Genomic DNA, 240,243 nt, shown 5'->3' on the forward strand with positions numbered 1-240,243 from the left:
TGGGTTGGGAAGTCCCTCTGGAGAAGGGAATGGGAATCCACTCCAGTATTCTTGCCGGGAGAATTCCATGGACAGAGAAGCCTGGCGGGTTACAGTCCACGGGTGCGCAGAGTCGGACGCGACTGAGCAACTAACACAGTCCACAGCCTCCGTGTTAGGCACTGGGAGCATCGTGAAGGAAATGGACATTAAAAAAAATAAATTTATTTGGCTGCCTCGGGTCTCAGTTGCGTCATGTGGGACCTTTCGTTTGCGCGCTCAGGCTCCAAAGCACAGGTCAGTAGTCAGGGCGCGCTGGCTTAGTTGCCAGGTGGAATGTGGGATCTTAGGTCCCGAACCAGAGATGGAAATTTGTCGCCTGCACTGGAAGACAAATTCTTAACCACCGTGACCAGGAAAGTCCCTGAAATAGACATTTTCCTTCTCATATTAACTGAATACATATGAATTATAGTATTATCCTTCATAGTATTTATTGATTGCCTGCTAACTGAGGCCTATGAGCCTTCTTAGTACCTGCCAACAAATGGTAAATAAGACAAACATAATTTAACCATTAGAAGTTCATAGACTAATGGAAGAAAAAGGTATAAATCAACTATCACAAACACCCTAATGGTGGTGGCAGAAATGAACCGTAATTTGCTTAATGCTGCTGTAACAAACTACCAAAACTTTGTCTTTAAAACACACACACACACACACACTGGGCTCACTGAGCTAAAATCAAGGTATTGGCAGGATCCATTCCCTTCTGGAGGCTTTAGGGAAGAACCCATTTCTTCGCCGTTTCCAGCTTCTAGAAGCTTCCCAAATTCCTTGGCGGAGGCTGCTTTCTCTGTCTTCAAAGCCAGCAACATCAGGCAGAGTCTTTCTCATGCTGTCTTCTCTCTGGTTCTCCATAGTCACATCTAATTCTTTAAGGACCCAGTTGGGAAGAGGGGTTGGGCAGGATGGAGAGATGTCAAGGGCTTCCAGCTCTGGGAGGAGCCCACAGATGTGTGGTTGAGGCATTACATAACGGGTCATTTGTGTACAAGGTGAAGCACTTTTTTCAGATAGATTGCCTCACTCACTGGAAATGCTCAAAAGAGTCTTGAGGAAGAGAAGGTATTACCTGGCCCTGGCCCTGGCTCTGGCCCATTATTAGGATCAGTAACTATTGGAAGAATCATTCCCCTTCTTTGTGATTAAGTGAAGAAATTTGCTGGAGGTCAGCTGGTAAGGACTGGACAAAGCTAGACTTGAACCTGGGTCTAATGTCAAAATCTGTACTATGCCTAAAGCCGCCATGCTGTTCCCAGCCTGGACCTTGTCTTTGTCTACACAAGCTTAGCAGCAGATTCACTAAAGGCACTGTGGGTAACCTTGCTTACCCCATGTGCAAGGCTTCTAGTTCCTCAAGCTTTCTTCCGCCCAAAGGCATCCATCAAAACTTATCAGCCAGTGTCTCACTCCCAAGGGGACCTCCTCCCTGCTAGATGAGACTGGAGCTAATATGATCAACTCAGTTCACTCAGCAGCTGATAATGTACTAAGGTTCTGCTTTCTTAGGAGATATGTCTGTTTTCACCAGGTCTTGACACAGATAACTAAGTTCTGCATATAAACATCTAGTCTACCTCACTCTGAGCTGAGACGCCCCTGTCTTAGGATGAGTCTGGTGATCCTCCACATCCGATCATGAGACACCCAAGGGAACAGTTTATGCGGAGTGAAGGGGACTCCATAACCATGGTGGAGGAGGGTAATCAGTGGCTTTGGTGACAAGGAGAGGAAGCACACAAGGTCTTCAAAGGGCTCTCCATCAACATTTGATAAAAGAAGAGGGCAGGCATTTCTGCAGGGAGCATTTTCACCAATGCATTCCACAGTTTTGTCGACAAGGCTTTCATTTAACAAAAAATAATAGAAATAATAAAAATAGTAGTAATAGTAATAATAATAATGGAAGTTTCTGCTTTTTAAGTGCTGATATTCTCATTTAATTGTTACAGCAACTCCAGAAAGATGTTATTATCCCCATTTTACAGATAAGGAAACTGAGGTTGAGAAGAGTAGTCAGATACTTAAGGTCACAGAGTGACAGAAATTAGATTCTAAGGAAGGGCTAAGAAAGACTATATAGTAATCATGATTAAGAGCAGGGACCTGCAGCTACCCTGATTTTGTTTCTTCGCTGTAACTTACATTAACAGTGTACCTCCTAGGAATTTCTGACAAGTGAGAAACTATGCGTAGAACACTTAGCATGTACATGTCAGCTGAGAGGGCTGATACTGCTATTATTGTCACAGACATCAAACAGTGAAGTCTGAAAGTTCCAGGTTTAGAAGCCCACTTTCCAGAGGGAACAGAGACGAAGAACCAGGGCTTACAAAGTGAATTTCCATTCTCACCAGATGCACCTTTCCCCTAGGCTGGGGGTCTTCTCGGTTGTAATTTTACGCCAGTGTCCACACCCTGCCAGAGAGAAAGAGAAGCAAAATATAACTGAGAATATTTGCTCTGTCTCCACCCACTAGAGGAAGCAGAGCTGGTTCTCTCAGGAGCTCCCTGGAGAAGTGGGAGGGTTCACCCTCCTCTGCCAGCCCTGACTGCAGAGGTCCTTGGGACCATGTGGGTGGGGTGCTGAGAGGAAGCCTACTCTGGCGGGGAAGGTAACAGAGGGGTGTTGGGAGAGCTGGCCTTCCTCCAAAGGGGTGGCAAAAGGCAGAGGTGTTTTGCAGGCCCAGGGGCCCCACCAGGCAGCCCTGCCCTGAGATTTTGAGATTAGGTGGGGGCTGCTAGGAGGCAGGTTGCTTCAAAAAGATACCCCAACTCTTCCACTCACCCACTGACTAAGGTAGAGCTCAGAATGGGCAGAGCAGTGTTCATGAAAGCCATTCTTTACTGGAGCCACTCAACGGGCTACGTGATTGTGATTTTATCTCTGATCCTACAGCTATAGTAATTGGACACTTCCTAGTGCCAGGTACTGAGCTAAGCCTCATGTCTGGGAGGGATTTTTGGGTTTTGTTTCTACTACCATCCTTATCACCACTAATATTTTTTTTTTGGGGGGGGGCGTGCTGCGTTCGTTCTTTGTTGCTGCATGGGCTTTCCTCTAGGTGCGGAGAGCTGGGGGCTCCTCTCTGGTTGCAGCGCGCAGATTTCTCTTTGCGGTAGCCTCTCAGGGTGGTGGTTTCTCTTGTTGCAGAGCACGGGCTCTGGGCGTGTGGGTTTCAGTGGCTGCTGGACACAGGCTCAGTAGTTGGAGCTCCCATGCTCTGCAGCACAGGCTCAGTAGCTGTGGCTGACGGGCGTAGCGGCTCCTTGGCATGTGGGATCTTCCCGGATCAGGAATCAAACCTGTGTCCCCTGCTTTGGCAGGCAGATTCTTCACCACTAAACCGCCAGGGAAGCCCTGGGGGTTAGTTTTTTAATCTTCTCAAGAACACTTTGAGCTTGATGCTATTATTATCAGCCCCATTTTACAAATAGGGAAACTGAGGCTGAAAAAAGAAAAAGAAGAAGAAATCAGGTCACTTGCTCAGAGTCCCTTGGGAATCAGGTGTCAGAATCTGGATGCAGACCCTGGACTAACAAACTCCAGAGGCCAGTTCTGAGTCTCTAAGCGCGACTGCCAGGAGCACAATTTGCCCAGCGATGGCAAAGGACTGAAGACAGTGGCCACTATGCACTGGACATCCGTGGGGTATTCATTCAGCAGGAGCAGGAGTCAGGGTCTGCTGAGGGCCTTGGATTCCTCCCCCAGTTTCCTAGCCCAAGGTGAAACTCACTGCCCCAGACCCAGTTGGAATCACCAAAAAAAAAAAAAAAGTTTGCAGATGACTGGGCCCTCTTCCTCAATCCCATCTGGCTTTGACTTCTTTGGAAGATTTATGTGAGTCTGGTTTGCTTTTCTAAAGTGCAGACAAATGTCACAGAGTAGTTTTCAGCTAAAGAAAACCCTGTCTAGCCACTCTCACCTGGCAAACCGAGTCAGCCTTCCAGCTGGAGTGGAACTGCCCTTTTGTGGTTGGCTGGACCACTGACAAAGCCCTTTTCCATCCTTATCTTGTTGACTCCCTCCTCCCCCACTGCTCTTCAGGCCAGGATTAGTAGTGTTACTCAGAGCGCTCAAGGACAGCGATTGTTTATCTGTATCCCTAGGGTCTAAGAGAGTGGAGGCCTTTGTGACCACTTACTGAATTGCCGGGGGAGGAGGGAGTCACTGGGCACTCAGAAAGGTTGTGACCTTCTTAAGGTCACATGGTTAGTGTCAGGGTCAGAGTTCAACACGAAGTCTTCTGACGCTAAAGCCTGTTCTCTGGGACTCCTTTCAGATATTCAAGCCTGCTTCCTGCAGCACTGTCTCCAACAGCCAAGTGTCCCTCACTTGTGGGCAGAGGTCACTTGCACTGTAGTCTTGCCCCTCGTGGTGTGATCCTGCCAGCAGCTCCCCCGGCACCAGGTGCCACCTTGGACCTGAAGCTGAAGGTGCAGTTTAACAAGGTCCCCGAAGCAATTCATGTGCTCATTAAAGTTGCTAAGTCCCACATCACAGTACATCCATCTGGTGGACCACCTTGGTACTTTTTTCTCTTTTCTTTTAACACAAGAATGTGATGGATCTACACATAGGCTGATGTGAAAGGATCTCAGAACTTATTGTTATGTGGGGAAAAAGAAAAGCAAGTTACAGATCAGTGTGACTGTATGATTCAGTTTGTGTATACATGTTTTTTTAATGAAGGTAGCACGAATACATGTGAATATATGCACAGAACTGATCCGCCAGGCAGCCTATTAGGGTGCAAGACTAGAAGGGGAACCCAAGTAGCACTGGTCTAGATCAAAACACAGTGCCAGTCAGCTTGAGTGTTCACACTCACTGAGACCTAACCGGTGCTCAGAGGGAAATAGCCTCCTCTGGAGGAAATTAGAACATTCCCCTCCTTGGCACTACCATGTCCAGCTAGGCGACGGCTCTCTCAGAGCCTTGGTCTGTCAGCTTAGTCCCTGAGCTAACAGACCAAGGCTGGTCTCTTTTCCTTTCAGCTGCATGCTGGTTTGTTTATTCATCACCTGAATCTTGGGCTTCCCAGATGGCTCAGTGGTAAAGAACCCACCTGCCAGTCCAGGAGCCACAGGAGGTTTCGATCCCTGGGTCGGGAAGATCCACTGAAGAGGGAATGACAACCCACCCCAGTATCCTTGCCTGGAGAATCCCATGGACAGAGGTGCCTGACGGGCTGCAGTCCATGGGGTTGCAAAGAGTTAGACACGACTGAACACACAACACTCAGTCACCTGAACCATATGCCCTGTGATATAGCTCTCAAAAAACTGCCTGGAGAACTACAATTTCAGGAAAATTCCAAGTAGAAGACAACAATTTATTCTGTATATGTAATAAAGTATTTGTTTCTAAAAAAAGAAGAATTATCTATTTTATGAACAGAAATGTCAGTTTCTCCACATCCTTGAACCACTTTGAAACACTGTTTTTAAAATATCAAGTTGAGGGGATCCCAGATTATTAGCCTGCCTGGAGCACTTGTATGTCTCAGGCTGGTTCTGTGTGTACTTAAAAAAAAAAAAAGGGAAACTTTTGAAGGACTTATAGGAAACAGTTACCTAGCAAGTTGAATTATAAGAAGTTTTACTTTCTACCTTAAGGACTTTCTTTTTACCTTAAATGTTTCTCTGTTTTGTAACATGCATCGTTGGTGGGAATGTAAAATGGTAAACCCATTTTGGAAAGCAATTTCTTGAAAAAATTAAACATATGATCCAGCTCTTTCACTCCTAGGTAATTACCCAAGGGAAATAAAAGCATGTGTCCATAAAAAGACTTGTACTTGGATGTTTGCAACAGCTTTATTTGTAATTGCCCCAAACTGAAACAACCCAAAGGTCCATTAACAGGTGAATTGATGAATGCACTGTGGTACATCCGTGCAATGAACTAGTCAGTACCCAACAGTAGAAACTAAGGATCTGACATGCACAATGCAGCTGAATCTCAAAATAAGTAACCTCAGTGAAAGAAGCTAGGCACAAAAGAATACATGCTGTGTGATTTCATTTATGTAAGCCTCTAGGAAGTGCAAGCTATTTATAGTGACAGAAAGCAGATCAGGGGGTGCCTGGGGATGTAGGGGGAAAGTGGGAAGGGATGGAAGGGAGAGGTTACAAAAAAGTATGAGGAAAATTTTTGGAGTGATGGATATGGTCTCCATTTTTATTGTAGTACTGGCATCATGAATATAAATATTTGTGTATGTATAATATATATGTATTTATATATATAGGGCTTTCCTGGTGGCTCAGATGGTAAAGGATCCACCTGCAATGCGGGAGACCTGGGTTCGATCCCTGGATCCGGAAGATCCCCTGGAGGAGGGCATGACAACCCACTCCAGTATTCTTGCCTGGAGAATCCGCATGGACAGAAGAGCCTGGCAGGTTACAGTCCCTGGGGTCACAAAAGAGTCAGACACAACTTAGAGACTAGACAACAACAACAGCACAGGTATGTGTGGCTGGTACTGTAAGTGTATCATAAAGAAAAGAGAAGGGAGAAAAAGAAAACAAGAGAGGGGAGGAGGAAGGGAAGGAAGGAGAGGGGAAGGGGAGAATGGAGGAAGGAAGGAAGGAAGGCAGGAAAGAAAACAGATCCGTTTTGTTTATGGGTAAAAAAAAGCAAAGGCACACCCACGTGAAAATGTGTGCTCCCTCACTTCTAAATCAAGTCTCTACCTGTCATTGCAGGGAATGCATCCAACGTGCTCTTTAATTCAACTCATTTTAAGACTATCTGTTCCCTCTTTGTCCCCGTGTCCCCCACCCCACCAAGTGAAGCTAAGTGGAATCCTGCTGAAACGAAGTCAGATAAGGTTTCCTCGCTCCATGACGGCCCCCAGCTTCTCCCCACGGAGGTTACAGGCTGTGAGGAATGTGATGGCATGTTTACTTTGGAGCAGACTTTGGCCAGTAAATACACTCTCAGCTCAGACCAGAATTGGTCCGGATAGAAGACAGGCCCTTCCAAAATAGCTGGAGGTCAATCCCCTGTTCAAAGCTCCATATAGATCTTTAGAAATGAGGGGAGGGGAAGGGCTGGCAGTAACCAGAGCACTAGCCTTAGTATTGCTAAGCAGAGGGAAAGCTTTTGGCTACAGAAGCTCATTGAGAGGTTACAAGAGAACAATCAGAACATGGCTGGCCCAGCGTAACGAGGTCTCTGAGGGCCCCCCGTTCTCCAAGTGTGAGAAGTTTGCACCTCTGTTGGCGTTGATGATTGATCAGCCATTCAACCCCAGATTGGTTAGGACCACAGGGAGTCTACTGGACCATGTGGCTTTCTAGAATGCAAAACTTCTCTGGTGACAACATTGATAATCACAGCAACAGCTCACTGGGGTGCTAACACATTTTGACACATTTAATTCTTACACAACCCCATGAAGTAGGAACTGAGGCCCCATGAAGTAGAACTTGGTTAACTGAGATGTTAACCAAGCACGCTATTAATAGGGCTGGCTCCAGGGCCCCTTCCCTGGATCACAGCCCCATAATGCCTCCCAGGAAAACATAGGCAGTCCAGGCAAGGCAGAGATTCTAGACTCAGTGCCCAGTCACTCAGTTGTGTTCCAGCTCTTTGCGACCCCACGGACAGTAGCCCACCAGGCTCCTCTGTCCTTGAGATTTTACAGGCAAGAATACTGGAGTGGGTTGCCACTTCCTTCCCCAGGGGATCTTCCCACCCCTGGATCAAATCCGAGTTTCCTGCATTGGCAGGCAAATTCTTTACCACTGAGCCACCTGGGAAGCCTCTAGACTCAGACCCAGGTTCAAATCTGAGTTATGCAGGAATAACAGTAATACCCAGCTCACATTTACAAAATCGGGTAGGTAATGAGGGCTGAGCACAGCAGGTGATCAGGAAGCGGTAGCTGTCATCATCATCACCATCAGTATCCAGAAAACCTTCGCCCAGTGCTCTCCCAATAAAAGCGAAACCAGCCGCCTTGCTGTTGATAGGGGTAGGCGTCAATGGCAGACTTACCGATCCTTCCTCTGCCAGACCCTTCCAACTGTTGCAGATGCACTTACACCTCACAGAACCCTGTGAGGAAAGTACCATCAGGTTGGGGGTGGGGGACGCTATAGAAATGAACGACAGTAACATAGGCTCAGGGATATACTGTATAATGCAGGGAATAAAGCCAACATTTTTTAGTAACTATAAATGGAAAGTAGCCTTTAAAATTTGTATAAAAAGTATAAAAATTTTTAAAGAAATGAAGATAAAGAAAACAGATACATAAAATGCCATCAGGCAGGTGAGGAAACTAGGGCTCAGAGAGGTCAAGCTGCTTGCCCAAATCACACACTTGGGACACAGCAAGGCACGGCCTCACGCCCAAGCACCCACGGAGCCCACCCTCCGACCCACCGCACCACAGGGCTTCTACCATTTCTCCCTCAAAGTCTGGCCACATTGAGTCATTTCAGTGCTTCAGATGACTGAGCTTTCTCTCGCCTCCTGGCGTCTGCACTCGCTTGCTCCTTGATGGGCACCGTTCCTTGCCCTTTCCTCCCAGCCTACGCTGAAGTGCGCTCAAGCTCAGGGGGTCTTCCCTGATCCTTGAGGCCAGGCGAGCCCTTCTGTGTGCTCCCGGCTCCAGGTGTCCCCAGGGATGGGTTGCAATGGGCCAGGGCTTGGAGATGTGCCCGCCAGGTGTCAGGTGTCCTGAACCACAGCTATTGAGCCGTTGGTCGGGGATGGGCTGGTTCAGTCCTTGCATTCGTTTCCTGGGGCTGCTTTAACAAACCACCATAAATGCAGTGGCTTAGCTCAACCCCACTGTGTTCTCTTTCAGTTCCAGAGGCCAGAAATCCAAAGCCAGTTTCCTTGGGCGAGGGTCAAGGTGCTGGTTCCTTTTACAGGCTCCCGGGGAGAATGTTTCCTCGCCTTTTCCTGCATCTCCTGGCTCATGACTCTTCCATCTCCAAAGGGAGCAGCGTAGCATCTTCCAGTTTCTTTCTGTTCTCCTGCTTTGTCATCACAGGATATTCTGTCTGAAAGAGATGGGTGGAGGACACCCTCTTAAAATGACTGTATGATTACATTGAGCCCATTCTGATAACCCAGGATCATCTCCCCACCTCAAGATCCTTCACTTAATCATGTCTGCACAATTATAGTCACAGGGTCCAGACTTGGACTCCTTGAAGGGCTATTGTTTACCTACCACAGGGGTGAAGTGTAAGAGCTTCCAGCCTGGAGGTCTCCTCTTGAGTCCAAGTGGTTCTAACTTGCTGTGACCAAGTGACTTATCCTCCCTGTGCCTCAGAAGGCAGAGGGAATTAGGAGACTGAGCAGAACAGTTTGAGGAACTGAAAGCAATTCAAGCCGGCTGGAGGATGGGGTCAGGGAGGAGTCGGTTGGCTTCGAGCCCCAGCTCTGAGTCAGTTTCTGCATCTGCGAAATGGAGACAATAACGGTCCCCACCTCAGAGCCCTGCCTGTCGCAGGATGGAATGAGTCAAGCCGTGTGAAGTGTTAAACACAGAGCTCGCACAAAGCACTCGACACACGTTGCACATTAGATGTTGTCTTAGCTGGGGTTTCCTCGCAAGCAGACCCAAGCCTCAGATTCAAATGCCAGACATTTATCTGGAAAGTGATCCCAGGAAGTACTGGCAGGGGAGGTGGGAGGTGAGACAGGCAAGGTGGCAGCTCATAAAGGGTGAGTTAATGAGAGGGCTGCTCCTGGAATGTGGAATGAGGAGGAGCTGGGGGCTTTACCATCAGTTATTGGTGGAGGGCTACTGATTGGGGTGGGGGTCGGGGGTGTTCATTTGAGGCCCTTTTGGCTCTCCTGTGCAGTCAGAGTGGGGACTTATCATGATGACTAAACAAGTTTATGGAAAGCACTCACCTGGTGAGCAAGCGGCCAAAGTCATCGGGCAGGACATGGCTACTGGCAGCTGGAAGTAACTGGCATAGGCTGAAGAGATCTGGGTGTGCGCTGAGTGTGTGGTATCGTCCTCACAGGGACCGTCCCGCCCAGGAGCCTTGATCCTGGGGACTAGTGGCAGTGGCAATGCCTGAAGAGTGCCGCTCAAGGGCTCCCTGGGAGTCCACTGGTTAGACTCCATGCTTCCAATGCAGGGGCCAGGCACGGATCCTGGGAACTAAGATCCTGCATGCCTCAAGGCATAGCCAAAGTAAATAAATGAGATAGAGTGGCTCCCTGTTTTGGAAATGGGCAGGGCCAAGACTGAGGCCCAAGCCTTCTGGGTCCCTTGAAGCAGGTGGGACAGGCTTGTACTCAATGTCACGTACTTTCTCCAGGACAGGCTGGTGTGGAAACATGAGCGGATTCCACAGGTCTTGACTGCAGCCGAGGGCCCTAGAGGCAGATGGGAAGGTGGTGTCTGCAGGCGAATTCCTGATAGGGGCCACCCAGCTGGAAAGGCAAGCATGTCCCTGCTCCACGCAGGGAAACAGGGAGGTGTGAAGGGCCATGGGAGGAAGGGAAGGGGGTTGTCGGTAAGGGCAGGGAGGAAGATGACCTTTTAAAGAACAGCAGCTATGAGGCTTGGTGGATCTGGGTGGAGGGCAGGGCTGTTGTGGCTTTCTGAGATGTTTCAGGCATGAATAATGTTCGGATTGCGGGGGTAGACGCAGAAAGTGGGGAGTAGTTCTGAGAGATGGGGAAAGGCCAGCTAGGCTGCAGTCACTGTGACTTGAGGCCTCGGAGGCCTGCCCCTTAGCGGTGAGGGACGAAGGCTGCTTCCAATTTCAGGGCCTGGCAGGTACTTCAGGGCAAGGGCTGAAGCCCAAGGAGCAAGGTTGGTTTCTGATATCAGGCCGAAGCTATGGGACACTGCACCCCAACATCTTCCCAGGCATCTCTCTGCTCTAGACCCTGGAGAAAGGAATTCCCTGGTGGACCTATAGTTAAGACTCTATGCTTCCAATTCAGGGGCCCTAGGTTCCATCCCTGGTTGGGAAACTGTATCCCATATGCTGTTTAGTATGGCAAAAAAAATAACTTCAGAAAAATGAATAAATAATAAAAAATAAACCCTGGAGAAGTCCAGCTGACAGAATGTGGCCCACTGCTGAGAACTGGGATTTGGGGCAGATCTTGACTTCTTTTGAGCTCCCAAAAATAGGCCTTTTTTGAGGTACTCCTCTAACCCTGGGACCTCCCTGGCTCCATAATCTGTAGCTATGATCCTTATCTGTCTTCTAAGAGGCAGAAGAGGAAAATTCAGTGTTGCCTGTTAGCCCCTCTGACCCAGGACAGCCTGTGGTTGAGGACGAGACAGCCTGGGTTCTGATTCCAGCTCTGCCATACACCAGCTGTGTGTCCTAGGGCAAGTTACCTAACCTCTCTGAGCCTCCACTACCGTCCTCTCGATATATGCACTGATCATAATCATACCGACCTGGTAGAACTGTGATGACTCAGCAAGTTCGTTCATAGAAAACACTCAGCACAGTGCCAAGCATATAACCACTGACTTCTCTAGTTAGTGTGTATCATCTCATTAATTCTGATAGCAAGTCAAGCTGTGCTCGCCCAGAGCACTATACTCCCCCTCAGAGCAAACCTCGCTGGGGTGGTTATGGTGGTGGTGGTTTAGTCGCTAAGTTCTGTCCAACTCTTGCGACCCCATGGCCTGTAGCCTGCCAGGCTCCTCTGTCCATGGGATTCTCCAGGCAACAATACTGGAGTGGGTTGCCATTTCCTTCTCCAGGGTATCTTCCCAACCCAGGAATCAAAACCGGGTCTCCTGCATTACAGTCAGATTCTTTACTAAATGAGCTACTAGGGGTGAATTATAATTTCCAGCAAACTTTTCAGATCCTCCCATAGAAGTTTCTGGAGCCAGGAACTCTGCATTGCTTGCTCTTTTTCCCAGCACATCACACAAGTGCTCTACAAATGTTGATTTTGAAAGTGTCCCTGCTTTACGGACCAGGAAGCGGTGAGTGGAGGGTTTTGGGGACATATGCATGTTCCCTGGTAATGGGGGCATCTGATATACCGACTCCAGCCCATGCTGCAATTCCTGGGCACATTTTGTGTGTCAGGGCTTGGGCTGGGCACCAGGGAGAGACACAGAAAAGAAAGTAAACCTCAGGCCTGATCTTCAGCATCCTTATCTTTAAAAGGGAGATATTACATTTTTCCAAAAAAGATATCCACATGGCCAACAGGTACATGAAAAGACAGTTAACACCACTAATCATCAGGGATATGCATATCAAAACCACCATGAGATATCATCTCACGCCTTTTAGAATGGCTGTCATCAAAATAATAAGAGATAACAAGTGTTGGCAAAAATGTGGAGAAGAGGGAACCCTTGCACACTTTTGGTGGGAAGGTGAACTGCTGCAGCCATTCAGGAAAATAGTACGGAGGTTCTTCAAAAAAATTAAAAATAGAACTATCATATGACCCAGCAATTCCACTTCTGGGTGTATATCCTAAAGAAATGAAATCACTCTCTTGGAGAGAGGAGTTCACATGTTCACTGCAGCATATTCACAATAGTCATGATGTGGAAACAACCTGCATGCCAGCACTGGATGATTGGATAAGGACATTATGAAGCAAAAAAGCCTTTGGCAACAATATACATAGACCTTGAAGGCGTTATACTAAGTGAACTAAGGCATGCATGCCTGCTAAGTTGCTTCAGTCATGCCCGACTCTTTGCAACCCTATGGACTATAGAGATAGCCTGCCAGGCTCCTCTGTCCATGGGATTCTCCAGGCAAGAACACTGGAGTGGGTTGCCATGCCCTCCCCTAGGACATCTTCCTGGCCCAGGGATTGAACCCGCGTCTCCTGCGGCTCCCCACATTGCAGGCAGATTCTTTACCACTGAGCCACAAGGGAAGCCCCAATATAAGGCAGATGAAGACAAATACTGTATGTTCTCACTTGTAGAGTGTAAAACAGTTGAACTCATAGAAATACAAAGTAGATTGGTGGTTGCGGGGGCTGGGGAGTGAGGGAAATGGGGAGGTGCTGGGTGCAGAGGTGCACGTTTCCAGACTCACAGTGAATAAATCCTGGAGATCTAATGTGCAGCATGGTGGCTGTAATTAACAGTACCTCAATGGCACCCCACTCCAGTGCTCTTGCCTGGAAAATCCCATGGACAGAGGACCCTGTAGGCTGCAGTCCATGGGGTTGCTAGGAGTCAGACACGACTGAGCGACTTCACTTTCACCTTTCACTTTCATGCATTGGAGAAGGAAATGGCAACCCACTCCAGTGTTCTTGCCTGGAGAATCCCAGGGACGGGGGAGCCTGGTGGGCTGCCGTCTCTGGGGTCGCACAGAGTCAGACACGACTGAAACGACTTAGCAGCAGCAGCAGTATTAGATACTTGAAAGTTAAGAGAGTATATCCTAAATGTTAGAACTACAAAAAAATGGTAATTATGTGAGAGGATGGAGGTATTAACTAACTTTATTGTAACAGTCATTTCATAATATACACATATGTATTGTCTGTGCATTGTATAGCTTAAACTAACATAGTGTATGTCAATAATGTCTCAACAAAGCTGGACAAAAAGGAGATCATACTGTCTTCCGCACAGGACTATTCTGGGTGAACTGAGGGGTTTTGACTGCCAAGAGCCTGGCACAGGGTCCAAACTAGGGTAAGGGCTTGGTTACTGAGTGCTAGTTCTGGTCTGTGGGTCTTTTCTTGCTCCCTTCATCTGGAATTTCCCTTTTCTCCCTTCAGCTCAGTGACTAACTCCCACTGAGCCTAGTTGTAACCTCCACCGTGGAGCAGCCCTGCTCCTCGGGTGGTGTAGTTCCTTCTGTGATCTTAAAATGCCCGAGGTGCTGAGGCACTCCCCATACTGGGTTAGTTCTCTACCAGACTGTACCTTCCATGAGGAGGGGCCTGGGTCCATCTCAGCCACAGCTGTGTCCCTCTGACTGGAAAAGGGTCAGCCACATAATAAATGCTGAGTTAAAGAAGGAAACAAATGAGTGGACAGGTGAATGGATGGATGGATGGATAGATGAATGAATGAATGGATAGGTGGATGGGTGGATCAAATGAGTGGAAAGGTGAATGGATGAATGGATGGATAGATGAATGAATGGATGGATAGATAGACGAATGAATGAATGGATAGGTGGATGGGTGGATGGATGGATGAATGGACGGATGGCTGAGTGGATAAATGGGTGAATGAATGAAGAAATGCCAGGCTGAAAGGTAACACCTCATCCTGCAGGCTGTGGGCATGCTGGGGTGTGGGGCATCCACAAATGTGTGGCCTGGAGCCTGACAGTTCAGGGCTGAGGAATTTACATCCTGTCCCTGCCCTGGGTGGGGTGTTTGCTCTACTACTATTTCCACAATGCAGTTAACTGCAAACACCCTCCTTCCAAAGAGACAGATTCTAGAAAGTCAAACAGCCCTTCACTCCCTGATGAGGAAAAGACTGACAAGGTCTTGCCATCTACCAGTGGCTGGCTTCAGGATCCTCGAGTTTGCATTCCCCCAAAGCTCACAACCCCATCGTTTTATTTTTCTTCACATATTGCAAAACATTATACTCACTAGTCTTCTGTATTTTCATGGGCATTTACAGTCTCCTGTGACTTCTGAACTTTATCCTCCTGAAAGATATCATTCATCAAAAGAAATCATATGTGCTCTGCACTTGATTTTATTTTCATTTGACATATTACTTTTTCATGATAACAGATACTATTTGTGTAACCGCTGGTGTGGTGGCCAGGCCCTTGCTCTACAGTATTGTGATTTTGTTTAATCATCCATCATGTCAAACAATTTGTGTGGTTTATAGGGTCTCATTGTGGTTGGGTGCAGAATAGTGTGGCCAGTGTGCTACCTTTGCATAAAAAAGGTGGAACAAAGTATGTATGCTTACCTATCTGTGCATAAAATACCTCTGGAATGATTCATAAGAAAATGGTTAACATTGTTACTTGTGGAGTTTGAGATGGGGAAAAAAGTTTTGCCTTGTATCCTTTGGTATCTTTTGCACTTTAAACCAGAAATTTTTTTTTTAAGTTACTTTAATTAACATTAAAATTACCAAGCTTTTTGGCCTTCCCTCACAGTCCAGTGGTTAAGACTCTAAGCTTCCACTGTAGGGGACTCAGGTTCAATCCTTGGTTGGGGAACTAAGATCCTACATGCCAAAAAAAAAGAGAAGGAAAAAAAATCCAGGTTTCCTGCTTTGTCCCACTTGAGGGTGGCTTAGACTTACGGACTTATTTCTAAAAGTCGAGTTAGGAAAGTGAAAAATAGTCATTTCACAGTGGAAAAGCCTGACAGATACCAGCTTATGCACAGGCTCAAGGAGAATCTCACCAGTGGTGTCGTGTGGGTGCCACAGAGCCCTGATAGGATGTGATAAGAAGGGCACCTCATCTCTGTGGTGTTCTTTTTAAAAATGTATCAGTTCAGTTCAGTTCAGTCGCTCAGTCGTGTCCGACTCGTTGTGACCCCATGGACTGCAGCACGCCAGGCCTCCCTGTCCATCACCACCTCCCGAGATTACTCAAACATTAAAAATGTATAACCCCGGCCTAATGGGGAGAAAACCACACAGACTGGTGGGCACTCGACAGGAGACCTGCCATTCCTCCTCAAGACTGTCCACGTGGTTTTTTTTTGGCCGTGCCATGTGACTTGCGGGATCTTAGTGCCCTGACCAGGAACTGAACCCAGACCCTCAGCAGTGACAGCACTGAGTGCTAACCACTGGACCCCCAGGAAATTCCAAGACTAGCCATGTCTTGAAAAACAGGGAGAAACTGTTGCAGACTGGAGGGGAGCTGTGACAGGTAAACGTCATGCTCTTCCCTGGACTGAGTCTTGGAACAGAAAGAGGAGATTAGTAGAAAAATCCAAGTGAAACCCAAATCAAGCCTGGAGTTTAGTTAATAGCTGTGTGCCAGTTTCTCGGCTATGACAAATCCACTTCGGAAATATAAATGTTAATAATGGGGTGATAATGGTGTATGGTTATACATTAATAGGAGAATGGCTTCATTCTCAGGAAATAAATGCTGGAAAATTTAGAGGTTAAAAGGAAAAATTAATGGGTAAAACTGGCTAAGGGAACTCTCCATATTATCATTACACCTCTTTTGTAAATTTAAAATGATTCCAAAAGTAACAGTTCACTTAAAAAAAAAAAGATTTCCCTGGTTTTAAAGAGGAGTCAAACAGTGACTAACCCTCCTATACCCTTTTGGAATATAAGCGTGGAGCCCCCTTTTCTCTTCTCTGTCTGTGGTTGCAGGAGCACTGGGTGTGATGAGTCAGGCAAGGACGGGGACACTTCCCACGTTTCCATCAGAACTTCTGCTGATGCAGGTCTGATTCAGGCCTGGTGTGTGTCTGGGTTGGGTGAGGCTCTTTCGACATGAGAAATTGCTGTTACCAGACAAATAAAGTGAATTCCCTCGGTATTGAGGTTTGCACTTGTTCTTTCGCCTTATATGGCATCCAGATGTTTTCTTCGGTGGAAGTGGCTTCAGGATGAGGGGTTTGGAGGCCAGAGGTTCGGTGCCATGGATCTACTGGCCAGCAAGGTGCCAGCTCAGGTGGGTGTTTCTGAATCTCAGTTTGCCTGATTTGTAAAATGAGATGATAAACTCCTCTCTTGTAAAGAACATGGAAAAGCACTTTGCAAAAGGTATGATCAGTTCAAATAGGAGACCTCAAACAATTCTATTGTGGGATTGAGGGCAGCATGTGAGCTGTAGAGAGGTGAGGGTGGGGTTGGGTATGGCCCAGGGCAGCTATCTTTAAAATATGCATTTATTTGGGGGGTGGGGATTGGAAGGAGAGAAATCTCAGATTTCAGTTTTAAAATTCATGAAACTTGGGGTGGGAGGGAGGTTCACAGGGACAGGACATGTACACATATGGCTGATTCACGTTGCTATATGACATAAACACAACATTGTCAAGCAATTATCCTCCAATTAAAAAAAAAGTCCAGGAGTAAAGTTACCAAATCTGTTTTTAAAAAATGAAAAAAAAAAAAACAAAAAAACATGGAACTTGACGTTCTAGTCCATACAGGGTACGCTGTAAGGGGCAGGGTCAGCTCCACAGGGATGCTAGTCTGTGCTCGGAAGGGCCCACACTTGACTTAATGCTCTGCGGCCACCCTCTTGAAATTCTCCATATCCTCTGAGCGAGAGCCCCTAAGGGTTCATTCTCCACCAGTCCCTGCACACTGCGCAGCCTGTCCTGCTCACTGCCCTCGGTGTGCGTGTGTGACGGCTGCGGGCCGACTGGGGCTTGGCGAGCGAGGAGAGGAGCGGGTGGGGCTGGAGAGGAGACGTGAAGCTGTGGCCTCAGGAAGCAACTTCTAGAGAAGAAGCTGGGAATGGGAGGTCGGATTTCTCTGGAAGTCTTGTTCTACTAGGAAGCTTGCCTTTTATATTCCTAAGAAACCGCCAATAAAAGTTTCACTGCTGACGGTGGGTTGGATCTGTTTTCGTAGGGAGTCCTGTGTCAGGACTGGAATGGGGGTGAGGGGTGCGGTGGGCAGCGTGTGCTGGGTGTGCCCTGGATTCCAGCTGCCATGTTGGGTGTGTTGGCCCTGAGAAGAACACAGACTAAGAAAGCAGGGTGGAAGGGCTCCAGCCATTCTCCTTGATCCCACTTCTAGGCTAGAGTGCAAGCCAGGGATCCGTTTTGTCCTTGGGTCTCCAGCTCTGGGATTTTGAGGCAGCTCTGGGCCTCAGCCTTTTACTTGGTGTCAGAAGTCCACTTGGAAGCTGGCCAGCCCCCTCGCCTGCCCCTGACTTTATCCCCAACCAGGCCTCTCGCTGTGGCCCCACCTGTGCGCCGCCCAGCCCCACCTCCACACCTTTGTCCCCACCTGAAACCACAGCCTCCAATGCTCCAGTTCAAATCCTACCTAGTCCTTAGGGCTAGGGTTACATCCAGCCCCTCTCTCTGAACACTCACAACACCTGGACGCCAGGACAGTCAGTGTTTGCCAGGCCACTGTCTCAAGGGCTGTTGGTTTTTGAGGGTTTATGTGTTGGGTCTCCGCCTCCCCTGCAGTCCCCATAAAAGGACAGCTTAGTCAGTGGCTAAGGGTGTGGGCTCTGCAGTCAGAGACCTGAGTTCAAATCCTGTCTCTACCAGTATGATCTTGGCCACCTCCAGACTCCCTGAGCCTCAGTCTCCCTACCTGGAAGGTGCGGATGGCGTTGTGGGTTTGTTGAGAGAATGTACAAGGGAGAGGACAGTTAACTGTGGCTGTCAGTGTTTGTTATCATTGTGATTGCTGTGACTGGGGGTGGACGAAGAGGACTCTGGACAGACTCAAAAAATATAGACAATAATGGCCAGGCAGACTTAGTGTGTGTGTTACAGGCCATGTTCTAAGTGCTTTTTAGTAGGAGTCGTATTATCCTTATGATAACTGGGAGGCTGGTATTATTATTTCCCCCATTTTATAGAGGGGGAAACTGAGATGCACAGAAGGTTGTTTGTTTAAGCAGTTTGCCCAACATCACAGTGACAGGTGGAGCTGGGATTTGAATCCAGGCTGTCTAGCTGCAAAACCTGTACCCTCCCCACTAGCTCTGGTAGCCCTTGGCCGCCACCCCCATGCTGCCCCCTGTCCCCAGGGTCTGGGCTGAGCCATTGCCAGCTCTCCTGACTCCTCTGGAAGTGGGGGCACCAGGAAAACGCCCTTTGTCTTGAAATACTTTAGCTTTCCAGGTAGCTAATATTTACTGAGCAAAAAAAATGCCCCAGGAACTATGCAAAAGAGTAAGAGATCTTCTTTATTCCTCAAGGCAACCCCAGGAATTAGGCATTACTGTCGTCTCCATTTCACAATTGGGAACTGAGCTCAGAGAGCTTAGATCACTTGCTCGGGGTTGCACAGGAGGACCAGGCAGAGTGGGGACTTGAACCGAGGCTTGTGCTGCTCTCCTTCCCAAGTGGAAGCAGACAGTCAGCTCCTTGGGCCCCACTGGGCTCTTCTGTCTGGAAGCCAGCTCACAGTCCACAGCAGCAGACTTTGGGATGGCCCAGCCCCTCCCTGCCTCCAAGAATGTGATGAGGTCAGGGCGGGCTGGCCCCAAGCCAGTTCCCCCTACCACCCCCTCCACCACTCCCCTACCTAGTCCCCTCACCAGCACCCCCAGGCGAGAAGAGGCAAGCTCTGGGTTTCTGGAAAGCCTGGTTTTCCTGGAAGGCAGGATGAGGAGAAGCAACTTCACTTCCCAGTGACGAGCTGAGGGTGAGTCAGCTTGGGCCTGAATGGGTGTTGACCTCCCTGGAGTCAGGGGGCTGGACCAGATGACTTCAGGGCATCATCCCCTCTAGGCCTGGCCACCTTCATGGTGTAAGACCTGATAGAGCCTGGGGGATGGCTTTAGCCTTGCCTATGTGGGGCATCCCATCCCTGTTTAGGACCCAGTCTCTTCTCAGTTTGGGAGGGTTTTCAGATTTTGCCTAGCTTTTCGGCTCCCTTCTGCCCCAAATCACCCCATTTAGACATTGTTTTTGCTACGCTGGGTGATGGCGTTTGTTGATGTGAACACTGAGAGGGGTGTGGACTGGATGGGGCTTCGTTGCCTGGTCCTTTGCCCTTCTGGCCCTGGAAGCACCTGTTCTCTGCACCTGTTGCAGCCACCTCTCACACCCATTATCATTAGGAACCAAGGTGAGCTCCCCCTGATGGCCACCAGAGTTCCCAATCTGAGCATCCAAAGCAGGGTCTCACGTGTGTGATGGGTGTCATTTCTTGGTGGAAAAGGTAGTCACGATGATTCCTTTTGGATACGAAGGTGTTGGAATTTCTGGGCCACCTGGGAGACTGGAGGGCACCAACTCCCCAGGGTGACCCTGAGCCACCCACTGACCCAGAAGGCACAGCCCTCATTCTGATCAACACTTTAATGAGCCCCAGCCACTGGTCTGAGCAAGAGGTCACGTCTAACCAATACCCACATGGTGAATGTCACACAAGGAGCTCATCGTGTCTATTCTGTCTAGTGTTTCCTGAAACCCTAGGGGGGAACTTAGGGGGAACCTGCAAACCCTTCTCTCTCCTAACAGGAGAGAGCAGAGTGTCCTCCTTGCCACCCTGAGAACTAATGCAACTCCCTAAAGACGCCCTGAAGCCTGCATGCGTGCTCAGTCGTGTCTGACTCTCTGCAACCCCATGGACTGTAGCCTTGCCAGCCTCCTCTGTCCATGGGATTTTCCAGGCAAGAATACTGGAGTGTGTTGCCATTTCCTACTCCAGGGGTTCTTCCTGATCTAGGGATCAAACTCACGTCTCTTGGGTCTCCTACATTGGCAGGCGTGTTCTTTACCACTGAGCCACCTGAAATAAGCCAGAAGACAGCACGTGCCCATCAGCAGGAAAGAAGCAGAAGAGCCTGGGGTGGAGAGTGGTTGTCAGCTGGACCCAGTGGGAGATCCAGCCCTGGGCCTCAGAACGGAAATCTGGTGAGGGCTAACATGCAGTAGGCATTTACCATGCCCTGTATGAGGATTATCTCCTTCAGGCCCCCCCACACCCCTCCCTACCCACCCCTAGGTCTCTTCAGGGGCAATTCTTGGTACAAAATATGTGCTCAGTAATTATGATGAGTGAATGAACCAAGGAATGAAAAGATAAAGCCTTTTCTCTCAACATTGTCCTGCCTTTCTTCTTGTATTGCTGAATTTTGTATTTCATTGATTATAAGAAGCACATTTCCCCAAATCTTTACCACCTCTGCAGTCGAGTCAATAGATCTCACCACTGCTGTTGACACAGTGGCAGTCAGGGTAAAATTTTCATTGCCTAAAGAATATCTTGGTCCGCTTATGTCAACTACGTTTTCGTTTTAAGGGACTCATAGATCATACACGGTATGATCAAGGAAACTTCCCAATGCTAAAAAGCCCCGAACATCCTAAGTGATAACAGCTTTCTGTCAGTTCAATCAGCAGACTTATTCTTAGCGGCACATGAACTAATGTGTTCTTATAATCCATAATATCTTGGAGTCAGTGAAACATAGTATGTCAGGAGCCTCTGATGACCAAGAGTGAGAACAGCTATCCAGCACTCTTTCCAGGCTTTACCCACTACCTAATAATCTAGATAATCACTCCCTAAATATTATATTCCCATTTCATGAATGCAGAGACCGAGGCACAGAAAGATCAAGTAACTTCCTCAAGATCACACAGCCAGTGAGAAGCAGAGCCAAGACCTGACCAACAATTTTCACACCAGAGCTTGAGTTCCAACCATTGGCCCATTCCGCCTCCCACTCCAGGAGCAGAGTGACACTGTGGTTATTATGTCCTTTTTAAACACCTCGTGGGGTGATGTGTCAGCGCACCCGCATTTACTGAGCACTTACTGTACACTTACTGTGTGATGAGTGAGCCCTGTGCTGGGGACTGTGGAATCCTGGTGAAAAAGCTCCAGGCCTTTCTAGGTATACAGAACTTTCTCCCAACACGTGTGTGTATGAGCGTGCACGTGCTCAGCTGCATCCGACTCTTTGCAATGCTCCCCTCAACCACCAGCTAGACGGGCTACTCTTTGTAGCCCACCAGGTACCTCTATATATAGGGTTTTCCAGGCAAGAATACTGGAGTGGGTTGCTATTTCCTTCTCCAGGGATCTTCCTGACTCAGGGATTGAACCCATTTCTCCTGTATCTCCTGCACTGGCAGGTGGATTCTTTACCACTAGCACCACCTGAGATAATGGTCACAGATGATGTCAGTGCCAACTAGGTCCTTTAAGTAATAGTAGGAGCAGACTGGGGACTTCCCAGGTGGCATGACTTTAAGTGATAGTCAAGCACGACTGAAGCGACTTAGCATGCATGAGCAGGTTGGAGGGGCTTGGCCCATGGAACAATCCAGGAGGGCTTCACAGAGGTGGTAACATAAACCCAGTACCCTCTTCTGGGGCTTCAACCAGGATCTAACAGTGCAGCTACTCTCTGAGACAGCAGGAGGCAGATGGCGCAGGGAAGGGTACCCTTGCCCACAGTTTGCTTTGCCTCTTCCTGGTTGCCATGGAGGCATTCAGCCCTAATCTTGGCAGTGGCCTCTCTCCTGAGCCTGGCAGGCTACGAGTCAGGGGAACATGATGCCTGGAGCCTCCTAGAGAGCAGACACCCAGCCCAGCTGCTGTGTTCTGTCTGGGCAGGAACAGCCACCAAGTCTCAGATCCTGCCAGCAAGGGTGCTTCCTCCATACTGAGGTCGCCGCCGTCTTCTCCTTGGCTGGCCTGGATCCAGGACTGGTCTGTTCATGATTACTTGGGTAGCACTGAGTTCAAGCCCTAGATCTGCCATTCACAAGCATGCAGTCTTTCTGGGAGGACTTGGAGACAAGGCCTGGGGGCCTTGTGCTCAGCACAGCACCTGACAGCTAGTGGGCACTTGGGAATGGGAGCCGGTTGATGGGACCAGGCACTGTGCTGGTGTTGGGCAGGCTGGGTGTGCTTCCGTGACCAGAGAATGGACTCTCAGGAGCCAGACAGTGTACTTCCTCTGAGCCTATGTAGAATGGGGATGACATTCATGATTCAGCAACACAAATGTGCATATGCGTGTGTGCTCAGTTGCTAAGCCGTGTCCAACTTTTTACAACCTCATGGATGGTGGTCCACCAGGTTCCTCTGTCCATGGGGTTTTCCAGGCAAGAATACTGGACTGGGTCACCATTCCCTTTTCCAGGGGATCTTCCCAACCCAGGGATCGAACCTGCACCTCTTGCGTCTCCTACATTGGCAGGTGGATTCATTACCACTGAGCTACCTGGGAAGTCTGGAATTATTCTGGACTGAAAGAGGTTTATTGTTCATTCAAAACACTCAGATTTAAAAAAATAATAATTTTCAAAAACAACGACAACAAAAATAATTTTCTTAGCCACTCTTCCAAACCCCAGTCCCGTCTATGCTCTGAGCTTCCAGCACAGCTCCCAGTGCACAGCCGAAGCTCTACAAATCTTTACTGAACAAAGTATCTATATATTACTACTCTGTGCTACAGGCGAGAAAACGTTATTCTCCTTCCAATTCTGTCTCAACTCTTTGGAGTAGTAGGTCAAGGAAAAAGGCTCAGTGTGCTGTAGGTGACTTCGAACACCTCTTCACCTCTGGCTAATTTCCCTTTTAACCAGAAGAGGAGGCCTCCCTCTGAGAACAGGCAACAGCACCAGCTGGGATTTAATGACACTGTTTGGGGTTTATTTATGGTTACCTTCGATTTACCTGGTGACAATGTTTTTCCATACTATGAAAGTCTCCTTTCCAAATACATCTGTTTAAAAAGTGAGTCAGTCAACTGACGGGGAGGGGTGATGAGTGAAAATGGAATAAGAGACATGGGAGATGGCAAAAAGAATAAAGGTGGTTCCTTTACAAATAACTGGATTTGGGGAGACACAGGAATAGGCCAGATCTCCCATTTTACAGATGGGGAAGCAGGCTGAGAGGTCGGGGCTCTCCATCCAGGGATGACAGAAGCAGGCCTGGGACTAGGATACAGTGTCTGGTCCTGCCATCTGCCTGGGACCGGAAATCCTGACAAATCCAACTTGCTCTGGGCCTTTTCCAGGACCAGAAACTGGTCTCCAGATGCACAGCTGATCTTACTGATAACACCTAACCGATGGTCAACCTTAAGAGTTGGCGAAAAAGAAACAAAAGCCATTGTATAATGGTGTAAATTTTTGCTCTGTCACATGGAAAGGGTACTCAGGCTGATTAATACCTTCCCAGAACCAAAACATAAAAATCGGGCGTCCCTAGTGGCTTGGTGGTAAAGAATCCACCGACCAATGCAGGAGACTTGGGTTTGATCCCTGATCTGGGGAAGATCCCACATGCCTCAGAGCAACTAAGCCCGTGTCCCACAACTTCAGAGCCTGTGCTCCAGAGTCTGGGAGTCAGAACTACTAAAGCCCATGTGCCGCGTGGGAAGCCCAAACATGCATATATTGTTCTGGTTTGGCCAACTTGTCTCCATTTTTCAGAAAGGAAAACACACAGAGAGGACTTGTCCCAAGTTCCACAGTGGGAAGGCCTGACAGAGGGCCCTGAGGTTGCATCACCAGCTTCCCTGGGGCTTTGATGAGGAATCAGTGGGTGCGGATGACAAATGCTCAGACTGCCTCGGGTGCTATAATCACTCAGGGCTCCCACTCCCTGTCTAGCATGCCTGCTGACTCAGCCTTCCTCCGAGTGGCTCGCCTGCTCCGAGCAAAGGCATGCTTGCCAGCCCTGCTTGCAGTGCCTTGTGGGGAAGTTTGCCCCCAGATTCCTAATGGGCAGACAGACAGTGAAGCTAATTGTGTGTCTACACACTATTTCTTGTCAGCCTTGTAACCTGAAACCATGTATCAGGTTATCATTAGCTCATTAGCCCCATTTTACACAGGAGAAATTCAAGCCCAGAAAGGTTAAGAAATCTGCCTGAGGTCACACAGCTTGGACGCAGCAGGATCAGGATTCCAACTGACCGATGGGGCTGGAGTGGCAGGAAAGACAGTACTAAACATGGGACCCTGGGAGTAAGGAAGCCCATAGATCCCGCTGAGAAGCAGAGCCTGGCGTGATTACATCAGCCAGAAGCAGAGAAACAAGGGAAGGAAGAAACAACAGGAAACCCTGCTCGGGGTTCCTGAGTGTGTTCTCACTTGTCCCTCACCATTGACCCAATCCTCAGCTGCCAGCACCTGCTTTCTCTGCATTGCCAGGGGTCACCTTGTGCCACACAGTAGGTCTCATGTGCCCTGGAACCAACAGCACCTCCCTCCCAGGGTCCTCAAGGGGTCTGATGGGAGATGGCACCCAAATACTCCAGCTCCCTGGTTCCTGAGTCTGCCAATTCCATACCATTTCCCAGTTCCCCTGTGGGGCTGTAACCAAGCCAAACTCAGGTCTGCAGCAAGGCCAGTCTACTGATACAGGTTGTGGTAAAGGAGAAGTACAGTGTCTGTTGCATGGGCAAGCAAGGAGAATGGGCAGCTCATGCTCAAGAGAGCCAAACTGTCCGATGGCTTTCAGGGAAGGACTTTCAGAGGCAACAGTAGTGGCGAGGGCTGCAGGGTGTGTGGTCAGCTCATGGACTTTCTTCTGATTGTTTGGTGGTGAAGGAACAGCGTGATGTTTCAGGACTCTCAGTCATCAACCTTCTGGTTCCAATCAATCTGGGGTCTAGTTCTTGTACTCAGCATGTGATCACCATCCTCCCTCTGTGTGGGTGGGTGGGTGGGTGCGGGCCTTAAGTTTCTGCAGAGCAGTTCAGATATGGGTCAGGTTGCTAGGTACATCCCTTGAGGAGAGACTAGGACTCTGATCACTGAACTATTATTCATGCTGGTATTGCTTTTCTCAGCTGTTTTTCCGTCGTTTCTATATGCCCACACATGGTTTTCTTTGACATGTTTCAATTCTCAGGGGAAAGAGGGCAGGACCAAAAAAAAATAAATAAATAAAGTTCTGGATAGAGAGGTTAATCATAAACTCAGCAGAAGAACTCTTTTTAGAGGGACTCGGCTTCAGGACCGAGCCCCACAGTGACAACCTGCTCATTCACACACGCGGCACCAGTATCTTCTCCTCCCCATCCACTTCCTGCTTCCCAAGATCCTTGCCTCAAGACCACCTTCCGGGATCATCTAAGCCAGTAGTTCTCAGCCAGGCGCAATCTTGTTCCCGGGAACACTTGGCATGGTCAGGAGACAGTTTTTACTGTCCAAGTGGCAGCGGGGAAAGATGCTGTTAAACATCCTACAGTGCCCAGAATAGTCCCTAGCACCAAAGAATTATCTGGCCTTAAATGTCAATAGTGCTGAAGCTGAAAATCTCTGACTAAACACTCTTAATGGAGAAAGTGAAGAGGAACTAAAGATGAGGGTGATGAGGGTGAAAGAGGAGAGTGAAAACAGCTGGCTTAAAACTCAACATACAAAAGATTAAGATCATGGCATCTGGTCCCATCAGTTCATGGCAAATAGATGGGGAAAAGTGGAAACAGTGACACAGTTTATGTTCTTAGGCTCAAAAATCACTGCGGACAGTGATTGCAGCCACGGAATTAGAAGACACTTGCTCCTTGGAATGAAAGCTATGGCAAACCTAGACAGTGTATTAAAAAGCAGACATCACTTTGCCAACAGAAGTCCATATAGTCAAAGCTATGGTTTTTCCAGGAGTCATGTACAGATTGGAGAAGGTAATGGCAACCCACTCCAGTACTCTTGCCTAGAAACTCCCATGGATGGAGGAGCCTGGTGGGCTGCCATCTATGGGGTCGCACAGAGTTGGACACGACTGAAGCGACTTAGCAGCAGCAGCAGCAGTGTGTACAGATGTGAGAGTTGACCATAAAGAAGGTTGAGCGCCGAAGAATGGATGCTTTCAAACTGTGATCCTGGGGAAGACTCTTGACCCTTGGACAGCAAGGAGATTAAACCAATCCATCCTAAAGGAAATCAACTCTGAATATACACCGGAAGGACTGATGCTGAAGCTCTAATACTTTGGCCACCTGATGCAAAGAGCCAAGTCATTGCAAAAGACCCTGATGCTGGAAAAGATTGAGGGCAGAAGGAAAAGGGGAGGATGAGATGGCTGGATGGCATCACCAACTCAATGAACATGAATTTGAGCAAACTCCAGGAGATAGTGAAGGACAGGGAAGCCTGGCTTGCTGCAGTCCATGGGGTCGCAAAGAGTCAGACATGACTTAGTAACTGAACAATAACAACAAATGAAGATGAAGAGTGGCCTCTCCCTGGTGATAACTCTCTAGCATCCAAATATGGTCCAGCAGAACCCTGGTGTGGAAAGGGTAGATGGGTGGGAGAGAGCTCCTGGGATCCTGTGGCTTTTGCCTGCCTCCATCTGTTCCCCTTCCACCTCCCATCCATCCTGTGTGTTTCTGCTGCTGTTTCTGCACCACAAGATCCCAGGCAAGGATGGGCATATGAGACAAAACTTCAGTTCAGTGGCTCAGTCATGTCCAACTCTTTGCGATCCCGTGGACTGCAGCACACCAGGCTTCCCTATCCATCACCAACTCCTGGAGCCTACTCAAACTCATGTCCATCTCATCCTCTGTCATCCCCTTCTCCTCCCACTTTCAATCTTTCCCAGAATCAGAGTCTTTTCAAATGACTCGGTTCTTTGCATCAGGTGGCCAAAGTGTTGGAGTTTCAGCTTCAGCATCAGTCTTTCCAGTGAATATTCAGGACTGATTTCCTTTAGGATGGACTGGTTCAATCTCCTTGCAGTCCAAGGGACTCTCAAGAGCCTTCTCCAACACCACAGTTCAAAAGCATCAATTCTTTGGTGCTCAGCTTTCTTTATAGTCCAACTCTCACATCCATACATGATTACTGGAAAAACCATAGCTTTGACTAGACAGACCTTAACTGGTAAAGTAATGTCTCTGCTTTTTAATATGCTGTCTAGGTTGGTCATAGCTTTTCTTCCAAGGAACAAGCATCTTTTAATCTCATGGCTGCAGTCACCATCTGCAGTGATATTGGAGCCCCAAAATATAAAGTCTGTCACTGTTTCCATTGTTTCCCCATCTATTTGCTATGAAGTGGTGGGACCGGATGTCATGATCTTAGTTTTCTGAATGTTGAGCTTTAAGCCAACTTTTTCACTCTCCTCTTTCATTTTCATCAAGAGGTTTTTTAGCTTCTTTTCACTTTCTGCCATAAGGGTGGTGTCATCTGCATATCTGAGGTTATTGATATTTCTCCCAGCAATCTTGATTCCAGCTTGTGCTCCATCTAGCCCAGCATTTCACATGATGTACTCTGCATATAAGTTAAATAAGCAGGGTGACAATATACAGCCTTGATGTACTCCTTTCCTGATTTAGAACTAGTCTGTTGTTTCATGTCCAGTTCTAACTGTTGCTTCTTGACCTACATACAGATTTCTCAGACTTGGCCAATCATAAAACTCCATGACGCATGTGACTCCAGATAAACCAGTCAGAATTTGCTCTGGGACTTTTGGGCCAGAGACTCTCCTTCCCCGAAGGCCAGTGAGCTGGAGGACATGAGCCTGGGGCATTCAGCAGGCGAGCAGAGATCAATGTCAGACCTGACTGAGAAATGCTGAGAGGGCAGAGGCCTGTTGGCAAATAGATGGTTCAGTGACATAGACCAGAACCTTCCCTTTTTTGGAAATTGCTTTTCTGTCTTGACTAATAGGGCCTTGTCTCTCCCACTGGGTTGGGAATTTCCTGTTCTTTTATCTCATCTCCAAGCACCCCCGCTGCGCCCACTCCCCGCCCCCGGCCCCCCTTCAGCCTTCTAAGAGCCTGAAAGAGGAGCCCGCCCACTGCAGAGTCATCCAACTGCTCATCTGTGACTGGGGGTTGATCACCTCCCTTCTAGCTTGTGGAAAACACCTGAGCCAGTCTGTCACCACATCATACAGGTGAGGGCACTGGGCTGGAAGAGAACCCTGCCCACCTCACTAGGAGGGCTCCCCCGGGGCAGTGGTCTTCCGTGGCTCCCTGAGAACTGGATGCAGGCTATAGATGGCTCCCAGGGGTTCACAAAACTGATGCCCATCCCCTGCTCCTGCCTATGTTGGTTTTTCAAGAGTTAGTTGCCTGTGAATTTTGGGCTGGGCTTGAATCTGGAATCTACTGCTTCCTGGATGCATCAATCTGAGCGATTCACTTCCTCACTCTGAGCCTCAGTTTCCTCAGCTGCAAAACATGGAGCATGGTAACGCTGACCCCCAGGGTTGTTACTGGAGTAAAGATGAAAGGAAATGGGTGCCAGCAGAGCCCTTAGTGTCTGGCACTTAGTAGATAGTCAACAGAATAATATTCTGGAAATCTTTTCTGTTTGAAAAGGAAAGGAGACGCCCTGGGCCACCCCTCCCATCCGAAGCCAGCAGGGCAAGGACTCGTCCTGCCTGTGGCTGGCTGTCAGGAGGTGGGTGTGGAAGCTGGACCCTCTCCCACCAGGGACCTCTCTCCCCTGGCCTTTGGTGGTTGGTGGTGCAGGGCCTGGCATTTGCACCCCACTCCCCACCCTGTGGACTCGACACACCCAGACCCCCACCCCTGTGAGTCAGCCCTGCTCCTTAAGGCACGACAAAACCCACAAGTCACTTCCTGGCCGCTCCAAACAAAGGCCTAGAACCCGCGGTCCAGTAACTGGACCCTTATCGCTCCTTGGGCCTGATAAGAAGGGCTGGAGGGCCTGAGTCAGCCAGGAGTAGCTGTTTCATGACTCTCTCTTGGCCTGCGGCCTCTTTCCAGCCCAACCTGGGAGCTCAGAGCCTTCTGTACTTCCGCTTCTCCTCCACAGTCATGCTGCCCTGCGGGTCTGCCCTTCATCCCTCTGCCTTCTTTCCAGAAGGAGCCAGATAAAGAGTCTGGTAGGAGCAGCCAGGCAGCCATGGAGTGCTCCCTGGAGCTCATCAGATAAGCTCTGGGGTGGGACATGGGACAGGAACAGGGTGAAGAAGGAGGAAAAAGGTAAAGGGAAGGGCTGGGCCGTGCCCTCCTGCTGAATCACTCCTGGGGCAGGTCTCGGCTGCAGCCTCCTCAGTGGTCCCTTAACCTCCCTCCTGGCCCCAGTCTGATCCATCTAGTCTCCACCCAACAGCTAGAACCACCCTCTTTAAAACCACATCTGCTTGAACCACCCCAGCTGAGAACCCTGCTATAGCTCCCCAATGCCCTTGAGGGAGAGACCACATTTTCTTCTGACTCCCAAAGCCTCATTCCTATCAGGCTTCAGATGGAGCTACTCACAGTTTCTGGGTCTTTGCTGCTGGCACCCAGAGGGAGTGGATATCACAATTTTCTGGGTGAGTGGGTGGAGGTTTGAGGGAAGACTTCCTGGAGGAGGTGACATTTGAGCTGTCCTGGTATTCTGACAAAAATGATGGAGGCAGAGAAAGAGGCAGGCAATTACCAAACAAGTCAAATCACCTTCCACCTGAACATGCAGCCTGGACTCCTTCCAGGAGGTGGCTTCTAGTACAAAGAGGAGGAAGCTCAGCACTTAACACCGGTGTGACCTTAGATAAGTGTTTATCTCTGATCTCCTGTGAGGCCACTTGTCAGAACTGCCAGGAGAGAGAAAAGCCGAAAAAGTATATAAATGTCCAGTAGGTGCTTAAGCTATTCCATCTGTAAAGGGGTTTTGTATGGATTGCTTCTCTAGTCCAAGCCAAGGAAAAGGGCCAGGCTTAGGGGAAAACAAGGCCAGGCCAATCTGGATTTTCCAATTGTTCCTGGCTGCGTGTTTGCTCCTCGGGGCTGGAGGGAGGAAATTCTCTGCACAAAGACAGGAAGACAGAGGTGTTCTGTGGCAAAGGCAAAGCTCACAGTGGTGCCTGGTATGACTGGAGAGTTAGCAGCACCGAGAGCCGGGCAAGGGATTCCCAGCAAAGACTCCCTCACCCCAGCACCCCTCACCATCTAAGAACATCATCTCAGGATGTTACAGAGTGTGGACCTGCCCTTGGTCACTTCACAAAGATTAAGACTTCCAATTCTACTTCTCCTCCACTCTTTTTTTTTTTAACCAAATTCACAGCTATTGACTGAGGACATCCTATAAGCACCTAGAAGATGGCAATCCCTCACCAACTTTGGTTTTAAAAGAATTCATTAGAGGGACTTCCCTGGTGGTCCAGTGGTTAAGAATCCGCCTTCCAATGCAGGGGTTATGGGTTTGATCCCTGGCTGGGCAACTAAGCACTGCAACTAGAGAGAAGCCCATGTGGTAATCACCTGCCTCCTTCTCTGCCCTCATCATTCTTGTCAGAATATCAGGACAGCTCAAATGCCACCTCCTCCAGGAAGCCTTTCCTCAAACCTTCATCCACTTACCCAGAAAATTATGATCTCCATTCCCTCTGAAGAAATAACTAAATGAAGAAATAACTGATGCAGACAAAGAAAAAATTAATGTTAAAAGAACCCATTTCATGTATATGAGCATATATATATGGACTTCCCTTGTGGCTCAGCTGGTAAAGAATCCACCTGCAATGCAGGAGACCTGCATTCAATCCCTGGGTTGGGAAGATGCCCTGGAGAAGGGAAAGGCTGCCCACTCCAGTATTCTGGCCTGGAGAATTCCATGGACTGTATAGTTCATGGGGTCGCAAAGAGTTGGATATGACTGAGTGACTTTCACACATTCATACACACACACATTTAAACACCTTTATCTTAGAGTACATTATGTGTTGTACAGTTCACCCACAGGAAGAATATTGTTTGATGAGTGAATTACATAGTGGCTCATTCACCAGTGCAAGCCAGTCTTCAAACACTTCCATTACCCAGTTTGCTCATCTGCAGTCAATTCCACTCCCAGCCCCAGGCAATTACTGGTCTGTTTTCTGTCTCTATAATGTTCCCTTTTCTAGAAATCCTCACTCTCTTAAAAGAAAAGTTGAAAGCCCAGAAACAATCCTGCTGAAAAGGGGGACGCTTTGAGGGCAAAAAGGTATGTTCTCAAAGAACTTCCAGATGAACTTAGGGTCAGAGAGGCCCGGGTGGGAGGGACCTTTGCACTTTACCAGCTGGCGCTTTTATGTCACAGACCATGATCAAAGTCACAGCAGCGATGGGTGCTGGCCTGGCCTGGCCATGCTGGCTACACGTGGAGGGAGGGTGGATCTGTCTGCAGAGGGCAGGAGCTGCTCTCTTCCCAAGGACCAGTGTGTGAGGTGCTCACTATGTGCAAAGAGGTCTTGCCCCACCCAACTGGTATCGCAAAGGCCAAGGCCTCTAATTTGCTCTTTCAGGCTCAGCCAGCCAGTTCTAGTTCTGTCTGGAGAGGCTCTAGTTTCCAACCTTTGTTACTGGGCCCCAAACCCTCTTTCTAACTCACTGGGGTTCACCAGTGTCTGAACAGGAAATTGCCAGAGAAGAGCCCAGTCACAAAAGCAGGGCAAGTCTGGAAGCAAGGCTGGGGGCTGGGCTGGCATCTGCCTGCACATCACCTGGGCAGGTGAAAATCAGAGCGGCCTCCTTCGTCCTAATCAGGAACTTGCTGTGTATGCTGGAGATTGGAGGCAGACTTAGAAGTTTTTTCTTCAATGACTGGCCTAGGAAGGAAGGGGAACTTTCCAATGTGTTTGGTAGGACAGCCTTTCTCACGCTAAAAAGGAGCAAAGTTGTGAGTCTGTGAGTGGGAGCTGCTAGACTAATAACAATGAACATTTATTTGTTTACAGCATCATATATTCCGTTTTAAGCATTACCTTATGGAGCAGGTAGCATTATCACCTCCATTTCACAGATGAGAAAACTGAGGTCCAGAGAGATGAAGATTGTTCAGAGCCACACACAGTGAGGAGTGGAGCTGAAGTCTGCAAGATAGCCCCATTTTTCTACCCAGTGCAGTACTGACTTCAGCCATGAAGCTGCCTAGCTCTCCCTGGAGGCTTGTTAATAGGCCTACATGGAATCCTAAAATGCACGAGACCAATCAAGGTCTCAGGTCTACTTGAGACCTTTGGTAGCTGACACCAGAACTACCAAAGCTTCTGCTCTTTCCAGCCCTTCAAACTGTCCTAAGAAGCCAGGGGTCTGTGATGGTGAGCCCTGGGAAATGAGTTAGGTAAGTGCTGTTACAAGCTGAACTGTGTACCCCAGAAGCAGATGGTCAAGTGCTAAACACTGGTACCTATGAATGTTGCCTTTTTTGGAAGTAGGTTCTCTGCAGATGGACTCAAGTTACAGTGAGGTCATGCTGGATTAGGGATGGCTCTAAATCCGATGACCTGCATCCTTATAAGGAGAGGGAGGTCGGGGAAACTACAGATACAGGCAATACGAGGAGGAGGCCATGTGACTACAGAGGCAGAGACTGGACTGACATGTCTACAAGCCAAGGAACCCCAAGTACTGCCAGCAAGTACCAGCAGCTGGGAGGGAGGCAGGGAACAGATCCCTCTCAAAGCCTCCAGAAGAAAATAATTACTGCATTTCACAAATTCTAACATGTTCCCCACTCTCCTCCCCACACACATTTTAACATCTGAAAAACCCAGACATGTCTTACTAATTGGTGACATAAAGGGATAATTTGGTAGCTGTTTTTCTTCATGGTAGTGTAGCTTTCAAGCAATGGCATCTTAGATTTATGAAATGTGGTCGAAAATTGATACATCCTCACCGTATAAAGTTTAGACACAAGAAGTATACATGATAAACGTTGCCCAAATTCCATTTTCCAAAAGACCCTGAAGACACCGACTCCCTGAAGACAGCCCACTTTGTGTGAGACTGCACATTTCAGTTTTCATTCTCAACTGCCCAGAAAATCTCCACAGACCAGTCACCCACACCTCCTCCAGTGTGCCAGAGCTAAATTAATGCTCACCTAAAGAGGGCAACCCATAGGGATGTCCCTGGTGGCTTGGTGGTAAAGAATCCACCTGCCAATGCAGGAGACATGAGTTCAATCCCTGATCTGGGAAGGTCCCACATGCCACACACGCAGCAGCTGAGCCTGTGTGCCACAACTATTGAGCCTGTGCTGTAGAGCCCAGGAGCCACAACTACTGAGCCCATACACCACAGCTGCTGAAGCCTGCATGCCCTAGAGCATGTGCTCTGCAACAAGAGAAGCCACCACAGTAAGAAGCCCTCACACACAAACCAGAGAGTAGCCCCTGCTCGCCAGCGCAGCAACAAACACCCGGTGCAGCCAGGACAAAAGGGTCCCCCTCACAATGCAGGGGACATGGGTTCGTCCCTGGTCAGAGAATTAATGTCCCGCATATTGCAGCTAAGCCTGTGCCCCAACTCCTGAGCCTGTGTGCTCTAGAACAGTGGTCCCCAAACTTTTTGGCATCAAGGACTGATTTTGTGGAAGACAATTTTTCCACGGACATAGGGTGGAGGGGGTGGTTTTGGGATAATTCAAGCACATGATATTTACTGTACACTTTATTTCTAATGTAATGCTGCTGCTGATCTGACAGGAGGTACCGGTCCATGGCCTGGAGGCTGGGGACCCCTGCTCTGCGGGGACCCCGTGCACTGCAACAAAGATCCCACATGCTGCAACTAAGATCTGATGCTGCTAAATAAATAAATAACTTGATAAATAAATAGGGCAACACAGTACATATTTGGATTTTGTGATCCGACGCCTTCTTGGAGCCGCCCCTGCTGCCCAGCCCCGTTGTTAGTGTGGTGCCTTGTGCTGACTGGAAGGTGTGGGGCTGAGGGAGTCCATGACTTAAGCCTTTAAACAAAAACAATGTACGTGCAGTGCAGTTTGTAGTTTTACTAGTTTCAGGTGACGAGAACAGGGAAGTGTGGGGTCTTGTCTGAAAAGAGAGAAAGCGGTGGCAAGTCAGAAATGCGGGTCCTATGCAAGGACAGGATTTTTAACCCATGATAAGATTCCCCAGGACCATCAGGAGCTCTCATGCTCAGCTCTGTGCCAACTGAATCGAACGGAAGGAGGAGGCATGAGGTGTTATAATAAGTACGTGTCAACTTTGATAACAGCTGTCAGGAGCACCAGACTGTGAAAGAGTCTGAGAACCACACTTTTCAAGAAGGGAAAGGTGACTCATTCAAGGTCATTTCACTAGTGATCAGCAGAACCTGCCTGGAATCCAGTCAAGTCCAGAGGCCAGCAGGGCCTCCGGGGGAGGACGCCCTCAGCATGCTCTGCCCCAAGTGTACCACCTTCATAACCTCCACACAGGACTGAAATGAGAGGCAAGAGGGAGGAGGCGGGGAAACACAGCAGCCAGGGGGCCCGCTGGCTATGAATGAGACTTCTGTTTGCCTGCCCTGTGCATCTGGAATTTTGTATGAAAACAATGAACTGCGAGGAGGTGAAAGTGTGTGCTCTAAAGCAAGGCCATCCTCCCATCCCTGCCCCCACCTCACTTTATAAAAGACCTGCTTTGTGTCAAGCACAGCAAATGAGAAGCTGGGGAATATGCTGGGGTTTGGGGGGAGTTCAGGTGTTTGGGGCTGACATCGCCAACGTCTGGGAGGAGGCAGCGATCAGAAAAATGGGGTATCAAACTAGAACCTGGGATTTTAAACTCCAGTCATTTCCCTAACTGCTCTCCTATTTGCGTAATGCTCTACACAAATTTGCAAAATGCTTTCTTGGCCCTTTTCTCCACAGAGCGAGAGTTTGGGCGGCCCTGAGGGCATGCTGCTTTGCCCATCCTTGAGTGTTGGGGTGGGGTCCTGTCTTCCGCGCCCTCTGGCTTTAAGATCTTGTGCACGTTAACCGTTAACCGGTCATGATGCCAGCTGCGCGAGGGCGGATGAGAGTGGAGAACAAGCTCCCAGGTAAGGGAACTGGCTTATGGCGAGACTCAGGGAGATGCTGGCCACTGGCTGTTTTGGCTGGTGAGGAGCTTATAGCAAGGCTTGGGAGTATGGCCTGGCCTGGAGGCACCAGGGAATGTTTCCGGAATGTAAATCCTGCCCAGGTTTGCGGGCGGGGGCGGGGGGAGGAGGTCTTGTTGGGGAGCATTGAGTGAAGCAGGCTGTGGATTGAGTGATGCTGCAGGTGGGGGTGCCGGGTGGTGTCCACAGGGTTGGGAGTGCTGGTTGACAGTCTGGTTGACTAAGGTGTGTAGCTTTTCACTACAGTGAAAAAAAAAGTGACACGCAAGTACTGAGATCTAATGAGGGCCTGATTACATCACTCCTCTTCCTCAACCCTCTCCCGGGTCCTCATCTCATTCAGAGAAATAGTTACAATCCTTTCAGTGGCTCATAGAGCTTGGGTCCCCATGCCTCCTTGACCTCCCTGCCGCACTGGCCTCCTAACTCGCCCTCAAACATGACAAGCATGCTCCTGTCTCAAAGCTCTTGCACAGGCTGCTCTGCCTTCCCCCAGTCACTCAGCACCCTCATTTCCTTCAGACGTCGGCTCAAACATCAGCTTTTCAAAGAGGGCTTCTCTGACCGCTTTGTTGGTTTTTCTTTTGTTGAACTTTTTCTTAGCCATGCCCCTCCCCTTGGCTTGTGGGATCTTAGCCTGAAATCTTGGGGTGCTAACCACTGGATGGCCAGGGAATTTCCTGCTTTGAATGGCAACTGCCTGATGGTGTTCCTATCTGCTGTATCATGCCGAATTTTCCTGCAGATCTTTCCTCTGATTATGACATGTTTTATCACATATACAAGTTTGTTCTCTCTCCAAGAGAATGTAAGTTTCATAAAGATAAGGATTTGTTAACTTGCTAGTGCTTAGCACGATGCCTAGTGTGCAGTGGGTGCTCAAAAAATACTTGTTGAAATGAACAAATCACTGTTAAAAACAGCAGGCTTCCTTCCGTACAGTGGTCTGGCCTGAGTCCTTTTCGGTTACCTGTGCTGTGTTGCTCAGTCATGTCTGACTCTTTGCAACACCATGGACTGTAGCCCACCAGGCTCCTCTGTCCATGGGATTCTCCAGGCAAGAATACTGGAGTGGGTTGCTATTTCCTTCTCTAGGGGATCTTTCCGACCCAGGGATCAAATCTGTCTCCAGCCCACATTGGCAGGTGGATTATTTACCACTGAATCACCTGGGAAGCCCCCTTTTTGTTGCGTAGAACTGACATTTGTTGGCAGTTGCTTTACACCATGCATTGGACTAAGCCCTTGCCAGGCATTAGCTTATTTAACTAAGTACTATCATTACCCCATTATGCAGATGAGAAAACTGTATCTCAGAGGTTAGTTTCTAAACTGGTAGTAATGGCAGAGACAGAACTCTGTCTAGATCTGACGACTCCGGAGTGTGGATTCCTAGCTACACGACACTCATTCCTGAGGCAGCAAGAGTCTAAAAAGATAAACACAAGAACTATAGTAGGCTTACAGATAATCTGTAACTCTTTTTCATATTTTTCTAAACGTATGCTTTCTCTCCCGGTAACAAGGTATCTTATTTTTAAAGACTTTTTTTTTTTAATGTGACCAGTTTTAAGATCTTTATTGAATTTGTGACAGTGTTGCTTCTGTTTTATGTTTTTGGCCCTGAGGCATGTGGGATCTCAGCTCCCAAATCAGGGATCGAACCCCCACCCCCTACATTGGAAGGCGATGTCCTAACCAGTGGACTACCAGGGAAGTGCCCAGTAAGCAGGTATTAATTTTACAATCAGAGAAAGAAAAAGGTTGATCTGCTTGCCCATCTGTCCATGAGGCCTGACCACAAAGTGGGGACCCTGAAGGAGACGACTGCCCACTGCCCTTCTGGGAGCCTCTGAATTCTAGAATCTCTGGGAACCTGGTTAAGAGCAGGAGGGATTTAGGGACTCCTGCATAGACAGTGGTGTAAGAAAGACTTCTAGGTCACTTGTGAGGACCGCAACTATTACCAGAAGCAGCAAGGGATAAGATGGGAGAGAAATCACTCGCTGCATGTGCAACCATACAACTTTTTTACCTTTTTGACTCTGGCAACACGTAGCCAGAAAAAAATATGCTTCAAGGTCTGATCCCAGCTTAATGTATGCCACCTTCCGCAAATTATGCTTGGCTTTGAAGCTGTGACCTGGCTTGCATTAAAGAAAAAAAAAATTATTTGGCTGCACCAGGTCTTAGTTGCATGTGAGATCTTTAGCTGTGGCATACGAACTCTCAGTTGTGGCATGTGGGATCTAGTTCCCTGACCAGGGATCGAGCCTGGGTCCCCTGCATTGGGAACACAGAGTTCAAGCCCCTGCACCTTTAGGAAGTCACAGGGCTTGCATGTTTATCCAAAACTTTTCCAAGAAGACAACCCAGCCCTCTACACCTTGGTGTGAGTTTCTGTCCCTGCAGGGTCTAGTCAGCAGGAAGGAGGCCCTGTGACAACTCTGGGCCTCCACAGTAGGGTCAAGAAACTAGCACTTCTGGTAAAGTTAAAAAGCCAAGAACGTGTCTGTTCTTAGGAAAGACACACTAAAGAAAAGGAACATGATGGAAGAGCTGACATTCTCAAACAATTCAGGGAAAACAAGGTGTGTGTGAATGATAAAGCAAATGGGGCAAAGTGTAAACAGTCAGTGAATCTGGGTGAATGGTCAACGGGAGCTCCCTGTGTTGTTCTTAGTGTCTCTGTGGGTTTGAAATCACATCAGAATAAAAAGTTACCAAGAAAAGGAAGTAGATGTGTGCTGAATTAACTAATGTGTTTAGCTTAGTGTTCACAGAAGCTAAACTAAGAGTCCAATTCCTTGTCTTGTGCTAAACTCACCCAGGAATTGGAGAAAACAGATCGTCTCACTCCTCTTCCCGTCAGTCACTCTGGATCCTCGTAAGCTTCCTGGTATGGAAAACATCCTGCTTGGATAAGAGCTTTGATCATAAAAATGCAATAAATGCCCAGAGCCTGAGATCGGAATTTTTGGAAGGGACTGTAGGAGATTGGAAGGGGAAATTTGGTACCTCCCCACGGGGAGGCCAAAGCACGGTCAACATGGAGAAAATCGGAAAACTCACAGGGCAGTGTGGGGGTGCAGCAGGGCGGCGAGCAGACAGTCCTGCCAGGAGAAGCTGTTTAATAGGGGGTTGAAGCTACACACAGATGACCCCTAGGATGGAAAGTGCTGGGGGAGGAGGAGGGTCACAAAAAAAGTCCTCCAGGGGCTGAGGGCAGGGAGGCTGCTTGGGGCATTTTTGAAGAGACAGAGCAAGAAATTCCCTGCATAGAACGTGGCCTCATGATAAATTCCCTTTCAGCTGAAGCTGGTTTGCTGGTTCTGCACAAAGTGTGGAGGGGCACCCTCTGCACACCCTGCTCCTTCTGTCTCGATCATTTATTCCACCTCAAATAAACCTCAGGTGTTCTCCCAAACCCGGCTCTTCCTCCAGGCCTCGTTCCAGTGTGTGCAAAACCACCCACACACCTGACATTTTCCTCCCTTCCCCTTTGCAGTGCCTTCCTATAACCTCCTCCCAAAAGCTCCAATCTTTCCTTCAAGGCCTGTCAGAGCCTTGCCCCCTACCAATTTCTCCAGCTGTTCCCTGAACAGTCATTTGACTCTGAAATGAGAGGCGTCAGTATGACTTAGGGTTCAGTTGATGCTTCCTCAAGAGGCATGGAGGAAGCCATTTTGAACTGAGCAATCCTACCACACTCTTTGCAGTGCAGACCCTCTGAGAGCCATTTCTGACTATCCTGACGAAGCACTGGTGGCTGGAGGAGGAGCCTCAGACTGGGAGGCAGCCTTGCCATACGGCAGAGACAGTTTGAGGGAGCCAGCTCACTGGACCTCAGGCTGGCTTGGGTGGGTGCATTCCTGGTTGCAGAGTAGTCATGGAAGGAGGAGGTGAGTTCTGGGGGCAAACAGACGGCACTGGGACCCGTGCAGTCAGGAGACACAAGGACTGCGGACTTGGTGGCAAGGAACACTGTCTGTTATAGGAGATGCTGCCACATGTGGCTGGCTATGTGCTTCCCGTTGCAAGAGGGAGCCAAATGAAAGTGGGGAAGCATATAAAGATTTGTCTTGGCCCACAAAAGAAGCTCCTAAATGTCCAATCCTCAGGGCAATCTATGAGGGTGTAGGGTGACCTGAAAAAAATGAAGGGCAGCATGCTGAGGGCTTCACAGAGTTAGTCCATTTAAAGGACTGTTCTTCTGTGTGTTGTTGTTTTTTTTTTTTTTGATACAGGTCCCAGAATCCAAAAAGCTCTGAAAACCAAGTCTGGTTTGGCATCAAAACTCATCTGGCAGATAATCCTGTCCTGAACTGACACATGGTTATTTATAGCTTTCACTTATTCCACTTAGTTGAATATTCATATGGTACACTGCAAAAATTTTACATGTTATTATGAAGTATTATATGCACATCACCTTTCAAAATGTACAAACTTTCAATTCCAAAACAAATCTGGCTTCTTACAGGGTTTCATAAGGAATTACAGACCACTATTAGATGCATCCTATTTTTTAGAGTGAAAGTAAATAGTAGCTGTGGTTTGTTAATAAAAATTTAAAATGTTACTGCTGGACAAAATAAAATGCTGGCAACCCTAGGTCTAGTTCCAAAATTTCTGGAACATTTTTATTGTTCTAAGTCCAACTCTGGCATAAGTCATATCTGGTACTTTACAAATCTAGGCCTGATTAGAACAGAGGTTGCCAGCTTGTTAGTCACACTGGCAAAAGAAAAAAAAAGCACGCAGACATGTTTTATTTGCTTCACAAGAGTGCATTCTCCCCTCCCCTTTTATCTGGAAAGTGAACATAAAGTCCAGTTTCCAGTTTCTCTTGACAATTCAGAAGATAATGGCAATAGTCACGCCAGGCATGTAATCATCTGGAGTCGAGTCAGGTACCCTTCTCTGCTTTCTAGTCAATTTCCTCTGGAACACCCAGGTTGGCTCACTGTCGCTGGACAGACAGACTAGCGAGACTTGATTTTCCTATGTTAAGACTTCCGGTCACCAGCTCCACAAACAAACTGCCCTAGCCAATACCTCCACACAACGAGGAGGCTGTAGCTCTAGGGAAGGCTGCAGCAGAGGCTTCTGGGAGGCCAAGAGCAACTTGCTTGACTCAGTGAGCTCCTTCCTTAGCTGATGACATAAAAGAACTTGATTAAGAATTCCTTCTCACTTTCACAGCAACTCCCGCCAAAGCAGCAATTATCAGGAATACTGTCAGCCTGCCTGAGGCTCAGCTGCTGAAAGTCTGTGTGTAATATGGTCCCTCACCCACAAGAATGACAGCATTTCATAAAATGGTATTGATGAATTTAAAACAGCTCTTTCCAAAAAAGGCACAGAGCAAAATACAGAGCAAAATAAAGACAGTGATGTTAGGTTACTCAACTGAAACCTGTCCAACTGGAGCCAACAGTTTGGTCACAGTGGAGCCTGCCTAGGTAAAATACACCACTCTTACAGAGATGGTCTATTTAATCAGAACTCTTTTCTTCAAACACAAGCATATAATATAGGCAACACTCTTGCACCTGTCATCCTAAATGAACAAGTATTAAATTCTGTCACATGTGCTTTTAAACAAAAAGAAAGCATTTATGTCAGTTAAAGCTGGTGTCCCTTCTGTTTCTCCTTCATGTCTCTAAATCTTCTCTCCCACCATCATCCCAGAAGCATAAGAACTTCATATAACTTCACATAACTATATGACGTTAGTATCTACTGACAGTAGTTAAACATTTCCTACAAAGACAACAGGATGGTTTTTGTTTTTCATGCAACGTTATTTGAGCTCTAGCAGCACTGATAACATACAGACTCACTTCATTAATGTTAATATTGTGTAGTGTTCCATCACATGGTCCCAGTTCATCTCTATCCTTATTGATGGACATCTAGGTTGTTTCTAAGTTTTTGCTGTTATACCTGTGTGACCAACAGAACGTTGGCAGAGTGATGGCAGGTCCCTTCAGATTCAGACTTCCATCCTCTGTGTGGTCTTCGCTCTCTTCACTCACTCACTCTGGGGGAAGCGAGCTGCTGTGCTGAAGGGCCCTATGGAGAGACCTTCCTGAGGAGGAACTGAATGAAGCCTTAGGCTAACAGCCAGGCATCCTCTAGCCCCGGCCAATACCTTGACTGCAACTTCAAGAGACATCGTGGTCTAGATCTACTCAGCTGAGCTGCTCCTGGATCTTCAGAAACTGTGTGAGATAATAAATGTTTGCTATTCTAAGCTGGTAAATTTGGGGGTAAACTGTTATATAGAAATGGGTAACTAAAACATATTTTGAGGACTTTGCTATAAAATGAGATCAGAAAAACAAATAAATTTTAAATATTCAAAGACAGATGATTTAAGCAGGCCAAAGGTTCTGTTTACTGTGGGTACTATCACAGTAAGTACTCTTCTTCACAGTATATTCTCACTTCACGAAGAAAGGGTTTTATGTGGACACAACACATATATAATTCACCACCTATTTTTTGGTTTAAGTATTTCAAATACAAAGCTGTTTTTTGGACTAAAATTACATGACTAAATCAACTCTTCTCATGGATTTTTGTCAGTGATTTTATTAGCTACATAAAGTAATAAATCAGAAATGTCCAACTTTCAAACTACACCAAATTTTGTTTGTAGAAGAAACTGTGATCAGCTCTATGTACACGGAGGAAAACAAAAATTTTGGTAAAAATATTCGAAAGGGGTTCCCTTGTGGCTCAGACAGTAAAAAATATCCAAAACACATGAACTCTTTGAATTTAGTTATGGAGTCTAAGGAATGGCGGGGATGAGGGAGGTTAAATAAGCATAGGCTAATTATCTTAGAGCAAGTTTTCAACCAAAACCAGAATGGTATAACTACGCAAAGATTTATGAACAGTGAAGTAATTTACAGCGGAAACCTGTGATTCAAGAAGTAGAAACGGTCGAGGTTTCCTAAGTGCCTTCGGTGCTCCTTCCTTACGGGTGCTCCTTCATCTGCTTTAACAGCCCACCACAAGCAAGCCTTCTCAGCCCAGCAGGAACAGAACCCTGCCACTTAAGAGGGAAAAACACGCTGTCCAAGCACACATGCCTGCTTCAAGTTCTATGTGGAACAAAATCAGAGAAATACAGAAAAACTTAGGATTAAAACAAATCCACTAGGATGTAATTTCATAGAAGTCTGAAACGCTGCTAAATGAAATCTGGCTACCTACATGTACTCTGGCCAACTCTAGAGGTCAAAATGAAAACATAATGTGAACAGCAAGTGTGGACAGTTGTGAGCATATCCAGAAAAAGTTCCTTTATTCTCCTACCCAGGCCCCAGTCCCTTCTGCTTTTATTCTCAATGCTCTTGTCTTTTTCATAGGCTTTATCTCAGTGTCCTTGCATAACAGGGTAACAAATCATGTAAGATCTGGGCTGAAATCTTTTGGAAGAAATATGGAGCTGGTCTATCTGCTAAATGAGCAGCACTGTAAACACATATAACAAGATATGGTGATTGCCTTCATGTGTAAGGGTTTATTGGTTCCATCCAAACCATGGCCCAGACTAAGACACTTTCACCTTTTTAAGAAAAAATATCCTCTATAACAACTACAACAAGGTAACTCCAAACAACCCAATTAAAAAGTGGGCAGAGGATCTGAACGGACATTTTCCCAAAGATCCACAGAGGGTCAACAGGAACGTGAAAAGACGTTCAACATTACTAATTATAATGGAAATGCAAATCAAAACCACAGTGAGATACTACCTCACACCTGTCAGAATGGCTATTACTGAAAAGAAATAATGAACGTGGAGAGGATATAGGTAAAAGGGACCCCTTGTACACTGCAGCCATGAAATTAAAAGACGCTTGCTTCTTTTAATGGAAATTAAATGGAAATTTATGACCAACCTAGACAGCATGTTAAAAAGCAGAGACATTACTCTGCCAACAAAGGTCCATCTAGTCAAGGCTATGGTTTTTCCAGTAGTCATATATAGATGTGAAAGTTGGACTGTAAAGAAAGCTGAGTGCTGAAGAATTGATGCTTTTGAACTGTGGTGTTGGAGAAGACTCTTGAAAGTCGCCTGGGCTGCAAGGAGATCCAACTAATCCATCCTAAAGCAGATCAGTCCTGAGTGTTCATTGAAAGGACTGATGTCGAAGCTGAAACTCCAACACTTTGGCCACCTGACACGAAGAGCTGACTCATTTGAAAAGACCCTGATGCTGGGAAAGAGTGAAGGCCGAAGGAGAAGGGGACAGAGGATGAGATGATTGGATGGCATCACCGACTCAATGGAGTTTGGGTAAACTCCAGAAGTTGGTGATGGACAGGGAGGCCTGGTGTGCTGCAGTCCATGGGGTCGCAAAGAGTCGACTGTTGGGAGTACTGAAAAAACTGGTGTAGCCAATATGAAAACAGTATGGAATGTCTTCAAAAAATTAAATCTAAATTAGAACTATGATATGACCCAGCTATTCCACTTCTGGCTATTTATTTGAAGAATACAAAAACACTAATTTAAAAAGATACATGCACCCTTATGTTCATTGCAGCACTCTTTAGAATAGCCAAGATATGAGAACAACCTAAGTGTCACCATTGATGGATGAAAGGATAAAGATATGGTATATGTGTGCAGTGAAATAATACTCAGATATAACAAAGAATGTTACAACATGCAAGTAGCATTTGCAACAACATGGACGGACCTTGAAGGTATTATGTAAATGAAATGTCAGACAGAGAAAGTATACTACTCATACGTGGAATCTAAAAAAAAAAATAAAACAAATGAACAAACAAAGTGAAACAAAAACAGAGTCACAGATACAGAGAACAGGTCAGTTGTTACCAGAGGGTAAGTGGGTTGGGCAAAATGGGTTAAAGGGGGTTAACTGTGTGGCAATGATTGATGGTAACTAGACTTGTGGTGGTCATCACTTTCTAGTGTACATAGATGTTGGATTATAATGCTGCACACCTAAAAATTTAAATCCTTCAATAGCTGCAAGGTACGGTTCAAACCATTTAACAGGGCAAAACTCCAGGATAGTACATAAAATCTTAAACATGCTCTCCTATTCTAGGAAAATCAATCTCAGATCTCAGGGGTTTGTAAATCCAGGTGCCTCGAGAGGAACCAGTCCTGTTCCCCAGACTGCCTCAAAGGGAAACTCACTTTGACTCTGCGACCAGATGTCCCTGAGCTGGACGGTGGAAGGTGAGAGGAAATGCACCCTTTCTCTATGGTTCCACAGGCTTCTATGTCTTCCTCTAACACCCTAGACTGGGACTGCCAGCCTCCCTGGCTGTATTTCTCCTTCACACCAAAAGTTCTTTGGCAATAGAAACTGAGTACTGGCAGGACTGGCACAATGCCTCACATCAGTTCAGTTCCCTTCAGTCGCTCAGTTGTGTCCGACTCTTTGCGACCCCATGAATCGCAGCACGCCAGGCCTCCCTGTCCATCACCAACTCCCGGAGCTATGCTTCACTCAGACTCACTCAAAAAGTAGCTGCTAAATGAACGGATATAAAACCAGTAAAGCACAGAGATACAATATGGAGTAGCAAAAAGGAACCATCTTCATCCTAACTTTAAAACTTATCTGTAGTTCCTACCGTGAGTCAAAAATTCTCTGGGTTTTCACCTGGATAGGCAAAAAGCTAAGAATAAACTGCTAAGACCTCTTCCAGTATTCTAGTTCTACATACATCTGTACAAAACATGTTTAAAACTGTAAGACTGTAAGATTTTTCATATGAACACACCAAAATCTGTAAGTGCAAATGAATATCAACTCCTTTAAACGTAGGTACCATAACAAGTTACTCATTCAATTACAAAAAGCAATTTAAAATTCTGCAGAATTCTTTGTTTCTAATTTAAAGCAAAACCAAATAGCTTTTTCATTTACAAACGCGACATATACTTACTACTAAAAGTAAATCAGAAATCATAAAAAGAGAAAAGAACTGACCCTCAATCATACAGGCAGAGGCACTAGTGTGTAGCCTGTGTACAAGATCAGTCCGAGTCCTCCTGCTATAAACATATTCTGTATGTCTACACTCCCCCCCCACGGTTACTCTACACTCCTTCTATTATCTAATATAGTGTGAATATATTCCTACACACCTTGCAAGCACAGCAATCTGCTGGATGCCGATACTAGTTTATTTAACTAACGACCCACTGCTGGATATTTAGGTAGTTTATCCATCACTATTACAGACAAATGCTACTCTAAATGTCCTGGCAGTTAAACTTTTAAACACACAATTATGTCCTCAGAATAAACTCCCAGCCTTTCTGGGAGGAAGGCTGTGCATCTTTAACACGGTTGATTTGTTTGCAGTTTTCTCCCCTTTGGTAACAGATTTCCATCCTTCCGACAGTAGATGTAACCACTCGAAGCAGCGGAAAGTCACTGGGGGTCAAGTCTGGTGGTTAAAGTGAGCGATCAAGCTAGGCAATACTATTTTTGGTTGAAAGCCTCTGATTATGCAGCAGTGTGACGGGTTTTCATATGTGACTCAGAACTGCTCTTGAAGGCAGTCACAACAGGAATTCCAAACTGTTGTAAGCAATTGGCTCATTGTCAAACTATGTATGTACTTCCTAGAGACACAACTATAAAAGGGATGAACAGAGCTTGATGCTTTCTCAGGAGTCATTCCATTGCAGTTCCATCCCATTCACACATAAAAAGTCTCAACAGATGAGTCATTCAACTCATTTTAAACATCTGTACTGGTTCCCCTATCTGCAGTGTTATTTACCACTCAAAGGACACTTCACATACATTATTTTCTTCATTTTCATACCATCACTAAAAATATAGGTAATGATGAAGTAGAAACTCAAAGAAGACAGAAGGATTTGCCTAAGGCCAGGCCAGGCAATAAAAGCTGATAAAAGGCAGAGCCAGAGGCCAGTAAGGATCTGTTTAGCTTTGAACACAACCTTCTTTTCATTTTCTGACCCAACAGTCTAGTGCCTTACTGTAATTTTTGAATGTGTTACAGGGTCATTCAATTCTTGACTGCTAGGATTAAAATTTCTTAAAGACTCTATCACTACCAGTGAATAATCCTACTCTGTATATAACCTGAAAATAAACTGAACAAAACTGGGGGTACTGCCTATGAATAGGCTCATTTATATTCTTAAGGAAAACTGGCAGTAACTACAAAAACCCATTTATTCAATTTGAATAAAGTAAATATTGATACTAGACTGACTTGTCTGGCAAATGAGTCACGCTTTAACAATAACCATAGTAAAAGGGGGGGGGGAAAAAGACCAGTAAGTTAAATAAAAGGCTAATAAAACCTGGAGGAAACAGCTCAGCATTTTCTTTTAAACCCTGAAGAACACCAAATGTATATTATGTTGCATAAAAAGTCATTTCAAGAAAAAACAATTAATAACACAGTAGCAGAGTCAGTACTAAGAACTTCAATGATATCCAACTCAAAAATGCATAGGGAGAGTAAAGTTATTTTATTAAATCATGCACATCACGTGTGTTAGTGCAAATAGTTTAATCTGTACTCCAGAAATTCTATTGTACTTTATATCTTTACAAAATAGATTTAAACAATTATTTACTTTAAAAAATGTAATTCTGAAGTTAAGCATTTCAGAACAATATTTGCAATAACCTATATACAAGAGGTACTGGGTACCACTGGCATATTAGCATTCTGTGGTGGAGTGGCTTCCTGCAACAGAAAAAGATGAAATGAACTGCATGACAGTATTTTCTACAAGTCAACTTGTGACTAATTCCTCCATAAGTCTAGTGATCCTCCCAACAGCAAATCCCAAAGAGCTTAAAATATAACCTTTAAAGTATAAACAATGACTGCCAAAAATCACAAGGCAAATTATATCCTAAACTCTACTTCAGTATTTGGCTAGGCCTGTGGGTTGCCACAGAACATTCAAGCCAGTTCACTGACATTCCCTCCCAGTTTTCACTGACTGAAAAATTTTAACTATGTGATACTTCAGGATATTCTATGACCTAAATAATCTTTATTGACATAACTGTGGTGCCGTACAAAAACCATAGCTAAACCTTCACTTCCGTGTTTTAAATCTGCAACATCAAGCAGTGCTTAGGTGCTTCACTGTGCATGGAATACTATTCATCTTGGGGATAGTGCTTCTCATTAACAGAATGTCCCAGTTAACAACAATAAAAAGAGAATTACCACTTATATACCCAACCAGGAAATCTGTTGGTAGGTAAAATAGCTCACCTTGAACACGAATTAGCTTTGAAATATCATAACCAAATTAAGTCAGTAAAAACTTATCTAAAGAGATATTAATTCTTTCTTCAATTAAACATGCTTGGAGGAAGAGATGATATAAAAAAAAATCATGCTTGCTAAAATGCTGTATATGAGAAAGTAACTTGGCTTTTAAAGAAAAATATCTCTTTAAATACATGAGGTTTAATAAATTACATTCCAATTGACTCAACAGTTTGGTTTACTGCACTGAAACTGTATAATTACTATGTTTTTGCTCCCAGAAATACTTCAGTTTGCTCAAGAAAATACGCACTCTCATGGAAAGTTTTTCAATGTTGATGTCCTCCATATCATCAAGTCACATTAAGGCTGAACAAGCGTGCACATATTCCCCAAATCATCACTAGAACAGAATATTTTCCAAGTGTATTTCTCCTTAAAAAAAAAAAAAAATCCACGCAAACAGTTGTATCTAAGTCTTGTTCCCAATAGCTCAGTGGTTTTATAACAAGTAAAAATGGCGTAAATATGTAAAAAATATATATATATATGTGTATATATTTCAAACCGATAGGCACTGAGCACACAGGGCCTCTCTTCCCATGTATGTATCAGTTGTTTGGTTTGGGTAGTCATCGAATCAAAAAAAGAAAAAAAAAAAAGAATTACCTGGCCATTAGAATTCAGAGTAAAATATCCATAAATTTAATGTTATAAATAATTTGGTGTACCAAGAAGCCTACTTTAGGCCACCGTAATATTCAGAATTTAAACATACTCATTTAAAAATTACATGAAAAATTGCAAGCAAATTATTGCTTACAGTAGAAGAGTCACAATTTTATATCCTCTTTATAGACAGATACATTTTATATACTTTAAAGCAATGACCCTACAGCTGTATTCTTGCACTTCTGCTGTTTTAAGAGGTAAAAAGGAAGAAAATGGTTCTGTCTGTCCCCAGCATGAGTGTGGTGCCAGCTTCTAGAGGGAGGACGGTGTACGGACTCAAGAAACGCTCTCATGGAGAAGCTCTGGCCAGACCTGGCACGTACAGCACGATGGCTGTCACCGCAACCAGGGCAGCCAACATGGGCATCCAGGGCCAGGGTTTCTGTGTGGAAAGAAACCAAGAGTCAAAATCGCATTCTCCCCTCTTTTTTTTCATACCTACTAACCCCTTGGCTCCACAGAGTCCTGAATACTTCACAGAATATTAGAAAAACCTTATATCTGCATAAGAATATTTTAGAAAGAAAAGAAGAAAAGGTGAGGGAGTGAGGATGTGAGGAGAGCCAGAATAGCAAGAACTTTTAGAGGACCACTGTGTGGAAGCATAATACATTTTGGGAGAGTCTTGGGCAGTTTTCAATTTTGTTTGAAGCCTAACAGCGACTTGTCTAAGAAACTCTCAGAGTTCAGCCTGTTTTATTTACTCTGATATCCACATATTCAGCTATACTGATGTACACAGATTCCTGGAGTATGTTTCTGCCTAAAATGTTTATTTCTTGATAAAAACCAGACTCACATGCTGGAATAGTTTTATATAAGGGGCTGGTGGGTAAGGTGATAGAAAGAAAACGGTCAGTTTTGATCGTCTAATCTGAAATTACAGAAAACAAAATCAGAAGGGGTTCAAAACAGAAAAGTGCTATTAAGGTCCTTGCCTGTCTGATGCTGCTGGTAAAGACCACGTCCAAGGGTAATAATGCCCCACGGTCATCTTATACGCTGTGCTAACCTGTATAACCTCCTGCTATATAACCTCCTGTTTGTTGGAGGCAAGCATGAATAGGCTGTTCTCTATGAGCTATCAGAGGGCTTTACAATATCAGTTTGTTTTGTTTGAAAGCCTTATTTTTACTAGTGTTCTAAGTCGTACTGGGAAAGCTGGCCTTTAAAGAAATATTGTATTGTTGCAGACCAGGGCTTAGAAAGACAGGATTGGTTGACACTCTCACAAGGAAGTGCATATTGAGGTTGGGATTGTGAGTCACTGTCCATTATGCTACTCTCTCATCCTTTTTCATCTTCTTAGCCACAGTGTATATAGGCAAAGGGGTGAAACAACGAAATTCTACACTACGGAAAAAAAGAGGGAAGAGAGGAGGGGGAGGAAAGCTTGCTGAAAACTTCAAAGAGGCAAACTCTTCATTTTTCATTCAAATCTGATTAAACATAATTGGGAAGGGGGTACTAAGTTGCAGCAACTCATAGTTTACTCCAGTTTGCTAGAGACAAAGACTCAGTTAAAGGCAGCATATAAACATCTGGTTAGATTGGAATTAATTCATGGTTAGCGTTACTACAAAGGAAACAAGACAAAATGTTATGTGATTAGTTCAGTTCATTCGGTATGACACAACACGTAGCATACTAAATGAAGGGTTTGCTTCAGGTAACAAAATACCTGTGTGGTTTTGCCATGCACTATATTACAAATATGGCACAAACAGGTGACGGGGACAAACAGACAAGGACTCAACAGTAGTGCTTGTACCTTTCTCTACCACAATGGACCGAAACACCAAAACAGGAAAGCCAGGAATAGGCCGATGAATACGGCTGGGACGGGTTGTAATATGGAAGGCTAAAGAAGGGAAGGGATATTAAAATCATTTTATGCTACAAAAAAAAAATCAGATAAGATGATTTAGAACCCAGGGTGGGTGGGAGGGAGGGCAGAAGGACATTTCAAAGACATCTAATATCATCCAGAATGATGGGCCAGGGTAAGTAAGCTGGTAAACTACCAGTTTTAAAGAATGGCTGGAGGCAGTGTGGGTATCCCTAATTGCATAATGAAACACAGCACTTTAAGACAGAGCGATGAAAATGCCTCACCAACGGACGCTCTGCTTGACGGTATGGTATTTTTGTTCCATACTTGGAATCCATTATTTGACAATGTACTCCTTTGGAAATTGCTAAGGTTTATCTTATCCCTTTATCAAAACTTTTTTTTTTTAAACCTGAACTCTTTTGCTTGAGACAGTACTGCTTTCAAGCTTAAAAATAAATGCCCTGTGATACACAGTTCCTAAATCAAGCAAGAGATCTGACACACTGTATGAGAAACATTCAGTATATAAAGACAGGCAGCTTAGCCTCAGGGGTTTCAGTTACACTACCAGAACAGAAGTAATTTTTAACTTTTATTTTACTATTATTATTATTTTGGCCGTGCCTCGTGGCATGTGGGATCTTAGTTCCCTGCCCAAGGATTGAACTCGTGCCCCGTGCAGTGGAAGCATGGAGTCCTAATCACTGGACGGCCAGGGAATTCCCAGTAATTTTTTTTTTAACTGGAAGGGAATTACTACAATGAGTGTTATTATAGAGTAATATTTAATTACCATAACTCTAATATAAAAATAGGAAATTCACCCTTAAAGTAAATTATTTGTAGAACTGTAAATATTAATAGCAAGGCTACTTTCAAAAAGGTTCTAAATCATACAGAGGGATCCATTCTGATTATGCTAGATGTCTTCATAGGTTAATTTAGTAGAAGGTAGACTGAAATTCCAACATCAGAGAGATATGAATTAACATAAAAGAGAGAAGGAACCAAACCCTTATGATCTGATTTCAGAGGAGTTCTGTAATTGATATTTTTACAATAAATGCAATCCATTTTTGCTTATCATAAAGCCTCCATAACCAATTTATCCATTTCTGAAAGGCTTCCACCTGAGCAACAAGTCTGTCTTTATTTATTTATTTTAAACAAAATCTTTCTTTAAGCACAGGACAGTTGGGCACAACTCATAAGCATTCTGAGTGTGACTGTAACTGGATGGCCATGCAACAGTCCTCTTTGGTACTTGTGCTGCAAGTTAAAGCAGAGTGCCTTCTTCCACGGGAAGTGTGTGGCTCACACCCACTGCAGTGTCCAAGCCATGACAGGGGTTTGAAATCAGTCAGAGCACAATCAACCACACTGAACATCCATCAGTTAGGGCCCACAAAGGCAATGATCACTAAAACGTGTAACACGACATTTACTTAGTATAACATCTTTCAAAAGACCATCTGCCTTTCTAGCAAATGAAATACAAATTAATATTGTTAAACTCAATTTATACCACAATGTTGTAACTAACTGCATACACACACACAAACACATACTCATTCACACACAGCCCTACAGAAACTCACTAATACTTCCAAATGTTTGTAGGAGGCCCAGAAGCCACTAAGCTTTTTAGGAATGTGCCTCAGAACATGATTAGTATAAAATGAAAACCATCATTAAGTCTCCATTTTTCGATGCAATCAAATGCTAAGGAGTCACCATGTATTGCTCTTTCTTCAGTGGGTCCCTGGTGGCACAGTGCTTTGTTTCCCAGAGTGGGAAACAAGAGCTAGATGAGGCTTAGTGACAGAACTTCAGATTTATCTAGGAAAAGCTGGCAGTTCTTAGGTAATTTTTTTTTTTTTGCAAACAAGGCTCTTCCTTCAGGTAGTCCTTAGGCTTTTCTAGGGGTACAGGCTAAAGGGGCAAATTCTTACTCAAAAATTGGACAGCACAATGATTCCATTATGGAATTTCATAATGAAAAGCTTGGTTCATGTGTACTACAGGTCTCAGTTTCTCAAATCAGTTATAAGTCTTCTGAAAAATCAGCTTCAGGGCTCTCGCCTGCCTCTCAATCAAAGCTAAGCCAAGTTTGCAAAGACTTACATTATTTCCTTTCTCTCGGAGCAGCTTCAGGTTGTCTTTACATTGTTTGAGCTCATCTGTGATTGATTGTTTTTCCTGCTCAGTCATTTCAAACTTCAACTTCAGTTCTGAGAGTACAGTCTGTGTCTTTTCATACTAAAGGCAAAGAAAAAAGAGTGTGCAGACTCAACTTAAAATGGGTATGAAGTTATGTGTTTAGTTAGGTTTAAATACCAGACCCTGTTTAGTCACCTGTACCACCACAGTCAAGCGTTTTTGTTATAAGGAGGATAAGGATCATTTGCACTGATAATAAGAAGCCTTTAATGTTAACTTGATTCTATGTAAGAGTTTTCTGGCCTTGGGGTTTAAAAAAAAATTAAGAGAAGTCACCATTGTATCATGTGTTTCTAATATAAGGTGTCACTTTTTCCATTAAGTGAGTTAGAGGAGAAAAGTAAAATTCCAAACTGAGCAAAAGGAAAGCAAGTGAAGAGAAACCTCCATAGCCTAATTAAATGGCAAGTTTCGGAAGTCTGAGTTTATATCCTGGTAAGTAATGTCAGCCAAGTTATTTTAGTCTTGAAGTAATAACTTTTAATTCTCAGTAGACCTCCCTTTACCCAGCATGACTGTGTATTAAAGTGTTCTGGATAAGGAATGTCTAGGCAAATGAAGCAGAGAAATATTATCTAAGGTAACAATCACTATGACTAGGACATTTCTCTCTCTTGACTTAAGACTTAGAAGCATCAATGAAAAATACCTTAAGAAAATCTGCTGCTGCTATTTTTCCTTAGTGAAACACGCCACCTTCTGCTCTGGAAAACAGTTCCCTGTATATAACATAAAGTTTGGACAGGCAATCTAGCCCTTGAACATGGGTGACATCAAGGTAAAAAGGAGGATGGTTTGCCCCTACATTAAATGCCCCGGGAGGCAGGAATTCGAGACTGGTTTCACTTCTAGATATTGTATCTTCCATGCAAGCTGAGCTCTCCGGCAAAGAGTAAACACTCTTCTGCTGCTGGCTGTGCCTTTGTCTCAGCCTCCACTGCCCCACTCTGTCATTTCTGAAAGTTTTAGAAGGCAGGGAGGCAGACAAGGGCTGAGTATAAAATAAATATACCACATGTCTGGCGTACTAGAAAGATTTCTCCTCTTCCCTAAACATAGCCCACAAGGCTGAAAAGTCTCCAGTTCCTTTCTGGCTGTATCCTAGGAATTTCTCAATGAAGGTACACCTTTATATGGTGCTTCTGAATAATGCAAACACCTTGGAGGGATATATCAGGCACTCATCATTATACACTCCAAAGATAAATATTATAGACGCAAATGTGGAAAAACATTAGTCAGAAGTGGTGCAGGCAGGGGCTTAGGGTCAGCAGCGAATTCACCACAGCAGGAAGAAAGACTCGGGTACAGAGAGGGAGGTAAAATATGAAAGGAACTCCCTGTTACCTAACCACATTCCCAGAAAAAGTTTGGGTAGTATGCCAGAGAACAAACTTAAGGAGTAAGATTCATGGACTTCATGACAGGTTTTTTTTTTTTTTCTTTGTGGGGTCTGTGTACTTCCTTCCAGATGGCAGAAGGTTACTGGCAGGCTGCCAAAACAAATTCAGTGTACCTAGACTAGTCTCTGCACCAAGTCTCTTAGAACATAATCAATTCTCAATGATCTGACTCCTAAAGTGACCAAGTGAAAAGTGCTTTGCTGATCCAAATTTTCCCTTACTTTCCTTTTCCACCATTCCTACATCCAGCCTGCCCTGTACACCAAAGCACTTCATCATTTCTCCATTCCAGAAGTTGTGGAGAAAAGGCAGCTTAGTCAGGAAGATCCTGCTGTTTACCTTCAGCTTGTGGGGGGTGGGGCGGGGAGGTAGGGGCAGGTGGGAAGAACTCTGGCCCCAGGGTTAGATGGTGAAGCTAAACAACTTTCCTGAGTCAGTCTTTGCAGTGTGGACTTGGGCGCTCAATGTTTCTTAAAATACAGATATTCCCACTAAATCAAAATATACAGATGCTTTCTTAATTCAAATATTAAGATGGTATATCATTATTTTTCTCTAAATACTGAGGATTAAATTTTACTTTTCTCATGTACTTTTTGTTAAATGTTCAAAAAAAAAGCTGCCACATATTTAAGATTTAATTGTCAAAACAAAGGTCACCTTCTACAGCCTTAGTTTCACATTTCCCTTGGATATCATTTTGCTCCATCTTGCTTTCTAACTCAGAGGTGAGAAACAAGCTTAGTCTGATTAAGATAAGATGGAAGTATCACACAATATTACCAACACCTTTGGTTCTTGTTCTTAAAAATAATCATATCTGGGCTTGCTCAGTTTGTGATATTTTAGCTTGTGACAGTGCTGAAGATACATAATCATTATACTGTGCACATTAAGTATGATTCTATGAGAGAAAGGAGAAAAAGCGGAAATGTTGAAAGGGAATATACGTGCATTAATAAAAGGTCGTAATTCATTTGCAGTGGATTACACAGACAGAAGAATCTCATTAAAGAACGTTTTAGTTACAGACTAGTATCCAAGAGTTGACATCAGGACAAACGGAAAGAAAAGCAATTTTACATTACAAAGGAGCATGATGACTACACATCATTTCACAATGAAAACACTGAACAAGAAAATAGAAGAGAAACATACTGACAAGATCAGACATATTTTTAAATGTGCTGCATTTAATGCAATCCAGAGGCTATCAACAATTTAGATGCTGTGACAACATGCCACTGCCATTTGTGGTAACAGTCAAAGCATTTTGCACTGATCGCTCAGTGACCAAAAACAGGCAAACAAGCAATGCAACAAAATGGCTAATGCATTCAGAATAACATACAATAGATTTATCTTCCAACCACAGCATTCCTCCCAGATTTTGAAAGAATTATGGCATGTGGACTGGAAGGACACAAAGTGCTTACAGTATTAAATACTAGGATATTTACTTTGGCACAGAATTTGTGTTCCAACCAAATAAAATGAGACTTCTCCAAAAACACATATCCTTAGCAAGAAGATAAAAATGAACATATTACAAAATCAATGTGGCCACATGTAAATAAAAAATGTTACAGTTTTGTGTTGTTTTTTTTCCCTTTAGGAACAAACATGAAGACAGAAGAACAATAATCATTTCCAGATTCAGGATACTATAAGGAGAGAAGAAAAATGCAAAGAAAAACTACATTGATTAAACAGATCTTCTAAAACAGTCTGGGGGAAACTTGTTATTGAAGACAGAAGGGTTGTCTTCAAGTTCCTTCTGTTTAAAACCAATCCTTCATTTAAGAGGGTCTACAACCGGGGTGAGTCCTGCCAGGTAGATGGAAATGAATCAGCCTTCTCCACCCCCTAAGCAGGCCACAAGTCAATGCAGGCAGTAGTATTAGGCCAAGAGGACTGATTGCAGCTCTTACTGCCTCATGGTCAACCTTGACCATGCCTGTGTGTGTGGGGAGGGGGCTCCAACAACAACCCTCACTATTTTAAGTATGATTATTTTTTAAGCCACCAAAGTTGAGATTTTACGCAAAATGACATGAAAAGTGAGCATGCCTATTTGTGAAGAAGGGAAAAAAGAGATGGGGGAAAGAAAGGAAAAGGTCACAGAACATGAGTTTGGCTGACTGGGTATGAGCTGAGTTTTTTCATAAGCAACTTTTCAGGCCAGTTTCACCTGAGGGGTTTGGACAGCATTATGGGGTGGCCCCAGTTTACTTTCCAAAAGTCCCCTAAATTAAATGTGATACTGTCTGGAAAGATAAACAATGAACTGAGTAATCTGGTACAAAGGTCAACTAACTGGTAGAGAAAACCTTTTAATGTAACTGTTTATTTGTATTTTGAGACCAGATCTCACTGATAAATTCTCTATATTTGGACCATGATACACAGCTAACAAATCACCAGGCAGAGATACCTCCAGTATCAACTCTGTGGCAGGTAATGATTCCCTTTATTTCTAACTAGCATGAATATCTGATTTGCTTTTGGCTTTAAGTCCAACCATAATTGGGCTCATAATGTCTTTTCGCTTTACCTCTTTCTGTACATCCTTTGCTTGGTTTTCAGCCTTACTGAGAAGAGTTTTTAAATCAGCTGAATCCCGAAGATGCTGTTCTTTTAAGGATCCCACTTGATTTTCAAGCTCTTTCCTGGTCACCTGCAGGATGCTGAGATCACTGGTAAGCTCTAAACTCTGCTTCTGAGAACTGCAACAGAAATATTGACAATTATTCATGCAGAAACCAGACACAGCAGGAAGTTCAATTTCTTTTATATTTTACTAGGCTGGATGGAATGGATTTCAGAGGAGAAAAGAAAAGTGTGGGGGAAAAAAAAACAATGATATTTTCAAGAAGTAAAAAAGCATTAAAACACTAAAACAATGAGAGTTTAGAGCTGTTCCTATTTTCAGATAATCAAATACATGCAAAGGTTGAAATTATAAAAAAAAAGAAGTAGAAGGTGACTGTATATTTGGTCATATCACATTATATTCACTATATCATAAAAATATTCAGTGTAGGTCTTCTACATGAAAAGAGCACATATTTCAACTAGTTTCTTCAAGTACTTGACAGATAGGATGGCGAGCAGAAACTTAAAAGTTTAGGAGCCACTTCCAACTTTAACTAAAGATAAACCTATTGAAATGAGAAGACACCAAAATGAGAGGAAAACACAAAACAATGAACTGGGATGGTTGGGATGTAGACCTCAGATCTGCCACTATTTAGCTGTGGGATGCTGAGCAAGTCAGTTCACTGGTACCATTCCATTCTCTGAGTGAGCCTTTCCTGGCCTCTTAGATCTGTGCCAGGCGCTGTTTGCACAGGCACAAATAACACAAGGAAAGCCTCAGTGCCCTCCTTGGCCAAACAAGAAGACTGAACTCAGGAATTTCTGAGGCTGTTTTCCAGCTTAAATCCTGTGATTACTGTTACAATTTGATGTAAAAAAAAATCACATTTACGCACTAGGAAAACCTCTTGACAAGCATCAGTAGAAATTCTTTGTTCATACAGAACAGATTTATGGACACAGAGGGGGAAGGGGAAGGTGGGACAAATGGAGAGAGGAGCACTGAAATATATACATTACCATATGTAACACAGATAGCTAGTGGAAAGCTGCTATAAAGTATAGGAAGCTCAGCTCAGTGCTCCGTGATGACCTAGAGGGGTGGGATGGGGTAGGAGATGGGAAGGAGGTTCAAGAGGGAGGGAACACGTGTACCTGTAGCTGATTCATGTTGATGTATGGCAGAAGCCTATACAACTCTGTAAAGCAATTATCCTCCAATTAAAAGTAAATTAAAAAAAAAAACCCAAAACACAAAAAAATAGAACTTCTTTGTTCTGTTCCTTCTACCTCATGGACAACAAAGAAGAAAAGACCTGTACAGTGTAGCTGTGTTAAAGAATTTGGCTCCCATCTACAACAGAAATAGCTTAAGGAGGATAAGGTTTTTGAGAATCACAGTTATATGCCTCTCAGGATAGATCATAAGTCTCAGACTCAATACTGTACCTGAAGTACTACAGAGAATAAATCTCATGCTGATTGGATGCTAGGCAGATCCTAGGTGTGAGCACGATGTTGTTAGGGAAATATAGCTAGGAACTAGACAGCATGTAAGACACTGTAAAGAAAGACTAGCTTCTAAATACTACTCAAATGCTGGGGTGGCTTAACAAATAAATTAAGAGAACTATTGAATCAAAAAGTTTAAAAAGCAGAATTAATGTCTAAAATAGTTTATGTGAGTTTAGACAGATAACTTGACGACTGATATTCCAACAGTCTGGGGCCTAATATTTTTAAATCATATGCTTCTAATTCATAAGGAATTTGTAGGATTGCTTTTCAACATTTAAACAAAACTTGGAAGTAATTTTTAAAATAGCATTTAACAATCTGCTAGATTTCAATTTATCATATCTCAAAAATAAGGGATCAATTCTGAATCTTTAAAGTATCAAATATTCAAAAAGAAGAATAATTTAAGATAATCAATACTGGTAATCAAATATCAATATTTCTTGCTTGACAGAATACCAAACTAAATGGATTCACCAAGATCCAAATGTATTCCAAATAGGAAGAACCTGAGTGTCTGTATCATCTTACATACATTTTATACCAAATAATTTGCCCACATGTTCTGTCAACTGATGACCAGTTGATACTAAATACACATAAGCATATGTGTGTGTGTGTCTGTGAGTGCATCCATTTATTTGTCTGTTTGTATTTTGGGCCATTATTTTGTCCTATTCATATTTTGAAATTGCTTTTACAAACTTTCATGTTAAAAACAAACATCTGTCTTATTCTCTATTGTTAATTAATTCTAAACATTCAAAGAGGAATACCCATAGAAAAAATTAAGACACTGGAAGAGAAAAAAGTGCTTTAAAAACACTGATATTAAAAAAAAAAAGATACTGATACTGAGCACGTAATATTATAGGAAGGAGTTTTACAGAATAAGTCAGTACATCTTGCTCCTTCAATTAGTTCTTGATTTTTTAATATATAACCAATACTGCAACTGTCTTTGTTTTCACAAGAGTTAATGAGGAACACTATTTTCTGATACATCTAATTATCATTTTTCCCTAAAGCTTATTTTCTATGAGAACTGACCTTGATTACTGAATTTGTGCTAACCTTAATACTCTTCAGGAGTATAAGCACAAGGCTAACAAGAGAGTAATGACTCACATTTTTGGTGTACTGAGGGGAGGGAGACAGTTTGAAGAATGGCTTCAATAATAAACATGTACTACCTTCATATTTGGGCTTCCCTAGTGGCTCAGACAGTAAAGAATCTGACTGCAGTGCAGGAGACCTGGGTTCAATTCCTGGGTTGGGAAGATCCCCTGGAGAAGGGAATGGCTGAATGGCTACCCACTCCAATATTCCTGCCTGGAGAATTCCATGAACAGAGAAGCCTGGCGGGTTACAGTCCATGGGGTTGCAAAGATTTCGACACAACTGAGTGACAAACACTTGCACTTTCATATTCTGAATTAGAATGTAAACACAGCTTAAATAAAAAATATGGAATCAAAATGGGTCAAATTTTAAAGGAAGAAATAAATGTTAAACTATACAATAAATGTTGGTAAGAAAACAAGACTCTCTACTAAATTTGCTGGAACAAATCCACTGCATTCATTGGTTTGCCTGTAGGGTACTGGATACTACGACAGATTTAATTTGTTTTAGAGATGTTTTGATCTTATATATTATTCAGTTCAGTTCAGTCGCTCAGTCGTGTCCAACTCTTGGCGACCCCATGAATCGCAGCACGCCAGGCCTCCCTGTCCATCACCATCTCCCGGAGTTCACTCAGACTCGCGTCCATTGAGTCCGTGATGCCATCCAGCCATCTCATCCTGGGTCATCCCCTTCTCCTCCTGCCCCCAATCTCTCCCAGCATCAGAGTCTTTTCCAATGAGTCAATTCTTCGCATAAAGTGTCCAAAGTACCGGAGCTTCAGCTTTAGCATCATTCCTTCCAAAGAAATCCCAGGGTTGATCTCCTTCAGAATGGACTGGTTGGATCTCCTTGCAGTCCAAGGGACTCTCAAGAGTCTTCTCCAACACCACAGTTCAAACGCATCCATTCTTCGGCGCTCAGCCTTCTTCACAGTCCAACTCTCACATCCATACATGACCACTGGAAAAACCATAGCCTTGACTAGATGGACCTTAGTCGGTTAAGTAATGTCTCTGCTTTTGAATATACTATCTAGGTTGGTCATAACTTTTCTTCCAAGGAGTAAGCGTCTTTTAATTTCATGGCTGCAGTCACCATCTGCAGTGATTTTGGAGCCCAGAAAAATAAAGTCTGACACTGTTTCTACTGTTTCCCCATCTATTTCCCATGAAGTGATGGGACCAGATGCCATGATCTTCGTTTTCTGAATGTTGAGCTTTGAGGCAACTTTTTCACTCTCCTCTTTCACTTTCATCAAGAGGCTTTTTAGCTCCTCTTCACTTTCTGCCGTAAGGGTGGTGTCATCTGCATATCTGAGGTTATTGATATTTCTCCCGGCAATCTTGATTCTAGCTTGTGTTTCTTCCAGTCCACTGTTTCTCATGATGTACCCTGCTTATAAGTTAAATAAGCAGGGTGACAATATACAGCCTTGACGTACTCCTTATCCTATTTGGAACCAGTCTGTTGTTCCATGTCCAGTTCTAACTGTTGTTTCCTGACCTGCATACAGATTCCTCAAGAGGCAGGTCAGGTGGTTTGGTATTCCCATCTCTTTCAGAAATTTCCTCAGTTTATTGTGATCCACACAGTCTAAGGCTTTGGCATAGTCAATAAAGCAGAAATAGATGTTTTTCTGGAACTCTCTTGCTTTTTCCATGATCCAGCGGATGTTGGCAATTTGATCTCTGGTTCCTCTGCCTTCTCTAACACCAGCTTGAACATCAGGGAGTTCACGGTTCATGTATTGCTGAAGCCTGGCTTGGAGAATTTTGAGCATTACTTTACTAGCATGTGAGATGAGTGCAATTGTGCGGTAGTTTGAGCATTCTTTTGCATTTCCTTTCTTTGGAATTGGAATGAAAACTGACCTTTTCCAGTCCTGTGGCCACTGCTGAGTTTTCCAAACTTGCTGGCATATTGAGTGCAGCACTTTCACAGCATCATCTTTCAGGATCTGAAATAGCTCAACTGGAATTCCATCACCTCCCCTAGCTTTGTTCGTAGTGATGCTTTCTAAGGCCCACTTGACTTCACATTCCAAGATGTCTGGCTCTAGATTAGTGATCACATCATCATGATTATCTGGGTCGTGAAGATCTTTTTCGTACAGTTCTTCCATGTATTCTTGCCATCTCTTCTTAATATCTTCTGCTTCTGTTAGGTCCAGACCATTTCTGTCCTTTATCGAGCCCATCTTTGCATGAAATGTTCCCTTGGTATCTCTAATTTTCTTGAAGTGATCTCTAGTCTTTCCCATTCTGTTGTTTTCCTCTATTTCTTTGCATTGATCGCTGAAGAAGGCTTTCTTATCTCTTCTTGCTATTCTTTAGAACTCTGCATTCAGATGCTTATATCTTTCCTTTTCTCCTTTGCTTTTTGCCTCTCTTCTTTTCACAGCTATTTGTAAGGCCTCCCCAGACAGCCATTTTGCTTTTTTGCATTTCTTTTCCATGGGGATGGTCTTGATCCCTGTCTCCTGTACAATGTCATGAACCTTATTCCATAGTTCATCAGGCACTCTATCTATCAGATCTAGACCCTTAAATCTATTTCTCACTTCCACTGTATAATCATAAGGGATTTGATTTAGGTCATGTATTATTACTTTTTATATAACCCTGTTTGATAAGGAAAAGCTGATTCTGTGTCTCAATAATATCAATTCTTTTATCACAGCCATCTTCTGATGAACCTTATAAACAGAAGGGATCACTGGCATGAAAGAAAAAAACAAACTTGTATTTGAAATTTATTATCATTTAGCTTACAGGTGAATTTAATCATAGATCATTTGCTGCTTGTTTGCTTAGAGCTTTTGGGAATGGGGGTGGGAAGGGGGCATTTAATGAATCTGTATTCCATGAGTACACCCAAAGGAAAGGACATAGAGGTGGTGCCAGAAAAAAAGTGCTTCAGTACTCATTTAGTGGGGTTAATCTACCAAGTAGCCAGAAAAGAGCCTGGCTGAATATTCTGTTCCAAAAGGTATTTAAATATCAAAATTAAATTAAATTTAGATGAAAATCTAAGATACAGAAATATTTTGAACCTAAATAAGAGTTCATGCATACTTGTGCAATTCTTTTTCTTGCCGCTGCAGTTCTGAAGATAGCAAAACATTTTCCTTTTTTAGAGAACGGCATTCGGTATCCAATACATTCCATTCCTTTCTCAACTTCTCTAGTTCACCTAAAATAGTCCCAAAACACATTTGTTAATATAGGAACGTAACTATTTTTTCCCCTTTAAAAAACAAAGATTTTATATGGCTTTTCCTTGATTTCTGTTACTTTGCAGTTATGCCTCAGGGAAGTTCTCATCATCCTGAAGTTCAGTAATATTTTTTTTCCCACTTCACTTTTACAAGACAAATAATTTTTAATAGTATTTAAATAAATAAATGTAAAATTGCAAATTTTTTCAATTCACTGTAGAGCTTACAGATGTGAAGAACGTTTATAGCCTCAATATAAAAACACTGCTTTTATACCATCAATCGTTATGGAAGAGAAAATTAGCCTGACTGCATTCGATTCAGTACAAGTTATGAAGTTATCAGTGTCAAGCGTTAAGAGCTTTATGTAAAGTATATTTCTCACCTTGCAGCCTGGTTGCTTCTTCCCTCTGCTGGTCCTCACACTGTTGACACCGAAGCTGAAAGCTATTTTGCAAACTCATGATTTCTTTCTCATATTCAGATGCTGCTTTCCGCCACCGCTCAAGCTCAGCTCGCACTTTCTTAAGCTCTTCTTGTAAAGAAGCAATGTCAGTGTCCCTCTCAGAGGCAGCCTTTTCTGCCGCTTGATGAAGGAGTAAAATTTCATCTCGGGCACTAAGCAATTCATCTCTGGTACTTGCGATTTCACTGTCCTTCTCCTCCCGGAGATTCTCGATATTGATGTGTAACCTCTGTAGTTGGGCTACAAAAGTATAGTTACACATCATTTTCTTAGTCCCAGGAATCAGGAATAAAAGAACAGTCCATATGGGACTGTAGTTACTGCACAGCCCAGGCTGTCAGAGCCATTTGTTGCTTTTGATTAAACTGTACGAGCAATCCATGTTTAATGCATAAAACATCAAAATACAGAAACACAAAGAGAGGAAAAAAGCTCAAAGTCATCTTTATTTCTCCCACACAGAGAAAATTACTTCTAACATTTGGTACTTATTTTCCCAGATTTTTTCTAAGCATTTATACATATATAAAAACAAAAACTGGGAGCAACCATAATGAATACAGTGCTCTCTATGCTGAGGGTGATAAATATTTTTTAACGACAAAACAGCTATATTAACTTTCTTCACTAATCCTTTATTTCAGATATATTACGCTGTTTTTAATTACTGATGACAATACATCTTATAATGCAATCTTGATTTTTTTCCTCCCGTAAGGGTGAATTCATAGACACAGAACTGCTTGGTCAGATGGTAAACATTAATAAAACCTTTGATATTCTTAACTCAATTTTCTGTTTAATTGTCAATTCCTTAAAGCAGTTTTCTCTGCTGGCTTATCTAAAAATAGTCCACTGTCATTCTCTAGTCCTTTGCTCTGCTCTTACTGGGTATCACATTATATACTTATTCGCTTATTGTTCATCTTTTTCACTACATGGTACATCTCATGTATACTATCCTCAAGACTAGAAGAGTAAAGAACCAAGGATTATCGGTTGAATTAATTAATTAATAAAGTTACTGAATACTGCCTAGTCAGAGGTATATTTTTTAAACCTCTGGTCTTGTTGATGTGAACTGGAAACAATCTGGATAAAATCATGCTGGGTTCAGAACTAGAATACTGGCCTTGCTTACTATAACACAAGAAAATTATAAGTATAAAAAAATTCGTTAGGCAGAAAAGAACAATTAAAATAAGAGGATTTCAGGCTTGGGGAGGAAGAGGTTGCCTCAGAAATAAACATTAAATACTAGCCCATTTAAGTTTGTGGGAAGCAGTAAGAGGTTAACAACCTCAAAGTCTGGAAGGGCACGATGGCCAGGGATTACATGACCATGGATTTGTGGATAAAATCATGAAATATACATGCTGGCACTAGGGGGCACTCAATGATGCTCACGTAGGGCAGCTTTACCACAAGAGGCAGCACTACATGAAGCTTCAGGGATAACTGTCCATACACAATACAGGATGGAAATATAGATATAAGTCAGATTTATGTAAACTAATGGATAATAGCATTAAACTGTAATAAAACTGTGAAGAACTCTCATGAATTTAAAAATTCATCTACCCAGCTACCCCAGAAATTCTTGTTTGACCATAATACAATTAAATTTTTAAAATAACTGAAATGTCTGACTCAAAAAGAAGAAACGAAAACCCAAAAGACTGGTTTTTCTCTGGGTATTTTAGGGCAAATACCCAAGGCTTCACACATTGACTCCCCATTTCATCTCAACAGGGGTTACCTGTCTATTTAATTTCTTTTTACCCTGCCACTCAAACAAATATTTTAAAATAACATTGGTTCCTTCTCTGACGATGAAAGCAAATTAATTTTACTTTAGGGATTTTACAATGGCATGGGAAGACATCTCCTGGAGTATCTCACACTTTTAGCCTCAAGGGACCAGGAGCTCTGGTTCAAAGAAAACCCTGGACAGACAGGTGTCTTTCAGGTCGTTTCTGTAAAGACTCTGTGACAGCCCACACAAAGAGATAGCAGAATGGTGGGTATGAAGAGCAGCCTTTACCAATGAAGGCAATGCAGGGACCACTGTTCTGTTCCACATGGTAAACAATTTTTGTTGCAATGCAAGTGTGCTAGGAGCATTAGAAATAACATCACCAACAAGCTAAAAGTGCTGATGCACCAACCGACTCAAACTGGTATCCTGTCTGCAGGCCTCCTCTATAGTAAGTCACTATGTAACCCAGAAAATGACAGTCTTACAAATTCATATCTTCACTCTTGCTTTCCCCACTCCAAGTGGGAAGTACTATTGCAGTACTAGGGAATCTTCCCTCTAAAAAAAAGAGAAAAGGCCACCAAGAGCCAGTTACAGTCTCAGATTCTACAGAAGAATCAAAGCCATGGAAAATGGGAACCCTCTGCATTCTCACTTTCCATTTCTTTTGAATTACTACAAACAGTAACAATCCCAAATAGCCCTAAAGTGTTCCATACCTTGAAGAACCTGTATTTGTTTACTGGATTCCTCGACTTGATTTCGATAGGCTTTTCTTTCTTCTTCCAAAAGAGCTAGAAGTAAAGTACAGTATGTCTAATTTTGTGATTTAATGAAAATATTCAGAATTGAGCAACTGGAAAATCCTAAGAAACTCTCTCCTAAAGCCCATGGAGGGAAACAAAAGTTAGGCAGTAAGTATTAGCAGTATTAGCAATCAGGTAGTTTAAAGATTTTTAGGAGCACAAAACAGTAGTAAGTAAGTAATAAATGTATCAACTGAATAGGAGTTTTCTATATCTTATATGGCTGAGATAATATATGCTGTTTTTCACTTGAGAAGCATTCTTGATAGCTGTTAATCAACACTGTGAGTTTAAATTTGAAAACCAGACTTAGAATTCTTATGTTCACTGCCAAGTACATAATAAGTACTTACTGACAGGAAGTCCACGGTTCCCTGTGGGATGCAAATCTTCCTTGTGGTGACAAAGGCCATTTTAGAGAACACGAGGATTCTAAGACTTTGTAAGGTACTAATCGACTGCAACTAGATAACTACTGTGAATGATACAAAAAGGTTAGCTCTAGGGGACAGCACAGACTCCAACTGGCCTATGTCTGTATAGATAAGTGAGCTACTAGAATAAAAAGTGGTTGGGACATTTGAAGATTCTCTACCTTAACCTTGCCTGGCTCCTCTCATTTACTTTAGAACACACTGTAAAACTGCAGGGAATATAAATGTCCCTTATCTTATGTTCAGTAGCCAATATTAGGTATAATTAAAACTTAGAAATTAATATTTCTATGTTTTTTTCCTTCTATTGTACTTAATATATAATTAACTCTTAAGATCTTTCATTGTAACAGGTCTTTCTTGATCTTCAGAAGAAAGTCATACCACTGTAACGGTCTCTACTATACTGATCTGAATCATAAGCTTGGAGAGGATAAGTAAAGTTCCAAGATCACATATCTAGTAAAGTCATGGATTCGGAAGAGGATAACCATGTCTCTGGACTTGGGGCCATTCAGTAATATCTTGTTGCTTTCACATCCCCTGAGAGTCAAAGTAATCTTGATCTCACCTTGAAGTTCAAAGCATTTTTGTTTACTTGCTCTAGCTAGTTCCTGGGCTTCAATCAATTCCTTGCGAAGATGCTGAATTTCTTGTTTTGCCTCAATTTCTGACTGTGCACCCTGCAAGTCATCTGACAAAAATATGTTTATTTTAAAAGCAAGAGTTAGTATGATAACATAATCTCACAACCAAAGATTAGCAATCTTTCTCATGTTTAGACATGCATAGTTAACAACACAGCACAAGTTTAATAAAATTTAGAAGCAAATTATATTAAGCATTTTAGTCATTTTACCCTGGAGAAAGAGCACAAATACAATTAAATATATATTTAGTAATTAATGGCAATGGTACTATAAAACATATACTAGTATATAATAAATTATGTTTCACTCATGTAAGGGTTATGCAGAATTTTGAAATTTCTTGATAACAGGTCAGAAATTTTTCACTTGTAACTTAACTGGAAATGGAAAAACAGAAAGAAACTTTTCCTCAAGAAAAAACATTTTAGCATGATTTCCCCAGTTGTGGAATACAAAATAAAAACTAAGCTGAAAGCTCCACTGTGCGTACTCTGTCGTCACTGCTTCCTCAATGTCACATACATAACAAGTAAATATTTGCTTAATTATTAAATAATGTAACCTAGTGATGTTATCAAAATACATTAGAACCAGCATTACATCTCAAGAAAGCTCCCTCCCTCTTTTCTCTCTAGTCACTCTGCTCATCTTTCATTGTATTAAACTTTCTACTACTGAACACTGCCTGAAATAAATGCATCACCAGGTGGGCCATACTCTTCTAGTATATTCTACTATTCTATTACTATTATTCGACTATTACTTTGGTTTACGATAGCTCAGGCATAACAACTTCAATCCATCAGAAAAGAACTAAAAATAAAATTTCATGATGCAAACACAGTAGGTCTCAGATACTATAAACATGTGTTTTCATCCTCATATCTTACTTCTCCCTGTCAAAAATTCTAACTCTAGGTTCATCTACTTTAGCCAGTCTAGCAATTCTTCCTTTGAAAAGTCATGGTAAGGGTGGAGGAAAAGCAAGAGAAAGATTTTTTCCCAGTGGCAGGTGCATTATCATAGCAACTACAAAATTTCTCTTTCAGCATCATACATGGAAGTCTGCCCAGGTTCTAGCTGCCCACTTCTGGATTTGTCATTATACAGGATAATGTCCTTATTTTTTAGGAGTATTAAAGTAGGAAGCATCATGATGCCTTTATCTTTTTTTTTTAAGTTCATTTACAATGTGTTAATTTCTGTGTATACCAAAGTGACTCAGTTATACAAATATTCTTTTTCCTATTTTTTCCATTATGGTTTATCACTGGATATTGATTATAGTTCCCTGTGCTACCCAGCAGGACACTGTTATTTATCCATCCTATATATAATAGCTTGCATTGATTAATCCCAAACCCTTGATCCTTCCTTTCCCCTCTCTACCTTCCCCTTGGTAACTACAAGTCTCTTCTGTATGTGAGTCTGTTTCTGTTTCATAGATATGTTCATCTGTGTTGTAGATTCCACATATAAATGATAGGGTATTCGTCTTTCTCTTTCTGACTTACTTTGCTTAAAATAATACTCTCTAGGCCCATTCACTGCTGCAAATGGCATTATTTCACTCTTTTTTATGGCTGAGTAATATCCTATTGTACATATGTACCACATCTTCTTTACTCATTCTTCTGCTGATGAACATTTAGCTTGCTTCCATGTCCTGGTATTGTAAACAGTGCTACAATGAACACCGGGGTACAATGAACACCGGGGTGAATGTATCTCTTTGAACAATGGTTTTCTCCAGGGATATAACCTGGAGTGGGACTGCTGGGTCATATGGTAGTTCTAGTTTTAGGTTTTTAAGGAACACTATACTGTTCTCCTTAAAAAACTAAAAATGGAGATTCATAATTCAAAAAGATATATGCACCTCACTGTTCATTGCAGCCCTATTCACAAAAGGCAGGGAGACGAGCCTGATGGGCAACAATCCATAGTGTCACAAAGAGTTGGACATGACTTAGTGACTAACCACACACACACACACTGTTCTCTATAGTGGCTGTATCAACTTACATTCCCACCAAAAACGTAAGAGGGTTCCCTTTTCCCCATACCCTCTCCAACATTTACTGTTTGTAGATTTTTAAATAATGGCCATTCTGACTGTGGGAGGCGATACCTCACTGTGATTTTGGTTTACATTTCTCTAATAGTTAGTGATGTTGAGCATCTTTTCATGTGCTTGTTGGCCACCTGGATGTCTTCTTTGGAGAAATTTCTATTTAAGTTTTCTGCTCATTTTTTAATTGTTTATTTATTTTTATATTGAGCTGTATAAGCTGTTTGTATATTTTGGAGATTAACCCCTTGTCAGTGGGAAACTATTTTTTTTCCCACTGTGAGGGTTGTCTTTTTGTCATGTTTATGGTTTCCTTTACAGTGCAAAAACTTTTAAGTTTAATTAGGTCTCATTTGTTTTTGTTTTTACTTTCATTACTCTAGGAGGTAGATCAAAAAAGATATTGCTGATTTAGGTCAAACAGTGTCCTGCCTATGTTTTCCTCTAAGAGTTTTATAGTGTCTGGCCCTACATTAAGGCCATTAATCCATTTTGAGTTTATTTTTGTGTATGGTATTAGGGAGTGTTCTAATTTCATTCTTTTCTGGGTAGCTGTGCAGTTTCCCTAGCTCTAGTTACTGAAGAAGCTGTCTTTTCTCCAGTGTATATTCTTGCCTCCTCTGTCGCAGATTAGGGGACCAAAGAGCAGCCTCTTACTTTGCTAGTCCTTCTGACCAGCTGGCTCCCTTCTTGACAACTGGATCTTTTGTTGGCTCCTTTGGTCTTCCCATTGCTCTTCTTTCTCTATAAACTTCCCTTGCAGAGAATTCCCCAACATTTCTTTCTGGCCCAGTCTTATCCTTCTCCACATTTGCCTAACACAGCCTGTGCTATACCACACTTTCCTACTGGTAAATGTTACTGCTATATTAAACAGTCCTATTTGTAAATGTCAGCACTATTTTAAAGAAATGTATGCCTCCCTTTTCACTCTTGGGTACTCTTACTTACCTTTAAGGAACTCATTTGGAAGCCCCATCCTGACTATTGCTCCTCCCCGTCTCTGTCCCTAGCCAGGAAATTAGCTGCACTCTCCAAAGTTTCCACCACACCTACTAAAACACTTATGACTCTACCAAAATGTCTCCTTCTCCCATAAGACTGCAGCCTTCTCATGTGTCTTATCTCTGTATCTCCTGGTTCAATAAATGTCACAGATTTAAGTGAAAATGATTTTCTGGTCCTAGTTTCTGCCTTACACTCCAACTGCTTCTGGTTCCAAGGGTGACAATACAAAATTGGGGGCACATGTGACCGTGAAAGGAAGAGCTTTTAATAAGTATGCTGGGACAATGGGGATAAATGGTTTCAGGCAAACCAGGAACTATAAAAACCTTACTGTTCAACATGTGCCAAACCAGAAACATCACGTTGTCTACCACATCATGTACACTATGCCCCTTGTTCTTTACATGTCCTGCAAGTTGGCAGTTGAATCTAGAATCCTGACTAGATTCAAGTTCAGCTTTTTTGCGGTATGACACTTTCAGAGTCACTGCAATGATACTTCTTCCATGAAATGCCTTTCTTCCCCATCTTCTAAGATAAACAAAAAGAAACAAATATATAATCTGGACATTCTTTTCCCTTTCTTTGACTCCTAATGGCAACAACCACGAGAAACAGCTTATCATCTATACCTCTTCTGTTGCCAGTTTGATTAGAAACTCCTCAAATGCCAAGGACAGTCTTATCAGACTTTGAAACCACTGAGGTCTCTGGCATGGTTCCCTAAAGGAAGCAAAACTGCATTAGATACTACTCAGTCTGAATTCCAGTTTTCTTTTTACCTTTTTTAAGGAAATGATTTCAAGTACATAAAAAACTGTGGATCAAGCCACAGCTTTATTTCTCTTTCAAAAGTGACATATGTTGACTGAAAATAATATTTCAAGGAAAATTACTACTGTTTACTCATTTCATTTACAGCTCATGATGACTGCTTAATCTACTTTAGATGCCTTTCCTAATCCTATATGACTAACATGAGAGAGAGAGTATTATAATTCTAAATAAAGATTGTTTTTTAAAAAGGGAAATAATGAAATTTGAAGATAATGGTTCACGAAGCCAGGCACAGGGTTTCATTGAATAAAATAAAGGGGCTACTGTCTGCAACTCTCAAGGTTTGGCTAGATCTGTCACTTTCCTAATTTTAAACTTCTGTTTGCTTTTTTCCACAAAAAAAAAAAAAAAAAAGAAGAAGAAGAAGAAGAAGAAAAGCCACGTCTCAAACACCAGAGGTCATCTGAGAAGAGTATAGATCAGGAAGAATATTGGAAACTATGATCATACTTAAACACAGATTGGCAACTGGTTCCCTGGACCAGTAATCTTCAGGACTTCTCCTGTTAAGGGAATTCAATCAAAGGTGGCTCAAAACAGCTATGTCAGCTTCAGGATCCATGGGAGAAGAAAAGAGAAGGCCATCATGCCCAGACCAAGGAATTCTAAGAGAATCTAGGTAACCTCTTTGCTAATCACTTCCAATTCTAATTGTTATGTAGCTAGGAGAGCAGCATGATCATGCAGAGTGAAATCAAGGCTTCCGTGTATGTGTGTGTGTGTGTGTGAAAGCATGTATGTGCATGCATGCATCCAGTCACTCAGTCGTGTTCAACTCTTTGTGACCCATGGACTACAACCCACCAGGCTCCTCTGTCCATAGAATTTTTCAGGCAAGAATACTGGACTGGGTTGTCATTTCCTCCTCTGAGGGATCTTCCTGATTCAAGGATTGAACTCACATCCCTTGCAGCTTCTGCACTGGCAGGTGTATTCTTTTTTGTTGTTTTTAGTTTTTTTTATCTTATTTTATTTTTCTGGCAGGTATATTCTTTACCACTGGGCCACCTGGGAAGCCCAAGGCTCCCTTTATATAATCCAAAAGCTAGGGTCTGAATGGGGCGATCCCTTAAGAGCCCAGCCAGATACAAAGGCATTTCTATATAAAGAAACCTCCACAGGCTGCTGTTGCTGCTGATTTCTGAGACTTGCCTGGTATTGGTCCATTGCTACTAAAATGCTTAACATACTGAGCTGGACTTATATGTCAACTTTTCTTGTGTGTAATAAAGCAATTATAAAAGAAATTAAATGCTGGCAATCACAGATTTATCAAAAAGACACCCTAAGGCACTTAAATAGCTAGTTCTTTCAAGAAAGTTAATATTTTTAACTTTTTCTAATTTACATTAAAAATGATAGAGCTCTTGTCAGAGACATCAAGGTAAACACAAAAAACCCACCGCTATATTTCACATTCTACCACTTACTGCTTTGCCTTACAAATAACTTTGATTGACACAAATTATTTTACAATTTAAACATTTTTCTTTAAAGTATTTAAGCACCAACATCAACATTTTAAATTTTAGTTTCTGCTACTGTAGACAAGCTATCTTACTCTTCTAACTAAAATTTAAAACATCATGTAATACTTGGAACTGAATTTGTGGCAAGGGTGAATCCAATGCCCTGGTTTAAATGTCATAAAAACGTGTTAAAGTACCTTTTAATAGGGACACTTTAGCAAGGGGTTCATTTAGATCTTGATCATCCATTTGGGCGTCTACAGAGGGGGAAAAAAGAGAATTATAAACAGTAAACTCTATCAGCAAGCTATCCTTTTCAAAATAAGTAAGTGAAACTTATACAGCTATTATATTTGGATCATTGTAAGAATTTTGAAATCTCCACCCACACCAACCTGCATACCTAAACTGCTTAGTAAGCAACAATAACTAACAATAATATCTGCAGAGTTATAAACCTTAGGTTAAAACTCACCTGTAGTGTCGTCGCTACTTTTCTCCTTGCTTGGACTCAGAGTATCTGACAAGTCGGATTCCTTCACTCTTGCCTGGTTTTCTAACAAGTAGGAAAAAAAAAAGTAGAATCATGTTACAATTAAAAAAGCTTGTATCAGTAAAACTGCTTCAGGCTATGCGTGCTCTAAATCTACTGGTATGCAAAATACTTTTAAAATTAACTGAGGTCACTGAAGCTCTTACTTCTTCACCACTCTAGTCCCAAATGGAATGCTGCTTATTACACGGAGCTCAGATTAAATTATAATGTGGATCATGACTGCTGTGCAGAGGGCTGGGGCTTTTGTTCAAGGCTGTCCACTGGCCAACTGGAAACAAAAATGAAGCAAGCTTTGCTAAAGTATTCAGAGAACTGCAACAAATATAGCAAAAATTTCCAGGACAATGTGGACATTGTATGAAGATGAGGAAAGAAAATGATTCTATTATATAAAAACACTAGTTAGGTTGCCTTAGTAATATTTATACTCATAACAAAAACTCTTTAAAAAATTACCATTATTTTTTTAAATTAAAAGTAACACTGCAAAAAGAACATTAACAGCCTTTTATATCTAAAGAAAACGCAACGGTACCTGAACCACAAGCCTTAAATTCTTTGCTTAAATTGATATTTCCTTAAACTTAAGGACCATTCTCACTACTTGGCCTATTCAATCTATACTAAGATATAGCTTAAGCCCATCACTTCTAAGGAAGTCTTCATTTCTCCAGTATGTTGCTCCTTTTTTATTGTATCTTCTCTGGGACATATGTTTTTATCATTAACCATGTTCTGTTTTATAGTATTCTGTGTATATACATATATCTTATTTCCTCAATGAGATTATAAATTCAGTAGATATATAATTACTTTTTACAATGTCATGCGCTTGACTACACTGTTTTTGGTAATCTGTATCAAAAACATAAATGTGGGTATCCATTTCTAGTAGTTTTTCCTAAGGAAATAATAGACAACATATAGTATATATCCATAAGGATATTCACTGCAGCATTGTTCATTACTGAATGGAAAATGTTCAAGATAGATTCACTACTATTAAGTAAAAGTAAAGTCTGTTATGTGTAATGTGACTCTGTTTAGACTGAAAAGAGTTGAACGTTTAGCTATGAATTTTTTGTTTTGTATTTATTCAAGTCTAGAAGGATCTACCACAGAGATACCAATGGTCATTTCTGAAGGTAGGGATGCACATTTACTTTCTAACTTCACACTGTCATAAACTGTGTGAAAAATTAGAGTGAACATATATTATTTTCATAATCAACTAAATCAAGAGATATTTTTCATGTGAGAAGTAGTCAGAAACATATCTGAAACTATCACTGTCAAAATAATTAATACAATATTGAAATATAACTTATTTGGCTATTCCAAATAAGAATAGCCTAAATTTGTGGCTTAATTTGTATAATGAGTGATGGATTATAAGAGGTCTTTTGCATCTTTTCTCACTGCCATTTCTAATCAAAGACCAGCTGCTGAGAGACAATGAGCTTGGATTAGACATGAAGTCACTGATCGCTGAGGCCGATGGGAATCTAATCTGAGACCTCTAGTGTGCATTCACAGTGTGTTCTAGTTAGACATTTCTGAATGTACTAGTTTTGATCACAAAGTTACAGTCTCAAATAAGGGAGGTGTGAATACATCTTATCAATATATAGAAAGGAAAGAAACCATTCTGTAGGAACAGAATGGAAAAGACAAAAAGACTTCTAATTTTAATGTTCTTGGCAATTTTATGATCAAGGTATCAAGGTAAACCAAGAGGAATGTATTTTCAGACATATTCTTCTGGCTTACAAGCAACTTTTATTTCCTATTTGGAACAGTAGCTAGGAAGGTAAAACTGCCTTAGAGGTTTCCATTAAGATCTTAGTAGAATATAAGCTCCATGAGTGCAGGAATCTGTCTGTTTTGTTAACTGCTACATCCTCAGTCCAAACTGCACAGTATGTAGGAGGTGCTCCAAAAAGAGATGATTAAAGACACAGTTTACTGCAAGTCAAGTCATGTGGCATCACTGTTGTGTCTTGACACTACAGTTATTATATGGAGGCAAATAAAATCTATTCAAGATGAACAGGACACAACAAATAAGTGACAGGAGTCTCTACTATTTAAAACCTCTACTCTTCAGCTATGAAGCAGACTCAACTTCCCTATATTAAAATTCATTCAGTTCAGTTCAGTTGCTCAGTTGTGTCTGACTCTTTGTGACCCCATGAACCACAGAACCAGTTGATTTTTTCTGCAGTACTTACTTATTAAAATGCACAGCAATAGTATATATAAGAGGGGTAAACGGAACGCTATCAACATCAATACCAAACTACTCCCAAACTGGCAAGTGTACAATAAAGTGACTGCTTTCACATATCTTCAAGCAGACATAACAATGGATGGGCAAAACAAACATAGGCCAGTTCTGATACCACTGGAACCATTATTTGCAAAGAAAGCATGATCAAGAATCAAAGGGGGAGAGAAGAACTAATATTTGCTAACAGAAAGGTGCTTCCTGCTTTATAAACAGTACGTCATTAAATTTCCAAAAGACCCTGTAAGTTATATACTGTTGATCCCATTTTATAAATGAGGAAACTGAGATTTAAAGTACTAAAGTAAATTGCCTAAGGGCACAAAGCCAGTGGCTGGTAGAACCTGAAATTAAAAGCCGCTGTCTGACAAATTCTTGTTTTTTTTCTACGGCCATCTTTCAGTTCAGTTCAGTTCAGTCGCTCAGTCATGTCCGACTCTTTGCAACCCCATGAATTGTAGCACACCAGGCCTCCCTGTCCAGCACCAACTCCCGGAGTTCACTCAAACTCACGTCCATCGAGTTGGTGATGCCATCCAGCCATCTCATCCTCTGTCGTCCCCTTCTCCTCCTGCCCTCAATCCCTCCCACCATCAGAGTCTTTTCCAATGAGTCAACTCTTCACATGAGGTGGCCAAAGTACTGGAATTTCAGCTTCAGCATCAGTCCTTCCAAAGAACACCCGGGACTAATCTCCTTTAGAATGGACTGGGTGGATCTCCTTGCAGTCCAAGGGACTCTCAAGAGTCTTCTCCAACACCACACTTCAAAAGCATCAATTCTTTGGCACTCAGCTTTCTTCACAGTCCAACTTTCACATCCATACATGACTACTGGAAAAACCATAGCCTTGACTAGACGGACCTTAGTCGGCAAAGTAATGTCTCTGCTTCTGAATATGCTATCTAGGTTGGTTGTAACTTTCCTTCCAAGGAGTACGCATCTTTTAATTTCATGACAAATCTAGCATAAACATAAAATGACTGCAAGTTGAGTGAGGGCTTAAATAGAAGGCATGGGCAACCTACAACTGCATTTTGCATTAGGTGAAATACCTGAAGGAAACATTAATACCACCAAGACTTGTAACAACTAGTAACTGGCAATTTCTAGCAACTGATGTTTTTCAAGGCAGAAAATTCTATTAAAAACATCACCAGTGAAGGTATTTAAAAAATAAAATAATCCAGTCATATCTAAAAGAAAATACTTTATAGCCAGATATAAAGCATTTAAATGTAATTTATTTCAGCCATGTTAGTTTGTTACAGGGATTAATATACCTCTGCATGCCAACTGTGGTTAGTGCCAGTAAAATGCTGACAGCTGACAGAAAAATCTCTGGGTATATAAAACTTATATTTGTATTAGCATTCATCCTTTCCCTATTTTTTTTCTGGTTGTGCCACTAGGCTTTGCAGAATCTTAGCTCCCCAACCAAGGACTGAACCCAGACCCTGGCAGTGAAAGTGCGGAGTCCTTACTACTAGGCTGCCAAGGAACTTTCTGTATTACCATTCTTAAAGGATGTATTCTATTCACTTGCATGGACACACTTGCTATAATTTATTTAATAAATGTCCTTATTACTGGATGCTTATGTTTTCTTTTTGCTTTTAAACAATACAAACGTCCTTGTACATCTGTCCAATTTGTTCCTTTTTAAGATAAAAACTCAGAAGTGAAACTGCTAGTAAGTTGTTAAGCATGCTCTTTAAAGTTTTCAATACATATTTTTAGCCAGATTTCAAAAGGAAATCATTACATTTTCTTTTCCAATAATGACATCATGTAATTTCAAGGAAATAAATTCTAATTCATAATGCATTAAATAGAAGCACAAAGGTAGCAAGATACTTTTCTTTAATTAAAAGCAGCACTGATTATTTTAAGGCTACATTACATCAAAGTGTTGGCTATTTAACCAACTAATCTGAATAGGTATTTAGTTGGTGAAGTAAAAGCTATTTTAAAATCTGTTCTCATCTCACTTTAATAAGATGAAATAAATTGCCATACGTACTAAAAATAGTTCACTGTTCTGAAACTCAATGCCTGTTTGCCAGAACAATATTAGTGATGCATATTTTACGCATTCTTTCCCCAAATATGGCATGTGCCGTGCACAAAATTCCAAATGGAAGCCACCAGATAGTTGGGATAACACTATCCTTTTAAATATTTTTAAAAGCCAAATAGATCCAGTTACTGTCATAAAACAGAATTAATGAAACTGATTACAGCAAGCCTTTATTATTCATTGTTTTAACTGACCCAAATGATTTTGAATTTAGTTTTAAATTTTATACTGACATGTTCTCCTGATAAAAGTCCTAGAAGGAATAATGAACATATTCCACTAAATTTATTTGCCCAATTTCCCTACACATAAAAGTGACTTGACAACATGATGCTTTAAAACTTACTTTTCTTTTCTAAGGTCTGACAATTTTTTTTATAGAAAATAATTAACAGAATAAATTACTTCAAGCAATTATAGGACTATTCATCACAAAATGTAAGGTTCTACATAATCACTTTTGTTTAAACCAAACTGAGATGCCAGCAATTAAGATAATACTAAATATCATAACAAATATTAAATGTACAATAACTAGAAAAAGAGAACTGAAAACACTTTTCATCTGTTTCAAACAAGATTTACACTCTATCTGATTAAAAATTTTAGATCAAAGCTGAAAATAATGCTGGAAGTGAGACAGAGATCACAACAAATCTTTAGTAGCTAATGAAACCTATTCCAAGCATTAAAAAAACCCCACACATATATACCCATTTAAAAACAAACCTTTCAATGAACATATCCTTCTTAAGAGAGAACTCCAACTGTTTTATATTATTATCTGGTACTGTTATTGGATTGTGAGCTATAAGACATAAATTGTTGGATAAAGTGCTATGACCTTAGAAATGTACACTAACCTTCATTATCCAAGAGTTGTCAAAACCCACAGAAAAATGCCACAGAAACCCCACAGAAAACGAACCTTTTGAAAGCTTTGTCTCTTCTACTACTTTGGTTAGGTGCCCCTCGACGATCAGCTTCTCTGCCAAAGAAAATAAACGTCACTATCCAAGCCCAAACTGAGCAGCAAGCACTTCACTGAGCAGGGCAGTGTAACACATTCCATGACCAAATTTAAAGATGATAGCATTACTCCCATGACTAGGCTTGAACAAAAACTTGAACCTGGAAGGGGGAACTAAGAGAACTTGAGCTATACTAGAGGAATCAGGTTAATGCAGAAACCCAAGAGTAGGGCAACAATCTGCCTTCAGTTTTCATTAATTTTCGCCTTATTTTATTATTAAAAATCTTTTTTTCACCTTATTGTAATAGCCTTGCATTTTTTAAAAGACTCAGAAAAAACAAAGCAACACTCTTTAAGTCAACAATATTAACTTGAAATAAAGGAATTCTAGGAAGGTATTTCATTTAGATAGAGAATACAAATCATACCAACAGCTTACTTTTCCCTATTGATAAAATTTAGCAGAGAGGTCTGTATGACATGTTTCAGTAAAATGAATCATTTTAGAAGAGCTAATTATTTAAATAAATTTAAAAAATTTTTTATGTGGCATTCATTCTCTGTATAGTGTGGTTTCTTTAGCATTTATTTAAAGTTGGATTTTCATATTCTACCTTTCCAGTTGGGAGGATAATATATCTAATTCTGTATATCCCATTATCTGATGATGTATGTCACTTGGTCTCCTTCAATTTACACTTTTGCAGTATTTGAAATAATTTCTCTATTCTTCTACCCTTCAACCCACTGCAAGTTGGTCTAGACCCATCACCCCACTGAACAGCTCTGAGGTCACTGATAATTTTCATTTCATATAGGCTCTGTGTGGCATGCGGCACTGTCTGCTCCTACCTCCTTGATAAAAAGAAAAGACAAAGTCATAAATTTAGATAATTTCAAAAGGCATTAATCTTATAAGATATATAATGTAAGATGTTTTATTCAGCCTCTGTTTTACCCCATTCCATTCCTGAAAAATCACTTCCCACAGACAACAACTTTTAACTTTTAGTCATTTCTTTTGGTATTTACATTCACATTTCTAAGTAATATATTGCTATTTCTTAACTTTTCCATTTTAGGCATTATTTACTGATAATCTCTTACAGACAAGTAAGCTCTCATATTCTAATATGCTCAATAAGAGTTACATTTTGTCCATCTGCGATCAGAATTTATGACTATTATTTGCATCTGAGTTATATACCATAATTACATTTTTCTTCTTACACAACATTTAGTGTTTCTATAACTTATAATGTCCTCTTTTGTTTTGCTAATTTTAAAAAATATATCTCAAACATAGCCCAAGCTCTTACAGAACCCTAAAACCCTAAATATCATCAAACATACCAGGCAATCTATCATATATTCCTGTTTCTCCCTTCCCCTAGTCCTTTCACCTTCCTGCTCCAGTCTGAGCTATATCCTGTGCAGAATTCCTTGCTCCCAGATTCCAAACATTGGTTTTAATTATTTATTTTTGGTCGCACTGGGTCTTTTGTTACTGTGTGCAGGCTTTCTCTAGTTGCAGAGAGTGGGGGCTACCCTCCAGTGGCGGTGCGTGGGCTTCTCATCGCAGTGGCTTCTCTTGTGGAACATGGGCTCTAGGCACACAGGCTTCAGGAGTTGCAGTGCTCGGGCTCAGCAGTTGTGGCACATGGCCTGAGCTGCTCCACAGCACGTGGAATCTTCTCAGACCAGGGATTGAACCCGTGTCCCCTGCACTGACAGGCAGATTCTTTTCCATTGTGCCACCAGGGAAATCCTCCTCTTCCTATTTTGTTCTCTTATTTTAGTGTACCATAGCCTCTGATAATTTCTGGATAAGAGATGGATAGAAGGTAAAAGCTTTGTAACTCTGCTCCTCTGAAAATGCTACTGTTCTATGCTCACATTTGACTGATGGTTTGACAGACACAAAACTTCACAGGAAAAATTATCATTCAGAATTTAAAAAAAAATCATTTCACTGTCTTCTAGCTTCAAATTGGAAGGTAAGTCTACTGCCAGTAAGACCCTTGGTCCTCAGTATGCGTGGTAGAGATTTCTTGTGCTCAGCAGTGCCTGGTTTGCCTAACCTTTCTGGGCATCTGAGAATACTGTACATTGCAAGTCCCTAACTGAAGAAGGTCCATGTGATTGGTTCTAGCCAAGGCGGAAGCATTTAAAAGAGAGCAGGACTTTTCTACACTTGTTCCTTTCCCACTCTAGAAACAAAGTGCTCAGATTAATCTCCATTCCTGAGTAACAATATGGAACAGAATGTTCTCCCTTACCATGAACATGTAGCGTAAATGAAAAGGAACTATTTGTGGGGTCCCTGGTGGCTCAGCGGGCTTCCTGGGTGGCTCAAATGGTAAAAAATCTGCCTGCACTGCAGAAGACTGGGTTCAACTCCTGGGTGGGGAAGACCCCTGGAGAAGAGAATGGCAACCCACTCCAGTATTCTTGCCTGGAGAACTCCATGGACAGAGAAGCCTGGTGGGCTATAATCCCTGGGGTTGCGAAGAGTTGGATACGACTGAACAACTAACACTTTTTACTTTCACTTTGGTGGCCTAGAGGTTAGGATTCTGGGCTGTCACTGCTGTGCCCTGGCTTCAATTCCTGGTTGGGGAACTAAGATCCCACAAGCCTGTGACACAGCAAAAAAAAAGTAAATGGTTGAATTAAATTGTTATGATTTCAGGGTTTGTTTATCACTACATTATTATTTAATTTATTATGATTAATAATACAGTATGAGATCCTTTGTTTCTCCCTGGAAATTTTCAGAATCTTTTCTTTATCCCTGGTGTTCTTAAATTTCATGTACCTCAGTATATGGTCTTTTCCAAAAAAAAAAACTGGGATTAAATTCACATAGTGTATTAATTTTAAAGTGAACAATAAAGTGGCATTTAGTATATTCACTATAATATGGAGCCACCAGCTTCATCTCTTTCCAAAATACTTTTATCACTCAAAAGAAAACTGCATACTCATTAAGAATTTTCTTTCCATCCTCTAAAATCTCCAACCTCAAAATCTCGAACTCTACTGTCTGTTTTATGTTTCTAAAGTAAGCTTCTACTCTCATTCTCTCTGTTCTTGTGTTTTATGTCTTTTATCTTTTACTGTGAATGGACCCATTCATCATAACTTTATCAAAAGTTTACTGCCTCCTTTTAAAAACTCTTTTCATTTGGCTTCTAGGATACGACTCACTCCTACTTCTTGTATGTGCTTGCTCATTCCTTTTTTCTCAGGCTTTCATTGACTTTTTTCTTCTGATTATGATCTAAATATGTATGAACAAGTCAAAAAGCAAAAAAAGAATTTCATTAAAAAATGCGCAGAATATTTGAACAGAGATTTTTTCCAAAGATATACAGATGGCCTATAGGTACATGGGGTCTTCCCTCATACCTCATTTGGTAAAGAATCTGCCTGGAATGCAAGAGACCCAGGTTCAATTCCTGGGTTAGGAAGATCCGTGGAGAAGGAAATGGCAACCCACTCCAATACTCTTGCCTGGAGAATCCCATGGACAGAGGAGCCTGGCCAGCTACAGTCCATGGGGTCACAAGAGCTGGACACAACTTAGCAAAAGGCAATGCAATAGGCGGCACACAGAAAGATGTTCAATATCACTAATCATCAGGGAAATGCAAACCAAACCCATACGATAATATCATTTCACATCTGTTAAAATGGCTATCAGCAAAAAGACAAGAAAAAATAAGAATGTGGAAAAAAGGGAACCCTTGCACATTGTTGGTGGAAATGTACACTGATGTAGCCACTATGAAAAACAGTATGGAAATTCTTCAAAATATTCAAAATAGAACTACTATATGATCTAGCAATTCCACCTCTAGGTATTTACTTGAAGAAAACAAAAACACTAACTGGAAGAACAATAATGCACACCCTCATTCACTGTAGCATTGTTTGCAACAGTCAAGATAAGGCACCAGCAGATGAATGGACACGTATATATATAATGGAGTATCATTCAGCCATAAAAGAGAATGAAGTCTTGCCATTTGTGACAACACGGATGGACCTTAAGAGCACAGTGCTAAGTGCTAATATCAAGTGCTAAGTGCACACTAAGTGCTAACACAGTGCCAAGAAAAGTCACACAGGGAAAGACAAATACCATATGATCTCTCTCATATGTAGAATTTAAAACAAACAAACATACAAGCTCATAGATACAGAGAACAGACTGGTGGTTGCCAGAGGTGGGGAGTGGGAGGTGGGAGAAGTGAATGAAGGAAACAGAGGGGTAAAAAGGGGGTAGGCAAACTGTAGACTTCAAAAGTCATGTGTGAAAAAACTAATAGGTATGATCTCATATAAGTTAAATTTTTCTACATGATCAAACTCACCAAAAACAAAACTAAAGAGGAAGTGCAAACACGGGAAAATATTTGAAAAACAAATAACGGATATAGGTTACTAATCACTTCATTCATTCATTGAACCGTTAACTAGGGGGTGCCTATTATGTGCCAGGCACTGTCCCAGGTGTTGGAAACATTAGAATGAACAAATGACAAAATCCCTGCCCTCCTGGTTCTTATTCTAATGGTGCTCGGAGGGCAGGCAATAAAGAGATAAACAACAGTATGTCAGAAGGTAGTCAGAGCAAAAAACAAAGCAAGGAATGAGGAAAGGGCCTGTGAAGAAGGCAAACAAAGATATGACACCTTCCAAAAACTAATAACAGAAAGTCAAATAACACAGGGGAAAGAAGGGCAAAGAACAGGAACACAGAACTCATAAGCCAAGAAATGGAAATGTCTAGTAAACCTGAGAAATCCATGGTCTACCCACTAACATGATACCAGGGCATTATTTGCCCATCAGGCTGGCAATATACTGAATTTCAGTACTGACTGAGAGGGGGTGGGTAAATGAGTAGCTTCCTGTCCTTTCAGGGAAGTGTAAATCAGTACGAATATTTTGTTTAGAGGGCAATTTGGCAGGAACTATCCCAATGCTGAAAGTGTAGGCCCTTTGACGCCACAACCTCTCTTCTACACATCACACTGGAAAGAGAAAGGCTGGTATAAAGATTTCCAATGCAGCATTGTCTGCACTGGGGTAAAGCAGAGTACAAATTTTTATACTTCTATCAAGCAAGAAAGAAGAAATTAGTCTCTGAGATCTCAAAAAAAATTTTAATAGCATTAACTACCTGCCACACTTGAATCCCATCACTTCATGGGAAATAGATGGGGAAACAGTGGAAACAGTGTCAGACTTCATTTTGGGGGGCTCCAAAATCACTACAGATGGTGACTGCAGCCATGAAGTTAAAAGACGCTGACTTCTTGGAAGGAAAGTTATGACCAACCTACATAGCATATTCAAAAGCAGAGACAACTTTGCCAACAAAGGTCTGTCTAGTCAAGGCTATGGTTTTTCCAGTGGTCATGTATGGATGTGAGAGTTGGACTGTGAAGAAAGCTGAGTGCTGAAGAATTAATGCTTTTGAACTGTGGTGTTGGAGAAGACTCTTGAGAGTCCCTTGGACTGCAAGGAGATCCAACCAGTCCATTCTAAAGGAGATCAGTCCCGGGTGTTCTTTGGAAGGAATGATGCTAAAGCTGAAACTCCAATATTTTGGCCACCTCATGTGAAGAGTTGACTCATTGGAAAAGACTCTGATGGTGGGAGGGATTGGGGGCAGGAGGAGAAGGGGACGACAGAGGATGAGATGCCTGGATGGCATCACCGACTCGATGGACAAGAGTTTGGGTGAACTCCGGGAGTTGGTGATGGACAGGGAGGCCTGACATGCTGCAATTCAAGGGCTGCAAAGAGCTGGACATGACTGAGCAACTGAACTGAACTGACACTTGAATAATTTCTACATAATGATGCCTAGTCTCATTCTCGCTCTCTTACATTTCAAAACCCTGATGCCTAACTACTTCTCAAACATCTTCACCCAGAAATCTCACAGGAGCTTATCTCATCCCATAAAACTGAATTTGTCTTCTCTTCCTTTCTTTGGGATGAATCTGGTATCTCTCCTCTCCCATTCCATAGCTCTTCATTAGTGTCTCTATTAAGCATCTTTACCACCATATGATAAACTCTTTGAAGAATATACTCATTACTTCAAATACTATACATCAGAAAGTGCCAGGTACTTTTCGTGGATTACCAAGATAAATCGTTCAGGTCTAGTGAAAGCAGCAAGGTATCTTATTATTAATAATAATTATTATTAATAAATAATTTAATATTATTTTAAATTTAATATTAAATTATTTAAATATTTAATAATAATTTAATAAATTAATGAATTTATTATTAATAAATTTCTCAACACAACTGTGTCACATAATACAGGTTCTACAAATGCTTGTTATATGAATATAGCAAATAATGAAACAGAATAAACAAAGGTTCTAAAAGCCACGTCTATCTTTCTCTAGGATGTTGAAGACTGAAGTACCACCTTCTTCAAAAAATTATAAACACACATTCAGTTCAGTTCAGTCGCTCAGTCGTGTCCAACTCTTTGCGACCCCATGAATCACAGCACACCAGGCCTCCCTGTCCATCACCAACTCCTGAAGTTCACTCAGACTCAAGTCCATTGAGTCAGTGATGCCATCCAGCCATCTCATCCTAGGTCGTCCCCTTCTCCTCTTGCCCCCAATCCCTCCAAGCATCAGAATCTTTTCCAATGAGTCAGCTCTTCGCACGAGGTGGCCAAAGTACTGGAGTTTCAGCTTCAGCATCATTCCTTCCAAAGAACACCCAGGACTGATCTCCTTTAGGATGGACTGGTTGGATCTCCTTGCAGTCCAAGGGACTCTCAAGAGTCTTCTCCAATACCACAGTTCAAAAGCATCAGTTATTTGGTGCTCAGCCTTCTTCACAGTGCTCAAAACTCTATCATCCTTAAAACAAAATCTTAAATCCCTACCATGATCTACAAGGTCTGTAAGCCAACTACGGCCCTACAGGGCCAAATTCAGCTTGTTGCCTGCTTGGTAAATCAAGTTTTATAGGAACACGGTCAGGTTCCTTCATTTACATATTGTCCATGGCTGGTTTCCACCACAGTGGCAGAGTTGGTACTTATAAAAGAGACCCTTTAATATGCAAAGCCTAAAACACTTACTCTCTGTCCTTTTATTTCTTAAAGGCAGTTTTATTGTTTTAATACTCCTTTAGACTTGCCTTGGGTTTTCATGTGGTTTTTCTTCATCTCACACACTTTCCCCAGACACATGTACAACTCACTCAGCTTAATCCCAAATCTGTTCAAATTCCACATGCTGCCCTGATAGGTACAAGAGTTCCAGAAAAACATCTACTTCTGCTTTATTGACTATGCTAAAGTCTCTGAGTGTGTGAATCACAACAAATTGTGGAAAATTCTTAAAGAGATGGGAATACCAGACCACCTCACCTGACTCCTGAGAAATCAGTATGTAGGTCAAGAAGCAACAGTTAGAACTGGACACGGAACAACAGACTGGTTCCAAATCGGGAAAGGAGTACGTCTACAAGGCTGTATATTGTCACCCTGCTTATTTAACTTATATGCAGAGTACATCATGAGAAACGCTGGGCTGGATGAAGCACAAGCTGGAATCAAGATTGCGGGGAGAAATATCAATAACTCAGATATGCAGATGATACCACCCTTACAGCAGAAAGTGAAGAACTAAAGAGCCTCTTGATCAAAGTGAAAGAGGAGAGTGAAAAAGTTGGCTTAAAACTCAACATTCAGAAAACTATGATCATGACATCCAGTCCCATTACTTCATGGCAAATAGATGAGGAAACAATGGAAACAGTAACAGATTATATTTTGGGGGGATCCAAAATTACTGCAGATGGTGATTGCAGCCATGAAATTAAAAGATGGTTGCTCTTTAGAAGAAAAGCTATGACCGACCTAGACAGCATATTAAAAAGCAGAGACATTACTTTGCCAACAAAGGTCCGTCTAGCCAAAGCTATGGTTTTTCCAATAGTCATGAATGGATGTAAGAGTTGGACTGTGAAGAAAGCTGAGCGCCAAAGAATGATGCTCTTGAACTGTGGTGTTGGAGAAGACTCTTGAGAGTCCCTTGGACTGCAAGGAGATCCAACCAGCCCATCCTAAAGGAAATCAGTACTGAATATTCATTGGAAGGGCTGATGCTGAAGTGCCAATACTTAGACCACGTGACGTGAAGAATTGACTCATTTGAAAGGATCCTGATGCTGGGAAAGATTGAAGGTGGGAGGAGAAGGCGATGACAGAGGATGAGATGGTTGGATGGCATCACCAACTCAATGGACATAAGTTTGAGTAAGCTCTGGGACTAAAGTGATGGACAGGGAAGCCTGGCATGCTACAGTCCATGGGGGTCACAAAGAATCGGACACAACTGAGTGACTGAACTGAACTGAACTGCCCTGATAGCTTAGTTGGTAAACAATCTGTCTGCAATGCAGGAGACCCTCGTTTGATTCCTGGGTCAGAAAGATCTCCTGAAGAGGGGACAGGCTACCCACTCCAGTATTCTTTGGCTTCCCTTGTAGCTCAGCTGTTAAAGAATCCGCCCGCAATGCAGAAGACCTGGGTTCAATTCTTGGGTTGGGAAGATCCCCTGGAGAAGGGAAAGGCTATCCACTCCAGTATTCTGGCCTGGAGAATTCCATGGACTGTATAGTCTGTGGGGTTGCAAAGAGTTGGACACAACTGAGTGACTTTCACTGCCTTATAATCTTCCATTTTTTTCAATGGGCTTATCACTACTTGACATATTATTAGTCTATTAATTTTTTCTCAAGAGAATGTAAATTCCATCAAGGCAAAGCTAGCTGTGTCTTGTTCATTTCTATACACCACAAAGCTAAAATAATGCCAGGTAAACACATAGTAAGAGGCTTAATAATACTTGCTGGATGAATAAATTAGGTGTTTATTTTTAAAGAGATCAAGCTTGGAAAAATTATTTGAATACTTTCCTCATTCTAAAAAACTAAGGATTAAATACATTAAAAAAGTTTTGAACAGTATCAATATTAAGTGCTAAATAATAATTACCTCTGCTATTATCACTACTGAAATTATTTAAGATTATATGATCAAATCCAGTGAATCATTAGTACCCTGCAATTAAAATATTAAGGAAAAGATTATTGTTTTCAAAAAGGTTTCTGACTACTAGTTTTCAAACTTGGAGTGGAGACCTCAACTCTTTAGGATTATTAGAAGTCAGAGACTCCTCAGAGGCAAAACAGAACTTCCTTGTAATGATAACTGCAGGTCTTGAAAGAACTACTTCCCTTGGCACAACTGAAAGATAAAGAAGATCTTTTTTAAAAATAAACTCCCTCTTTTTGAGTGTTACTTTAGAGAGGTAATTATTCATTTTTCCCCTATTTTAAACCATATTTAGTATAAAACACAGCATCCAGGAAGGTGCATAAAACACAATAGACAGGCTAATAAAGTCTTTTCTTTTAAAGAGAAAACATCTGTATGACTACAGCCCAAATTAAGAAACAGAACCTAATCCCCACCCCCAAAGCCTTCCACATTTGCTTTTCCAATCCCATAAAGGTAAGCACCATCCCAACTTTTATGGTACCTAATTTCTCACATTTCTTTAGAGTCATACTACTCAAATATGTGTGACTAAATAATATAATTTTAGTGCTTTTGAACTTTGTTCATCCTGTATTCCTCAGCGTTTTTTTTTTTTTTTTTACCTATTTGAATACTGAAAATCTTTAGGGTTTTTCCCCAGTTCTTAACTACTGAGAATAATGCTGCTGTGAACATTCTTGCATCTCTACCTGATCCATATACATATGCCTTTCTGCAGAGAACCTACCAAGGAGTAGAACTGACGGTTTTAATAAGTTTGACAACATTTGAGAACCAGCATCAAAGCACTTTGTATAGTCAGAAAACATGATAGAATTGTAAAAAACCATTGAATATTGTCAAAGACGGAATAGAACAGAACCAAATTTATTTCTTGGCTGATAAAAAATATATGACATAGTATCTCTATTACTATGTGGCACAGAATGAAAATGAGAAACAATGCAAACAAAACAAGCTTAACAGGAGCACAGCTGTGCCTTGTTCTTCAAGAACCAATTTCCTCACATGACAGCTACAACCAACTGAAAGCAGAAGATAAACTCAAAGAGCACTGACAATCAGATATGGGTGTCAGTTCCCTAGGGACCTTAAACAGAAAAGTAGAAGAATAAATGCCAACTTGGAGAATATTTCTAAATCTCAAAGTTAGGTTTCATTATAAAAAAATAATGTTATGACTAGGGCATCAAAATAATGTGCTTGGACCAAATCTTTTAAATGGTATGTATACTGGTAATTTAAAAGTTAGACCACTGCTAGATTGTCAGAAACCTATTACGTTAACAGGAACAATAAAGCTACATCAATTAGCTTTCCCTACCTTGAAAATGGGAATAAAAAGAAGCTTTCAACATGAAAGCTCCCACTGACAATGATCCTCCAAACCCTGCCTCATGCTTCCTAGAAAGTTTTCTACCTTCTAGGTAACATGTATTTCTGCATATCAGGCATTACTTAAGAGCACTTAGTAAATATGGTCTCATTTCTCATAATCCTATGAAATAGGCACTACCATCCCATTTTATAAAAGAGGAAACTGAGGTTTGAAAAGATCATACCACCCAGTCATACTGCCAATGAGGGATCAAATCAGAATTCACATAAATGTTCCTTTGATCCAAGTCTAAACATCACAAATAAAAATAAGCTAAAGTTACCTAGAAGGTCATTAAAGGGAAATACAGCTTAGGAACTGAGATTAGAATTAACATCAAGATATAACCAGGGACTTCTCTGGTGGTCCAATGGTTAAGAAACCACCTTGCAATACATGGGACTCGTGTTTGATCCCTGGTTGGGGAATTAAGATCCCACATGGAGCAACTAAAACCCACATGCTCCAGAGACCACATGGAACAACTACTGAGCTTGCCCGCCACAACTAAGACCCAAGGCAGCCAAATAAATAAGTATTATTTTAAAAGACAGAAAGTAAAAATTAACAAATAGCATTCAACATCAAGCTGACAATTTATTTCCCTTCAGAGAATAGCAGCTCACATAGTAGAAAGAAAGCTTTATTATTACTGCAGACTGATTCTGAGAGGTTGCAAATTTTAATAATACAGACTTTCACAAGGTTATTACCTTCTGCAGCAAAATAAAATTACTATTGTAGAAGATAGTCTGCCTTTCTATAAAAACAGTTCCAAAAGCTATCTGTCTTAAAACCTAAGAATAAAGAAAAAAAGAGGAAACAAGATTGGAATTCAAGGATAGACTTAAAATTAAATGAACCAATTTCAAGAATACAGAAACAGATTTTTTTTTTAAAGGAACAGTCTATGTATCAAAATGTTACTGGCATGAATTTAAGACTATCTTCTGTGCAGTTATATTGAGAGAAAATCTGGCAGAAATATTGGAAAGCTAGCTGACTGGGGAAATGGTTGGTACAAGTAAACAACAAATAAAAACCTTCCAATATATCTTAAGTTGAACAACTACTCTGAGAACAAAGAAATAAAAAATGAGCTACTTTAAACTCAAGACTTTCCTATAATGGGAACATTAACTAATAAGAGCAGGGAACCACACCAAGCGTTTTCTATTCTTTGTCATAAATAGACTGCTTTGGCTTAGAGAAACAACAGTTTAAAAGATGAAATTTTAAAACTGTTTCAATTAAAATATGCAATCAGAATAAGCCTGAAATTGTTCAGAGAGGCTGATATCATAGAGTGATGAAAAGTAAACAATCACATGAGCATCAGAGATTCAAAGCATTACTCCAAATAAGGCAATTTCTTAGACAAAGCAAAGTCCTAAGAGAAAGGAGGATGGAAGGAGAAAATCATACACAGATTGTGACTGCAATGTCAAAATGGGATGGGAGGCAAGGAGGGAAAAAAAAAACTTTTAAAATTAGGAAATAAACAAGTAGAAATAAACTATGAAATATTAAGAGAATAAGACTTTTGCCTAATAATAGTAAAAAGTATTGGGACTTCCCTTTCAGTATAGTGGTAAGACCACGCTTCCAATGTAGGGGTCGCAGGTTTGATCCCTGGTTGAGGAACTAAGACCTCACATGCCAAGAGGCATGGCGAAAAAATAAATTAAAAAAAAAGAAAGAAAAAAGAAAAACAACTAAGTCATATAGAAAGTATTCTGTAAGAATACAAAGACATGAGGCTTATGTCATGGGACTTCTAACTCCATCAAAACGGACATGTCTTTGTGGGGAAGGGACAATTTGTCTCCATAAAGCAGATCTCAGCAAAGTTTCTCTGGCATCCAGCTGCTGTGACAAAGAGTAGCAAGAGAAATTAAAGAGGCGGGCAGCAGTCCAGAAAAGGCTGTTTTTCACTTCATGCCCACCAACTGGTGGCGGGTCTCTACATCCTTAGCTTACCTTTCACCTTTCATCCTTTCACTAAGCACACAAGTTAATCAAGCAGCAGAATTCACAGGATGTGTATTACAGAGTGAGAAAGAACACAATTTTTAACCCAGAAAGCATGTTTGGCAAGCACACAAAGGTCTCAATGTATTCATACAAGTTTATACAGTAAACCTTGAGTGACTAAAATTTGCAGGGAACATGGAATGTGGAGTTCTGCTTAAACCAAACTTCATGCCTGAATCTCTGAAGAAGAGACTTTGCTAGAACTTTAATAGCAAGTTTTACTAACGTTACTTATTCTAGATTTTGTATGATATATTTTTATACTGAAATTTTACTTCACAGTTCTGTAATTATGCAAAAGGTTATATTTAAATCTGTTCAAAATCTGATCTCTGTGCTGGAGATTAAAAGCTTTTCTCTTACAAGAGAATTAAAAGGAGCAGTCTGTTTTTACCATAAAAGGAAAACAAATTGAAGTGTGTTTTGACTCTCTTAATTTCCTCAAAATCACCTTATAAACAGAGAGAATCAACAATCAAGTTGTTCTCTTATGGAGTCATACACATAAACTGAAAAAAACTTGTCAATATGTTTAAAATAGGCAAGATAACCCCTACAAAAGTAAACTATTTGCTTTCTAATTTTTAAAACATCAAGTGAATTTGCAGGATACAAGCACAGTAAATAATGAAAGCCAGGTTCTTAATATTCACTTTTTAAAAGCCTGGAAACAAGAATATAAAGTATTACTGCTCACAGAATAAATGCTTCTTGTTCAAGACTATAAATCAGTTCAAGATGCCTATTAAAGAAAATAATGGCAAAAAAGGTTATGTGTGCTTGTAAAAAAAAATCATACAAAATTGTTTCACAAGTTCACTTCAGTAAGATTTTTGCTGAATTTGCTTTGCTTCCCATAATACTTATTATGGCACAATAATTTCTACAATGGCATCTTGTCATCAAACAATAAAAATGTCAAAACATAATGGAAATGAGAACAAATCAAACCAGAGGTGACCCTTACTACGCCAGCTCCAGCTATCCAAATTTAAGGAGCCAAACAGATTTGGAAAATCTGAGGTACAACAGGCATCCTCATTAATCAAATTCTTGCTGCTTGCCATGGAAGCTCAGAAATCAAATGGATTCAGATAACAAGCTATACCCCTAACTAGCTGAACTCACAACCCACACTTCTTATACTTAAGAACTCAGTGGATTCAAATGTCTAGGAATGCTTGTATTTTATTTTTCCTGTTCTTTGGTTCATTCTTTGTCCACAAAAACAGGATTTTATATTTTCATTTTCCCCTCTATGTACCTACCACATTCAGCATTTTCCCATGCCATTACTTACTCCTCGTAAACATAACCTTATTGGCTGATATCCCCACGGAAGGGATAGCTGCAATCCAGAATTTATATAACTTCTGTTTAATCTCTGAATGTTTATCTCCGTAACTATGACTCAATAAAAAATATCCAAACACTTTTTCTTTATTTAAAAAGAATACTGCTCTGTGTTAAAATTAAAGCTACACATTTTACACATTTTATAATAATACTTTAAATTATTTTTGCCAACTGTAGCTTAGTAAACATTATTTTGATAATTCTCTGCTCTTATTTCTTTAGGTTCAAATATGAATCCCAAAAGTTGAAAATAAAAATATTTTTAAATGGTCACATGTAACAAAATTAAGTATAAAATCTTTCTAAAGATTTATATTTTAGATCATATATTCTACTTTTAGTTGGTTTCAGTGGATACCAATTATTTTGCCCAAATCCTTGTGTCAACTGCCTATAAAAGTGAGATTTAGTAATCAGAAGGTAACAAAAAGATGCACTAATCTTCGCTTTATGAAAAAACTGTTAAAGAACAAAGAAATATACCACGTTTATTAAAAACCTGGCTCAAAGTAGTATTAAGCTTACATTCAATATTATAATCTCTAAAATGGACAAACACAGTTCTTCTAAAACAATTCAATGAAATTTCAGGTTTCCTTAAAGCAACTCTAAGGAGTGTAATATTTGATCTGTTGAATTTGTGCCTGCTATGATTACCAGGTGTGACTCTTACAATCCATGAATGCTCTTCAGATTGGCTATGTGGGAACAGAGGGTGGGAGAGTAACCATACATGCATGCACACCCATCAGCTGAATTCAGAAACATTTGGAAAACCACTCCTTTCAAAGAGAGAGAGCAAACAGAAAGAAAAAAAAAAGAGTCTGACAAAGTGTATGTCTGATAGGGAAAAGTATAAATTTCATTAATAAATTTTTACTACACATAGTGACCTTTAATTGTTACTAAGAAACTAAGAGAATAAGACAACTTTGAGATTGTTACAGATTTAAGCAGTCACATGATTTTCAAGTAAGAGGGATTTCACAATTGTTTTATTCAGAATTCAGCAGAGGTATAGATCATCTCAAAAGCCAACCAGTCTTTTAAAATTAGCCTTGTACAACTTCTCCAGGGTAGGCAGTAGGTGTCACACTGAAGGACAATCTATTATTACTTCTCTTAGAAAGCTCTTGCTATCCTAATGCCCAAACGAAAGCACTATTTTTGTGACATCATTTAATCGTTTAAGAAATTTGTCTAAGAACTCAAAATCCGAAACTGTGATAGAAGTAGAACTTCAGTAAAACAGGTGAACGTTATTATTGTCTCTTAAGTAGCCAGACATTTAGTTTCTTGACATTCTGTTTCATTTGCTACTCAATAATAATTTTTAATTAAAAAGCTTGAAACTTCATCTTTTTTTGTGTGTGTGTGAGGAACATGAAATGCTCACCTCCATCTGTGAAAGCAAATGTAAGAGAAACACTTTTCTCACAAGAGGGAAACAGAAACAGTATGTAAAGAATCATTGCTGTCTGAAGACAGCCTTTGTGCACTTCTACCATAACAAACACATGGACATCTTCATTTTTCCTCTCACTTTTCAGTTTAGACCCTGACTTAATTAAAATCAATGTGAAAAATACTCTGTACTCACTTTGGCATTCTATGAACTGATGAATAAAAGTGCAGTCCCCGCCACTCTTTGAAAGCAAGTGCTCTAATAAAGAAAGAAACACCTTTAAGGATATAGTCTTTGTTGCTGTTTTTGAAAACCAACAGCAAAGGTAGGAAAATCAAAACGTTTGTACTAACATGGGTAATTGAATAAGGTTAATCAAGGTTTACTATATCTAATAGCAGACATATTTTAGAGTAAAATGAGTGAAAACTATAATTATGTAATCTTAATTTGTACCCCAAACGGTTAGCTTTTAAAGGTGCAGTTTCTATCCAAATAGCTCAGGAACACCATTGTCATATATTGTTTTAAAAAGCTTCTCCCACTTTTAAAATGCATCTTTTTTCCATGTGAGCTTAATAAATACCATTAATTTAAAATTTTTATATTTCTTATTGAATTGGTTTTCAGATGACTGTTTCCTAACAGTCCCTATTCAGTTATTCATCTTAGTTAAGAGGCAGAAAAGTAAATATTTTAAGAATACCATAAAATAATGCCTTAAAATTGTAAAGAAAGTGATACAATATTTTAATTTTTACACTTTCGTTTCACAAGTAGTCTTTCCTCCAGTCACTTAATTTATACTTCATATACTATCAAATCACTACATTGTTTACCTCTGCCTAAATAATTAAAAACAATGCCTGTACATTTTAAAATAAAGATCCTGGTAAATTATTTTGCTTAAACACATTTTTCTTCCAAATATGTAAAGAGAATCAAAACCAAACATAGTCTATTAAAAGTTTCAGCCCTTTTCCTACAGTAAATTTTTAATTACTTTGATTCAAAGAGCTGACTTCTGAATCTGGATAACATCCTTCAAGTACATGTGTATATCTTTCACAACTACCAAACAGACACTGGAAGTTCAAGAGTTAACAATACATTCCAACATGATGACTATCTTGAAGGTGTAAAAGCACAAAAATCTGTCAAAAACAACGAGTCAGACTGATAGTAAAAGCTTCTTTTCTCTTCTCCACCTGGCCTCACCTCATCATCTCAACTTTGCTTCAAAGGCATCTCCTACTCTGATCACTGGATAACCTTTTTTGACATCTATACTGACAGCTTTCTTATTTATCATCATTCATCATTAAATCTCTCATTATCTTTTATCTAGCTACATGGTATGCAAATGTATATTTTTCTATTTGTTGTTCAGTCACCAAGTCAGACCAGCTCTATTATATACATATATTTATTTATATATATACATACACACAGTTATATATAGTTTATATAATTGTATAGCTGCATACAGTTGAATTATTAATATAGAGAGATACAATATAGCCTCAAGAAGAAAAAATAAGCCTAACTGCAACAGAAATTAAAAATTAAAAAAAAATCTAAAGTGAAATTTAAAAAGTACTTCCTATGTAAGCTATGACAACATTTTCAAAATTCAAACTCTACAATATCACTGTTAAATATGAAAACTCAGTAAAACTAAATTTTAGCCTAACTAAAGGACTGTATAAAATATATCTGAAACCAAGTTTCAAACTAGCATCACAAGACTTCAGATGAAATTTATTAATGCAGGACAATCCACCATCACACACCAAGCCAAAAATCAAACTTTTTACCTACTCTGATCTCTTACTATATGATTCTACATTAAAATATCTACTATACTAGTTTAGGTAAAATGCAAGATTAATATAAAAGATAAATATACATGTGACTTTCACAAAGGTTATTGCCTAAGACACATGAGAGAAAAGTCTTTCAGGTAGTGCATGTAAATGATTTGGATCACGACACTTTTAGTATTTCATTCCTTGAAATCAAGCCCTAGGGAATTCACTTTGCCAAGACTATACAAGATGTCACTGATCATCTAAACCAGGAGTCACGAATCAGATACTGAAGTGTGGGGGCAGGAGGAGTGGTGACGGTGTCCTGTGATACTAAAGAGGGTTGTAGGAAAGCAAAGAAAAGTAGCCACAGAAACATAATAAGAATCATGAGACAAAATGTGTTTTATTTACACATGGGTTACCTACGTATTTCAATTTTTTAGACCTGTGTTGTCCAGTACAGTAGCCATTAGCCACATGTGACCACTGAGCCCTTAAAAAAAGTTGCTAGTTTGAATTGAGATGTGTTGTCAGTGTAAATTAAGTATCTATAGGAAATGGCAACCCACTCCAGTGTTCTTGTCTGGCGAATCCCAGGGACGGGGGAGCCTGGTGGGCTGCCGTCTATGGGGTCGCACAGAGTTGCAGACACGACTGAAGCGACTTAGCAGCAGCAGCAGCAGGCCTCAAAAACTTACTAAGGAATAAAGAACATTTGTAATAGTTTAATATTGACTACATACTGAAATAAAATTATAAATATAGTAGGCTAAGGTAAACATATTATTAAATATATTATTAAAAATTTAGCTATTCCTTATTGTATTTTTAACGTGACTATCAGAAAATTTTAAATCATGTATGTGGCACTCAGAATAGTTCTATTAAACAGCACTTTTCTAAATACCATCTAAGATATATTCAAAACATGCTTACTAGGTAACATTTTAAAAATTATAGGACAAAGTTGTGCTTATAACAGCTACTTTAGATTTAAGTAATTTTAAAAATGAGTTTACTGGAGAAGTATTATTAATCTTAACTTCTCCAGACATTTTTGAAATATTCTCTTACAACTAAAGTTGGTTCTCCCTCTACTGCTTAAAGAGTAATTTTGGTTACAATTATATCTAATAGCATATTATAACTACAGACTTTGACAATATTTGAATACTTGATAATCAGTCTCTTACTATATCATAAATGATTCAGAATAGACTCATCTTATCCATAATCTACTCTGTAACTAAATATGAAGCTTCTGTGCTTATCCAGATATTTACTACTCAGGACTTCCCTGGTGGTGCAGAGGTTAAAGCGTCTGCCTGCAATGTGGGACAGCTGGGTTTGATCCCTGGGTCGGGAAGATCCCCTGGAGAAGGAAATGGCAACCCACTCCAGTATTCTTGCCTGGAGAATCCCACGGACAGAGGAGCTTGGTGGGCTACAGTCAACAGGTTGCAAAGAGTCAGACACGACTGAGCGACTTCACTTTCACTTTTCTTTAAAGATATTCTATTAGTCACTCACACACTACTCAATTTAGCACTAACATCTGCAAGGGAAAAATAATCATAGCCAGGAGTACCCTAAGGTATCCAAAATATTAATATTTTATTCAGTTTTAAATCAAGGAGTTGTCTACAGCTTTTCTCATTTAAATAAACTAGAATTGGCAAAAAATTGTAAGCCATAATTTTACAACTCTAAATAGCATAATGATGGTTCAGTGTACATAAAAAGATTATTAACTAAAGAAATAGAATGTTCCCAGCTTGAATTAACACTAGCTAATCAACAAATACATGTTCTAGTCAAAAGGGTGATGGATTTGAATGAGAAGTGTATATGCCAGAAATAGAAAAAAGAGCAAAATAACAACAACAGAAAATATAAATTCAGCTAAGAATGAGAAGCTTTTAGAAGATGAAGTCTTTTTACATATGTTTACTAAATATACTTTAATAATAATGGTGCAATGAACATAAACTACACCTTTAAAAAGTCTCAAATTGAAACTCAAACTGAAATTTTATAGTGTCAATGTTATTTCACAAAGCATATATAAAATAGTCACATAATAATGATGAATGAAACTTTTTTTTAATTTTGAGTTTCAAGATTTATTATACATGGAATATTAGCTCTTGATCTTGCACCTCACATATACATGGTTACCTGAGCCTATTATTCCACTTCCTGATTAAAAACAAACCAACCAAAGCAAAACAAACCAAAAAAGCACCTCCTAACTTTATCAGAGTTTAGATGCCACCCAAGAATTATAAAGATATCCCGATACATGGAAAAACTATTTAGTATGAAGTTTCGGGTACTGACCTTGGCATCTTCTATATATAAAAACTGAGTTGAGAGGCACATATATTTGTAAACACAGAAAATAATTTTATGCATTTTGTACTCTAAGCATCTAATGCAGAATCTGGCATATAGCTGGTGCTCAGTTAATGTTGGATGAATGGGGAGGGGAGGACAAATCTTCATGACTTGTAGGAATATAGAAACCATTGAGTAGAAAACTCATGTTGCAGTAGGAAAACCAACAGTGGCAAGAGATAGCCCAAGCTATCCAGAAAGAAGGATCAGATATCAAGAACAAAAAAATAATTTTTCAGATGGCATACATGACTGACTCCCTTTTCTCTGATTGATGAAACAGACAGATAAAGAGAGCAGTTTCGATGACACATCCAAAGACTCACTGGACATTTTTTCTTCTTTCTATTTCTGTTTCTTTTTTGGACGTTTAAGTAAACTCTTGGCCAGGAAGGGGACAGGGCACAAATATTAAAAAACAGGGTCCAATTATCCCCAGAAAGCAGTACTTGATGGAAGAAAATGGTGGTATCGTCTTTGAAAATATAGTAGAGGGCAGGGGGAGCTATACTAGGTTATATAAACCAACACTGAAGTTGAACATTATTAAAATCTTACTATTTCAATAACTGAAATTTCCATATAACAAGGGACATCTAATCATAGCTCACAGAATTAAGAAATAGAAAATAAAAGGAAGCTTGACTTTTAAAAGATGGGATTTAACAGTCTATGAACAGCATGCTTTTCACGCCAAACACTTAAAATCTAAAATCCCTGACTTCTCTATCCTGCTTAAATAGTAAAAGGATATCATAAAAGAAAAATATTTAAGTTTTTTACACTACCTTTTTCTGTGCTCCCATTTATTTTAGGTAAGAAGTCATCAACTTGTATCCCTAGGATTAAGACAGTGTATCATTGCCTGATCAAAGAAAGTATTACTTTAAAACTGGTCTCAAGTGTAACCATGGCATTTTGTATTCCTACTGACATTAAGACTGACTGAACAGTTTAAATTTATTTTTATAAGAAGGGTTCAACTTGCTATTTTCTATCATCTTACAGAAAAGCCTAGAACTGCTTAGTAACCTTTCGATAAACCTCAAAAGAAAAAGGATTCTGCTGTTCATGTGTTTTTCTTATTTAAATATCTCTAAGCAGACCATCTCAGATGTATAAATTTCATTCATTTCAAAGACTACACAATGGTGCCCACTGGTGGCAATCAAGCATATTTTTAAAGGGAATTTTCTGAAAAAGGGTAGATACTTTACACCTAATATGTAAAACATCCCTCTTAAAGAAAGGAAGTACACAATGTGAGATAGTAAACAAAAATTTAATGATAAAAATTCAGCTTTAAGTAAGAAATCTGGTGACACCTACCTAAGCTGCTGCATTCTTTAAGAGTTTTCTCTTGAAGATGTTCTAACCGTACTGTAAATAAAAGTCCAAGAAAAAGATATTTCACAGATAAAAAGAAAGAAAAAATTAAATCAGATCAATTTCTGGATTAGCTAACTTACCTTGTAAAGCTGTTAGCCTTTCATTGGTAAAGTCATTATCAGCTTGCAAAGCTTCTATTTTTGCTTGGAGCTCCTGTTCTTTTTCTTCCATTTCATCTATCTTATGTTGTAATTCTTTTTTCTCAGCTTGTCCCTTCTGTTGGATTTCTTCTTGTTTTCCCTCTGCTATCTGTTGAAAATGAAAAAAAAAAAATCCAGCTATTTAATAAAACTGACCTTGTTTTAAGATGTCTAAAACAGGACTCCTTTTATTCATGTAAATGATGTCAAAAGTGATATGCACTGTGTCATCCCTCTGTATCAACTGAGAGAGAAAAACTTGTAGCAAGCAAACAAACACAATACATACATAGATTATAAGGGTCAAAATGAAAACCTCATTTTTCAAGAGAGAAATATAGTTTTCCTTGAAATTACTATTGTTTCAATTAGCTTTTAAGTTCTACAGTGTAGCTTATTCTGAAATCTTAAACAAAATTACTTTTAGCTAAAGGAATCAAGCACTTTTTTAAATGACTTCTTTTTAACAAGTCTAATATTTAAAGCTATATAGGTTAACCATTCACACGAATAGGAGGTATGTTCTGGTCTTCTGTTAACAAATGGCTATATTCTGGCCACTCAATCTATGGTGTGAATTACATAAAGACGGGTCTTCACAAACTCAGTTCTAACATTTTACAGGACCAACACGGCATTACGTGTGATCTGGTCTGTCCTTATCCTAAATATCCTATAGCTACAGGGAGCTGCAGTCCACGCACGCATAGGCTATGGCCTCCTGGAAGGAATCACGCGAAAGTTATCTCTGGGTTTGCTCCAGCACTAACTGAATTTGGGACACCTTAAAGAAAAGCAGGCCCTAGTTTTCCAAAAGTCTGAGTTCTTGGGTTTTGGTGATTCTTATCTATTTGCTGTTATATATTTTTAAACTCATTATTTACTTTCATCCAAAGGAAATATGTCAGCTTTTACAAACTTTTAATTATCACTGGTAATGGGATTTGGGTTAAACAGCAACTGATTTATACTATAAATTCATCAACAACTATTCAGCAATATCTAAATTCTTAAGCTATCCAGCATGTTAGGGATGATTAATTTCTATATTTCCAGTTTGAGAAATACATACCTTTAATTTATCAGATAAATCTTTAATCTCATTAACTGCTCCATTATATTTATTGGCTAACTCTCTTAATTCTTCCTGAGTCCGTTCATTCATTTCTTTCAGATGGGTACATTCATCTTCAGTATTACTAAGACTTCGCTGTAATTCAAGTTTACAGATAATTGATTTAGAATAAATGTACAGTCTAAATTCAATTTATACAAACTATAATTCTATGGACTGTTCTAAATCAGAATCTACTCTTGACTTCATATAAGGTTGAATTAAGTAACAGAAGAATTTCAATCTACCTCAGGTACATGCTAAAATAGAAAATACAAAGGACTTGGAAAAACGAAACGTGGAAGGAGAGGCTGATCCTTCATATAATCATATTTTTTAAAGGTCACAGGGTATGAGTTTTGGCCTTGAAAATATTTTAAGCCTATCACTTCTTAAAAGCACATTTAATAATGTGCACACACAACCAACAAAATTAGAGGACAATTAGCATTCTTCTTTCTTTGCACATCATATTAATGATCTGACCATGAATCAGTCACTTTGAGACTGGGCTTCCTTGGTGGCTCAGACGGTAAAGTATCTATCTGCCTGTGATGCGGGAGACCCAGGTTTGATCCTGGGGTTGGGAAGATCCCCTGGAGAAGCAAACAGTAACCCTCTCCAGGCACAATTTTCCTCTCTGGAGGATGGGGAAGGTAAGAATAGTGGTGGAGCTCTCTGCCTTAAGACCGACTATCCTCAATCAGAAGAAAAACAAAATTATATGAAAGGAGATCAATTCCCTGGCACATATCATGGTCCATTGTGTGGAGGCTGAAATCTAACCAAAGTGGAAATAGTAAAATTCCCTGGTTAGGCTTTTATTTCCTTAATCATTGACTAGGGACCATAAGTATCAGAGCTCATGTGGCTATGCTAAGAACTCCTAAAATGAAAATAGCATACTGTTCCTTCCCACCAGATAAGACAGGAAAAACTTCCTAGCTATATACTAATACCCAAATTTGAAATGTCTTGAAATGCTAGCACTTTTAGGCTAAAACTGTAAAATCATAGTCTTGGTTAGCGTCTGTTAAGCTGAAATACCTCAACTTCCGACAGTTTTCTAACCACATCAATTTTCTCCTGAAGAACCCGCCTCAGGGACTCTTTGGCTGTAGTCTCATAGTTGTGTTTATCCTCCTGTAACGCTATAAGTTCCTTCCGTAAACTATCTTCTGTTTGATTCTAGGATTAAAAATATTTATAGTTATTTTTTTAAAGCATTTACCATTTGAAAAAAATAACACATTGTGATGTTCTCTGAGTTCTATATTAAGGTACCTCCAAACAGAAATTATGTCAAGTCTGTATTAACTGAAGCTGTATATAAAAGTTGCATTAGTAAATTATGCTCTCACAAGCATATTAGCTCATACTTTCAACAGAAAAAAGTCAAAGCTAACTGAAAATTTCTCCCAAGTATACAAAATGAATGAACTATTCTATTAATACTTGCCATATTCTCTGAAAGCCACAATATTTACATTTATGGGCAAAAATAATCTCTTAACTTCTAAAGGGTGTCAAGCATTTTAACACAATAACTAAACCAAAAGGAATAAGAGTACCCTGAGGAAAAAGCTGATCCCAAGTCTAAGGGAAGAAATGTACAAGATGAGTCTGGACTACCTTGTCTGATATGATAGCAGGAAGCTATTATCCAAGTCTGGTAGGGTACTACCAGAAGAACTCAGGTGCCAACTGAAGAAGTTCCCTGAATAAGGCCTCCCAAAGATGGGAGAACTGGGAATCAACAAGAAAAACAAAACAGGTTTAACCCATGCTATATATTTAAATCTTATTTGGAGGAAAAAAATACTTAATTGGTCATTCTTTGGTAGATGAAAAGGAGCCAAAACATCATTTTGAAATCCAGTAAATAAAGAGAGAAAATCACTCATCCTTTCCTTCCTAAAGAAAATGTTCTTTAGGAAAATAAAATGGCTTATGAGAGAAGCTTCTCTTTATAGAAGTAATACCTCTAGTAAATGAAGGAAAGATAGAATTACAAAGAATGAATATAGGAACGGATAATCAAAGATCACTAATATCTCACTACCACTCTAGTATTCTGGCCTGGAGAATTCCATGGACTGTATAAATTTATGGTGTAGAGGAGGAACAAGAAGGTTTAAGTATCATTCCAGATTGAGGGAAATTGTACAGGGTGAAAGACCCAGTTTTTCCAACAAATATCAACTATGATGGAAAAAAGAGAATTCTATATGGGTATTCACTATATACAGTTTTTTCTACTTACATGTATGTGTGAAATTTCATGTAATGGTAAAAGATTTTTAAAATGGTGAAAATGTATAGGTGTTTTTGAATGTATTCAAAATAACAGTCAAACAAATGAAGCTACATAAAAACCAATGCATTTTTCTTTAGGTACTTGAGATGGATACTTACTTTGGAGCATGCTTGCAATTGGTTTCCCATAACCTCTAACCGTGATAAGAGTCTATCTTCATCTATTAAAGCCTATTAAAGAAAAATGAAATATAAATAAAATCCCAGAGTAGTTATAAAATAACATATATCAAAAAGGTTGCTACTGCCAAAAAAAAAGACCTAAAAATCACAAAGTTGACCAACATTCACTTTAAAATGCTAAATTTTCAATATTTGTTCATTAAGAAATAACTATGCCTTTGTCTGCTACATAATTTTAGTTTCAGTTTAATAACCATCTAAGGGATATTGAGCTGTGCTTAAACGCTTTATGAGTATAAAGGCAACTGGAATACCTGCCAACTGGTATCTGAAGCCTCTTGGGTAATGGCTAGCAGCCTCTGAAGCGTGGCTAACTTCTGTTCCAACATCTGTTCCCGATGTAAGGCCTCCTAATATTATAAATCACAAAAGAAATTCTAATAACCTCAGCACAATTCCTTTGACAAATAATCAATTATTAGCACATTCTGAAAACATTCTTGTTTCACATCCTACAGTGTATCTTGCTTTCAAACCTGATAAATCTACTTAGTATAATATATTTAGCCCACATCATTTTAACCCAGATGGTGCAGTGGTAAAGAATCCACCTGACAAGGCAGAAGCTGCAGGAAACACGGGTTCAATCCCTGGGTCAGGAAGATCCTCTGGAAAAGGAAATGGCAACCCACTCCAGTATCCATGGCTGGAAAATCCCATGGTTAGAGAAGCCTGGCAGGCTAGAGTCCATGGAGTTGCAAAGAATAGGACACAACTGAGTGTGCACAGGCACATGCGCGCATGCGCGCGCGCACACACACACACACACACAGATCATTTTAGCCTATTTGTTGAGCTTTACTGTAAGTAGTGCTGTTAGGGGTGCTCTCGCTGCAACTTCCTCTGTAACAGGAAACAGGTCATCTGTTTTTGCTTCTTTAATTGTAATTCACAAGAATGAGTTTAAAAGAACAAAAACCTAGTGCTCACTTCGGCAGCACATATCCTAAAACTGGAATGATACAGAGAAGATTAGCATGGCCCCTGTGCAAGGATGACATGCAAATTCGTGAAGTGTTCCATATTTTTAAGAAAGACCATGAGAAAATACTTGAGGAGATAATAGTTGAAAACTTCCCTAAAATGGGGAAGGAAATAATCACCCAAGTCCAAGAAACCCAGAGAGTACCAAACAGGATAAATCCAAGGTGAAACACCCCAAGACACATATTAATCAAATTAACAAAGATCAAACACAAAGAACAAATATTAAAAGCAGCAAGGGAAAAACAACAAATAACACACAAGGGGATTCTCATAAGGATAACAGCTGATCTTTCAACAGAAACTCTTCAGGCCAGGAGGGAATGGCAAGACATACTTAAAGTGATGAAAGAAAATAACCTACAGCCCAGATTACTGTACCCAGCAAGGATCTCATTCAAATATGAAGGAGAAATCAAAAGCTTTACAGACAAGCAAAAGCTGAGAGAATTCAGTACCACCAAACCAGCTCTCCAACTAATGCTAAAGGATCTTCTCTAGACAGGAAACACAAAAAGGGTGTATAAACTCAAACCCAAAACAATAAAGTAAATGGCAACGGGATCACACTTATCAATAATTACCTTAAACGTAAATGGGTTGAATGCCCCAACCAAAAGACAAAGACTGGCTGAATGGATACAAAAACAAGACCCTTATATATGTTGTCTACAAGTGACCCACCTCAAAACAAGGGACACATACAGACTGAAAGTGAAGGGCTGGAAAAAGATATTCCACACAAATAGAGACCAAAAGAAAGCAGGAGTAGCAATACTCATATCAGATAAAATAGACTTTAAAACAAAGGCTGTAAAAAGAGACAAAGAAGGACACTACATAATGATCAAAGGATCAATCCAAGAAGATATAACAATTATAAATATATATGCACCCAACATAGGAGCACCGCAATATGTAAGACAAATGCTAACAAGTATGAAAGGGGAAATTAACAATAATACAGTAATAGTGGGAGACTTTAAATACCCCAATCACACCTATGGACAGATCAACTAAACAGAAAATTAACAAAGAAACACAAACTTTAAATGATACAACAGACCAGTTAGACCTAATTGATATCTATTAAGGCATTTCACCCTTAAACAATGAATTTCACCTTTTTCTCAAGTGCTCACAGAACCTTCTCCAGGATAGATCACATTCTGGGTATGGCTAGATTTATGAATCTAGCCTTGATAAATTCAAAAAAATTGAAATCATTCCAAGCATCTTTTCTGACCATAATGCAGTAAGATTAGATCTCAATTACAGGAGAAAAACTATTAAAAATTCCAACATATGGAGGCTGAACAACACGCTTCTGAATAACCAACAAATCACAGAAGAAATCAAAAAAGAAATCAAAATATCATAGAAACAAATGAAAATGAAAACACAACCCCAAACCTGTGGGACACTGTAAAAGCAGTGCTAAGGGGAAAGTTCATAGCAATACAGGCATACCTCAAGAAACAAGAAAAAAGTCAAATAAATAACCTAACTCTACACCTAAAGCAACTAGAAAAGGAAGAAATCGAGAACCCCAGGGTTAGCAGAAGGAAAGAAATCTTAAAAATTAGGGCAGAAATAAATGCAAAAGAAACAAAAGAGACCATAGCAAAAATCAACAAAGCCAAAAGGTAGTTCTTTGAAAGGATAAATAAAATTGACAAACCATTAGCCAGACTCATCAAGAAACAAAGGGAGAAAAATCAAATCAATAAAATTAGAGACGAAAATGGAGAGATCACAACAGACAACACAGAAATACAAAGGATCATAAGAGACTACTATCAGCAATTATATGCCAATAAAATGGACAACGTGGAAGAAATGGACAAATTCTTAGAAAAGTACAACTTCCCAAAACTGAACCAGGAAGAAATAGAAAATCTTAACAGACCCATCACAAGCACGGAAATTGAAACTGTAATCAGAAATCTTCCAGCAAACAAAAGCCCAGGTCCAGACGGCTTCACAGCTGAATTCTACCAAAAATTTCGAGGAGAGCTAACACCTATTCTACTCAAACTCTTCCAGAAAATTGCAGAGGAAGGTAAACTTCCAGACTCATTCTATGAGGCCACCATCACCCTAATACCAAAACCTGACCAAAGATGCCACAAAAAAAGAAAACTACAGGCCAATATCACTGATGAACATAGATGCAAAAATCCTTAACAAAATTCTAGCAATCAGAATTCAACAATACATTAAAAAGATCATACACCATGACCAAGTGGGCTTTATCCCAGGGATGCAAGGATTCTTCAATATCTGCAAATCAATCAATGTAATTTACCACATTAACAAATTGAAAAATAAAAGACATATGATTTTCTCAATAGATGCAGAGAAAGCCTTTGACAAAATTCAACATCCATTTATGATAAAAACTCTCCAGAAAGCAGGAATAGAAGGAACATACCTCAACATAATAAAAGCTATATATGACAAACCCACAGCAAACATTATCCTCAATGGTGAAAAACTGAAAGCATTTCCCCTAAAGTCAGGAACAAGACAAGGGTGCCCACTTCACCACTACTATTCAACATAGTTCTGGAAGTTTTGGCCACAGCAATCAGAGCAGAAAAATAAATAAAAGGAATCCAAATTGGAAAAGAAGAAGTAAAACTCTCACTGTTTGCAGATGACATGATCCTCTACATAGAAAACCCTAAAGACTCCACCAGAAAATCACTGGCGCTAATCAATGAATATAGTAAAGTTGTAGGATATAAAATCAACACACAGAAATCCCTGCATTCCTATACATTAATAATGAGAAAGTAGAAGAAGAACTGGAGAAGGCAATGGCACCCCACTCCAGTACTCTTGCCTGGAAAATCCCATGGACAGAGGAGTCTGGTAGGCTGCCGTCCATGGAGTCACTAAGAGTCAGACACGACTGAGTGACTTCACTTTCACTTTTCACTTTCACGCATTGGAGAAGGAAATGGCAACCCACTCCAGTGTTCTTGCCTGGAGGATCCCAGGGACAGGAGAGCCTGGTGGGCTGCCATCTATGGGGTCACACAGAGTCGGACATGACTGAAGCGACTTAGCAGCAGCAGAAAAAGGAATTAAGGAAACAATTCCATTCACCATTGCAACGAAAAGAATAAAATACTTAGGAATATATCTACCTAAAGAAACTAAAGACCTATATATAGAAAACTATAAAACACTGATGAAAGAAATCAAAGAAGACACTAATAGATGGAGAAATATACCATGTTCATGGATCGGAGGAATCAATATAGTGAAAATGAGTATACCACCCAAAGCAATCTACAGATTCAATACAATCCCTATCAAGTTACCAGCGGTATTTTTCACAGAGCTAGAACAAATAATTTCACAATTTGTATGGAAATACAAAAAACCTTGAATAGCCAAACCAATTTTGAGAAAGAAGAATGGAACTGGAGGAATCAACCTGCCTGACTTCAGGCTCTACTACAAAGCCACAGTCATCAAGACAGTATGGTACTGGCACAAAGACAGACATATAGATCAATGGAACAAAATAGAAAGCCCAGAGATAAATCCACACACCTATGGACACCTTATCTTCGAGAAAGGAGGCAAGAATATACAATGGATTAAAGACAATCTCTTTAACAAGTGGTGCTGGGAAAACTGGTCAACCACATGTAAAAGAATGAAACTAGATCACTTTCTAACACCATACACTAAAATAAACTCAAAATGGATTAAAGATCTAAATGTAAGACCAGAAAGTATAGAATTCTTAGAGGAGAATATAGGCAAAACACTCTCCAGCATAAATCACAGCAGGATCCTCTATGACCCACCTCCCAGAATACTGGAAATAAAAGCAAAAATAAACAAATGGGATCTAATTAAAATTAAAAGCTTCTGCACAACAAAGGAAACTATAAGCAAGGTGAAAAGATAGCCTTCGGAATGGAAGAAAATAATAGCAAATGAAGCAACTGACAAACAACTAATCTCAAAAATATACAAGCAACTCCTGCAGCTCAATTCCAGAAAAATAAACGACCCAATCAAAAAATGGGTCAAAGAACTAAATAGGCATCTCTCCAAAGAAGACATACAGATGGCTAACAAACACATGAAAAGATGCTCAACATCACTCATTATCAGAGAAATGCAAATCAAAATCACAATGAAGTACCATTTCACACCAGTCAGAATGGCTGTGATCCAAAAGTCTACAAGCAATAAATGCTGGAGAGGGTGTGGAGAAAAGGGAACCCTCCTACACTGTTGGTGGGAATGCAAAGTAGTACAGCCACTATGGAGAACAGTGTGGAGATTCCTTAAAAAACTGGAAATAGAACTTGCCTTATTACCCAGCAATCCCACTGCTGGGCGTACACACAGAGGAAACCAGAATTGAAAGAGACACGTGTTCATCACAGCACTGTTTATAATAGCCATGACATGGAAGCAACCTAGATGTCCATCAGCAGATGAATGGATAAGAAAGTGTGGTACATATACACAATGGAGTATTACTCAGCCATTAAAAAGAATACATTTGAATCAGTTCTAATGAGGTGGATGAAACTGGAGCCAATTATACAGAGTGAAGTAAGCCAGAAAGAAAAACACCAATACAGTATACTAACACATATATATGGAATTTAGAAAGATGGTAATGATAACCCTGTATGCAAGACAGCAAAAGAGACACAGATGTATAGAACAGTCTTTTGAACTCTGTGGGAGAGGGAGAGGTTGGGATGATTTGGGAGAATGGCATTGAAACATGTATAATATCAGATAAGAAACGAATCGCCAGTCTAGGTTTGATGCAGGATACAGGATGCTTGGGGCTGGTGCACTGGGATGACCCAGAGAGATGGTATGGGGAGGGGGGTTCAGGATTGGGAACACGTGTACACCCATGGCGGATTCATGCTGATATATGGCAAAACCAATACAGTATTGTAAAGTAAAATAAGTGGAAAAAAAAAAAAAGAACAAAACCTAGAATAGAAAAATCCAACACATGATATAAGTTTGCATTCTATATATATATATATATTTTTAAAAAGTGTGTGTATGTGTGTGTGTCAGACACACACACATACACACACACACATATATATAGAGACAGCAGCAAAAATACTTCATAATGGCTTAGCCACATGAGTATGACATCTAAAAAAGAAGTGTCTTTTCATTTTTCCTTTAAAAAATTTTATATGTTATATATACTTAAAAAGACAGACTATTTTATCCTCACAGTCTACTCCACTTTCAGGTGTTCTAAATCTCTCTGTGACCATACAACACTTAGCCACAGATGAATATGTCAAACATAAGTACGAGGCCAAGTGTTAACTCCGTGTAATTGGGAGTCAATGAGTTAAATAACTATTTGGTAGCTCCAAAGGAATACTGTTCCAGAGAAAGACACTGGCAAGCAACGCCTTATCTCTAGGTCACTTGTTAACATTTGATAGCTGTTAAGAAGGTCTCCTTCACTGCAAGTCAAGGTGAAAATGCTCACACAGCATTCAGTTGCGGTTCTGGCAAAACTTTAAAATTTCACTTTCTTCTATTCCTGTCATTATCCAAAGAAGAAGATTTACTAAGACCTCGGAGCTACATCAACTGAGAAGTGTATACTTCAAACATAGCACTTGAGGTTTAAAGCATGCGTTTATTGCTCTCCATATCCTTGATAAATAACGATTAGGGAAAATCTGGTCTAATTAGAGTTAGAGGAACTGCTTTTTAATATCTCTGAAAGTACAGATGAAGGAATCTAATAAAAGTCATACCACCTCAGAACCCACATTAAAATACAGCTTACACTTAAAAGCGACTAGGTGCCAAGTTTATTTTAAGCTTCTAAAACATTCCTAATATCCAGGAAATCACTAATGATACAAAAAGTTTTACTTAAAAACAAAAACAAAAACCCAGCAAACAACCACTACTTACACTAGATGGTGTAATTTAACCTTTTTTACTCAATTCCATTTAGTGTTTCATAACTCCATGAACCACATCCTAACAGATACCTAACACTTCTAGGAATGGTTGATTAGTTCTGAGACATGAAATGTATCTATTTCAGTTTTTATTCAAAAGGTTTACAACTTATATTAGAACTTCAGCAATTCCAAGAGATGTATACAGAAGAGACAAGCCAGTGTAATTTTCTCTCAAAGAATTAGAAAAAGAACAGTGAAAGATTATGCCACTATGAATATTCAAAGAACTGATAAGAAGGTAGAAATGAGAGCTAGAATGAGAGCATTAGATTCACAGTTGACAATGACTAGTAACTATAGTACATAGCCCTGGGAAATCCCATAGAAGCCCCACATTCCTCATATGAAAAATGAAGGTTAGAAGAGATTAATCTCAAAGTTTCTCCTACCTCAAGACATAGAGAATAAACTTGTAGACACAGAGGGAAGGAAAGGGTGGGGTGAATTGAGAGAGCAGCACTGAAATATACATTATCATGTAAAAACAGAGAGCTAGTGGGAAGCTGCTAAAGCCCAGTCTGGTGCTCTGTGACAACCGAGAGGACAGGGATTAAGTGGGTGGGTGGGTGGCTGGGGTCGGGAGGGAAGCTCAAGAGAGGAGTGTTATATATACGTACGGCTGATTCAAGTTGTTGTACAGCAGAAACCAACACAATACTGTAAAGCAATTATCCTCCAAATAAAAATAAAATAACAAAAGAGGTGAGAAAGTGAAAAAAAAAATGTCTTCTACCTCAAAAAAATAAGAGAGAGCTAGATCAATTAATGTGACTTCCTACTGAATGGTAAACAACTACCAACATTTATAGCATACGTTCTACATGTCAGACATTGTTTTAAGTGCTTTACATGTCTTTTTTTTTTTTCCTTTTGGCCACACCACTTGGCTTAGAGGATCTTAGTTCCCCGACTAGGGATCAAACTCAGGCCCTTAGCAGTGAAAGCACTGAGTTCTAACCGCTGGACTCCCAGGGAATTCCCTGTTTTAATTCATTTATTCTTTACAATTTTGTGATGTAAGTGCTACTATACATATATCATAGATGAGGAAAGTGAGGCACACAAGAGTTAAACAACTTTCCCAACAGGTCCAAAGTTAAAGCCACGGATCAAATCCAGGGAATTCTGGACAGAGTCTATGTTCTCTAACCTGAAAGCGTGTGAAACCGCTTTTCAATTCACCACTACATTATGCTCCAGAGGAAGACAAGATCTGATTAATACACTGACAGTTTTCACATATGTGTACATTTTTAACTGCAGTAGGACTGCTCTTAGTGATTGATCTATAAAAGAATGGAGGGATCCAGGGTCACTGGTTTGGTCTTATCATTTTAAACAAAAGGCAACTGAAGACATACATATATAAAATGAATCACCCAAGGTCACAGAACTAATTTAGTCTGCATCAAGATACAAACCTCAACCTCTAAACTCCTGATCTGGAGTTTTCCTTAATCATGTTCCCTATGATATGCTCTTCAGATATTAAGAGCATATATAGATATGCTCTATAGACATACATCTATATATATACATATGGTTCTATAGCTATAGAACCATAATCCAGTTGAAATCTACCAAAATCAGAAAGAAAGAAAAAAAAAGAAAGAATAATCACTTATATTTTTTCTCGAGATTTCTATTGCTCTTTAACAACGGTATTAACTTCTTCAGCAGCCCATTCTACAATAAGTATCTGTCCTGTCAAGAAATCTTTCTACAGCCTGAGCAGCATACAACAGTATTTACGGGCAGAGACTCTGAGGTCTGACTTGTCTTTGTTTAAGTCCAAGCTCACTCACATACTAGGTATGTGATATTGTGCAAATTAAACTTCCTGTCCCTCAGTAAGTCCATCTATAGAAATGGGCATAAAATATGTATTTTATAGGATTTTTTTTAAGATTAAGTAAATTAATATAGGTAAAGTGCTTGACTAGAGTCTGGCATATAGTAAGCGCTATATATTTGCTATTAATAGTTAATATTTTGTGCGCTGAGTTGCTCAGTCATGTCCAACTCTTTGCAATCCCATGGACTGCAGCCCGTTAGGCTCCTCTGTCCATGGGGATTCTCCAGACAAGAATACTAGAGGGGGTTGCCATGCCCTCCTCCAGGGGATCTTTTCAACCCAGCGATCAAACCCAGGTCTCCTGCACTGCAGGCGGATTCTTTACTATCTGAGTCACCAGGGAAACCCAGTTAATATTTTAATGGTTCATATTATTTGCTATTATAGCTATAAATAGCATCCAAAATCTCTCCAGGTTTAATTTTATTTAAAACTCACCTTTGGATAAAGAAACACTGTGGAACTCCTTCATATTTGATGGAAAAAAACTTCTCTTGTATAGAACCTTATCTTCTCCAGACTTAACAATTTTGACTTTTTAAATCCTATTTTTTTAATAAAAACTATTTTTAATTGCTTTTTTTTACTTTGAAAAGGTATTTCCTTTGTATTTGTATGTAGCCAATATTTCTATAGCCCATGTTTGTGAACTAGCAAAATCAAATCTAAGCTCTGCTTTTAAAGACAAAGAAATCTCAAGATTTACTTTACCTGAAGATACTGAGAAAGCTGGAATAGTTCCTGAGAGTACATACTTGGAGTGTTAGCAGCAACCTAGAAACAAAAGGGCATACCATCAACGGTCACACAAAATATCTGCAGAAGATACTAAAGCCAAACCAAGTCCTTGAAATGCCTATTTAGTGAAACATGCAAAATAAGTAATTATTTTTCAAATTGATTTCCTTTAGTTTTCAAAATATTTCTGCTCCGTGTCTAAAACCTAGAGATGGTACTGTATTATAGTGATCAGTTTGAGATTTACAACCAGGATGGTTCGACAAGTGCTATCCAGGAAAACAATCTTTGATAAACCAAATCACAAACTTACAGCACAAAGGCAATATAGCTTTTTCTTTACCCAGAAATAATACTTGTTAAATCAACAGATCTACATTTTTTCCTTTAAGATACACTGTTAAACAGTTCTTCAATATGTTAACAAGTCACAATTCATTTAGAAGTAGCCATCTTCAAAATGATATTTGTATGTGGGGGGTGTGGGGGAGGAAGCAGGACAAGCAATACAATACTTCATCCAATGGCCAGAAGCAATGAAAAATGGTTTATCTTTTTTTTTCCTTTTAATGATACATAGGTTTTAAGAAGAAAAAGATGAGAAATAATGGTGTTCAAACATTACAAGTCACAGCAGAAATGCTTAGAATGCAAGATTTTCAATACTATCCTAGCCTTGTATATTAACTTACTAGTAATGTTAACATCATTCTTTATTAAGCTCAGAAAGTCTTTTTTAAATTAATATTCTAACTAGAAGACAAGAAGTGATATTATTATTTTTTTAAAGTTAGTCCTGAATAAGCAGGGCCACTATTTACTTCTAAAATGATTCTTGGTATTGCTGAAGTTGATGATTAACCATGCTTACTTCTAAAAGAGGAATCTAACAGATAACTTCAGTTTCAGGTAGGCTTTCATTCTTTATCCAAATGGAAAGGAAAAAAGAAAGGAAAATATTTCTCCCAATAGCTCCACTTTAATGCCAAAAGATACAAATGATTTTTTTTTTTTTGCTATTTAGCAAGAATATCTACAGTTTAATACACTGTTAAATAAAAGAAAAAAAATTTTTTCTAATTATTAATTAATGCAAACTTTCTGTCCGAATCAAATAAATTGATCTTTAGGGACAATAAAAGAGCAATTTATGTAAGCCTGTACTTCTGTTTTATTTCCACGTGTAAGTATATTTTGAGTAAATTATCTAAACACAAAGCTTTAACAAATATTTCTAGGCAGAAACATATTGCATAATAAACAGTAGTAACTAACATTTCTTCCCTACGGCTAACTCTAGTTTAGTCAGCCACTAATTGAGATAACAAAGGCTTTTTCCCTAGGAAACATCCACTGTACATTCTCTAGTTACTGAAGATCAGACTAGATTAACTATACAGCCAAATGCACTCTTACATTTTGTCACAAAAGAGAATTAAGTTTCTAGGTAAAGCATATTTAAAACAAACAAAAACATTTTCCAAAGCAATATAGCTGAATCAGTTTGGAAAAAAATAATCATTAGCAACTTACTTTGTCAACAGGACTTGGTAATGGAGCATGGATGACACTGAAAAGTAAAATTTAGAATTTTTATCTAATTTTCTGACAACAGAGGAAAAGAGTATGACAGCACGAGCATATTTTAAACCCCAAAGTTGTTACACTTTCTTTCATTTTATTAAAAGAATGTGAATTATTTCTAATCCTTCATAAACATACAGAAATTTTTGGAAAATAAGGTAATAAATACACAAACCTACCTTTTACACATTAATATATTTCTAAACACAAATTCAAAATCCAAAATACATTAAATGCCCTTGCTGGATCTACTATTAATGAGGTCTATGGTGAATTCCTTGGTTATAAGAACTAAACAGAAAAGAAGCACTCCTTAAACTATCCATTTAAAATTTTGTAACATGTAAATTAAGTTCTTTTAAAAGTAAGTAGTCCTACACAGAAAGTCTTAAAAAGCAAGGCTCTACAGTAAAGAAGGTTAGAATCTGGAAATATGTTCTAGTGGAGTACAACTTTAGCAATCAAAACATAAGTACTATTCTTCTCTACCCAGCTACCTTACACACTTACAAGTTTATATGTAGTTATGAGGCTAATCTCAGTATATCACTTTGAAATTAAACATTAACACACTATCACTTGGTACTAATCACCCTTTTTGGCCTTGTAAAGTATAAAAGAGGCAGTGTAGTGGAGAAGTTAAGCATGGGGCTCAAAAGCCATACTGACTGGGTTCAAATTTTGGCTCTACTTAACCAGGTGTACAATCTTGAGCAAGTTATCTAACCACTATAGGTCTCAGCTTCCTCATCCATAAAATGGAGATTATCATAAAACTAACCACGTAAGATTACTGTTGAGTGTTTTAATGTGCTGCTGCTGCTACTAAGTCGCATCAGTTGTGTCCGACTCTGTGCAACCCCATAGATAGCAGCCCACCAGACTCCCCTGTTTAATGTGCTAATATAAATAAAAAGCTTAAAACAGTACCTTGTTTTAACACCTTATAATAAGATATAGTAGCACTTGATCACTACTACCACTCACATGAGAAAAGAGCAGCTACGGAAGCCAGGGTTCCTGCTTAAAATGCCCTGTAAGATACTGTAACGGCGGTGTGTGTCGGGGGGCAGGGGGGCGAGCGGGGTGAGGGGGATGGGAGCAGACGAAGCACAAATCAAGGCTGCCACTCATGCCCCCTACCAGCTGTTCCTCACTCCATATCCAAGAGGCCAATCAAGTCATACTCAGCTTGACGGTTGATTAGGTAAAGTTTTTAGATTCAGCTGGTTCATCAGGTAAGTTCCTGATGAACTGATCTTGCAGGACTTAAAAATAGGAATGGCAATTCTGATTTCACTCTAGTAACTACAAACCTCTAAGAAAAATCTCAATTCAATTAGTCACAGGACACTAAGATGCTGAATAAAATGGAATATTAAGTATTATCACCCACCTCCCTTCTGAGCCCCCATAGTATGCTGTACAGACTCCCACCAAGACCATATTAATCCCCTGCTCTGCTTCTCTAATTTTACATCTGTGTTCTCAGGCACTCTGAACAATTCACCTCTGCACCTCTAGAAACCATATGTGGTGCCTACTGAAGGTTTAAAAAGGTATATACAATTTTAGTTTTTCTTCTCTGCCCCATAAAATTGGAACAGATGTTTTAAATTTTAGTTTCTTGATTTTATACAATAAATATTGACTATAGAATAAGAAAAATGTAAAGCATGAGGAAATAAATAAAAATTACCCAATACCAGAGAAAAACAACACCCAGTTGTGGACGTGACTGATGATAGGAGCAAGGTCCGATGCTGTAAAGAGCAATGTGCATAGGAACCTGGAATGTTAGGTCCATGAAACAAGGCAAACTGGAAGTGGTCAAACAGGAGATGGCAAGAGTCAATGTCAACATTCTCGGAATTAGCAAACTAAAATGGACTCGAATGGGTGAATTTAACTCAGATGACCATTATATCTACTACTGTGGGCAAGAATCCCTTAGAAGAAATGGAGTAGCCATCATAGTCAACAAAAGAGTCCAAAATGCAGTACTTGGATGCAATCTCAAAAACGACTCAAAAACGATCTCTGTTCGTTTCCAAAGCAAATCATTCAATATCATGGTAATCCAAGTCTATGCCCCGACCAGAAACGCTGAAGAAGCTGAAGTTGAATGGTTCTATGAAGATCTACAAGACCTTTTAGAACTAACACCCGAAAAAGATGTCCTTTTCATTATAGGGGACTGGAACGCAAAAGTAGGAAGTTAAGAAAACCGTGGAGTAACAGGCAAATTTGGCCTTGGAGTACAGAATGAAACAGGGCAAAGGCTAATAGAGTTCTGCCAAGAGAACGCACTGCTCATAGCAAACACCCTCTTCAAACAACACAAGAGAAGACTCTACACATGGACATCACCAGATGGCCAACACTGAAATCAGACTGATTATATTCTTTGCACCCAAAGATGGAGAAACTCCATACAGTCAGCAAAAACAAGACCAGGAGTGGACTGTGGCTCAGATCATGAACTCCATATTGCCAAATTCAGATTTATATTGAAGGAAGTAGGGAAAACCACTAGAGCATTCAGGTATGACCTAAATCAAATCCTTTAAGATTATACAGTGGATGTGAGAAATAGATTTTAAGGGTGTAGATCTGATAGAGGGCTTGATGAACTATGGACAGAGGTTTGCGACACTGTACAGGAGACAGGGATCAAGACCATCCCCAAGAAAAAAAATGGCCGAATGAGAAGGCCTTACAAATAGCTGTGAAAAGAAGAAAGTGAAAAGCAAGGAAAAAGGAAAGATATACCCATTTGATTGCTGAGTTCCAAAGAATTTCAAGGAGAGATAAGGAAGCCTTCCTCAGTGATCAGTGCAAAGTAGAGGAAAACAACAGAATGGGAAAGACTAGAGATCTCTCCAAGAAAATTAGAGATACCAAGGGAAAATTTCATGCAAAGATGGGCTCGATAAAGGACAGAAATGGTCTGGACCTAACAGAAGCAGAAGATATTAAGAAGAGGTGGCAAGAATACATAGAAGAACTGTACAAAAGAGACCTTCGTGACCCAGATTATCATGATGGTGTGATCACTCACCTAGAGCCAGACATCCTGGAATGTTAAGTCAAGTCAGCCTTAGGAAACATCACTATGAACAAAGCTAGTGGAGGTGATGGAATCCCAGGTGAGCTATTTCAAATCCTAAAACATGATGCTATGAAAGTGCTGCCCTCAATATGCCAGCAAATTTGGAAAACTCAGCAGTGGCCACAGGACTGGAAAAGGTCAGTTTTCATTCCAATCCCAAAGAAAGGCAAAGAATGCTCAAACTACCTCACAATTGTACTCATCTCACATGCTAGTGATGTAATGCTCAAAATTCTCCAAGCCAGGCTTCAGCAAATATGTGAACTGTGAACTTCCAGATGTTCAAGCTGACTTTAGCAAAGGCAGAGGAACCAGAGATCAAATTGCCAACATCCGCTGGATCATGGAAAAAGCAAGAGAGTTCCAGAAAAACATCTACTTTGGCTTTATTGACTATGCCAAAGCCTTTGACTGTGTGGATCACAATAAACTGTGGAAAATCCTGAAAGACATGGGAATACCAGACCACCTGACCTGCCTCTTGAGAAACCTATATGCAGGTCAGGAAGCAACAGTTAGAACTGGACATGGAACAACAGACTGGTCCCAAATAGGAAAAGGAGTACGTCAAGGCTGTATATTATCACCCTGCTTATTTAACTTATAAGCAGAGTACATCATGAGAAACAGTGGGCTGGATGAAGCACAAGCTGGAATCAAGATTGCTGGGAGAAATATCAATAACCTCAGATATGCAGATGACACCACTCTTATGGCAGAAAGTGAAAAGGAACTAAAAAGCCTCTTGATGAAAGTAAAAGAGGAGAGTGAAAAAGTTGCCTTAAAGCTCACCATTCAGAAAACGAAGATCATGGCAGCCAGTCCCATCATTTCATGGCAAATAGATGGGGAAACAGTGGAAAGAGTGGCTGACTTTATTTTGGGGGGCTCCAAAATCACTGCAGATGGTGACTGCAGCCATGAAATTAAAAGATGCTTATGACCAACCTAGATAAAAGTTATGAACAACCTAGATAAAAGTTATGACCAACCTAGACAGCATATTCAAAAGCAGAGACATTACTTTGCCAACAAAGGTCCATCTAGTCAAGGCTATGGTTTTTCCAGTAGTCATATATGGATATGAGACTTGGACTATAAAGAAAGCTGAGCATCGAAGAATTGATGCTTTTCAACTGTGGTGTTGGAGAAGACTCTTGAGAGTCTCTTGGAGTGCAAGGAGATCCAACCAGTCCATCCTAAAGGAGATCAGTTCTGAGTGTTCACTGGAAAGAGTGATGTTGAAGCTGAAACTCTAATACTTTGGCCACCTGATGCGAAGAGCTGACTCATTGGTAAAGTCCCTGATGCTGGGAAAGATTCAGGGCAGGAGGAGAAGGGGATGACAGAGGATGAGATGGTTGGATGGCATCACCGACTTAACTGACATGAGTGTGGGTAGGCTCCAGGAGTTGGTGATGGACAGGGAGGCCTGGTGTGTTGCAGTTCATGGGGTAGCAAGGAGTCGGAAATGACTGAGCCACTGAACTGAATTGAACCCAATGCCAGCACCCGGATATAGCTATTTTGGATACGTATCCTTTTCTCTGTAGATATGCACATACAAGGAAATGAACTTAATAAAGTCCAAATAGATGCAAATGTTATTAATGGAAGTTTTTTTTTTTTTAAATACAGTTTTCTTAGTGACCCAAGAACAGTAATTTCTGTTCTCATGAAAATCTCTTTAATAAACAGAAGTCTAAAAATCTAGCAAAACATTCCATAAGATATATTTTGTACTTGACAAAAACTATTGTGGACTTAGGTGTATTTCCCTTTGAATTATGCAAACAGTTGATATGTAACAAGGAATGTAGAAAAGAAAAACTATTATTTAGTGTCAAGGTGGTGGGATTATAGGCAATTTCTCTGATTTTTATTACTGGAAAATTATTTGTGAAATATAATAAAAATCAAAGAAGAGAAAAGAATCAGCTTTTTGAAAATAGTATACCCATTGAAAAACCTGAAAAAAATATATGATATCTACATAATGTATCTTAAACTCCAAACAATCTGGCATACTTAAAAGCATCTTGATTGCTAAAAAAATACTAGATTACAATAACAGAAACACTATTCATCGTGTGTTCGTTCTGAACCAGGTATTACACCAAATGCTTTAAGTGTACAATCTTGCTTAATCCTCCTCAGAAAAATTCTGTTCAATAGGTGCCGATAACTTCATTTTTCAGATGAGAAAAGGGAGGCCTGATCAAGTCACAGAATAGGTGGAGCTGGGCTTTGAACCAGACTATTTATTTTTAAAGACCATTCTGACCTTCCTGCAACTCCAGAGAATTGTTCAAAACTTCACCTTCTTCAGAGTCAGCTAGATTATGTACAATGAAACTGGCAGTAAAATATTAAATGATGCTAACATTTAACTACATAAGAAAACCCAAACAAAGAGAAAGCAACAGGAACAAAGATGAAAAGCAGTGGGGAAACAAGAGGGACAGGAACACAATTTACTAGCACAGACTTAGAAAAAATTCACATGCCCTACTGGATAGAACCTGAGAACAGAGATGACCCTTTAAGAAGCTGCTCAAAGCTTCTGAATCCATGAAAGAAAAATCTCGTTAAATACAAACATCAAGGTCTTTAAGAAGCCATTCATTATTAGTCAATTAACAGTTACTCTTATTTTTAAAACCTTAACTCTTGACTAAATCATATTAAAAACTAAGTCACATTAATCCTCCCAAAGTTAATTATATTTTAATAATTAAACTATAATTTAGAATAGGAAACAGATTAATGTTTTAAATTTAAAATGTTTTAAAATTTGTTTTCTTCAGATAGATATCCTAAAAGGTTAAAAACAAAAAAATAGTAGTCTCTAACTGAAGCATAATATACAAGAATCCTAGTGAAAGCACTATCACAGTAACAGGAGGGCTTCTCTTTGCTGCCTTCCTTCTTCCCTCTCTCCTAACTCAGCACTCTACTGTACCTTCTCATCACTGTTGCTCTCAACCTCCCACCCCTAGATATTCATTTCTGCTTTTGTAGGACAGAAAATACTTCATTGGGGATAGAAATAAGCCTGTAGCATATTCAAAGTTTTCCCCTCAAAATTAAAAAATGCTTAAGTCTAAAGACTATTTAAGTCCCTCTAACACTTAATAATAATCTGTGAAAAGTACAAGATCAAAATGTATATATGTTTATCTTTTAACGTCTGTATTTTATGAGCAAAATTCCCCTCTCAAGTTTGTCTTCCTCTAAGTGATCTTTCCACTGCTTCATTTTAAAAAAGGAAAAAAAAAAAAAAAAAACCCACAAAATTGGAAAATCCCTCCAAAAACTCCCACCAATATAGACTACTGTGTCAACATCCCCAAAGTCCTGTAAGATTATGATACTGGCATTAACTTCACAGGCAACCATACTTTAAGAAGTCATATGACATGCAGATTAAAAGGAATACAATTATCATTCATTAATAACTGGTATACTCCAAATAGTCTAAAAAACTAATTTTTCATCAAAATATACACTACAAAGTTAATTTTGGAAACAAAATAACTGTGATTTCTTATATATTATTTACTAGAATTATAACTAATGTGATTGAATTATATTAAACAGAAGTATATTATATTCCAAAAGCACTACATCAATTTTCTAACATTATTAGAATAATTCTGAGGTGTTAACTGTAAAATATCATCTGGAATATTATTAACCAATGTAATTAATACAGAAACTTCATAGCATGAAATTATACTCACTCTGAGCGGAGCCGGGCTTCCATACCATCGGGTAGGAAAAGTTTTATTGTGGAAACAATACACCCATGGGTAACTGGTTAAAACAAACAAATAACATGGATAAAATAATCAGTTAAACATAACCCTGTACCTCTCATATTTAAACATGTATTTTATTCTTAAATATAATAACTTTTGGGAAAGAAAATAATTTTGTTGGTTTAACAGCAATATTCATTCCCTTGGAGAAACCCTTTCCTATCCATATTGAATCACAACAAAAAAGGCAGAATCACATACAATTGTCTTGAAAGTGTCCTAACCTCCAATGCGATAGCAATAATCAATAAAGTCATTTGAGTATATGGAAATATATAAATGAGTGTGTGTGTGGGGGTTGTACTTTCTCCCCTATATGCCAGTATCAAAACCTAAGTAAACTATTCCCCTAGTTTAAATTTTAGCCAGTCTTTACTCCTAAATCTCCTGTGCCCAACCTATAACTCCTATCCATACCTCACAACTCTAAAAATCTGTATAATAACAGCTTGGACTTCTACAACTCTCTGATAGTTAGCATCAGAGCTGTTAGTGAGAACTCCAGTCTGAAGTTACCAGCTTAGTATTTAAAATTATGGTTTTGTTTTCTTGGTGGTGGTTGTTCTTCCACCTCCAAACATCTTTATGTAACATTACACCAGTCACTCAGTAGACGGTTGCTTTGCTTCTTCCTTCCTCCTTCTGAAGATTTCAAGAGATAAAACCTCTTAAAAGCAGTACTTGTACAGAATATCTCTCTATTTTACAGAAAAAATTATTTCCATAGTTTAAAAGTTGATTTAAAAACAAATTCTCTATTCAGATACTATGTTCTTCAGGGTTCAAAGAGTTTTTTTTTTTAATTTAGTTTAATAAACTCTAATTAAATGCTAATGGAAGGATTAAAAAAAAAAGCTAATGGAGGGACTTCCCTAGTAGTCCAGCGGCTAAGACTCTGTGTTCTTAATGTAGGGGGGCTTGGATTTGATCCCTAGTCAGGGAACTAGATCCCATATGCTGCAACTAAGATCCCGCACAGCCAAATAAATATTCAAAAATATTTAAAAAAAACAAACTAAAGCTAATGGAGGGCGATGAAGATATACTACATCATGATTAGATTTGACCAACTGATGCAAAGAAATGACTCTTGAGAAAAGACCCTAATGCTGGGAAGGTTGAAGGCAGGAGAAGGGGACAACAGAGGATGAGATGGTTGGATGGCATCACCGACTGTATGGACGTGAGTCTGAGCAAGCTCTGGGAGTTGGTGATGGACAAGTAGGCCTGATGTGCTGCAGTCCATGGGGTCGCAAAAAGTCAGACATGACTGTGTGACTGAATGCAACTGAATTGATTAGAGGAGTGGTGGACATGTGATTGTATACATTTGTCAAACTCAGTGAACTACCTGTGTAAAATTGGTATTGTAAGTAAATTACATCTCAGGAAAATCGACTTTAGAGAGCTAATGCATTATGAGGGCAACCTGTTAAGTGATCAGGTTCATGAATTGTGAAGATGGCATTATTAACACAAAGTAATATGACTATGCTATTATCTGGAAATGTACAGTAAGCTTCAGAAATTTAGCATGGTTTACTCAATACTAATTTTAATATCTAATTTATTATATGTAAAGTACTAGCTAGCACAGATTCAAGAATCATCTATGATATGGAGCATCCTTCTAAACTCTCTGCCTAACATATAGTAATCACCGCTGCAAACTACTGACCTTCATTTCAGGCCCAACCTTTTGTTTTGCTATTAGTATCATGTGTGTATGTGTTTCACTTAGTCGTGTCCGACTCTTTGTGACCCCATGGACTGTAGCCCACCAGCCTCCTCTGTCCATGGAATTCTCCAGGCAAGAACACTGGAGTGAATTGCTATTTCCTTCTCCAGGGGATCTTCCTGACCCAGGGATTGAACCCAGGTCTCCAGCACTGCACTGAGCGACTTCATTTTCTTTGTTCACAGTGTTGTACTTCCCTGGTGGCTCAGATGGTAAAGCGTCTGTCTACAATGTGAGAAACCTGGGTTCGATCCCTGGGTTGGGAAGATTCCCTGGAGAAGGAAATGGCAACCCACTCCAGTACTCTTGCCTTGAAAATCCCATGGATGGAGGAACTTGGTACAGGCTACTATCCATGGGGTTGCAAAGAGTCGGGCACGACTGAGTGACTTCACTTTCACTTTCTTTTCTTTCTCCAGCATTACAGGAAGATTCTTTACCATCTGAGCTATAGGGAAGTCCCTTCTATTGATACCACAGGTAAGCTGTACAAAACCAAGCTATCTGCATCTCCAAATTTCTTACTTTTCATAACCCCATGACTTGTACACAAGCTGTCCTCTGTCTATGATGTGCTTTATCCCTCTGCCTGCATAACCAAAGGATATTTATCATCCAGGATTAGACTTTTTATCTCCTTCACTCAGTTCAGTTCAGTTCAGTTCAGTCACTCAGTCGTGTTTGACTCTTTGTGACCCCATAAACCGTAGCACACCAGGCCTCCCTGTCCATCATCAATTCCCGGAGTCCACCCAAACCCATGTCCATTGAGTCGGTGATGCCATCCAAGCATCTCATCCTCTGTCGTCTCCTTCTCCTCCTGCCCTCAATCTTTCCCAGCATCAGGGTCTTTTCAAATGAGTCAGCTCTTCGCATCAGGTGGCCAAAGTATTTGAGTTAGCTATCCCCAGAGCCTCCTATTTCTGCTTATAAGAGTAAAGACACTGCATTGTGAATATCTACTATTTACACAATCCTCTTTGGGGGCGGCAATAAATATTGCTTCTCACTTTTAAAATCTAGTAGTTAGCAGAATTATCTGGTACAAAGACAGTATTTAATAAATGTTCAATAAATATTTCCAAAAAACATATCTCATTCATACTGGGTTGGCCAAAAAGTTCATCCTGGTTTTCTGTAATATCGTATAGAAAAACCCAAATGAATTTTTTTACCAACTCAATATTTTATAGTTTTCAATACTCAGGAGTAAAGGTATCATTTCTTCAATACTCAGTTATCTCTTTCAATACTCAGGGAAGAAGAGGAGCAGTGCTCATCTCCACTTGCAAAAAAGCACCTAACTGCCCCCTTTTCTTGGCAGAAGACAGGGAATGAATGAATTTATCGCAGCTTGGTGACTCCCCCAGAGATTTATTATAAACAGCCTACAACAGAGGAGCACAAAACAAGAAGACCCAGAAATACCAACAATTTACCAATGTATTTAAATTGACAGGAAGTGTGTTTTTTGTTTTTAAAGGTGCAGAGAGTTACCTAAGGATTTCTTTTGCTCAAACATATTTTAATGAAGCCCAGCAACTGAAACAATGTACAAATTTGTAAGGTGAACCAAGGGTTAATACTGTCCGGGCAGTACAAGGTTGGTGCACTACTGAAAGCAGTTAAAGATCATGTCTGACAAAGCTGATAGTTTAGCCAATCCTGTTTTTGGAAAGGTTCTTAGTCAACTAGATAAAAGAATGTATAGAAATGTTAGTTATCTTTCCAATCTGAAAAAGGCAAGTATTTAAAGCAACCAGACAAGAATGTTTTGTTCCAATACTTATATTACTGAGTGTATATACCACAGCCTTGTTAATTAAATTAAACTATGAGCCATGCCGGGCAGGGCTACCCAAGATGGACGGGTCATGGTGGAGAGGTCTGACAAAACATGGTCCACTAGAGAAAGCAATGGCAAACCACTTCAGTGTTCTTGCCTTGAGAACCCCCTGAACAATATGAAAAGGCAAAAAGACAGGACACTGAAAGATGAACTCCCCAGGTCGGTAGGTGCCCAATATTCTACTGGAGATCAGTGGAGAAATAACTCCAGAAAGAATGAAGAGATGGAGCCAAAGCAAAAGCAACACCCACATGTGGATGTGACTGGTGATGGAAGAAAAGTCCAAGGCTGTAAAGAGCAATACTGCACAGGAACCTGGAATGTTAGGTCTATGAAACAAGGCAAATTGGAAGTGGTCAAGCAGGAGGTGGCAAGAGTGAATGTTGACATTCTAGGAATCGGCGAACTGAAATGGACTGGAATGGGTGAATTTAACTCAGATGACCATTATATCTACTACTGTGGGCAAGAATCCCTTAGAAGAAATGGAGTAGCCATCATAGTCAACAAAAGAGTCCAAAATGCAGTACTTGGATACAATCTCAAAAATGACAGAATGATCTCTGTTCATTTCCAAGGCAAACCATTCAGTATCACAGTAATCCAAGTCTATGCCCAGACCAGAAACGCTGAAGAAGCTGAAGTTGAACGGTTCTATGAAGATCTACAAGACCTTTTAGAACTAACACCCGAAATGGATGTCCTTTTCATTATAGGGGACTGGAACGCAAAAGTAGAAGTCAAGAAACCCCTGGAGTAATAGGCAAATTTGGCCTTGGAGTACAGAATGAAGCAGGGCAAAGGCTAATAGAGTTCTGCCAAGAGAACGCACTGCTCATAGCAAACACCCTCTTCCAACAACACAAGAGAAGACTCTACACATGGACATCACCAGATGGTCAATACCGAAACCAGATTGATTATATTCTTTGCAGCCAAAGGTGGAGAAGCTCTATACAGTCAGCAAAAACAAGACAAGGAGCTAACTGTGGCTCAAACCAGGAATTTCTTATTGCCAAAGACTTAAACTGAAGAAAGCAGGGAAAACCACTAGAGCATTCAGGTATGACCTAAATAAAATCCTTTACGATTATACAGTGGAAGTGACAAACAGATTCAAGGGATTAGAGCTGATAGACAGAGTACCTGAGAATTATGGACAGAGAGGATCATGACATTGTACAGGAGGCAGTGATCAAGACCATCCCCAAGAAAAAGAAATGCAAAAAGGCAAAATGGTTGTCTGATGAGGCTTTAAAATAGCTGACAAAAGTGAAAGGCAAAGGAGAAAAGGAAAGAAATACCCATTTGAATGCAGAGTTCCAAAGAATTGCAAGGAGAGATAAAGAAAGCCTTCCTCAGGTGGCGGGGAAAATGGCGGACGGGAAGGCGGGAGAGTAGAAGCCTGAGAAGCCGCAGCGAGCTGGAGCCGCCGGAGTAATGGAGGGGAAAATTCCAGTCGCAGCGCTGAGAAGCGATCAGCTGAAGATGAAATTGCAGACCTCCCAACAAAGCCTACAAAGATCTCCAAGTTTGGATTTGCCATAGGTAATCAGACGACAAAGAAAGCCTCAGCCATATCCATCAAACTTGGCTCAAGTAAGCCTAAAGAACAGGTTCCAACTCTTGCTCCAAAAACCCTTTCAGTAGCAGCAGCTTTTAATGAAGATGAAGATAGTGAACCAGAGGAAATGCCTCCAGAAGCAAAGATGAGGATGAAGAATATTGGAAGGGATACACCAACATCAGCAGGACCAAATTCCTTCAATGAAGGAAAGCATGGGTTTTCTGATAACCAGAAGCTATGGGAGCGAAATATAAAATCTCATCTTGGAAATGTCCATGACCAAGACAATTAAATGATGTGTTTTGAGATTGGGGTGTGGGGTGGGTGTTAAGTTAAAAGGAACAATTTCCTTTTTTAAGGAATGGTATAAGACTATCTTTGGAGCCGCCTTTTTTTTCTTTTTCTTTTTTTAAATATTGAGTGATACACTAATAAATGAGAATTTGAAATTAGAGGTAATTTATGTTTTATATACAGATTTCGAGACATTTACTAATTTTGTAGTTTCATGTGATTAGTTTCCAAAGGTTACAGATACTAAAAAATTCAGAAATGGTACCTTTCTAAGAATTGCATATTTTTTTAGACACAACTATTAGCACATTAGGAGGGAAGCAAAAAGTTGTCTATTTAAACTGTAGGCAGTTACTCTCTAACTTAACTCCCTTATTAACCTAAACTTGTCTGGCTCCCAGGAACAGCCTTATAGAGAAGGGAGTATTGTATTGGGAGGAAAATGTTACTGGACTATTGACTGAGAAAGTAAATTAGATAAAATACAGCTTTTTTTTTTTTTCCTAATGGGCATTTGTTTAGTTTCACATCATTAACTAGTTATTGCATTGCTATCAGTGGATACAGATGCTTAAGCTCTTTAGAAAGAACATTTTTAAATTTTATGTAAACTGTTAAGTATTTAAAATAGCCCACTTCATTTTAAGGGTCTTGTCTACCTTCATTAGTCTTCAAAAAACAACCATTTGCTACCAAAGTAAATCAGTATTTTGAATGTGCTTCTCTTGATTTTTGTTATTAGCTAGTTCCTGTAAGCATTTCCACCAGATCTTGAGGCAAATCATAAGGAAGCTGTTTCTTTTAAAATAACAAACCACCACCAAAAATTTAAATGTACATAATAGTTAAATGTTTGGCTGTTCTTATTTTTTAAAGGGTTTAAACACCAAAAAAAAAGAGGGGGGAGCAACACTGTATGAAGATGGAAGATAAGAAAGATGCACTTTCTGTAACTTTATCAAAGCATTTATGTTACTAACTTGTGAAATCCAATTTGATTTGAACTTATTAACAGGAATTCTTTTTTAGCACAAAAATATGGTTTACTTTAACTGTATACTTGCTAACCAGTGGCCTCTCAAAAGCACATTTTAGATACTGAAAATGAAGAAAATGCATCTTTAAACATATTTTACAGAATCTTCGACCACATATACTTTGTTAATCTATGTGTTGTAGGATTGTGTTTATTTTGTATTTTTGTGTTGTATATGAATTCTTTTTTAATGTGACAGTTAAACACATCTTTTAAAGCATAGACACACATAGAAGAAACATATGGTATAATGATTTCCTTGAAAACTACAAAGTTAGATTTGGAGGCAGCTTCAGACTGTTTGATTGGTGGTAACTACTTGCTGAGCTCTTTTAATAAAGAATAACTCCAGAGAAGCAGCCTGTATATATTCCTAATACTTTGTTCTCTTGCATTTGAGATTAGAATAAGCCCCAAGTAAAACAATGGAAATGTATATAGAACTATTAGTTCTTACATGATTTAATTATATCAAGATACATGAATTTAACTTGCTTTAATGTAGGCAAACTTTCCATTTTTGTTCATTTTAATGTTTATGTTGAAATAACATCCCTCTCCTACATTTCATTTTCTTGACTCAAATATCAACCTACAGTCAAGATGGGAGAGAGAAACAACTAAGATGATTGTCTTTACTAAAATACCAATAAATTTGTCAAACTCTAAAATAAAAAAAAAATTAAAAAAAAAAAGAAAGCCTTCCTCAATGATTAACACAAAGAAATAGGGGGAAACAACAGAATGGGAAAGACTAGAGAGCTCATCAAGAAAATTAGAGATACCAAGGGAACATTTCATGCAAAGATGGGCTCGATAAAGGACAGAAATGGTATGGACCTAACAGAAGCAGAAGATATTAAGAAGAGGTGGCAAGAATACACAGAAGAACTATACAAAAAAGATCTTCATGACCCAGATAATCACGATGATGCGGTTACTCACCTAGAGCCAGACATCCTGGAATGCGAAGTCAAGCAAGCCTTAGGAAGCACTACGAACGAAACTAGTGGAGGTGATGGAATTCCAGTGGAGCTATTTCATATCCTAAAAGATGATGCTGTGAAAGTGCTGCCCTCGATATGCCAGCAAATTTGGAAAACTCAACTGGACTGGAAAAGGTCAGTTTTCATTCCAATCCCAAAGAAAGGCAATGCCAAAGAATGCTCAAACTGCTGCACAATTGCACTCATCTCATACACTAGCAAAGTAATGCTCAAAATTCTCCAGGCCAGGCTTCAACAGTATGTGAACTGTGAACTTCCAGATGTTCAAGCTGGTTTTAGAAAAGGCAGAGGAACCAGAGATCAAATTGCCAACATCTGCAGGATCATCAAAAAAGCAAGAGAGTTCCAGAAAAACATGTACTTTTGTTTTATTGACTATGCCAAAGCCTTTGACTCTGCTGATCACAACAAACTGTAGAAAATTCTTCAAGAGATGGGCATACCAGACCACTTGACCTGCTTCTTGAGAAATCTGTATGCAGGTCAAGAAGCAACAGTTAGAACTGGCCATGGAACAACAGACTGGTTCCAAATTGGGAAAGGAGTATGTCAAGGGTGTACAGTGTCACCCTGCTTATTTAACTTCTATGCAGAGTACATCATGAGAAACGCTGGGCTGGATGAAGCACAAGCTGGAATCAAGACTGCGGGGAGAAATATCCATAACCTCAGATATGCAGATGACACCACCCTTATGGCAGAAAGTGAAGAAGAACTAAAGAGCCTCTTGATGAAAGTGAAAGAGGAGAATAAAAAGTTGGCTTAAAACTCAACATTCAGAGAACTAAGATCAAAACAGCATCTGGTCCCATCACTTCATGGCAATAATGGAAACAGTGACAGACTTTATTTTGGGGGGCCTCCAAAATCACTGTGGATGGTGACTGTAGCCATGAAATTAAGACGCTTGCTCCTTGGAAGAAAATCTATGACCAGCCTAGACAGCATATTAAAAAGCAGAGACATTACTTTGCCAACAAGATCCGTCTAGTCAAAGTTTTGGCTTTTTCATTAGTCATGTATGGATGTGAGAGCTGGACTATAAAGAAAGCTGAGCCCCGAAGAATTGATGCTTTTGAACTGTAGTGTTGGAGAAGACTCTCGAGAGTCCCTTGGATAGCAAGGAGATTGAACCAGTCCATCCTAAAGGAAATCAGTGCTGAATAGTCATTGGAAGGACTGATGCTGAAGCTGAAACTCCAACACTTTGGCCACCTGATGCAAAGAACTGACTCGTCTGAAAAGACCCTGTTGCTGGGAATGATTGAAAGCAGGAGAAGAAGGGGATGACACAATGAGATGGTTGGATGAGATCACCGACTCAATGATCATGAGTCTGAGTAATCTCTGGGAGTTGGTGATGGACAGGGAAGCCTGGTGTACTGCAGTTCATGGGTCGCTTACTCAGACACGACTGAGTGACTACACTGAACTGAACTGATAGTATCATATCCTAAAATAGAGTGCTAGCAGGTATACAAAAAAGGATTTGGGGGTCAGAAAAGTTTGGAAAATACTTGGTTAAGAGACACTGAAAGAGTTTTTATCTTTTTAAACCACAGTCTTTCTCAGAGCTTAATAGACTTTGTGTCCATATAAAGAAACTACTTTGGAAAATGCTGCTGTAAAGCCTTCTATGAAGCACTTAAAACAAACTGTCCTCTCAAAATTCATCCAGAAACACTATTACTGTCATACTGCCATGAATCAAAGACAAAATTAATGATAAGACACAATTTTAAAGTTTTTTGGGTAGTGCAATGTGGCTGCAGGAACACTGCCATGCTAAATGTACACATGTATTGTAAGCTAAAGACAAAATTTCAGAGATGCTAAAACCTGCAAAACAGATGTGGTGAGGAAAACAAGGTGCATGCAAGAGAAAAATCCACAATTGCCTGCTGTAATTACAATATTTTATTACAAATTAGAACTAAGACTATACAACCTACCATTACATGAGTTCTTTCTCTTTTATCTTATACAGATGATTTATTTTGCTTTTGAGTTACTATGTTTACTTTATGATATACAGTCAGCTCCTTCTATTACCTCTTCACACATACACTACTTAAAGGACCAATGTTGACTTTGATAAGTTTAAAGACTCTTTATAATACTTGATTGGGAGACTGAAACTCCAGGGGTATACTGGAGTCTGGTTCTATCTCCTTTTCTGCATTGAGTAGGAAGGTCAATACTACACTCCACTGGAGTGGTTTGAAGGATTTCTTGAAATGATCAGCAGTAATAGGAAACAAAAGTTCAAAAAACATTAAAAAAAAAAAAAATCCAAATGAGCAGTGTTCCCAGGTTGGGAAATTATTCATTTAATTGCCATGTGACTGCAATCCAAGATGAAAGTTACCAAATGTTCATTCTGGTACTTTTTGCTACATAATGCTTCTATTCCAAGACTTTTTTTTTTTTTTTTAAGTTTAAAAAAGAGATAGAGCTAGACAAGTACTCATCAGATTTTTTAAAAAATACTTTTTTTATTTTAAAAGTTGAGTATAATTGAGTTACAATGTTGTCTTAGTTTCTGGTATATAGCAAAGTGATTCAGCTATGCAATTATATACATATTCTTTTTCATATTCTTTTCCATTATAGTTTATTATAGGGTATCAAATATAGTATTGCAATACAATATGACCCTGTTGTCTATTTCATACACAGTAATTTGTATCTGCTAATCCCAAACTCCTAATTTATCCCTGCAACATCCCTTTTCCCTTTTGGTAACCAAAGTTTTTCTGTGAGTCTGTTTCTGTTTCATAAATTCATTTGTGTCATATTTTATTTAATATAAATTTATTTAATTGGAGGCTTTATTACTCCACAATACTGTAGTGGTGTGTCACAGTTTAGAGTCCACGTACAAGTGATACCATGTGATATTTGTCTTTCTCTCACTTCACCTCATATGATAAGCTCTAGTCAATCCATGTTACTGCAGATGGCAGGATTTACTTCCTTTTTATGACTGAGCAGTATTCCACTGCGTATATATGCCACATCTTCTTTATTCATCTGTAGATGGTCATTTACAGCTTCCAAGCCGTGGCTACTGTAAATAGTGTTGCTATGAACACTGGTATGCATATATCTTTTCAAATTATAACTTTTACCCAGATTTAAATTGGAGTGAGATTGCTACCTCCATACAACAATTGATTTTTTTAAGAAACTTTCATACTGTTTTCCATACTAGCTGCACAGATTTATATTCCGATCAACAGTGTAACAAAGTTCCCTTTTCTCCATACCCTCTCTAGCATTTGTTATTTATAAACTTTATAATGATGACCATTCTGACCACTGTAAGAGTTGTTTGCTTTTTTATAATTAAGTTGTATGAACTGTTTGTATATTTTGGAAATTAAGCCCTTGTCGGTAGAATCACTTGTAAATATTTTCTCCCAGTAATAGGCTGCCTTTCCTTTTGTTTATGGTTTTCTTTGCTGTGCAAAAACTTGTAAGTTTGATTAGATTTCATCTGTTTATTTTGCTTTTATTTTTGCTTTTGCTATTGCCTTGGGAGACTGACCTAAAAAAACACTGGTACAATTTATGTCAGAGAATGTTTTGTCCATTTTCTTTTCTAGGAATTTTATGGTGACATCTTATATTTAAGCCTTCAAGTCATTTGGAGTTTATTTTTGTGTATGGTGTGAGGGTGTGTTCTAACTTCATTGATTAACATGTGGCTGTCTGGCTTTCCAAACAACCTTTGCAGAAGAGACTGTCTTAAACTTTTTTTTGAATTGATATTCTATCAGCCTCTCTTCATCTATCAGCTGGAGTTCAATGATTAACAAACAAAAGGAAAATTCTCTTTAACTATTTATTTATCTCAGGTATAATTCCTATAGTAAAGGTAGCACAAATGCTTTCTTCTCTCTCTCTATCTACCTGTTTTCAGAATGAGAAATAAGTCCAGAGGTGACCAAATCTTGATGCCAACTGTCTTGCTGTTCACACTGTTCGCTGAACCCAGGGGTCAGCCTCTTAGCAGCTAAGAGGCTGGAAGAAGGCGCGAAGAGCCATAGGAACTGCAGACACATTTCTTCTCTCCTGGCTGGCATTGCGGCCATAAAACAGCCTTTCTCCTGGCTGATGCAGCAGCCATAGCAGCAGCCATAACACAATCACAATGTAGCCATAATGTAGCCGTAACATAACCTCATATAACATAACTGTGATATCACTCCAATGAAGCCCCAATGCAGGGGCAGCCAGCGTTTTCATGGTGAAGCTCACACAGGAATACACACAAAGTAGCCCATGACCAAGTGGGTACCTCACGACGCACATGTGCAATGCTATAAGCAATCTCAGCTGTTACACAGCCGTGCAGTCATTGTTTACAGAACATGGGGTGAGAGGGAGTGAGAGCATGGGGTGAGAGGGAGTGAGAACATGGGGTGAGACAGCCTGACTGGCACCACCTTGTTAACTTCCCATACTGCCCTGGACTCAGAGTCAGCTCTCTCTCCCAGGAATCTTATTCGATCTATTTATTTGCTGGGAGGAATCCTTCTTATAGACATGTGGATTAATTTGCTACTTTATTTCTCTAGCATACTTGGGAGTGATATTGCTTGTTTATTTTTTGACTTGGTTTGTTCTTTGGCTTTATCTGTTCACTCAATACTCACTGAAAACCTGCTGGCTACAAATGAGTACGCTGGGAATGATAGGAAAAACCAAGAGGACTATGACCAAATTCCTTGCCCTTGAGCAGATTTCAATTTATAATAGTTTGTAGAGAAAACTAGAAATATGTAACAACAAAGGGGAAAAAATTCATAAATGCTACAAGGCACTGACGGAATCTGAAATGGACAAGGGCAGAGAAGGATTTATGAAGAGGGTAAAGAAAAAGAACAGAATTTCAAAAGCTGGAAATGAAAGGAAAGGCAGAAAGAGTGGCATGAGCAAAGAAAAAGAAAACAAGAAGGATGTGAGAATTGAACAACTAAGGCAGGCACCTGGAGAAGAAAGGTAAAGAATATATTTCAAGAATCTTTAGGGGCCAGTCCCATGCTAAGCACACTACATGCTAACTATTTATGATAAACCAGATAAATAGTTATTTTTATGTTCCATTTTACAGCTGAGGCAACTTAAAGAAGCTAAGGTAACCTGCTTGAGATCTCATCTATGGCAAATGGCAGCACTAGGATTCAAAAGAATTTTTTCTTCCTCTTACCTCTAAGTAACACTGTTTAACATATATTAAGGAAAGTAATGGAAAAAATCAAAAGATTGAGTTGAGTCCACATTTTTGAGGGCCTCAAGTGTACAGTTAAGCATTTCAGACTTTCTTCTACAGCATGACACAGCCACTTAAGACTTCTAAAAGCAGGATAATGACACCAACAGAGCTGTAACAGAAGAATATTCTGGAGGCAGTGGGTTGGGAGAATATGGTGGCCAGAAGTGGACAGCTACTATAACACTCTAGGTTGGCATCTGGAAAAACAAGTAGAAGCAGGGAAAGGAGGCAAATGTCTAGACGACAAGTGCAGAAGGTAAAGAAGAGACAGGATTCAGGAAAGATACCAATATTCTGTTTACAAAATGAAAGAGCAAAAAGTGAAACTGGGAAGTTAGTATAATGCTCTGGTTTGAAGGCAGAAATTAAGCTTTGTATGGAGCAATTATAAGGTGAAAGGAGGACATTTAAGAGGAAACAACCAAGCAAGAAGCTGGAAATACATGGACAGAACCAGTATGTATAGAGTCACAGCAGACAACATAAGTAGGAAGTCTTAGGACTTGAGGATAAAGGAAAGCCCATAAAATAGTTGCCAGAAACTTAATGGAGCAGAGTTCTTAAACCTAGCTGCCCAAAAGAACAACCCAAAGCTTTTTAGAATAGGTACGTTGAGGCCCCACACCTAACAAGTCTCCTTCTTAGGGCTGAAGGGTGGGATCCACATGTCTATAGCTTTACCAAGCTCAGCAGGTAATTCTGGTGCATACCCTGGGTTGAGAAGACATTTTTTAAATGAACAAAAGAAGACTGCCATGACATCAGAAAGATTCTCTCAGTCAATCTGGCACATTCTTTGTTAACTCAGCTTTGTGTTTTTCCTACAAGCTGTAAAGTGGAAGTATATAAGGCTTACAGTGAAAGTTTCCAAGAGCTAGAAACAAGCAAGACAGCACAGCCCCAAATCAAGGAGTAGTCTAGAAGCTGGTGAGTATACCTCTGAAATGTCACTGGTGGGTTGCAAAGGACAGATGGGTAAAGAAGCCTGAGCAGAAGCTACTGAGAAAGAGAAGCAAACTAGATGGCAAAAAAAAGAAAAGAAAAAGAAAAAAGGACGTACAAATAATTGGCAAGGGTTTCAGTAATAATTAAAGCACCTGATCCTGAGTTAAGCACTTCATGTTCACTCTTTTAGTGTTCACAGTGATTGCTGTGCCACAATGTAAACACTGAATATCATACCCCAAGCCTTCAGATGGTTAACAGTATCATGAATCCCACTTTATAAGATGAGGAAATTAAAGCTTAGACAGGTTAAGGAGAAGTAACTGAGTCATAACAGAATAAAAAGCACAGTGAGTAACAACAAGGTTGCCAATACCCCATTGTCATATAAGCCTCCAGATTAGAAGGAAGGCTAATAAAATCTCAGCTGAGATAAGGTGGTAGAGGGAACTCTTGTAAAATGGCAGATAAAAGATTTATGACACATTTAAAAAATTTACTCAACCATTATGTGCCAGTTTAAGCAGGCACATACTGGCACAACTGCTTGTTGTTGTACAGCTTACAGGTCAGTGAAGGAATCAAACATTTGGAAGGGATGAGCACAGTGTGCAATAGACATGAAAGGGCACCTTGTCCAGCCTACAGAGGTTTATGGGGGAAGGAAAAAATCATGTGCAAGGATTTGAAGGCCAGAAAAGACAAGATATACTGTGGGGAGTAAAAGTAATTCAGAGCAACTGCAGCAGAAAACAAAAGGAAGATACCATTGACCTTACTCATAATAGACCCTTTGCTCCCAGGGGCTTAACTCAGGAACAGAAGTGGGTCAAATGGGACCTGGACTGAAGAGATAACTGGAGTTAGTAATATATGTGAATTTTATAGAACTAAATGGTCCCAAGAGCTGCAACAGAGGGTTACTATAATGTACGACCTAGAAAACCCATGCCATCTGGGCAGCTTGTGGCCTTATGAACAGAGAAGTGGCCAGCAGGCAAGTTGTTAAGGCTCCCATTCCAGAAGGATCTGATAGGTTGGCTTTTTCTCCTTCTCCTTTCTCTCCCTGCCCCACCCCCCCAGTCTATTACAAAGTCATCCTATTTGTTGGCAAAAACATCTTATATCTACAGGGCAGAGTATTACTAAAGTGCTGACCAACAGATCTTTTCGGTGAAGCCACACTATGCAGAAAGTGAAACATCAAAATCAGCTTGTTTTGGAGAGACTGGAGCAGAAGAGACACTAACATGAACTAATACATTCAGTCACACCATACTCACAGCATTTTTAACAAAAATACTGATTCACACATACACACAAATATAAAAGCATTTATATATATTGTATGTACCTTGTAAAAATTTCCTTTTACACACAATTGTTTTATACAAATGCACAATATGTCACATTCTGGAGGGGTTCTACTGCTAGCCTTGTCCTTTTTAATTGGCTCTCGGCTCCTTTACTCCTTCTCTCCAATCATACTCCAGAAAGATTCACATTAATGATTAGTGTGTGTGTATATATATATATATATATATATATATATATATACACACACACACATTCTTCTATGTTTTCCTCCCATGTTCATATAAGCATATACAAACACATATGTATATAGGCACATGTATAGGGACTGATGAGACTTTTTTAAAATAATGAAATTATGAAAAGTAATCCTTTCCTCACATAATAATACATCTTACAGAAATTCCTGCAATTCATACAGTCCTAATGTATTCTTTTTGATACCTGCATGAAGGGCAGTTTAAAAATTATCCTTCCACTGTTTTTCATCCTATGCACACTGATGAAAAAAATCCTTTTCATAGATCCACACACATTACTTTTTATCATTTCAAGTTTCCAATTTGATATCCTTATTATAAATGTGTTCAAAAACATTAGAGAGCGACCATTAGAGTCTCATAGAGAAATGGAAATAAAAACAAAAATAAACAAATGGAGCCTAATTAAATTAAATTTACAAGCTTTTGCACAGCAAAGGAAACCATAAACAAAGTGAAAAGACTGGGAGAAAATATTTGCTATGTCTTGCATCTTGCTACAGACAAGGAATTAGTTTCCAAAATATGTAAGCAGCTCATATAATTCAATAATAAAAAAGCAAACTACCCAATCAAAAAAAGGGCCAAAGACGTAAACAGACATTTTTCCAAAGAAGACATACAGGTGGCCTGTAGGCACATGAAGAGATTCTCAACATTGCTAGTTATTAAAGGAGTGCAAATCAAAGTAAAAATGAGATATCAACTCCCATGGGTCAGAATGGACATCATTAAAAGTTCACAAATAATAATTGCTAAAGAGGGTATGAGAAAAGGGAACCCTCTTACACTGCTGGTGGGAATGTAAACTGGTGCAGCCACTATGCAAAACAACATGGAGATTTCTTTAAAAACTAAAAATGGAGTTATCATATGATCCTGCAATCCCACTCCTGAACATATATCTGGAGAAAACCATGAGATGCGGTATATATACATAATGAAAGACTACTCAGTCATAAAAAAGAATGAAATAATGTCACTTGCAGCAACATCAATGGACCCAGAGATTATCATACTAAGTAAGTCAGATAAGAGAAAGACAAATATCATATACCACTTATATATGGAATTTAAAAAAATAATATAAATGAACTCATTTACAAAACAAAAACAGACTCATAGACATAGAAAACAAACTTATGGTTACCAAATGGGATAGCAAGGGGAAGTTAGGGGATGAATTAGGAGCTTGGGATTAATATACACACAGTACTATATATAAAATAGATAAACAAGGACCTATTGCATAGCACAGAAAACTATATTCAATATCTTTTAATAATCTATAATGGAAAAGAATCTGAAAAACAATGCACACACATACACACACACAGAAAACTGAACCATTTGGCTATATACCTGAAACCAACACAAGATGGTAAATTAATTATACTTCAATTTTAAAAGATCTTAAAGAATTTAATTGATATAATAAAAGAAAGCACAATAGAGCATTGTTGTACACGAATTCATGTTTCATGTAAAGGATAGTATACCACATACATTCTTTGGCAATTTTCTTGAGATAATGTTTAAGGCTTATGTTTATTGATATACACAAACTTAGTTCTTGCATTTTTACAGGTGTGTAGCATTTTGGCTATTTTTCTTCTGTTTTAATTATAATTTTTTTCTTTTCATCCTATTTATTTACAGTTTTCACTAGGAATAACTCCTGAACTTGATCAACTGCCTTTTCAACATCCAGTGGTTCTACAGTACATATTTCTCAACTTTATTTGGTGCATGATGTTGACATATTTCCTCCAAATTGAATTATCTTTGCATTCTTAGAGTAAATCCTACTTTTGTTTATTCTAGGCTTCACTTCTGAATTTACTATTGTCCTAACCAGAATTTTTTATCTATTGTTACAAATGAAATTACAGGTTTTTTCCTTTGTATTTTATCTGTATCAGAATTTGGCACTAATGAAAGGCTGCTGGCTTCTTTAAAGGATTTTCAGAGCTTCTCACCTTTACCTATATTGGATTATGTACACAACACTGGATTTATCTTTTTTTTAATAAGGCCAAATTCAACTTTAAATGTATGTTTCTAGTCAATTTTTAACAACTTTTAGTCTCTTAAAAAAAATTAACTTGAAAGTTCTCTACATCTTGGGGTAATTTTGCCAGGAAAACATTAATTTACTCTTTTTTTTTTTTTGCCACAGTTTGGCATGTAACAGTCTCTAAGAATTCTTTTGGTATATCCCATATCTGTTTATATCTCCTTTCTCATTTCTTATATTTTTTAACCTATAAAGGAATCAAGGCTTATGAACTACCTATTTTACTGTTTTGTTTTAAAGACCCAGAATTTGGGTCTGTTTACCCCTTCTAAATTTTTTTTGTTCATTAATTTCTGCTTTTCATTTTTCTTCTTCCAAACTTCTTTTTCTTGTTCTTTTTTCTAATTTGTTCTAAGTGCCAAGTTCCTTCATTGTTTTTCTTTTTTAATAATGGAAAAATTTTAGATTGTAAATTTTTATCTGAGTAAAGGATTTAATGTATTTTGGTAGGTAAGTCTCCTTTCCTTTCCACATAGTTTGAAGTTCCGTTTTTTATTTCTTTGATCCACCAGATATCTGATAGTGTTGCACAATTTCAAAAGGATTTTCCAACTGATACAATGTTTAGCATAGAGGAACATCTTTTTTTTTTTTGTAAAGCATATGCTTAAATAGTAATACTCAATTCATGACATAGCTGAATCCCAAGAGGCCATGCATAAAGTAAGTCAACTTTTTCAAGCCAATTAAGTGCCAAAAGAAACATTTTAAATGATGAAGAAAATTTTCTTAATTTCCTTAAAGTTGGCATAAAAGATATGTCAATTTTCAAAGAAGCCTGCAAGAACTGATGTTGCTGAAATAATACTGTACTAACACTTAGTCTCAGTTTTCCACAGTATTTTCTAAAGTGTCCTGTACAGCAAGATGAGGAATAAAAGTGGAAACGAGTCTGGAGTTACCTACATTCAATCAATTACCCCCTTAGAGACCTGCCCATTTGTTAGCATGTTAAAAGCTCTGAGATGTCTTGCCTACCTTTGGTTAACTAAGCTTTTCCTAAATGTATCTGATTACCTCATTCTTCTGCCAATTAACACCTCTTAATTCTCTTCGAGAAATGCAAGACAAGCAAATAGATATTCCTTGGAGAGAAAGACAATGTAATTAAATTCTGCCTTCTCTGGATTATTCACAGCTGGGGTTCAGTAAATGTCTGCTGAATGACTTGGTAGCAGAGGAGATGTGATAGGGCAACAGGAGATATCAGAGTGTCCACTGCAGCTGTTCTCAGTATGGTTATACAGAAGTGGAGTTCTCTTAGTAATAAGTACTCAATATTTTGCATCAAGATACAAATTTTCTTTTCTATTTTACAACTGTAAATGAAAATTCCTAAGACGTTGGCCCTGCACACATCCATGTATCAAAACCTAACACTCTGAGAAGGCCAACAAAACCCAACAAAAATAATACTGCAGTTGTAGTATGTAAATGTATACGCATACATACATACGGGGCTTCCCTGAGGGCTCAGACGGTAAAGAATCCGCCTGCAATGGGGGAGGCCTGGGTTCGATCCCTAAATTGGGAAGATCCCCTGGAGAAGGGAATGACAATCTACTCCAATATTCTTGCCTGGAGAATCCCCATGGACAGAGGGGCCTGACAGGCTACAGTCCATGGAGTTGCAAAGAGCTGGGCATAACAGGGCAACATATATTCACATAATCATCACCATCACACCTGGATTCCCTTGTCTACTGTGCAAAATGTTAGAGACTAACAACTTAGGGTATTCAGATCAGAGGATGCTCAGAGAAACAAAAAGGAAAAAGTTACCAATCATTCCACTGTGCAGACTAAACTATGACAAGTGGGACTGCATACTTTTGGTTCCTATTTTTTTAGTTTTATGATTCAGTCATTATAATTTCAGGTATAAACTATACAGTGAACTAGCTAAGGCCAAAAAGCCTCAGAATTGTAAAAATAATCTAAATTTATTTAGCCACAGAACTTCTAATTTCAGAAACTGAGACATGAAAGTTCACATTTGTAGTAGCTGCCTACAGAATTCTGATTCTGTTTGGGGCAACAATGAACGCAGAACCAAAGGGATAAGTCATAATTGATCTACGCCAGTCATGGATCTCCTGCTCCCCTTGGTCAGGTAACTTCCTTCCCAGGCTTCTCTGTAACTAGAGCTAAAGCTATATACATGACCCACCCACGTAGCCAGTGAGTAAAAGGAATCTGCTGGAAGAAGTCTATGAAAGATTGTTCTTTCAAACATAAAAAGAAAGACACACTAGAAGGTACTTTGTCCCTATGTCATGTTTTTTGCCTAGAACACTGGTGTGGGGAAAATCATGCCTGGGGCTGAAGCCATCACCCTTAAACCATGAGGTGACAAGTAAAAGCTTAAGAAACTAACACATAAAGGACAACAGACTGGACAGTAAGATCCTGGATTATTGATAACATTACGGAGCCAACTGAACGAAGTCTGAACCAACCTATTTCCAGGCTTATTGTTAATAAGTTAATAATAGTTATCTTTATGGTTTGGGGCTTCCCAGGTGTCTCAGAAAGTAAGGAATCTGCCCAGAATGCAGGAGACCCAGGCTCAATCCCTGGGTCGGAAAGATCCCCTGGAGAAGGGAATGGCTACCGGCTCCAGTATTCTTGCCTGGATAATTCCGTGCACAGAGGAGCCTGGCAGGGTACAGTCCATAGGGTCACAAAGAGTCGGACATGACTGAGTGGCTAACGTTTTCACACTCATCCTTACGGTTTAAGCTCTTGTTGGTTGAATATAGTGTCACTTCAGCCAACTGCTTCTTAACTGACACAGCAGTGCCCTATGTTTTGGTGCTGTAATAAAGATTATAAACTATTTAATATTTCAGAATTGAAAATTTTAGAAAAGCAATAGGAAAAGTGAGACACTCAACATTTCACTGCATGAAATGTCACAGTTAAATTGCTTTTACAGGCATGAAATGTTTTGTTAACGTTAAACAACAGAATAAAAAATTTAACAAGACAAATAATAGGAAAAATCGATCCATACCCGTACCTTTCCGTGTGTTCTCCGTCACATCTACCCCAAACTGGATAATGTCACCGGAAAGAATTTCACATGGTGGACTTTCTTCAGAGCCTCGACTCAATCTCTGGCTATTTATAAAGGTACCATTACTACTTTTAGTGTCTTGAAGATAAAACTGCAAAAATAAAATTTAAAAAGAGAGCCAAAGATTAATAGTAATAATTTCAAACCTACTTTTAAAAAAAGTACTTCCAACTTTGCAAACTACTACAGGTGAATTTTTTCCCCCTATCAATTCAAATTGCTTATTTCAGCTAAGATTTTCCATTACATATAAAATCAGAACTTTAAAAGTGGGAGATTTAAAATCCAGTGGGACAAAATGGTGTATCACTTCAGAAAACAGTTTATACAGTCCTCAAAATGTTAGAATGTAAAGCTAGCATATGACCCTTCAATTCCACTCTGAGGTATATACTGAAGAGAACTGAAAATACATGTCCTCACAAAAACTTGTACACAAATGTTCACAGCAGTATTATTCATTAGAGCCCAAAAAATGGAACCCAAATGTCCATCAACTGATGAATAGGAAAATAAAATGTAGTACATCCATATGAATTATTTGGCAATAAAAAGTAATGAAGTACTGATTTATGTTACAATATGAATGAACTTTTAAACATTAAGCTAAGTAAAAGAAATCAGACACAAAAGACATATGGAATTCAATTTATATGAAATATCCAGAATAAGCAAATCCACAGAGATAAAAAGCACATTAGTGGTTGCAAGGGGTTGAGATGTTAGGGCAGAAGAGGGGAGGGGTGGGGTGGGGTGAAGAACTGCTAATGGGTATAATGTTTCATTTTGGGGTGATTAAAAGGTTCTAAAGTTAGATAGTGGTGATGGTTGTTCAACTCTCTGAATTGTTCATTTAAAAGACTGAATTTATGGCATACAAATTATATCTCAATAAAACATTTTTTTAAAGGTCATTATACAAAACTCTAATTTTATCTTCCTATCTCTCTCTGACTTTGTACCTCTGCTGCTATAATTTCTGGGTTAAATCAAAGGAAGTGTTATTTATTCCACAGGCAAGGACAATTGGTAGTAGGTAAACATTTCTTTGGAAGGAATGATGCTAAAGCTGAAACTCCAGTACTTTGGCCACCTCATGCAAAGAGTTGACTCATTGGAAAAGACTCTGATGCTGGGAGGGATTGGGGGCAGGAGGAGAAGGGGACAACAGAGGATGAGATGGCTGGATGGCATCATTGACTCGATGGATGTGAGTCTGAGTTAACTCCGGGAGTTGGTGATGGACAGGGAGGCCTGGCGTGCTGCAATTCATGGGGTCGCAAAGAGCTGGACACGATTGAGCAACTGAACTGAACTGAACTGAACACCTATATGAACAGCTATTAGTGAACTAACATACTTGGTATCGGGATAGACATGTCTTCAGTAAATTCTTTGTGATAAATAGAATGAAGACACGGGAAACTAAAATACTGGAATCAACTGTGAAGGTATCACTTTCTAGTCCCACTATAACTTGCCTTTCATCACTTGGGTAATCCCCCCTCTCTACAAAGGGAAGGGACAGCTGGAGGCACAGGAAGCCTACCTATTTATCACCTACCTATCCCCAAAGAAATTATCAACAACTGGGATCACACACAACAGACTTACTAGGAAGAGAACAACCAATAAAAAAAGATGTACCTTTCTTTTGCATTTTTCTACACTCTCCAGCCCTGCTTATTCTAGCAACACATTTTCACTGAATTCCTTCCTAAAGAAGAAAGGAAAGAAGAAAACTAATATTTATTAAAATACATGTTGCACCACCAGGCCCTCATTTAACCTTAATGTTAAAGCTATGATATAGATATTATTTCCATTTATATATAAGAAAAGTAAGGTACAGGCAAGTATCTTTCCAAAGGTCACAGAGCTATGGAAGACAGAGCAGGGATTTATATAACAGAATTAAAAGGGACATTTTTTCCCCCATTACTTCATACTGACCTTCATGTTTCATTTATCCTTCACTCCTCCCATAAAACCCTCTTCCGAAATGAAACACAACAAAAGAATAAGCGATTTGCAGAAAATATGAAAATGACATTTCTTTTCATTAATTCCTAGGCGACAATTTAAAGGCCACCAGGCTGGCTATAAATGACTTATTCTGTTTATAATTCAAGAGAGACCAACTGTTACTTTGGCTAGCAGTTTATATATTTAATTACAGGCCATTAGGAAAGAAAATTGTGTTGATATCTTACAAGTCCATTTGAAATTTAAAGGCCTTAAGATTTCACAGCCAAGAGATAAGCATAGGCAACATGCTCAAGAAGGGACAATGACCCTCAAGATATTTTCCATACTGGAACCTCCTCTTAAACATTATATAAACAAGCTTTTTTGTTTTTTTAATAGATATATTCTTAGGAAATGTGGCAATATCTGAATTCTGGTTTGGTCATTTTCAGTTGTATGTGCCTTGGCAAGCCATATAAGGGGATTATAGATTTACAGTGGTTTTCAAACTTCAAATTCTGATCCATTATTGTGTTACTAATGGATAAGATGGCTGGATAGCATCACTGACTCAGTGGACATGAATTTGAGCCAACTCTGAAAGATAGTGAAGGACAGGGAAGCCTGGTGTGCTGCAGTCCATGGGGTTGCAAAGAGTTGGACACAACTTAAGGACTGAACAACAATAGTGTCTTACTAAGTCAATTTATTGGGCTGTGACTAGTAGTTTAAAAAAAAACTAAGAGCACAGAAGTAAGAATATATGAAATGAGGTTCAGTACTGTTTAGCAAGCTCTGCTTGAAAAACAAAAAAAGTGTGTGTTTTTCTGTACACATTCGCACACATAAATCTCAACACTTCATATTTGTAGCTCTTAACTCTAAAAACATAAATTTTCAAATTAAAAGAATTTAATCAATATTAACCCAGTTTCTTTACATTCTAACATGTCTATTATTATGTCCAAAGCATACCCATCGTACCTTTGACCTCTAGTTAGCTTGAAAACACCATTTACATTAGTTGCTCACTGTTCCTCTGCTCTCAATCTGCTAACAGCTTCCAAACATCTTGTAATAAAGTTCAAAGTTCTTACCATTACAGCCAATAAAACCCATACGACCTGGCTCGTGGTTCCCTCTCCGATCTCATTAACTCCCAATATTTTCCCCACTAACCTCCATTCGTGCCCCAGAGCCTGTGCACTTGGGCATAGCTAGAAGCAATAGTTTACTTCCCTGCAGAAATATTTATATTGATTTACCCTTCTCCCCTTGGTGTTGTGAAAAACTGATATTAAAAATGTTTCTGCACCTTCAGTGAAACAATCTGCCACTATTCAGTTTACACTGTATAAAGGCTATTCTGTTTACTATCAGGTTAGGTAGATGTAGGACTTCCCTTGTGGCTCAGTTGGTAAAGAATCCGCTTGCAATGTGGGAGACCTGGGTTCGATCTCTGGGTTGGGAAGATCTCCTGGGGAAGGGAAAGGCTACCCACTCCAGTATTCTGGCCTGGAGAATTCCATGGACTGTATAGTCCACAGGGTTGCAAAGAGTCGGACATGACTGAGCGACTTTCACACTTTCACTAGGTAGGTGCAAAAAAGTCAAGAGACTGGGAAGTGACTATGTTTGCAAGGGGACTGGGAAGTGACGATGCTAACAGTCCCTGGATGTACTTCCCCTGGTAGGTATGTCATTTGGTTCTTTATCACTTTCCAACCAGAAATCACTTTCTCCTCTATGCTGATACCTTTCTCCATCAGGCTTTTTTTTTTTTTTTCTCCCATATCATTTTACTTCGCTGGGGAGAAAAAAAATCCTATTGAAGCTTTCACTATCTTTATTTCCTAGTAGCCTAAGGAATGCCCAATCCGTCTCTAGTGTTTGCATTAGCCACTGGGCATTCACTTTGATGTTGAGCAGGTGTCGCAGGAGCCCTGAATTTATAAAACCCTCTGTAGCTCGTGGCCAAAGTCCATTTCTCACTGTTTTCAAACAGGCTTTATCCTCAATTAACCCTGTGCCTTCCCCTGAATTAAAGTTAAGCTCCCCCACATCGGGCATTGATGGCGATCCTTGAACTGAAAGGCTGTCTTCGCCTTATCAGTAACTCTTTCCTGTTTCTCGTTTATTATGATTACTTTCAAAGACACAAGCACAGCACTTCACAGGTTGCATAATTTGTTCTTCGGCCTTCAGAAAGTTTCTGCTGCTCATTCCGTAAGCAAACATGTTCTGTACCATTTGCAACTTCACCTCAATGTGTAAATGCTTTCATTTCCACTATAATGATAAACTGCTTCTTTCTAGCCTTCTCCAAGTTGACAGGTTTTCCAGTATCCAACTACCAACAGATTTTTTAAAGTTTCAGAACGAAGCACAAACACGGGAGACAGGTCATCAGCGAGAGGCCAGAAATTCCAAGTCCATACAGGGAAATTTTAAAATATGAATGCAGAGTGGATCCTGGACTCTTGGTGGCAGATACTACATTACAGATTTTTTAATTTACTTGAATCACCACCTAAAATCAAAAAGAGTGACTAAGACAGCAAAACCAAAATCCCATGGAGAACAGATACAACAACAGGTGGAAATTATCCACATAAAACTCAAAATAAAAGTGGGAAAAAGCATCAACAGTTACGAGACCTGCATGAAATCAGCATCTGTGCAGGAGGATGCAAAAAGATCAATGGGCATTTGAAGGACTTGAGTATCTCAGAACAGTCTCTGTCTATTCACTGGACAATATGATAGAAAATTTGAAAAGAGAATCTGAAAATGGGAAAGGTTTAGCCCAATCCGCTAAAAAGGGAGTGTGAGGTAAATTCTGAAAAAGGATGGAGCAGAGTCATATAAATTCTTAAAACTAACCTACCAACCAAAGTTGCATTCCAGGGTAGGGCTTTCCCTCAAAAGCTGTAGGGTTTGGAACCAAAACTGAGCAGGGTAGAGACAATAGAGACAGGAAAGAAAGATCCATATAAAAGTAGAAAAGGGGAAAGGAAGCCGTTATATTTTTAAACAGTTTACAAAAACAACAGAAGAGGGAGCTCTGTGACATTAGAAAAGTTATCCTGAATCATGACTCCCTTCTCTAAGTTCAGGAAAACAAATTTTACATAAAAATGAGTAACAGAAAAATATCAGTGTCCCATCTCATAGCTATTTTAAGAAAAAACAATAAAAAGCAAACAACACTCTCTACACATAATGAGAGACATACCTTTGGAACAGATCAAAATTACACTATTTCAGAACAAGCTAAAAGACATTAAGAAAATAACTCAAGGCATGGAAAAGAAATATAAATTACAATTACAAAACTGTAGGAAAGAACTCAAAAAAGAAACAGGAAAAAAGGGGAATCATTTCAGGAATGAGTACAAAATTAGGACATGAGTAACTGAGTAATACCAGACCACCTGACCTGCCTCTTGAGAAATCTGTATGCAGGTCAGGAAGCAAGTTAGAACTGGACATGGAACAACAGACTGGTTCCAAATAGGAAAAGGAGTACGTCAAAGCTGTATATTGTCACCCTGCTTATTTAACTTATATGTAGAGTACATCATGAGAAATGTCTGGATGAAGCACAAGCTGGAATCAAGATTGCTGGGAGAAATATCAATAGCCTCAGATATGCAGATGACACCACCCTTATGGCAGAAAGTGAAGAACTAAACAGCCTCTTGATGAAAGTGAAAGAGGAGAGTGAAAAAGTTGCCTTAAAGCTCAACATTCAGAAAATAAAGATCATGGCATCTGGTCCCATCACTTCACGGCAAATAGCAGGAGAAATAGTGGAAACAGCAGCAGACTTTATATTTTGGGGCTCCAAAATCACTGCAGATGGTGACTGCAGCCACGAAATTAAAAGACGCTTACTCCTTGGAAGAAAAGTTATGACCAACCTAGACAGCATATTCAAAAGCAGAGACATTACTTTGCCAATCAAGGTCTGTCTAGTCAAGGCTATGGTTTTTCCAGTAGTCATGTATGGATGTGAGAGTTGGACTATAAAGAAAGCTGAGCGCCGAAGAATTGACGCTTTTGAAGTGTGGTGTTGGAGAAGACTCTTGAGAGTCCCTTGGACTGCAAGAAGATCCAACCAGTCCATTGTTCAGTGTTCATTGAAAGGATTGATGTTGAACCTGAAACTCTAATACTTTGGTCACCTAATGCGAAGAGCTGACTCATCTGAAAAGTCCCTGAGGTTGGGAAAGATTGAAGGCAGGAGAACTGGACGACAGAGGATGAGATGGTTGGATGGCATCACTGACTCAATGGACATGAGTTTGAGTAAACTCTGGGAGTTGGTGATGGACAGGGAGGCCTGGCGTGTTGCAGTCCATGGGGTTGCAAAGAGTCAGACATGACTGAGCGACTGAACTAAACTGAACTAAGTAAAGCAAATAATGCCTTAAGAGAAGAAAGAAAAAAAGGAGAAAAATTGAATCAAAAGGAAATAAGAAAGTAAAATCAGCAAAATGGCAGAGTAGGTGGCTCCAACCTCTCATCTCCACACAAACGTTGAAATACATGCTGAAAGAGTCAGAACCAACTATGTCAGAACTCCGGAAAACAAAAGTTGTACAGTGACTACGTGAACACTGAATCAAGAAAAAAGCAACTTAAAAATGGTAGGAAATGGCTGTAGCATTCCTTACCCTTGTCCACTTCCCTCCCTCTATAAAGCAGAAGCCTGTAAGATATCAGCCTGTATTTCCACTATGGGACACAGCTACCTGGTTTCAAAGAGAGTAGAGCAGACCCAATGTGCAAATTATTGTGTCTATCTACTCTAACATGTCTGGGTGCTACTTGAAGGACTAACTCAGAACTCACCCATGCTGGAAAAGCAGTGACTTGGCTTGCTGAAAAAGTGGGATTTATCCAAAGTGGTTCAATATAAGTCAATCAATATAATATACCACAGAAATAGAAAAAAGAAAAAAAATGAAACCACAAATCACCTCAACTGATGTAGAAAAGGCACATTTGACAAAATCCAGCACCCTTTCATGATATTTAAAGTATGCACGCACACACACAGAAAGTTAAGACTGAAAGGAACTTCCTCAACACGATAGAGGACATTTTTAAAAAACTCACAGTTAACATAATACTCAGTGGTCAAAGACTGAAAGCTTTCTTCCTGAGATCAGGAACATGGCAAGGAAGCCTGCTTTTTACCACAGCTACAGAATACTGTACTGAAGTTCTAGCCAGACACAAGAAGAAAAAAGTAAAAGGCATCCAAATTGGAGAGGAAAAAGTAAACCGTGTCTATTCACAGATGACAAGATCCTATATATGAAAAATCCCACAGAACCCACAAGAAAGCTACAGAGCTAATAAACAAACTCAACAAAGTTGCAGTTTACAAGACAAACACACAAAAATCAAATGTGTGTATACATCAGCAATGAACAATCCAAAAAGGAAATTAAGAAAGAAATTCAATTTATAATAGCATCTAAATAAAATACCTAGGAATAAATTTAATCAAAGACATAAAGAACTTGTACAATGAAAATTATAAAATACTGCTGAAAGAAATTAAAGACAAATACAGGCATAGCTTGTTTTACTGCATTTAGCTTTACTGTGCTTCACAGATATTTCATTTCTTACAAACTGAAAGTTTGTGGCAACCCTGGGTCAAACTAGTCTATTAGCATCATTTCCCCCATAGAATTGTTTTTTAATTAAGGTACATAATTTTTTTTTAGATGTAATGCTACTGCACACTTAATATAGTGTAAATATAACTTTTACATGCACTGGGAAGCTAAAAAAATTTGTGTGACTCACTTTATTGCAATACTTGCTTCATTGCAATGGTGTGCAACTACACCCACAACATCTCTGAGATATCCCTATAAACAGAAGGACATCCTGTGTTCACGGGCTGTAAGACTAAACATTGTTAAGGTATCAATAGGACCCAAAGTGGTCTACAGATCCAATGCAATCCCAATCAGAATTTCAACTGCCTTTTTATGGGGAAGTGGAAAAGCCAAACTTCAAATGCTTATGGAATTGCGAAGGACCCCAAAACAATCTTGAAAAAGAAGAGGGTCTATCCAACAGGAAAAGAACCTTTTCCTCAACAAATGGTGCAGGGACAACTGTATAACTACTTGCAAAAGTTGGACCCCTACCTTCCACTATATACAAAAATTAGCTCAAAATGAATCAAAGACCTAAATATAAGAGCTAAAATGATAAAGTTCTTCTCAGCCATTATTTTTTAATACTGTTTTTAAAGATTGTGCTGGGTCTTCGTTGCTTTGTGTGGGATTTCTCTAGTTGCAGCGTACAGGTTATTCTTTGTTGTGGTGCTTGGGCTTCTCACTGAGGTGGCTTCAGAGCACAGGCTCTACATCCATGGGCTTCAGTAGTTGCGGCATACAGACTCAGAACTTGCTGCTCATTGGCTCAGGAGTTGTGACACACGAGCTCAGCTGCTCCTTGGCATGTGGGATCTTCCTGGACCAGGGATCGAACTTGTATCCCCTGCATTGGCAGGCGGATTCTTATCCACTGCACCACCAGGGAAGTTCACCATTACTTCTTCAAATAACTCTTTTCTGCCCCTCTCTTACTCTACTCTAAGATTTCCATAATGCATAGTGAAGTGAAAGTTGCTCAGTCATGTCTGACTCTTTGAGATCCCATGGACTATACAGTCCATGGAATTTTCTAGGCCAAAATACTGGAGTGGGTGGCCTTTTCCTTCTCCAGGAGATCTTCCCAACCCAGGGATCAAAACCAGGTCTCCCACATTGCAAGCAGATTCTTTACCAGCTGAGCCACACAATGCACATGGTGGTACATTTAATGGTGTCTCATGGGTCCCTTAGGTACTGTTCATTTTTCTTCATCTTTTTTCTTTCTAGTCCTGCCCTATCTTGAAGGTTTTTTTATTCCCTTTTCCACCTGCTCAAATCTGTCATTGAAAAATCTTTTACTGATTTCTTTATTTCAGCTATTGTTCTTTTATGATTTTCATCTCTCTACTGATCTTCCGCACTTCTCCACACATTGTTCTCCTGCTTTTCTTTAAGTAGTCCATGGTTTCCTTCAGCATTTTGAGCATATTAGAAATAGTTAAAGTCTTTGTCCAATGTCTGGGCTTCCTCAGGTATGGCTTTTGCCAATCTGCATTTTTTTTCTCTGTGATTGGGTCATAATTTCCTATTTCTTCATATGCTTTGTAATTTTTTTGAGAATTGGACATTTTGAATATTGTAATGTGGTAACTAAAGTAATCAGATTCTCTCCAACCCTAGAGATTGCTATTATTATGTGATGAAGGCTGTAGTCAACAGTTTATTTATTGACTTTTCCAAACTAGTATATTCCTTGTCATGTATTATCACTGAAGTCTCTGTTTTGTCATCTCCATGGTCATCCGGTGGCCTGACAGAGATTTCCTTATACATCAGGATCCAATAAGAAAAGGGGGAAAGGGTATGTCTCTTTAAATCCCCTTGGCAGAAGCCAGGGAAGTCATTTTAGCCTTTAGGGTTTGAAACAATGGCCAGCCTCTGGGCCAGACCCTCGGCAATCAAAAGCAGCAACAAAAACAACCACCTCAATTTTTGAAAGACAAGCAAAGCCACACCAGGAATCAGGGGCCACTATACCCAGTTTTCTGCCACAGAGCTAGGAGATGGAAAGTGGTAGCCACTATGCAAAACACTGAAGTTCTCAAAAATCTGCCAGCCTCTTTCTTCATTAAGCACTCCCCTGGATGCTGTGTTTGCCAGGACTCCAGAATTCCAAAATAATTGCTTCAGTCATGCTCCTTAACAGTCATCTTGGGGAAGAAACCAATTTTTGGAGCTTTCTTCTCCATCATTTTTTATGGCAGCACTCCATGAGTCCCTAATCTATAATAATAACTACCATTTGTTGCCTGCTTGCTATGTGCAGGCACTTCTGATCTTCGCAACAATCCTACCAAATAGCTATCACCATCTCCACTTTATAGATTAAGAAACTGAGACTTGAGTATATTAAATAGGTTGTCATGATCACAGAGATATTGCGGATTTGATAGTTATTCTCTCAAAATCTCCACACTGCCTTCCTTCTTTTCTACTTGGACTAAACACTCTGGTCTTTGAGTCCAAATTCATGAAATCCCACTTTATGAAGTCTTCCTGAACCAATCAGAATAGGAAGAGTCAATTTCCCCTCTAATTACACCATTAATACAAATCACTTAATCTATCTGATGTTTACTTGGCACCTGTCTAGAGAGACTGCACACTCATAAAATCAAATGTGGAGCCACTCTACACTGAGAATAAATTCAGAGAATATGAATTAAGTACCCAAATCCTAAGAGGTTGGTGAGAAAATAAAGTTAGACACAGTAAGTTGCTAATGAGGCACTTAAGAGTGAGGGAAATTATCTGAATGAATGGCCAGGAGGAGGAGAAGGAGGAAGAATAGATATTACAGTATGTGTGTGTATATATATATATATTTATTTAAGACCCAGTCCCACAGGGTAACCAAATGCAAAGTAATTCTTGTAAATAATTATAAAGTAATTGTAAAGTAATTCTTTCTTGTGGAGCCAGCCCACAGGAGAAAGAGAAAGCAAAAGTATTTCTATCTCCCTACATAGGAACAAAGATAAGATTATGAAGAAATAGCGAAGGTAGGAAGGAGGAATTTCTTGTAAAACATCACAAAACATACAAAACACAAAAAACACAAAATCAAAACACAAAACACAAAATCAAAGGAAAAAGTGGGGAAATATAAGAGTGAAGTTGTAAGAGAGGGCCTTTTTGCATTGTACTTAGGAGTCCAGATTTCTTCAGACAGAAGCCACTGCTGAAGGATTTGATGAAAATACTGTTTTAGGGAGATTATTCCAACAGCTCTGATAATCGAGCAGCTGTGTGTAGGATGAACTGTAGCGGGAGTCACTAGAAATAGGGAGATCCATAACTTGTACTTTTTTGCCACCAACCGTTTAGTTATTTCTTAGAGTACACAAACTTAGTTTATATGCATGTTCAATATGGATTTGTTTATATAACTTTCCTGGCTTCCTGACTAGCAAAGCACCACATGTTTCAGAGGCTGGAATTTTTAAGTTGTGCCACTGAAGGGGGAAATATAAAGTTTTATTCACATGCTACAGGGAAACACAAAAGTGGTAAAAATATTCTCACCAAAATGAAATCTCCCAAATACAACTAAAATGAACTTGTTGACATATACCCAAAGGTCTTACAAGTGTTATGAAATCACCAGGATTTTTTTCCATCTGATGAAAAAAAATCACTGATTTTTTTCCACTTTTTTTCCAAGTGACATCCAAGACACACTGTAAAGTAATTCTTTCTTGTGGAGTCAGCTCACAGGAGAAAGAGAAAGCAAAAGTATTTCTATCTCTCTACATAGGAACAGAGATAAGACTATGAAGAAATATCGAAGGTAGGAAGGAGGAATTTTTTGTAAAACATTACAAAACATACAAAACACAACTAGAATGATGACACCCTTCTAAAACAGACAAACAAAATTGTGACAGTCCTTCACTGAAAATTTAAGACAAAGTACATTAAGATGTCTCAGTAAGATGCAAAATAAACATATTATCAGAACATTACAGTTCTGAGACATGACCATACTGAAAGCCAGCACCAATTTCTAATTTGGAGGAGATTAACCTATTTGCTACATCCCCAAACTGATGCGTTGACAGACAAATCCTGATTATTTTCTCCTCTCTTGGTGTGTTAACCACAGTGAGATGCATTCAACTTTGTCTTTGAAGCTCATACTGAGGTAATTAAAAAAACAGATACCAATCCCAAACTCAATCTTTTAGACCCCAAGAGATCTTTATTTCAAACAACATATAAGTACCTAAAATAAAAATGTACTTATTAAAATACCACATATTTTAGCATATTAAGGATAGAGCAAAGGGATATTGTGATACTTTAAGTACACAATACTCTGACAAAAATTTATAGCTCATGATTTTCCTCACAAAATGTTAGCTTACACCATCTTGAAATCAGCTGAAATAAAAAAATAACTGCACCTCCACTCTACTCCTGACAGCTAAAAAACCTCATCCAAAGAATAACAGTCTTATTTGCCACAAAATGAAATCATTGTGATCACATCTGTGTAAAATATAGAACAACGTAACTACATTTAAAGGCTGTAGCCCCACATATTATTTACTAATGCAAACTATGGGAGCAATCTTAGGACAGTTGATCATGATTTATATAGTCATTAGGAGGTAGGGGAGAGTGAGGAACTCACAAGTTTTTTCCATTAAAGACCGGCAAAATTGACAAAACAGGAATCTAGAGCTTATTTAGGAAAAGGAAAAAACCCAAAAAACTGCCCACACACAAAACAGTTTATTTGGCAAACAAATTCAATGGAAATGTTAAAAGATGCAAATAGTACATCTGCCCCCCACAAAAGAACATTCCCAACTTTTTACAGTGCTTAAAAGGTAATGAAAATAACTATGATGGACTTTTCCATTCTTTAAGCACAACCATTCAGGTTGGCATATAATTTTAATGTTTAAGGCACCTTGTTCTTTACTCATGTCTTCCCACCTTTCAGATCAGATCAGTCCCCCAGTCGCGCCATGAATCGCAGCACACCAGGCCTCCCTGTCCATCACCATCTCCTGGAGTTCACTCAAACTCACGTCCATCGAGTTGGTGATGCCATCCAGCCACCTCAACCTCTGTCGTCCCCTTTTCCTCCTGCCCACAATCCCTTCCAGCATCAGAGTCTTTTCCAATGAGTCCACTCTTCGCATGAGGTGGCCAAAGTACTGGAGCTTCAGCTTTAGCATCATTCCTTCCAAAGAACACCCAGGGCTGATCTCCTTTAGAACAGACTGGTTAGATCTCCTTGCAGTCCAAGGGACTCTCAAGAGTCTTCTCCAACATCACAGTTCAAAAGCATCAATTCCCACCTTTAGTGACAGTTAATTCTTCAAGAGATTTGTCTCCTCAAGGCTTTGACAATTCATACATCCATAGGTAAGTTCTTTAAAAATTATAATAATTCTACTTTGAAAGAGAAAAGGTAACAAAGTAACTGAGGGCTATAAGTAAATACATAGAAATACAATGATGCAATTCATGAAATAATCTTTTTGGCTGAAATGGGACATGACTATTGGGACCAAAGAAAACAGTGCAGAGGCTCCCATTTTTCCGCCCACACGATTCAGGTAGTCAAACATAATCTATTCCCAACATCTCTCATGACAGCCCCTGTTTCTCAGGATATGTAGGTAATGCCCCCAACTAACAGTCACTAACTCTTTTTTAAATTTTGAACTGAAATTTAATAATAGAAAGTATCATGTTCAAATTCTACCGCCACCTATGGTTAAACACAAGGCCTGAAACATTTTTTTTCCATAGTTTTAAAGAGACAAAGTGAAAGCTGTTAGAAGTTTTCTTCTAAAAGGATCATAGCTTTCTTTCACTATCATGAAAGGCAACATCCCTTATATCCAGAATTCACCTGTGTGTATGGAAATTTTAGTCACAGAGCAAAACCAAAGAAAAGTTAACAGAGAAGAGTTCATTGTTCAAAAGTATCAAAAGGACACCACATAATTTACAATAAGTATGAGCTTTTGAGTGCTTACCATTTGATTGTATAAGCTAATTTTCATGTCTTTTCCCACTTACTCTTTAAAATAGTGCAATGGCATAGATGTTTTATTATCCCAATACCACATATAAAGAAATCAGGGCTTCAATAGGTTAACTACCCTGCCAAAGGGCCACCTCTCAAGCTAGTAATGGGAAGAAATATACATTCAAACTTTTTAATCTCAACCATTCTGCTATGCTACTTATGTTTGTCTGATTCTTTCATATCCACTGTGTATAATGTTTCTACCACCCATCATGTGAAGTAGGACTGATTTTTCTCATTTTACAGATCAACAGGTTGAGGCTGAAACGCAAGTAACCTATCTAAGTAATCTATCTACAGTCACAATGAAATAATAAAACAGCAATCAGACCTTGTGATGCCAAACCATCAGGAAAGGTAACCTTTTAAAATTTCTTTCAGAAATGCTTTCACTAACTCCTTCTATCACCTGTTTGACACAAAATCCTAATAAATCTGAGTTTCCCAGCTTCCATGTCTATGGCAGATTAAAAGAAAACAAGCATTTGCTTACAGCAGAGATTATGGTAGACACTTTACACATATGACCTTAACTGAACTTCAGAATACCGTGAAATAAGCAGTATCCCCCATGAACAGGGTAAGAAGTTAAATTAAGATTGGGTCTGCCATGTACACACTGCTATGTATAAAATAGGTAACTAATATAATAGCCTAGTGAATGAATAGTACAGGGAAATGTACTCAGTACTCTGTAATGGCCTACATGGGAAAAGAATCCTTCGTCAGCAGGTAGATGTCAAACAGAGTCTCGCTGCTGTACACCTGAAGTTAACTCAACACCATAAATCAACTATGCGTGAGTGCTCAGTCACGTCCGACTCTCTGCGAGCCTGTGGACTGTAATCTTTTGGGCTTTTCTGTCCATGGAATTTTCCAGGCAAGAATATTGGAATGGGATGCTATTTCCTTCTCCAGGGGATCTTCCTGATCCAGGGACTGAACTTGCATCTCTGTGTCTCCTGCATTAGCAGGCAGATTCTTTACCACTGCACCACCTGGAAATCAACTATACTCTAATAAAAATTATAAAAAATTAAAAAAAATAAAGAAGTTAAATTATAGGCCCAAAGAATACACAGAAAGTAAGAACAGCAAACAAGATCTATCAGACACCTCATGCCCATGGCAAATCACTTGAAGATCAAGATAAGTGATATCCCTATTATCTCAGTGATATCCCCAGCCCTTAACAAAATGCCTGCTCAAGAGACATCAAACAAGTAATTTAAATAAATATTTTAAGAGTGTTTTATTTACAGCCGCCGGGACTCATTCCATTATTTACCCACCATTTCCTGAGCACCTCTGAACAGGAATTCAGCCATCAGCCATGTTCTAATAATAGAATGAACATGTGATTTTCCAAAGTCACTTAGAGCAAATACAAAACAGTAAATATAATAAATACTATTGGTAGTAACATGTCAGTAACCCCACAGGGCATGCAACATGCCACCAATTCCTACAAGTTCTGATTCAGAAACAGCTCTCGACTCCACACTGCCTCCCTCTCTCCCCCACTGTTCTTCTAACCCAGGTCCACAACAGTTGCCAAGACGATGGCTAGGACTCCACACCCTCCACCCTCTACACCCTAAAACATAAACCTGATCATTTTGTTTCCCTTTGTAAAATGGCTGTTGACCCTTTGCTGCCGTCACAATTAAATCTAAGAGCTCTAATAAGTTTTCAAATCTTTCAAAGTGATCTCAATCACCCTATCAAACTGGATTTTCCACTCTTCCAGCATTGCAGGCAGATGCTTTACCCTCTAAGCCACCAGGGAAGTCTCTCTATCCCTGCTTAACTACTAGCAATTTTCTACACAAGTCCCAGGTCTGATGCTTGAATATGCTGTGCTTGGACCCAAAAAGCCCTTGCTTGCACCCACCCACCCACACTCCTTACTTGTTAAAAGCCTCTTTTTCTTTCTGAAGCCAAATTTAAACATCTTAACGAGATTTCTCTTTCTACATTTCTCACTAAACAATGCTACCCCTAAATCAGAGATCAAGGCTTTAATCTGAGTTAAGCTTCTAATTCCCAAACCTCTATGTCCATATTGTTCAGATCATACTCTAAAGAGCACTACTGATTCCATCTTTTCTAGTCTAAAACATTTAGTCCCTGTCAGAAAGTTCCAACAGACATAAGTAACAAATGATTTTTTAAAATATATTATGAATAAATGAAATAATTCACGCTCTAGAATGGAAGCTGCTGAGCTCTGATTTACTGTAGGATAGGCCAAACTGTCGGAGAAGGCAATGGCACCCCACTCCAGTACTCTTGCCTGGGAAATCCCATGGACAGAGGAGCCTGGTAGGCTACAGTCCATGGGGTCACTAAGAGTCAGACACAACTGAGCGACTTCACTTTCACTTTTCACTTTCATGCACTGGAGAAGGAAATGGCAACCCACTCCAGTGTTCTTGCCTGGAGATTCCCAGGGACAGAGAAGCCTGGTGGGCTTCCGTCTATGGGGTTGCACAGAGTCAAACACGACTGACGCGACTTAGCAGCAGCAGCAGCAGGCCAAACTGTATTACATCCAAATAACAATGTACTATAAACAGAGAAAACATTAAAGGTGTGAGTCTAAGCTCCATCACCTAACATACTGTGTGACCTTGAGCATGTGATTTAACCTCTGTGACCAATCCTTTAGCTATAGTCAGTTCAGTTCAGTCGCTCAGTTGTGTCCGACTCTTTGCGACCCCAAGAATTGCAGCACGCCAGGCCTTCCTGTCCATCACCAACTCCCGGAGTTCACTCAGACTCACGTCCACCGGGTCAGTGATGCCATCCAGCCATCTCATCCTTTGTCGTCCCCTTCTCCTCCTGCCTCCAATCCCTCCCAGCATCAGAGTCTTTTCCAATGAGTCAACTCTGCATCAGGTGGCCAAAGTACTGGAGTTTCAGCTTTAGTATCATTCCTTCCAAAGAAATCCCAGGGCTGATCTCCTTCAGAATGGACTGGTTGGATCTCCTTGCAGTCCAAGGGACTCTCAAGAGTCTTCTTCAACACCACAGTTCAAAAGCATCCATTCTTCGGCACTCAGCATTCTTCACAGTCCAACTCTCACATCCATACGTGAATACTGGAAAAACTATAGTCTTGACTAGACGGACCTTTGTGGGCAAAGTAGTGTCTCTGCTTTTGAATATGCTGTCTAGGTTGGTCATAATTTTCCTTCCAAGGAGTAAGCGTCTTTTAATTTCATGGCTGCAGTCACCATCTGCACTGATTTTGGAGCCCCAAAAAATAAAGTCTGACACTGTTTCCACTGTTTCCCCATCTATTTCCCATGAAGTGATGGGACCAGATGCCATGATCTTCATTTTCTGAATGTTGAGCTTTAGGCCAACTTTTTCACTCTCCTCTTTCACTTTCATCAAGAGGCTTTTTAGTTCCTCTTCACTTTCTGCCATAAGGGTGGTGTCATCTCCATATCTGAGGTTATGGGATATTTCTCCTGGCAATCTTGATTCCAGCTTGTGCTTATTCCAGCCTAGCATTTCTCATGATGTACTCTACATATCAGTTAAATAAGCAGGATGACAATATACAGCCTTGAGCTGTATATTGTCATCCTGCTTATTTAGCTATAGAGTTATTTATAAATCCCTGTTTATAAATTGAGGATAGTATCTATATGTACCTCAGATTGTTTGTTGTTAAAGTTAGATGATATTAAGCATGTAAAGTATTTAGTACAGTATTTGTACATAGAAACTGCTAAACAAATGGCAGCTATTATTACTAAATTCATAAAAAATGCTTAAATATTTAATCACTTAGACTTTTTTCAGAGAACTGATGCAAGATTTTCCTTTATACTTTTTCATTATAACCTTTCTTAAGCTAAGGTTCTTAAAAATAATTTGCTAATTAATTACTTAAACAGTAAACAGCTGATAGAGATAAAAATAAATCAGTAACAGCTGAACTCTAACACGTACAGATGTTAAAAATAGCATGTCATTGCCCCATTACACATAAATATTACCGTAAATAACTACAACCTGTGCAAAGAAGCAGCTAAGTCTGTGTCTCACAGCATAGACTGAAACCATTTATAAAAATATGAAACACATATCACAATACGGATCAAGGAATTCCCTAGTCAAAGTTGTATCAAAAGGGAATTACTACTCTCAGGTATATGTAAATACACTTAGAATATATTGCATAGTTTAGCAATCCGTAGGTCATTTAACAGCGTGAACCAGCTTCTGAATAAATTAAGCAAGTGATATTTAACAGATGCCATAGTTTCATTTCTAAATCAGAGACCTACAATACTTCTGGCCCTGAGTGACAGAGTTGGAAATCCAGTCAAGCAATGGGATAATGCTCACTGAGCATTTCACTCAGTAAAAAACTCAAAATGCTCTTTAGGACACCGAGCAGCATATAAATTACTACAGCAGGGGCAGAGAGCTTCCCATTACACCCTCCTCATTTTCGGTTAAAAACAAGAGCGAGAAAGAGACATGTACGGGAAAGGGCAAATAAGCATCTATTTCCAAAACTTTCAAGAGACCAAAAAGCTCAGGGAAGATGGACAATCATCAAAGTGGTCAATATCAGTCTGGCAAAGATTAAGAACAGTGATACCTGGATCTGGCAAAAAAAAGTGGAGAAACAGCAGTCTTATACACTGGGAAGTATACTGGGAATATACATACTGGCCAAGATCCCTGCCCTTAAAATAAAGCAATGTTATAAAACTGGAAAAGCGTTAACATCAACCTCTTATACAACACATAGAAAATGATAGCATAGGTACAGCACAAAATTTCCTGACAGTGGATGTAAAATATGAAAAAAAGAAGTCAAGAAGGATAAAGTTTTTGACCCAAGTGACTTAGAAGGGTGTACAGGTGACCCTTGAACAACTCTGGGGTCAGGGGCACCAACCTTCCATGCAGTTGAAAATCCGAGTATACCTTCTAACCTATAGTCAGTCCTCTTTATACATGGTTCCTTCGTATCTGCAAGTTCACATCCAAGGATTCAACCAACCATGTAGCACTGATGTATTTAACACTGAAAAAAAATCTGCATATAAGTGGACCTACAGAGTTCAACCTAAAGCCTTTTAAGAGTCAACTGTAACTGCCCCTATATGAACTGGGAGGGCTGAAGGTGGAAAGGTTTTAAAAAAAATTGAGGCTGGGGAGGTTATCAGGAGTTCAGCTTTGGACATATTAAATTTGAGATCTATATTAGATATCAGGTGGAAATGTCAAAAAGGCAGTTGGTTATGAACCTAGAGTCCAGGGGGAAAGTCTGGGCTTGAAATAAAATTTTGGTTGTCATCAGCATATACTAAGAATTGAGAGTCAAGAAATAGGATGAAATGAAGAAAGCAAGTACAAATAGACAAGAGAATCAAGGACAGAACCTCAGAGCCAATCAAAGTTTCTAGGCAGGGAGTTAGAGATCAAGCAAAGGAAACTTAATACATGGTCAGTGAAGTAGAGGAGAATCAAGGGATGTCCTGAAAGCCACTGTGAAAGATGTTTCCAGAAACGTGGAAGAGATCAACTATGTCAAATGATGCTTAAAGATCAAGGAAGATTAGGCCCAAGAACTGACCAATAGAAATAGCAACCTGAGCCACTGACAACCTTGACAAGAACTGTGTGGATGTAGTGGAGAATGAAAGCCTTGCCAGAGTGATGCAAGAGAAAATGGAGGGAAGGGAATGAGAGAGAACACACACTGACAATCTTTTTTAAGGAGTTCTGCTCTAAATGGAAGCAAAGATGTGAGCAGTAGCTAGAGAGAAAAGTGGGAACTCCTCTGGCAGCCCAGTGGTTAAGAATCTGCCTCCCGAAGCAGGGGACATGGGTTCTATCCCTGGTCCAGGAAGACCTCACATGCCTTGGAGCAACTAAGCCCGGGTGCTTAGCGGACAACTACTGGGTACACGCTCTAGAGCCTGTGCACAACGAAGAGGAGCTCCGCTCACTGCAACTAGAGAAAGCCCACACACAGCAATGAAGATCCAGGGCAGTCAAAAACAATAAGTAGGTGAATAAATAAGTTTTGTTAATGAAAGAAAAGTCAGGTCAAGATAATTTATTAATAAGAGAAAAACCACACTGTCTTATACGAACAAGAACAATCCGGTAAAGAAGAAGAGTACTCGGCCCAACCCTGAGGATTCGGAAAAGGCTTCCTGAAGGAACTGTCCCATGCTGAGTCATGAAGGCTGACTAAGAGTGAATCAGGATGAGAGGGGAGGGGGCTGAAACAGAATGAGCAAACAGAGGTGAGAAACAACATAGTGGGAGTTGGGGTGGGGGTGGGGGTGGGATGGGGTAGGAATGGAAGCAGAAAACAGAATGACAGGAAGACAGGCTGGAGAGGTAAGCGTGTATCAAGCAGTGCACCCTTTGTCGTATAAATCACAGGGGCCCTTGCAACTACCTAAACTAGGGTTTAGGTAGGGAAATAATAAGATCAAACCGACATTTCACTCAGGGAGGGAACAGCTGGAGGGGTACTAGACTGAAAGCAGGGAGACCAGATATTAACTCCAGTGACAGTTACTGAATACGGAAATAACAAGGTCCTACACTGAATGGTGTTAGAAGTAGTTAAAGAAGTAGTTAGTGACAGATCTCATGTGCTCAGTGATGAAAGCAGCAGTTTCTAGTGTGAGCTACCGGGCAGATGATAATGCCATTACCTTAACTGGAACTACTGGGGAGGGGGCAGTGAATGATTCATTTTAATTTGGGGTATATTGTTTTTAGAGTCTCTATAGGACATTGAAGTGAATAAATGTAAGCAGGAAGTGGGTAGAAAACTCAGACCTTAGAGCTCAAGATATTTGAGAGGCATGAGCACTTGAATACTAATTAAAATTATCGTGATATATGTGATCCAAAAAAATGTAGGAGACAAACAGTGACTGACTTTTTAGGAACATTAGCATTTTATGGCGAGTTAGTGGAGCAAATGCTTGAAGGAATTTCAGACAGGGCAATCAAAACGGTATAGAAAAAAGATAAGAAAAGATGAACCAAGAGGCCAAGGAACTACCAAGGACTAATACCTCTATCCATTTATAAAGAGACAGTACAGTGGCCTGAACATGCTGGTGGGAATCAGAGGAGATCAAGTAAAATCCAATCACATTAACAGTCTGGACTTTCCAATTCTGTTGTATTAATTTTTCAAGTATTAGTACATTGCACAGGCCATCTCTTCTGGGGGTCCTAAGTAGTCAAGTCAATTTGAGTGGAAAAGACTAAAGGAACTAAATACAGTTGTACCATTAACTCTCATAGAAAATATTTACAGTTTTAGTAGAAGAATATTTATGGTTGCCCTATACAAAGAAAATCAGTAATGTATTTATTTTTTTGAACTTTTTATTTTGTATTGGGTATTACCAATGTTGTGATAGTTTCAGGGGAACAGCAAAGGTTAATGTATTTCTTTATAAGCAAAAAAATCATTGTCAAGTATAATAAAATGAATAGGAAAAACAGAAAAAAATGTTGGCCTTTTATCATGCCTGCTTCTTGATTGTTACATAATACTTCACCTAAAACTTTACATAAACTCAACTAGCAGTAAATCTTATGGCCTTACAAAACTTAAGGGAAAATATTAGCAATACAATAAAAAATTTATCAGGAATGGAAAGAATTTCTAACATTGGAAGAAAAAAAGATAAGATACAAGGGGAAGTAAACAGAGCAAAGATCAATTTCCGTTTCTTGATTTCAGCTGTGCTTTATCACTTTTGAGCAGACAATCAGTCATACTAAAGCATCACTTACTCTTGGATGGCTGTACTGTACTAACTGGGAATGACTCATAAGTGTTCAGTCCCACCCATACAGAAGACCTCTGCAAAGAACTTAAAAAATGAAAAAAGAAAATCAAATGGAAGCATATTTTCAGATGAGCACCTAATACAAAATCATTAAAGCATAGAAAAGATGTGACAGAATTATTACTTGCAATGAGAAAGTTAAAAGCATTTTCTTGGAGTGGGATGGGGGCAACTCCCAAGATGTGAGTCATAGGATTAAAGAACAATCAGATCCAGGATTTAGCCAAAGCTGGAAAAGCAGGATTCGGATCGTATGCAGCTCTCTAGGCTAGAGAGGAAAATAAGAGCTGAGTTGGGTTAGTGCCTCCAGAGTGGAAGCACAACCAGACTGGAATTCAGCACACAGGAGAAATCTGTAGCTGCTATCTTTTGGTTTATTTCCTCCTATTAGTTTACTATTAAAGTATGTTAATTGCATTCAAAGAAGTTAAAATGAAAGTTAACTCAGAATCTTACTACTGGAAGGATGTGGACAGCTATGCTACATTGCTTTGAAGATGCACTAGAACAAAACCCAAAGCTAACACTGCTATCACCTTTCTAGCACTACATATTTTGACTTTGCTAATTTAATATAACAATCATTTTGTAAGATCTTTATTTCTGTAGTTACTAACAACAATCAGTGTCTGTTTAGTACGTATTTTCATCTTGAATGAACTAACTGTACAGTTCTTTGGTCTATCTACAAAAATCATGTTGACATTTTATATTGGAAAGGGCATTTTATGTGTCATATATATTCATTTTTCTGTCATAATCAATGCAAATGATGCTCCATTTCCATTTCTGTCATTTTTCATGGAACTAAAGTTTTCAATGTTTATTTAGATCTTTTTTTTTTTTTTTACTTCATTTGGTTTAAGGCTGTAGTAGCTGCTCAGGTACAAAGGAATCCAGAAGGGAGTTCCAGTACTGCCCAGACATACTACATGTCTTAGAACCTTTCACCTACCTGACCCAATCATTCTGGTTTAACTCTTTTATTCTATTTAATTGTGTTTCTTCTCAAGTATGGTGCTATCACCCATTCTTTAAATGAAACATATTTTTATGGCTAATGATATAAAATGTAATGGGTTCCAAGCTATTCTACAGCTAGGTATCTAGTCAACAAAATAAAAGACACAAAGAACTGTACACAAATTTCCTAGCAGCATTGTTCATAATAATCGAAAGTTGGAAAGTAATCCCAATGTCCACCAACCACAGAGTAAGATACATCAGCAATAAAATGAACTATTGATATATTCTATAAAAGAGAAAAACCTCAAAAACATAATGTTCAGTGAAAGAAGCCAGACACAAGTAACTACATATAGTACGATTTTCCTTATTTGAAATTTCTGGAATATGCAAATCTGTTGAGGCAGAAAGCAGATCAGTGGTTGCCTAAGCCTGTATGTGAGACTGAGGACTAAATGTGAACAGGTACAAGAGAACTTTTTGGTGTAATGAAAATGTTTTACAGCTAGATTATGGTGATGGCTACAAAACTATAGATTTACCAAAACCCAGTAACTTCGATGGGCTTCTCTGGAGGCTCGGATAGTAAAGAATCTGATTGCAATGTGGGAGACCTGGGTTTGATCCCTGGTTTGGGACAATCCCCTGGAGAAGGAAATGGCAACCCCCTTCAGTATTCTTGCCTGAAGAATCCCCATAGACAGAGGAGCCTGGTGGGCTACAACCCATGGGGTCGCAAAGAGTTGGAGACGACTGAGCAACTAACATAACATAAATTAACTTCAAGTAAACTCAACTTATTTTTATAATGGGTAAATTTTATGGAATATACACTATACTTCAATAAAACTGTTTGTAAAAAGCCAGTGAACAGTGAAAAGGTGAGAAGAATGTATAAATATATAGAAGCACATATTAAATAACTCTGAAACACAAAAAAGGAATCCAACTTGTTACTGATAAAAGTATCAGAAAGTATTTTAAGTAATATTCAGTGCTTCCAAAAGTGACATAAGAAAAACTTTTTCACAAGCTGATCATAGGCGCGTAAATTGGCACAATCTGTCTGGAAAGCAGCTTGGCAAAGTATACCAAGGGGGCTCTAAACCAATGTCCCCTTTGAATCACTTCTGAGAACTCAGCCTATACAAGTAATAAAAAAAAAATAAGTAAAGATCTAGGCATAAACATACTAAGCAAAGCAAAATTTATAATAGTTTTAAATGACAGAACCTGTTAAAACACTCAGCTGTGGAAGAACAGTTAACAAAATTACAGCCCATTCATGAATATCATGTACTTCTTAAAAATGTTGGTGTGCCTGTGGCCCAATGTAGAGCATGACACCATAGACTGATTACATTCAGGAGGAAGATCCTGTTAGAGGAAGAGATTCACTGTTTCCAGCAGGTCATGGCTAAGACCGCACCGGTGGCATCCTGTAACTTGGTAAATGACGGTACATTTGAAATTCAGAAATGTGATCTTCATGGCTAGAAAGAGGGCTCTCCTATCACAATAGTGCTTGTAGTGAAGAGACACAAATGCTACAGGATGATACAACCTGTTTGCCAATGGAATTAAACTGAAAATTATTTGTGGTTTCTGTCACTTATATAATAATGTCAAGTAGTTTGTGGGGGACTTGAGGTCAGGATAAATATCACAGAACATCTCATCACAGTCAATTGGGCTCATGATTTTTAGCTTTACGTCTGAATTCTCTGTCGTAGAAACTTGCAGAGTGTACAGCACAAAGAGAAGGTTGTGCTAAATGAAAAGTGGGGTTAACACACATGTAAACCAAGACCTCTCTGGGGACCAGGGCACTGTCAGAGCTCAGGTCCCCTTGGGAGCTTGTACTGGTCTGGCCTGTAAGCACAGTCATCCCTCAGTATCAATGGAGAGTGGCTGCAGAACTCCCACTGATGATCAAAATTCTCAGAGCCTCAGGTTCCTTATAGAAAATGGTTTTGTATTTGCATATAACCTTACACACACCCTCCCATACACTTTAAATCATCTCGTTGCTACTTAGTTGCTCAGTCATGTCCAGCTCTTTTGTCAACCCATGGACTGTAGCCTGCCAGGCTCCTCTGTCCATGGTATTTCCGAGGCAAGAATACTGCAGAGGGTTGTCATTTCTTCTCCAAGGGCTCTTTCCGACCCAGGGATCAAACCTGTGTCCCCTGCACTGGCAGGCAGATTCTTTATTGCTAGGCCACCAGGGAAGTCCATTAAATCATCTCTAGAGTAATATATAATATAATGTAAATACTATGCAAATAGCTGCTGGTGCATGGCAAATTCAATTTTTGCTTTTGGAACTTTCCAGAATTTTTTTTTCCCCCTCGAATATTTTCAAACTGTGGTTGGCTGAATTCATGGATGCAGAACCCATGGATAGGGAGGGCCAACTGTATAATGGAAAAAATGAGATGTTTGACTTTATATTTGAAACATAAAACATGGCAGCTTTGTGGAAATGACCATTTATTTTCATCTGGGAGAATAACCACTATGGAATGGGAGCGTCTGTTGAGAGCAGCAGCCAGCACTGATTACTACAAGAAAGGCAATTTTATTGCTGGGCTTAAGTCAGATGGAATGGACATGCTATGTGTCCAGGAAGCAACAAAGATTTCAGCTGCCTATTAGAGATCTGTATAGGGGATCATACTGATACAGATCTGCAGACTCACCATCATGAAGAGTCAGTTACCATACAAAAGAAGAAATACAAGAAGTAAGACGATGACTCTAATACGCTTCTCCAAAATAGAATAGCATACAGCAATACTGCCAGTGTTGATGAATGAAAGGAAACTGATGTTCAGATGAAGAAAGGAATTGAAAGCACAGTCTAGTTTGCCACAGTTGACCCCAAACAACCTTTAGAAGAGCTAGGCCTTCACTTCTACTCACTTCTACTACCTTCTGAAATTTACAGATCAAGTGAATCATTTAAAGGAAGACTGTAAATTTCTATTATGCCTCCAACAGAACATTCATGGTCAACTTTAAGAAACTTTGTGTTCTCAACTTTAAAAGAAATAAAACCCATGAAACAAACCAGTAGTTTGTAAATGTCTTTATGCTACGCTAGAAAATTAAGTTTAAAAAGATCGGGGGAAATGTAACGGGATCCAAAGGTCCAGTGGCAGCGAAAAGAGCATCTCCCCCATCCCACAGTTTCCTAACCTCCCTCTACAGAGGCAGACGCGTTACCAGTTTAGTCTCGATAAAGAAACTGAAATCTTAAAAAGCAAAACAGATCAAGAACACAAAAGACAATTCATGACGTTTAAAGGAAAAGCTCATAAACTTACATTCAAAAGAAAAATATGGAGGGAAAAAGAGAAATATTTTGCAATTAACATAAACTAAGTAGCAGAAGATACAAAAAGTATAGGCTTGGGGAATTGGGAGACGTTGAGGTAAACCCATGAAAAGATAGAATAAGGTATGTGACCTGCAGAATAGTAACTTTCTCATATCTATACTTATAAAAACAACTCATCCTAAAATAAAATCCAATTCCAAGGGCAGGCAGAGATCTCTCCCACTTTTGTCAGTGACTCACAAAGCTGTCTCAAACTCATTCTATCCATCAAGCCAAAAGACACACCACTCTCTTGTTACGAGAGTTATAGCTAGTTATGTTTAATGAACTAGTACAATTAGAGGAAAATATCTTATATTTGTTATAAGTAACAAATTGTATCACTTAACTGTGGCAGTCAAACTACTACCTTTTGCTTCCTGGCAATGTTAACTCTACTAATTTATTCTCTAACAGAGAAATAATGACCTCCCAAAGTGGGCTGCCTACTGCAGTTACCCCATGCAGAAAAGGAGATAGCATCTAAAAATCTAAGAGTAAACATATTAAAATACAAATTTCATCTTCATTTTGACTGCCTTTATAAACTGAGGTATCACAGAGTGACTGGTTCGCAGACAAAAATTTCCAAGGCAATGGAATAGCTGAGTCACTATTCACTGAAGGCTTAATTAAGTGTCTCATACAGTCAGCAAAAGAAAACAATATATCATAAAAGTCATCTATTTCTGTAGCCTCTGTTCAGAGTTCCAAAAATGAATCTCAATATGGTTGCTGATTCTGAAAAGGATTTTCACATACTCAAATTTACCTCTTAGAGCATTTGGGTACATTCTTTTTCTGGGGTTAAATAACATCCATGCATCAATGGAGTTACACCAGAGGTGATGATCTACCAACTTCTGAGTTTACCATAAATTGTCAGCTTTTTCTAGAATGGGCAAGTCAATTGAGCTGTAACATTCCCTTGGGCTGTATGACATTTCCTAAATTTAAAATGAAACATCAGTTGAAGAAAAATAGGTACAGTTTAGCAGACAATACAACCTGATTACAAATAAAGCTGCACACATTAGCTTCAGAACAAAAAAGAGTCAGAAAAAAACCATCAAATACAAGGTTTTTACTGCTGAAATGGTCTATAAAATACCCTCATGGATGAAATAATGTAGGACCTCAAAGAAGCTGCGTGCACAAAACACAAAACAAATAAGGCAAACTGAGGGTGGGGCCAAGGAGTCCAAAACACTGCTTCACAAATCAATGGGCTTCCCTGGTGGCTCAGACAGTAAAGAATCTGCCTGCAATGCAGGAGACTCAGATTCAATCCCTGGGTCCAGAAGATCCCTGGAGAAGGAAGTGCCAACCCACTCCAGTATTCCTGCCTGGAGAATTCTATGGACAGAGAAGCCTGGTGGGGTACAGTCTATGGGGTCGCAGAGAGTTGGCCACGATGGAGCGACTAACACTTTTGCTTTCACACAAATCAACAGCCTCCACAATCTCAAAAATATCTCAACAGAAAATGACTAAACTTTCAAATGACAGACAAATTTAAAAATCATTCATCTGACTAAAAATAATGGCAATAAATAATTGCATTAGAAAGGATCTATATACTAGTAAAAATAGTTAACATTTATTTAATTCTTACTGTGTGCCAGACTCCATAAATTTCTTTGCATTTTTTAATTTACTTAATTCTCACAACTCCCCTGTGAAGTATTGTTATGATCCCCACTTTAAAAATAAGAAAACCGGGGCTTCCCCGGTGCCTCAGTGGTAAAAGAATCCACCTGCCAATGCAAGAGACATGGGTTCTATCCCATATCTTGGAAGATCCCACATGCCACAGAGCAGCTGAGCCCATGCTCCACAACTACTGAGCCCATGCTCTAGAGCCAGGGAGCTGCAACTGCTGAAGCCCATGCCATAAGGCCTGTGCTCCGTAACAGGAGAAGTCACTGCAACAAGAAGCCTGCACAGCACAATTAGAGAGTAGCCAGCCCCCACTCACCACAACTGGAGGAAGGCCCGTGCAGCCATGAAGACCCAGCACAGCCAAAAAACACAAAGAAAGAAAAATAAGAAAATTGAGAAAGAGTTTCTGGCAAATTACTTGCCAGAAGTCACCAAGTAAAGAAGAAATAGGATGGAAACCCATGTAATGATATCAGCTGTAGTCCTTAACTCCCTACTTCTGACCTCCCAGGTCTTAACCATTCTACTCTACTGCCTTTTAGATGTTAGTCTATTTCCTCAATTTTACAGATGAGGAAACTGTCCCCCGAGAAAGACAGAAAATTCATTCAAGGTTCAAAACCATTTAATAACAGTACTAGTACACTAGGATGCAGCTTTCCTATTCATATTATGCTTTCCTATTTCATACCAGGCTTTTCCTATTTTTCTATCATACTATTAACCTCTTTCACATTGGACTTTCTGGTTTTTTTTTTTAATTAATGTGCTTTTTTTGAGTATAAAATACTTATCACCAAAGTCAGGAAAGTACAATAAAATACAAAAGAAAATTAAAATTATTCCTCTGAGCTTCCAAGGATAACCAGTGTCAACACTTTAACAAATTTATTTATTTGCATTGCATATAAAACCACTTCCCTGCCTCATATTCTTAGAAAACATTATAGACCTGGTTTATAAATAGCTATATATTATTTGACTTTTTCATTTAAATCATTATTTTCCCAAGGCATTGAATGTTTTTTTGGGCATGACTAAATGGCTATATAACATTTCATAAATTTCATTAATATATTTAAACATAGTTCATTCTACTGACTACATATGGAAGACTTCTTACAATTAATCTCTGTGATGAAACTGTTATACATAAAACTTTTATGCAACATATCTGATAATATTCTTAGATTAAATCCCTAAAAATAACATTACTGAGTGAAAGGGTATAATAAAAGGTAACACATATGTGTTGCATACTATTGCCAAGCTATTCTAAGTGCTTCACAGATATTAGCTAGTTTAAGCATTGCAACAATTCTATGAGAGAGGAAATGAATATCTAGCAAAAACAACTGACTAGCCCAAGATCATATGGCTAGAAAGTGGCAAACCCAGTTAGTCAGAATCCAGGATCCAGGCTCTTCCTCATTATGCTGGACATTCCACACTTTTCCAGCCACCTGAGGCCAAGTCTCCTGAACATTTACTACATTTACTTCAAATGTACAAAACTCATCTGCGCAATCTTTTCAGTAAGCATCTCAGGAGATTCTAAGGTTTGAAACACACTATCTAAAAAATTTTAAATAGTACATCTTATAAATCCTTCTCATAAAACCACTGACAGTTATATTGGTTCATGTTTAAAATACAAATGGGAGGGCCAAGTAACAGAACACTTAAAAATGGTTAAAATAAGTCTTCCTGATCTAGGATTAGGCAATGACTTCTTAGATATGATATGAAAAGCACAAGGCATGATATAAACTTAAAATTTTTAAGTCATTAAAGTTATTTTTTAAATAAAGGATAAATTGAACTTCAGAATTTAAAACTTTTGTGCTATAAAAGATATCATAAGAACAAATATTATGTAATTCCACTTACATGAGACACCTAGAATAAGCAAATTTATAGAATCACAAAGTAAAAACAGCAGTTATCAACAGCTGGGGGAGAAGAGAGGAGTTATTGTTTAATCAATAAAGAATGTCCATTTGGGATGATGGAAAAATTCTGAAAATAGATGAAGGTGATGGCTAATCAACATTGTGAATGTATTTAACTTGTACACTTAAAATGATAAAAATGGTAAATTTTATGTTATATATATTTTATGATAATATTTAAAGGCACTCTTAAAACAATGTACAAAATGGGAGAAATATTTGCAAATCATTCATCTGATCAAGAAATTGGAGGCAGAATATACAACTCAACACTAAAAAGACAAATAATCCAATTTTTTAAACAGGGAAAGGATATGAACACATTTCTCCAAAACTATACAAATGGCCAGTAAGTACACAAAAAGATGCTCAATATTATTAGTTAGTTTTGGGGAAAACACAAATCAAAAACACAGTAAAATACTCCATATTCACTAAATAGCTACAATAAAAAAGACAATGACAAGTTTTGAACAAGAAGCAGAGACACTGAACCTTCACGTACTGCTGGTCAGAGTGTAAACTAGTATAGCCACTTTGGAAAACAGTTTGGCAGTTTTTCAAAATGTTAAATGTGGAGTTGTTAATACTACATGACTCAGCCATTCTTACTCCTAGAGATATAACCAACAGAACCGAAAACGTACATCTACAGAAAAACCTGGACATGTATGTTCAGTGGCATTTTTCATGACAGCCAAGAAGCAGAAATGACCCAAATATCCATCAACTGGCAAATGGATAAATGAAATGCTACACATATCCCTGCTGCTGCTACTGCTGCTAAGTCACTTCAGTCGTGTCCGACTCTGTGTGACCCCATAGACGGGGGCCCACTGTCTCTGGGATTCTCCAGGCAAGAACACTGGAGTGGGTTGCCATTTCCTTCTCCAATGCATGAAAGTGAAAAGCGAAAGTGAAGTCGCTCAGTCGTGCCCGATTCTTAGCGACCCCATGGACTGCAGACTACTAGGCTCTTCCGTCCATGGGATTTTGCAGGCAAGCGTACTGGAGTGGGGTGCCATTGCCGTCTCTGGTATATATCCCTACAAAGGAATATTATTTGTCAATAAAAGGTATAAAGTACCAATAATGCTACAATAGGGACAAATCTTCAAAACTTATGCTGAATGAAAGAAGTCAGGCACAAGAAATCACATGTTATATGATTCCATTTATATGAAATTTCCAGATAGGCAAATCTCGAGAGACAGAAAGTAGGTTAGTGGTCACCAGGAGCTGGGAGAAGAGGAAACGGGGAGTGACCGCGCATGGGTACTGAGTTTCTTTCAGGTGCAGTGAAAATATCCTGGAACTAAACAATAGCAAGGATTGCATAATTCTGTGAATATACTTAAAAACAACTGAAGTGTTTCAAAAAACTAAAAGTAAACTAAAAAATATGGTTAAGAAATCCATGATAAGTACATAAATGTTGGAATAAAGTGCTCAGAAGTGGCATTTTAAGACTGCAAGGAGTATATGAATTTTGAGAAGGAGCGGGGGAGGTGAATCTGAAGGATAAAGGTAAAGCCTTTATGGGAGTGGTAAATAATGGAAACAAAGATGGAAATGTCAAAACTGTCAAGAAATTAAAACTAGGAAAGTACAGTGTCACACACACAAAAAGTTAAATTCATACTGAGTAAAATGGAAAAATAAGTTTCAGAGTAGAGAGAAAACAAAAATAACAACCAAAATTATTCAACGAATCATGACCCTGATGACTTTAAAAAATAATCTGTTAGTAAAAAAAAAAAGTTAAGAAAATATATAAACGATCTACATTTATAAAACTGAAGGAGATATGGTCAGATTTCACCAAGTGGAGAGCACTAGCAAACAAGGGCAAAACTGAGTACTTTGAGACATATTAATAGCATTGCTTTTACACAGCTAATTTACACAACAAGATGAACTGAGTTATGTTGAATTCCCTGTCAACAAATCAGAAGCACTCCCTCTTGCCCTAAATAGATTGAGGTGATGATGAAAGATGGATGATGGCACACTGCATGCCAGAATGTCAGCTCCATGGGGGCGGGGACTTGTTTTCTTTAACTAGAAGAGTGCTTAGCACATAGGAAGTGCTCAACACACTGGCTAAATGAATCAACAGCACTTAGAAATCTACAGAATACTGTGTGTATATTTTAGAAATTCACATGTACATTGGGGAATTCTTCACATCTAAAAATCCTGTGAAGAGCCAGAGAAAACTGAGCTCCGAAACTACAGCATTTCAGGGAAGAAAAGAATTCCCCTTGAAATACCACACTGACGAGAGACAGACAAGAAGCCCATATAACTTGCTTATATTGTTAAATGTTATAATCACAAATTTCTTTTATTTTTTTACACTATAATGAAAAATAAGAGTCCATACAAATCTAAAGAGTTAACTCTTTAAATGGTAAAAATAACTATATACACTTAGAATTCGTCAAGGTCAAATACTGGAATACACAACACAGAAGACAAAATCCCCTAAAGACAAAGATACAATTTAAGTAAAATGTAATAAATAAAACCAATATCTAAGAGATAAAAGCAGAAAAGAGAAAACCTGTTAAAACCTATTCAACCCTAACTGCACTTAGAACAATGAACACAGAAGACAAAATCCTCCAACTTGAAGCAATTCGACTTAGGATACTAGACAAGAAAAAACTAATAGTGATAAATATCTTAACAATGATAAAGACAATTTCTAACAATGTTTGATTCAGCTAATTATTTATAAACTGACATGAGAATCAAAACAAACACATCTTCTGATGGAAAAAGACACATACCATATGATTTCAGCCATGTATGGAATATAAAAACAAACAAAATAAATGAACAAACCAAACAAAAACAAACATGTGGATACAGAAAACAGAGCAGTGGTGACCAGAGGGGAAGTGAGGGAGCAAAACTGATAAAGAGGGGTCAACTGCACAGTGGCAGATGCAAGCTAAGTGTTTGGTGGTGAGCACAGTGTAGGGTTTACATAAGCAGAAATGTGATGTTGTCGACACAAAATATATAATGTCGTAAACCAAATTACCTCAGTTTTTAAAAAGACCCATCTAATTTTAAAGCATTACTACATAACAGGCATTATTACTATACCTGTCACAAAACAATAGAATCAACACCAACAAAACAGTTTTATATTAAAATATCACTAAGAAGGTTGCATTTAATCAACACAATTATTACAAAACTTTTATTCTTTAAATCAAAGTACTCTATTGTTAAAATGATGACAAATATTACTTGTTAGTTCACCTCACTTTTCTTTTTAAAAAAGATGTGGAACACAATATTAAAGCTGTAGTTCAGGGTCAAATAATTCCCTTTAAATACACTAAAAAAACAGCCCACCAGAACATCTTGCTATATTTCTCACATTTGAGTACTGTTTTAGATTTACTCTAAGAACTTTATTAGAATCTAAAATATCAAGTGAATTTTGAGATGAAATGGTGTTTTGCTTTCCATTAGAAAACTTATGTCTTTACATGGATCAGTTTCAACTCTAAAGTTTAGTAAAGAAAATAAATTTTCAAGTATGAGAAATTTCTATTATTAACAATTTTTGAATATTTAACCTGAGCAAACTTAAGCTATGTGAAAAAACTTAAGCAATTCTGGGCACTTTCTGTTACTACAGGAGTTCAACTTGATAGGTTTTTTGAAAACTATGCTGAAATACCGAATGAACTTATAAATAGTCATAAATTAGAAAATTAATCATACCTTAAACTTTTTGTCTCATTCTCAAGTTGTTTTTCAAAACCCTTAGAGATTTACACTCTGTTTCAGGCACATTATCTTAGTAGCAAAGCCGGATTTACACTAAGGAAGTGACAGTGCAAATTCTGGGTTTTGACATACACGCTTTACAATAGAAAATATTGTGCAAGTAAAAAAAGTACTAAGGGTGACAACTACAACACCTGCTAAATAAAACTACATTTTTTTAAAAGTAAGACTCTTGCTATATACTTATGCTGGGCTCAAATTCCTAAAAAGCCATTCCTCCAAAATCTCCTTCCCTTATCCCTTGCTCAAAATAATTTTCACCCTAGAACTCATAAAATGTATTCAAAATACATATTTCAGTACATCTTTATTATCTTTACCTTAATAGATATAACTCTCTGAAACTGAAAAGATTTTATTTGACTTCTTTGCTCCAGAGTAACTTAATTATGTTTTCCATGAACTTTAGAGTGAATTTTAAACATATCTCTTGGCTCAAGAGGTAAGAAATCCTGCTGCAATGCAAGAGATGAAGGAGACATGGGTTTGATCCCTTAATCGGGAAGATCCCTTGGAGAAGGAAATGGGAACACATTTTAGTATTATTGCCTGGAAAATCCCATGGACAAAGGAGCCTGGGCAGGCTACAGCTCACAGGGTCACAAAGAGTCAGACACGACTGAGCACACACACACAACAACCACCTTATATGTAAAATTAACTACTTAACTCTTGTCATTTTAAATCTACTCTTTTTCAAAATCTTTTTTCCATTTAGGTTATAAAAGAATAATGAGCAGAGTTTGCTGTGCTATAGAGTAAGTCCTTGCAGGTTATCTATTTTAAATACAGGGAAAGTGAAAGCTCAGTCGTGTCTCTTTGTGACCCCATGGACCGCCGCCCTCCAGGCTGCTGTCCATGGAATTCTCCAGGCAAGAATACTGGAGTAGGTTGCCATTCCCTTCTCCAGGGGATCTTCCCAACCCAAGAATCAAACCCAGGTCTCCTGCATTGCAGGCAGACTCTTTACCATCTGAGCCACCAGAGAAGCCCTTGAAAAATTGTAGTGTTAATTAACTACCTTAATTTCTAACTGCCCCGTTTATAAAAGAGTTCTACATACATGACTTCAGTATACATAGTATAAATTCAGAAAATTATTAGCCATACATGTTTAATAACTGCTTGATATCTTCATGTCTATTTAATGCTGAAGTATATTTTAATAAACAGTTACATATTCAGCAATGACCTACCAGAACAAGAAGAATTAACAACAGGAAAACTATCATAAAATTATATAAATAGAAAATAAGCTACCAAGTACTATAAAATGAAATAGAATTTGATTACTCACAAAACATATCTCTAAAACAAAAATATTCAAATTTTACCACAGTATTTCATCTTTTTTTCAACCTTGACATATAAATTCCCATCAGTTCAGTCAGTCAGTTCAGTTGTCAGTCATGTCCGACTCTTTGTGACCCCATGGACTGCAGCACCCCAGACTTCCCTGTCCATCAGCAACTCCCGGAGTTCACTCAAACTCATGTCCATCAAGTCGGTGATGCCATCCAGCCATCTCATCCTCTATTGTCCCCTTCTCCTCCTGTCTTCAATCCTTCCCAGCATGAGGATCTTTTCCAGTGAGTCAGTTCTTTGCATCAGGTAGCCAAAGTACTGAAGTCAGAGGTTCAGCATCAGTCCTTCCTATGAATATTCAGGACTGATTTCCTTTCAGACGGACTGGCTGGATCTCCTTGCTGTTCAAGGGACCCTCAAGAGTCTTCTTCAACACCACAGTTCAAAAGCATCGTTCTTCGGCAATCAGCTTTCTTTATAGTCCAACTCTCACATCCATACATGACCACTGGAAAAACCATAGCCTTGACTAGACGGACCTTTGTTGGCAAAGTAATGTCTCTGCTGTTTTAATATGCTGTCTAGGTTGGTCATAACTTTCCTTCCAAAGAGTGTCTTTTAATTTCATGGCTGCAGTCACCATCTGCAGCGACTGCTGCTGCTGCTGCTAAGTTGCTTCAGTCGTGTCTGACTCCGTGCGACCCCACAGACGGCAGCCAACCAGGCTCCCTGTCCCTGAGATTCTCCAAGCAAGAATACTGGAGTGGGTTGCCATTTCCTTCTCCAATGCATGAAAGTGAAAAAGTCAAAGTGAAGTCGCTCAGTCGTGTCTGACTCTTAGCGACCTCATGGACTGCAGCCTACCAGGCTCCTCCATCCATGGGATTTTCCAGGCAAGAGTACTGGAGTAGGGTGCTTTGGAGCCCCCCCAAAATAAAGTCTGTCACTGTTTCCACTGTTTTCCCATTTATTGGCCATTAAGTGATGGGAATAGATGCCATGATCTTAGTTTTCTGAATGCTGAGTTTTAAGCCAACTTTTTCATTCTCTTCTTTCATTTTCATCAAGAGGCTCTTTACTTCTTCTTTACTTTCTGCCATAAGTGTGGTGTCATCTGAGGTTATTGTTATTTCTCCCAGCAACCTTGATTCCAGCCTGTGCTTCATCCAGCCCGGAATTTTGCATGATGTACTCTGCGTATAAGTTAAATAAGCAGAGTGACAAAATACAGCCTTGACGTACTCCTTTCCCAATTTGGAACCAGTCTGTTGTTCCATGTCCAGTTCTAACTGTTGCTTCTTGACCTGCATACAGATTTCTCAGGAGGCAGGTGAGGTCGTCTGGTATTCCCGTCTCTTTAAGAATTTTCCACAGTTTGTTGTTCTTTAATAGGTGTGTGTTTGTCAGGGTGAATACTAAAATATTTAACCTTCTGTTGACGATTATAAAATGTATGCTAAAAGGTTAATTCTGGCCAACTGTAAAGTAACTCTCAATCATCCCCACATTAAACTGTCCACAGAGACATTCACATATTTTGGACACAGTAAAAGCTGGATATGTATCCAGCTACACACACAAACATCCCCCCACTATATACACATACACACACACACATTCACACACAAACACTGTATAGAAGTACTTTTTTTCTACCAAAAGAAATGTATAGATAAATTCCTAGCTTAAAAAACTTAATATCAAAAAAGTAGTAGGGAATATCATTTATGACTACTTAATTTCTAGTATGTGTGGAATTACAAAGTTTGTGGGTTTTTTAAAGATTTATTTACTTATTTATTTTTGGCTGTGCTCGGTCTTCATAGCTGTGGGCAGGCTTTCGCCAGCTGCAGCGAGCAGCAGCTACTCTTCCTGGTGGTACTCAGGCTTCTTGTTGTGGTGGCGGCTCATGGGTTCTAGAGCATGGGCTCAGCAGTTGTAGCACACGGGCTGAGTTGACTTGTGGCATGCGGGCTCTTCCCTGAACCAGGGATGGAACCCACGTCCCCTGCATTGGCAGGTAGATGTTTAACCATGGGACCACCAGGGAAGCCCTGGAATTACAAACTTTTAACATATACTTTGACCTCTGTGATTCATGTCCCATTTGTACAAGTTATATTTAACTCAATAACATTTCAGTTTACATTTAAGTCTATTTAGAAATTAATGTGGACAAGGGGTGCTTGTATGGCTTTTCTCATTCCACATTTTCTCCTAAAGCATGTAGGAAACCACCACAGTCTCCTTGGAAGGAGCAAAAATTAAAACTGGAGGTGGGAGGGGAACCATCACTGAAGTATACACACACTTACCTTTCATATGGAAAAACCCTTAATTACCTTCTGCATCCACTCAGTCAAGCACTTTGAGAGCTGTCACACTGACTAACTGAAAGTCTTCTTAATCCACTGTCAGTAAGTTTCCATACCCACCACTCCACTGAATAGCCCTCAAGTCACTGAGGAGACTGCTGCTGCCGCTGCTGCTAAGTCGCTTCAGCTGTGTCCAACTCTGTGCGACCCCACAGATGGCAGCCCACCAGCTCCCCTGTCCTTGGGATTCTCCAGGCAAGAACACTGGAGTGGGTTGCCATTTCCTTCTCCAATGCATGGAGTGGGGTGCCACTGCCTTCTCCAATGCATGAAAGTGAAAAGTGAAAGTGAAGTCACTCAGTCGTGTCCGACTCTTAGTGACCCCGTGGACTGCAGCCTACCAGGCTCCTCCACCCATGGGATTTTCCAGGCAAGAGTACTGGAGTGGGGTGCCATTGCCTTCTCTGACTGATGAGACTGCTACCTGCCAAATCCAAGGAATATTTTCAGCTGTTACAAGGTGACAGTTGAGTGTTCTATCAGAAACTCTTCCCTACCTTGTATCTCACTAATCCAATCTTTCCTGGTTCTTCAGCTTCTCTGGTTGTCCTTCCAAGTCTGTTTTCTTTTTCCCTCACATTGGTTCAAATGTTGATCACCCCAGGGTTCCCTCCTAGCTTCTACCTTACTAGAGATATATACACTTTCTTGGGAATACTTCCTACAGCCTTCACTGTATCAGTTGATGACTCCCAAATTTGTTTCACTCCATCCAGATGGTTTGGTTGCACTCCAGCAATTTCTCTCGAACTGTTCTTTTTACTCTAACACTCTACCGGGTCTCCTTGCCTCTAAGCACAATTTCAATGTCTTTCACATTATCACCAAGACTGCAACTCTTAAAAACAAAGATTTAACCATATAATTCTATTAAAATCTTTTGGAACGCCTCACCACTTGTTCTAAAGGAAAAAGTAGCATGACGTTAAAATCCTTCACAGCTTGGTTCTGCACTACCTTTTCTGCCTCTTTTTCTGTTCCTTCCCGAAATAATATCACACAAAGTCAGCTTCTCAAACATGCCACCTATTTTTACTCCTATCAGTACTAATAAATCTATCACTCAGGCTGCCTAAAATGTACTTCCCACACATTTGCAAGCTAAAACATATTCTTCTTTTAAGAGGTGTTTCAGATATCAATCACCTACAGAGAATCCATTCTATTCTGCCTTCACGGGCTTGTCTATTGGTCATTCCATTCAATTCCAGCATTCCTACAGCAGTTCATCTGAATAGTACCTCTCCAAGCAATTATTTCTCTGAATTGTAAGTTTTGGCAGACATGTCCACTTACACAGAATCCCTGAAAATAGGGGTTGTATCTTTTCACACTTGTATCCCTGTTGGCTAGCAAGCATGTCACATCAGTTCAGTTCAATCACTCAGTCATGTCCGACTCTTTGCTACCCCATGGACTGAAACACATCCGGCTTCCCTGTCCATCACCAACTCCCAGAGCTTGCTCAAACTCACGTCCATCAATTTGGTGATGCCATCCAACCATCTCATCCTGTCATCCCCTTCTCCTCCTGCCTTTGATCTTGCCCAGCATCAGGGTCTTTTCCAATGAGTCAGTTCTTCTACATAAGGTAGCCAAAGTATTATTTCAGCTTCAGCATCAGTCCTTCCAATGAAAATTTAGGACTGATCTCCTTTAGGATGGACTGCTTTTATCTTCTTGCAGTCCAAGGGATTCAAGAGTCTTCTCCAACACCTCAGTTCAAAAGCATCTAGTCTTTGGCGCTCAGCTTTCTTTACAGTCCAACTCTCACATCCATACATGACTACTGGAGAAACCATAGCTTTGACTAGACGGACCTAGGCAACAGAGATACCCAATAAACAAATGTTATGTAGTTTATATCACTCTCTATTTTAAATACTCTAATGTTTCACAGATGGTCAACAGGTACATGAAAAGATACTCAACATCACCAATCATCAGAGACATGCAAATCAAAACCATAATGAGACATCATTTCACACCTGTCAGAATGGTTATCATCAGATATACCACAAACAATAAATGTGCCAAGGATGTCAAGAAAAGGAAATACTTGTACATCACTGGTAGAAATGTAAATTGATGTAGTCACTGTGTAAAACAGTATGCTGCTGCTGCTGCTGCTAAGTCACTTCAGTCATGTCCGACTCGGTGCGACCCCATGGACTGCAGCCTACCAGGCTCCCCCGTCCCTGGGATTCTCCAGGCAAGAACACTGGAGTGGGTTGCCATTTCCTTTTCCAATGCATGAAAGTGAAAAGTGAAAGTGAAGATGCTTAGTCGTATCCAACTCTTAGCGACCACAGGGACTGCAGTCTACCAGGCTCCTCTGTCCATGGGATTTTCCAGGCAGGAGTACTGGAGTGGGGTGCCACTGCCTTCTGCAAAAACAGTATGGAGGTTCCCCAAAAAACCAAAAAGAGAACTACCATATGATCCAGCAATTCCACTCCTGGGTATACAGACAAAGAAAATGAAAGCACTAAATCAAAGATACATGCTCTGCAATTTTCACAATAGTATTATTCACAATAGCCAAGACGATACATGCACTCCAATGTTCATAACAGCATCATTTACAACAGCCAAGATATGGAAGCAAACTAAGTCTTCATCAACAGATGAATGGGTAAAGATATAGTGTGTATAGACACAGATACACACACACACACACACACACACACACACACACACACACACACACACACACACACTGGCATAGTACTCAGTCACAAAAAGGAATGGGAAAATTTCCATTTGCAACAACATGAACAGACCTAGAGGTTATTATGTTTACTGAAATGTCAGATAGAGAAAGACAAATATTACGTTATCACTGATATGTGAAATCTAAAAAAAAAAACAATGGATATAACAAACAGAAACAGATTCACATATACAGAGGACTAATAGTTATCAAAGGGGAAAGGTGAGGAGAGAAGGGCAAAACTAGGGTAGGGGCTTAAGAGGTACAAACTAAACTATGTATAAATATTAATTAATTAATTAATAAGCTTCAAGGATATATTATCAGCACAGGCAACAGCCAATATTTTATAGTAACTTTGAATGGAGCATAATCTATAAAAAATCTGAATCAATACATCATATACCTGAAACTAACACTGTAAATCAATAATATCTCAATAATAAACACTGTAATGTTCAACTCTATGAACCAATATATCCCACTGTTTTATTTTAAAATATGATCAATTTATGATCAGATTTAGTTCATGACAAGGCAGATGAATAGGCAAAATAAAGCTGATGAATAGATGTTTGGGAAAAAAATCGCTTATGACTAAACTCCATAACTCAATGTCAGAGTTATTCACAAAAGATATCATGTAGTGTATCAATGATATTCTCTCATAAAAAGAACATTACTTTAAATTATAATTTCTTTATGCCTTAATTTTCTCATCTCTGAGAGAGATACAAGCCATTTAACTCATGCATATTGGAATACTCTTAAGGGAGTAGGAAACTTCATTTTTGCTAAAACATATTCTTCTTAGCTTTCAAGGCTACATAATTTTCACCCTGAGTTCAGAAGTAAGCTGAGTATAGTAAAACATATGATTGAACTCAATTATCCCACTGATTTTACCTAAATGAATACTAACTACATTTCCCTGCCTAGCTGTGTCATGTTTAGCCATGTGACTTGCTCTAGCCAATGAAATGTGAGTGCCAGTCACATGTTCCACTTCAGGGCTGAAACTTTAATTGTAATTCCATGGCTCTCCATAGCTCTTCTGCTTCTACTAACTATCAAACCATGTATGAGATAGGTGTTGTCCCTTCACCCTGTATTCCAGAAAGGAGAACAAAAGTGGGTGGAGCTGCCATCTTCCTAAACATTGAACATGAACAAACAATAAACCTTTTTTGTTATAAATCACTGAGATCTGGGGGCTGTTTATCACCACAGCATAACCAGCATAAACTAGCCAACACACTGAGTTAGCTGTTCTTCCTTTATAATACCATACTCAGGCATATGCCACTAGAGACATTCTATACTACAGAGTACAGACTTGAGGACACAGCAGGGGAAGGAGAGGCTGGGGCAGACTGTGAGAGTAACACAGAAGCATATATATTATTGTATGGGAAGTTGCTGTAGAACATGCGGGGCTCAACCCAGTGCTCTCTAACAACCTAGAGGAGTGGGACAGGGTGGAGGGGGGAGGGAGGGGTTCAAAAGGGAGGGGGCATATGGATACTTGTGGCTGATTCACATTGTATGGTAGAGACCAACACAACATTGTAAAGCAGTTATCCTCCAATTACAAATTAAAAAAAAAACAACTCTACTAAAGATTTCTTATTACCTTATTCAAAGAGACCTTTAAGAAGGTGAACATTTGTTGTTTTTTTTAATCTCTAACATCTGATAGAAGAAGACTGCTAAGTCTGACTGGCAGTTTGCTGAAAGAACTATAAAAGTGCCCATCTACATTTTATTTGCCAATAAATAAAGTGACTGAAAATTTTGAAAATATAATACAAAAGTATTTCATATTATTAAAAAAAAAAGCCAGGAAATCAAAATTGCTTATTCTGTAACGAAAAGTTGAAGAGATCTGATGACCATCTGTTATCTGATCTTAGGTAAAGTACTGACATTTTTCTAAAAGTTTTCAACAACATACGTATCAAAGATTCCAACAATACCATTTTACTCTCAACACATTCACTTGATACCCAGAAAGGAAAGAAGAGAACTGTGGGAGCAGATGTCCAAGCTGATGCATTGTAAAGTTCACGTGCTTCCTCACAGGTTCATATTTACATATGTTTGATTATTTTGTTTCTAAACAGTTCCTATAGGAATGGCTGACCCAGAAAACTGACAAACAACAACCCATAAGAACCAACACATAAAAATGTGTAATTCAGTCATTTTAAAATTGCTAATCTAACGTCACTCAGCACAGGGGTTTAAAAAAAAATGTATAACCTCTAATGCCTCTAAGTATTAGTAAATACGACTAAGTCATTATGAAAAGTAACTAAGTCATTATGAAAAGTCACTCAGCACCCGGGTTAAAAAAAAAACGTATAACCTCTAATGCCTCTAAGCATCAGTAAATACAACTAAGTCACTATGAAAAGTTTATGCTCAATATCATCTGGTATTACTTACATGTGGAATCTAAAATATGACACCTGAACCTGTTTATGAAACAGAAACAGTCTCATACACGTACAGAAAGAAAAGACTTGTGGTGCCGAGGTGGGGTGGTAGACTGGGAGTTTGGGGTTAGTAGATGCAAACTATTATATACAGAATGGATAAACAACAAGATCCTACTGTACAGCACACAGGGAACTATATTCAATATCCTGTGATAAACCATAATGGAAAAGAATATAGAAAAGAACGTGTGTGTGTGTGTGTGTGTGTGTGTGTATATATATATAATACATGTATTAACACAACTGAATCACTTTGCTGTACAGTAGTCATAAGCACAACATTGTAAATCAACTGTACTTTAATTTTTTAAGTTATTTTAAAAATAAATTTAAAAAAAGGTTATATCCTTTACATGATTCAAAGTGATAGAGAAATGTCCAATCACTTTAGAAAAATTTCCATGACCCAAAAATTATTTGGAAGCAAAAAGGTATAAATTTTCAACTCATCAGCAAATCCAATCTTCTAAAATGACTCATTCTCTCAAGGTGTCAGGAAATTATGGTTTAATTATGACTGATACAATCCCTAATCTATACAGACTAAGAGATGTACTTCAAAATCTCTAAAAGTAAGTAAATGTTCATGTTTGCTAAATCTTGCTAGCATTTTATTCCATACTGGAGTACATGCACTAAAAATTACGTAAGGTGCTGAAATGGAAATTTTCACAGTAAGTTAATACTTAATCTTTCTCATTTTCCTACACATTGGTACTATTTTTATTCAAAGCATCTAAAACTATAACAGCACTTCAACTGAGTTTCACACTCATTTTATAAGTAAACTTCATTATAACACCTGTATGGGCATATGTGCAGTATATAAAAATCACTAACCAAAAACATCACACAGGATATTTTCTATGTGTTTCTTTTTTATCTTTTTTTTTAAGGTAAGGTTTTATTTTTCATCTGTTGGCTGATATCAGCAGTCTAAACAGGAAAATAAATGCCTAGGAAAAAAACGATACTTTATTCCACTTACTACAGAAATGTATGGTTAGGTTAATATATTTTCACTTCTCAGTATTCCATCAAAATAGTATATTCATACTGCCAACATGATCTGCACAGATATTAACAATGTACAGATTTTTAAAATATGAATAATTTATAAGTATTAAACCATAATCTCTAGGGGACTGGGCCTAGGCACTGGTGTATTTTAAAAGCTCTGGATGATTCTAATATGCAGCCTAGGATGCATATTATATTTCTTTCCATATCCCTACAAAAAAATAACAACTTTTTCTTTCACCTTAATTCTGGATCAGTTTTTAAGCGAGTGGCTTTAAATATATCCGTAAAACAGTATATAGATTTATATTATTAATCTCCATTTCAACTTCTGGACATTTTGACTTAAAGAGTAATTTTTATCATGCTTATAAAACGTGTCTTTAAAAGAAAAAAAGGAACATTTTGGCCATCTAAACACTAACTTTTCCTACTTTTAAAGTTAAATGATGTCAGAAATGTCAAAGTCACAGTATCAAAGCAGTTTATAAATTATAAAACTGTTTAAACATAAGGTTGAATTATTTTAAAAACCCTCATCATTAAAAGGTAAGTTCTCCCTATAAATGCACAATACCCAGAAGAGGCTGCTGAAGGTAATCAAAGAAGAAGTGAACTAACACTAGAAAAGGGGAGATTCTGGAAAGACTGAGAATCTAACTGAAATAGTCCTCTTTGAATATAAATCTTTAGTAATTAATGGTATGCTGCTGCTGCTAAGTCGCTTCAGTCGTGTCCGACTCTGTGCGACCCCATAGACTGCAGCCCACCAGGTTCCCCCGTCCCTGGGATTCTCCAGGCAAGAACACTGGAGTGGGTTGCCATTTCCTTCACCAAGGCATGAAAGCGAAAAGTGAAAGTGAAGTTGCTCAGTTGTGTCTGACCCCTAATGACCCCATGGACTGCAGCCTACCAGGCTCCTCCATCCATGGGATTTTCCAGGTAAGAGTACTGGAGTGGGGTGCCATCGCCTTTTCCAATTAATGAAATAGTAGTCCTCAAATTTCTCTATTTCAAGAGATTATAAAACTAAATCTCCTGGAAATATCCTCTAGCCAATAAATAAATAAAAGGACACAAATATGAATCTACCTAAAAGAGCCATGCTAACCATATTTTCTTTTCAAATTAATAAACTGCTTTTGTTGATTTATTTCGAATAGGTGGTATAGTTTCAAAAGAACTAGAAAGGGACAGACACTGAAAAGTCTTCCTGCCACCTTATCTCAGGTCAACTCAGTCTTCACCCCTCATCCTACTCTCAAGTAACCACAGTTACTGATTCTTTTGTATCCTTCTAGATATCTTTATGCATAAACACATAAACAATAAATATAGATTTTCCCTCCTTTGCGCAAAAGGTAGATTATTATATACACTGTTCTGTGCCTCATTTGTCATGTTGTTTTGTTACCTGACAATACATATCTTGGAAAATTCTCTCTTTCAGTACAAAGACATCTTCCTCATTCTTTTTATAGACTTTATGATGAAGCAGAATCACAAAAAGTCAGCCCATTTACTTCATAACTCATCCTATAATGCTCTTGTGATCATCTCAACACACACATATATAATGTAGCTACAATAAGAAATCCCTGGAATTTAAAAAAATCTTACATTGTGATTTTTTATTATAAAGAATTTATTAAAGTATGGAATACCTACAAAGTGAACAAATAAAAACTGTACAGCCTGATGAATCACTACTAAGCCAACATACTCATGTAATTATCACCAAGATCAGGACATAAAACATTAATAACACATCATCTATATGACTGCTAACATTTCAGGATCTACTACTATCTAGGAAATATGTCAGAGAAAATTAAAAGTGATGACTTCCTAAACTTTCATTGGGGGTACAGTTTGAGTGTATATATTTCTTACATTCCATTTCACATAGCTTGAATTTTGTTATTTTTCTTTTAAATGTTTAATTAAATAGTTGATACATATAAAAATAAACATGAATAACAACTAAAAAAATAATAAAAGAAATATCCATGTCCTTAACACCCATCTTGAGAACCCATTCCCTACCCCTCCCATGGCTCAAGCAGTAAGTTTAAGGGTTAAGAGTAGACTCTACAGCCAAACTGTGCCTGACTTTGAATATAAGTTTACCACTTACTAGCAGTAGGATTCGGAGAAGGCAATGGCACCCCACTTCAGTACTCTTGCCTGGAAAATCCCATGGACAGAGGAGCCTGGTAGGCTGCAGTCCATGGGGTTTCGAAGAGTTGGACACGACTGAGCAACTTCCCTTTCACTTTTCACTTTCATGCATTGGAGAAGGAAATGGCAACCCACTCCAGTGTTCTTGCCTGAAGAATCCCAGGAACGGGGGAGCCTGGTGGGCTGCTGTCTATGGGGTCAGACAGAGTTGGACACGACTGAAGTGACCTAGCAGCAGCAGCAGCAGTAGGGTTCGGGGAAGTTAAAGTTTTCTGCATTCTTATTTATAACCCCTTTTACTTATAAATGAGAATAATAATAGTGCCTGCTTTATAGCAAGTATTCTTTAATTATGAGAATTAAATAAGTATATATATATGTAAAGTATTTAACCCTTTACAGTATATATTATGTAAAATTTAGCTCTTTTTATATTCTCTCTCTGCCACCCTCACGAGGAAATGTTTACCCTCTATTACTATATATGTAGTAAAATGGATGTATGAATGAATATTGTGATTTTTAAACTTTATACTAACTGGCATCATAGTCTAAGTATTCTTTTAACTTGCTTTTTTCATTCTAAATTTCTCAGATTCACTACATTGACATACACAGCTGTTGTACATTCCTGTTCACTTCTGTACTGTATTCCATAGTGTGAATTAGAAGAAATGTATATATATTTCTGTCAATGGGCATCTAAACTATTTCCAGTTTTTGCTATTGTGAAAAATGCTACTACCAACATGGTTGAGCATGTCTCCTGATACAGATCTGTAAAAAGAAAAGTTTTCTAGCATATATATCTAGGTGAAAAACTGCTGGGTCACTAGATATATACAAGTTTAACATTATAAAGTCAACTTGTTCATTAAAATGGTTATATTATAGCATCACATGCTTTTATTAGAAGAGGTTTTAAATCAGTGATCTAAGCTTCCAATTTAAGAAACTGGAAAACAGAAGAGGAAATTAAACCTGAGGAAGGTAGAAAAATGGATACAATAAAGATAAGGGCAGAAAGCTATAGAACATAAAGTAGAAAAAATAATAATAATAAATCTATTTTAAATATTTGATTCTTTAAGAAATCAATAAAGCTGATATATGTCTAGCCAAAATAATGAAAACAGAGAAAAGATACAAATTATCAGTATTGAGAATGAGATAAGTAACATCACTACTGATTCTACAGACATTAAAAGGATAATGAGGTACTGTTATAATGTTATGCCAATAAATGCAACAAATTAAATGAAACAGACAAATTACTTGAAAGACACAATCTAATGAAGTTAACATGAGAAGAAAAAGACCTGAAAAGCTATATAGCTAACAAAGAAATTAAACTTACAGTTTAAAACATTCCAACCACAACAAAAAGGACAGATCCAGATGACTTCACTAGTAAACTCTTAACAAGCATTTAAGACTAATCTTTCACGAACAGAGAAGCAAAAGCCTGAATGAAATATAAGTAAATCAAATCCAGCAATGTAAAAAAGGATAATATGTACAATCAAGTGGATTTTATCCCAGGAATATGAAGTTAGTTTAATATTCAAAACTCAATCAGTGTAACTCATATCAAGGACACAGCATCAGAGGCCTATTGATCTACGGTGTCACCCACACTCGATGCTATCTAACTCCATGGGATTCTCCAGGCAAGAGTACTGGAGGGGGTTGCCATTTCCTTCTCCAGGGGATCTTCCCAACCCTGGGATTGAACCCGGGTCTCTTGCATTCCAGGCAGACGCTTTAACCTCTGAGCCACCTAAGGAGTTGATAATATATAATCAAGAATAATATAATTTCCAGAATAATACATAATCAAGGGGTAAGCTTTGCGATAAACATGATCCAAGTTCATTTTATGAAGACAAGGGGTAAACTAGTGAAAACTGTGGCAATCAGCAAAATGTTGTCACAACAGCTTCAAACTTTCATCTAATAAATTCTGATTTAGAATAACAAAATTCAGAATGTATCCAAAATACATCTATACTTTAAATAGCCAAGAGATTAAAAACCACAAAGTATGAATTAATGAAAAATTTGCAAGTGACAGCAATAGAAAATGGAAAATATAATAAAAGTGACAGTGTAAAACATACATAAAAATTATATCATTTTTTTATTTTGTGCACCTGCACTGCTTAAAGCTATATATAAAACTCAGACTTACCCAGCCCAACTCTTCAGATAATCAGAAAAGCAAAAGAAAGCTGACACATTAGGTGAGCTGAGTAACTGTATTAACTGCTACTATCAGGGTTATTGGAGAAGGCAATGGCACCCCACTCCAGTACTCTTCCCTGGAAAATCCCATGGATGGAGGAGCCTGGTGGGCTGCAGTCCATGGGGTCGCAAAGAGTTGGACATGACTGAGTGACTTCATTTTCACTTTTCACTTTCATGCATTGGAGAAGGAAATGGCAACCCACTCCAGTGTTCTTGCCTGGAGAATCCCAGGGACGGGGGAGCCTGGTGGGCTGCGGTCTGTGGGGTTGCACAAAGTCGGACACGACTGAAGTGACTTAGCAGTTAGCATCAGGGTTATTACATAGTCATAAACCTGGAGCTATGACACTAATAACAGAAAATCAGAAAAGAAAAACAGCATTCCCTTTTAACAAGTCTTTTTTAAAGTGGTTTAAAAAAAATTTTTTTTTTCTCCTCTAGTACCAACATTCAGATACCTACACTCCAAATATTTTGTTCTGGGGAATAATATTCTGGCAGCAAGAGTCAAATATCAGAATTAAATACATATATATTTTATATTACACACACACATATATATGAAACATGGTAACAGTAATCAGTAGAGCTACAATGAAATCTGTAATTTACTTACCTATACTTCCATGTTGCTATGACAAAGCAGTAGTAATATAGACAGTAAATAGTAAAACTAGGAAGCAATAATGACTAACTTTTATAATGGAACCACCTAATAATGGAAAATGCTTTTTAATCAGTTTCTCACACATTGTTCAAAAAGTTTACCTATTGTTATATCAGCTTTCAAAACAGATGCAGCTAAAACAAAGGATAAAATTCTGATACAATTCTCAAATCAGGTTAAGGGGGGCAGGAATAAATGAACTATTAAAACCAAGAACAATAGGAATGATAAAGCTAAAAAAAATGAAAAAGAAAAACCACAATAATGTCAATAAACTTCACTGATGCTTCTCTGAAAACTCTGCCTCCATACAACTGACAATTATGAACAAAAACCTCAGCTTACAGCATCAATTTAAAACGGCAAGAGCAGTACTACTACATAAATTTTATGCTTTAAAATCTACATCTACTGAAGTAAGTACTGTCACTTAATACATTTGCCTCTGACTGGGACATTCATATACAATATTCTCTTCATTATCCTTGTAACTTCTTTCACTTCTCATTCAAAACAGTAAATCTATACTTCTGACAATGTCAGAAATGGCATTTAAGTTTATTCCAGAATATAGAGTAACTGACGAAAAAATACCTTGAAATGAGGCACACAAGTGGAATCTTTTAATATGCTAAGAGAAAAACAGTCTTGAAAATAAGAAATCATACTTGGGAAACTTCGAATTTTGTCTACTCACTATGAATCAAATCCTCACCATTTTCCTATCACTTTATTATTAAGTCCACCTTAATAAAGCAGATGGGTATTTCATAACCCACTGTAGAACATATCAGCCTAGTTATTAGGGTTATGTGGTTGGATTAAGGGGAAGCATGACTTTCTCCTAAATTACAAACCAAGATTCTTAATCCCAGGGCTTGGGCCTTCGTTCCTTAAAGATTTCTGCCCTATTGCCCCATCAACGCTTGTACCGTCACAGTCTTCCTAAAATGGAAGCTGACAAGTTCACCACTGTCATTTAACCCCAACTGCCTGGTCCATCCAGTATTCGAGCTCCTTAACACACAACTGCCGCTAGACTATCCCTCTGGCTTCACGCCTTTTCACCCAGACTTTTATACACCAAGGACACCTGTTACTTCTACCCTAAATCTTCAGGGTCCAATTCAAGCTTTCTCCACCTTAACCACATAGAGCTCTTAATTCCATTTAGAACTTAATTCTTCCCTAGTTGTTTATGGAGTTAGCTTCGGCTTCCCCATTAAACTACAATAAGCTCCTCGAAGATCAAAGTAACATCCTAATACTTTCATTATGCCCCACGTTGCCTAATATAGCATATACACTCTTTTACATTTCCTGATTAACTAGATTTTCATCATTTAACTTACTCAACTCCTTTAATTCTATATCAAGTGTTATAGGCCAAGTGTGCTAATGATTTTTTGTTCCTTTTAAAGGGAAACCATACAAACTTGGTAGTACTGGATAATGGATATTAATAAGACTATTTGAACTGTTTATACTCACAATACTTGTGTTACTAAATGTGTGGTTGTCTTTTCCAACACTACTCTTCCAGCTTTCTAATACAAGCTGTTCGTTCGTGTTTGTGCTTAGTTGCTGAGTCATGTCTGACTTTTTGCGACCCCATGGACTGTAGCCCACCAAGCTCCTCTGTCATTGGGATTATTCAGCTACGAACAATGGAGTGGGTTGCCATTTCACCTTCTCCAGGGTATCTTCCCAACCTAGGAATCAAACCAGGGTCTTCTGCATTGCAAGTGGATTCTTTAGCAGCTGAGCTATCAGGGGAGCCCCAATACAAGCTGAGTGTCCCACAATTCAATTCTGACATTATCTGCCTAGAGTGAATTCCACATTCAAAAAAGTTAAGGGCTCATTCCCACAAGACTGCCCCACTTCTAATGCCAGTCAAAGTCCCAGGTTGTCACTGACACCTCCAACAAGGATATAATTTAGGAACAGTCAAATGAAACAGTTGCAAAGAATAAGATATGGGGGAAAGGGCAGGAAGGTTCCATGTCTTCTCAGCTGAGCCACCCTTCGAGGACCTTGATGTGATCACCAAACCAAAAGCTCCCAGAACCTCACTGTTCAAGAGTCTTTACAGAATTCAGACTTCATTCAGCCTGCTACCCCTCCTCTTCCCAGAGATGGTAAGCAGGTCTCACAGTTCCAGCCCTCTAATCACTTATTCTTTCTGGTGACCAGCATCATCCTGACCAGCACCAGCTATCCAGAGTCTCCCAGCCACCAGTCATCTTATTAACATACAAAAGACACTCATCATTTGGGAGATTCCAAGAGTTTTAGTTGTGTGCCAGGAACCTCGGACAAAGACCAAATATTTTTTTACTGTGTCACACTACTTCTTTAACACATTCAAAAAAGTTCCAAGGTGTCAAATAATTTACTTAGTTGAGGAGACTCTAAAGACAGATATTCAAAGGAGAAAAAAACCTTTTTAATCATGAAAAAGCATACTTATGAAAAATAAGCTTATAGGTCTTACTGTGGAAACACACCAACTAAAAATAAAAAGAAAAATTAAAATAGATACAAGTTATTGAGTGCAGATCTCCCTAGACCTACAATGACGTTACATCCCAATAAACCTATTGTAAGTTGAAAACGCATTTCATACATCTAACCTACTGAACATCATAGCTCAGTCTAGCCTACCTTAAACGTGTTCACAACACTTAAGTTAGCCTACAGTTGGGAAAAAACATCTAACACAAAGCTTATTTTATAATCAAGTGCCGAATACCTCATGTAATTTATTGAATACTATACTAAAAATGAAAAACAGAAGGGCCGTGTGGGCACAGACAGTTGTAATCGTATTGGCTGTTTACCCTTGTGATTGCATAGCTGACAAGGAGCTGTGGCTCGCTGTCACTACCCCTGTATCCCAGGGGAGTACCATACCACATATAGCAGGAAAAGATCAAAACCCAAAATCTGAAGCACTGTTCTACTGAATCTATGATCACTTTCATACTATCATGAAGTAAAAAAATCCTAAATCGAACTACTCTAAGGCAGAGACTGTGCTTATTCCACGCCAAGCATTCTGCTAACTGCTTTATGTGAATTCTCATGATCCCTACGACAATCCAACATGGCAAATCCCACTATTATCCTCCTTTTACAGATGAGGGAAAAGGAGACACAGAGACTCCCCAAGGTCACCCATCTGGCAAGCAGTGCAGCCAGGATTCCAACTAAGGTAGCCCAACCCTAGAACTTCTACCAGCAGTGCTCCACTAGCCCAAAGATTTGACAGTGGCTTTATTCTCCCCTCCTCAATTCTGCTAACTTCTGGGTTTGCATTTGCCAGATTACATCATTCTCTTTAGGCTTTTCTGACTTAAATACACACGATTCCCTGGGGCTGGAAAGTCCTGCTCTTTTTTATACAGAGAGTAAAAAACTCACTCTTCAAACAGTAGCTTAAAGACAACTTTCTCTGGGAAGTTCACTTCACTCCTTCCATATTTTCTACCCCCAATCCTAGGATAAGGAATATATCATTCCCTTAGCTCCTTGGTAACAGTGATTCATAAATATCTCTATTGTTGGACTTATCTGTATTGTAACTGTATTTTTCAGTACTACCTACTGGGCACTATCTGGTGGCTTAGTGGTGAAGAACCCGCCTGCCAGTGCAGGAGACTCAGGTTTGATCCCTGGGTCGAGAAGATGCCCTGGAGATGGAAATGGCAACCTACTCCAGTATTCATGCCTGGGAAATCCCATGGACAGAGGAGACTGGCAGGCTACATACAGTTCATGGGGTCGCAAAGGAAATCAGACACAACTTAGCAACTAACGACTGGGCACCACCCTGCTCTGTTTTGCACACGAGACACTGAGATACTTGTTAAAGACCAGGGACGGTCCCAGTTTAAGCACAACTATGAATACTTCCTTAGTCAAGGCAACATCATTCATTCTAACAATAGTTTACCATGCTCTATCAGCCTGAATATACAAGAGATTCACTGGTGAGTAAAATTATTATCTTAAGATCTCCAGGTTCAGATTGAGACTTATACAATGCATCTTTCCAATCATTTCTCAAATCCCACATGAAGACTTTGGCACTACAACTTCTCAGTAATACCAAAATTTTGTCACTACTTCCTTAGTATCAATATCTTACTCTTGGTTAGACTTTTGTTTCAACAAATGTAAAGTTTCGAAACACACACTCTGTCTACTAAATTTAACAAACAAAAGTCTAACCAAGAGTATAAGGCATTCACACTAAGAAACTAGTGACAAAAATTAAGCCACACCGTACTTCAAAAGCTCTGCTGGTCCTCCCCACTTTGAACTCTATACTCTTCCACTTCCTTACACACTACTTGGTTTCACAAGTCTATTACAGCATCTAATATCTCTTTTTCCACATGAGTTTTTTTTGAGATTTAATTCACATACCATACAATTCACCAATTTAAAGTGTACAGTTCAGAGCTGTGCAACCATCAATCACAATTTTATAACATTTTGATCATCCCCAAAAGAAACCTGTACCAATTTAGCAGTCACTCCATGTATTTATCAGCCAGGGTTCTCTAGAGAAACAGAGCTAAGAGGATGTAGGTGTGTGCGTGCACACACACACACACACACACACACACACACACACACACACCATATACATATATACATACAGAGATAAAGATTTATTTTAAGGAATTAGCTCCTGTAACATGCTAGGGGCCGTCAAGTCTGAAATCTCCAGGGTAGGCCAGCAAGCTAGAGAAGGAAGAGCTGCTACTGCAGCCTGGAATACGATGGCCCTCTGAAGGCAGAATTCCTTCTTGGGGGGACCTCAGTCTTTTTTCTTTAGGCTTTCAACTAATTGGATAAGGCTCACTCACATTCTTGAGGGTAATCTGCTTTATTCAAAGCCTACTGATTTAAATGTTAATCACATTTTAAAAATACCTTCACAGCAACATCTAGACTGATATTTAACCAAAACTGGACACCCTGGCCTCTCCAAGTTTACACATAAAATTAACCATCACACTTCCCGTTACTTCCTGCTTCTCATAACCACTAATCTACCTTCCTTCTGTGGAACTGCCTATCCTGTTGTTGTTGTTGTTTAGTAGCAAAGTTGTGTTGTTCAACTCTTTGCAACCTATGGACTGCAGTATACCAGGATTCCCTGTCCTTCCCTGTCTCCCAGAGCTGGCTCAAACTCACGTCCATTGAGTGGGTGATGCCATCCAACCATCTCATCCTCTATTGCCCCCTTCTCCTACCTTCAATCTTTCCAGCATCAGGGTCTTTTCCAATAAGCTGCCTATCCTACACATTCCATGTGTGTTAGTTGCTCAATGATGTCAAACTCTTTGCAACTCCATGGACTCCACTGTCCATGGAATTCTTCAGGTAACAATACTGAAATAGGTTGCCATTTCCTTCTCCAGGGGATCTTCCCAACCCAGGGATCAAACGTGGGTCTCCTGGATTACAGGCAGATTCTTTACCAACTGCATGTAAATAAAATTAAACCATATGTGGCCTTTCGTGTCTGGCTTCTTGCACTTAACATAGTGTTTTCAAGGTTCATCCATGTTATTCCATGTATCAATATTTCATTCCTTTTAATTGCCAAATAATATTTTTTATATAGTATACCACATTTTATTTATCAACTCATCAGGTGATGGATAATGAGTAGTTTCTTTTCTTTTTCTACTATGAATATCTGTACAAGTTTTTGTGCGGACATATGTTTTGATTTCTTCTGGGTATATATATAGAAGTAAAATTGCTGATTTATATGATAACTCTATAACATTCCCTTTTACTAAGCAAACTCTTCCAAAAAATTCAAAGCTATAGATTTCATTTATTCTACAACCAGCTACCACAGCTATACTAGTAACATACAACATGATCTTATCTTCCATCCCTGAACTTTTGAAGTGAAAGGAAATTTATAATTGGCATTTAATAATATAATTATTTCTACATTTAAATAGTTAAAAAACACATTAATTGTTTTCTAAATTAGATTTACTTATGGGAGAGCTTCATATATACAATTTAAAATACAACCCCAAACATATTATACTTAGAAATTATCCAGTGAAGGATGTGGAGAGAAGGGAACCCATACACTTTTGGTGGGACTGTAAATTGGTGTAGCCACTGTGGAAAACAGTATGAATATTACTCAAAAAACTAAGAATAGGACTACCATCAGTTTGTTTAGTCAAGGCTATGGTTTTTCCTGTGGTCATGTATGGATGTGAGAGTTGGACTGTGAAGAAGGCTGAGTGCCGAAGAATGGATGCTTTTGAACTGTGGTGTTGGAGAAGACTCTTGAGAGTCCCCTGGACTGCAAGGAGATCCAACCAGTCCATTCTGAAGGAGAGCAACCCTGGGATTTCTTTGGAAGGAATGATGCTAAAGCTGAAACTCCAGTACTTTGGCCACCTCATGCAAAGAGTTGACTCATTGGAAAAGACTCTGATGCTGGGAGGGATTCGGGGCAGGAGGAGAAGGGGATGACCGAGGATGAGATGGCTGGATGGCATAGACTCGATGGATGCGAGTCTGGGTGAACTCCGGAGTAGGTGATGGACAGGGAGGCCTGGCGTGCTGCGATTCATGGGGTCGCAAAGAGTCAGACACGACTGAGCAACTGAACTGCCATATGATCCAGCAATTCCAATCCTTAGCATATAGCCAAAAAAAACAAAAAAGGGCTAATTCAAAAAGATCCATGGACCCCAAAGTTCATAGCAACATTATTTACAATAGCCAAGATATGGAACCAACTTAAGTATCCACCAACAGATGAATGGGTAAAGAAGATTTGGTACAGACATACAATGAAATACTACTAAGCCACAAAAAAGAATGACATTTTTCCATATGCAACAACATGAATGGACCAGGACGGTACTATGCTTCGTGAAATAAGTCAGAAAGAGAAAGACCAATACTGTATGTTAACACTTATACATAGAATCTAAGAAATAAAGCAAACCATTGAATATAACAAACAGACACACAGATACAGAGAAGAAAATAGTGGTTACCAGCGGGGAGAAGGAAAAGACTGGAGTAGGAGATTAAAAGGTACAAACTACTATCTACGAAATAAATAAGCTATAAGGATAATTGTACAGCACAAGGAATATAGTCCACTTTTTATAACAACTTCAAATGGAGAATAATCTTTAAAAATCGTGAACTACTATTATACACCTGAAACATATTTTGCAAATCAACTATACCTCAATAAAGTATGTTTATAAATTATCTAATGAAAAAGTAGTTTTTAGCATATTATAAAATATACTATATAAAGTATAATATACCTTTTTTTAATATATTATACTATCTGAAGAGTGATACTATAATATCTTTACATGTAGAGTTGTTTTCTTTTTCAAATTGTAAAAATTTAAGTGATGAATAAATACTGTTTGAGGAACTGACCTTCAATTACAACTCTACACAGATTTACTATAAAAAATATCTATGAGTTAACAGACAATAAGGTTTTTATTTCAGTTTTTTTCTTTCAGTATATTGCTCACTAACTGGTTGGTGATGAGATTAACGATGACTAATTGTGTAGAGGTGCTGAGGTAATAAGCAACAGAGTGATCAAGAGTATGCATTTTGCAATCAAATGACTGGAGTTCGAACCTTGACTTCACCACTACCTGTATTACCCTGAAAAAAATTCCTTCAACTCCCTGAAACTTAGTTTTCTCACTGTGAGGATAATAGTACCTACTGCATAAGTCTGTTGTGAGGATTAAATGAGATAACATACATAAAACTCAGTATACTACCTGGTAAGCACTCAATGAAGTGATATTAATTTTACAGCAGTCTAGATGCTGGTCTTAACTTGGGGCATATTAACACATTTTAGATAAGCTTATCACAATTCACTTGATATCATCAGCTAACAGGTACATTCAGAATTATGATCCAATTGCTTAAGGAAAAAAAAGCCAACAAAAAACTATTTATCTATATACCCAAGTAGACAAATGCACAGTAAAAGTTCTGAAAACTACATATCAAGCTAGTAACAACGGTTACTTCTAGAAGGTAAAAGGTATCTATGTGAAAGATGATGCACATATACTCCACAAACTTCCCTATTGCTTCAATTTTTATAACAATGTATTCCTGTTACTTGTACAAGTAAAAAATAAGAAAATAAATAATAGCTTGAAAGTCCATATTTGAAATTTATTTCTACTTGGCTCAGCTAGAATAAGTCAGTAGTTATAAATGTAGATAAAATCATAAGCCTGAAAGTACAGATAAAACCTTAAAGCAAATAAATAAGAAAACAAACTTTCCTACATTTTTAAATTAAAATCTAATCCAGATTATACATTTTACAAAGGATTCAGTAGAATCACCAAAGTCTTCCATGCTTTTAAATACCTACACAAACTTTCCTTTTTCCTCTACACCTGTCAGTTGTTCTCTTTATAAAGGATTAAAAATTTACATGGGAAACAAGTTTTTCCAAGGCCATTTCATTTATTTGCATAAACACTCAAATCCAAATCAGTTGCCTGAATGCCAATTTAGGAAAAAATGCATTTATTGCTAGGAGTAGTAGGGGGATGTTTAAAAAACGCTGGCTGACTCAGAAAAATAATTAACTCAGACTCTCAGTCTTTGGAAGTTTGTCATACAACAAGTTTTTCAGTCATACTCCCAGAAAATAATAGATTAGATTACCCTTAAAGAGAGCAAAAGACAGATTTTCATTATAATTGTTAACTCCATAATAAGATAGTTTAGAATAAATGTCTAGCAGCTAGCTTTTATTTCAGAGGGAAACGATCTAGATTCTGGTTCCACCTCTCCATAGCTACTAAGAGATGACCTTGGGCAAATAACCTCTAAACAGCAAACTCTTTTCATAAAATGGAGCCAGTCTTCAGTTGCTCTACCTACCTCTTACGTGTTATACAGATCAAGTGAAATAAGAAAGTATGCTGAATATTATTAAATCCTTAAAAGTATTATTTTGCATGAGAATGGATATAAATATAATGGTTCAAAATTATATCACCAACCACAAGATTATCTAAGATACCAAAACACCTGGCAAAGTGCCTTGCACACTGCAAATTCTCAGTGAGTAATGATTTATACAAACAGTACCTATTGGAAATTGAGTCTGTGATCTCAAATTGAGAACTAACTCGAATGACCTTCTGCTCTCTAACCCTCCTCAGAGTTTGCAGAAACAGAGACTGCTTCATTGTTCATTTCACTCATTCAAACATTTATGTACTGTCTAGTCCTTTGTTCTCAAGAGCACACATCTGGCTGTGTGCATCACAGTTATTTTCTTGTTTGTGTCTCATAATGAAATTATATACAAAGTTCTATGGGAACACAGAGGAAGAAGCAATTAATTCTTCAGTTAGTGGGAGTAGGGAAAGGTTTCACACTGGAACTGGGCCTCAAGGGACAAAGGGGAAAAGTCATTCTGGAAGACAAAATAGCTTAAAAAAAAAGAAAGGAAGCCACTTTTTCAAGGAACAGTGAGGACTGTCACATAGCTACTGCAGAGTCTGGGGCAAAGGGGAAAAAAAAAAAGAGTAACAGAAAACAAGAGCTGGAAAAAAAACGGAAATGAGAGATGGATTTTGAAGGCTTTGCATATCATGCTAAAAATCAATGGGGGGAAAAATTAACAGTACAGCAACCTAGATTTTGAATAGGGGTATATAAATTGCTCATCCACTGACAGTGGCAGTGAGAGAAGCATGGGCAGGAGTCTCTAGAACACTTCTGCAGCTAACAAATGCCACCATTTTTCTCAATTCAAGTAGCTGACATATATCAAGAACCAATCTCACAATCTTTTCACTTAAAACTCTGAATGACAGACACCCTCCTCCCTATTTATAAAAAAGAATAGATACTAAGCTTTAACATAAATACCATTTGAGAAAACCAAACAGGAGCCTGAGAAGGTAAAGAGTAAATTCAACCAAGGGAGTAAAGTCAAATAAGCAGAACAAAAATGTTTAAAGTGTATACACAGTCCATATTTTAAACAATGGATGGATAAGATGGATAAAATATTTCATTAACTTTCCACTACTGTGAAAATTAAGACAGAAGGAAATGATTATGTCCTGTGGATATATAACCGGGCCTTCCAAACATGTTTACATTAATCCATATTAAACATGTCAAATACATGTCTTTTTCACAAAAATCAGCTCTTTCTGACCTTTATAACTTCTGTCAACAACCACAATAAAAAAATTAGGCATCTGTTGAAACAACACACAAATAAACAAAATCAATGAATATAGGATCTGCCACTCTCCCCCAAAACTGAGGCCAGGATCTCTGCAGTCATATAGGAAGAAGACAAAAGAAAACAACCCTGGTTGTCAAATTCTGGAGATTCCTCCCTTGCAGTGACTTTCTTGCAGTGTCCTTGAAACATACCACAACATTCCTGCTTCTATGCCTTTACTTGAGGCATTAGATTTCTTCCCACCCAAAACTCCTTTCTGACTGATTCTGGCTGTCTACATTCTGCCCTATTCAGAAAGTCCTAAGGTCTTAGCTCAAACTGCATCTCATCCATGAAACCCTCCCTACAATCTCCAGTCCATATGGCACTTTTCTCTTTGCTGAAGTCCTAACAGACAACACACTTGTCTTTTTTTCACTTTCTGGCATTTAGTCATTTTCATTCCTACTGTGAACCTGGCCTGTACCCCTACAAAATGGCATCGTATCTAAGGTTTCACAAAGCCCTGGAATAGCAGAGTGATTAAGTGCTTGGATTCAGGACTTCTCTTGTGGCTGGGTGGTTAAGACTTCGAGCTTCCACTGCAGCGGGGGGCGGGTTCCATCCCTGATCAGAGAACTAAGATCCTGTGAGACAGAGGCCAAAAAGTCTTAGCCACTGGACCAACCAAGGAACTCCCACCTATCTTAAATAGATACTTAACTATTAAATAAGCTAACATGTAAAGTATTTAGAATAGCATGGTAACAGAGTAAGAAATAACTTAGTACAAAATAACTTAAGCTACTGGTTACCCATTTTCCTTGTTCCAGGTCACTCTACATATTGTTTTATCACTCGTAAATTATGGTTTGGTACGTCAGTGCTCTGCACAGAACTCTCCCTGTCTTTCCATATCCCATGGGTCCACTTCCTTGAAAAATAAATAAAGGCACTCCACAACTTGTCTCCACACTCTCTACTCAGCTTCAGTTACTCAACATCTCCTTCCTAAGAAATAAAAGAAAACACATAAGGCAGAGACCCTCTTCTCCAGGGTCTGACAACTAATCACAAAAACAAGGCACAAACATGAAAACATACACACGACGAATGTGCTCTCACAGCTACTATCATAGCAACTCTCCAAAAGGACCCTTCAGTCCAACAAAATCAGCTTCCGTGTCTGTTTTATTCCACCTTCATCCTCTCATACAAACACAAGCCAGAAAAGCATCTTCTCTTTACCTATCCATTCCTATTTTAAAGTCTCAAATCCTTCTCTTGCCATTTAAACTTAAATAATACTATCTCCAATCAACTGTTCTCAAGGTGCTTAGTCACCCTCTCCATCTGAAATATAAACTCCTGAAAAGGGGTAACAATTTCTCACCAATTCTTATGATTTTTCTCCCCCTCCCCTCACCCACCACTATGCCCTCCACTAAAACAGATCAAGATAGAAGAGGTGCTCAAGAATGTGTTGAATTTAAATTTAAAAAGTGAAACTGGAAGTAGACAACTACTACTAGTATTTACTACTTGGTAAACTACAGTGAGACTGGAAATAGACTGCTGTGTCAACCACTAGACTATCACTGGTTCACAAAGCTTCAAATCAAACAGGGCCACCCCAATCAGGAGGCAGTCCTGACTTACTAGCTCTTCTACATAACCACCATATGGACAGATTTGCTTGCTCAGTGGTACCTTGAGTCAACAGAGAAATTATAACATGCTATTATCTGCCATCTAATTTGAAGAGTCTGACCTCCAAACAGGAGTGAAAGATGATACACAGGGCCGGAATCCAAGCTGGGCAATATCCACCTGCTACATCACTGAGTAGATGATTTGGGGAAGCTTATTAAATTCCACTTTGTGCCAAACCTGTCACCAGGTTTTAAATACCATTAAAACATTCCTTGAACTTAGCATTAAAAAGTGTCACCGAGCTCTCCCATCTGCCTACACTTTGCAGACTTCCTACAATAAACATGTATTGCTTGACTAATCAGAAAGTTTTAAGTGGCTATTATTTCTTTCAGCTTTTAAAGGTCTTCCCTTAATGGCAAATGCAGAATGCAACACTCATAAATTGAAAGTTAACCAAAGGGCATATTACCCCAATTCTCCACTTCCCAGGTAAGGTGACAATTTGGACAAAATCGTCAACTTCGTGTGTTTCAATTTAAAAAATTACTTCCACACATGCCATCACATGAAAGAAAAAAATGTTGCACTACCTTCCTAAGATTTCACAGCACTACAGCAAATTGCAAAGACCTGCCTAGATGGTTCCCTCGTCTCTCCACTCCAAACACCCTCTTCTCTAAGATCTGAGCCCTTATTAAGGGCAAGCAACATGGTGCTAAGTGATTTACATGATCACCTGAATCGTGAAAACAATAACAGATACTATTATTATCCCCAGAAGAGAAACCTGAAGTGTAAAGCAGGTTGAGGAAAAACAAACAAACTTACCTGAGGCAACGCATACAGAAGGAGGGGATTCTACTCTTATACGAAGAAATTTGCTAGGAATATAGGCCCTGGGGACTTTTGTTATGATACAATTATAACAAATCTTTATACTAGAAATTTCATACAGAGAAAACAGTAAGTGATACTTGGTCAAACTGTGGGTTTTCTTTGTAACTATGTACCTTACAATATATGGCACATAACAGATGCTCAATAAAAACCTACTGTCTGTTCAAACCTAAATTTTAAGTAGTTAATTCCTAGAGCAATTTGATCACATGGCAAGATCTGACAGGTTATTTGTTTTAACTAGATTAGGTGGTACAATAATCAATAGTTATATCGAACCCTAAAGGCCTCACATCCTGAGTATGTTTTAGCTAATAAAAGCAAGAAAGACAAAAAAAATTCAAATGGTAGAAATAAGCTGTGATCCTTTAAAGATGAGGTTTTCTAATAAATTCCATTCAAAAGTTTAACATATCATATTGATTTATACAAAAAACACTTATTATTGATCTGTTCTTAGTCATCTCAAAATAACCGATTATCCAGGTTTTAGTATAACTATGAAAAGCACTGTTCATGTAATCACTGTTTTTCAACTAAGTAAAAGAAAAAATCTGAGCCTCCTTTAAGTACTGAATCAGAATAAAAAAGGTGCATGTGCAATGTACTTTAAGCAAACTTATTATCTGATTAAGTTGCACCTTAACTGTTACTCAGGGACATAAAAAGACAAAAATGTAAAAGCTGGTTAAGGCAACTAGCTGGTAACTGCTGTCTGAATTTGTCTACTGGAAAGATGAGTTCTTTAAATAACTATTGGTAATCTATGAGGTCTTTCAGGCACCCAAACTTTAGTTCCCAGGGAGAAAAAAGGATCTGTTCCACAGGTAAGGAGCATCTGGTGTTACACAGAAAAATAACACACTTTTTAGTTCTCATTCTACATACAAAGTAGGATAGAGATATTATGCAAGCACAGAGCACTTGGGCAATCTTTTCCTCCTTTCTGTGAACAACAATTTATATAATAATTCCTTGATTCAGGAGTATTCCTTTCTCTCTTCCTTTTCAGGCTCAGATTTCCTTCATTTCAAAACACAACTCTTCTAAAAGATTTAAATTCTTCTTTTAAAAAAGACTTAATCATTAAACTCAGCAAGAGGGTCCAAAAAGTCAGGAGGTAAAACTGGAGATATTATTAGTCTTACATAACTTAATTCTAAGTTGGAACGGATTCAGTAGCTTAACTAAAACTTGAGATTTAAGCACAAAGATGAGCTCTTTAGTGTATTCACATACAAAGATAGTTTTAAAATTGAAAGGGTCTTTTTACTCAATTTTTTTTTCTTGTATTAAGACATAAGCATCTACATGTACAGTTAATTAGGGTGCCAACATAAAAATGCTAAAATACTCACACATAATGAGAACTAAATTCATCCTATAACATCTAGGTAATGCAATAATCGATAGAGTTGGATATATTTTCAAAAAATAATTTTAACAATGATTTCTAAGTATGCATTAGTTGTTTTTAATAAGTGCTGAAGGGCACATCAACAGTGATTTTCAAAAGCAATTGGTATATGTTCACCCAACTTGCAAACAAAACTCTGAAATTATAAACTTATAGTTGTTCATGCTTAATTAAATTAGCTTTGATAACTGCAAATTACTCCTTCATGGGTAAATACGTATCAAACCTTTTAAAAATGTAAATTTACACAAACACTGTCCTTTGCTAGAAAGGTCCTCAGTTAAAAGCTATGGTGTTAACTACATCTCATCACTGAGACACTTGAGCCCCAGGATAGTACCGGCCACAGATTCCCTGCATTGCTCTGGGAAGTGCCGCTTTCTTCATCAAGCACTGAACTGCAAATTCACCTTTCGGAAAAGAATGAAAGCAAGAAGCCAAGTTTCACTATCTAGCTTTCTAAAACGCATTAGGGTTTAGGATTTCACTGGGAATGACCACGTTATCAAGATGCCATCGCCCTCTCGAGGCATTTAATTACAATTCCTTCTCTGTTTTCCATTCAATCACTAGAACCAGGCACACAAAAAGTTGGGTTTCCCCGCCTGGCTGAAAAGTCTCCTCTGGGTGCAAACCCTGGGATCCTGCATACATTTACGCAGAAAGCGCCAAGGGAAACGAAAAGCAACGATTGTTAGACAACTTAGTAACATTACCTTTCCCGTCTTGTGATCAAACCAGACGAGAGCATGGTTCCTGGACAGCACTTTGCAATCAAAGGTAGCATTATTCTGCGCTGGTCGACAGCGGGCCACGGAGCGGCCAATTTTAATGGGCTCGTCCAGGTAGACATGACGCTCCTGAAACGGGTGTGAGTTCGGGCGGCAAGTGAAGATGGCCAAGGCTGACGGCATCGAGGACAGACTTGGGGGTGTCTCTCCTACCAGGGACAAAGAGGAGTTCCACCGGATCCGAGCTGCCCTTCACAAGCCTAAACCCCCTTATCCACCCCCGCAATTTTAAATTAAAGCAAACTGTACATTGTCTAAGCATAACCAGTGAACATCAACAACTCTTCACTTGGGTGGGAAGACAAGCCAGAGCAAGCCCCATCACCTCCTTGAAAACCCAGCAGCGCCTTGATCACCCAAAAGTCCGCAACTGGCGGCTTTCAGTCCATCTTCTTCCCTGGGAAGTAAAGGCTCAAACATCGGACAGCTTCGGCCCAGAAAACTCCTGGAAGACAGTTTGGGGGCTGGAGGTATCCAAGCAGATGAGTCACACGCCAATTCTTGTGTTTTGTTTGGGATCGTGGCCGCTTTTCCCCCTCGGTGGCGGAAATGTTGCAGCACTGCAGCATGAAGGAAGGGTCGGTGCGGCCAGAAGGGTCCTTGCGGGCGGAAGAAAGGTGCAGCTGAGCACCCCTGGGCGGCCACCGCCCGTCCTCGAGGGCCTCGGGAGTGGTGGGACAAGGCGATGGAGGAGGCGGCGGAGGGCTCTAGACGGCCAGCGGGACAGTCTGCATTGCCCCTGCTGCGCGGAGGCCGCCCGGGAGGTGGCACCGGGTGCCCGGACCGCCCGGGCTCAGGCGGCGGTGGCTGGGGTCCTTGGCACGAGGAGCTGGGGCCGGCGGGGGCGCGGGCAGCGGCCGAGGCGGGACTCCCGGGCACCTGGCGGGCGTCCCCGCGACCAGGGCGGGGATCCGGCTCCGCAGGCGGGTGCGAACCGAGCAAGGCGCGACCCGGAGGGAGGCTCCGGGGTCTTGGGCCGCAGGAAGTTGGTCCCTGGACGCCTGGGCTCCCGGCTGGTGCTCAGCACACCGGTCGCCTTTTCTCAGGGTCGCCCCCGCGAGGGTCGCATCTCAGGGGCAGCAGCCGAAGCTCCGGGCGGACGAGGAGGTGGGGGAGGGAGGCTGGCCCGGAGATTGGGGGAGAGGCCTGGAGGCCCCGGGTTGGGTCCGCCGCAGCCTCCACCACTCGCGGCCGGTGAGACACGCTCAGGCTGTGACCGACGAGGCAGGAAACTTTCCGACCTGAGGGGGAAAACATCAAAACAAACGGCCGTCAGGCGCCGGTGCCCGCCCGCCTCAGCCCTCGCCCCTCTCAACCCACCCCAGCCAAACCCCGCGACTGGCCACGACCTCGGCCGACCTCTCTGCGGACGGGCTCAGGGGATTGGGAGCCCGGACGCCGCGACGGGTCCACCTTCCCTTGGCCCCGCCGCCTCAGCTTACCTTGCCAGCGCCAGCCGCCATAGTGACTCTGACTGAAACCTACCCGGTGCACCGCCACGGGAACGCGCACCCTTCAAGGGCCCTCCTACCCCCTCTCCCGCGCCGTAGTCGGGGCGTCACGTGACCGAAGCCGCTGAAGCCATATTGGTCAAGGGCAGAAAAGAGGGCAAGCCAATTTTCAACAAGCCTCCAAACGCCATCTTAGTTAAGGGTTAGACGCTTCAAAACCGTGGGGCAACCTTTACTACCATTTTGGTTAAGGGCAATAAAAATTTTTTTGACTTGTTGAAGGTTTTCTAAACGTAACTTGCCAACTTCCTACTTTACCATCTTGGTAAGAAAGCGCCTGCTTTTCCTACATTTTATTCACTATAGTCCTCGTTGAAAATACCAATGAGCAAGGAGGACAAACTCATCCGAAGGAGATGTTATTAGCATCCATCTTAGCTGTGGGCAGCACAGTCCCCCCACAGCTGCCCTAGGTGTGAGCAATTAAATTCCCACAAGCCTTAGGATTTGTGCATCTAAGGTCCATTCTCCCCTTGCCAGGTATCCTGCCCGGAGGAAAACTTTCTTAGTCCCTGCATTCCATTTCAAATGACCTTACTGTAAACTGGGCCTATCTTGCCCCCCAGGGCTCCTAACTCAGATTCTACCCCGAAATGAGTGTTATATCAGAAAAGTTAACATCGCGTTGCTTCCAGAAAGAGGTCGAACAATTTCGAATATGAAGACAGAGGTATTTCCTGCACTCAAAATAGTAAGGTAGATAAGGAGTCATTAGTCTCAAAAGGGAAAGACTTCGCCAAATCTAAACGAAATTTTCAAGAAAAAGATAGAAGAAAAGAGCCATACTCATTTAGAATCAGTGGTGACTTCATCCTTCAGATTCCTTTGACAACAGGCTTCACCACTGTGTGACCTTGGGCACATTTCTAAACCAAGCCTCGTTTTGTCATCAATTACATGGAGATAATACTTAACTCACCTGTTGTGAGAATTCAAGGTAGTAATCCATTTGCTCATAAAAAAGTAAGGGACAGTGCATTTCAATTCGTATATACAGAATTGAGGCCTGGCCCCAAGCTCGGTCCTGAACCCTGGAAACACGTAGGTGCATAAAACCTTAAATTTTTCTTCTGAGATTACACCTGAGTACTATGAGATAGGGATGGGGAGAGAAGGGTGACAAACAGAGGTAACTTCACTTTGATGTAATCAGGGCTAAGCAAGCACTGGGTGCTAAAGGAGTCAGAGATGGTCTTCTATGGGAGGTAACTGAACTGATAGAAAGCTGGTAGGAAAACCACAATAAATATAGTATTTGATGAATGGCGTCATAAGTTTCCAGGGAGAAAAAGAATAAGGCTCTTTGAAACAATGGGCCAATATGCCTGGCACGCAATAGTGACTAAATAAATATTTGATACATGATTGAAAAGTACATACTTTTACTAATTATTGCAGGATAAAGTATTAGAATATGTGTTAGATTATAGAAGATTATAAGGACCTTGTATACTTTTCTAACATTCTTCACTATTTCACCAAATATGTACTGAATTACTACTGTGTTCCTGGTACTGTATTTTGGAGAAAAATAAGGATGTGTTGAAAAGTTTTAGTATAAGAGGATGAATTTTTTTTCATTTGTAGTAACTTTTAGGCTTTTGTGGAATAAACTAATATAGGACTCTCCACAGAACCCTAATGAGTTCTGTGCATGAGCTTATAAGTCACTTAACTTAAAAGTCTTTTCATTCATTCACTCTATACATATTTTATTTGAAGGTGGGAAACAGCTACTGCCATAGGCCCTGGAAATACAACAGTGGAAAGAAAAAAAAAAGCAAAGACTCCCTTGAGTTCTTCACGATTTAGGTGATGAAACATTACAATAAGATTCTTGCTGTAATGAATTTATCAAGGATAATGGGAGCATGGTAGAGTAATTAAACTGACATGAAAAATTAGTAGGAATCAGGACTTCCCTAGTGGTCCAGTGGTCTCAATGCAGGGGGGCCCGGGTTCAATCCCTGGTCAGGGAACTAGATTCCACATGCCACAACTAAGAGTTCACGAGAGGTGGTCAAGAAAGAAGGACATAGAAAAGTAGTTTCAGTTGCTGAAGGACTTGCAGGCAATGAACGCAGTGGTCTTCAGAATATTCCCACCTTTCTCCTCGAAGACCAAAGTAGAATCATGAAAATCAAGGTTTCAAAACTAGACATTGCATCACCATTTAAAAGCACTGTAAATTATAAATTATTTAGCTTCTCTAAGTTTCAATTTCCTCATTTGAAAAAAAAGTAGATAGTACCCCACAGAGTCTCAGGATTAAATAAGATAATGTTAGGATAAAATAAGATAATGATGCCTAGAAAATAGTAGATGGTCAAAGAAGGTCAGTTTCTATTATTATTACTAATATTAAGAATTCGTCCAGCCTTCCACATACAGTAAGAAGCAAGTTGTATTATCTCTAATTTGCATATAGAGAAATGTATTCATAAATGTGGAAACAAAACATATCTCTTTATGTTCAATTCTACTACAGTCTCTTACAATGAATGTTAAACAAAGAGAATACGCTTTTTCACATATTTTTCCAAAGAAAAGCTGGAACTGCTATAACCTGGAAGGGTAAAAAATCTTATGAAGCTATGGAGGGTGCTGGAAACGCTAAAATGGCATTGAAGGCGTTTTTCACCCACTGGTATTTGGTAGGCACAAAAAAGGCTTAAGACATCTCAAACATGAGATATTTTGAATTCTAAGCCATGTGGGTGTTGCTCTCTATGATTCAGTATCCATATAATATTTTAATTAAATAAAAAGCATGTTATGTTTTGAGAAATGTGGAATGATAGTATTTCCCAATGAAGTAGCTTTCTCTTCCTCTTTTATTTTTACTTTTTGAATAAACTGATCATTACTACCACTGCTATGATCCATGCTACTTTTCAATCTAAGAAAAAGAAAGGAAGAACTGCGAAATTATTTCCCTAGTACCATGAAAGATAGGCAATTATTAGCATTTCAGATGTGTAAGAGACAACTCAACTTACAGAGTTTACTCTGTAAACTCATTTAATATGCATTTGATAATCATCAAATTGGATTTTAACCAATGACACATGATATAGTGAATAACTTGCATAACTGCTTAAGGAGAGTATCTGAGTTGCAAACAAATATAAGTAAGCGAACTAAAGAGAAGAACTGGAGTAGTCAAAGATTAAAATTGAGAGGATATACTATTTTTGATGTCACACACTGGCTTCTTGAAACTGAAGTTTAATCTTCTTCACAATAAGAAAAGCTCTCCCCGCAGCACCCCATCCCCCTCCGATCAGGGAGATTCTAATGAGTGGAAATACTCTGTCATTTCCCAGGTGCCCAGGGTGGAGTTACCCAAACATTCCAGAGGTACTGCTCATTGGTTTTTGGCTTCCTGGTTCTTCAGGAAATAAAAGAAAAACAATTACCTGCAGACAAGTAAAGAGATTTATTTTTCATGTAGCAGTCTTTTTCTGTGAATATAAAAAGAGGGAATCCGAAGATTAACTCTCAGAAAGATCATGGACAACTAATCAAGTTCTCTCATTCTGCAGGCAAGGAACCTGAAGCTCAGAGAAGGAACATTTATTGAAAGTGTATTTACCATATATTTTCCTCATAACATCTCTGCGTGGTACTAACCCCATTTTATAGGTAGGGAAACTGAGACTAAAGAGATTAAGTGACTGATTCTAAATCGCCATGCTAGACCTAAAGTATAGGCTGTATTTGTTGTTCTTTTTGAAAATTTTATTTATTGATTTTTTAATTGATAAAGTGAACACATATTCATGGCATATATTCATATAAGCAAAAGTAAGGAAGATAAAAATTTTTTCTATCCTCATCACAAATACTCAGCCCAGGGCTAGCTACTGTTAACAGTTTATTAGCTATATCCTTCCAGATGTTTTTCTAAGCCCATTTGAGGCATGCCCTTTTAAAAATATCATATTATCAGAAATAGGAAAATCAACATTAGGAGCCTTATTACTAAACGTGATAAATATTATGGTTGTTGCTGTTGTTCAGTTGCTAGATATGATAAATATTTTATATCAATAGCAAAAAGCTTGGATTGGGGGAGAAGGAAGAAGATAAGAAACTGTATTTTTTCGGTCACTCTTGTGTAAGTCCCCTTTTGACTACTGGGAGTGTTCTTTTGCTTTTTATAATCAATTTAAGAATGTTAGCTGGAATGCAGCAAATGCTTAAAAATAAAAGGGATGGGTCAAAAAGCCACATGAGGCATTTTCTTTCTCAATTTTTACTGGTATATTTGGGTTTGTTTTTAAATAACTTAGTTACCAATTAAAATATCAGAGACTAAAAAAAATAAAAATAAAAATAAAATAAAATATCAGAGACTGTTTATACATGGTGGTTTTGTTCATCTAGCGATTTAAAAAAAAATTAAAGTATATTCTTTATTTTGAGAAGACTAACATTTTAAATCATTGTTTTTTAATATTAATATAATTATTTTTATTTCCTTTTAATAAGCTACATTAGAGCTTTTGTTTCAGATAAATGCATTGTTTCTATAACTACAACAGTGTCAGTGATAGTGAAGCATCTCACTAAATGGTAATAATTCACAGACTTCATAGATGGAATCTTTGATTGCAAGCATTCCTAAGACATTTGGTTGAAATGGAGTAAAGAGACTATGTAGTAAAATGAGTCCAGAGTTCCTGCTCTTCCACCACGCCTATTCCCACCAAGCATGCCCGGCATATAAGGTTTGGTGGGAGGAGACCATTGGTGGAGCCTGCTGGGCTTTGTGTAGAGCTGATTTCGTAAGTGTGTGAACTTACACAGGGTCTGCGTTGAGAAGGACTCTGTTGTCTCGAAATTCTTAATACTTTTTTTAAACAAAAGATCCCTCATTTTACTTTGTACTGTGCCCGTCAAATTACAGAGCTGGTCACACACTGGGCATATTGTTTTGAGAACCCAATCTGCTCTGTACAAGTCCAGCATGCTAACAAAGAGAACATATGAAATGCTAGGACAAATTAGTAGGCTGTTGACAATGAACAAGCATTCCTATAGAAATGAGAACTTTTCAAGTGAAACCAGCCGGGTCCATGTCTCTAACTCCTGGAATCGAATTATGTAACTTGGTATCAGCAGCAAAGATGATTGCCAGAGAAAACATGCCTTGATTTTGTAACTTATCTTTTCACTCTTAGCATCTGTTATTCTTGAAAATGATAATTAGAATATGAAATCAAACACATTCTCTGTCCATTCGAGTTTTGCTTTTTACTGTAGAACATTTCGAATGCACAGGAAAACTACAATTACAATGAATGTACAGATTACTCCTCTTTGACTTATCATTTGGCCATGTTGCCTTTTCCATGTATATGTGTGTGTGTGTATGTGTGAGACACACACACAAAAACCAAACTTTTCACAATGAGTTGCAATCATGATACTATTCTGAAATGTCTCATTGTCCACTTCCTTACAATAGACATTCTTCTAAATAACTAAAATATAGTGCTTTTACAAAAAGTATTTTATTTATAATGTAGAAAGCTTGGAAAGCAGAGACGTATATTTTAAAAAATTACCTATAATTCCCCCACTGCCCAGAGATAACCACCATATGTAGAAAAATGCCATCACCTTGTACCTCTTTGTCCACAAAGAATGAAGCATCTTTCCCTTTTTTCACCCTTACCAACATTTTCCATGCCTCCTGTGGTAGGCAGAGCAACGGCCTCTCAAAGATGTCTATATTCTAATCCAAAGAGCCTACAAGTAAGAGTACATTAGGTTATATAAGGCAAAGAAGACTTTGCAGGTACAATTAAGGGTGCAGAGTTTGAGCTGGGAAGATTATCATGGATTACCTGGGTGGATCTACTTTTAATCACATGAGTCCTTAAAAGTGGAAGAGGGAGACAGCAAGTAAATCAGAGAGATGTGACCTGAGGACTCAACCTGTTGCTGACTTTGAACATGGAGGAAGCAGGGGCCACGAACCAAGAAATGAAGGAAGCCTCTAGAAGCCGGAAAAAGGCAAAGAAACCGACACTCTCCTAGAGACTTCAGAAAAACGAATGCCTTGCTTTTATCCTAGTGAGACCCAGTTGGACTTCCAGTCTATAGAGTTTTAAGAAATTGTGTTAGGCCACTCCATTTATGGTAGTTTGTTATAGCAGCAATAGAAAATGAATATATCTTCCCATTTGTATTTTCCTTTAAAACAGACATTTTGACTGATCTTCTATTTGGTTTTGGAAACAATAATGATTAACACAATGAGAAAATAAATGCAGAACCCCTCAGTTTTGCTCTGAAAGGGGGACTAGATCTTTTGTGGTTGTTTTGACCAAGGCTGGGCTGGTACACTCACAGACCACTTACAGATTCATAGAGCAGGGGGAGGGGTTGTCCTCTAGCCTTTGTAAGAAAGTCACTTGGAATTACGGAATCTGTTTTGAGAAAAATCGTTTACTTTCCATCTCTCACAGATCTTTGCACTTGTCATTTCACAGCACCTATAACACTTGGGGTGCAAGTATAACATCTGGATTAAGGTCTGTTGTCCCTCTGGACTGTAAACTCTATAAGAGGAAGGAGCCTGTTTGCTTTTGCTATGTGCCTAGCACAGAGTTGACCTAAAAGTGTTTGTTAAATGACTGGATCTTTAGTCATGCAAAAGCCTGGTTCTTGAGTGGCTAATGAGAGGCTAAATTGCTCTGTGTCATAATATTAACAATAATAAACTATATATAATGTTAACTATATATAATATATATATTATTCTAAGAATATTAAAATTTTAAAAAATTTTAAGGAAGAAAAAGCTGTTTTTAACAAGAACTTGTGAGTTTCTTTGAAGATGATCATGCTTTCTTGGAGATTTTTTTTTCTTCCTGGATGAAGACTCAGACTACACTGTCTGAATGTTATTCTGGAGATACCAATGTGTCCTTGCATATGAGTGAGTTCCTTCCAAAGGAAGGAGTTCCTTCTCAGGTGGTCAGGAAAGACAACGAGTGGTGTCTTCACTTCCTATTGGTGGCAAACCCTAGAATCAATCAGGCAGAGAGCCCACCCTGGACTACTGTGCTCAAATCAGATTGTATTTCACCACTCTACCCAGATGGACACTTTGGGGGCAATGAGTTAAAATAACCACTAAGTGATGCCTCCTTGCTGGAGATATTTCTAAGAACGACAACTAACAGAACGGTTGCTCTGTGAAGGAACACGTTCACATACTTCAGGGAATGGGAAAGTGGAATGTCATCAGTTAGACTGAATGGCACAGTGTTGAGCCTGAAAAGTCTTTTCATGCTAAGCTTTGAGGAAGGGTGTACCCAGGTCCAACTTTTTCCTATGCAACCTATGTCACAGTTCTGTTTCAGCAAGTGTTGCAGAGAGCAAAACTTTTTTCAAGTCAGCTGTTACTGGTTAGAGTCCTTTGTTTGCAAACAACAGAAACTACCCCTGGCCAACATAAGCCTATGGAAAGTACTAGAAAGACATGGGTGGCTAAGAGAATGGAAATAAACATTGAAGAAGCGAGTCTCAGGAAGGATGGGAAGCAGAGCTGATGCTCAACAAAAACCAGTAAGTAGCCTCCTTATCTTCAAACTACCGCACAATTGCACTCATCTCACACACTAGCAAAGTAATGCCCCAAATTCTCCAAGCCAGGCTTCAACAGTACGTGAACCTTGAACTTCCAGATGTTCAAGCTGGATTTAGAAAAGGCAGAGAAACCAGAGATCAAATTGCTAACATCTGTTGGATCACCAGAAAAGCAAGAGAGTTCCAGAAAAACATCTACTTCAGCTTTATTGACTACGCCAAAGCCTTTAACTGCGTGGATCAAAAAACTGGAAAATTCTTCAAGAGATGGGGATACCAGACTACCTGACCTGCCTCCTGAGAAATCTGTATGCAGGTCAAGAAGCAACAGTTAGAACTGGACATGGAACAACAGACTTGTTTCAAATAGGAAAAGGAGTACATCAAGGCTGTATATTGTCACCCTGCTTATTTAACTTATATGCAGAGTACATCATGAGAAACAGTGGACTGGAAGAAGCACAAGCTGGAATTAAGATTGCCGGGAGAAATATCAATAACCTCAGATATGCAGATGACACCACCCTTATGGCAGAAAGCGAAGAAGAACTAAGCCTCCTGATGAAAGTGAAAGAGGAGAGTGATAAAGTTGGCTTAAAGCTCAACATTCAGAAAACTAAGATCATGGCATCCAGTCCCATCACTTCATGGCAAATAGATGGGGAAGCAATGGAAACAGTGACAGACTTTATTTTTGGGGCTCCAAAATCACTGCAGATGCTGACTGCAGCCATGAAATTAAAAGATGCTTGCTCCTTGGAAGAAAAGATATGACCAACCTAGACAGCATATTAAAAAGCAAAGACATTATTTTGCCAAGAAAAGTCTATCTAGTCAAAGCTATGATTTTTCCAGTAGTCATGTATGGATGTGAGGGTTGGACTACAAAGAAAGCTGAGCACTGAAAAATTGATGCTTTTTAACTGTGGTGTTGGAGAAGACTCTTGAGAGTCTCTTGGACAGCAAAGAGATCCAACCAGTCCATCCTAAAGGAAATCAGTGCTGAATATTCATTGGAAGGACTGATGCTGAAGTTGAAACTCCAATCCTTTGGACATCTGATGTGAAGAATAGACTGATTTGAAAAGACCCTGATGCTGGGAAAGATTGAAGGTGGGAGGAGAAGAGGACAACAGAAGGGGAGATGTTGGATAATATCACCGACTCAATGGACATAAGTCTGAGTAAACTCCAGGAGTTGGTGATGGGCAGGGAGGCCTGGCGTGCTGTAGTCCATGCGGTCGCAAAGAGTCGGACATGACTGAGTGACTGAACTAAGGCACCTTATCAACTCAATCTTTTTCAATCCTTGAGGCTTTCTCCTCAATATTCAAATGCCTGGATTTCCCTTAAGGTGCAGTGGATACAGGGTATCCACTTTCCTGGTAGCTCAGATGGTAAAGAATCTGCCTGCAATGCAGGAGACCTGGGTTCAATTCCTGGGTCAGGAAGAATCCCTGGAGAAGGAAATGGCAACCCACTCCAGTGTTCTTGCCTGGAGACTCTGATGGACAGAAGAGCCTGGTGGACACAGTCCGTGCAGTGGATAAGAATCCATTTGCCAATGCAGGGGACAAGGGTTCAATCCCCACTCTGGGAAGATTCCGTATGCTGAGGGCAACTAAAGCCTGCGAACCATAACTATGGGAGCCCACATGATCTAGGGCCTGTGTGCCACAACTACTGACACCCAAGCAGCCTAGAGCTGGTGCTCTGCAACGAGAGAAGCCACCACAATAAGAAGCCTGTGCATGGCAACAAAGAGTAGTCCCCGGTCACTGCAGCTAGAGAAAGCCCAAGAGCAGCAATGAAGACGCAGCACACCAAAAAGAAATAAACAAGTGGAAAGAGTCTGTTCTTTATTTAAAAAAAAATTCAAATGCCCTAGAGAAGCTGACTGACTGAGGACAGCTTACATGCCCATTTCATGGCCAGAAAAGTGCAGAACTTTGAAGTAGTCCCACTAACTCTGTATCCAATGGGAGAAGGATCCTTTCCCAAAGCTGTTGACAGAAGGAGGGGGAAGGATTGCTGGGCAGGCAAAAACATGAGATGTCCATTCATCAGCTTATCCACTGAGTGCAAATATAGGAAAATTAGTGTTCTTCTCGAGCCCCATACAAAAGGTTATACCTATCTATGGAATCCAGGAAAGTAACTTCTTGTGTGATCTTAGACAAATCATAAACCCTTTCTGGGCCATAGTTTCCTCATTTATAAAACCTATTGAATGGTTTGGACCAGATGATACCAAGTGGCTTGTAGAGAGGAAAGAGCCAGAAGAGAGGATCTCCTCGCAGGTATTAGCAATATGACTTTGACTGACTAATTTGCTAATTCTGGGTTTCCCTGTGTGTAAAGGAGGTGAACTAGACACTTTCAGGTTATTTCTAGCTCTTAAAGTCAATGATTCTCAAAAAAGAACAGAAGGTTGCCAAGTCAGACTTTTTCCTCAAAATCCACAGATTATTCCCATTTTTAGGGAATATATTAAGGGATAAAAGAGCATTATATATACAACCTACTCTTAACTAATCCATTTAAAAAAAACTCATGTAAATACATACATAAATACACATGTATGTATGTGTGTATGTGTGTGTGTATGGAAAGCTTCTCCAAATGTTAAAAAGTGGCCAAATGTTAAAAAGTGGTGAATCTGAACAAAAAGTGTGTGGTAGTTCTTTGAGCTATTCTTGAAACTCTTCTCTAAGTATAATTATTTCAAAATGAAGTAAAAAAAAAAAAAAATCAATGGGAAGGGCAAGAGGAAATCTGTTTCTGCGTTTGCGTGTCCCAAGGCCTTTTGATGAATTATTTGTGTGACAAGTGAATATTTGTATGTTATATTGCTGGATCCAAACTCTCTAGGGGAAGTTCTTAGTGCCAAAGCATGGACTCTACAATGAGCTACTACTTGTGTGACAAAGCTCCTCTGTGAACCTGGAAGACACTGGATAGGCCTGTCTATTTACTGCTCCTGGAGTCTGACTAAGTGGGTGGAGATTTCCTGTTGGCTCTTAGGCTTTTGTTTTAACAGTGGTTTTAAGGGAACATACTTCAGACACGGCATTAACATATTTAATGTTTTGTACTTTTAAATATTCATCTAAAACCCAAAAAATGCCTCTACCAAGTATTTACTAACTCGATTCAAAGCCAGATGATTCACACAATCACTGCAGGATCATATTAGCGAAATATTGGGACTAAATTTGGAGTCCATCAGTTAAATAAATTGCAGTTAAATAAATTACAGTTAAATAAATTACATTCACACAGTGGTATATTGTGGAGATAGTTAAAAAAAAAAACAAAAAAATGAAGAGTGGCTATGAATGATTTCCAAGCTAAAAATAAATGAAGCATCTCCATATGAATAAATATGGAGCAATCTCCAAGGTATAATTTTAAGAGTAACATGCAAAATTATGTGTAAGTGTCATACAATTGTATTTTAAAATTGCTTGAATGAGTAAGTGATGAGTGGACAATTAATATTTTTGCCTGCTCTGCATATGCCTATATATATATATATATATATATATATATATATATGCAAGATACAGGAAATCAGTAACAGTGGTAAACCCTAAAGAATCAACACTGGGTGAGAGATGTAGGGAAAAAGGACAGGAGGGAGACTTGCTTTTCACTTATATCTTTTGAGTTCTGTACCAAATTTAATGAAGGACTCAGTGCTCCTTTGGGAGTAGATCCTCATGATCCTCCCTTATTATGTAGGCTCAAGTAAGGATAAATCCCTGTAGTCAAAGAAATTTCCTGTTAGGGTATGCTGCTGCTGCTGCTAAGTCGCTTCAGTCGTGTCCGACTCTGTTCGACCCCACAAACGGCAGCCCACCAGGCTCCCCCGTCCCTGGGATTCTCCAGGCAAGAACACTGGAGTGGGTTGCCATTTCCTTCTCCAATGCATGAAAGTGAAAAGTGAAAGTGGAGTTGCTCAGTCGTGTCTGACTCTTCACGACCCCATGGACTGCACCCTACCAGGCTCCTCCGTCCATGAGAGTTTCCAGGCAAGAGGACTGGAGTGGGGTGCCACTGCCTTCTCCGGTTAGGGTATGAGCATTCTACGTATTGGATTCATGCCTTATCTTTTCTGTTCCCAGCAGCTAGTCTTAACTTTGCGTGCGTGCATGCTAAGTCACTTCAGTTGTGTCCAAGTGCGACGCTATGGACTCTAGCCCACCTGGCTCCTCTGTCATGGGATTCTCCAGGCAAGAATACTGGAGTGCGTTGCCATGCCTTCCTCCAGGGGATCTTCCTGACTGAGGGATTGAACCCATGTCTCTTACGTCTCCTGCATTTGCAGGCAGATTCTTTACAACTAGCACCAACCTGGGAAGCCCTCTTATCTTTGCTTAGTAATTATTTATTGAACTGAGTTCAACTGGACTGATGTGCTTTTATGGGCACTTATTAGCCCTTCACCTGTTCTCTCTTCTACCCTCAAGAAAAAAATATAAAACAAACATTTATTTTCCATCCTTAAGAATTTAAAACATAGCCAGTCAGTGTATGTAAATCCTTGCCTCCTCTTTGGATGGCATTTTGGAATCATAAATCAGCCTGTGAAATGTGCTCATGTTGCAACCCAGAAATGGACCATACATGTGTATGAAACAATTTTTATTAAATTTCATCCACAGATCATTATATGTATATATGCACAGATAGCTGGGAGAAATTTCATAGAATATTTTTAAATGTTTATTCCTCCATGATGGGTGGGTTTTAATGTCCTCTCTTTGTTTTTCCATATTATTTACACTTTTCTGGAACATACATTATTATAATTTTTACCAGAAAATTAAACTATTAAAAAGAAAAAGGTGGGAATTTCCTGGCAGTCCAGTGGTTAGGACTGTGCTTTCACTGCCAAGGGCTTGGGTTTGATCCCTGGTTGGGGAACTAAGATCCAACAAGCCGCCAGCATGGCCAAAAAGAAAAATAAAGAAAAAGAAAAAGCATTCAAGTGATTTCAATAGTTTTACTCTTTGACTCAACAAATATTTGTTGATTGCAACGCAATATTCTAGAATTGTCTTTCTTGTTTTATAGTCTGCAGAATTTTCTGTGCACCCATTTGAGACAGCACTGAATCTAAGTACTCATGAAGTACTTTTGAAAATGATAAACTCCAGAAAAAAAAAATCAGAACAGTAGTTGTCTCTTATGGAAGTTAGAGATGGAGATTAACTTGGAAAAGGTATGAAGGAAGGTTTTAGGGTGATGGGCAATGTTCTAAAGGTACGGGTCACAGAGGTATATGTGTTTGTCAAAACTCAACACATTTAGCACACTTCTCTATATGTCAATATTATATCAAAAGGGGAAAAAAATGGATTTTAGTAAGTGATATTGATATCTGGAATTTACTTTGAAATGCACCAAAAACAAATAGATTAACAGAAGTTTTGAGGAACAGATAGATGAATATATAATAAAGCAAATATAATAAAAAGTTAATTATACAACCTAGTTGATTTATATATACATATGTTCATTAGTAAATCCTTATAATTTTGCACTTTAACATTTTTCATAATAAAAGTTTGAGGAAAATATCACCAATTATCTATTGATATATTGATATGTTGAATATGCTTATATTTTATTCTTATAAACTGAATTCAACTGACAGTTATAGAGGTTGTGTCTGCCCTCATCCCCCACAAAAAAATTCAAGCTTTTTGGATAGTTAAGCATATAAATACATATATATGATGTAACTAGTGACAGGGCTGTCTTCATAATTGTGTTTACTATGCAGTCATACAGGGCCCCTCACTTGGTTTAATGCTTTGCTGTTGCTGTCCTGAAATTCTTATTACTTTTTAAACAAAGAGCCCTGTACTTTCATTTTACGCTGAGCCCTGCAAATTCTGTAGCTGGCCCTGACTACTGAGGAATAATAATATTACTAAAATACATTATCTTCTCTTTTTGCCAGGCAATTTGTTAAACACTCTATATACACTATTTCATTTGGATCCTCAAAGAAAGACCAAAGAGGTAAGTATTCTTAATGTCCCCAATTTACAGAGAACATAATGAGGCTCAAAGAAGTTAAGATATTTGCTTAAACTCACACATTTAGCATATCCTCAGTATGCACAGTAGCTTAGTACACACGGTAGATACTCAATAAATATTTACTAAATTAATAATGATAATAATAGTAATTATTATAGCAGCTCCCATTTATTGAGCACCTTCCAGCAGCCTAGACTGCTCTGACTGAAGCCTGACACATTCTTCCTAACCCTGACTCCCCACCTTTGGCATCACTACGTCAAGACCACATTCCATGCCAGCCTAAAACAGGTCAAGTCATTACAAATCATAATTAGATAGTTCTTTGTTTAATGCCTGTCTTCCCTTCTGGACTGAAATCTCAATGAAGACAGTGACTCATTTTTATTTGTTCACCATTCTATTCCTATCATCCAGTGCTGTAGCTGGTGCATGACCTGCCTGCCGGGACTTGATCATATATATTTTTTTCATTTAATACTCAACTCTGTAAGGTAGAGATTATTACCATCATTTTACATCATTTACAAGGCTCAGAGAAGTTCAGTCTGAGTTACCCCACCATAAGGGAAGCGTCCACCATAAAGCAGACTTACATCAAAATCTCTTGTCATTTCACGACAGCCCACTGTTTCCACATGACAATCTGCTGGACATTATTTTCTATTTCCAGGCATTATTTATCCCCTTCAGCTCCTATTTTTGCTCCCTGACCTCTGGGCTCTCTAATGAAGAGGAGACATGCTTTCCAAGAAGTAAATACGGCAGGTGATATAACCAGGCTGGCAGAAGCCAGGATTTTATTTTTTAACCTTGATGAGGAAAGCAGCTGGGAAAACTACCTTCTAAAAGCATGGGATCTAATTTCCCCTGGGTACTAACTCTCCCTAAGTGCTGGGAAACAATCTGATGGAGTCTCTATATGTAAATATAAAGCAATCCTCCCAAGTCTAGCTCTTGTAGAAAGCCTGAAATAATTAAAGGTAAAGCAAATGTAGATGTTTCAGGCTGTTAACAAGACATCTCTTAGTAGTTTTTGTTTCTGTTTTTTTAATTGGAGGAAAATTGCTTTACAATGTTGTGTTGGCTTCTGCCATACAGAAATGTGAATCCGCCGTAATTATACATATATCACCTCTCTCTTAAGCCTCCCTGCCTTCCTCCCTTCCCACCCCACTAGGTCATCACAGAGCTCCAGGCTGGGCTCCCTGTATTATATTGGAACTTCTTACCAGCTGTCTGTTTTACACAGGGTAGTGTATATATGTCAATGCTACTTTCTCTCTCAGTGGTTTTATGCTTTGATGATAAATCATGATTTCTATAAGGAAATATTTTTCCTGAAGTGTGGATTTAGACTACCCTATGCTTAAACACTACCACATACCCTTGTAGAATACAGAGGACTATTCTTTGGATTATTCTTTGTTTGGGAAGGTCATAGAAGTGGGAAGAAAAGGAAAGCTGGAAGGGTGCACAGGCTTAATCTCTTCAGCCAGTGCTGGAGAGCAGGCTGTGGACAAGAACAGAGAGTGCCTGGCCCAGCATGCCACGGCATGGATTGTGGAGTTCTACCTGTGGTGGTATTTACAGACTGAAAATCCCAGACCTGAGAAATAGGACTAATGACACATTATGTGACACTTTGTTTTTTGTAGGACATAGGGCATCTGCTGATGGTAGTTTCCAGAGGACCTAGGTTTGTACCATTCTGAGGATGTTTAGACTGTGGACCTCTCAGAGTAGCCGCTACTAATAGCAGTATAAGTCACCCGGTCTATTTCACTTCTTTTCTGATATTCCCAAGCCTTCTGAAAAGACTTGCCAACTGTTACAACCTGGCCTCAGTTGTGTTCTTGATCTTGTTTTACTTTCCTGGAAGAATATCAAGCACTTCTCAAAGTCAATGGTAGAAGCCATGGGCACAGTCAATTGTCTAAGACAGCAGTGCCCACTGTCCTCATAAAGGTGAGAGACAGTTCAGCTGCAGCAGGTCCAGAAAGTTGGGGCAGAAGTACAGGAAGGGCTGTTCCTGAGAACAGAAGAGCTACATCAGAAATATGAAGAGGGACTTCCCCAGTGGTCCACACTCCCAATGCAAGGGGCCTGGGCTTGATCCCTCCTCAGGGAACTTGATCCTACATGCAACAATTAAGAGAGCGCATGTTGCAACTAAAGTTCCCACGTGCCACAACAAAGACCTGGTGCAGCCAAAAGAAATAAATTTTAAAAAGAAAAGAAATATGGAAGAGAAGGAGGTTCCTTCTTCCAGGAAATAGGCCATGAGTGCTTAAGCCATCATAATTTGAACAATAAAGGTAAGTATAATCTTATTTGGTAGTCACTGGCTAGTAAGATATCATGAACTATATTTGTTACTCTGTATGCCATAGCCAGTCTCCAAGAAGGTTCCTAAAAATCCATATATATATATATATTTATGTCTTTGTGTAGTCTTCTTCTACAATGAACCAAGGCCAGTCCATGTGAACAACAGAATATAGCAGAGGTTTCAGTGAGTGATTCCCATGGGTAGTTTGTAAAAGATTTGCAACTTCTGCTTTGGTTTCTTGAATTGCTTGCTTTGGGGTAGGCCAGCAGCCATCTCACGAAGACTTGAAAGCCACTCTGTGAAGAGGCCCACAAGAGTAGGAACTGAGGCCTTGCCCAACATCCAGGACCAACTTGCCAGCCAGGTGTGTAAGCCATTGAAGGTGGATCTTCCAGCCCCGTTCAAGCCTTCAGATGACTGCAGCCCAGCTGACATTTGACGGAGTTTCATGAGAAAAGCCTATTAAGAACTTCCCAGGCAAGTGGCTTGCATATTCCCAACCCATAGAAACTATAAGAGATAATAAATGTTTATTATTGTTCTAAGCCACTAAGTCTTGAGACAATTTCTTATGAATGTATATATATATATATATATATATATATATATATACACTGTAGATTCTACAGAATAAATGTCTACATGAAACTCTGCCTAAATAGGTCAGCAATGTCTTCAGAAAGAAAAGAGGGGACATGAGGTGAGTCTTCAAAGATAAGAAGGAGCTTGCAGGTAGAGGTAAAGTGGAGAAAGGGGAAACATTTCAGGCTGAAAGAGCAGCTTGACTATAATGCCAGAAGTAAGAAGCATGGCTTGCTTGAAAAAACAACAATTAGTTCAGCATGACTGTGGTGCAGTATGTTTAAAGAATGAGGTAGAGAGAGATTAGAGGAGGAGACAGGACAAGCTCACAAAGTGTCATGTTAATGTATTTGATTTTTATCCTGAATGCAATGAGGAGCCACTGAAGAATTTTTCAGCAGGCAATGGACATGATCAGTTGTACATTTTAGAATGATGGCCAAATGGAAGATGGGTTGGAGGCAGAAAGACCATTTAGAAGCAACTGCAGGTCCAGATGAGAAATGGTTACTGGCTGTATTGAGGTCTAAGCTTGTGAACACAGGAAGGGGAATGGATTCAGAGGGCTTTTAGGAGGTATAATTTTCAGACTGTGAGGGATGAGAAAAAGGGAAGATATGGGATCCAGAAGGAAGAGCAAACCTTGAAGGGGTGAGTCTGAGTGGTAGATAGGACGTCCAGGTAAACATATACAGTGGGCAACTAGAAACACTGGTCTGGCATGGAATCCAAGAGGAAACAAACTCAGGCTGAAGATGGACACTTAAATTTTGAAGGCTTTTTCATACAATTATTCCTCAGTAAAATGTAAGCAATTCCATGGGTGAAATGAAATCAAAATACCATTTGGATTTTAGATTTGTCTTTCATTGAGACAAAGCCATTTGAAAATAAGATTTTTAGGACTCCTCTGGTGGTCTGGTGGTAAGAATCCATGTCCCAAAGCAAGAGACACGGGTTTGATCCCTGGTCCAGGAAGATTCCACATGCTGGCAACTAAGTCCATGTGGCACAACTACTGAGCCCGAGTGCTGCAACTCCTGAAGCCCACACTCCCTAGAGCACCCTAGAGCCCGAGCTCTGCAACAAGAGAAGCCTCCACAATGAGAAGCCCACACACTGCAAGTAGAGATCAGCCCCTGCTTGCTGCAACTAGAGAAAGCCCATGGGCAGCAACAAAGACCCAGTGCAGCCAAAAATAAATTAATATGTTTTAAAGTATAGAAATAAGATTTACAGTAATAACCTAGGATAGGGTTAGAGGAATGAAGTTAGAACCAGGTACATCACTTCATGGGAAATAGATGGGGAAACAGTGTCAGACTTTATTTTTGGGGGCTCCAAAATCACTGCATGATGACTGCAGCCATGAAATTAAAAGACGCTTACTCCTTGGAAGAAAAGTTTTGACCAACCTAGATAGCGTATTCAAAAGCAGAGACATTACCTTGCCAACAAAGGTCCGTCTAGTCAAGGCTATGGTTTTTCCAGTAGTCATATAAGGATGTGAGAGTTGGACTGTGAAGAAGGCTGAGTGCCGAAGAATTGATGCTTTTGAACTGTGATGTTGGAGAAGACTCTTGAGAGTCCCCTGGACTGCAAGGAGATCCAACCAGTCCATTCTGAAGGAGATCAGCCCTGGGATTTCTTTGGAAGGAATGATGCTGAAGCTGAAACTCCAGTACTTTGGCCACCTCATGCAAAAAGTTGACTCATTGGAAAAGACTCTGATGCTGGGAGGGATTGGGGGCAGGAGGAGAAGGGGACGACAGAGGATGAGATGGCTGGATGGCATCACTGACTCAACGGACGCGAGTCTGGGTGAACTCCGGGAGTTGGTGATGGACAGGGAGGCCTGGCATGCTACGATTCATGGGGTCGCAGAGTCAGACACGACTGAGCGACTGAACTGAACTGAACAGGTAGTGAGGATAACTTCAAGAATCTTTTGTAATATCTTACAGTTTTGCTGGGAATTCAATCATCAGCAGAATCTGGTGACTAATAAAGAGACTGGGAGAGAGAAGAGTCTAAAAAAATATTCTGTCCCTCCCCCAAAGTTTCCTTTTTACATTTACTTTCTTCATCATGTAACACACCATACGATCTATGCTCCATTTCTACATCACTGACTTTAATTTATGAATTAACATTTGCTTCTGTTTTCATCTATTTTCCAGTAACTCTGTATCAGTTTCATGATCTTTTACTTCCTCCCTTTTTCCCCTTTCTCCTCTTCCTGCTTTCTGTGAACAAAAGAAAATAAAACCTCTCCCTTTAGTGACTAAATAACAGGTGTAGCAGAGTTCTTGAGTTTTTTTATTTGAATATTTTATAGCCATGGTGCCGTTCTTGATTTCACTGTCAATAACCGTCTGTCTTTGAAAAATTTTTTTTCAACTAATAGTGATTTTCATCTCTAAGACCTAAGTTTGACCTAGTACCTAATACTCTAAGAGCTGCAATTCAACCAGTTCACCTGATTTGACCTGATCTACTTATCCAAGAACTATGTGTTTAGAAATATCACACGGATAAATGCAGTGTCCATAGCACTAGAATTTCAAGGAGTAAAAAAAAGTAACTTGCAGGTCATATAGTTTTGTAATCCAGTTGAGAAGAAGGATCACTGTGATCCTGTAAATGTGCTAAAATCCCAGACTTCAAACAGCACTTCTTCTTTTGTCTGTTTTGAAATTATTTCTGCCTCAGTAAACATTATTATTGTAGCCACCCTCCCTGGTGGCTCAGTGAGTGGTAAAGAATCTGCCTGCCAATGCAGGAGACACGGGTTCAATCTCTGGTCCAGGAAGACTCCACATGCCGCGGAGCAACTAAGCCTGTGCACCACAGCTACTGATTCTGTGCTCTAGAGCCCGGAAACCACAACGACCGAGCCCACGTGCTGCAGCTACTGAAGCCTTCGTGCCCAAGAGCCCATGTTCCACAACAAGAGAAGCCACAGAAATGAGAAGCCTGAGCACCACAACTAGAGAGTAGCCCCCACTCGCTGCAACTAGAGAAAAGCCCATGGAGCAGTGAAGACCTAGCACAGCCAAACATAAGTAAATACATTTTAAAAATTACCAGTGGAATGCGTGTCATCTTATTTGTGGAAATAACTGTGGTTTTTAAAAACTACCACTTAATTTTTGTGAGCAAGAAAGCTCAAGAAAAGTAATGTTAAAAATAAGTAAATGGAGCTGAGTGCTTAATGGTTAGCATCAAGAGGCATCACTTAATGTACTTAACTTTTCGTCATTTAATTGATGGAAATGGAGGCTTAATAAAAATTTTCTAAGGCGCCAAATGTCTACTGAATATTTTAAATGTAGCTTTAGATAAAAGAGTTTTACAGCACAGTTACAGGTAAAACTGCAAAATCCTGGGTAATAGTTTTTTTTTTTTCTAAGATGAAAAAGTTCTTTTTAATTCCTTAGTTGAGACACGCTTATTTTAAAAAATTCAGTTGATCCAGAAAAGCAGGAAATAAACTAAATTACATAAACCTCACCAGCCACAGGTAAGTATTATTACAATTTTGCAAACCAGCTTCCAATTATCTCTTCATACACATATTTGTGTATGCATATGTACACCCAGAGTGTGATTTATACAGACTCATACCCTGCATAACGTTCTACTGATCCTTTCATTTTGAAACAGGTTGTGGATACCTTTCCATACCCATAAATATAGATCTGGTCCAGCTTTCTAAACAGAGACACAGTGTCACACTCTCTGTAAATACCAAAATTTAATTAACCATTCCCACACTGTTGAACTTTTGGGTTGTCCCAAGGCTTTCCTTTAATTAGCAATGCTATAGTACATCTCTGTCGTATTTCTTTTTCTTTTTCTCTGTCGTATTTCTTTTGTTTGTTTATATGTTTATGAATTCATTCATTCAAATAAAACATGGCTCAGAATCCCCACTTATCAAGGTGGACAAGAATTATTTCTGGGATTCTTTTTCCCACTACAATGAACCATGCAAGGCTTCTAGGGTATGAGTGGTCCTCGTATCATACCATGATGAGATGGCTGGAAAGGATCATTGACTCAATGGACATGAGTCTGAGCAAACTGCAGGAGCTAGTGAAGGACAGAGAAGCCTAATATGTTGCAGTCTATAGGGTTGCAAACGGTTAGCGGCTGAACAACACAACAACAAAGACCTCTAGGGTATGAGTGATCCTAGGAAACTGGATTGGGATTATGCTGTTGATCCTCCTTTGTCTGGCCAGAGAAAGCGCTTTCCAGAGGTTTTCTTCCATTCCAGGCAGGCAGGCAAGATGACCCCCAGCACTTTTACAGCTGCTTTCAGGGTCTCAGTGCTTGACGACATGTCACTGAGGCATCTTGCAGCCATCCCAACCTGGGTCTGTTCTTTCCTGGGTCTCTGAGAGTGGGAGATACTCAGAAATTCCAAAATTCCACAACTCCTCCCCAGCCTTAGTTTTATCTTTATACTAATGAAAGCTATGTTCTTGAGGACATGGGTGAAAGGAAGAACTACCACTCAATCTCTCCACATAAACCTATTAACAGACAACTGGACAGTTGACTTTGGAGGAGTTAGATAATCTCCCGAAACCCCAAATTCTTTATCTATAAGATAAGAAACAGCAACTCTGTCCTGCCAGTTAAAAGAGACCAGAAACTTTGTCTTTAGCTCCCCTCATTCATTAACTCCCACTCATATTCTGCCTCTTTCAAAATAGATTGAGAACCTGACCACTTCTCTGGAGCTCCCGTGCTTTTGCCTTGGGCCAAGCCCCCATCACCTGGATGTCTCACCTGGATCTTTGCAGTAGTTGCCTAATAGGTCTCCTTGATTCTGCCCCTGTTCCCCTATCATCAATTTTTAAGGCAATAGCCCGTGAGTCATTTGAAAAGGATGATGGCTTTCCGTCTAACTTTGAAGAAAAGGCAAAATTCTTGGACTAACCTAGAAAGCGCTCTTATATGATTTATCACCACCTCCCCCACTTCTCTGACCACTTCTCAGTTCCAACCATCCTCTTCTTCAGTCACACTCCCCTTGCCATAGCATGACAAGCATGCCTTTTGCATTAGATGTTTCCTCTGTCTCTATCCTCAGGATGACTGTTATCTCCAGGCAAGTATTTGCTCAATTACCTTTATCACTGTCCCGAGTCTGCCTCATTTCTCTCCTTAGCACTTATCACTGACATATAGTATGTTTACTTCTTTGTCTCTGGATAAACCAGGAATATGGGCTTCCCTAGTGGCACAGCTGGTAAAGAATCCTCCTGCAACCTGGGAGACCTGGGTTCAGTCTCTGGGTTGGGAAGATCCTTTGGAGGAGGGAATGGCTACCCACTGCAGTACTCTGGCCTGGAGAATAACATGGACTGTACAGTCCATGGGGTTCCAAAAAGTTGGACACAACTAAGCAACTTTCACTTTCACAGCTGGAATAAAAGCCTATTGAAGGAAGGGATTTGTCTATTTAGATTGTCAGTGCCTAGACAGTATCAAGCACACATTGCTGTTGTTAGCCACTCAGTCATATCCAACTCTTTGCTACCCATGGACTGTAGCCCCACCAGGCGGCCCTGTTCATGGGATTTCCCAGGCAAGAATACTGGAGTAGCTGCCATCGCCTTCTCCTGGAGATCTTCCTTATCCAGGGATGCAACCCACGTCTCCTGCACTGGCAGGCGGATTCTTTATTGCTGAGCTACCAAGGAAGCCAACATCAGGCGCTCAACAAATATTTGCTGAACAAATGAATGGACAATCATAATAAACATTCTTTTTTCAGAATTATCCATTCTGATAATGTCGTACTTATTGAATAGCAAGGACTTTGTAAATACAGATATTTGTTATATCATCATTATTATATTTATACAAGACTTTGAAGACTATATTAGAAAAAGGATATTTCAGCAAAGAATTGACTAGACCAGAGGCCTACTATACCTGTAGTTAGGTGTGACCTGCACCAAAAAAAGTGTGAGAAACCTAGATATTGGTAAGAGATAGTATTGGAAATGTACGGATAAATGTGGAGTGAATTGAATTCAAGGGTCAGAAGTCTAGATTTGTCCCTAACAGTAGGGAACCATCCAGGATTTTCAGCAGAGGAAGATATGATAAGATCTTGGTTTCTGAAACTTCTGTGGTGATAATCAGTTATCCTCTGTTGCAAAGCTGCATTTTTCTAGTTTGTGGGAGGTGTGCTTGTTAATCAGAGAAAACTGTGTTTCTTAGGAAACTTTGTTGGACCTTTCTGTCTGTTGGAACCTGGCCTGTAACCTTATCTATGATCACCCACCCAGTCACTGTTTTCATGCAGACACCAGAGATGCTCCCTGTGAAGAAAAAGGCTAAGAGCCAGGGCCTTGGTGATTCACTCTTGGTTATTTCCCCTTTCATGATTCTAATTTGCTCAACCTTTGGATTAAGTCTTCTGACTATGGCTGTATTTCATGGATCAGTTTTCCACTTCACGTGCAATTTCTGACTCTATCTCTTTACATTATATAACCCCACTCTCAGTTAAAATTTTGCCATCCATAGAGCAGTCCTGGGACCAGCAGCATTGGCATCACCTCAGAGCTTTCTAGAAATACAGAATTTCCAGGACCCACTCAGCCCCTCTGAAATAGAATTTGCATTTTAGCAAAATCCTTGATGATATATATGCACATTCACGTTTAAGAAGCATTCCACTTAAGCATCCCTTAACCAATGGCTGCACCAGTTTCCCCCAGGGGGCCCTCATTACCTCAAATAAACATATAGAATGTTTGTTTTATAAACAGACTTCTGGAAAAGTCCCCTTAGCCACCGTTTCCAACTGGAGAGCTTTCCACACTCTACCTTCTGTATAGAAAATCTGAAGCAGCGATGCTCTAAATGTTAAGCATTTCTCAAGGTACAATCCTCAGATCACCTGCATCTAACATAGAGTTTGTTAAAAATGCAGGTTCCCCATCCAGCCTGTGTGTGTGTGTACGCTCAGTTGCTCAGTTTGTGCCCGATTCTCTAGCATCTTGGACCGTAGCCCACCGGGCTCCTCTGTCGATGGGATTCTTCTGCAGGCAAGAATACTGGAGTGGGTTGTGATTTCCTCCTCCAGAAGAATCTTCTCAATCCAGGGATGGAACCAGCATCTTTTGGGTCTCCTGCACTGGCAGGTGGATTCTTTACCACTGAGCCCCACCACTGCATCCTGTTCCCCGCATCCTACCTACATCTACCAAATCTGACTCTTTAAGGGAAAAGCACTGCAAACTACTTTTTCTTTTTCTTTTTCTGGTTGTCTAGCTCTTTTTCACAGTGGATGCCCTCTTGGGGTATTAACATCAGAGGATTTTTTTTTTTAAGATTTCTTTATTTATATTTTGTGGCTGTTGTGAGTCTTTGTTGCGGCACATGGGTGTGTTCTCTAGTTGTGGCAAGTGGAGGCTGCTCTCCAGGTATATATGTGGGCTTCTCATCGCAGTGGCCAGTGTCTTCCTGGCGGAGCATGGCCTCCAGCTGCATGGCTTCAGTAGTTGTAGCACATGGCTCAGGCCATGTGGGTCAAAGAACCATCAGAGAACTCCTGGCTGCAGAAACAAATACAGCTTGAATAGCTCCCCCTTCTTGGTATTGAATCCCTTTTCCAACTTTGACTTCACTCCCTTATCCAGCCATGCACTGTTTTATTTGAAATATAGTAATTTAGTTCTGATCCTATTGTTAGTGCTCTTTTAGCAAGAGAGCCCATACAAAACTATGCAAATAGCGTTCCAGAATTTCTTGTTTTACTAGTTACTTGTCTTAACATACAAATGAAATGTAAATGTTTCTATCAAATACTGTTTATTTCTCTGCTTCAGAGTATTTTCTTAACGCAATAGAAAAAATTATTTTTCTTACGTCTGATGCTTCTTTAAAGTCACTGTGTTCCTCTTCACCCATGTCTTTTATCAGGACAGCTAGTTTCATAGTCAGTCCCTTTGGAAAAGTACCTGGGAAGAGGAAGGGGGAGATGGCAGATGTATTATTTACCAGTTTTTGATATTATATAGCTAAACATGACTTTATTATACCACTCTCTAGGGTCTAAGAGTCGAGGGACAGGGATAAGTGCTGAAACAGGCACTTGGTGCCTGCAGTTTGCTGGTCTACCTCTTCACTGCTACAGACTACCTCAAGGGTTTCTACCGCAGACACGAAAGGTGAGAAGACTGAGTGAAAGAATGGCATTGCTAGTTGCATAGCAATTATGACATGAAACTGCACACTTTGAATCCACATTAACAGATATTAAATGTTACAGTCATAAAATGACACCTCTTGCAAATAACATTTAAACAAAGTCTGAATCATAATGAAAAGGGATCAAGAGAGAATAAGGGACTTCCTGGTGGTCCAGTGGTTAGGACTCCATCCTGCCACTGGCAGTTTGACCCCTGATCAGGGATCTAGGTGGGACTTCTGCATCCACCCCCAACAGTGCTGTTTTAAATCTTAAAAGCCTTCCTTCGAAAAACTAGAAAATCAAAACTAAAAATCTCTTTTCTCTCTCAAAGGGTTTCAAGACTTCAAGGGCATTCTTTAATGAGTCTATCTATATGCATCTTTTTTTTTTTGGCTGTACTGCATGGCATGCAGGATCTTAGTTCCCCAACCAGGAATTGAACCCAAGCCCCTGCAATAGAAGCCCAAATTCTTAATCCCCGGGCCACCAAGGAAGTCTCTATGTATCTTATTCGGAACTCTCAGCAAGATTTAATCTTTTAGAGCACCTATAGCACTTTGTCTTTTCATTTCCAGTTTTATTACCCTGCCTTGATTTGTGGTCACATCTGGGTCTCTCCTTCTTGGTTATACTTCCTTGGAAAGTTGTAAATAATTTCCTTAGGCAGAAACTGTGTAATCTCTTTTTTATACCTATCTACAATATTTATTGCATTCTTTATGCTCAGCAAAGTGAGGCCTATAAAAGTATAAATTATAAAGCAAACAGTTTAGCTTTGAAGAAAAAATCTTACCCATGTAAAACTGTAGCACTTACTGTAAGAGAATATATTAGTATATGACTAACAGAGACATGAGCCTTAATCCCATATACAGTTCTGTCATGGGAGATGAAGAAGTTGAGTATGGAAGCCTGGGCTCTCAACACTAAGCAAATTTAGCCTTAGGATCTACAGTAAAAATCCCAGTGGTTTAGAGAGGATAGATGCCCTGAGTAAGAGCTTCGCAGATTCAAGGAGAAAATGAGTGCAGTGAATATCTCCAACTTACCATGAGTTAGAGTCACAGCTCTTGGTTCAGTTTTTCTGGATTCCATAATTGTCAGGATTTATGTAAGCATCCAGAGAAGGCAATGGCACTCCACTCCAGTACTCTTGCCTGGAAAATCCCATGGGCGGAGGAGCCTGGTAGGCTGCCGTCCATGGGGTCGCGAAGAGTCGGACACGACTGAGCGACTTAGCAGCAGCAGCAGCAGCATGTAAGCATTAAGGGGTGAGGAGCACCTGAAGATTGATCATTAACATCAGCCAAATTGACGCCATTCTAGTCAAGTCATTATTATCTCTCACCTGCATGGATGATTGAAATAGTTTCTTAGATGGTTTTTCCACTTCATTGTTAATCTCGTCATCTTCTGTGTCAGGGGTCCCCATGACCACCTCCCATGTTTAATAATTTGCTAGGAAGAATTAACAGGACTCAGAATACATATAATCATACTCATGTTACAGAAAAGGGATTCTAAGCAAAATCAGCCAACTTCCAGGAGTCTTATCCCACTAGAATTACACAGTATATACTTAATTACCCTGGCAAAAGTTGTGACAACAAAATGTTGCCAACCAGGGACGCTTGTTTAAAACTCAGCATCCAGGGACTTCCCTGGTGGTCCAGTGGTTATGAATCCGCCTTGCAATGCAAGAGATGTGGGTTCAATCCCACATAGCATGGGGCAACTAAGCATGTGAGTCACAACCACTGAGCTCACACACCACTATGAATGATCCCACGTGATGCAACGCAAAGATCCCAGGTGCTGAAACTAAGACTAGATGCAGGCAAATAAATATATAATTAAAAAAAGCAAACACCTTAGTATCCAGAGACTGGGGGCAAATCACACAGACACGTTCTACCTGCTGTTTAGTCACTTGGTCATGTCCGACTCATTGTGACTCCATGAACTGTAGCCTGCCAGGCTTCTCTGTTCATGGAATTTCCCAGGCAAGAATCCTGAAATGTGTTCTCACTTCTTTCTCCAATGTTCTGTTTCACAGGTACCAAAATTCCATATTCCTCAAAGGAAAGCAGGTCTTCAGCAGACAGCACATATCTTTTATACAAACAGTTTAAGCAAAGTGAACCACTCTTATAAGCAAAGTGAACCACTCTTAACAACTAGGTTGTGGGAATTCTCTCAAAATCCAAGTTTCCAGACACCTGCCAAGGACAATCTTTAAAGTCATGCTTCCAAACGACAGTAGTCAGGCCTTCTATGTTAACTCACTTCTGCACATCTTCTAACCCATTCTCCAGGCAATACCACAAGAGATCTTCTTAAAATATAAAGCTAATTATGTGTATTGTATTTTGGACTAAAATGCAAACTCTTTACCATGGTCCACAAGTCTATGCATGATGTCAACAACTCCTTCCCCTTAAACTTCTTTCTTATCACTCTCCTCGGCATCACCCTCCAGCCACAATGGCTTCCTCTAAGTTTTGAAATATCACTGCTCAATAGAACTTTCCACAATAACAGAAATGTTCTTCTGCACTGTCCACCAAACACACATAACTTCTGAGCACCTGAAATATGGCCAGTGTAACTGATGACATGAATTTTAAGTTTAATTAATTCTAATTAATTTCAATTTACAGATAAAACTAAATGCTCGATTCACATAGTTTATCAGATCAATTTAAAACACATAGCACAAAGTAGAGGAAAAGAGAAATGGTAAGTTAACAGTTCGCTATTAGGAGAGGATGCAAGAAAGGCAGAAGGGTCACACTGCTTAAATCCTGGGCCATGTAGGGACTTCCCTGGTTGTCTTGTGGCTAAAAATCCACTCTCCCAATGCAGGGGGCCCAGGCTCAATCGCTGGTCAGGGGACTAGATCCCAGATGCTGCAACTAAGAGGTCACATGCCATACCTAAAGATCCTGCTTGCTGCAATGAAGATTCTGCATGCAGTTAAGACCCTGTGCAAATACATAAATATTAAAATAATGTGCTTAGCCGCTCAGTCATGTTCAACTCTTTGTGACCCCATGGACTGTAGCCCACCAGGCTCCTCTGTCCTTGGGGATTCTCCAGACAAGAATACTGCAGTGAGTTGCCATGCCCTCCTCCAGGGGAACTTCCCAGCCCAAGGATCAAACCCAGGTCTCCCAAATTGGAGGCGGATTCTTTACCGTCTGAGCCACCAGGGAAACCCCATTAAAATCATAACAATACCTATAAAAATGTTATGGGTTATGGAATATTTTTACATCTTTCAACTCTCTGCTGTGTCAGCCTTCTCTGTTCATGAGCCAGAGTTGAAGTTCAAGCAAGAGGGCCCAACAAGAGGGCCCACAGACAGAAGGTGCCCTGGGCCAATGGTATTCACTTGCTTTACAAGAAAGACATAGGGCCAAGTACACCTGACCAAGAGCTGTACTTTGCCAATTACCCTGCTGAACAGCTATGAACTTTTGTATTTTGGGCAGATGACGCATGAACCAGAATAGTTATTCCCCATGGGTGGCTGGATTAAGACCTCATAAATATTAAGTGCTCATGTATATTTAGTGTATCCTGGACATTAAATATCTCATATATATTTAATGTGTCATGAATATTTGTTTAGTGCTTACATGCCTTATGTATACTTGGAACCTTTTGGATATTACTCTTGATCTTTTAATTGCTTTTTATTTACATTTAACACACATGCTCTACCCACTAACGACTTATCTATACGGAGCACATCTTATGAGCAGCATTTATCCCATTTGCTTTTTCTTTTCTTCTCTATCATAACTCAATATTCTCAAAATAGTATAATGAATGCACATTTTACCTCTGCACCTGTTTCTTCTCTGTGACCCTCCTCTGGCTCATCCCATAACAAGCTCCTATAGCCTTTAAATCTCAGTGGAAATATCACCTCCTCTGAAAGACCTTCTCTGATTATCCTCTGTTATAGAATGAATTGTGTCCACTACCAAATTCATAGTTAAAGCCATAACCCAAATATGACTGAATTGGGGCTTTTAGGAGGTTAAATGAGGTCCTAAGGATGAAGTCCTAATCTGATAGGATTTGTGTTCTTATGAAAGAGAAAGAGGCACCAGAGATGTCTCTCTCTCTCCTTGTATACACTAAGCAAAGGCCATGTGAAGACACAGCAAAAAGACATGTCAGGAAGAGAGGCCTCACCAGAAACAAACTCTATGGCACTGTGATCTTGCACTTTTGGTCTCCAGAACTGTGAGAAAATAAATTTCAGGTTTCAAGCCACCCACGTGTGCTAAGTCGCTTCAGTCGTGTCCGACTCTTAGCAACCCTATTGACTATAGCCTGCCACACTCCTCTATCCATGGGATTCTCCAGGTAAGCATCCTGGAGTAGGTTGTTGTGCCCTCCTCCAGGGCACCTTCCCAACCCAGGGATGGGACCCAGTCTCTCCTGTCCCCTGCGCTGGCAGGCAGGTTCTTTACCGCTAGCGCCACCACCAGTCTGTGGTGTTTTGTTATGGCAGCCTCTGAACGGCTTTTACTCATGATACTTCTAATACCGAAGGTATGAATATTTCCTCACACTAAACCAACTTGCCGACTCTTCAGACACCACGTGGCTATTCAACAATTCAGTTCTAACACTATGTACCTGGAGTTTGCATCAGATCCCACAAGGTAAAGGATTCAGTTCCACAAAACTGCCCCCACTTCAGACACCAGTCCCAGTCCCAGGTACTTCTGACCAACTGGTCGGAAATCAGGAGTTTCCATGAGTCTCTCCTCAGGTTTCTGATTTGCCAGGACAGCACACACAACTCAGGGAAATACTTTACTTACTATTATTGTTTCTTGTTTTGTTGTTTTAGTTGCTAAGTCGTGTCTGACTCTTTTGTGACCATAGCCAGCCAAGCTCCTCTGTCCATGGGATTTCCCAGGCAAGAATACTGGAGTGGGTTGCCATTTCCTTCTCCAATTTACTATTACTAGTTCATTATAAAAGATACAACTCAGGAATAGCCAAATGGAAGAGATGCACAAGGCAAGGTAAGCGGGGAAGAAGAGCACGGTGTCCATGGTCTCCCCTACCACCTCCAGGTATTCACCAACCCCAAAAGCTCTCCGAACCCCATCATTCAGGGTTTTAATGGAGGTTTCATTATGAAGGCACAACTGATTAAATCATCAGCAATCGGTGATTAGGGCAATCTCCAGCACCTCTCCCCTCCCCTTCAGTGGAACTGAAAGTCGCAACCCTCTAATTATGTCTTGATCTTTCTGGCAACCAGCCCCAGTCACCAGTCATTTTGGGGCTCCCAGCCACCAGTCGTCTCATTAACATACAAAAGTTCCGCTTATCTCTCCAGAGATTCCAAGAGTTTCGGGGACTGTATGCCAGCAAACTGGAACAAAAATCAAATATTTATTTTTATCATATCACTCAGCCCTAGCAGACTAATCAAGCCCTTCTAAAGTAGGTCTTGCCCACCCCCATTAATCTGTATCTTATCACAATATTTATTTCTTCATACGTAATTTGCCATCATTTTAGTTACTTGCTTGTTTACTTTCTTTTTTTTTCTTTTTTACCTGTTTCCCCAATAAACTAAAAGCTCTGCCCTGCTGCAACTACATCTGTTTTGCTCGTTTCGTAAGCTCAGCAAGTTGTCACTGAATATTTATGAATGAAACTTCAAAGCACATATTTAAAACTGAGAGGATGAGACTCCAAAGTACATATTATTATTTGACAACAAACAAACAAACCCATAAATCAGCAATCCTGGCTCTTGAAAATTATTTTCCATAAAAAATTATTTGTAGGGGTTGCCATCTCAGCAACACTGCAAAAATACACACTTCACAGCATTTCTTTTTAAGAACTGGTTTCTTTGTAAGTTCTTCACTAGAGGGTATCTAGGAACAGCAGTTCTAGTTTGGAGTCTCTTTATTTCTCTTATTTTCCTTAGAAGAAACTCTTACTTAACAAGAATTAGAGCTTGCAGTGTACTTAGTCTTTTGTGCAAGCTGGCACTGCCCAGTTGGGATATCAAGGGAGACTTTCTGGATTAAGTTTAACTTAGGTAATTTTAGTTTTGCTGTCAGACTCCATTAGTTTGCCCATAACGCAGAAGAGAACAAACATTTTCAAAACAAGCTGGTTGGATTTTTATGAGGCAGGGTTGCTGCACAGTCAAGATTAGACTTAAAAAAAAAATTCAATGAGAGAAAAATCATGACAGGAAGTCAAAGACAAACTCTCAAAGCTGAGGGACAGCCTTTCTGGATTGCTTCTGTACGTGATAAAAAGAGAATCAAGCTTATTTTATTGTGGTCTTTGAGATTTTCCTCTCCATTTCAGATTGTGCGGAGGAAAAAATTATAGTTTGAAAAACTTCTTGGTATTTTGCTTTTCTCCTAACAGAGGTAGGGCGGGGTAGTAAGAAAGAATGTTGGACTGTGTCTAAAAAGGTCTGGCTCCCAGCAGGATTTTGCCATGGACTCGCTATGGGAAATAAGTCACTGGCTCTCTGAGCCACAATTTCCTCAAGCATGTGGTGAAAGAACTGTTGGATCTCTAAGAACTCTAATAGCTATAATAATATGAGAGAATTTTTGTTACTTCCCCCAGATATTTTTCCTATTATTCTCTAATTCTTAGAAAATGGTGTATAATTGTTAATAGCATTCATGCTTGGGCTGCTCTGCTAAATTGTACAGTCCTAGAAAACATCATATTCAGCTTGCTATCCCTCAAAATTTAAGACTATAACATTTATAAGTTAAACATTTGCAGGAAGGAAGGGAGAATGAATTGAACTATCTTTTTTTCTGAAGATTATTTTTCAATGATCATTGCTTCCTAACTTTGTCGAGATATATATATATATACACACCTATCTTTTAGGTAGGTGGTGGTGGTGATTATATGATTATATGACAGTAATGGTATTTCTCCTGTTTATTCCAATTAAAAATTAATTTGTGGATCATTTTATAATATAAAACACCAGAACCAACGCACTATGTGAACTAGCATTCTACTATACTGCTTTTTTTGGTAAATAAATTCACAGGGAAGACTTCCTGTGAGCAACTTGATGTGATAAAAGGCTAATGGAATGAGTCAGGATTATTTACCACGTGTAACTATATTAGTCAAGGTTCCTATAGTTGATAGTGTCAGAAGATCTAGCTCAAACTAGTCCAATCAAAAAGGAAATTTTACTTGGCATGTATCTGAAAAGTTCAGGCTTGTCTAAAACCAGGGCCAAATGGTTTCAATAAGATTCAGTCCTGCTCTTTCCATTTCTTGCTTTTTTTTTTTTTCCTGTTGTCTTCATTCTGGGGTCGTTTCTTCATTTACGGTGGTAAGGCTGCTAACAGCTCCAAGTTAGTCGCCCAGTAATGCTGGTGTTAGGACAGTGCCTCTTTCAGAACCATTGTAACGACTCTCAGAGTTGATTGCTTTGTTTGAGTCATGCATTCCTCATTGTTCTAGGTTTATGGAATACACTGATTGGCTAGGATTACCTTGCATGCCCACACAGGAGTTCAGGGGTAGCAGTTACCTCCTGCTGAACCTCATGGGGTGAGAATATGATCATGGGGTGGCTTCTTGTTGGGAAATTAGATACTTTTTTTGGGGGGGGGTCTATCCATGCAGCTTGTGGGATTTTAGTTCCTGGATCAGGGACTGAACCCTCAGTAGGCAGTGAAATTGTGGAGTCCTAACCGCTGGCTATGTTTTTTCCAGTAGTCATGTATGGATGTGCAAGTTGGACTGTGAAGAAGGCTGAGCGCCAAAGAATTGATGCTTTTGAAGTGTGGTGTTGGAGAAGACTCTTGAGGGTCCCTTGGACTGCAAGGAGATCCAACCAGTCCATTCTTAAGGAGATCAACCCTGGTATTTCTTTGGAAGGAATGATGCTGAAGCTGAAACTCCAGTACTTTGGCCACCTCATGCGAAGAGTTGACTCATTGGAAAAGACTCTGATGCTGGGAGGGACTGGGGGCAGGAGGAGAAGGGGACGACAGAGGATGAGGTGGCTGGATTGCATCACTGACTCGATGGACGTGAGTCTGAGTGAACTCCGGGAGTTGGTGATAGACAGGGAGGCCTGGCGTGCTGCGATTCATGGGGTCGCAAAGAGTCGGACACGAGTGAGCGATGGAACTGAACTGAACTGAACCGCTGGACCCCCAGGAAATTCCTAGAAAACTGGGGACTCTTAAACAGAAGAAAAATGGGTGATAGGCAAGCAGGAGCAGTGGGAATTCACAACAAACAACAAATCCTAGCTCTTCAAAATAAACTATTTTTCGTCTAATAATTCTGTTTTTATATGAAAGTATAATTTTGTTTTTATATACAAGTAATGAACTGAGAAGTCAACTCTAAAGACAAACTTGTTTCTAGCATCTAACTCCTAAAACTTTCTGATGCAGCTTTTGTACTCCGTTAAAGCTTTAATGCAAAAGCTGACTCATGTCATTTATGACTTACAATTTGATCTAACTACAGTGGCTTGAACAGATAAGGGTTAATGTTTATGAAGTTCAGAGGCAGGGTGTTGCAGGCATTAGTTTGGTGCCTTATGCATGTGAGTCTCTTAATATTTTCATTATGGTCCCAAATGGCTGCTACAGTTTGGGGTTTCATGTCCAGGTTGGCAGTAGAAGGAAGCACAGGAGCAAGAACTGCTTGCTATCTATCTATATCTATATTTATATATCTCCTTTTTTTCCTGTGTACTTTTAAAAGAGTATACCCAGATGTTCTAATCAATACTCTTGCATACATCTTATTCATCTTATGGTCACATGTATCTTCTGCAGAGGTTAAGAAATAATCTGTTAGATGGGCTCAGTGCCACCCCAAATTAAACCAGGCTGCATAACTAAGGCAAAAGGGAATAATGAATATTAGGAGACAGTCTCGGTCAGCTGGGGTGGCTACAACAAAACTGGGTGACTTAAGAAACAGATATTTCCTTCTCACAGTTCTAGTGCTGGCTGATTCAGTTCTCTGGTAAGGGCACCCTAGCTTGTAGATGTCCCCTCTCATGCTGTGCCCTCACATGGCAGAGAGAGAGTTCTGGTTTCTTCTTACAAGGACATTCATCATATCAAGGGGCCTCACCCTCATGACCTCATACAAACGTAATCATCTTCCAGCTCCAAATACCATCACATAGGGAGTTAGAGCATCAGCACAGGAATATTCAGTTCAGAACATGCCACTCCTGACCCCTCCCTAAGTTTACATTCCTCTTCCATGCAAGATACATTCATTCAATCCTAATGGCCCCCAAAGTCTTAATTCATTCTAGCTTCAACTTTAAAGACTAAAAGTTCAAAATCTCATCTCAATCAGGTATGAGGTATGATTCACCCTGAGGCAAAATTCTTCTCTAGCTTTGAACCTATGACACCAGATAAGTTAAGTGCTTCCAGAATACAATGGTCAGACATGTACAGGGTAGACTTCTCCAAAGGGAGAAATTGGAAGGAAGAAGAGGGTATCAGATCCCAAGTAATTCCAAAACCTCATAAGGTAAATAATATTAGATCTCGAGGCTTGAGAATA

At 39.6% G+C, this 240,243-nt stretch overlaps 1 protein-coding gene, 1 non-coding gene and 2 pseudogenes across 14 annotated transcripts; 3 read left to right on the forward strand and 1 right to left on the reverse strand.

Moving 5' to 3' along the window:
* Positions 1–46,964: 46,964 nt before the first annotated feature.
* Positions 46,965–204,465, reverse strand: SLMAP (sarcolemma associated protein). Of its 13 annotated transcripts, none has more exons than XM_068982093.1 (23): positions 204,267–204,465; positions 140,904–141,051; positions 120,436–120,508; positions 113,530–113,566; positions 111,970–112,032; positions 102,669–102,764; positions 102,331–102,402; positions 100,963–101,103; positions 99,874–100,011; positions 98,742–98,910; positions 98,602–98,652; positions 98,061–98,111; positions 93,260–93,322; positions 77,723–77,782; positions 72,347–72,427; positions 72,069–72,128; positions 66,408–66,530; positions 65,316–65,390; positions 62,757–63,077; positions 62,229–62,346; positions 56,465–56,636; positions 52,412–52,546; positions 46,965–48,835 (listed from the first exon to the last, which is right to left on the reverse strand). In XM_068982093.1, exons 1-23 carry the CDS (start codon positions 204,462–204,464, stop codon positions 48,743–48,745), a joined length of 2,538 nt encoding a protein of 845 aa, XP_068838194.1. In that variant the 5' UTR covers position 204,465; the 3' UTR covers positions 46,965–48,742. The 13 variants fall into 13 exon arrangements, with proteins under 13 accessions (XP_068838194.1, XP_068838193.1, XP_068838195.1 ...); XM_068982092.1 differs by having other exon boundaries at positions 65,316–65,406; positions 66,403–66,530; XM_068982094.1 differs by lacking the exon at positions 98,061–98,111.
* Positions 103,337–103,443, forward strand: LOC138088035 (U6 spliceosomal RNA). The gene has a single exon (XR_011145629.1). It is a non-coding gene; the product is annotated as a U6 spliceosomal RNA (small nuclear RNA).
* Positions 125,475–126,453, forward strand: LOC138087459 (PEST proteolytic signal-containing nuclear protein-like; annotated as a pseudogene).
* LOC138087259 (pyruvate dehydrogenase E1 component subunit alpha, somatic form, mitochondrial pseudogene) lies at positions 165,883–166,479 on the forward strand (annotated as a pseudogene).
* Positions 204,466–240,243: the final 35,778 nt, after the last annotated feature.

Source organism: Capricornis sumatraensis, chromosome 10, assembly GCF_032405125.1.
Source record: "Capricornis sumatraensis isolate serow.1 chromosome 10, serow.2, whole genome shotgun sequence".
Classification (NCBI taxonomy): Eukaryota; Metazoa; Chordata; class Mammalia; order Artiodactyla; family Bovidae; genus Capricornis; species Capricornis sumatraensis.

Excerpts from the sequence above, each read along its gene's own strand:
- SLMAP (XM_068982092.1), bottom strand. The coding sequence starts at position 204,464 with ATGCCGTCAGCCTTGGCCATCTTCACTTGCCGCCCGAACTCACACCCG. Across the intron at positions 112,033-113,529 it reads TACCAAGTCCTGTTGACAAA|GTTGCTGCTAACACTCCAAG; the intron begins GTAAGTTGCTAA and ends TTTTGTTTCTAG. Across the intron at positions 102,403-102,668 it reads CTTCAGATACCAGTTGGCAG|GCTTTAATAGATGAAGATAG; the intron begins GTATTCCAGTTG and ends TTTCTTTAATAG.